At 47.5% G+C, this 275,704-nt stretch overlaps 2 protein-coding genes, 1 long non-coding RNA gene and 1 other non-coding gene across 24 annotated transcripts; all 4 read right to left on the minus strand.

Moving 5' to 3' along the window:
* Positions 1–39,315: 39,315 nt before the first annotated feature.
* LOC138442744 (fibroblast growth factor-binding protein 1) lies at positions 39,316–42,327 on the minus strand. The gene is made up of 2 exons (XM_069594743.1): positions 42,255–42,327; positions 39,316–40,398 (listed from the first exon to the last, which is right to left on the minus strand). Exon 2 carries the CDS (start codon positions 40,376–40,378, stop codon positions 39,674–39,676), a length of 705 nt encoding a protein of 234 aa, XP_069450844.1. The 5' UTR covers positions 40,379–40,398; positions 42,255–42,327; the 3' UTR covers positions 39,316–39,673.
* A 38,298-nt stretch (positions 42,328–80,625) lies between these two features.
* PROM1 (prominin 1) lies at positions 80,626–225,305 on the minus strand. 21 transcript variants are annotated; one of them, XM_069594750.1, is made up of 28 exons: positions 203,081–203,648; positions 202,872–202,972; positions 202,443–202,538; positions 197,744–198,187; positions 153,774–153,829; positions 144,370–144,575; positions 133,172–133,292; positions 132,257–132,320; positions 131,301–131,390; positions 124,290–124,507; positions 121,806–121,880; positions 119,143–119,206; positions 115,315–115,474; positions 110,817–110,969; positions 105,878–106,001; positions 103,769–103,872; positions 99,422–99,506; positions 97,452–97,598; positions 96,652–96,723; positions 95,862–95,954; positions 93,268–93,321; positions 92,805–93,107; positions 92,612–92,692; positions 92,438–92,506; positions 88,290–88,382; positions 82,962–83,092; positions 82,401–82,478; positions 80,626–81,475 (listed from the first exon to the last, which is right to left on the minus strand). In XM_069594750.1, the coding sequence occupies exons 4-28, from the start codon at positions 197,961–197,963 to the stop codon at positions 81,466–81,468; spliced, it is 2,871 nt and encodes a 956-aa protein (XP_069450851.1). In that variant the 5' UTR covers positions 197,964–198,187; positions 202,443–202,538; positions 202,872–202,972; positions 203,081–203,648; the 3' UTR covers positions 80,626–81,465. The 21 variants fall into 21 exon arrangements, with proteins under 21 accessions (XP_069450851.1, XP_069450847.1, XP_069450850.1 ...); XM_069594746.1 differs by having other exon boundaries at positions 80,626–81,982; positions 202,800–202,972; positions 203,081–203,476; XM_069594749.1 differs by lacking the exons at positions 202,443–202,538; positions 202,872–202,972; positions 203,081–203,648 and adding exons at positions 220,602–220,721; positions 221,627–221,857 and having other exon boundaries at positions 80,626–81,982.
* Positions 115,049–115,155, minus strand: LOC138443079 (U6 spliceosomal RNA). The gene has a single exon (XR_011258004.1). It is a non-coding gene; the product is annotated as a U6 spliceosomal RNA (small nuclear RNA).
* Positions 225,306–256,248: 30,943 nt separating the features above from the next.
* Positions 256,249–272,496, minus strand: LOC138442750 (uncharacterized). The gene is made up of 6 exons (XR_011257870.1): positions 272,031–272,496; positions 270,734–270,861; positions 269,619–269,738; positions 267,343–267,539; positions 258,922–259,123; positions 256,249–257,100 (listed from the first exon to the last, which is right to left on the minus strand). It is a non-coding gene; the product is annotated as an uncharacterized lncRNA (long non-coding RNA).
* Between the last annotated feature and the right edge of the window lie 3,208 nt (positions 272,497–275,704).

Raw genomic sequence — 275,704 nt, forward strand, 5'->3', positions numbered from 1 at the left:
ACAGATTTGCTGGGTTAAAGGGTTTGTTCATTTCCAAGTCTGATTCGGTACTGGCAAACTTTTATGAAGAGCCTGTGGAGATTTACGACCAGCAACAGATTGTGAGAGTGTCTGTTTCAAAACGCTCTCTTTTGTACCTGCTCTGAGGCAATCCGAGTTTCATTTTGGAGACTCTTTTAAAAGATGCCAGTTGTCCCAGTTCCAGCTGTATGGGTGTGGGGGAAAGGGTACCAGTCTAAAAACTGGAGCAACTAGATCCTAGACCTGCCTTTGTAATTTCCTAAAAGATCTCTGACCAGTTACTTATTTCTCCTGAGATCCAGGCTTCTTATCTGATGACAGGTCTCTGAAATAGACAAGTGCTGACACCATGATCTCAAATCTGTGATTGCCAACTGACACAGCCACACACCATGTCAGTGGTCATTCACCACAATGTCCAAGAGCAGCTCAATCAATAAGCTCTGATCAAGTCCCATTAAGAGCCAAGCTCGTGTGTCACATACCCTGTCAAATACAAGGTATAAGGCATGTAGCAGCTGCTGCTAAGTCACTTTAGTCGTGTCCGACTCAGTGCGACCCCATAGATGGCAGCCCACCAGGCTCCCCCATTCCTGGGATTCTCCAGGCAAGAACACTGGACAAGGTTGCCATTGCCTTCTCCAATGCATGAAAGTGAAAAGTGAAAGTGAAGTCGCTCAGTAGTGTTCAACTCTTAGCGACCCCATGGACTGCAGCCTACCAGGCTCCTCCATCCATGGGATTTTCCAGGCAAGAGTACCAGAGTGGGTTGCCATTGTCTTCTCCAGATAAGGCATGAGCACTCACCTTTTGAGAAAGATGGCTACCAAACCTCAAGGAAGTGGTGAGCCACAAATGATGACATGTGATCAAGTGTCACATTGGGTGGCATGGATAACAAGGGTCGAGAGACTGACATCAGGCACTTAGTGTCAACACGAGGTTCTTTGAAATGTGCCATTTATGTAAGATATAAAGATAAGTAAAAACTTACCTGGCAGCTGTGGTGGGAAGGAAGCTGGGGCATAAGGTGCTGTGAAAGCACCCCCCCACCCCCCGACATAATGAAACATCACGCTGGAGCACAGGAAACACTCCCACACCAAATATGTTTGTGCCTTATCTGTTGTTTGCACAGTGGCTGAAAAACAAGAGTGAACTCCCTGTCCCCACCAGCAAAGTGTCTTCATAGTAGCTCCTGTCTCAGGTGGAGCAACTCTACTCTTTCAGTTTGGTAAAACCTTCCGTTGCCTTTGACTCCTCTAGTTCATGACTCACGTCCAGTCGGTCACCATTTCCTACTGAGTCTATCTTCAAAGTGGATCCAGAATCAAAGTCCTTCTGTCCGGCTTCACTGCTGCCACCTTGGTCCTGGGCCACCATCGTCTCTCAACTACACAGCTATGAACGCCTCTTACCTGGCATTTTGCTTCCACCTGACTCCTCACATGTTACTCTGGGGTAGAATGATCCTGTTCAAATGAAAGTCAAACCATGTGATACCTTGGATGGCTTCCGATGGCACCCAGGGTGAAAATCAGGCTTTACAATGACCTGCAAGATCCTACGTGATGTGACGAGCGGCCCCTCTTCCAGACCTCCAACCATCCCCTCCTCACTCCTCACTCCTTCCCCTGTTTCCAGCCCTACTAGCTTCCCCCGTTGCCCCAGTTACATGCCAGTCTCAGCACCATTGTGCAGTGTACACCCCCTGGCTAGAAAACGCTTTCCTAACACAGCAATAAGCTCACACCTCTGCTATCTTCTCAATGAATCCTACCCCGTGAGAAACGGCGTATTTCCTGCCATATCAGAAAACAGGAATGTCATCAGCAACTCCAGCCCTCCGATGTGAGCTGGTGAGCCCTAAGGGAACTCAGGTAGGAGAAGAATACCTCCGATCCAGCAACAATCAGACTGCAGCCACTCCCTAGGGTGAGCCCAAGGGAGCCCAGGAATTGAAACGCACGGGATACTGGCCCCGACAGCTAAGATGCACATGAAACGAATGAGTTCAGTGAGCCCAGACTCTTGCATCTTCCCATACATAGAAAAGTGCTAAAGTCCTTAACTTGGGATATCTCAGTTCAGTTCAGTCGCTCAGTTGTGTCTTACTCTTTGTGACCCCATGAATCGCAGCACGCCAGGCCTCTTGCATCTTCCCATACAAAGAAAAGTGCTGAAGTCCTTAACTTGGGATATCTGGTTTTCTTTAATTCACAAAAATATTTTTGACATTCATACTACCTGCCCTTTGTCATGAACGTCTATATAACCTCTCCCTGGCCCACTTCCTCTGGACCAGTTCTCTCAAGGTTACTTGAGATGCTGCCTCCCAAGCTTAAGTCCTAAAAATTCCCACCAGATAAAACGTAACACTTAACTGTTCAGTTCAGTCACTCAGTCGTGTCCGACTCTTTGCAACCCCATGGACCGCAGCACGCCAGGCCTCCCTGTCCATCACCAACTCCCAGAGTTTACCCAAACTCACGTCCATTGAGTTGGTGATACCATTCAACCATCTCATCCTCTGTCATCCCCTTCTCCTCCCGCCTGCAATCTTTCCCAGAATCAGGGTCTTTTCCAGTAAGTCAGTTCTTCACATCAGGTGGCCAAAGTATTGGAGTTTCAGCTTCAACATCAGTCCTTCCGAAGAACTGTTAGGCTGTGAATATTTTTAAGTCAACATCCAAAAGCCCTATTTATAATTGCAATCTGCTCCCACTACTTTGGCACTTTCAATCCCCTTATCATGCTCCACTTTTTCTCATAGCACTGATTTTACTGTACAATTAAATTATTATTTTCTTACATTTATTGCTTATTGCTTATCTCTTCCCACCCTTCACTAGAATGTCAGCTCTACGAGGGCAAGGCTATATGTCTGATTCTTAGGAGAGTGTCTGGCTCATAGAAGGGCTCAATGGATGTTTGTTAACTGAATGCCTAAATAAATCAGACGGTTTTTGGATGTGCTGCTATGAAGGCCAAATGTTCTGGGCAGTTATCATCAAAACGGTATTTTCCTTTGTCCTATCTTATGTCCCCTGAAGGAAAAAATGTTGCCTGGCATATCAGTAAACAAAGAATGGCGCAACCATCAAGCCCGCACTTCACAACCTCTCAGACACTGGGCACTGAGGGAACTCAGGACAGAAACAGGATGTCTGCCATCCAGCTGTCAGCCGCTGCAGTCACCACCACCCCCTCAACAACGCACCTTGAGGAGACTCAAGATGAGAAAACACAGGATACAGGCCCCAGATGGCCGAGATGTGCATCGAAGGAATGATCTCAGTAAGCCCATACTCTTGCACTTTTCCATACATAGAAAAGCAGATATCTGGCTTTCTTTCATTAATAATCTTGGTTTATTAATAACTAAGGGCTTCTCGACAGAGGATGAGATGGCTGGATGGCATCACTGACTCGATGGACATGAGTCTGAGTGAACTCCGGGAGTTGGTGATGGACAGGGAGGCCTGGCGTGCTGCGATTCATGAGGTCACAAAGAGTCGGACACGACTGAGTGACTGAACTGAACTGAACTGAACTGAACTGAAGGGCTTCCTTGGGAAGATCCCTTGGAGAAGGAAATGGCACCCCACTCCAGTATTCTTGCCTGGAGAATCCCATGGAGGGAGGAGCCTGGCGGGCTACAGTCCACGGGGTTGCAAAGGGCTTCCTTGGTGGCTCAGATGGTTAAGAACTGCCTGCAGTACAGGCAACCTAAATGTCCATCAGGTTCAAGACCTGAGTTCTATCCCTGGGGCAGAAGATCTCCTGGAGAAGGGAATAGCTACCCACTCCACTATTCTTGTCTGGAGAACTCCATGGACAGAGGAGTCTGGTGGGCTACAGTCCATGGGGCCACATGTTGTTGGACATGACTGAGGGACAAACACATTAATAATTAATACTCATTTAATAATCTTTCGATGTTCTGACTATCTGGTCTTTGTAGCAAAAACTCCTCTATACCTTATCTTCTCCTTTACCTCTTCAGAGGGGTCACTCAGAGAGATCTGAGAGTCCTGTCTCCCAGGCTTGAAGTTCTCAGAAAGTCTGCTAAATAAAACATAATTCTCAACTTTTAAATTCTGCAGTTCTTTTCAGTCCACATTCCTCTGCCCACCAAGCTGGTGTGTTCAGTGACAGCTCCCTGCTGGATGCTAGCTGATCCATCACGGAGTAAGAGAGGCGGAAAGGTGCAGCGTTTGCACCAAGAGCTTTGCCTTCTGGCTCTGTTGCTTACTGGTTGCTTAAACCATCATCCCGGGAGCTCAATTTCCTCATCTGCAAACTGGAGGCAATGATACAAATCTCTTCGAACTGTAGTGCTGGAAAAGACTCTTGAGAGGCTCTTGGGCTGCCACGAAATCAAATCAGTCAATCTTCAAGGAAATCAGCCCTGAATATTCACTGGAAGGACTAATACTGAAGCTGAAGCTCCAATACTTTGGCCATCTAATGCAAAGAGCCATTGGAAAAGACCCTGATGCTGAGAAAGATTGAAGGCAAAAGGAGAAGGGGACGACAGAGGATGAGATGGTTGGATGGCATCACTGACTCGATGGACTGAGTTTGAGCAAACTCCGGGAGAGTGAAGGACAGGAAAGCTTGGCATGCTGCAGTTCATGGGGTCACAGACATGACTTAGGGACTGAAAAATAACAGGCAAGAAGATTAAATGAGATAATAATGTAAAAAGCATTTCAAAAAAAAAAGCATTTCCACAGGATACCTGATGTTTAGTAAGTACTCAAGAGAACACCCAACAGGGACTTCAGATCTTCCCTAGCTCTAAGGGGAAATTAGGTGGGGGTAGCCTGGCAGTCACACCTTCCTTCCATTGTCTCCACATCTAGGTGATATCCCCCAGGTTTCCAGTTCTTTCTCTGTGCAGTCACCTCCCCTTGACAATCTTTGCCAGCCAAGGGGGAAAAAGCCAGTTTTGATCTCAAGGGGAGAAAAAAAAAAGCTGCCTCAAGGCCAAAATGCCCTGGTGAGGGAGGCTCTCTCATTTTGCCAGCCCCAAGCCACCCGCTGACCCCTGGCTGCTAAGGAATTAAGGTTCCTGAGTTTTAAAGGAAAGGGGCCTTTAAAATGAACGGGTTGGGCGAGAGCACGCCAAAGGTGAGAGTCTAGGCCTCCCGGGAAGGCTGGCAGCCCTGTAGGTTTGGGAGGGGCCGGAAGAGCGCTCCAGAGCATCCCAGGGGTTTGCTGCCAGGTGCCCCCGTGTACCTGGCCAGCGCTGTGGCCGTGCTGATTGGCCCGCGCGAGTGGGGCGACATCGGGTGATGGGGTGGGGCGGGGCAGGCCGCTCAGCTGGGTGTGTCCAGCCCCTGCTCGGGTTCCTTTCCCAGGGTGTGTGTTTAGGCAAGTGTGTGAGCCACCAAGGTCCCCACTGTTGCCAAGAGGGTGACTAAGTCAGCCCTGGGTGAGAAAAAGAATGTGCATTTAGAATGATGCAAGTTTCCTAACAGAGGGAAGTTTGCCTCCAAAGATCCAACACTCCCCACAGCCTTGTCCCTTAACAAGAGGCGGTTTACTGACCACTGTGTTGAGTACTTTCCCTGCCCTGGGGCTCACTGGATTCTTACAACAGCCCTGAGTAGGAGATGCTTTAATTCCCATTTTATAGATGGGGAAACTGAGGACCAGAGAGGCTCAGAACTGCACACCCACTGCAATCAGTCAGTAGCAAAGTCAGGTTTATAGTCCATAGCCCTTTGCCTTCAAGGGGACAAACGATCATCCTGCCCTTTTTATTTATTCTTAAAATAGCACCGTTTTTTGTGTTTTGTTTGTTTGTTTTCACCATACCGGATCTTATTTGTGCAACATGGGATCTAGCTCCTGCACCAGAGATTGAACTCCAACCCCGGCACTCGGAGAGCGGAGTCTTAGCCACTAGACCAGCAGAGAACTCCTTGTCCTTTATTTTTAAGAGAATGGTAAGTTTCTACTAATAAAACATCTTCTCTCCTTCAGTGAAATGTAGTTGACATAGACCATCATATTAGTTTCAGGTGTATAACATGATGAGCAGATATGTGTCTATTGCAAAATCATCACCACAATAAGTCTGTTTAACATCCATCACCACCCATAGTTCGGATTTTTTTCCTTGTGCTGAGAACTTTTAAGAGCTACTTTCTTCAGCATCGTCTTGTTAATCCAATTGGCCTGGAGACTTGAAGCCATTTTTCCACATCGTAGGTGGTGACAAGAAGACCACACACCTCACCCTCCACCTTCTGAAAACTAGATTTATCCTTCTATCCAAACTTGTTTTTTGAGAATTCCTTAGGTCACTGGAATCAGCAAGTCAGAAATTCAGAAAGGGTCTTCACTGCCCATCCCTCCTGACTGCTCTGAGGGCGGAGAAAGCAGGCTCTCTAAGTGCCCTGTCAGCTGGCTCACCCTTCATTATGTCTTGGGTGGGGAATGGGGGCTTTCCTTGGTAGCCTGGGAGACCCTCCTAAGCCCTCCGCCCACCCCTCCACTGCTGCCCCCAGCCCAGGCTCCAGCCCCTCCAGGCCTATCTAGTCCTTGTCACGTCCCTCTGGGTGGGCTTTGACCCTACTCTGTTGACTCTCAGTCTCAGTGGTCAGAATATCTGATCTCAGGACCTCTTCACAATCTTCAAGATTATGGAGACATCCCAACAAGTTGTTTCTGTGAATCATAGTTGTTAATATTTACTGTATTAGAAATTAAAAATAAGATTTTATACCATTTTTTTAAAGTATTTATTTATTTGGCTACACTGGGCCCTAGCTTGCAGTACATAAGGTCTTTCACTGGGGTGCATGGCTTCTCTTGTGGGCTCAGTAGATTTGGCGAGTGGGCTTAGTTGCCCTGTAGCATATGGGATCTTAGTGCCCTGACCAGGGATTGAACCCTCATCCCCTGCACTGGAAGACAGATTCTTAATTGTTGGATCACCAGGGAAGTCCCCTAAAGCATTGTTTTGAACAATAATAAACCCACAACATGTTAATAGAAACATTTCTATGAAAAATCACTATATTTTCCAAAACAAAAGATAATTAGAAAAATGGCATTGTTTTATGCTTTTGAAAATCTCTTTCCTGCCTGGCCAGAAGCCAGCGGGCTCCCCTCGTCTGCATCCAGTCTGTCACGATATTACTGCAGCCTCTGGAAACCCCAGCTGTCCACTCCCGAGGGGTGTGTGAAAAGACATGGCATCTTAGTGTGGTAGGGCAGTAGCTTTGACTTTGTGAGCCCCTGAAAGCATCCCAGGGAATTCTCAGAAGTCTCCAGACCATGGTAAAGGCAGCTGGCCACTTTAAAAATTCTTTGCCTTGTTTTGCTTTGTCCTGTACTAGTTGTTTTTCATTTCAAATTCATTTTCTGCCAGTTATTTCTGCTTGGTGCCAAAGTCTAATAGATAAAGGCTGCCAGTGACCTAGATATCCAATAATAGAACCAGGCAACTTCCTACACTGAACCAAACGGAGCCATTAAAAATTATTTTTTTCTTATTGTAATTCAGTATCTTTTCAATCACAATGAAATCAGGTGATAGTGATTACCCACAACCTTATATGTCCAAAGACAATCATTGTTAATACTTGTGTAGATACATTGACCTTAGACCTTAGACCCAGGAGGGCTCCCTGCCTGTGGCAGGCAGAATAACACCCCCCACATCTCAATATATTCTCATCCTCATGCCTAGAACCTTAAAATATATCACCTTACTGGGCAAAAGGGACTTTGCAGATGTGGTTAAGGTCAAGAATCTTGAAATCGGGAGAATATCCTAGATTATCCAGTTGTTGTTGTTCAGTCACTGCTGCTGCTGCTGCTAAGTCGCTTCAGTCGTGTCCAACTCTGTGCGACCCCATAGACAGCAGCCCACCAGGCTCCCCTATCCCTGGGATTCTCCAGGCAAGAACACTGGAGTGGGTTGCCATTTCCTTCTCCAGTGCATGAAAGTGAAAAGTAAAAGGGAAGTAGCTCAGTCGTGTTCGACTCTTAGCGACCCCATGGACTGCAGCCTACTGGGCTCCTCCCCCCATGGGATTTTGCAGGCGAGTACTGGAGTGGGTTGCCATTGCCTTCTCCGTGTTCAGTCTCTAAGTCTGTCCAACTCTTTGTGTCCCCATGGACTGCAACACGTCAGGCTTCTCTGTCCTTCACTATCTCCTAGAGTTTGCTCACACTCATGTCCATTGAGTCAGTGACGCCATCCAACCATCTCATCTTCTGTCGTCCCCTTCTCCTCCTGCCGTCACTCTTCCCCAGCATCAGGGTCTTTTCCAATGACTTGCTCTTCTCATCAGGTGGCCAAAGTATTGGAGCTTCAGCTTTAGTATCAGTCCTTCCAATGAAGTACTGATAATTTCCTTTAGGGTTGACCTCCGTACAGTCTAAGGGACTCTCAAGAATCTTCTCCAGGACCACAATTTGAAAGCACCAGTTCTTCAGTACTCAGCCTTCTTTATAGTCCAGCTCTCATGTAGAAGGGATGTTACAACGTAGAACCTCTCTAAAGGCAGAGCTGAGACTCTTGCATCTTGTCCTCAAGCAAAGCTATATCCATGTCTGTGCAACCCCAGAAGATGCAGCTTTAGCTCTCTTCCCTGCCTCTCCCCTCTCCCTCCTCTTTACCTCTCTGTCTCCCTCTCCAACACCCCCCAACCTTCCCTACCTCCCTCTTTCCCTCCTTCCTGCTCCTCCCTCTTCCCTTCCCCCTCCTTCCTTCACTTGTCCTCTCTCCATCTGCCTCAAGGGGCAGAGGGGATAGATTTGAAAACTAGCAGCTAGCCCATCACGGTTGACCTGGCTTCTTGGGAATGTGCTGCTCTCTAGAACTCTTTCTTGAACACCTGCCCATGTTAGGTACTAAGCTCAGGCCTAGAGAAACATAGGTGAATAAAACACTGTTCCAACTTAGACTTACAGGATTTGTGAGATCAGAAGGGACTCTAAGGAGCCAATAAAGGAGCACCCGCTGTGATCAAGACACTGGGTGCGCAAAGGTGAAGCCAGCTTTCCTCTGCCTTTGGGAAATTATAGCTAAATAAATCATTGCAGGAAGCTGTCATAACAGAGACAGAAGGGCACTTGGGGATCTTCGATTTGCCTGGGGAGTCAGGAGTCAGGAGAGGAATTGCAAAGAGCTTGAAGCTCTGTTTCTAAAATGAGCTAACACCCATGAGAGGAGGCTCTGTCATCCACTCCTCTTAGGAGCATATGCTGGGGTGCTTTTCAAAAGTGGAGGCTTGGCACAGCCCGCCAGTGTGCTTCCCGGATGGCCTAGTGGTAGAAGGATCCACCCTCACCCTTCAGGTGAGGACAATGCTAGAGGTGCAGGTTCAGTCCCTGGGTGGGAAGATCCCCTGGAGTAGGAAATGGAACCTGTTCCAGTATTCCTGCTGGGAAATTCCATGGACAGAGGAGCCTGGTGGGCTACATACTAGTCCATGGGGTAGCAAAGAATCGGACACGACTGAGCAACTGAGCACACACACACACACACATGTGCACTCGTGTGCAAACTACAAGTATCCCCTGACTCAGGAATCCACCAGATAGGCATTGAGTCTAGGAATTTACTGGTAAAAGTTTGCTCAGGTTCAAGTGTGATGGTGTTCCCTGCAGCCTTTGTCTGTAACAGTGAAATATACCAAGCAAGGGAAAGCTGGTGTCTCATCACTGTTGTTCAGTGGCTAAGTCATGTTCAGCTCTTTGCCACCCCATGAAAAGTAGCATGCCAGGCTTCCCTGTCCTTCGCTATCTCCCAGAGTTTGCTCAAACTCATGTCTATTGAGTCGGTGATGCCATCTAACCGTCTAATCCTCTGTCACCCCCTTCTCCTCCTGTCCTTAGTCTTTTCCAGCATCAGGGTCTGGTTTCATTCCTTTCCATGTCTGTTAATTACCAAGAAGATGCTTCTCTGCTTTCTGGATGGGGAGTCGTCCTCACCTCCTTCCCCACTAGGGGTAATAAGGTTCAAGGATGAGTTCTTTCCTGAGGTGACATGAAACATACCTGCTTTGTTATTCAGTTGCTAAGTCATGTCCGACTCTGTGACCCCGTGGACTGCGGCACATCAGGATTCCCTGTTCTTAAATATCTCGAAGGGTTTTCTTGAACTCATGTCCACTGAGTCAATGATGACATCCAAACATCTCATCCTCTGTTGTTTGCTTCTCCTCCTGTCCTTAGTCTTCTCCAGCATCAGGGTCTTTTCCAACAACTCAGCTTTTCGCATCAGGTGGTCAGAGTATTGGAGCTTCAGCTTCAGCATCAGTCCTTCCAATGAATATTCAGGGTTGATTTCCTTTACATAGACTTTGGTGGTGTTGTTTAGTTGCTAAGTCACGTCCAACTCTTCTGATTCCACTCCTCTGTCCATGAGATTTCCCAGGCAAGGATACTGGAGTGGGTTGCGTTTCCTTCTCCAGAGTATCTTCCTGACCCAGGGATCAAACCCACGTCTCCTGCACTGGCAGGTGGATTCTTTACCCTGAGCCACCTGAGAAGGCTTTGGGTTCTGACAAACTTCACTGCAAAATGAGGACACACGGAAACCCGTACTAATTCTCTGTTTCAGGACCTATCAGATTGTCAGTGACTCACCTCTCTGCCCTAAGAATTATTTGGATTTTGTTAATCCAGTGAGACAGAAGTTTCAGGACGCCCAGAGACGGACACTAGTCACTGACCCTTTTTCCCCATCCAAGATAAAGCTATGCAACCGCTAGATATTGCCAACATCACTTCCAGCCCTCTGCCCATGGTGAAAGTCTGAAAGGGTAAGTTTCATTGTTATTCAGAAATAGTAAGGTACACAGGCCAGGAGATGACTGCCATTGAAAATTACCGGCCAGCCACAGTTCCCAGGGGAAGGGGACGCATCACACCATGTAGGGCCACAGCGGGAAGCACCAAGGCTGGTCAGGAGGCAGACAGTGGGAGGAGAACATGGCAAGAGCCTGTACTGGGGTTTCTGTGAGAAGCTATGGGCAAGGCAGGCTTAGCATTAGCTGCTCTGACTGATTTCATCAGGTTCTGCAGAGTAGAGACTGTCCTGGGTTGTCTGGTACCCAGCTCTTCCTGGGGAGGGGGGGTGGTGCGGAGATCAGAGCAGGGGAATGTTGGCCTGGCGTGTGAGAGTCCTGTGTGAGCCCAATAAGGGAGATGTTGGTGGTGTGGGCTTTGGGTTACTAGGTTTGCATTTGAAAGGAAGACTTGCAGCTGGATTTTTTTCCTCCTTTTTCTTTTTTCAAATTAATTTTATTGGAGTAGAGCTGCTTTACAATGTGTTCATTTCTGCTATACAGCAAAATGAATCCACTGTCTTATACAGGCAGGCTTCCCTTTGGGACTTGCTTCCCATCCAGGTCACCACACAGGGCGTTAAGTAGAGTTACTGGTGCTATACAGTATGTCTGCTTTAGTCATCCATTCTACGCATAATATCCACAGTGTACTAAGCATGTCAATCCCAATCTCTCAATTCCTCCCACCCCCACTTCCCACCTTGGTGTCCATACCTTTGTTATCTATGTCTGTGTCTCTATGCGTTGGAAATAGGATCACGTATGGCTCATACGGTAAAGCGTCTGCCTACAATGCAGGAGACCTGGGTTCGATCCCTGGGTTGGGAAGATTCCCTGGAGAAGGAAATGGCAGCCCACTCCAGTACTCTTGCCTGGAGAATCCCATGGATGGAGGAGCCTGATGGGCTACAGTCCACGGGGTTGCAAAGAGTCGACACGACTGAGCGACTTCACTTTCATACCATTTTTCTAGATTCCACATATATGTGTTAATATATGATACTTGGTTTTTTCTTTCTGACTTACTTCACTGTTGTGACACTCTCTAAGTCCATCAGCTTAGATCCATCTGTAAGTCTCTGTGAAGGACCCAGTTTCGTTCCTTTTTATGGCCAAGTAATATTCCATTGCATATATGTACCACATTTTCTTTATCCATTCCTCTGTCTATGGATATTTAGGTTACTTCCATGTCCTGCCTATTGTAAATAGCGCTGCAGTGAATACTGGGGGTATGAGTTTCTTTTTGATTATGGTTTCCTCAGGGTATATACCCATGGGTGAGACTGCTGGGTCATATATTAGTTCTATTTTCAGTTTTTAAGGAACCTCCATACTGTTTTCCACAGTGGCTATACCAATTCACATTCCCACCGTCCGTGCAGGAAGATTCCCCTTTCTTCACACCCTCTCCAGCATTTACTGTTTGTAGATTTCCATCTCTAGAAATTGGCTGGTCCTGGGAATAGAAGTGTCTTCTGGGCAGCAAGGCCCCAAGATATCAAAACGTTAGGAAATACAGAAAATAATAAAACATGATTAAACAGTGGGTGGTATCCAATCATCCACTGTTGGCTCAAGAATGGGCTCAGGGCAGTTGGTCTGCAATGGCCAGCAAAGCTCGTGACCTCGGGCAGGTGGTCACCTTTAAGGTGCAAGGTGTCCTGAGCCCTGTTACGCCCTCTGTGGACCAGAGTCCCAACTTTCCCCAGTCATCTGCACCAGAGCAGCTGGGTTGGGTGTTTGTTTTTGTCTCTAAGAGAAACACAGCACTCAGCCGGCACTGTCTCCCCAACAAGAGGGCTTTGTGTAGGAGCTTCTGCACACGGCACATTTTCTCCTTCCTCTTAACCATCCTGGGTTTGTTCATTTATTTTCCAGGAAAAGGACACGCAGAGGTTGGTGGACTTGCTTCAAGCTTCTTTAGTTCTACTTGCTTCCCAAGAAGAGGAAGGGCTTTGTCACAGGCCCTTCTCTAGGATCTGGGGGAAACTTTAGAGACCCAACTGAGGTGAAGACAGGAGTTCTCTTCAAGGCTTTAGAGATGTGGGCCTTCTCCATGCCCAGGATATGCTGGGGATGAGGAAGAGTCCAGCCAGCAGCTGTGAGTTAGGACAAGGAGGAGGAAGTGATCTCAACATCATTTGGTGAATGGACACTAGTCATTGATACATTAGGTCACTCATTCAACATTGCTTTGTTTATTTATATATTTGCAAACATGGGGGCATCCCTGGTGGTCTAGTGGCTAAGACTCCATGTTCTCATTGCATGGGGCCCAGGTTCAACCTCTGGACAGGGAACCAGATCCCACCTGATGTAACTAAGAGTTCACATGCTGCAGTGAAAGATCCCGCATGCTGCCAGGAGGATCAAAGATCCCACGTGCCACAACTAAGACCTGGCACAGCTAAATAAACAAATATTAAAACCAAAAATCCCCTAGAAAAACAAAAACCACGATATTTGTTAGTTGCTTTATCATTCTAGGAAGAATATTACTTTGCCAAAAAAGGTCCTTCTAGTCAAGGCTATGGTTTTTCCAGTAGTCATGTATGGATGTGAGAGTTGGACTATAAAGAAAGCTGAGCATTGAAGGATTGATGCTTTTGAACTGTGGTGTTGAAGAAGACTCTTGAGAGTCCCTTGGACTGCAAGGAGATCCAACCAGTCCATTTTGAAGGAGATCAGTCCTGGGTGTTCATTGGAAGGACTGATGTTGAAGCTGAAACTCCAATACTTTGGCCACCTGATATGAAGAGCTAACTCATTTGAAAAGACCCTGATGCTGGGAAAGATAGAAGGCAGGAGGAGAAGTGGATGACAGAGGATGAGGTGGTTGGATGGCGTCAACGACTCAATGGACATGAGTTTGGGTAGGCTCTGGGAGTTGGCAATGGACAGGCAGGCCGGGTGTGCTACAGTCCATGCGGTCACAAAGAGTCAGACACAATGGAGCGACTAAACTGAACCGAGCATATTTAGTTTTATTTGGAATGCTAATTCTACTTATATGGCTGTGACACTGGGAGCTGAATTTCCCTTTCTATGAGGGAGAAAGATCCATAGGAGACCAAGCAGGGACATCCATCCTCTTCCCCAAGTGCCTGGAATCCTAGCACTGGGGTGGAGAACCGGAGAGAGTTGCAAATGCCCCGGCCATCAAGTTCAGTGGATTCTCCCATGGATCCAGGCCAACATGTTTCTGTCCTAAATGACAAGGCAGAGCCAAAAGGAAGAGGGAAGATGTCTGCCAAGAAGCAAGAGGAGTCCCAGCAGAGGTGGGAGGCCTGCTTTGTCTTCTCAGAGTTCTCCAAGAAAAGATTAAGTCATAGATTAGCTGAAGCCACAGTTCTCTGCTCTGTAAAGGGTGTCAGGGAGAGCGATGGACTGAGATGGAGAAAGCTGATGGCTGTCTTCACCACCTGTTTTCCCTTCTAAAGAGGAGGAGTTCCAAGAGGGCTGATCCTCTGCTAGGATGGTGATGGAGACTCTGAAAGGCTGATGGGGAACACTAACTTGCTTTGCAAAAAGAAAAGAAAGAACATTACGGATATTGGAGGGGGTGTTAGTACCCAGGACAAGAAAGGGAAGCAAGCTGTAGTAAGGGCACAGATGAGGGAAGAAGAGCTTTGGAGAATGGGGCTTGGTAACCTTGGTAGCCATATTTTTTTTGTGTGCGATGCAGGACTTTTCCCAGATGCCCTGTGATATCTTCAGTAGAATGTGGACCTTTCACTAAAGGGATGTTTCAGGTTGACCTTTTTGGGATACAAATAAGTGTTGCATCTTTCTCTGAGTTGGGCACAGGGGTGATAACAGAAGCAGACAAGTGGCACGCTCATTTCCACTCCTTTGGCCAAAGCAAGTCCAGTGGCCGCATCCAAGGTCAAGTTTCATTGACTCCATTTGTTTCCTAAAAGGAAGAGTTGTTCATGTCTGTCTCACCCACCAGGACTGGAACTGTCTCTGCAGTCACTCTTGTCCATTTCTGTGCCTCCAGAGCCTCGCACAGTGCTAACACAGAGTAGATAGTCCGTGAGTGTTTATTGCATAAAATGTCTCTGTAAAATTGCCTCCTCTTTCCATCAGCACGATCTGAAGTCCAGGCTGCCCCTGGATTGTTTCAGAATCTTTTCCATGGCTGCCACCTTTTCAGGTTCTCCCACTGTAAATACACCCTGCACTCCATCCCCTTTGTCTTTGCTCCAACACTACTTCGATTGTAGTCTCCATTGACTTATGGAACTTTAGCATTTCCAACCTTCCTTCTTAGGAAGTTTTTTCTTTTTTAAATTAATTTATTTTTAATTGGAGGGTAATTGCTTTACAGTATTGTGTTGGTTTCTACCAAACATCAAAATGAATCAGCCATAGGTTTACCCATGTCCCCTCCCATTTGTCAGGAAATCTTAAAGGATCCCAATTATTAGACTCATGCCTACGTTCTTCATCCTGAGGTTTAAAATCACATAGGGAGTTCTAAGGATGGAGAGGATTCAGGAATAGAAAGAGTTCTTATAGAACATTCAGAGTGATACAGTTATTATTTTTTGCGGGAGTCATTATTTGCAATTTTCTCCCATGCAGATATATTGTAAGATGACATTTTCCACCCCCTTAAACTTGGGTGTGATCACTGGACTTGCCTTGACCAAAAAAGTGGAGGTGAGCATGTCACTGAGTAGCAGCTCTAACAGCCACGCCTGGTTTGTCACGCTCCCACTCTCCCTCGAGGAAAGTGGCCACGGCACCCCATCAACCCGCGTCCTGGGAGAGAACCCCACAGGAGACACGCCCTGAGCCGATCTGTGACAAACAAAGAGGAGGAACTGTTACTCCCATTTGTAAAACGAGAGCCGTTCCTGTCTTGTTTGATAGAGGAGGAGAGGAAGGTAAAAGGCTGAATCACTTGCTTGTTTCACTCAGCTACGCAGGAGTAGAACAAAGAGCTCCCCAGTTCTACTGGGAGAGCTCACCTCTTGCCACCCGCCCCCCCAGGAAGATGCATAACTGGGGGTAAAACACAAAGGCTTTGTCATTAGGCAGACCTGGTTCAAATATCAGTTTTGTCATATACCAAGGTGTCCTGCAGATAGTGACTGCAGCCATCAAATTAAAAGATGCTTGCTCCTTGGAAAAAAAGCTATGGCAACAGCTTTCCTATACAGCTAGATAGTGTATTAAAAACCAGAGACATCACTTTGCCAACTAAGGCCCAAATAGTCAAAACTATGTTTTTCCAGGAGCCACATATGGATTTGCGAGTTGGACCATAAAGAAGGCTGAGTGCCAAAAAACTGATGTTTTTGAATTGCAGTGCTGGAGAAGATTATTGAGACTCCATAGGACTGCAAGGAGATGAAATCAGTCAATCTTAGAGGAAATCAACTCTGAATATTCATTGGAAGGACTGATGCTGATGCTGAAGCTCTAATAATTTGGCCACCTGATGTGAAGAGACAACTTATTGGAAAAGACCCTGATGGTGGGAAAGATTGAAGGCAAAAAGAGAAGGGGGTGGCAGAGGATGAGATGGTTAGATAGCATCACCAACTCAATGAACATGAATTTGAGCACACTCTGGGAGATAGTGGAGGACAGAGGAGGCTGATGTGCTGCAGTCCATGGGGCTGCAAGAATTCACACATGACTTAGCAACTGAACAATAATGACATCAAAGAAGTCTTTGTTCTCCAGCTATAAAAGGACAACAACAATCTATCTCATAATTCTGTGGGAGGATGATGAGAAATGGGATTTCCTGCCGTATCAGGAAACAAAGGATATCACAGTCATCAGCAGTTAGTCACCACAGATGGTGAGTTGCTGAGCCCTAAGGGAACTCTGAAGGAAAGAATATCTGCTATCTGGCAACCCTAACATGCAGCCACTCCCTATGGTGAGCCCCAAGGAACTCAGGATATGAAAATACAGGATAGCGGCTCCAGAGAGCTGAGATACAATATCAAAGGAATGATTTCGATGAGCCCAGACTCTTGCTTCTTCCCATACCTAAAAGAGCTCTAAATTCCTTAACTTGAAATGTCTAGCTTTTCTTTTATTAACAATAATCTTTTGATGTTCAGATTGCCTGCCCTTTGTTGCAAAACGACTATATAACCTGGCTCCTCCCACTTCTCCTCCTTGGAGCAGTTCCTCAGGATTATGTAAGATGCTGCCTCCCAGGCTTGAAGTCCTGAAAATTCCCATCAAATAAAATATAATTCTCAGCTTTTAGGTTGCGAATATGTTTTTAAGTCGACAGTGAAATAAACTAGGGTGGAGACCCGTGACAGGCATGCATGAGGTCATGGAAGACATGGAAGAGGTCAGTTAGCCTTGTCTCCTTCCTGTGACCTGGCTCTCCTCTTTGTCATCTGGATTGACCACAGCCATCCTCACCTCTGAGGTCTGGCTCATTCTGTTCCCTCCCCATCGCCTCCTTTCTCCCCTCCAGAAGCCCAGTTGAAGTCCCACTTTCTCCATGCTGCCCCCTTCCATATTCCTGCTCACACTCTCCTCCCCAACCATGGGACTTCTGATGTTTAATCAGCCTTACGTATTTAACTGTTTCACAGATGAGTGGGTTTTCTCCCTAGTGAAAGCTGACACACCCTGAGGCATTGACCAGCTTCACACCTCTTGCATCTTAGCCCTGCCCCAGCTCAGTCTGTTATTGGGTGAGTGGTTTGGGGCACTTCCCTCCACATCCCTGAGCCTAATTCCTCCCCTGTGCACATGGGGAGTCACTGGAGGAGCGCTGAAGGCACTCCTGCTCAGGGACAACATAGTTCAACTGGGCTGAGCACTCAAACAGGAAGTGATCCACAGGAATCACTGGGCCCTGCGCATCTCCATGGAGCAGGCATTGTAGCAGTGCCTTGCACTTTCTTAATTGGCAGCAGGACCTTATGACTTGGGATGTTGACAGATGGAGAGCACAAAATTTGAAGACATTCTATTACTTAACTGGCAACAGTCAGTTGAGAATGATTTCTTATTAATAACTAAATATTTATGTGTGAGAGTCTGTGTTAGGGATTCAGAGAGGTGAATAAGGCAGAAGTGGTATCTGGATTCAGGCTTTCCAGGTGGTGCTAGTGGTAAAGAGCCTGCCTGAGACCTTATGCAGGAGACATAAGAGACATGGGTTTGAAGCCGGGGTAGGGAAGATCCCCTGGAGGAGGGCATGGCAACCCACTCCAGTACTCTTACCCAGAGAATCCCATGGACAGAGGAGCCTTGGGGACTACAATCCATAGCATTGCACAGGGTTGGACAGGACTGAAGCAACTTAGCAGGCATACACGCACGGTATCTGGACTCATGGAGCATACAACCCAGCAGACAAATAAGATGTTCAACTCAATGATCATTCCATCAACCCTTCTCCATCCCGTACATCCCTGTATTATTATATTCCATGTACGAGAAGCACCATCATCATTGTACTGACCTTTATGTCAGCACCTTCCATGAATGGTCACCAGGAAATTCTATATATACTGTCTCATTTACTCCCAAAAGCATTCTGAAGAAGGTGTATTATTATTGTCTTCTGATGTTCTTTAAGTGTGTAGAATAGTGCAGAGGCCAATTAAATTTTACATGAATAAATTGCCATGTCAGAGGAGCTTTATGCAGGTTTGCCTGTCCAAATGGGAAATGTGAAGAAGCCAGAATCCAAGCAGTGAGTGAGTTTTGAGCCACCCTATCACTCCTCAAAATAAATACGAATTCTTTATTTTCCCTATTTACCTTCACTTTCCGCCCCCCTCTCCAAATGACCACAATTCTTGTTTTGGTTTTTTGCATCTTTTCAGCCAGCCACCTTGTAGGTGACTTCTCTGGTTGATCCAGCCAACTGCAAGCCCAAGAAGTTACTATTTCCAGAAAGAAGGCATGAATAATGGAGACCACAGTTCACAGAGACGTTGATCAGAGACAAGAACTCTTTCTTCAACTCTCTGTGAGTGATCAGACCCTTAGTCACTCTGGGAGAGAAATCCAACTGAAATCCTAAAGAAATGCCTTGAGAAGAAATCTGACTCTATCTCCCAACCAAGAGACAAAGCAAGACACACAACCACAGTAACCTCTTATAAGTCAAACTAAATGAGCTAATAAAAATCAGTGCTATTAAGATGTCCAGTTAATCTAAACACAAATATTATTGGTTTCTAACCTCTCTGATTCTAAGCCAGCAACTCTCACCAGAGGGGCCTTTATCCAGCATAATGTGGTTGGGGTTTGGTTTTTAAGTGTGCAGCTGGGAAGTCAGTCTTGGGGATTTCCTTACTGCTGATCATTGCCTTGTTCAGGAGGGCTGGAGCTCTGTTGGATGAGCTCATGTTTCAAACCTTGGCCATCTCATGCAGATTGCTCTGATCTTATATACTTATGGCACCCAGCCATCCACGCACTACTCAGCAATGAGAACACCCATGTATCAGACACTATCAGATATGAGCTCCCAGCTAACCAGTGGGGTTTGAGGGGATGGATACACATTTGGGCAATTAGAGTTCAAAGGATGTTTGGCTTTGTTCCCTCCTGATCTCTCTGCTCTGGACTCCATCAGTCCAGATTCTTCTGAAGAATCATCAGTTTCTCTCTCTTCTCTGCTTCTTCTCTACCAGTTCTTTCTCAAACCTCCTTTATATCATAAAATTCCAGTGAGCTGGAGGTCCTCCAAGGTGTCATCTTATCCGTCTCCCCTGATCCAAAGCTCTAAGTAATCTGCATTCTCTGCGTGTCCTTCACCTTCACCTCATTCCTCAACCCCTGACAACACATCCACCAATTTCAGTTATAACTGCTCTTTCAAAAGTCACCTGTTGCCGTTGTTCAGTCACCCAGTCATGTCTGACTCTTTGTGACCCCATGGACTGCAGCACGCCAGGCCCCCTGTCCCTCACCATCTCCCAAAGTTTGCCCAAGTTCATGTCCACTGCATTGGTGATGCCTTCCAGCCATCTCACCCTCTGACTCCCTCTTCTCCCTCTGCTCTCAATCTCTCCCAGCATCAGGGACTTTGCCAATGAGTTGGCTGTTTGCATCAGGTGACCAAAGTACTTGAGCCTCAGCCTCAGCATCAGTCCTTCTAATGAGTATTCAGGGTTGATTTCCCTTAAGATTGACTGGTTTGATATCCTTGCTGTCCAAGGAACTCTCAGGAGTCTTCTCCAGCACCACAGTTTGAAGGCATCAGTTCTTTGATGCTCTGCCTTCTTTACCGTCCAGCCCTCACCACCATGTATGACTGCTGGGAAGACCAGAGCCTTGACTGTATGGACTTTTGTCGGCAGAGTAATGTCTCTGCTTTTCAACACCTTGTCTAGTTTGTCATAACTTTTCTGCCAAGAAGCAATCATCTGATTTCATGGCTGCAGTCACCATCTGTTGTCATTTGAAAGCCCAAGAAGAGGAAATCTGTCACTGTTTCCACCATTTCCCCTTCTATTTGCCATGAAGTAATGGGACCGGATGCCAAGATCTCAGTTTTTTAATATTTAGTTTTAAGCTGGCTCTTTCATTCTCCTTCTTCACCCTCATCAAACGGCTCCAACAACCTCTTAATCCAACCGGCAGACATGCTTGTCTTTTTCTTTCTACTGTGTCTAATGCTGCTGATCACTCCAAGAAGCTGCATTCTCCTGGCTCTTGTCTTCTCAAACCTTCCTCCTTGCCTGTCTCCCTGGTAGGTGGCTCTTCCTCTTCTCACCTCTTAGATCTCACGCTCCCCTGACAACTTGGCTCCCTTCTACAGACACCATATCTCCCTGGAACTTCTTGTTTACCCTCATCGATTTAACTGGAATTTGCCTACTGATGGCCTTAGTATCTAAACCTCTGGGCAGAGACTACTCAATGTGCTGTGCTGTGCTGTGCTTAGTTGCTCAGCCATGTCCAGCTCTTTGCAACCCATGGACTGTAGCCTACCAGCTGGCTCCACGGGATCTTCCCAACCCAGGGATCGAACCCAGGTCTCCTGCATTGCAGGCGGATTCTTTAACAGCTGAGCTACCAGGGAAGTTTGACTAATCAATATTTGGACTCAAATTAGAGTGTAAGCTAGGTATCTGCACTCTGCTGTTCCATAAACAGTTTATATTCAACTTGTTTCAAACAAAGCTCACTCATTACCATTCTCTAAACGTGCTTGTTGTTCCTTCTATATATATTTTAAAATCTCAGTTGCTGGTCCAAGTATTCAGTCTGTCATTCAAATGTGTGTCCTGGTTTTTGTCTTCACTGAGACCCATCAGTTTCTTTCACCATTGAAACAACCTAAACGTCTAATGCCAGATGAATGGATAAAGATGCGGTAAGTATAAATAGTGGAAAATTCAGTTCAGTTCAGTCGCTCAGTCATGTCCGACTCTTTGCAACCCCATGAATCACAGCATGCCAGGCCTCCCTGTCCATCACCAACTTCCGGAGTTCACTCAAACTCATGTCCATCGAGTCGGTGATGCCATCCAGCCATCTCATCCTCTGTCATCCCCTTCTTCTCCTGCCCCCAATCCCTCCTAGCATCCGGGTCTTTTCCAATGAGTCAACTCTTCGCATGAGGTGGCCAAAGTATTGGAGTTTCAGCTTCAGCATCAGTCCTTCCAAAGAACACCCAGGACTGATCTTCTTTAGAATGGACTGGTTGGATCTCCTTGCAGTCCAAGGGACTCTCAAGAGTCTTCTCCAACACCACAGTTCAAAAGCATCAATTCTTCGGCGCTCAGCTTTCTTCACAGTCCAACTCTCACATCCATACATGACCACTGGAAAAACCATAGCCTTGACTAGACGGACCTTTGTTGGCAAGGTAATATCTCTGCTCTTCAATATGCTATCTAGGTTGGTCATAACTTTCCTTGTAAGGAGTAAGCATCTTTTAATTTCATGGCTGCAATCACCATCTGCAGTGATTTTGGAGCCCCCCAAAATAAAGTCTGGCTTGGCCATAAAAATGAATGAAAGTGGGTCATTTGTAGAGATGTGGATGGACCTGGAGACTGTTTTACCATACAGGGTGAAGTAAGTCAGAAAAAGAAAAACAAAGGTTTGCATATTAATGCATGTATGTGGAATCTTGAAAAATGGTACAGATGAGCTCATTTCCAGGGCAGGAATAGAGACACAGACATAGAGAATGGGCATGCAGACACAGCGGGGGTAGAGGACGACGGGATGAACTGGGAGATTAGGACGGACATGTATACGCTACCACATGTAAAACGGATGGCTAGTGGGAACCTGCTGTGTAACACAGGGAGCTCGGCTCCGTGCTCTGTGGTGACCGAGAGGGTGGGATGGGGGTGGGAGGGAGGTTCAGGGGGAGAAGTGTCTATGAACATACAGCTGACTCACTTCGTGTACAACAGAAACTAATGCAATCTTGTAAAGCAATTATCCTCCTAATGAAAATGGATAACCAATAAGGACCTACTCAATATTATATAACAACCTAAATGGAGGAAAGAGTTTGATGAAGAATGAATGCGTGTACATGGAGAACTGAATCACTCTGCTGAACTCCTGAAACTAACACAACATTGTTAATCGCCTATACTCCAGTGTCACAGCCAGCAGCAATCTCTGGCGTCCAGATGTGAATGAGGGCTCCCCAAACTATGATCCACCAGATGCCACCACCTCCCCCACCCCAGCCCCACACAATGGCAGTGATTGCTGAGGAGCTGAGGAAATGCAAGAAGTAGCCATTTGCCACTCCTTAAGGTGAACAAGGAAGCAGGATTTGCCCCGGAGAGCTGAGGCGCACGCGAAAGGAAAGAATTTAGTGAGCCCAGAGGCATGCTTCTTCCAATACACAGAATGCTAAATTCCTTAACTTGATACCCAATCTTTGATGTTCAGACTCCCTGCCCCTTTGTTGCAAACTTGCAACCAAGTCTGTATAGTCTGACTCCCGGTCCTGCCTCCTTGGAGCAGTTTTCTCAGAGCTGCTGAGATGCTGTCTCCTGGGCTCAGAGTCCTAAACATTCCCGCCAAATTAAATAAACATGTTGTGACTATGTTTTTTTCAGTTGACAATTTAAAGCAAGTTGATACTGTCTTGATCGTCATGAAGGCATCCTTGTGTGACTATTTCCCCTGAAAGCACCGAGTCATGAGACGCCAGTCTGGTTTTTCTAACTGAATTCTGAGAGCTGTGAGATCCATCCTGACGCTGGGTGGGGTGACGTTATCAATGCCCCCCACCCCCCTCTTCGTACCGAAAGTGTCATCTCCAAATTCACATACCAAGGTCATAGCTCTTACTGCTGATATTTTAAAAATTAGTTACTTCTTTCACATTAGCCTGGATCACGTGGAAGTGCTGTTTTGTGGGTCAAAAATGACACCACGTTGGCAATTTCACAAGATTCCGTCTCATACAAAACACCACAAACCAATTTTGAAAGTATAAAGGGTCCAAAGGTCTCTCTTCCATTCTAATCCCTGCATCCTCTCCCCAAGGGCAACAGCTGCTGCTTCGACCTGCAGAATAATTGTAGACACTTTGAGAACTATTTTACTTGCATATTAATTGATGAGCATATGGAAGCATGGCCTGCACCCTTTTTTAAAAATTTATTTTTAATTGAAGGATACTTGCTTTAAAATATTGTGTTGGTTTCTGATGTACCTCAACATGAAAACATTATTTCTTTAGCTGAATCTCTTAGAAATCTTAGATTTCTTAGATTCTTTAAATCTAAATCTAAATCTCTTAGATTCTTTAGTTGAATCTCTCATTCGACTAACTTGTTCATGTTTTTAATCAGATACCTATGGCTATGTCAGTTCTTTCCAGTGTTGTGCTATTATGAACAATACCAAAATGAACACACACACACACTCACACACACACACACACACACACACTGCTTTATTATATGCAAGTATATGAGGCCTATATCTCTATGTGTTAATCACTCAGTCATGTCTGACTCATTGTCACCCCATGGACCGTCACCTGCCAGGTTCTTTTGTCCATGAGATTTTCCAGGGAAAAATACTGGTGTGGGTTGCCACTCTCTTCTCCAGAGGATCTTCCTGACCTAAGGATCAAATCTGGGTTTCCTACATTGCAGGCAGATTCTTTACCATCTGAACCACCAGGGAAGCCTGCATCTCTGGAAGGGAAATTTCTATGCTAAAGAGCTGGTGTTTTTAAATATTGAGAGATATTGACAAATTCCTCTTCAAATGGGTCGCGCTAATATGCCTTCTTCCCAACAGCATGTGTCTGTGGTCTACACTTTACACTAGTCAGTCTCGTACCTTCCCTCATGATGTGCAGATAATTTTAAAATCGATCGGATATTATTATTCCTCTTATTTATTTATTTATTTATTTATTGGCCTCTCTATGAGGCATGCGGGATCCTAGTTCCCCAATCAGGGATCCAACCCGAGCCTTCTGCACCGGAAGCACAGAGTCCTAACCACTGGACCCCCAGGAAGTCCCTTGCAGGTATTTTTGAAGCACACAGAGCTTGTGTTCGTTAAGAAACTTCAACTAAAATGGCGATGCTCAGAGTGCTGGTCATCGGCATATTGGCCCTCAGACGAGCTCCCTGTATCAGTGATTGGTGTGGGGGAAGGATGCAGTGTGAGAGCTGAAGCAAATTCATAGCCCAGACTCTCCTGTCCACTGACCTCAGGTTAGGACTGGCTGCTGGAGCAGAGGGGCTGAGTGGGGAACCTGGGGCCTTGCTCACTCTTGTGGACAGAAAGGGAAGAAGACGAATGAGTTTTCCTTTTTCCCTTTCCTGAAAACAAAGAAGATAAAGAGAACAATAGCAGGCCTGAACATTCCTAGTTTTCTGTTTGTTTGTTTTTTACATTTACTGCTCCTATCTCTGAATGTCTGGAACTAAGTTTGCCTTTCTGCCCCCTTACTCTGCAGGAGCTGTGATTCATACGTTTTCCTTTGACCCTATGCTAACTACATCCCCTATCTGGTGTTTACCCTTACAACACCCTTCCCCTTGTAGTTATATATCAGAAAGGAGGCCACCGAACTGTCAGACTCAATTACTGGCTAACTGACACCAGTTTCTAACTGTCTTTGAAGCAATGCAAGAGGAGAAGAAACCAAGTTCCTAACACCTTTGCTCCTTACCAGCGACTCCTGACTGCAAAAGTGAAGTCGCTCAGTCGTGTCCGAGTCTTTGGGACCCTGTGGACTGTAGCCCACCAGGCTCCTCTGTCCATGGGATTCCCCAGGCAGGAATACTAGAGTGGGTTGTCATTTCCTTCTCCAGGGGATCTTCCTGACCCAGGGATCGAACCTGGGTCTCCCATATTGCAGGCAGATGCTTTACCCTCTGAGCCTAAACCAGTGCCAAAACCTGACTGCAAGCCCTCATCTTATGTAAGCCCCTAGACTCCTCATGGGGTTTGGGGGGGCACAGTTTTTGAGGCACGAGCCTACTGTGTTGCCCTCTCCTCTGGCTGAAGATTAAAGCCACCTTTCTATTTCCATACACTCTGTCTCGTATTTTTTAATTCGGCTTCAGTGGGCAGAGAAGGCCAAGATGTTGGCCGGCAACACGCTGTCTGCTTTTGGTGGCGTCTCCTGCAGGCACTGACCCTTTCTTGGGTGGGGAGGGGGTGTTCTGGCTCCAGGTGGGTGCCCTGGCCCTTGGGCTCTGCTTGCTTCACCTGTTGCCTTCATCCCTCCATCCCAGGGCTGCTCGTGGGAAGCTTCTGGCTCTCGGACTCTGTCACTCTGCTTTCTTTGTTCTTGCAGCTTTTCCACTCTCCTTGTCTCTGGCTCTCTGTTCAAAATCACCTTTATTGAACTCTCTGCTTCGGCTTTGTGTGTTTCATATTTTTCCCCTGCAAGGGACACTGAATGGATGCAGCCCCGGTTGACAAAACTGAGAAGTTGCCACCTTCTTAAGCTGATGGTGGGAATGAAAATTATTGCAGAATTTGTTTTTGGCAGGCAGCTTGATAATATCGCCCAGGAGCTTTAAAAACGAGCCTGCTCTTGCCTCATGTTTTGGAGATATGTGTTGAAATATCTATGAATGGAATGATATATGTCTGGGATTTGCTTCAAAACAAGCCAAGGGAGAGGATAAAAGGAGATTGGCCCTGAGCTGACAGTTGTTTAATCTGGGTGAAGGGTGCTTACATGTTCGTGACACTCCTTGCTTTACTTATGAGTGTTTGCATATTTCAGTAAGAAAAAGGGTCTTTCCAAAGCAAAACCTTGGACCTTGCAATCTACTTTCTAAGAATTTATCCTAAAGAAAAAACCTTCTAAACGTTAAAAAGGAAAGATAAGGAAAAAATTCTAAATGTTAAAAAGAAAAGATTTATCATTAGAGATGGTTTCTACGAGCATTGTTTATAATAACAAACAGTTGGCAACAATCTGATCTTCTGCCGGTGGGTTGGTCCTATCCTAAGTTACATGACCCACTGGAAGTGGTTTAAGCTTAGAAAGAGTTTTGTTTCAGAAACAAGCGTAGTGTCAAAGATCTTCATGACTATTTTTTTTGTTCATGATAATTTAAGTGAAAAAACAAGTTATAAGCATGTGATAATAGAATTGAATTAAAATTATTTTTACATGTGTCTAAAGGAGGAGGTGAGGGGTATGCACACAAGTATGAACAGTGTCACGTGGATAGGATTGTGTTCTTTCTTTCTTTTACTTATTCACACTTTCTGGTTGGTTTGTTGTATAATAGTTCTTATTATCATGTACAAGTATCAAAAAGTAAGACTTGTGACCTACTAAGCACACAAGTATTACTTTTGAATTGTCAGAAATGAATGGCACATCCTTTTTTCCCCTCTCTCCCCCTTCCCTCTTTTAATGTCCGCTTTTGAATGGACCCTGCCCACACACTGCTATATTTAAAATGGATAGCCATCAAGAACTTACTGTATAGCATAGGGAACTCTGCTCAATGTTACATGGAAGCCTGGATGGAAGGGGAGTTTGAGGGAGAATGGATACATGTATACCTTTGCTGTCCACCTGAAACTATCCCAACATTGCTAATTGACTATACCCCAATATAAAATGGAAAGTTTAGAAACGCAAGCAACCAAAAAAATCAACACTACCCGTGGCTGAATGGTTGCATGCTGAAGCTGAAACTCCAATACTTTGGCCACCTGATGCAAAGAGCTGACTCATTGGAAAAAACCCTGATGCTGGGAAAGATTGAGGGCAGGAGGAGAAGGGGACGACAGAGGATGAGATGGTTGGATGGCATCACCGACTCCATGTACATGAGTTTGAGCAAACTCTGGGAGAGAGTGAGGACAGGGAAGCCTGGCATAGGTTGAGGGGGAAAAAAGGAAAAAGAAAAGGGGATGCCACGGGAAACGGGAATGGTCATAAACCTTCCCCGCTGGGCTGACACTGTGTTTACCCGTGATCAGGAGCATGGGGGACGGGATGTGGATGACATAGCGGCGCTATCTGCCGTGGTCCCTTCACACGCCCCTGGCCGCCCTGCCCTCGTCCCCTCTTGCTGGTCCCCATCCACTGGACTGCTGGACCCCTCCTGGCCTCAGCCCCAGCCTTGCCCTCCCTTCCCATTCCTGCCGCCCATCCTGCAGCCCCTCAGGGTTCTGACTGATAACTCGTTTCAAGAGATGCTCCCTTCTCACGTACTGTCTCAGCTGCTGACCCATTTTTGGCCACATCATCTAATAATAAGGATAAGCAATCAAGCACTGAACTGTGCACAAAACTGCTCTAAGGACCTTCATAAGCAGCAACTCATGGAATCCTCCAATATTCTGTAAGAATAACAACACCTGCCCCTTCCACAGCCTGCCCCACTGGCCCCAATCCTGCTGATAAGAGGCTGAGAGAATCAAAGAAATGAAATGACTTGCCCAGAATCCCACCCTACAGGCACTGGGGGGCGGGGGCAGAAGCAGGGTTCAAACCCAGGTCCCTGCTGTTTCTGCTACACAGTGGGTGCCTTCGTGTCTGTAGTGATGCCGGGAAGGCTGGACTCTGGAAGTGGCCTCAGCCTGGTGCCAACTCTCACAGGCCAGTGCTGAGCCTCCCTGTAGCCTGGTTCCTTATCTGTAGGACAGGCGTGACAATAGGGCCGTGCCATGCTCCGTTGCTCCAGTCATGTCCAACTCTGTGGACTGCAGCCCGCCAGGCTCCTCTGTCCATGGAATTTTCCACGTAAGCTTACTGGAGTGGGTTGCCACGCCCTCCTCCAGGGAATCTTCCTGACCCAGGGATCGAACCCACATCTTCTACATTTCCTGAATTGCAGGTGGATTATTCACTGGTGGCTCAGACGGTAAACCATCTGCTTGTAATGTGGGAGACCTGGATTCCATCCCTGGGTGGGGAAGATCCCCTGGAGGAGGAAATGGCAAACCACTCCAGTGTTCTTGCCTGAGAAATCCCATGGACAGAGGAGCCTGGTGGGCTACAGTCCATGGGGTCGCAAAGAGTCAGACATGACTGAGCAACTTCACTATTTACCACTGAGCCATCAGGGATGCCCAACAAAAGGACAGCGGTGAGGATGAAATCAGAGGATGAAATGGTGCAGAGAAAGCACTTTGAGCAACGCCCTTCAGAGTGCAACCTTGTTACTCATCACAGCTCTTCTCAGAGCTTGAAAATCCCTGAGCTGCCCACCCCCGAGATTCTGATGTCATTGATAGGGGAGCAGCCTGGATTTCTAAAACCCCTCTCCTCCAGATGATTCTAACCTGCAGCCAAGCTTGGGTCCCACTGCCAAGCACACAGGAAGCGCCGAATAAATAATAGATGCTTTGTCCTGTCTGGTCACGCCCACTTCAGCTCCTGGTCCTGCTTGGCTCCCAGATTCTGAGGTCTCCAGCCTCAAGCTTCCCTGACAACAAGGCTGTCCATTCTGGGGTGGCCCCACTGGGTTTCTGGGTTCCTAGGGCTCCTAGGCAGCCCTAGGGTGCCCTCGGGCTTCAGGTACTTGACTTAGAGCTAACCCTGTGTCCAGTTTCAAGAAAAACAATTCCAGAACACTCATGCTAGAGGGAGGGGTGCAGAAGGAGAGGCTTGAGGGGCCCTAGGTGCTCTGGGGGCCCTCCTGTGAGAGGAGGGGCCCCCACCTAGGCTGATTTCAATGGGGCTGCCACGTGTCTTTGGAAGCCAGTTCTGACAGCATTCAGTACAAGAGTGCCACTCCCAAGTCACATGGTGACGTGGTAGCCAGGGTCTGGGATCAGGCCTGGGTTTGCAAAACCTGATTTTAGTCAAAATTGCCTAAATGGGAAGGAAACCCAAAAGAGAGGGAATATATGCACACATACGACTGATTCACTTTGCGGTGCAGCAGAAACTAACACAGCATTGTGAAGCAACTACGTTGTTGCTGTTGTTCAGTTGCCCAGTCGTGTCTGACTCTTTGTGACCTCATGGACCGCAGCACACCAGGCTACCCTGTCCTTCACCATCTCCTGGAGTTTGCTCAAATGATGCCGTCCAACCATCTCATCGTCTGTTGCCCCCTTCTCCTCCTGCCCGCAATCTATCCCCGCATCAGGATCTTTATCAGTGAGTTGGCTCTTTGCATCAGGTGGCCAAAGTATTGGAGCTTCAGCATCAGTCCTTCCAATGAATATTCAGGACTGATTTCCTTTAGGATGGACTGGTTTGATCTCCTTGCTGTCCAAGGGACTCTCAAGAGTCTTCTCCAGCCCCACAATTTGAAAGCATCAATTCTTTGGAACTCACTCCAATAAAATGTTTTTTAAAAAATTGCCTTTATGACCTCTCTGTGGTTGAGTACCAGAAAAAGTCACTGGTTTGAATTTAGAGCCAAGTAATATGTGTAACTTGAAACACTAGGAGACCAGGGACGGCTGAACAGCAGCAAGCTCATTCTCCACGCCGTGCTCAGCCTCGAGCACCCCAGCAGGTGGGACTGTCTGTAGAATTCACACCTTTGCACTTGTCTCTCCCCACCCCCTCTGCCCCCAGCAGTATGCATGTTGTTTCAAACACCTGAGTGAATTGACAATGTGCTATGACTTCTTCCTAGTTCAGTTGTTCTGTCTCAGTGATTTTGTCTCCAGGAGACATGTGACAACCTCTGGAGATAGTTTTGGTTGTCACGACTCGGGGAGGGTTGCTGCAAGCATCTAGGGAGTAGAAGCCAAGGATGCTGTAACCACCCAAAATGCACAAGACAGGAAATCTCACTTGTGGAGTGGATGCAACTCCTGGGCCCCTCTCCCAGCTGGGATCCCAGACTGCTGTTAACAAGGAACTTCCCAGCACGGCTCTAGTCTGGATATGACTGAACAAACCTGAATCCAAGCAGAGGAAGTCTATCCAGACTCCGGTGACTTAAGAGGTTTGACTTTGTGGGCACACCAGAAATTAGGATGTCTGGGAGAAAAAGCAACATACTGACTATTCTTGAAAGTCTGACTGTAATGTGGATTCACGCCTCAACCTTCAAGGGTCTTCAGCTGGAGAAATATGAGCCAGACCCCAAATCAGCATACCGTCTCCTGCCTGGAAAACATGGCCTGTTCGTTCTTAACTGTGAGGAGCTATGGGCACAATTTACTTATCTGTTAGATTCCATGGGCTTCCCAGGTGGCACTAGTGCTAGAGAGCCCACCTGCCAACGCAAGAGGCATAAGAGACATGGGTTCAATCCCTGGGTCAGGCAGATCCCCTTTAAGAGGGCATGGCAACCCACTCCAGTATTCTTACCTGGAAAATCCTATGGACAGAGGAGCCTGGCAGGCTACATGGGGTCACAAGAGCCAGACATGACTTAGTGACTCAACCCCCACCACAATATCAAAACCACATGAAGTTAGGTTAACATATGACAAAGACTTTTTATAGTTGTTTACAGACTCAGTAACGTTTCAGTTGTTGTTCAGTCGCCCCTCATGTTGTGACCCCACAGACTGTAACAGCCAGATCTGCCTGTCCATCACCATCTTCCGAAGTTTGCCCATGTTCACGTCCATGGCATCAGTGATGCCGTCCAGCCATCTCATCCTCTGATGCCTTTGTCTCCTTCAGTTACACCAAAATAAATCCTTAACTGACATGTTTGATTGGACGGACTGCTTGTTCTAGGCAACTGTTACATTACCTTGTTCAAAAGGATAAGGCCTAAGGAATTCTAATGTCTGCTAACGCACGCGTGCTCAGTTGCATGCTCAGTTGCTCAATCGTGTCCTATTCTTTGTGACCCCCATGGACTGTAGCCCACCAGGCTCTTCTGTCCATGGAATCTTCCAGACCAGAACACTGGAGTAGGTTTCCTCCTACAGGGATTGAACCTGCGTCTCTTGCATCTCCCGCGTTGGCAGATGGATTCTTTTACCACTAGCACCACCTGGGAAGCCCCTACTATACACATGCATGGAAAAAAATTATTTAGAGACTGGGCTCCTGATGATCCTCAGGTATTCACCCATGAAGGCGTTGCTGAATGCACTGACACCTGTGCCGAGGAGCTCATACCATTAGAGTTACTATGAGGTTCACGTGCCAGTTTCAGGCATTGCCTATTGTTTTTGGAGAGGAATGTTAGCTGCCTCTTTTCACTGGAAATTATTTGAACTTTCATAACTATACCCACTTTTTGACAGATTGAGATAAAGCTGCCTCTTGAGAAATCTGTATGCAGGTCAGGAAGCAAAAGTTAGAACTGGACATGGAACAACAGACTGGTTCCAAATAGGAAAAGGAGTCCATCAAGGCTGTGTATTGTCACCCTGCTTATTTAACTTCTATGCAGAGGACATCATGAGAAACGCTGGGCTGGAAGAAACACAAGCTGGAATCAAGATTGCCGGGAGAAATATCAATAACCTCAGATATGCAGATGACACCACCCTTATGGCAGAAAGTGAAGAGGAACTCAAAAGCCTCTTGATGAAAGTGAAAGAGGAGAGTGAAAAAGTTGGCTTAAAGCTCAACATTCAGAAAACGAAAATCATGGCATCCAGTCCCATCACTTCATGGGAAATAGACGGGGAAACAGTGGAAACAGTGTTGGACTTAATTTTTGGGGGCTCCAAAATCACTGTAGATGGTGACTGCAGCCATGAAATTAAAAGACGCTTACTCCTTGGAAGAAAAGTTATGAACAACCTAGATAGCATATTCAAAAGCAGAGACGTTACTTTGCCAACTAAGGTCCGTCTAGTCAAGGCTATGGTTTTTCCTGTGGTCATGTATGGATGTGAGAGTTGGACTGTGAAGAAGGCTGAGCACCGAAGAATTAATGCTTTTGAACTATAGTGTTGGAGAAGACTCTTGAGGGTCCCTTGGACTGCAAGGAGATCCAACCAGTCCATTCTGAAGGAGATCAGCCCTGGGATTTCTTTGGAAGGACTGATGCTAAAGCTGAAACTCCAGTACATTGGCCACCTCATGCGAAGAGTTGACTCATTGGAAAAGACTTTGATGTTGGGAGGGATTGGAGGCAGGAGGAGAAGGGGGCGACCGAGGATGAGATGGCTGGATGGCATCACTGACTCGATGGACGTGAGTCTGAGTGAACTCCGGGAGTTGGTGATGGACAGGGAGGCCTGGCGTGCTGCGATTCATGGGGTCGCAAAGAGTCGGACACGACTGAGTGACTGAACTGAATTGAACTGAACTATACCCACTTTTTGACAGATTGAGATAAAGCTACCAAAGGACTGCTGTATGGATCTACTTCTTTTACTTGGGAGCCCTACTTATTACAGAATTCCATCCACTATTGTGAATTGACAAGCAATTTTTTTTTTCCTAAATCCTGTGATGTCTTTTTAAAGATAGCCCTTCAATTTGTATGTATTGTAACCTGTGATGTAGAAATGACCTCTATGTACCAGTTAGGAAACCCTTTTTCTGGATGCCTAACACTTGTTGAATAATGAACTGGTTCCATATTGGGAAAGATACGCCAAGGCTGTATATTGTCACCCTGCTTATTTAACTTATATGCAGAGTACAGCATGGGAAATGCCAGGCTGAATGAATCATTAGCTGGAATCAAGATTGCCGAGAGAAATATCAACCCCCCTCAGATATGCAGGTAATACCACCCTTATGGCACAAAATGAAGAGGAACTATAGAGCCTCCTGATGAAGGTGAAAGAGGAAACTGACAAAGCTGGCTTAAAACTCAGCACTCAAAATATGAAGATCATGGCATCTGGTCCCATCACTTCATGACAAATAGATGGGGAAACAATGGTAACAGTGTCAGACTTTATTTTCTTGGGTTCCAAAATCATTGCAGATGGTGACTGCAGCCATGAAATTAAAAGATGCTTGCTCCTTTGAAAAAAAAAAAAGATATGACAAACCAAGATAGCATATTAAAAAGCACAGACATTACCAACAAGGGTCCGCCTAGTCAAAGCTATGACTTTTCCAGTGGCCATGTATGGATGTGAGAGTTAGACTATAAAGAAATTTCAGCGCCGAAGAACTGATGCTTTTGAACTGCAGTGTTGGAGAAGACTCTTGAGAGTCCCTTGGACTGCAAGGAGGTCAAACCAGTCCATCCTAAAGGAAATCAGCCCTGAATATTCATCGGAAGGACTGATGCTGAAGCTGAAACTCCAGTACTTTAGCCACGTGATGGGGAGAACTGACTCATTGGAAAAGACCCTGATTGGGGGGAAGATTGAAGGAAGAAAGAGAAGGAGATGACAGAGGATGAGATGGTTGGATGGCATCACCAACTTGATGGACATGAGTTTGAGCAAGCTCTGGGAGTTGGTGATGGACAGGGAAGCCTGGTGTGCTACAGTCCATCAGGTTGCAAAAAGTCAGACACGACTTAGTGACTGAACTGACCTGAACATTTGTTGATCTTTTATATTGGAAAAGTGTTAATTGCTCAGTTATGTCCGACTCTTTGCGACCCCATGGACTGTAGCCCACCAAGCTCCTCTGTCCACGGGATTCTCCAGGCAAGAACACTGGAGTGGGTTGCCATGGCCTCCTCCAGGGGATCTTCCTGACCCAGGGATTGAACCTGAGTCTCCTGCACTGCAAGTGAACTCTTTGCCTTCTGAGCCACCAGGGAAGCCCACCTTTTAATTGGGAGAGGACCACTTATTACATTCCCCCATGAGACCTTGGGTACTGTGGACCCAAATGTTATTCCCTACTCTTTCTATTCTTGACAGTAGCTTCCCCTTAGAATCCTTATGTAAGATTTTGCAAGGAACCAAAGAATTACAAAATTTCATCCATAAATGTAATCATACCTCGACAGAACATTCTGTTGTTCCTACTATTGCTGCCAATAAGTTAATGGATTTAGGAGTTGATGGAGGGACATTGTCTTTACTAAATCCCCTACTGCTCAAAAATGGTTTTCTGCTTTGTTTAACCCATTACTCCTTTCTTCGATCAACTTATTTCTATTGATAATCTGGAATTGTTATTTGACTCATACAATTAAGAATGCTTGTGATAGAGACTCACAGACTTAAGAGAACAAATTTATGGTTGTTGTGGGGAAAGTTGGGGGGAAGGGATAGGTAGGGAGTTTGGATGGACATGTATACACTGCTATATTTAAAATGGCTAACCAACAAGGACCTACGGTATAGCACCGGGAACTCTGCTCACTGCTGTGTGGCAGCCTGGATGGGAAGGGAGTTTGGGGGAGGATGGATACCTGGGTATGTATGGCTGAGTCCCTTTGCTGTTCACTTGGAACTGTTACAACATGATTAATTGGTGATACCCCAATACAAAATTTAAAAATTTACAAAAAGAAGACTGCTTGTGTTATTTTGCCTTGTTCCTATGCTTTTCAACCTAAACAGGTTTCACCGAAGAAGTATATATGGGAATTGTGAGTGGGCAGATGGTATATAAAACAGTGACATGGGGGGAGATAACCCAGGAACCAGGTGCTGGGCTGAGCCCCAGAGCCCTCAAGCGGTAGAACCCAAGGAGGGGAGGGGAGGACCCTAGCAAGTGAGCTGGAAGGCTGGTAAAAAAGCTCCAAAGCAGTCCTAAAGAGCCAGCTGTGTCTTCACTTCCTCCTACTCCTCGGAAAGTCCTTCCATTCAGGCCACAAGTATGAAATGCTCAAGCGCCATTGGGGAGAGCGTGGTCCTTGGGAGTAGATTATGATCAGTCAGGGTGCCTTTGACAGTCAGACCTTTGGCACACCAGATTCCAAGTCTTGTGCAACCTACTTTTTCTTTCTTTTTTTTTTTTGTTGGAAAACTTTTAAGTATGTTTTATTATTTATTATATGTGCAACCTTCTTAGAGCATTGTCTCCCGGTCTCTTCCCTCGGTCAATTGCCTTATTCATTCATTCACTGATGTAAAATCTTAAGGATCTGTTCGTGTAAAGCCCATGCTCTAGACTTTAATTAAGTGACGTCTTCTCGGATGGATATTCTCAGACCCATTTTATAGATGGAGAAACTGAGGCTGAGACAGAAAAAATTACTTGTTTCAGGTCACACACCTAGAAACTCACGTTTTCTTTTACTCTGACGTCTATAGTCTTTGTTCTTGCCTTCCTTTCTCTCCTCTTTTATTTACTCAGCCAAGATTTTTGGAGGGGTTCTTATGTGCTGGGCTGGGCTCTAAGGGCTGGGGCTGTAGTGATAGACAAGATGGAAATAGCCTTTACCATGTTATTACCCACGTACCCAACTACCCGATGAGAAGTTCTTCCAGGATAACCACCTCAATCTCACCAGCCCCCGACATCTGGAAGGAATCTTCTCTGCCCTCCGCATCCTGACACCTCACTTAGCAGGCCTCCAAATGAATATTTTCTTGTGTATTGCTCACGGAAGACGTTTGAGTGAGAGATCGCCAGTAGGCATTCAGCATGGCGTGTTATGAGAATCAACCCCGTAGCTGATGCCTGCCTTTACGTTTGTCAGCCCTGAACACTTTGCCTGCTCTGCGTGTCCTCCCAAAAACGAGTTAGGAGGGAGGCCGGTCCAGAGGTGTCTGGGTAGGAGGCCAGGAGAGATGTGCTGGATTCCGGAGGTTCAAGTTGGCACTGGTTTTGTCGTGGTTCACTGCAGCACATAGCCAAGCCGCTGCAGGGAAGAGCTCCGCTTTCTTTTCTTCTTCTTTTTTTTTTTTTCTTTTTCTGCTGAGAAGTAGTTTTATAAGGAATGGGAGACGTTCCCATGACTGAGCCGCTTTAGGGGATGTGCGCATGTGCGCGCACGCGCACACACACAGACACACACACACACACACACATGCAGGCTCCTCCACTTCGAGAAAATGGGCTGTGCTGTGCTAAATCGCTTCAGTCGTGTCCAACTCTTTGCGACTTCCCTGGACTGTAGCCCGCCAGGCTCCTCTGTCCATGGGGTTCTCCAGACAAGAAACGGGAATGGGTTGCAGTGCCCTCCTCAGAAAGAGAAAATACGGAGTGCCAAGTTGGATAGAAGCTAATGTAAAGTCTGTGTTGGCTTTTAAAATATTTTAAATTTGTTTTAAAAACATCCCCCCTCAGGATGTGACTATGAGCAAAGACAAATGGAAGCTGGAGCTTCCAGCACTTTCTCTGTAAGAACACAGAAGGGGCTGCACATGTCACGGCCTGGTCCACGTCTAGAGACCACAAATGCCTGTCTTCTCTCAACCAGGGAAGAAATCCTGAGCTGTGGAGGCAGAAAGGGCTTGGGGGCCTCTAGACTCAGCTTCCTCCCAGGCTCAGCCTCTCCCAGGCTTTATGACCTTGGCAACTGGTTCAACTTCTCTGAGCCTGTTTCCCCATCTAGAAAATCAGGATGAAACACCTGCCAGTTAGTTGGTTGGGAATAAAAAAGAGAATGGGGCAAAGCCACTGTTACCTACCACCCTTAAGTAAGGGCTGCTGGCCTTTGCTGATCGTGTTAGAAAAAAGACAAACTTTCTAAAAAGAAGATTTTAGGAGTTTACATAAGGAAGTTCTGAGCTCCATCGACAAGCCAGTCTTGTGCTGCGGACTTTAGACAGTCAGTAGTGCTAAACACCCACAATGTAAGCCATGGGGCACTGGGCACTTAAGATTTATTGACTAGTGCAAGTCTTACAACATCTCTGAAGGTGATTTCATTACGCTGGTTAACAAAATTTTAATGATAAGTTGAATTCATTAACTCTGGTATTTGCAAATTCTGAAGGCAGAGCGGCTTCTGGGTTGGTTTGGTTTAAGCAATCCAATGGCACTACCAACAGACTTTGTTATTCTTATTTGTCTCCTCCCCATTGCCTTCTTTTCTCCTTTCCTTCCTTCCTTCCTTTTCCTTTCTTATTCCTTTTTCCAGCAATATTAGTTTCACCCAAATGACCTTCATTGTTGAGATGCTGTTATTGGAACTCAGTTGTTGTTTGATCACTAAGTCGTGTCTGACTCTTTTGCGACCCCATGAACTCTAGCCCACCAGGCTCCTCTGTCCTTGCGATTTCCCAGGCAAGAATACAGGAGTGGGTTGCCATTTTCTTTGCCAGGGGATTTTCCTAACCCAGGGATCGAACCCACGTTCCCCTGCACTGGCAGGAGGATTCTTTACTACTGAGCCACAAGGAAAACCCTACTGGAGCTCAGATAGTTCAGTAATTGGCTCAGAGACCTTGGTTGGGAGGTGTCAGAGGCACACCTCCAGCTCAGGTGCCATATTGGAAACAGCCTCCTCCCAGCTCTGCCAGCTTTGAGTTGGGTCTAGTTGGTTCTCCAATGTTTATGCCACCCAGACCAGATCAGAGCTGTTATTTAATGACTCCCTGGAAGTGTCTAATTGTCTTTTCCTATCTTAGGACTACGTAGAATTGAGTGAGAGATGGGAGCCACACTCTGTTTATACCTTCAGGGGAAAAGCTCTTCCCATGATGTGGCGAGGAGGAGTGCCTGGATATTGGTTAAGTTCTCTTGGGAGTGGGGGTCAGGATCACTGGGCAGGTCCTGGGCTCTGCTCTGCAATGACATTGCAGTTTTTGATGTTTCTAAACACACCAAGTGGGGCCCAGTCATTGAAATATAAGCACCACTAAGACAGAAATGTTTTTTCTTTCTCGTTTGCAGGTATTTTTGTCCTCTAGATCCATAGTAGGAGCTCACAGCTCATTCATTAATTACAGAGTATTTTCACTGAATGTTTAAACATTCTTACCCGGCAGAGTCACTTGGCTTGATTCCTCACTGCATTTAGATCTAATCTCAAAAATCACCTCCGCCAAGAGGCCTCCCTTGACCGTAACACCTAAGGCTGGTTACTGTCCCCTGATTTCACCCCTTTCTCCTCCTTGACTCTTCCTCTCTGTCACTTGCACGTTTGTGCGTTTTGGCTGCTTTCCCCACTGGGAGCTCCATGGAGGCAGAGTGTTCATCGCTGGTGCACCACTGTCTCTCTAGTCACTAGGACAGAGGCTGCAAGAGTCTGTGCTCAATGAATGATGTTCTGGGTGAACTAGTGAATGGATGAGTGAATGAACACATGCGTATTCCATGGAAAGAACTCAGCATAGAGTCTGGGCCGTAGAGAGTGAGAGAGAACTGTTTGTGTTGATGCTGTTAAAGATGATACCCAAACGCACTCTGAGGCTGTCACACTCTGGGTGGACTGTTGACAACCCTCTGTGTAGGTCCTGGTAGGCTGGTGAGTGTGGGAGGCCCTCTTCCACCCAATTTGCCATTCCTCCCTGCCACCAACTCTAAAAAGACCCCAGAGAACAGTATTTCTACCAACTTCCGCTCCTTACTTTTTGTTCATGGTGGAATTGTGACATGACTTTGGGGCTACATCCTTCTCTCTCCCCAACTCTTGAATTCAAACCCTTTCAGATCTTTCAGACTAGCATGTAAATGGCTAACAACATCATCCCTGCATTTCACCACTATCTACCCACATGGCCTCTCCCTTCTTTTGGGATCTTTCTCATCTCTTTGTTTTCATATATCTGTCAACTGCCAATCGTGCCTCCATTCTGCCCGTTTCCTACCTAAAGATACTCTCCAAGTTCTAACTTCAATATCACCTCTCCTGTTAAGCTCAGCCTGAGATCTCCCAGAAGTTTCTGCCTCTTCTCTCTGGGGTTCCACCCTGAGTTTCCCTCTTGCACTGGAATCTTCTTCTCAGGGCACTGTACTTATCCAGGCCCATCTCTCCAAGCTCGGGAGTCCTGTGTATGGCGAGTGGTGATGGGAGCCCTAACTTGAAGCCAGGGAGGATTTTGCTCCAGCTCATGGATGTGGTTTGTTGATGTCCTGGCTTTGAATCCTGTCTGCCCTCCTCCCATCTGTGAGCCCCTGACAGGTATCTTCATCACATGATGCTTCAGGTGAAATCAGTTCAGTAAGCATCAAATACCACAGATCAAAGCCTGAAACTGGGAAGATAGGGATTCAGGAATGGATCACCTTATGGGATGATCTGGGATGGCTGGTGAACAGGATGCTTTTTCCACTGATATATGAGGACCTGTTTGCAAGTGCATTGGAATTAGGCAGAGAGAAATCAAACAGTGATTGAACATATTTCTGAAAAAGGCACAGGGCTTTATTATCTTAACTGGGCAGAAAGTGCACTGCCCTGAAATCACCACTCTGACTCTTCAGTTCAAAGACTGGTCCTTACTGCTCATAGAAACAAAGCTTTGTGGGCCGTGGAAAAATACAGGACAATAGCCTCTTAAAATCACATCTAAGGAAATGAATACAAAACAAATTCCAAAAACAGAGACAAAAATTGCAAAATCTGTTTAAATAGTCCATTGCATAGCCATAGCACAAATGTTCATCTGACGGGGAGTTAGGAGATCTTTAAAGCATATGAAAAGGCTTTGATGTGACACCTCCTAAAGGACTCTGTTCTCTTTCGACCTCGTTAGCATGAACTGCCCTGTACCATGGAGAGGAAGAATCTGCACAAAGAGCCCCAGACCTCCCCGCAGTACTCCTGGGCTGCCTTCCTTTGGTTTTCCAAGTCTTCATCCTCACACTGAGGACCTTTGGTGGTCATGGTCTGGGTCTTTTCTGGGTTGGAGGAGGTAGTCACTTCAACCGTGTCCATGGGAGAGGGCTCCATTAACTCCTGGCTGGGTTTCTTGATCCTAATCAGAGTAGAGTTCACCAGCTTGAGATTCGATTCTGGAAACTTCTTTCTGCACACCCTGGTCTTCAGGACACTCTTGGCATCACCACAGATGACCTTCTGAGAACGCAGATTCCGGCCAATTTGTTTCCAATAGACGCTGCTTTTGTGCAACTCTAGGCATGAGGTTGGATTGCCAGTGAAGAAACAGGAAAACGTGTTGTCCTGTTGGGTACACTCGACCTTCAGCACAATGCCCTCCTCCTGCTTGGTCACCGCCCATCTGCAGTCAGCGTGGTCCGGGGTGATGAACTTGCCTTTGATCGGGTGCTTGGTTGGCTGGCTCCTCGGCTCCTTCCCGGGCTTGCCCAGAGCATGCGATTCCTCTGTGCTGGCTTTGCTGCCGTGTCTCTTCCTTCCTTCCCTTTTGGCCTCCGCCAAGAGCATCAGAACAGCCAGAAGGAGGAGGGAGAGCAGGGTGAGGCCGTGGGTCCTCATGCCTTCAGCTTGGTGGGAACCTGTTTGACAAAAGGCAGGTGAGTCAGTGCTGGGCTGGAGGACCCTCCCCTCCACTTGGCACAGGTCTGCCTGCTTCAGGGTGAGATCCAAGAACCTTCTATTTCCTGGAATCAGTAGACAAGCAGCTGCTCTATTCGCATTTCTTCTTGAGCCTTGAATGCCAGAAACTTCCTGCCCTTCCCTCACTCTTCCGCACCCTCTGAACCCCGTCAGTCCTCACGCCCTCATCCCCTCACTCAGTTACTCCAGCTCCATTCAACATTCAATGCACTTTCATGGGGCACCGACTAGCCATGCCCTAGACTAGATGTTGAATTGATCAAGGTGAGTAAGAAAGTCTCACATCCTAAAAACTTGGAGGCAACTCTTTGGGGGAATCTAAATAGCATTGACCTGGAGTTTGTCCCAACCATATCCCCCAACCTGATCTTGGGCAAGTCACTCTCCCCCTCTGGGTCTCAGCTCCTTTGTCTGAAAATCAAGATGTTGGGTGAGATGATTGTCGACTCTCTTTCAGCTGCAGTGGGCTGAGTTTCTATCTCACCGTTCCACAGGGACTCAGGTGATCACACGAGAAAGGACATGGGAAGTGACACACAAGGTGATGTCTGACCCAAGGTTGAACATGCATGAGGCCTGGACACTCTGAGATGAGTGGTTGGCGAGCAGGGGCATTTGGGCTTCAGTAAGAGCCCAGGGAATGGCATGAAGAATGGGCAATCACACAGTTTGACTGGGCAAAGTCAACCAGGAGAACAGAGGTGAGTTTCCACCAATGCATTTAGAATACTTTGACACTGTCCTTACCATAGAGAAAGTCCCCAGTCAATGCTTTTAAAAATAAATCATTAAAGACATAGGATGACTTTAACTGTTACACTAAACTGAATAGATTTTTATCAAGTGGGTGACAAAAACCACCCCTCAAAGAGGAGAATTAGCCTTTCTATTTGACACCAACTCCGTGCTAAGCACATGACCTGTGTTTCTCTTCCACCTTGTTAATTCACACAAGAGCCCTGCCTGGCAGGTCATAATACATCACCATCAGGTAACAGGCGTGACAGTTAAGTTTCAGAGCAGCAAATAAATTGCTCAATATCCCATAATGGGCAAGTGACACAGTTGAGACAGGCAGCCGGAGCCTCTCCTGGTCCTTTATACCACCACGCCCGTCCCTGAATCCCTCTTGCTTTCACCTTACTCTGCCTTTCAGAAATTTAAAAAAAAAAGCGATTAGGAACAACTCACTTCGTCTGGCTTAGTTCTTGATGATAAGATCATTCATATTGCAGGTGCTCCATTTGAAAAGAATACAGACTTTTGTTTAAGAAGAGGCTGGTTAGGAGAATGGTCTTGATTCCATTATCTGCCCCGGGCATATGGCCTCTCGTTAGGACTGATAAAGGAACAGAGGGAAAGTGTCAGTCGCTCAGTCATGTCTGACTCTTTGCAACCCCATGGTTTGAAGCCCGCCAGGCTCCCCTCTTCATGGAATTCTCCAGGCATGAATACTGGAGTGGGTTGCTCTTCCCTTCTCCAGGGGATCTTCCCGACCTGGAGATCAGACCCCGGTTTCTCTTACATTGCAGGCAGATTCTTTGCCATCTGAGCCTCCAGGGAAGCCCTCCCTGATACAGGGAGCCCACAGTCACAATATGTGGGTTCCCAAAATGAAGTTGGGCTGGGAGCTAGGTATGTCCGATAAAGACCTGCTCATTCTTCATGGCAGTGGGACTCAGCCCCTACTTGTCCCTGAGGAGATCCAGGTTCCAGGAACCTGAGGTCCTCAAGGGAGCTGGGGTAGGGACAGGGGGTGGCAAGGAATGACACTCTTCAGAGAGCCAGCTCTTACCTTGTTCTGAGCTTGCAGGTCCAGCGCAACCCCAGATGGGAGAGGAAGCTTGCACGCTTCCCGTGGTCTTATCCACCGTGAGAGGCCGGGAAGGCCCTTTATATAAGAGCCCACACAGACAGGGTTTTTACACCTCACATACCTGTGTCACTTTATTCACACTCCTCCCAGCCACGCCCCTTCAGAGAGAGCCAGTTCCTGCAGGGAAAGTGGTTGGCGTAATCCTGTCTGTGTGTAAGTGTGGGAGGCAGGGAGTGTTACATGCGTGGCATTAGACCTGGTTCTTCCAAGCCATTTTCTTACCCCCAGTGGCCAACTGAGCACAGCCTTGCAAAGACCCTCTGTGATGGGAAGAGGACCCCAGCAGCAGAATCTTGGTGGGGTCGGGGGGAAGTTATGAACACTAACTCATTCTACCCAAAGCTCTCCTCAAATCTCATCGGAGCCCCTCCATGATATACTAACCTACATTGTTGTTGCTCAGTCACTAAGCCACGTCCGACTCTGCGACCCCACGGACTGCAGCCTGCCAGACTCCCTTGTTCTTCACTATGCCCCAGAGTTTGCTCAAATTCATGTCATTGAGTTGGTGATGCCATCTAACAGATGCCTCTGTTGCCCCCTTCTTTTGCCTTCAATCTTTCTCAGCATCAGGCTATTTTCCAATGAGTCAGCTCTTTGCCTCAGGTGGCCAAGGTACTGGAGCTTCAGCTTCAGCATCAGTCCTTCCAATATAATTCATCCCGTTTTCCAGATGGAATTTTGGAGCTTGAAGATATTTGAGGCTGGGCCAAGATCACAGGGCTAGGAGGATGAGGAGCCCAGGGTTTAAAGCCTGGACTCCCGGGGTCCCCTCTGTCCTCTTTTTACCTGACACACTCAGTAAACACTTGGTGAATGAAGGATTGAACTGGGGAAACCACCCCGGCATTTGAATCACCATTTTCATCTGAGGCACTTGAAGTTACTAGGTGGGCAGAGGAACCCTTGGGCCCTGAGACGCCGGTAAGGAGGAAATTACTGACCTGGGTCTTGTTAAAAGTTTACACCTTGTGGTCACAGCTGGGGTCCTTACTCTGCTGAGCCTCCTCTAGGCAGTGCCTGGATCTAGTGGAGCCCCAGACCCAGCATTCGTCTAGCTGTGATTTGAACCTCTCTGACCCTCCCTCTGCTCAGCGACTGACAACTGACAATAGCAGCACCTCATTTAGGGTCTCATGCTGAATTATTTGGGCTTCCCAGGTGGTGCTAGTGGTGAAGAACCTTCCTGTCAATGCAGGAGATGTAAGAGATGTGGGTTCAATCCCTGGGTCAGGAAGTATTCTTGTCTGGAAAACCACATGGACGAAGGAGCCCGGTGGACTAAATTTTTCAGGAAGCTGACCCATTAGCATCCAGTGAAGCAGAACAGATTTGGTTCATAAGGTGGCCTTTAGTTGTATTCTTTAAAAAACAGGTACATTTTGTTTCCTTGCTGAGAATGTAAAAAGAACTCACATCTGCAATGACATGGACTTCACTACATTTTATTGTTTTACTTTTCATGATGTTTGAGCATAAGAAGTTGATCCTCTTCTTCTTGACTCGGCTGTAAGGAAAGCAATAGCGTGAGAACTATAGGAGTAATAATGAGTAATAGACGGCAGCTGACCCTTGCCTTTGGGACAGGAACAATGAGGAGTCCTGGGAGTGATGGCAAACTGGGTAGTTCCTGACGTCTAAGTGTCAACACTCAGCTCCAAGTGACAGAAAACACGTCGGCCTGAGGTCAAGATTCTCAGACCTCATGAATTTGTCCACATACACTTTTTGCTGCTGCTGCTGCTGCTGCTAAGTCGTGTCAGTCGTGTCCGACTCTGTGCGACCCCATAGACGGCAGCCCGCCAGGCTCCCCCGTCCCTGGGATTCTCCAGGCAAGAACACTGGAGTAGGTTGCCATTTCCTTCTCCAAAGCATGAAAGTGAAAAGTGAAAGTGAAGTCGCTCAGTCGTGTCCTACTCTTAGCAACCCCATGGACTGTAGCCTACCAGGCTCCTCCATCCATGGGACTTTCCAGGCCAGAGTACTGGAATGGGGTGCCATTGCCTTCTCCGCATATACTTTTTACTGGAGTATAATTGCTTTACAATGTTGTGTTGGTTTCGGCTGTACAGCAGCGTGAATCCTATGTGTATATATATATGCATACATATATATATATATATATAAATACAAACACATATGCATCCCCTCCTTTAGCCTCCTTCCCACCCACTCCCATCCCACCCACCTGGGTCCCCACAGAGCACCGAGCTGAGCTCCCTGGGCTATACAGCAGGTTCCCACTAGCCGTCTATTTTCCACATGCTAATGTATATGTATTTCCCTGCTACTCTCTCAATTTGTCCCACCGTCGTCCTCCCTTCCTGTGTCTGCATTTCTATTTCCTGCCCTGCAAACACATTCATTGGTGCCATTCCTCTAGAGTCCACCTATGTGCATTAATACCCATCTATTTTTCTCTGTCTGACTTACTTCACTCTGTACGACAGTCTCTAGGTCCATCCACGTCTCTGCAGATGACTCAGCTTCCTTCCTTTTCACGGCTGAGTAACGTTCCGTTGCATGCGTGTACCACGTCTTCTTTATCCACTCCTCTGCCTGTGGACCTTTAGGTTGCTTCCATGTCCTGGCCACTGTAAACCATGCTGCAGGGAACACTGGGGCGCATATGTCTTCTTGCACTATGGTTTTCTCAGGGTATCTGCCCAGTGTTGGGATTGCTGGGTCAGATGGTGATGCTGTGTAGAAATAGACATCTCATGAACTTTTAAAAGATTCCTCCACATGCAAATGGGTGTATATGAAATTGGGTTGGCATCTAACTGAAATTTTCTAGAACATTATCCTAGCCCACAGTAAAAATACAGAAAGTTGTAACTGTGGTTGGATTCCATCCATGTTCCACCTGTTCAAGAATTGCAAAGGTCACAGAGTTATGGATGTTCCTCATGAATTCCACTGAAGGAGGCTATTTCCCCAAACTCCAAGCCTCGTGTAAAATTGGCTCATCCTGAGATCCATCTCCATTGCTATGATCATCACCTCATTGAATCATGACTTGCTCAAATAGGTACTTACATAGTGATATTTTGGAGGATTATTGGACCCAAGCAAGACAAAGCTTCATTGTTCCACAAGGAGATGTAGACCAAGGTGGTCTCCTGCAAAACAAGAATATCATCTTATCCCCAGGTGGCAGCCAGATTCTTTCTGGAGAAAGACTATAGGTCAGAACACAAAGCAAATTTAGAAGACAACATGTGGACTCCAGGATCTTTTCTGAGAAATGTCTCTAAGATTTGGCAGAGAACATGTAACTTACCCCCAACAACTTCCCACGGATCTTCACCCTTTCTGTTGAAGGTGCAATCCCAACTTCTGCCATGACCCTTCTTTTTTAAAAAGGGGTCATGGTATTAGACAAAGCTTTGTAGCCTTTTCCTATTAGCTCAGCCTATTATTTAAAATTCATCTCTAGACACACACACTTTAATCTGGCCACACTAAACCACTCATCCACCATTTCCTGAATATTTGTGAGCTTGTCCCCTTCCTGCTTTTGCTCCTGCTCTTCCCTTTACTTGAGATGCCCTTCCAGTCCAGCTTTGCCAGACACACATAGGTCCTTAAGGTCCAGCTCCAATATTATCTCCTCTCTGTTGGTGTCATTGGTCCTCTGAACTTTTCCCATGCCCTCCTTTTCATGGACGTTCATGGAGAGAAATAGACCATCCCTCCCAAAGAATGTTTACAACGTGCCAGCATTGTGCTAAGGCTGTGTCCACACATTAAGTCATAGTTCAATACACTGAGAAAATAATACCCTTGAACTACAGTGCAAGATCCAAATACCAAACGCATCAATCCTAAAGGAAATCAGTCCTAAATATTCATTGGAAGGACTGATGCTGAAGCTGAAGCTCCAATACTTTGGTCACCTGATGCAAAGAGCCAACTCATTGGAAAAGACCCTGATGCTGGGAAAGATTGAAGGCAGGAGGAGAAGGGGACGACAGAGGATGGGATGGTGGATGGAATCATTGACTCAATGGAGATGAGTTTGAGCAAACTCTAGTAGATAGTGAAGGACAGGGAAACCTCGTGAGCTGCAGTCCATCAGGTTGCAAGGAGTCAGACACGAATGAGCAACTGAACAACAACAATAACACAGTAATTTCTGTCCAGGAAGCCACCTGAGATCCCATGTGACCTTTAATAGACGTGACTCCTCTGTGGATGCTGCTGCTGCTGCTGCTGCTAAGTTGCTTCAGTCATGTCTGATTCCATGCAACCCCACAGATGGTAGCCCACCAGGCTCCCCTGTCCCTGGGATTCTCCAGGCAAGAGGACTGGAGTGGGGTGCCATTGCCTTCTCCACTGTTTGTGGATAGAGCTTCTTTTGGTTGTGGTGTTTCCTCCGATGTTCCTTGTTTGTGATGACCTTGACAGTTTTCAGGATTGCTCAGGTGTTTGGAGAACGTGTCCCATTGGGAATTTGGTATTTCTCTCGTGATTAAATTGGGATTATGTCACTTTTTTCTTCCACCAAGACTGAAATGATGGACAGCAGGTTCCTTTGGAGGTTCCATAGAAAATCTGAACACAGCAGTTGAGCATATGTCTTAGGCAGTCTGGTTGCAGATAGTTTTGAGGCTCAAAGCTGATTTTACTCTCATGCATTTATTACCATATGGTTCCTTAACCTAGAGACTGGCCTCTGGTAGAGAGGTGGAGAGTGCAGTGACTAGAGATGTATTCAGCTCAGTTCAGTTCAGTTCAGTCCCTCAGTCGTACCTGACTCTGTGACCCCATGAATCGCAGCATGATTAGCAGGTGTTATTTTGTTCTGAGGTGAATCTTAACTGTGCATTGCCAGGCTAAACTTGCTCCTTCAAAAATGACCTCATGTACAGTCAAAATGCTTAGTTACTTTATCAAAGCAACATTAATTTTTTGGTCAAATTCTGTGCCTCAAGGTACTCATTGTCAGAAAAATGAGGAAACTGGTCAAATAAACACCAGCTAATAGTAACTTGGCTGGCAGGTAGCATTCATCTTAGACCTGTAGAACAGCATTTGCATTCCAAACTTAAAATGCTCATTACTCATGTGATTTCAGAATTCTTGTTCAGTGTTTCACATGATATAAAGTGCTAAAGTTTTACTTTAGAAAAATAAGAAAGAGGTGGTAGAGAGTTGAGGGCACAGCCTTCTGTATGGTTGCAAATGGGAAAGATATTCATGTTCATTTATCTTAAAGGAGTACGCTATGTCACACCTCATAACACTGAAGCTATTTGTTAGAAGCCATGTGCAATGCTTGGTTTTGATTCTGACCCTATCTAAAAAATGACTCATGGTTGTTGTATCAACTTAATGAAAAAACCATGAGTCATTTTAAAACTTAAACCAAATGAAATTGCTGTTTGTGGTAGGTTAAAATGATAGAGTATCAGAAATTTTAATTCAGTTCAGTTCAGTCGCTCAGTCGTGTCCCACTCTTTGCAACCCCATGAATCGCAGCATGCCAGGCCTCCCTGTCCATCACCAACTCCCGGAGTTCACTCAGACTCACGTCCATCGAGTCCGTGATGCCATCCAGCCATCTCATCCTCTGTCGTCCCCTTCTCCTCCTGCCCCCAATCCCTCCCAGCATCAGAGTTGTTTCCAATGAGTCAACTCTTCACATGAGGTGGCCAAAGTACTGGAGTTTCAGCTTTAGCATCATTCCTTCCAAAGAAATCCCAGGGTTGATCTCCTCCAGAATGGACTGGTTGGATCTCCTTGCAATCCAAGGGACTCTCAAGAGTCTTCTCCAACACCACAGTTCAAAACCATCAATTCTTCGGTGCTCAGCCTTCTTCACAGTCCAACTCTCACATCCATACATGACCACTGGAAAAACCATAGCCTTGACTAGACGGATCTTAGTCGGCAAAGTAATGTCTCTGCTTTTGAATATGCTATCTAGGTTGGTCATAACTTTTCTCCCAAGGAGTAAGCATCTTTTAATTTCATGGCTGCAATCACCATCTGCAGTGATTTGGGAGCCCCAAAAAATAAAGTCTGACAGTGTTTCCACTGTTTCCCCATCTATTTCTCATGAAGTGATGGGACTGGATGCCATGATCTTCGTTTTCTGAATGTTGAGCTTTAAAGCAACTTTTTCACTCTCCTCTTTCACTTTCATCAAGAGGCTTTTGAGTTCCTCTTCACTTTCTGCCATAAGGGTGGTGTCATCTGCATATTGGAGGTGATTGATATTTCTCCTGGCAACCTTGATTCCAGCTTGTGCTTCTTCCAGTCCAGAGATTCTCATGATGTACTCTGCATAGAAGTTAAATAAGCAGGGTGACAATATACAGTCTTGACGTACTCCTTTTCCTATTTGGAACCAGTCTGCTGTTCCATGTCCAGTTCTAACTGTTGCTTCCTGACCTGTATACAGATTTCTCAAGAGGCAGCTCAGGTGGTCTGGTATTCCCATCTCTCTCAGAATTTTCCACAGTTTATTGTGATCCACACAGTCAAAGGCTTTGGCATAGTCAATAAAACAGAAATAGATTTTCTTCTGGAACTCTCTTGCTTTTTCCATGATCCAGCGGATGTTGGCAATTTTATCTCTGGTTCCTCTGCCTTTTTAGATCAAACTACTAATAATAATAATTAGAGATTTTAGAAGACTTTTTCTCTAGTGATACAAGTGTTTCAAAGCCTTATATATTCAACATCTTTTAGTGTTTTATAATGAAATTTCTCCATACAAGTTCATTGATCATCTCTAGGCTTTTTACGTCTTTTTTAAAAAAGGGAATCACTCTAAAACATCTTAATCATTCTTTAAAGATGTCTGCTTCTTTTGAATAAAATTTCCAAAGTGCACACATGGCCATGTGCCTCTGCACATAAGCACACACACACACGCACTTGCACACTCTCACGCAGGTGCACCACAGATGGGTACGTGCAATGTATGCACACTTGTCCCCTCCACAACTTGGGGCAGAAGGCCTTAGAGAGGCTCCCCGTGGAATTATCAGTCTCTAACCCAAGTCTTTAGCCCTCAGTCCCTTTTGTCACAAAGAGTGTCAGTCACCACCCTGGGAAACTGGAGAAGAGAGAAGACAAGCTGCCCTTTGCATGAACACTGTCAGTCAGCATGCAAGGGAACATAAGTTTTGCTGTTTTTGTCATATGTAATTCATTGGAAGGACTGATGTTGAAGCTGCCGCTCCAATACTTTGGCCACCTGATGTGAAGAACTGACTCATTGGAAAAGCCCCTGATGCTGAGAAAGATTGAAGGCAAGAAGAGAAGGGGACAACAGAGGATGAGGTGGTTGGATGGCATCACCAACTCAATGGACATGAGTTTGAGTAAACTCCGGGAGATGGTGATGGACAGGGAGGCCTGGCGTGCTGCAGTCTATGGGGTCACAAAGAGTTGGACATGATTCCTCTCACCCCCACCCCGCCCCTCACCCCTGGAGTGGGTTACCATTCCCTTCTCCAGGGGATCTTCCTGACCCAGGGATTGAACTTGGCTCTGCCACATTGCAGGTAGATTCTTTACCATCTGAACCACCAGGGAAGTGCCTGCATACAGCAATGAAGACCCAGCACAACCGAAAATATGATAAATGATAAATAAAAAGAAGTTCAGATGAAAGCCATCAGGAAACAGCTTTAAAAAAGCCTGTGATGGCACCTGGGGCAAACAGTACCCGCGGCTGAAGAGCACAGCCTTCATGCCTGCTGTGAGTTGTAGAGAACACAAGGAAGGCAGGGGATGAGACACTACTGGCTCCAGGAAGAGCAGGGCTAGCCTGTACCCAGACCTCATTCATTCTGCCACTCCATCTGTCCTCCACGCACTCTTCCAGTTCATCCAGAGAGTACTCGTGAAGCGCTGCATGTCCCAGGCTCTCTCTGTCACTGAGTGAGATGCAGTCAAAAGCAACCTGACTCATCCTCAAAGAGATGGCACTAGACAGGCAGGATGAGGATGCCAGTCTCGACAATGCAGTGGTGATTGAGCTGTTGGAGGGAAAGCTGGAATGCCTAGGGTGGGGACCTCTGACCTAGCCAGAGGCAATTTCTCAACAGCCTTTCTTGAGAGACAGCTCAACAGCTGGAGGGAAAAGAACAATATTTATTCAGTCATTACTCAGTAACCACTCTAGGCAAAGGGCAGTGTTAACCACTGTGTGGAATGCAAGGTGAGTGTGATCTGTGCCACCTTCAAGACTCAGTTGATGGCTCACTCTCTGGTGACGCCTGTAGCAGTGACATCACATCACATCTCAGCCTTTAAGCTTCTGGTGCTCCTCAACTGCTTATAGAAAAGGTCCACATTTCTGGGTCTGACTTGAGGTCTTTCCTGTCTTGATCCTGGCTGACCTCAAGATCATACCCACCACATTTATGCATATCCCTGGATTCCAACTTTACATCACTGACCACTCCTATCCTCCCATGTCGCACTGTTTCAGAACAAGTTGCCTCTGCCAGACTGTTTCCTTGGCCTGAAACTCCATCCACCCTTATTTATCCAGCCCATGCTCTCTCTACCTGATGCCCTGCGCTCCCGACAGAACCCCTTGTTCCTTCATCTGGGTGCTCACAGCTTCTGACAGACTTCCCTACTATCTCACCTGATCTGTTGCTTGATTTCGGTTCATTCATGTCCTGGTCACCTTCATCAGCCTGAATAATGGCATCCTTAGATCAGAGCTTGAGCAGGAAGCTTAGAAAGCACTTGGCAAATGTTTATTGGATTGAATTGGATTTTGTATTTGTCAAGATTATTCTGATAGTAATAATAAAAAACTGAAAACAACAACTGAAATGAAACTGAAAATTAATTGGAAATTTATTTTTTTTAATTATATTTTTGGTTGTGCTGGGTCTTCATTGCTGTACACAGGTAAGGGCTTTCCTGGTGGTTCAGATGGTAAAGAATCTACCTGAAATGTGGGAGACCCAAGTTCAATCCCTGGGTCGGGAAGATCCCCTGGAGAAAGGAATGGCAACCCACTCCAATATTCTTGCCTGGAGAAGTCCATGGACAGAGGAACCTGGTGGGCTACAGTCCGTGGGGTTGCAAAGAGTTGGACATGACTGAAAGACACTTTCACTTTTCCCTCAGAAGTGTAGCCCCTGGATCAGCATCGGCATCATCTGAGATTTGCTGGAAACTCAAACTCGGGAGCCTCACTCAGCCCCAACTCACACCCCTGTGCTTTAACAAGACCCCGAGTGATCCTCACACATACACTCAAGTGTGGACAGCAACAGCTTCAGCAACTACAGATTTATTCTCTCGTGTACAAGGAGCACAGCATCAGCTGGGGGCTGCGGTTTGGTTTGACCCAGGGCCTGGGTGCTTTCTGCACTGCTTGGTTCCCTGGCTTTTGTTCTCAGGTTTGTCTCATGGCTGCAAGAGGGCGGCTCAGCCTCTGATCATGAACCTTCTTGGAATCACGTCCGGGAACAGGAGGGGCGATTTCTCCTCACACATCCTTTCCATCAGGGAGGAACTCCTGCCCCAATCCCCAGAGGACCCTCTCCTTTTCCGTCCGGAAGGAGGATCGCCTCCCATGGCTTCGCCTAAGCCATCAGGGATGCGGGTGAGGAGGGACCGCGGATGGCTCAGACTGAGCCGCATCCATTGCCCGTGGGCTCAGAGGTGCCAACTCCCTTGAGCGGGTGGGAGAGGGGATGCCCAGACCTGGCGGGGGCTTTGGCAGCAGGTGAAGAGGGTCGAGCCAGCTGAGGGGCACCCTCAGGAGGGTCTGCTGCACGGACAACAGGAGGGTGGCCTGGAGCCGCAGTCCCCAGGCTTCTGGGCACCAGGGGCTGGTTTTGCGGAAGACAATTTTTCCACAAGGGTGGGGAGGGGACGGTTTCAGGATTCAAATGCATTACGTTTATCGTGCAAAGTGACAAGTGTGACAAAGTGTAAGTCGCTCAGTCGTGTACAACTCTTTGCGACCCCATGGACTAGACAGTCCATGGAATTCTTCAGGTCAGAATACTGGAGTGGGTTGCCTTTCCCTTCTCCTGGGAATCTTCCCAACCTAGGGATCAAACCCAGGTCTCCCACATAGCAGGCAGATTCTTTACCAGCTGAGCCACAAGGGAAGCCCATTGTACTTTACCACTATTATTATTTCATTGTGATACATAATTAAATAGTTATACACCTCACCAAAATGCAGAATCAGATCATCAGATTCTCTAAGGAGCATGCCCCCTAGATTCCTAGCAGGCGCAGCTCACAGTAGGGTTCTCGCTAGTATGGGAATCTAGTTCTGTCCTGGGTGGGACAGGAGGCGGAGCTCTGAAGGTGATGGGAGCGATGGGGAGTGGCTGTAAACACAGAGGAGGCTTCACTTGCTCTGCCGCCACTCACCTCTTGCTGTGCAACCCGCTTCCCAACAGGCCATGGACTGGGACCCGCCCGTGGTCCAGGGGCTGGGGGACCTCTGCTCTAGATGTTGGAGCGATCCTGCTGCTTTGTCCTCTGATGTGTCAATTAAACTCTAGGCCTGGGGATCTCCTCTGTGTCTGGGAGCCTTCTCCATGGGTCATGGATGAGCAGGATTTTCCAGGTGTATCAAGTGAGTTTTCATGTGTTCAGAAGGACCAAGGAGAGAGGTTGGGCAGGCAGAGTCCCCCAGGCATCACCTGCCCCACAGGTCTATCCTGTGTGGACGTTGTGAGTCTTCCCCGGTGTCAAGGCCACACCCAAACCCGCCAGCATCACCATCCACGCAGCAGGGCTCCGCCTGCTCAGTCCTCTCATCACCTAGCGGTGCCTGACAGCCTTCAGGGACACAGTCCAAGGCATTTGCAATTTCTAAGTTCACCAAGGCTTCACCTGGGAACGCCCTGGGAACTGAGGAACCGGGAGGTTTACCCGAGGCCGCCAAGCCCCCAGCTGGAGGACGCACGAGCCTCACTGGAGGGAGGGCTGTCCCGCTCCCAGAGTCAGCTTCCGTCCAAGAAGCCAGGCCGCCTCCTCGACAGACCGGCCAGGCCGCAGCCCGGACGGGGCTGCCCGGGGTCGGCGGGGACCCAGGCAGCGCGTGGGCCCCTAATGATGAGGGCGCAGCTCCTGCGGAGAAGTGCCCTCTTCTCCAGAGGCCTCCAGACAGACGGAGGACGTGGGCACGAGCGCCCTGCAGGGATTCGAGCCGCGCGTGAGCCCTGGGGCCCCGCGGTCCTCCACAGGGAATTATCTGTGATGCCGTCTTGGTCGGGTGATGTTTTTAATTCGCATCCTGGGAAAAGGCTGCCGCCTCGAAGCTCTCCTGTGGAATCTCAGGGAAGGCTCCACGCCCCGTGGGGTTGTTCTGGTTACAAAGCAACGCTGAGCACGCTGAGCGGGCGGTGCTGAGAGCTCCGGCCTGAGCTGGCTTCCGAGCTTCAGGGCTTGAGGCGTTTCTCGGGGCTGCTCAGGGCTCAGTCTGCTCCGGGGCGGAGGGGGAGGCCCCATGGACGGCGGGCCCTGGACCGTCTCCGAGGGCACCCGGCGTCCCCGGAGGCGGGGACCCGGGCGCTGAGGAGCCGGCGTCTTCGGGACTCCGCTCTGCTCTCCGAGAGCAGCCGGGGGGACGCCAACCACAGCCCTGCGGACCCAGGAGGGAGAATGGGGAGCTTGGAGCCGCACAGAGGTGAGGGCCCCAGTCAGGGGTCTCCATCCCTGAGGGGCCTCCGGTACCCGGGAGGGAGCCATGGGGGCGGGATGGAGGCAGACAACAGGTCTGCTGGGAACCAGCTCTGCCCCAGCTTGCTGTGTGACCGCAGACACCAACCTCCCAGCACCTCGGCCTTCAGTTCAGTTCAGTTCAGTCTCTCAGTAGAGTCCAACTCTTTGCGACCCCATGAACCGCAGCTTGCCAGGCCTCCCTGTCCATCACCAACTCCCGGAGTCCACCCAAACCCATGTCCATCGAGTTGATGATGCCATCCAGCCATCTCATCCTCTGTCACCCCCTTCTCCTCCTGCCCTCAATCTTTCCCAGCATCAGGGTCTTTTCCAATGAGTCAGGTGGCCAAAGTATTGGAGTTTCTCTGCAAAAGGAGGTGGTGATGACAACCGAGCGCACCCCGGACTGGAAAAGCAGTATTTGCTTCCTTTTGCCTTTTGGCAAATTGCTTGACCTCTCTGACCCCCGGTTTCTTCTTCTGCAGATACAATGATCCCCAGGACATTGAGTTGTGGGGAAAGTATAATAGCTGATGTGTATGCATTGGGTCAGAATTCATTCTGTGGCTTGGTCTGTTTTCGGTGCTTCACGTTATTCACTCATTCATCTTCTCAATGGACCCCTGAATTAGGTACTATTATCATGTCCTTGGGCTTCCCTGGCGGCTCAGAGGTTAAAGCGTCTGCCTCCAATGCGGGAGACCCCGGTTCGATCCCTGGGTTGGGAAGATCCCCTGGAGAAGCAAATGGCAACCCACTCCAGTATTCTTGCCTGGAGAATCCCATGGACTGAGGAGCCTGGTGGGCTGCAGTCCACGGGGTCACAAAGAGTCGGACACGACTGAGTGACTTTACTTACTTATTTATCATGTCCTTGTATAGGTAGGAAAGGAGATACAGAGAAGTCATGAAACCAACCCCATGCACGTAGCCCAGTAAAACAACCTGGATGCTCACTGATATTAGCTTGAGGGGAAAAGTGGAAGATTGATCTCTGAAATATTGGCATAGTTATTCTGAGTAATGGGGTCAGGAGCCATTTTAAGTGTCTATTTTGGGATTTTTGTCAGTTTTCGGGTTTCCTGCCGTGAAATGTGTGACTTTCATTATAAAACACATGCACGAGAGTCTCAGCATAGGATAACATATATCAGAATGGAAACCACAGTTCAGCTCTTCTCGACCCAGTACTCTGCAGGTCGCTGAGAAGAAGGGAGGGTCATACAGTGCCATTTGTGGGAAGCATCCCGAAGAGGTGACCCCAGCAAGAGAGATGCAGATGGGGTGGAGGCTCCTGGGGGCTGGGGGAGGGGCGGAGCACCTGTTTCATGAGGTCAGGCCTGTTTCGGGGCTGAGGAAGGTGTGCTGGGACTAGACAGAGAGAGTAGTTGCCCAACACTATGAGTGGACTAAATGCCAGGGAATTGTACACTTGACAAAGATTAATCCTATGTGATGTGAATTTGTCTCAATATTTTAAGGAGGAGAACAGACTGGAGCCTGTAGCTTATTCCTGTCCAGGGTTGGATCTGCTGGAATGACCCCCCCCCCCATATATATTTCCTCCCCAGGGAAGGAGCTCCAGCGGGGAAAGCCTCCTCTGCAGGTTTTGCCTGAGGCTCTGGGGAAGGCAGCCCCCTGTTGGGGCCCCAGAACCCTCGAGGGGAGCACGTATCAGGCCCCTTGGACCCCTAGGGCCTTTGCTGGATGAAGAGCTCCCCCTCCCCCGCCTCCTGCCCCCTCCTGGCTGCCTGGAAGATCCATCCTGTTACAGCCCCACCCCCGGGGCAGAGGGTGGGGGCAGGTGGCAGGTCTGTGCTTGCTGCCCCTTCATCAGACTTACTGTTCTTTCCCTTTGATGTGGTCGTTCGAAGTAAGTCACTTACCCCCTATGCCCCCTCCATCCTTTGAGTCTGACCCGTTGGGGTCTCCCTGGGCCCCAGCTGGAAAGCTGCTGTCACAGGAAGAATGGGATGGAAGTCAGGTGGAACCCCAGCCCCCAGCAATCTCACGGCCTGGAATCTTCTCCCGGCTCCTCTGCTCTGGGGAGAAGCCTGCTCCACAAACCCAGCCCTGGAATGATCAGATCGCACCTGCCGTGTGGCCTTGGGGCCTCAGTGCAGGGACCAACCTGGTTCCCAGTTTCAACACCTTTAGGAGACGGGGTGGGTAAGAGGGCCCACGGCAGGAGAGCTCCGAGGCCCTGCACTCGCAAAAGAGAGGTGGGCAGGCCTCTGTTTCCACCCTTCCCCTCCTTCCCTCTTACAAACAGCTGGCGCTCAGCAGTGGGCTCTGATTGGCTTCTATGGAGAGACAATAAAATGTTGTGTTGGAATCTTAGCTCTGCCACTAACTGGCTGGGGATTTCTCTGCGTCCTTGAGCTTGAGTCTCCTTCCCTGTTCAAGGGGGAGGTAGAAGCAGCCCCTGCCCCCAGCCCCCAGGCCCTCCCAGGGGTGGAGAAGCTGGCGTAGCGGAAGGGGCGAAGGCCAGCAGGCCCTGAGCTCGGCGATGGGATGACGGCAGCTGGCAGAGGGGCTGCCACCAAGGCCTGCACACTGCCACTTTCACACATTTCCCCAAGCCACCTTATTTATTTTCTCAGGGTTCAGCCCCCTGGGGTTAAAGAGCTGGAACTCCCGTGAGGCTTTCGTTAGCTTTCCGATGTAAATAAGGAAACTTTCTTCCTCCTGGCCGCCCAGAAGCTGATCCCTTCCCTCCCCCGGGAGGGAGGTGTCCTGCTGCATGTGGGCATCAGGGAGATCACTGGACTGGTTTCCACCGCAACCCGGAAGGAACAAGTGACCATGGTTACCGTCGGGGCCTCCTCCGCTGCAGCGCAAGGGTGCAGCCTGCTCCAGGCCTGGGAAACCCCAGCGTCCCCCAGCCTCCCACGCCCCCATCTAGAGGAGCAGCTCCAGGCGGTGGGAGAAGGCTCGGCAGCTGCCGGGAGCCAGTGTGAGGAATTCCACCCGTGACAAGTTCATGCAGCAGAGCTCTGATGGCAAGGCTAATCAGACCTCAGGTTTTCCCCCTGGAATTTCCTGAGCATCCACCCCCCAAAAAATAAGAATCTGCCTGCTTTTCCACTCTTCTGACATTCTCTGGAAAAAGTCAATTCAGGGCTTTAGTCTTCTGCATTTGAAAGAGTGTTTCAATCCAAAAACCCCTCTGATGGCTTTCTAGCCTGCCTGCAGGACTCGTACAGCTGCGCATGTGATTGTTTGAGGCCTCCTGACCGCAGGAGGCACAGGAAGCTTAAAACATCCTAGGAATGTAGGGGCTTCCGAGGAGTCAAAATCATTAGAATAGGACTGATTAAAAGTTTCATTTGTTGAGCCAATACTTGCTGCCAAATTTTCATATCCTTTATTTTTAGATATAGTTGGTATATAGAAAAACAAGTAGTAGACCTGGTATTAGCAACATTAGATCTTTGAGTTAAGTACCTTCTTTGTTATAACCCACTGCACCTTTGTTCTATAGAGATGTAACTTTAATGCTTTAAGGAGATGCAGATTAAAGAAAAACACTTCAGGGGAAACGAAATTAACATTCATTAAGGAAAAGAGCCAAAAAGTGTTAAGCCTCTTGGCCAGAAGATAATGTAAATCACCTGAGACCTTTTGTATACAAAAAGATATACAGAAAGAGTCTGGGCTGCGAACGCTCTGTAATTTTGTATTACCCATTGAGCTCTATGTATAATCAAAAGTATAAAAGGCCTTGAAGGACACTAGAAGGAGAGCCAGTCGCTGGACTGGTTTCCCCCATGTCTCGTCTTTACTCTAATTTCAGGCTGAATTCCCATCTGGGGCGGGGAGGCTCACTATGTCTACTTACTTGTTCCGGCTTTTAAGATCCGTAAGAGAGAGAGCCCAAGGCAGGGCACTCTCCGATATTCAAACGGGCGCTGGCAGCCTAACGTAGATGGTGCAAACTCCTTGTCTGGAACTTTATTGGTTTTCCACGTAACCCAAGTTAATCAGCCTCTTCTCTCCACTTAATTTTCCTACTACACTATTTCTTCCTTATCTAATCTTATATTAATAAATAAATAAGTTTTTCTCACACCAACGCTGTCCCCACTTCGAATTCCCTGGATCCACCGGGGCTGGACCCTGGCAGGCAGCCCAAATCTCAGCCTCGGATGGATGTCAGACCCTTGTTGTCATTGTTGCTCAGTCGTGTCTGACTGCAACCCCGTGGACTGTGGCCCACCAGCAGTTTCCCAGGCAGGAATATGGGAGAAAGTTGCATTGCCTACTCCAGGGGGTCTTCCTGACCCAGGGATCAAACCCATGTTTCCTACATCGGCAAGCAGATTTTTTTTTTACCGCTGAGCCACCGGGGAAGCCTCGAGGGGGCATGGAACATTTCTGATCCTCAGCTTCCTTATCTGTAAGGTAGAGATGACACCTCTCTCTTCGTGGGGTGTGGGTTCATTTGCTCAGGCCGCTAGAGCCAAGTACCACACACAGACAGGACTGTCTGACATGAGGGACTCTATCCTTGGCTTGTAGGTGGCCATCTTTGTATCTTTGCACATTGTCCTTCTATGTCTGTCTTTCTTTCCAAATGTCCCCTTTTTCTAAGAACACCAGTCAACATGAATTAGGACCCATCCTAATGACCTTACCTTAACGATTACATCTACTTAAGGACTCTGTCTCTCGGGAAGGTCACGTTGCAAGGCATTAGGGCTATGAACTTGAACATGAATTTGGGGGGATGAATCCCACCCATATCATGACAGTTGCCATGGTGATAGGAGATAGTGGTGAGGAAAGGTTCATAAATGTGTTCTCTTTTCTCTCCTAGAGGAGGGACACCTTTGTCCTGGGGACATTTGTCTCATCCTCTCCATGCCTGGGCAGTAGAAGCAACTCCTGTAGGATTCTTGCTGGGTAGTTCCTTACTGTATTCTAGATGATTCCACTGTACTCTATGACGGACAAGGGCCATGAGCTCAGCATGGTGTCCCGTGACCCAGAGACCTGCTTCAGCACATCCTTCCACTTTGTTTTCTCACCACAAGCTTCAGGCTTCCTTGTGTAGGAAGCTGTCTGGTGTGGTAGTCACAATCCCAGTCCCCAAGTCAGGCCCACCCGCACACCATCCCTGACCTCCACTCCCCAGCAGTGGAGCTTTGCCAAGTCTCTTCATCTTGGGAATTAAGAAAATGGACCCCATGTGTTGTGTCTGGGACATAGAATGATCTGGAATCAAAGTTCACAGTCTTGCATGAGTTCACCGTCAGTATCCATGCCCATGTTACATGGCGTGTCCCTCTCGGTCTCCATCCTCCAAGGTCGTCCAGACTCTGCTCGCTCTGTGTCCTGTTTGAATCTGGGCAACTACTCTGTTCCATTTCCCTCAGGGTCCCACTTGGAAGCAGGGTGACAGGTCTTCAGCTCAAGGCCTGATGGGTAAAAGGAGCCACATGCCTGCCCTGAGACTTGCCGGTCTCTGCCCCCTCGTACCCCTCAACCCCTCTTTCCACTGTAAGCCGACCGGCCACTCCAGCCAGACACTCAGCAGCACAGACAGAGGTTCCAGGCAAGAGGCCAGCCCCCCTCACGGTTCCTGGCTGCCCCCAACCCCGGGCTACAGAGAGGAGAATCAAGGTGTCAAGCCAGCTCCTGCCCCAAGCAGCTCGGAGCAGGGCAACCCACATCCAGGGGCACCAGGCGGGGCTGTGAGGAATCCGCCCACAGGATAAGCTGTGGTCTCTGAATGACTCTCCGAGGACGAGCTCTTGTTACCGAGCGAGGGCTCATGTGCTTGATGTACCGAAAGCCAAACTCTGACAGCGGTGTTGGCAACAAAGTCAGGGTTGACTTGCAGGACATCAACAGAGGAGAAAGGGAGACTCAGGCTCAAAAGCCCTGAACCCCGGATGGCTTCCAGGACAGGGTTTTGGAGACAGGGTTAGGGGAGGGTCCTAGGATGCCTGACTGTGGGCCTCTTTCTGATTGGTCCGTGGTAAGGTAGCAGGGCGATGGTTTAGGAATCTTAGTCATCACCCTTCTGGCCTCATCAGCCTGGGGTCTCCGTGTTTGTGCTCGCAGTCCCCATCCTTCACCTGGTAGGGTCTTAGGTTTTACAGAACAACTCGAGGCGTGCACCAGATTCTTCTCTGTGTCTCCAGAAGGAGTCGGGAGTCCATGACTACTGTTCTAATCATTAACTGCGTGAGTCGGCTCTTTGGAACTTGAGGAAGACCTAGGGGACTCAGGCCTTTTTTCTATACACAAGGGTTTTTGTATCCAAGAGGGCCCCCAGGGTCCTGCTTGGCCTCAATCCCTCCTTTTCTTTGACTCTCCTCAGTCCTGAGGGGGTCAGGGAAGGACAAGAAAGGGAATGAAGTCTTGGAGAGAGAGGTTAATCATAACTCCGTAAGTGAACTCAGTGTTAGGGGGACTCGGTTTCATTCAGGAGAGATTAAGCTGGGCTCCAAGCCCCTGGGTGCTGGGCAGGGTCTCCCACAGCGACGCCAGTGTCAATCAGGCAGGAAGAAGAGGATTCTGGGACAGGAAGTGGAGTGGAAGGCGGGCCTTGACCTGGAGAGGAGTTGGCTGCCTGCTTCTCTGAGGGCCCCTCTGTGGGGACCAGGACCCTGGGGGCCGGGGGCTGCCCAGGAAGAGGCAGAGCCAAGTGGGGGGCAGTTGCAGCGGGCCTGGAGGGTTCTGAGAGCCGCCATGGCAGGGGCAGTTGTCAGTTACTCTAGTTAAGTCCCTCCAGGGTTCTGTGCTACTGCTGCTGCTGCTGCTAAGTCGCTTCAGTCACGTCCGACTCTGTGCGACCCCATAGATGGCAGCCTGCTATAAAATCCTGCGAAACCGTCCAGCCCCGTCCATTTCAGCTGGGTTGGGGCAAACTGACGGAAGGGCCTGTGTTCAGGGTTAGGTCAGAGAGTGAGAGGAGCAGTAGGGGCGTGATGACACCAGGGAGACGCTCGCGGGAGAGGGGAGTGTCAGAGCCAAGCCTGCCACGGCCCGCCCCATCCTTCCGGGCAGCCTGGAGGAGCGGGGTGAAAATCGGGTGAGGACGCTGCGGGGAGGCACAGCCACCCACGTGACCGCATCCCTGCAGACATTGCCTTTCCCAACTCGAGTGTCTAGGCTTGTGCACCACAGGGGGCACTGAGGCCAGGGGTTTGAGTGAGGGCAGAGTGAGCCTACGGAGAGTCAAGAGACCCTGCCCTGCAAGAGCCAAGTTCAAATCCCGGGAGGACCAAGCTCAGAAGGTCAGAGCATGATTGGGGGCGGGGAGGGGGCATGTTATAGAGCTTAGGGTTCAGGAAGCTTCATCTGCACCCACAAATCTCCGACCTTGTTTTCTGGCACTGCCCTGGGAACACCCAGGCTCCTGGCTCTTCTCCGAGCCCGTGGACTGGCCCCGAATCAGGGCCCTGCCACTGCCACGCCTCTCCTCGGAAGTCTGCCCCACGTTATTTACATGACTTGGATCTCTGCTTAAGCATCACCTCCAGAAGACATCTCTGACCGCCTCTGGAAAACAGCTCTCGTCCATCCGCTACACTGTCTTTTACTTCTCAGCTCTATTCCTTAAAACTTTATTTTACAGCACGCTTATCTGTGTATCTAATTACTGTGAGTTTGCCCTGGGAGAATGGAACCCCATGAAGGCAGGAGTCCTGTTTTGCTCCTTGTTGCCTCCCAAGCATCCCAGACAGATCCTGGCACATAGTAGATACTCAATGAGTGTCTGCTGAGTAAATAATTAAGGTGATAGGTGTGTACCGACCTTCCACTGAAGCGCCAGCACTTGCCTTCTGGACGTCAGGCTGCCTTGAAGGGTCCTGCACTGGCAGGGGCAACGTGGAGGAGCCGCAGGTATTCCTGGGCCTTTGGCGACTCCGTCTCCCATCTGTCTCTCTGGTGCTTGGTCCTCTCCCCTGAGGGGCCCAGTTCCCCATAGTGCACCTCGGCCACACTGCGCACATGTGCCGTCTCATCTTCCTTGATGGGTTTGTCTGCTACCGTGTTCTTTTCCGTTCTTGGCTTTCCAAAGCTTGCTTCTGTCAGGTCAGAACTATTCATCCTTCAAGAACTAGCCTGAGGTGCTTCAAGCTTTTCATGAAACCCTTTTTTTTTACCATATAAAACTAATATTCTTTCCCCTCGGATTCCTTGAGAACTTCCTTCAGACTTTTAGGACAGAAGAGGGCTCTGTCATCCTTGGAAGACGATGAGCTTCTTAATAACCTTGAATGGAGGGTTGGTATCTCCAGTACTTTACTTATAATGAGTGCTCAATTAATATCTGCTTAATTGAATAAAAATGACATTCTTCTCTAAGAATTAGCTGGGGAAAAGGAAACAAATTTAAATATGCTCTAGGTGTTCCACACTGTGCTAATAATAGCATCACATACGTTAATTTCCAAAAAACAGCAGTCTAAGAGGATATACATCTTATGGCATATATATTATCATCCCTGTATTATAAACAAGGATCACAGAAGTTGTATGAGCTGCCCAGGATCACAAAGCTAGTTAGAAGCAGAACAAGTGTTTAAAGTTAGATGCATATATATATAGAGAGAGACAAAATGGCTTATATTTAGTTTGATGGCTTATATTCGAATTATTTTCATCCCTGTAAATTCAGAATGAAATTTTAGAAGATGACATAGTTAGATATAAACAGGCATGGAGTTGTAAACCTGATTCTAACACACCAAAAAAGGTGTCCTTTTCCCACAAGAATGAGAATAACTTTTTATTGCCTTTTGTGTGTGTGAGGAGTTTCTCTGAGCTACACAGATATCTGTCCCGGTTGAATCAAAACAGTTGGCCGCAATGAGGCCCCATAAATGTGTGATGCCTGACTAACATTGTTCTGGAAGCTAGAACAATTAGTGCAGCTTTACCCAGGGCTTGAAAAGGCAAGAGATATTTATAGCAACACTAACAGCTGATTACAAGCATCTGCATGCCAATGAAACTTATTCTAGGAAATCTTACAATTACCAAGTTCAGTAGCTAACAGTTCAGTAGCCACAGTTAAAAATTTTATTTTTAAAGCCTCCACTGAAACTAAGAATAGAAAAATAAGAGGGCTGCCCTAAAGTGGTGTCTCATGGCAAACTCAGCTCCCTGAATGCAGTTCAGTCCCTGAAGACACAAAACTTTACAACAGTGTAACTGAAATAAAAACTATCCATAAAAAAAAATTCCAAACAATGCACTCTGATGCTTATGGAACTTATCAGGCAAGTCCTTTAAAGAGGGCTTCCCTTGTAGCTCAGATGATAAAGAATCTGCTTGCAATGCCGTAGACCTGGGTTTGACCCCTAGGTCAGGGGATCCCCTGGAGAAGGGAATGGATACCCACTCTGGTATTCTTTCCTAGAGAATCCCATGGACAGAGAAGCCTGGTGTGCTACAGTCCATGGAGTCCCAAAGAGTTGGACACCGCTGAGCAACTAACACTACACTACATGAAATCCTTAAACTAAATAGTTCCAGACTGAAAACTAAATGCATTCTTAAACTCATGTTTTTTTTCCCTAGAAAAGTTGGTTACCAAAATGTATCATTGATCAAACAATAGAAAAACTTTCAGACCTAAAAAAATAGAAAAGGAGGGTAGAAAAAAATAGAAAGGAGGTACATTCATGCAATGCTACTGGTTATTTTTTTCCTTCAAGGAAAGTTTTCTTCTCTTAATAGTAATGCTTTCAAGCAAAGGTTTGTAAAGTAGAAAATCTGGCAGATGCAGAAAGAATTTTAAAAGAAAAGGAAGACTTCTGTCCCATTGCTGCCAGAATCAATCGTGGCTGACACGTCAATCTCCTCTCGCTTTGCTCTGTATTTTCTCAGCCTGCTTCTCACCATCTCCGGCTTTGCTGTTATTCATCTGCCCTGTTTTGCTCTGAGCAGTGCTGGTGACCTGGCGGATGGGATCTTTGGAGGCCCTGGGGGCTGAGCTGCCGTCCACGCAGTGACCACAGGTGCATTATTTCTCTTCTCCAGGATGGAAGCTTGCACAGGTCTGTTCCGAGAGTCTGAAAGAATCAAGCACCCTCTGCACAGACCCGCACCGCATTGCCCACAGGCTCAGCGTCCAGGTACAAACCCCTCCACCAGCCAGAAGCCTTGGGTTCAATGCCCCGATCTAGGTGATTCAAAGACTGCTTGGCATAAAAAGGGGATTCCCTGGTGGCTCAGAAGGGAAAGAGTCCACCTGCAATGTGGGAGACCTGAGTTCAGTCCCTGGATCAGGAGGATCACTTGGAGGAGGAAATGGCAACCCATTCCAGGATTCTTGCCTGAAAAATCCCATGGATGGAGGAGCCTGGCGGGCTACAGTCCATTTACAGTTGCAAAGAGCTGGACACAACTGAGTGACCTCCTTTTCACTTTGGCATAAAAAGGAGCGCATTTGAGTCACTTCTAGTGAACTGGATGAGCCTAGAGCCTTACACAGAGTGAAGTAAGTAAAAAAGAGAACAAATATCATATATGAACACACATATATGGAATCCAGAAAAGTGGTACTGATTAACCTATTTGCAGGGAAGGACTAGAGGCACAGACATAGAGAACAGGCTTTGGACACAACAGGGGAAGGACAGGGCAGATCAAATTGAGAGAGTAGCACTGAAACATATACAATGCTGTATATAAAATAGAAAGCCAGTGGGAATTTGCTGTATGACTCGGATCTTAACCTGGTGCTCTGTGACTAGCTAGAGGGTGGGGTGGGCTGCCTGTACTTTTAAGGAGGTACAAGGGGGAGAGGACAGATGTATACTTATGGCTGATTCATGTTGATGTATGGCAGAAACCAACACAACGTTGCTAAGCAATTGTCTTCCAATTAAAAAAAAACTTAAATAAAATCAGAAAAAAATAAAAAGAAATAATAAAGACCCCTTGGCAGTTGTGACTCAGCTTCTCAGAGCGACTTTCACGAGACCCTGCTTATTGTTTAATTCCCTGTGAGCTGTGAGCAAGAGGCAGGAGGAGAGAGCCTTTCTGGAGCATTCCTGGGTTTCACCCCTGCAGACTGCTCGCCGTCTCTGTTCATCTTGCAGGTGGATGGTAGGGCGAGGGCAGGGGCATCAGCAGGCTTTGTGCTCCTGATCCCGGGTCACTGTGGGAGACTCTCAGATGAAAACTGTCTATTTCTGTGTGGGTCAAGAGAACAGAAGCCATCAGTCAAGGCTCAAGGAAGGGTTTTGTTTTCTCTGTCTCTACGAAATGGTCCAGCTTCACTACATGCCCTGGCATACACTGGATGTCGCCCGGGGTGATGGCCACACCCAGGCCCCGGCCACACGGGGTCCAGGGGCAGCAGGACAAAGGCTAGAGCTGCCAACCTCTGAACAGCCTGGGCCACAGTGTGTGCAAGCGTGGCACACGCCGTGTCCTCCAGGGGCACAGCCAAGCCAGCAGCGGGCGGCCGGGAACCCGCAGGTCAGTTAGGGACAGCCAGGGGCTGGCAGGCAGGGCAGAGGGGCCAGTGGGGGCCCTGGGGTGAATGAGAAGTCCCGGGAAGGACTTCTCCTGGGAGCCTGGAAGACGGGAGATTGAGGTAGAAACCAACAGAGGCGTCCTTCCTAACTTCCTAAGTACTTACTGAACCCTATGTTCCTTATACAATAATTCCATTATTCAAGCTTCTCAAATATGCAAGACAGGGATTGTTGGAATATGGGCTGTAATGGCTATCTTCAAACATAGAGTTCCTTGGTGAGCATGGAGACCACACTTGGGATCTGCTTCTGCTCGTGGAAGCGAGGGTCATCAGACTGAGATTCAAAGCACCTGGGCACCCTGTCATTCAACCTGGTGAGGATCTGCAGGATTTCCAGGCTCTTTCTAAGGTCAATCAGGAAGGAACAGAAGGCCTGCACAAACCAGGAGCCCCTCCCTGGGTTCCTGCATGAGGAAGAGCCTCCAACTGTGGAGTAGGCAAAGAGAAGTCAGCTTCAACTGGGATCTCATATCCCAGGACCTGAGGACTAGCATCTCTGTCCCTGATGGGTGGATCCTGTCATCGAGCTCTGTCTCCTGGCAAGCCTGAATGAGGAAGAGTTTAGGTTTCTCTAACAGGATCAGCCATAAAGGAAATCAATCCTAAATATTCATTGGAAGGACTGATGCTGAAGCTGAAGCTCCAATACTTTGGCCACCTGATGCAGAGAGCTGACTCACTGGAAAAGACCCTGATGCTGGGAAAGATTGAAGGCAGGAGGAGAAGGAGACGACGGAGGAGGAGATGGTTGGATAGCATCATCAATTCTTTGGTCAAGAGTTGAGTAAACTCAGGGAGATGGTGCAAGACAGGGAAGCCTGGCTTGCTGCAGTCCACGGGGTTGCAAAGTATTGGACACAACTGAGCACCTGAACAACAAGAGGAAAGTAGTAATAGTAATTATTCCCAGAGGGCTAAAACACTCTGTGCATAGATGTAAGGTTTTGTTTTGTTTCTTTTAGTTTTGCTTTTTTTTTTTTTTGCTGTTTGATCAACTTTGAAATAGGTCTACATGACCATTCTGTATCAGTCTTCTCTCTAACCACCACTGTTCGATGTCAACCATCACGAAATCATAAGAAGCTTTCTCCTTGGAAGAAAAGCTCTGACAAACCTAGGCAGCATTTTAAAAATCAGAGACATCATTTTGCCCAACAGAGATATGTATACTCAAAGCTATGGTTTCTCCAGTAGTCATGTACAGATGTGAGAGTTGGACCATAACGAAGGCTGAGCACCGAAAAATTGATGCTTTTGAATTGTGGTGCTGGAGAAGACTCTCAAGAGCCCCTTTGACAGCAAGGAGATCAAACCAGTCAATCCCAAAGGAAATCAACCCTGAATATTCATTAAAAGGAATGATACTGAAGCTGAGCCTCCAACATTTTGGCTACCTGATGTGAAGAGCCAACATATTGGAAAAAGACACTGATGCTGGGAAAGATTGATAGCGGGAGGAATAAGGAGCAACAGAGGATGAGATGGTTGGATGGCATCATTGCCTTAATGGACATGAGTTTGAGCAAACTCCAGGAGATAAGAAGGAAAGAAGAGCCTGGCTTGCTGCAGTCCCTGGGGTCACAAAGAGTTGGACATGACTTAGTAAGTAAACAACAGTAACAACAGCATCCTTATTGAGTGCCTACTGTGTGCCAGGCTCTGAGGGCACCAAGAAGACGGGGAAGTCAGGGGTCCCACAAAGCCGTTGGGCTTGGTCAGCTCAGCGTGGTAGAAGAAGGGTTTTGGGGGGAGATTTTTGCCTCATGTCTGTTTTTCTGCACTTGTATTTGGGAGGGTGGAGGTGTCTTTGGAAAGCAGCATGGATTAGTCAGGTGGGAGTTGAGAAACAGTGCTGGTTCTCAAACGTTAGTTGTCTAAGCATGACTCACCAGGGCAGCCTGTTAAAAATGGGGATTAATGGGCTGCATCCCCAGAAGTGAGATTTGACAATCTCACTTTGAACAAGGACACAGTTTTACACTGATGTGGCTCTTGGGTCTGGAGCCATCCTGGGGTTTCTGCTGGCAGTTCCCTGATGGCTCTCAGTGGTTCTTGCTACCGAGTGTACCAAAGTACCCACACCTTCTTTTCTGGCACAGCAACTCAAACTGAGACGAAACTTCTTCCGTTTCACCTTGACTACCTTATTTATCCGTAGTCTTTGGTTTTGTGGGGGCTTTGCTGGTGGCTCAGACAGTAAAGAATCTGCCTTCAATGCAGGAGACCCAGGTTCAGTCCCTGGATGGGGAAGATCCCCTGGAGAAGGGAATGTCAACCCACTCCAGTATTCTTGCCTGGAGAATCCCATGGAGGTCCGTGGGGTCTCAGAGAGTCAGACACGACTGAGCAACTAACACACACACACACACACACTGTTTTGTGAGTGGTGAGGTTTCAATATGTTCTTAGAAGTGGCTCCAGAAGTTAAGAGGGACCTCCACTCGGGAGCAGGACGCATGCGCAGCTCGGGTGCTGCCCTGACCCAGTGGACGCCCCATCTTCGCCTTTCCTGACGGATCTCTCCAGCCCACTCTTCTCTGAGGATGGCTGGAGTCTGTTTATTCACAGCTCTCCCATGGGCCTCCTGCCATCTCCCCTTGCTGTGTTTCTCTCTGTCCCCAGCGGAGCCTTGGTGGCGTTATCGGGAAGTCAGCCTTTCTTAGCGGCTGAGCCTTTAATCCTTTCAGCTGCTGTGCTCCTGCGTGTCCTCTAGCAGAAAACAGGACACATGTGCGGTGTGTGCACGTCCGCCTGTGGAGTGTATGCACCTGGGGTGTTGCGTGTGTGTTGTGTGTATGTGAGTTGTGTGTCAGTGTGCGTGCCTGAGTTGTGTGTGTGATTTGTGTTTGTGTGCATGTCTGCCTGTGGAGTGTGTTCCGTGTGCGTTGTGTATAAGTGAGTTGTGTGTCAGTGTGAGTACCTGAGTTGTGTGTGTGATGGGCATGCATGTCTACCTGCCTGCCCGCAGGAGCGTGGTCCTACCTGAATAACCACCCGCCCCTCCGCTGTATCTTCCTCCTGCCCCGTTCAGCCCCGCAGAGGTGCAGACGGGCTTGGCAGAGGCTGACTTGCTGTGTCTCCTTCTTATCTGTTCTCTCTGGGAGAGATTTGGAGATGGAGCAAGGGCGCTGATTCGTGGTAGAAACCGTGAAAGGCTCGAGCGCTTCCGAGCCTGAGCACAGGTTGTTGGCAGGGATCGTCCTTTAGAAACACTGACCAGGGTCCCGGTGTGTCTGTGTCCGTGGGTGAGGTGGACCCGGAAGCTTGGGGTCCATGAGGGTGGCACTGGGCACCGCTGGGGAGCCGGACAGCCCGCGGTTTGATAAGGGGAGAGTCGAGGGTCCTTCCATTGGCAGGTCTGTGCGGATGGGACTGGAGTGGGATGTATGAGGTGGTACTAAGGGGGCCCGATGCGGATGAACGTCTTCACTCCGAGGGCTCATTACCTCCTGCCTCTGGTCTGGGGCTTTCTTTGACTTGGTGGGATATAGATAGGGGGTCCTCTGGCCTCTTGTACAAATATGTCCTTTTCCTGGTGGTCCCTCTCCCTCATCTTGCAGAGTGTGTTTCAGGAGAACTCTATCCTTATTTTGAAAAGTAGTGTTGCTGTTCAGTTGCTCAGTTGTGTCTGACTCTGCGACCCCATGGACTGCAGCACGCCAGGCTTCCCTGTCCTTCACCATCTCCTGGAGCTTGCTGAAACTTCATGTCCTTTGAGTCGTGATGCCATCCAACCATCTCATCCTCTGTCGTGCCCTTATCCTCCTGTCTTCAATCTTTCCTAGCATCAGGGTCTTTTCCAATGAATTGGCTCTTCGCATCAAGTGGCAAGAGTATTGGAGTCTCAGCATCAGTTCTCCCAGTGAAAGTTAGTGAGTGTAATACACAAAATAAAGTCAGGGTGTTCCTGCCCTGAGGGGAAAGGACAGGCAACGCATTGGCTACCCTGGGGAGTTCTCTTTCGAGTCCTCTCACCCCGTGCCTTGGCACAAGCCAAGCCCTTGGTCTGGATTGTGTGGTTGCCTGTTCCGCAGCTCACACTGAGCCCTGCCTGTGCGCCCGCCTTGTGCTCAGCTCTGGGGAGAGAGACTCCAGGAGCGCGGGGTCCACGCCGCCCCCACTGGACGCTGGGTTGGGAGCTGATTTCGGTTCTTGATCTCTCTCCCTGACCCCAGCGGGGGTCTCCCGCTGCTCAGCCTTTCATCGCCTGGACTCTGAGTCGCCCAGGGAGCAACTTCCATCAGGGCAACCTGGTGAGGGTGTTAGAAAGACAGAAACCAGCCCCACCCAGCCTTAAGGAGTTTGGTCCCTGCCCCTGAGGCCACGCTTTTCCAGCTTGGGTTGAGGGGAGTGAGGAGATAAAGTTAGATCAGTGAGCGTATCAGTGAGATGACACATGGGGTGAAACGTGCCTCCAGGAAGGGGGCTGTTGCTGTTTGCTGTTTAGTTGCCCGGCTGTTTGTGACCCCACGGACTGTAGCCCGCTGGCTCCTGTCCCTGGGATTTCCCGGCAAGCATACTGGAGTGGGTTGCCATTGCCTCCTCCAGGGGACCTTCCCCACCCCTGTCTCCTACACTGCAGGTGGATTCTTTACCTTGGAGCAGACCACTGAGCCCATTAGTAAAATAAAGGACAAAGTAGGACGCATCTGCAGAGACGTATGGGGCCCCGGCATAGTAACCTGTGGGGATCCCAGCACACCCGGGGTCCCGAGGTCCCCGCATAAACCTCGCTGATTTTCTGGCCACTGAGCACACAGAGCTCGACAGTGTTAAACACCCGGTGAGGACATCGTGACTCCTGTTCCCCTACAGCCCCCTCCCCTGAGTCAGGGCTTCCTACTTGGCTTGTAAGGTCTTCAGGGCGACTTTTTTCTCGCTGTCTCAGGGACCCGTCTTGGGTCCTCAGAGCCCAGGGCTCCCAGGAATAGACTTGCTGCTGATGCCTGATCCCAGGACTCTGGCCTCCACACTCCCAGCCTTGGCATGCGTGTGCCTGCTTAGTCACGAAGTTGTCCGAATCTTTGTGACCCTGTGGACTGTAGCCCACCAGGCTCCTCTGTCCATGGCATTTTCCAGGCAAGAGTACTGGAGTGCCTTACCATTTTCTCCTCCAAGGGATATTCCTGACCCAGGGTTGAATCTGTGGCTCTTGTGTCTACTTCACTGGCGGGCAGATTATTTCCCACTAGCTACTTTAATAGAAAACAAAGAAATTTTTTAAAGAAATTTTACTAATAAAATACATCTTCAAAAAAACCAATCATTTGAATGAATTCAACAATTTAATTCACCTTAGATTTCAACTGATAACAACCAACTTTTACAACAGAGGTTCACGGTTTGGGTTCTGTTCAGGCTACTATACTTTGAAAAACTTTTTGTTTTATCTTGGGGTATGGCCGATTAGCAATGTTGTGATTTTCAGGTGGACAGCAAAGGGACTCAAGCCACACATACACATGTATTGATTCTCCCCAAACCCCCCTCCCACCCAGGCTGCCGCATGACATTGGGCAGAGTTCCCTGTGCTACACAGCAGGGCCTGTTGGTAACCCAGTTTACATATAGCAGAGTTTGCAAGTCTCCTCCACACTCCCTAACTATCTTCTCCCCATTCTTACCCTCTGGCCCCCTCCACCTCACCCTAGCCCCACTCCCTGGCCACAGCAATCACAAGCTCATTCTCAAAGTCTGTGAGTTGGTACAGGCTAGTTTATTCCTTGTCCTTTTTGTTTGTTTGTTTTGACATATGCGTTATTTCTTCTGGATTATACTACTGCCTAGGAGTAGAATTTCCTTTGTCCTTAGTTGATAAAGAGCCTCCTGGTACCGATTTCAGAAGCATCAGTGACTCCATATCGCCACCCTGTGGTGATCTTATCCTGAAGACTAGACTGGGATAGGAGGATTTTTTCTCTTTTCTTCCTTTTGAGCTTTTCCATCTCTTTTCTACTTGAGTATAATCAATCTACACATGCACATCCCACCCAAGCCTTGCTATGCTTTCACTGTATATGTTTACATCAGATTTTTACAACAAAGCTGTAAGGCGTGGCTGTTATTTATGCTTAAAATAAAGATGAGGAAAATGACTTAAGTGACTTCCCTGTCGTGTCGGAACACCATCCTTTTAGCTGCACCCAGATCTCTTTCTTCAGGTATGCACTCTTTGTTCTCTGATGGAAAAAAAATTTTTTTCATCTTTTTTTTTTTTTAAGACATGGCCTTGGCTGCTTTTTTTTTTTTTTTTTTTGGCTGAATGGTATGTGGAATTTTAGTTTCCCATCCAGGGGTTGAACCCACGTGCCCCCTGTGGTGGAAGTGCAGAGTCTTAATCACTAGACTACCAGGGAAATTCTCAAGATTTTTTTTCATCTTTTTGTGACACCACACCCCTAAATCAAGCCTGACAGCAAAGGAGCGCAGGATGCTGGGGGTGAGGGGAGATCATGAGATAAAATTCCACTTGGAAAATCCTGATAAGACTTCAGCTGGCAGCCTAGGGGCTAAGAAAAGAGGGAGAAGCAGAAAGAGGACAGATGCTTCCTGGGTGCAGGTGAGTGACTCACAAGGTCCATCCAGAGGGATAGGGATGCACGTCTTTGCATAAAGCGGCCACTATCTTCAGCAGGTCTGAAGTCTTTCCCAGCCCTGATTTCTAAAGCTGTGACAGATATGTGACTTTTGGGTGTTGGCTAGAAGTTAGGCATGAGCAGTGAGTGGCTCCTACGGCTGCTGCTAAGTCGCTTCAGTCATGTCCGACTCTGTGCGACCCCATAGACGGCAGCCCACCAGGCTCCCCCGTCCCTGGGATTCTCCAGGCAAGAACACTGGAGTGGATTGCCATTTCCTTCTCCAATGCATGAAAGTGAAAAGTGAAGGTGAAGTCGCTCAGCTGTGACCGACTCTTAGCGACCCCGTGGACTGGTAACCTAGCCAAAAAGGATGATTTCGAAAGGCCACCCCAGACATCCAGGAGAGCTCACGGGTATGCTACAGAATTAACTCCAGAGACTTCCAACTCCAGAACCCCACCCTAGGCACACAGTGGATACAAACCAACCAGGGGGGCTTCCTCAAGTAACCTTAGGGAGCTAGGAGCCCATTAAGGGTTCCTAAATATTCTACACATAAATACACCTGATTATCACAGACCCAATTATGGGAAGACATACATAACAGAGCCTGCTGTTACATAACTTGCAATTGTCAACTGGCCTTGAGCATATGCCGGTTTGCACCCCCTTCTATTGACTGGTGGTGGGTACAAACCCTATTTTGCACAAGGCGCGACAGAGGAGGAGACGGGAAGTGTAAAAAGAGAGCAGCCAAGAGAGATGCGGAGACTGCCTCCCTCGGGGCTGGCCTGCACTCATGTCTGGGGAGCGTCTTTCTAACAAAAGATCTGTCCACTTGAGCTGAACTGAACTGAAGCTTGTCTGTTGTTTTAAACCCTTTAGCCCTTTCTTCCAAATCTTTGTTGAAGTGAGACAAGAACCGAGGAAGAGAAGTAAACCTACCTGATACAGAAAACATTAAAAATATATATACATATTATTAAAGAACAGTCACAGCACCACGTGTTGCCTCCAGGATGGTCTCAGACTTGAGCTCTTCAGGCACAAAAAAAGCCCTTCAAAGGGTTTCTTTATGCTGATTATAAATTGCTGTCATTGTGGAGTTCAAAGACCTCCATATATTTGCAACATGAGTTTGAGCAAACTTGGGAGATACTGAAGGACAGGGAAGCCTGGTGTGTTGCAGTCCATGGGGTCTCAAAGAGTCAGACACAACTGAGCGACTGAACAGCAACATGACATTCACAAGGGATTTTTTGTGCTCACATTTCTTAGCCATTAAACTCAAAGCAGTTAGACCCCTTACTCCAAAGCGTTTCTCAGGCATTTCTGAAATAAATCCTTCCTGCAGATGGTGGGGTGGCTGTTAAAAGGGTCTATAATTGGCTCAGTGTCCAAACCGGCCCAAAGTTCAAGTAAACTTTGAAACTGAATGTAAGAACGTAAGAGGAGGAGAATATGTCTGTGTACACGCTCAGTCATGTCCGACTCTTTGTGACCCCATGGACTGTAGCCCGCCAGACTGCTGTCTCCATGGGATTTTCCAGGGGAGAATACCGGAGGGGGTTACCATTTCCTACCCCAGGGGATCTTCCCCACCCAGTGATCCAGCCTGCGTGCGTCTCCTGTATTTGCAGGCAGATTCTTTACCACTGAGCCAGGAGTTTATGGGAGAGATGACCGAGCTCAGTGCCATAGTTTCAATCCATTCATTCAGTTATTTTGACAAATATTTGCTGATGTTTCTAAATAAAGCTCAAACAGATCACGAGTCTCTTCTAAGTCCTAGAGCCTGTGAAGTAGCAGTGTGTGTAAGTGGGTAATGCAGCTGCTATTACAAATAGATACCCAGGTCTCAGGGACTTAACACACTGGAAGGTCATTTCTTCCTCACATGAAGTCTGATGAGCATTCCCATAGCTAACTATGGGCTTCCCTGGTGGCTCAGACAGTAAAGAATCCACCTGCAATGCAGGAGACCTGGATTCAATCCCTACATTGGGAAGATCCCCTGGAGGAGAGCACGGCAACCCAGCCCAGTATTCTTGCCTGGAGAATCTCCATGGACAGAGGAGCCTGGTGGGCTACAGTCCATGGGATCACAGAGTCGGACGTGACTGAGCAACTAAGCACAACCCAGAGCTAATTGCAGCCAACAAAATTAAGGTTCTGCTTCAGCCAACTCTGTCTGTGTTGTTGTTCCGTCGCTAATTCGTGTCCGACTCTGCAATCGCAGGGACTGCAGCCCACCAGGGACCTGGGGGGCAAGTGTGTCAGGGTCCCCATGGGCCTAACCCTGGCCTAATGCCAGGGCCCCGTACGTAAACATGGAGGATGCGGTGATTCCAGCTCTCTGAGGCTCAGGGCGATGCTGAGGGGGGCGGCTCTGACCGGAGTCTGCCCTGGGGGCTCTGGCTCCCGGTGGTACCCCAACTTGAAACACAGCTCCTGGCCTGCTCGTGGGCTCTTATGGAGATTCAGTGCCTTAGAGAGGATGGCCAGATATCATGGCATCCAGGAGTCCTCACCCTGCCCTGGTCCCATCCTAGGTTAAAGACGAACTTGGGAGAATTCCCTGGCTTCCAGTGGGGAGGACTCTGCCTTTTCACTGGCTGGGCCTGGGTTCAAGCCCTGGTTGGGAAACTAAGATCCCACAAGACGGGTGCTATGGCCAAGAAAAAGAGAGAGACAGAGTTGGAAAGACAAATAGATTTCTAGCTTTAAAAAAGAGGAAATGGAATATTATAGAGCATCAAGACTGGTCCCGCAGATGAGTGCTCTTCACACAGGAAGGCTGAGGTCCCATGCTTGGGGATGCACTGTGTCTGCTTAGCCCAGGGCCAGCCTTAGACTACCTGGAGACAGCTGTCTGGAAGCCCTGAGGGCACCTAGGTCTGGTTTAGGGTGGGCTCATTGCAACTTAAAACTGATGGCGTCCTGTGGATGACAGCAGCCACCAAGTGCCACGGCAGCTCTAGGAAGCCCAAGTCTGTGTGCCAGGGGAAGGGAATGCCGTTGGGATGTGGGACCTGCCTGGAGATCATCCATCTTTCTCAGTGTGAACCACGAGCTCAAAGAGGGGCCTTGCCAGATTCCGGCAGATACATGGCATGTGTCCTCTGCTGCCATCTGGTGTGGCTTCAAACGGCCTTTAACACTTGACCCAGTAACTGGAAATGCCTTCTGTGAGAGCGGTAGTTCAGTTCAGTCGCTCAGTCGTGTCCGACTCTTTGCAACCCCATGGACCGCAGCACGCCTGGCCTCCCTGTCCATTACCAACACCAGGAGTTCACCCAAACTCATGTCCATCGAGTTGGTGATGCCATCCAGCCATCTCATCCTCTGTCATCCCCTTCTCCTCCTGCCCCCAATCCCCCCCAGCATCAGAGTCTTTCCAATGAGTCAACTCTTCGCATGAGGTGGTCAAAGTATTGGAGTTTCAGCTTCAGCATCAATCCTTCCAATGAACAGCCAGGACTGATCTCCTTCAGAATGGACTGGTTGGATCTCCTTGCAGTCCAAGGGACTCTCAAGAGTCTTCTCCAACACCACAGTTCAAATGCATCAATTCTTTGGCACTCAGCTTTCTTCACAGTCCAACTCTCACATCCATACATGACCACTGGAAATACCATAGCCTTGACTAGATGGACCTTTGTTGGCAAAGTGATGTCTCTGCTTTTGAATATGCTGTCTAGGTTGGTCATAACTTTCCTTCCAAGGAGTAAGCATCTTTTAACTTCATGGCTGCAATCACCATCTGCAGTGATTTTGGAGCCCCCCAAAATAAAGTCTGACACTGTTTCCACTGTTTCCCCATCTATTTCCCCTGAAGTGATGGGACAAGATGCCATGATCTTCGTTTTCTGAATGTTGAGCTTTAAGCCAACTTTTTCACTCTCCTCTTTCACTTTCATCAAGAGGCTTTGATCAAGAGGCTGTGAAAGTGCTGCACTCAATATGCCAGCAAATTTGGAGAACTCAGCAGTGGCCACAGGACTGGAAAAGGTCAGTTTTCATCCCAATCCCAAAGACAGGCAATGCCAAAGAATGCTCAAACTACCGCACAATTACACTCATCTCACACGCTAGTAAAGTAATGCTCAAAATTCTCCAAGCCAGGCTTCAGCAATACGTGAACCGTGAACTTCCAGATGTTCAAGCTGGTTTTAGAAAAGGCAGAGGAACCAGAGATCAAAATGGCAACATCTGCTGGATCATGGAAAAAGCAAGAGCGTTCCAGAAAAACATCTATTTCTGTTTTATTAACTATGCCAAAGCCTTTGACTGTGTGGATCACAATAAACTGGAAAATTCTGAAAGAGATGGGAATACCAGACCACCTGAGCTGCCTCTTGAGAAATCTGTATACAGGTCAGGAAGCAACAGTTAGAACTGGACATGGAACAGCAGACTGGTTCCAAATAGGAAAAGGAGTACGTCAAGGCTGTATATTGTCATCCTGCTTATTTAACTTATATGCAGAGTATATAATGAGAAACGCTGGGCTGGAAGAAGCACAAGCTGGAATCAAGATTACTGGGAGAAATATCAATAACCTCAGATATGCAGATGACACCACCCTTATGGCAGAAACTGAGAGTGGTAGGTTTGGGCCAAAGCACCGTAGCACGTGAGTCCAAACTCGGCCACCTTTCTGCACATCTGGATCACCATGGCCATAGATGCTGTGGCACTCTCAGCAGGGGGCCCCGACGGTGGGCTGATGCGGTTTCTGCTCCTTCCCCTGCTCAGCCGATGGTGTCATCAGAGGCAGAAGGGACTTGCTGGGGCTGGAAAAGGTGGCTGGAGACAGTGCCATCAGCACCGTGGCCTCCCTTGGAGCCAGACCAGGTGGGCATCAGTGCAGCCGGCCCTCAGAGCGAGTGCAACTGGGGCCGCTCCCTCCAGCGCCTGCACCTCTGGGATTAGGAGCAGCGGGCAGGGATCAGAAGGCAGACCTCCCAAATCTGCAGGACAGGGGCCTTAATGCCCGTCTTGGCTCCCAGTGTCTGTGTGCGAGCTACTCAAGGAGCACTGCTGACTGGCTGCCTTCAGACCGGGGTGGGGAAAGGACCATGGTGCTTAAGAGTTGAAATTGGCCAAGATCAGCCTTCCCTGGAGGCTCGCTGGTAAAGAGTCTGCCTGCAACGCAGGAGACCCAGGTTCAGTCCCTGGATTGAGAAGATCCCCTGGAGAAGGGAGTGACAATTCACTCCACTATACTTGCCTGGAGAATTCCACAGACAGAGGAGCCTGGTGGGCTACAGTCCATGGGGTCACAAAGAGTCAGACACAACTGAGTGACTAACACTGCTTCTACTACTAACCACAATGTACCGTCCAAGACTTCCCTTGGAATTTGCCAGCCTTCAGTAGACTCCATGCATGCCTGTGTGCTAAGTCACTTCGGTCATGTCCAACTCTTTGTGACCCTGTGGACCTCAGACTTCCAGGCTTCTCTGTCCATGGGGTTCTCCAGGCAAGAACACTGGAATGGGATGCCATTTCCTCCTCCAGGGGATCTTCCTCACCCTTGCATCAGCAGGCAGGCTCTTTACCACGAATACCACCTGGGAAGCCCTCAGTAGACTCCAGGGTTCTAAATTATTGGATACCCAAAAAACCCCAATGGGTCAGCCATGAGTACTCTCAGGACTGGCTCCACCTTCTCCCTTCTCTCTTGCTGTTGTTCGGTCGCTCAGTCGTGTTCACTCTTTGCGGCCCCATGGACTGCATCATGCCAGGCTCCTCTGTCCTCCACTATCTCCTGGGGTTTGCTCAAATTCATGTCCATTGAGTCAGTGATGCCATCCAACCGTCTCATTCTACTCCCTGGGCGCCACCAACAGTCTGTAGTTTGCACTGAGACTTCACCACATTTCTTGGACCAAAAACTTTTTAAATCTGTGTTCCCAACCTTGGGCCAGGAACTGGTACCAGTCCAAGCCCTGTTAGGAACCAAACCACACAGCAGAAGGTGAGGGGGCGGGTGAAACCCAAACTATCCCCCCACCCCAGTCCATGGAAAAATTTTTTTCCACAGAACTGGTCCCTGATGCCAAAAAGTTTGGGGACCACTGTTCTAAATGAAGCAAGATATTCTCCATCAGGGTGATCTGAAGCATTGCTTGGGCCAACTTTATGTAGTTTGGACTAATCTAGAAAACCTGTTAAAATATACATTCCTGGACCTCATCTTTGGAGACTCTGATTGAGTGTATCTGAAGTGCAGGAAGAATTAGCCTTTGTGGGATTCCCATGTAGCTCAGTAGTAAGGAATTCCCCTCCGGATGCAGGAGACACTGGTTCCATCCTTAATTCAGGAAGATCAAACATGCCTCGGAGCAACTAAGCCTCTGTACAACTATTGAGCCTATACTCTAGAGCCTGAGGGCCAGAAATACCGAACCCACCTGCTTCAACCACTGAAGCCCAAGTGCCTAGAGCCCACGCTCTGCAACAAGAAAAACCACCGCAGTGGGAAGCCCATGGCTGCAGCAAAGTGTAGCCCTCCCTCTCTGCAGGTAGAGAAAGGCCCATGCAGCAACGAAGACCCAGCAGAGCCAAAAGCAAATTAAATTCGAGAACTAGCCTTTTGTGAGCTCCCCGGGTGATCCTTCTGTTTCTCAGGCCACGCTTTGGGTAGTACTGATTTATACTGCGTTTCATCACTGAGAACACGGGACAGCTAGCTGGTGGCTTTAATTTAAAATGTGAGTATGTGGTCCGTGCCAAAACCCAGCCTAGCTTGAGACTTTACTGCTGAGTCCAATTTGTACTGCTCTCTGTAGGACAGAAAAATAAATCAAGAGATGAGTTGTGGGGGTAAGGAAAAACAACTTTATTTGCAAATCCCTTAGACAGAGAAGATAGTGGACTCTTGTCCCAAACAATTAACTAAAATTCAGGCTCCTTTTATACTAAAAGGGGAGTGGGTGTGGCTGGTTTCTGCAGCCATTTGCTTTTCCACTTCTTTAAAAAATTATTTTTATTTAAATATTAAAAAATTTTTTTACAACGTTGTGTTGGTTTCTGCCATATCACAATGCCAAAGGTGCTGGGATCCTTTGTTCTTGCAGCAGTCCATGTAGGTTTGGTCACAGTGCTCCTATAAACCTCCCAGCAAGAAAAATAGTTATCCTGTTTTTCACTATATGAATGGCAGAGTGTACACCTCTAAAGGTCAGAGCCTTGAGAATGGGCTGTCTTGGGTGTTTCAGGCTATAGGCAACATTCTTTTACAAAACGAGCAGAGTCAGCATGACTAAGCGGAGGCAACGGAGCAGGAAGATCAGAGCTGAAGGAATGGATTCCACGAGCAGTCAGGTTTGTTCTCTGTAACAGTTCGCCTGTGCTGAGAGCCAGGAGCTGCAGAATCTGGGAGACCTGGATCCTGTGGGCTGGGCCATACTGGACAATTGCTCTGTAAGCTTCAGGCCACTGAGTTTATAATTGGAACTAAAACTGCTGACCTCATAGGGATGCAGTGAGGATTATGGAGGGGACAAGTGAAAGGCCCAGAGCCTTCATAGGAAACAGACTTGCTAAGTGTGGCATAGATTTTTAATGTACATATATTTTTAGAAATTCAACTGCAAGAAACCTCCCCTGATTCCCACCACCCTCAACTCCCACCCCCCATCCTTCTGTGTCTCATATACTCATCAAGTGGGTTATCTTGGTTTACACCAGAGACAGAGCTCCCAGGAGGCTGGACCTAGTCCGTTAGCTCACCTGTACCCCACCCAGGGTCTTGTACAGTGCTTGGGATGGTAAAATGGTCAATGCATACATATATAGTCTGCTAGCTCCAGCCTCCAAGAAGCTCAGTGTCAGAGGTGGAAATCAAGATGACCCATTTGATGAGTGTGTGTGTATGTATGTATATATATATATATATATATATATATATATATATATATATGGCTTCCCAGGTGGCACTGGTGCTAAAGAATCCACCTGCCAAGGCAGCAGATGCAAGTCATGTGGGTTCAACCCTTGGGTCAGGAAGATCCCCTGGAAAAGGCAATCCACGCCAGTACTCTTGCCTCAAAAGTCTCATGGACAGAAGAGCCTTCAGGGCAACAGTTCATGGGGTCACAGAGTCAGACATGACTGAGCACGCACACGCACACATACAGAAATCAGATGAAGTGCATGTAGAAACTGTATGAGTAACTCTCAACCCAGGTTACACTTGAGAATTCCCTGGGATACATCTCAGAAATTCTGATTCAATTAATCAGAGGCCGTATATCTCAACCTTGGCTTTACATCAGAATCACCAGGCAAAAATTTTAAATCCACATGCTCAAGCCTCATCCGTCAGCATCTCTTGGGGGAGGACCCAAGGATCAGTAGTTTTAAAAAGCTCTCTCCTCGGAGGAACCCAGCCGGTCAGAGGGGGCTGGGCGTCACGGGGTCAGATGCAGAGTCGACTGACTGACACGTGCAGTGGGCCAGTCACGTGCTCTTAGGTACAAACTTTAAAATGAAACTAAGACAGGAAGGAGCTCCTGTTCGGTACATGTCTAAGGACGTTTTTTATTTTCTGCCGTCTCGATTTTGGTGATTGACCTTAATTTCTGTGTGTCCGGTGCAGCTCTCTTCTGTGTTCACTTCTCTCTTTGGCTGTTTGCTACTGATGTTGGGCGACTATGCAAATTGAATAATATCCTCTCCCCACCCCCTTTTAAAAATTTAACTTTATTGACTCATTTTTTCGGCCGTGCTGGGTCTTGACCGCTGCCTGGGCTTCTCTCTAGCCGGGGCGAGCGGGGGCTGCTCTCTAGGTGTGGTACCCCGGTCGCCCATTGCAGCGGCGTCTCTCGCCACAGAGCACGGGCTCCAGAGGTAGCGGACTTCAGTAGTTTCGGCACACGGACTCAGGAGTTGCAGCTCCCAGGCTCGAGAGTGCAGGCTCAGCAGTAGTTACTCATGGCCTTAGCTGCTCGATGGCATGGCGGGGAATCTACCCAGACCAGGGATCCCACCTGGGTCTCTGGCATTGGCAGATGGATCCCTTACAAATGAGTCACCAGGGAAGTCCCCCCCACCACCCCACAACTTATGTCCACTGGTCTCAGTGAATGCTTGAAAATAGGTTGTTTGCAGATGTGGGCAAACAAAGATGAAGTCGTTCTTGCCTAGGAAGGGCCCTGATCCGATGACCACTGTCTTCAGGGGGTGAGAGACACTGGACCCCAGACACACCAAGGAAAGCTCCAGGAGAAGACAGAGGCCGGACACACTCTTCCTCGGGCTTCCTGGGAGGGCCAGCTCTGCTGACGTGTGGGTTTCAGACTTCCGGCCTCCGCTAAAGTGGAGAAGACGTTGCTCTAAGTCAACCGGTTTGTGTGATGTGTTACAGCGCCCTAAGAGAATAATACAGAGACTTCATTGACATCTCTCGTTTGGGTCAATTTTTCAATGAAATGATTATAGAGTCATAATTGTGAAATCATTCTTTTATTGTTCACACACATATCTGCTATTGATACTCATTGAACGTTCTCTAACAAGGGGTCCAAGCTCCCATTTGATGAAATGCACCAAAATTCCTGTATTGTTCCAAAGGCTAAGTGGGAATTAACGAATGTGCTACATATTTAAACTTTCATGGAAGGCTCAGATGATAAAAGCACAAGTTGTAAAAAAAAATAAAAATAAAAGCAGACACCCATGCTTTCCTCTCTTTGGCCATTGGGCACACATTCCCTGTGATCTCACTGGGCTCTGTGAACGCCTGAAGGGAGGTTACTTTCCCAACATTTGGAATCACTGCAGATCAAGAACTGGTCAAGTTGGATCTGTTTACAAACTCTGCTCAAATCGTCTGTGTGCCTTGTTCTGCACGAGCACGGGAATTAGCGTGTCTCATACTGTAACAAAAGAAATACACCAAAAGCAGCACGTCATCATTAAGAGGAACTGACATCATGGACCACAAAGACAGCTTAATGGTTCCAAAAGGTACAGAGCAATTCGTTACAGCTACAGAAAAAGTTAGAAGGTATATTTACATTTCCTTCCCATTAAAAAAACCAGAGATATAAACCACTGTTTTATCTATTAATAAATTTAACATAGACAATTTTCATTCATTCCACAAGGATTTCTTCAGTATTCACCCTGTGCCAGCTCCTATTATAGGAGGCCACACCGTTTATGTTCATCTGGGCATATCTGTTGCAGTTATGAAATTTTAATATTATTAATTCAGTTTTTAAAGTTCATTCTCTAATAATAAAGCCCTCCCCAGTCTCATCTTGGAAAATATGGCTTTAAAACAAGGCTTACTTTTTCATGGGTACAGTTTGAACCATGGGTACAGTTTGAACCCCGGGTACAGTTTGAACCCTGGGTTTACTTTGAACCCTATCAAATACAAAAAAGGGAGATAATTACAATTACAGCTTAACAGTTGCACCCCCCCGCACACACACACACATTTTTACTTTAATACAGATGCTGACAAAGCAACTTCAGGAGAAACAGGTGTTGAGAAGGAGGTGACCGGAGTCAAAATGAACACAGTTTGAGTATAAGTTCACTAGGCACAGAGTGAAGGGTGGACCACAAGTCAGAATGAAAAGTAGTAAAAACAGTTACAAAGTAAAGTGCCAAGTCCCCGAGACAGAGGAACTGCAAAGAAGAAATAAGAAGGCTGATTAAGACAGCTGAGACGAGTAAGCAGGAGGAAAGATAGTTAAAATAAGTGTAAGAAAATCTTTACAAAGGAAACATCTGATTAGGGGTGACCCCGCCACTTTAAAAAGCAATCGAGTTCAACCTCATCAGAGCCCTTTTTAACAAGTGCTTGGAAGGTGGCGCCACTCAGAAACCACCGCAGCCTCTTACTTGTTCACGGGGTCATCCTCATACACATCTTCAGAATACATTCGACGGAAGTACTTAGCCAGCTTCACGGCGAAAATGACAGCAGGAAGTAAAAGCATGGTCGCCTTTCCCATGCCAAACCAAAACAGATTCTGGGGGCGGGGGGAGAGAAAGAGGAAATCACGAGGATTAGTTGCTTGAAGATGAAAAATGGAAAACAACACGGGTTTGGGGGGGGGGATTTAATTTCGCATTCTTTTTAAATGAATTCTAATTTCATTGACTTCAGATGAGCCAACTACCGGCTGAAGGGCTAACCTATTATTCTAGTTCATTCTGTCTATCTGAAAACCTGGATTTGATCCTCTTGTTGTATTTATTTTTACAAATGAGGCACAGAGGCAGAAAGCTGGCGAAGAGAGATTAAGCACCGAGGGCCCCGAACAACTGGGAAGGGCCCTCCTCGGTGGCTCCCCTCTGCGGCCGGCACAGGCGCTAGGCCAGCGTGCAGACCGGGGCCCCAGTCCTTGTCCAAGCTGTTTCCATGTGATGGTGGCTCCTGAAACTTTCTGACTTTGCTCTGCATCTGAACAGTGCAATGATAGCATCTCCTCCCGGGACATTATTGTGTGAGGCACATGAGGCTCCCAACAACATTCCGTGATGAACTTAACCAATCTTGAACAACAGTCACGGGCTGGATTCAATCCTGTTCTGTCTAAGAATCAACAATAAAGTATTTTTTAAAAGATAGCTGCTGAGACTTCCCTGGTGGGACTAAGACTCTGGGCTCCCAGACGGTGCCTGGTCAGGGGATTGAAAGTGAAAGTGAAGTCACTCACTCATGTCCAACTCTTCTCAACCCGGTGGACTGCAGCCCACCTGGCTCCTCCGGCCATGGGACTTGCCAGGCAAGACCACTGGAGTGGGGCGCCATTGCCTTCTCCATATACACACTACTATATATCAAACTTCTTGTGGCTCAGAGGGTAAAGCGTCTGCCTGCAATGCAGGAGACCTGGGTTCGATCCTTGGGTCAGGAAGATCCCCTGGAGAAGGAAATGGCAACCCACTCCAGTACTCTTGCCTGGAAAATCCCATGGACAGAGAAGCCTGGTAGACTACAGTCCATGGGATCGCAGAGTCGGACACGACTGAGTGACTTCACTATAGACTTCACTGTATATAAAACAGGTGACTCGATTCACTTTGCTGTACTGCAGAACCTAACACAATACTGTAAATCAACTATACTCCAATAAAAAATTAATTTGAAAAAATGTTTTAAAATTTATTCTACCACACACACACACAAAATCAGCTAATACCTACTGAGCTGTTGCTCAGGGCAGGCACTGGCCAGCACGCTTCCCATGGGTTTTAAAATTTAGATTCAATCTTTCAGACGAAATTGAAAGCAGTCATATGTTCTATTTTAATCCTAGTGTTTTAAACATTGCTAACGGGTGGCTTTACGATATAAACTAGTGGAAGGACAGTATTATGGAGTCAAAAGAACAGGAACGGATAAGAGCTTTGTTTAATTCCATCGGTCGCATGTGATGATTCAAAAAATTCACCACTATTACGTTTCAACACAAAAGAGCTAGCTAGGCATCTCAAAACTGATTTCAATATAAATGCAACTTCATTCAAAGGCACTAGATGGTCAACTTCATTCAACTAACCTCAATACAGAGATCTGGTGTTCCAACCCCTTGTCCCTCTTTACTATCATTTATCATTTCTAAGATTCTGTGATTCTGCCTAGAATTGTTTACCACCATCAACAAAAGTATTTAGTCAATCAAAACCATCAAAGGAAGATACACCACCAGAATCATTTAAACCCCATTCAAAATGGTTGGGTCAAAATTCCTGAAAACTAATATCCTTTATAGGAAAGAGACTATCTGGCTATCCCCTCAAAACTACGTGTCATTCTGCTACACAACCATGAAAAATGATTTTGCTCGATAGATACAGACCTGGAGATCTCTCATACAGTTGAATTAAAAAGCAGACTGCAGAATAGCAAGTATAATGAATTCCTTTTTATAAAAATATACATATTCAAGGCAGGCAAAAAAGATGAAAAAAATAAATACCACAATTAAGACAATAGCCCACTTAGGTCGGTGGCAAAATTTTCGAGTGTTCCTTTACATATTCCGTATCACCTTAAAATATACACATACAGCCTATATTATCTGGCCTTCTTTTCAATAAACAAACTTTTAGATCCCGAGTTCACATGTCGCAACTAAAGATCTCTCGTGCTGTGAAGAAGACCCAGCACAGCTAAATAAATAAATAAATATTTTTTAAAAAACTTATGGCGCTGCAAATTTAAAAAAAAAAAAAAAGATAGCTGCCGATATTCCTAAGTCACATGTCACATAGAGACCTCGGTTTACGTCTTTTCAGAAAGAGTCTCAAGTCAGACCTCACAATGCCGAGCCCTGGTTACCCCAGGACAACATCACCTGGAGCTGAGTGCTGGTTCTTCCTTTACGTGGGCCCTCTGTCCCCAGCTCGCTGCAGGCCACACCACTAGCCCTGGCAGGCGTGGCACCCAACATTATTAAGCTGACCCTCCAACCAGAACTGACAAGGCCCATGCATGACCTGCATGGCTCTGTGGGCACCACACACCAGCCAGTGTCTGACGTCGGCCTGCTTTGTAAACCTACCGCCTGCCACCTCCCTGTCTTAGGATAATGCTGGAACCCTAGAGTAGCCCACCTCACTGGTGGAGAGGAGTGGATAGGAGTCCGTCTGCCAGTGCAGGGGACACAGGTTCGCTCCCTGGTCCGGGAAGATGCTGCATGCCTTGGAGCAACTAAGCCCGTGAGCCAGAACTCCTGAGCCTGTGTGCTGCAGCTCCTGGGGCTGGTGAGCCTAGAGCCTGTGCCTCCGCAACAGGAGGGGCTACCGCGCCCACGCAAGCAATAAAGATTAGCTCCTGCTCACTGCAACCAGGGAACGCTGTGCAAAGTAAGGAAAACCCAGCGTGGCCAAAAATAAATCAGTACGTAAAAATTTGAAAAAAACAACCACCAGACCTTCGGATCTCAGCCACTGCATTTCTGCTTTATTCCTGGCTAGGCTTAGCGTCGGACACGGTTCCATCATTTGGCCCAGAATTTCCAGTAAATCGGTTCTCCTTTCCCACGTGTTCTTTTATTGGTAAATTTCTACACTCTCAAGACTGTTTGGAGAGTCTTTAGAGCTTTATGACAACCATACCTTTTACTGGAAGCTGCCTCAATCCTTCTGGGTACAATTAAGATATTAAAACAAACATGTTTGTCAGCCTGGAGTCTATTTTCCCAGCAGAGACAATAGTCAGAACTCTTCCTTCCCCTTTAAAACACCTTCTATAAAGCTCTCGCCAACAGTCTTCCTGAGCATCTTCCAGTCTCCCTTCCAGTGGTTCCCGATTATCTGGGAGAGGCGCCTGCTAGTTGGGTGATTTGACTGGCTGCAGGCAGGCGGTGGAGACTGGATGCCAGGAGACCAACTTAGAATGAAGCAGCCTAACTGAGGGCTGCCCTAATGAGGGCTTCAGCCAAAGCCGTCAGCAAGGACTCGAAGCAGCAAACACAAGGGTACAAAGTCAGAAGAGGACAGAAGTAGCCAGGAGGCCAAGGCGGGGGCAGGGGGGTGATGTCTGCATGGCTGGGAAACGGGCAGGATCGTCTCCATCCAGGGAGGAACGTTCATCCCTGCAGAAACACATGGGCCAGGGAGATGGAGGGATGGAGTGATGTGAACGCATGGTGACAGGCAGCTCTCGATCCATCCTTACGGCCTGTGCCAGGTACCACTCCTGATGACGGGCACGCAGCAATGGCAAAAACACGTGCTTTAGGCGTCCAAGTCTAGTGTGTGTAGTAGGGGACAGGTCTTAGTCAGACAGACACCCCAGTGCCAGTATAGACAGCACATCTCTAAAAGCAGAGAGTCCCACGGGTGTGCAGACAAGCGAGGAGCTGGGAAGATCAGAAAAGGCTTCCAGGGGGGAAAAAAAAAAAAGATATATTTCAGCTGAGATCTGAAAACTGAACCACAGCTCAGCTACTAACAGTGAACATTTATGGGGTGTGTTAATGCACCAGGGAAAGTGTCAAGGGCTTTCCATATCCTCTCCCTCTGAACCATCGAAACAAGCTCAGAAAAGCTCAATCATTTTTTCCCCGGTCACAGAGTTCAGAAAATGTAGAGGTGGAATTTGAATTCAGAGCCCGTGTTCTCAGCCATTATATTCTAAGACCTCGAGGCGTAAGCTAGGTGGCGTAGAGGTCTGGAGGGGAAGAATGAGAGGAAGAGAACCTGTATCTAGTTTCCAGGCAGAGGAAGTGACACCGGCAAAGGCCCTGAGGTGGGAGGTAGAGACTCTTTTAAAGAAATGAAAGAAAACAAGAGTGTCTGGAGAACAGTCAATACTGTGATGCAATGGTGCAAGTGTGGCCAGTCACGCAGGGCTCATGGGTAACGTCAAGGACCAGTGGTGTTAAGTGGTCCTGGGCCAGCCGCCGAGGTGCTTCCAGTGCAAGGAGGCAGAGGATGGACTCGTGGAGACATCGGTGTACAGTGAGGAGTGATCCGGAGCCAGGAACAAAACTGATGAACCACAACTCAGCGGCCCAATGGGAGCATCTCAAAGGGCTGCTGCTCACTCAACAATTAAACTAACTTTGCTGCAGTTCTAGGGTTACATAGAGGGCTTCACTAAGAGTCCTTTGAAATGCTGGCAATCTGCACACCACTGATGGCCCTTTCTAATTATTTCAGACAGATAAAGAGTTTTCTTGGGGCTTCCCTGGTGGTCCAGTGATTAAGAATCTGCCTTCCACTACAGGGCTCATGGGTTCCATCCCTGGTCGGGGAACTAAGAGTCCACATGATACACGGTGTGGCCAAACAAAGAGAGTTTTCTTCATGGGGGTCTCCTGACTTCTGTAAATAAAATTCTACCAAGGAATGAAGATAGGCAGGGAGGACGTTGAATTTTCCAGCCTATTAGTATCACAGCAAATTCATCTACAGTTTAGATCTTAGGTCTTGAATTCTACGACTGTAACAGACCCAAGCAGAAGCCTATTATTCTCTTTTAAAACATTTTTTTATTTTTTAATTTTTCTTTATTATTATCATTATTTGGCTGCCTAGCAGGCAGGATCTTAGTTCCACAGCCAGGTACTGAAACCATGGCCACAGCATGAGGAACATGGTCTTTTTTCCACTGGACCTCCCGGAGCTCCAGGAACCTGTTTTCTGTTATAGCATGAACTATCATTTGGAGAAAGCAAAAGATGGTGATCCTTTGAAAGATGAAACTCTTACCAGGGGGTCGACGATGTAGCTGCACAGAAAGACGTTAACAGCCGAATCCACCGCCGTGGCCGCCGGTTTGCAGGCTGCAAACTGCTGGGTGATCTATGGACGTAAGAGACACAGGCAAACCTTGATGGAGCCACACCCACACAATCCCACACAACGTTCAGCTCTGGATCTCCAGGCCCCCTGGGTAAGGAGCTGAGAGCTGGTTCTATGGATGAGTTCTACAACACATGAAAGCATGTACTTGAAAACAAGACCCCAATTCTCTCTGAGCCTCGCTTTTCAGTTCCCTCATTTGTAATCTGTTTATTCCCTAAGTTGTGTCTGACTCTTTGAGACTCCATGGACTACAGACCACCAGGCTCCTCTGTCCATGAGAATTCCCAGGGAAGAATACTGGCGTGGGTTGCCATTTCCTCCTCCAGGGGATATTCCGGACCCAGGGATCGAACCCGTGTCTCCTGCATCTTTACCACTGAGCCACCAAGGAAGCCTCTAGGAAAAAAAGGAGAAGTGGGTGGCAGGGGATGAGATGGTTAGATAGCATCGCCAACTCAAGGGAAAATGAATTTGAGCAAACTCCAGGAGATAGTGAAGGACAGAGGAATCTGGTGTGCTGCAGTCCTTGGGGGCCCAAAGAGTCAGACACAACTGAGCAGCTAAAAAACAGCACTTGTTATTTGGAATAGTCAGACGCAAGTGGGTAGACTCTGGAGAGAATTAGAGTACACGTGGCCAGTACAATGTCTCAGTCGGAATTTCTTACCTGACCCCTTTGCAATCTGATAAAGTATGTGGGAAGAAAATGGAAAGTTACGTAATGAATATACGTACATTTTACAACAGGGGTCAGCCAACTTTTTCTACAAAGGGCCAGAATGTAAATATTTTAGGCTTTGCAGGCTAGGCTGAGACATATCTGTTGCTCCACTCTGCCATGGTGGGGTGAAAACAACCACAGATGAACACATGGGTGTGGCGGTGTGCCAATAAAACTTTATTTACAATAAAACCTTATTTACAAAACGGGCAGGACCTGCAGACCCAGTCTAAGAAGACATTACTGAGGTTAGAGTAAACAAGTTTATTGAATCACAGACAGATGCCCCAATCCCATCAGATTAAGAAAACTATATTCATTCGCTCAGAAACCTCTGGAGTGAGTACACTAAGCTATTAGATAGCTCTTCAGGGCAGAGGTGTGTCCTATTTCCTTTGCTTTACTGGTTGACTCACCTCCCCCTTATCATCCACCTTTACACGACAAGGCAACTCATGTCATTAATAACCTTATGTTTCTCCTAGCTCAAACAAATCTGTACACTCTCTTTATAGGTTTTTTCAAAGTTAGTTATAAAAACAGGGGGAAGGGTGCACATGGGCCAGTGGAACAGCACAGAAAGTCCAGAAGTGACCCCACCTACTTAGGGCGAATGAGTCCACGACAAAGGAGGCAAGAAGACACAATGGAGAAAAAACAATCCTCTCAACTAGTGGTGCTGGGAAAACTGGACAGCTAGGCCTAAAAGAATGAAAAGCAAACATTCTCTAACAACATATACAGAAGTAAACTCAGAATGGATTATTGACCCAATTGTGAGACTGGATATTATCAAACACCTAGAGGAAAACTTAGGCAGGACATTCTGATATAAATCACAGCGATATTTTTTGGATCCATTTCCTTACACTCTGAGGCTTAGAGTAATGTAAACAAAAGCAAAAATAAACAAATGAGATCTAACTAAACTTAAAAGCTTTTGCACCACAAAGGAAACCATAAACAAAATGAAAAAACAACCCATGGAATAGGAGAAAATACTTGCAAGTGATGTGACCAACAATGGCTTAATTTCCAAAAGAAGTTTGCACTGCTCAATACAAAAAAACCCCCAAACAACCCAATCAAAAAATGGGCTGCTGCTGCTGCTGCTAAGTCACTTCAGTTATGTCTGACTCTGTGCGACCCCATAGATGGCAGCCCACCAGGCTCCCCCGTCCCTGGGATTCTCCAGGCAAGAACACTGGAGTGGGTTGCCATTTCCTTCTCCAATGCATGAAAGTGAAAAGTGAAAGTGAAGTCGCTCAGTCGTGTCTGACTCCTAGTGACCTCATGGACTGCAGCCCACCAGGCTCCTCCGTCCATGGGATTTTCCAGGCAAGAGTACTGGAGTGGGGTGCCATTGCTTTCTCCCCCAAAAATGGGCAGAACACCTAAATAGACACTTTCGCAAAAGATATACAGATGAACAACAGGCACATGAAAAGATGCTGAACATTTCTCATTAGTAGAAAAATGCAAATCAAGACTACAATGTGCTATTAACTCCCCCCAGTCAGAATGGCCGTTATCAACAAGTCTACACATAAGTGCTAGAGAGGGCGTGGGGCAAAGGGGGTCCTCCCTGGACTGTCGCTCAGGATGGAAATAGCGCAGCCACTATGAAGAACAGTACAGAAAACAGCACTAAAAACAGAGCTACCATCTGATCTCTCGACCCCACTCCTGGACATATATCTGGAAAAGGATGAACCTGGAATTTCTAAAAAACTACATCCCCACGTTTACACGAGCACCAAGGACACTGGTCGTGACGTGGAAGCAACGTCGTCTTCCAGGTATTACGTGTGACCGCCGTGTGGCCCCTCGTCCAGTGAGGAGATGCAGGAGGCGATGGTGCGGAAGGCAGCGCAGTCCTGACCGCCCGCCCACCCTGGGTGTGCCCGGCGGGCCAGCGCCAAGCAGACCCTGAGGCCTTCAGCTCTGGGGGTGGGGGGTGTGGGGGGCAGCGGAGACCTCAGGAAGCTGGGCTTTGGAGGAGAGGCAGGCGCCAGGTCTAGAGGGTGGGGCCCTGGGGAAGAGGAGGTGCGACATGCCCAGAGCATCATGTAGAGAGAGTGGTGAATGTTTCCCGGAATCAGCTGGGATGCGGGGTGAGTCAGGAGAGCGGGAGGAGGGCGCTCCGCCAGTGAAGGGCTGGAGCAGAGCTGAAGAGCTCCTGGTTGCTCAGGGTGGCCTAAGTCTCCCCGCCTCACTAGACTTCCCGGGGTTCCTCTTGGCCGGCTGCCCCTCCCTCAGTGGCTCAGCTGTAGGCCCACCCTCTGTGGAACAGTCCTCAGCGGGGACCGGCCCAGAGCCCAAGATGACGAAAGGCACTTGTGAGATGCTGAGCTCTCCACTGGCCGTGTGCTGGGAGCAACGTGCGCCACTGGAAACTTCACTCTGCTCCTCGACATCTCTCTTTCGACCGACTCATGGAGACCCAGCTTTGTGGACTGACTTTTGTCCCCGACACATTCCCAGGGTGAAGTCCTAGCTCCCTCTGAATGTGACCGTCTATGGAGATGGGGTCTTGGAAGAGGCGATTCAGTTACAGTGAGGTCACTGAGGGGGCCCTGATCCAGCAGGACCGCTCTTCATATTAAATAAAAGAAGAAGAGATTGGGACACACACTCATGTAGAGGGGAGACTCTGTGGAAACACAGGAGAAGCCACGGAGAGGCCTCAGAAGAAACTACCATGCCCACACTTTGAACTTGGACTTCCAGCCTCCAGAATCTTGAGAAAATAGAACTCCTGTTGTCTAAGCACTGAGTCCACAAAGACACCAGTGACGTGTTAATCACAGGCTCAGTGCTGCCCGAGGCACGGACAAACCACAGCTGCAAACGACCCCGACAGTAAGCTCACGGGTCAGCAGGGCAGACACAGCGGAGGCGGCCAGCATTCCCAGAGCGAGGAGCAGAGGGAGCCGGGGTGCCAGTAAGCTCATGGGTCAGCAGGGCAGACACAGCGGAGGCGGCCAGCATTCCCAGAGCGAGGAGCAGAGGGAGCCGGGGTGCCAGTAAGCTCATGGGTCAGCAGGGCAGACACAGCGGAGGCGGCCAGCATTCCCAGAGCGAGGAGCAGAGGGAGCCGGGGTGCGGTGGGGTGGGGCACAGGGCGTGGGGGTCAGCGTCCGTGGGGTGGCCCGGGGAAGACACCCAGGGTGGGCCGTGCTCATGTGACTCCTTATGGTTTCCTCCACTCGTAGCCCATTGGCTCAAGGTCTACTTATCTCCCGTCTAATTTCTGAATCCTGGTTTTATCCTAGAAAATTACTGTCCCCAGACATAGCCCCTGTAGGTCCATCAAAGACAAGCCACTTACAGTCATCTCGACCCACTGCAGATACCATTCAAAGTAGCTTATTATCTTACTCCCGAACTGCTTACTTTCCTGGAAAGACATCAAAGAGCAACAAGGCCATTAAAATGATTCCACCGCTCTCTAGCGAAGCACGAGACTGTGGTTGCACACCCCCCTCCTGGTATAACAACTTACTTCAACAACAATTTTGGACAGCTGGCTGGTGAGAAAGTCCTGGGTAGAATTCAAAAAGAAAATGGTGGTGGACACTCTGACCTGCAAAACACGGCAACGGGCGACACAGTGTCAAGAGACACAGGGCTTTCATCAGACAGTTTGCGTATCGGTGCAAATACGGCTCACGCAGCCCCAGGGCACCCTGACTTGCCAGTGGAGACTGTTCCAGCAGTTCGTGGGTAGTGACGCCCTCCCGGCTTTGGCTCCCAGGGCGTGGGTGCGCGTCCCCACTCCGCGATGAGCCTGGCGGATGGGGTGCGGCTGGGCTCGCCCTGTGCCGGTTTCCCAGTGAGAATGGAAACTTGTGGGCAGAAGGCAGTGAGGCTTGGAGGCTGCAGTGTCTCTGTGAGGGTGGCCTGCGGCCGTCCACACGCGCACTGTCCACGCCCACACATGGCTTCCCGTTGAGCAGACAACCATATGCCAGGATGCAGTCTGCGCTTACACAAGTCTTCTAGAAAGGGGAGGATGGGGAGACCCAGTCCGGTGTTTCAAATGGGTGGATAACTGAGGCTTGATTTTACTTAAAATAACTGCAAGACCCAACACCTCTGAAAGTCCACATGTACTTTTGCAACAAGACCCCAAGACAGAGAAAGAAAACACATCCTTACCTTCAGCCCACTGGTCCTGTAATGAAGCGTCTTCATTTGTTTGTTCATGGTGCTCTAGCGAACAAACATATTTACCGGTAAGTGGAACTAGAAGATCACACGACCTTTGTGTCCACCCCCTGCCCCCGCATCCCTACGCCAAGTCAGCCATCAAATCTGACCTTACTCTGTGACAGTTTCATTCAAGAGAAAAACACCAGACACGGGGAAGGATATGCACCTCACATATCTGGGTGTAAGAAAACCTGAAGAAGAAACTCGGAATATATCTTCTGGAGCTCTGATGGGCAGTTACTCACGGGTGACAGAGCCGCACGACCCTTCTGAGTGGGTTGTTCAGAGTAAAACCTGCCCCACAGCAGAGGCTTCATTTGCCTGGTTTAGAAAAGCGGTTGGCAAACTTTATCAGTTCAGGGCCAGATAAGAAGTCTTTCCGACTTTGGGGACCACACTCTGTCCGAATCTCCCCACTCTGCCCTTGTAGCCAGGAGCAACCACAGAGGATCTGTACACAGGACGGGCCAGGCCCTGCTCCAGGAGAGCCTTGCTTCTAATAAACAGGCAGCAGTAGGGGCATTCCCTAAAAGCCGTGTCTCTGACTCCGCGCTTGCACTGCTGATGACCTGGCTTCGATCCCTTGCTGGGGAAATAAGATCCCAAAAGCCACAGGCCGTGGCCAAAATTAATTAATTAATCAAATAAAAAACAGGCAGCAGGCTGGGGTGCATTCAGGGGCTACAGTTTGCAAAGCCCTGGTTTAGGTCATAGGTCATATCTATGGAACAACTTGCCTAATTGTAAGTCAGCATAACTCTGCATAGGCCAAGGAGGCCTGTGTCTACTTGAAGGAAAGCATTTAAGGGACATGTCCAAACAAACTTAAAATGGTAACAAACTCGTGCAGGGCATAAAGTATAGCACAAGAAGAACTGTGATGAGCCCAAACACAGATGAAGAAAATTCTAGAGGACTTGGTGAATTAGAAAGGCAAGAGGGAACATGAAGAGAGAGATGATAAGAACTAGCTCTAGAAGATTCCAAAGTCGGAGTCAAGCCAACGCATAAGCTTCTTCCAAGCTGAGCAGGCTGATCTGGAAGCTGGTTCCCCTGACAACTGCATACATGACCCCCCACCCCAAGCACACAGCAAGCATAATAACAACAGCTCCTGTTTGCAGAGTCCCTCTGGGATGTCAGATCCTTCATCTCAAAGAGCCAGGTAACAGTGAGGCAAGGACCCCTCCTCTTGCTTTTAAACAAGAAAAACTAAGGCTACCAGTCTTGGGAGAAGCAGAAGCAAGACTTGAAATCAGGTTGACATGACTCAAGAGCTTATGTTCCTTCTCTGCTTCCTTTCTGGCATTTACGAAAGAAGCCAGAGGGTAGTGAGAATAACAAGGAAGGAAGGAACCGAGCGAGGAAGACTGACAAATATACACAACCGTGGGCAAAATAGACGGCTGGTGTGTGAAATAGATAGCTCCCTGCTGTACAGACGGGGAGCTCAGCGCAGTGCTCTGCGACGACCTAGACGGGTGGGAGGGGACCGGGTGGGCGGATCGCTCAAGAAGGAGGGGTATACGGATGCTGACGGCTGACTCGCCTTGCTGTAGGGCAGAAACTAACACAGCGCTCTGAGGCAGCTATTGTTGGTGTTCGGTGGCTAAGTCATGTCTGACACTTTTGCAACCCCATGGACTGTAGCCCTCCACGAGTCTCTGTCCATGGGATTTCAGAGACAAGAATACTGGAATAGGCTGCCATTTCCTGCTCCTGGAGATCTTCCCAACCCAGGGGTGGAACACATGTCTCCTGTTTTGGCAGGCAGATTCTTTACCTCTGAGCCACCAGGGAAGCCCAAAGCAATGATACCCCAATTTTTTTAAATTAGTTATTCAAAGCTAAAAAAAAAAAAAAAGAAGAAGAAGAGAAAAGTGAGAAAGTCGGATGGAAGAGAGGAGGGAAGACAAGGGGAACACGGAGTAGACCTAAATGCAGACAGAAAGGACACCGCGTTGCCATCGTGTGTGGCAAGGTGTGAACACAGAGAGCGTGGTAAGAAAACACTAGGTAAGGCCGAGTCCAGCACTTTACCACCTGCGTGGCTTAGGAGAGCTTTTTAAGGCCATGAAAAATGAGAGCAAAACAGATGGAGGCAACCGCGCATTTAAGCTGTTCACACACAGATAAGAAAAGGAGGTGCGAACATCGAAAACGTGTCCTCTTCAAAGCCCAGCTACTAGCATTTCTTTTAAAAATAGCTCTGTTTCTTAGCCTGAAAGAAAGTGAAAGTGAAGTCGCTCAGTCGTGTCCGACTCTTTTCGATCCCATGGACTGTAGCCTATCAGGCTCCTCTGTCCATGGGATTGTCCAGGCAAGAGTGCTGGAGTGGGTTGCCATTTCCTTCTCCAGGGGATCTTCCTGACCCAGGAATCGAACCCGGGTCTCCCGCATTGCAGGCAGATGCTTTACCATCTGAGCCACCTGAGGTTAACTGAATTTGACCTGCGTATGAGACGCAAACATATCACTGGGCTAGGTGAAACGGACTTTGTACAGGTCACAGTGACATAGCAAAAGGTGTAGACTGTTACCATTGAATTCTGCAAAGGAATGACTTGGTTCTGATGGATATTTATTAAGGTATCTGCGTGACTCTTCAAGCTGGTTTTCAAGCGTCCTGAGGGCTACAAAGAAAAGACAGTAAATAAACATTAGTATCTCCTTCCAGACTCTGGAGCACTGTCTCTAGTCACCGCCAGACACACACGTAAAGCCCTTCTTATATGATGATGGGCTTGGAGGGATGGTCCTGAGATGCCTGTAGTCCCTGGTGTGGACAAGAGCCAGACTTGGCCAGGGCACGGAGCACTGCCCCCCAAGCCCAGGGTCCTGGCCACCACGCTCTGCTTCAGGAAAAGAGACCAGGTGCAGCCATTCGCCACCAACCAGCAGAGGAGCTGGCGACGGGGAAGCTTGAAGGGTCTGAGGCACTCTTTGCCCTTCCGTATCTGTTCATCCTTGCAGCCATAAAGCAAGTGTGATCTTGCTCCTACGTCCAAGTTACCATTCCTTACACTGCAAAAATATGCATGCACTGGTGTGGGGCAGTGGAGGGGGGGATGGTATGAAAGCAGACCAGTGCTAAAGCGATGGGGCTGGGGACAGCATCGGAACGTTGCCCTGGGAAGCTTCACGAGCTCATGGACCGTCAGGCCACTCGGCAGTGGCCACTGATGGGAGCTTTTCAACAGGCACAGAGGGGCATTTTTATACCAGGGCCGCCTGTGGCGCCAGGAACCTCTTCCATGGCTCCTCTAAGAATGGTATTGACCTTCGCCCTCTACAGCAAGGACAGCCTTGAACAGGATCGTCTGTACTCACCAGCTGGTTGGCTTTTCTTTGGATATCATTTGCAAATGAGATAAGATTTACTCTCGTGGGACTTCTTTCGGTCTACAAAGAGGTGTAGAAAACTGTGTTATGGAGATGGGATTTTTAAACCTTAACCTGTAACATGCAGAAGGGAACGGTGGCCCACTCCAGTACTCTTGCCTCGAAAAAGCCCATGGACAGAGAAGCCTGGCGGGCTACAGTCCATGGGGTCACAAGGAGCTGGACACGACTTAATGACTAAACAACAACCTGTAACGAGCAACAGAGTGAACATGGGCCCATAAACCCAAGGTAAGGCTAGGCAGCCTGTATTCTTATTTACACGCACAAAACAGCGTGATTTGTTTTCAACCATAAAATGAATCAAAGTACTGGTACCTGCTGTAATGGACATGAATCTCAAAAAACTTAAGGCTATATGAGATGGGACCAGTGAAGGGCATCAGACAGAAAAAGGGTACCCCACTCATAGGAAATATCCAGATAGGTAAATTCATAGAAGCCAAAATGTAGCATGAAGGTTGCCAGGGGCTGGCGTGGGAGACGGAGAGCAATTACTTACTGGGAGTGGAGCTTTCTGTTGAAGGTGATAAACACGCATTAGAACTAGTTAGAGACGGTAGTCATGTAACATTGCAATTATACTAAATGTTAGTGAATTATTCAGTTGGTAGTAAGTTAATTCAATGCTATGCAAATCTCTTCTCAGTTACAGAGAAACAAAAAAAAAAAAGACAAACAAATTAAAAAAACATGCAAAAGATCACCCAGGAACACACGGGTCATACCGCGTTCAAGTAGGCAGCATAGTCTATATCATCTATTCCAGAAGATCTGAGATCCATAAGGGTTTTCATTCCTGTTTTATCCAGCAGTTCTATATCCTCAATTCTTATATTCATATTTTCCAAATTACTATTTATGTCTCCAGTGTGCTGCATGGTTTAAAAAAAAACCCCAAAGATTAGTAAGTCCACTCGTCTCTAAAAATGTCACCGACTTGAAGCTTTAAAGGAGCAATAAAATTTCTCAAGCCAAAAATAAATACACATGCACCTGACTGGCATGTCCTCCTTGTCCCCGAGTCTTCCCTCCCAGCCCTTCTCCAACCCCCAGCCTTCCTCGCTGGGCCCCAGGCCAAGCACCATGTGAGGACCTGGGATGCAAAGCAAAAGCCTGCAGCATCTCCAACCCCCAAAGATCTCAAAAGCGAAGAGGGTACTGTGATAAAGGCCCAGGAACTGCATCGGGACACGAGCCTGGCAAGGCAGTGGGCTGCGGAGGGCTTCTGAGAGGAGGTGGCTTCTGACCAAGTCTTGGCAAACAGAGATGCTGAAAGGGGCTCAGCGGGCTGCTTTCCAGGGGAAGGAGGTGGCCTGCCCTGGACTGGGTAGTAGCAACACTCCAGATCATGGGCATGCAGTTGGTGACTGTGGGATCTTGTGTGTCCAGGGGGCACTGCTCATCATTGAGAAAATGGCATCATGAGTGAGTGAGCAGAGGGCATCCCTTTGGGGCCTGGCTGCAAAATGATATTGTATCTATGAGTGCATGCAAGGTATGTCTAGAGAAGAGAATACAAAATTTGTACACAGCTTTCAAAAAAGCCTCTTGACCTTTGAAAACCCTCAGGCCACCTTGACCTCATGGTGCCCCTTCGGTGATGCCTCCATACTGAAGCCGTGGGGCTTGGGGAACCACTTCTTCCTTTGACTTTCTTTGATATCTGCTTCTGTGTTGGAAGTCCAGAAGACACCAGCTTCCTTAGCTTCTTTTCTACACAGCAGAGAAAGCCAGGAGGCCTCTAGGCATGAGGGAGCGGGCACCACCTAGGCTAAGGGCACCAGAGGCCTGGGCTGCTGGAGCCTCCTCGCCCCTCCTCCCAGCCAGTGTGCTCTGCAGGGGCCTCTCCTTGGAGTCTGAAGACTCCAGTCTTGGCTGTGGGCTTGGGTAAAGGAGGAAAAGTGGGCATCCATTCAGTCCCTTTCCATCCTTGCTGCCATGCTGTGTCTTGCCAAGGGCTCACCTAGGAGGAGCCCTGGGGTCCCGCCACCATTCACACAGAGTAAGGACTCTCTGGGCCACAGTTCTTGTCCCTCATCAGCTATGTGACAGAAAACGATGGCTGGCCTGGGAGAATCAACACCCCGGGAAGCAAGCAGGGTTTGTGCCTCCAGGGACTTTGACATTCAGCAAGCTAAACCCTTTCCCGTGAAGGGTCTGCAAGGAGAACCCTGGAGAGGCTTTTGTTCCATTCACAGGAGAAACTCATGTCTCAGAAAGTCAGCTGGTCAGGGTGATGCCAAGGTCTTGGAATTAGATAGACGTGAGGTTTGTACAGCCTTGCAAATGTACTAAATCACTTCAACTGGCTCATTTTATCTAATGTGAAATCCACCTCAAAAGAGAAAACGGGGACCACTGAATTTGGTAAAGAAACATGTCTATTTCCTGATTGGTCCTAATTACTCACCTTTGTTGGGGAAGGAAATGGCAACCCACTCCAGTACTCTTGCCTGCAAAATTCCATGGATGGAAGAGCCTGGTAGGCTACAGTCCATGGGGTCGCAAAGAGTCGGACACGACTGAGCGACTTCGCTTTCTTTCTTTCTATAGTTCCTTTTGGAGAAGGAAATGGCAACCCACTCCAGTGTTCTTGCCGGGAGAATCCCATGGACAGAGGGGCCTGGTGGGCTACAGTCCATGGGGTCGCAAAGAGTCGGACATGACTAAGCAACTAACACATACACATACTCACCTTTGTAATGTTGAGCTGTTCACTGACATTGTAGATGTGGTCGAGCTTAAGCGTGGCATAAAGGCCTTTATTTTCTTTGCAGTCACTGAGGGAATAAACAGAGAAGTCAGGATGCAAAAGGGCAGTTGTGGCTACCTCTGTCCACTGCGAAGGCTGGAGAGAAAGTTTAACTGTTCATCTTTGTTTACTCTGTGAATATGAACGCGACGTGGCAGCTGAGTGTCAATGCAGTAAGCTGCCACCAGTGTCCCCAGGAATCCCCCAGGGGCCCACCACTCCTGACACCTTTCCCTCTTTTCCTTAATGTCCCATGTTTGGAACAGATACAAGGTGAAAGGTGAAAGTGAAGTCGCTCAGTCGTGTCTGACTCTTTGCAACTTCATGGACTGTAGCCCACCAGGCTTCTCCACCCATGGGATCTTCCAGGCAAGAATAATGGACTGGGCTGCCATTGCCTTCTCCAGGGGATCTTCCCAACTCAGGTCAAACCCAGGTCTCCCGCACTGAAGGCAGACGCTTTACCCTCTGAGCCACCAGGGAAGCCCACAAGAGGACAGGTAGCCTTAGTGCGCTGAGTGGTAACAAAGTTTACAAACTGGGAAGACATAAGCTCTAACCCGAAAAAAACAACCCATGTCAGAGAGATGTGTGTTACCAGGCATTATCTTCATTAAAAGATTTAATAAAAAGTTATTAGAAGACTGTATCAGGCTTCCCTGGTGGCTCTGTGGTAAAGAATCCACCTGCCAAGGCAGGAGACATGGGTCCGATCCCTGATCTGGGAGGATTCAACATGCCATGGGCCAACTAAGCCCGTGAGCCACAACTACTGACCGTGTGCTCTAGAGCCCGGGAGCCACAGCTACTGAGGCCGCGTGCCCTACAGCCTGTGCTCGGCAGCAAGAGAAGCCACTGCCCTGAGAGGCCCCTGCAAGGCAACTGGAGTGCACCCCTGCTCACTGCAGCTACAGAAAGGCCTGCTCAGCAACGGAGGTCCAGCACAGCTGAAAATAAATAAATAAATAAAGTTGTATAGGAAACTTTATCCACTGACTTCCTGGCAGTCCAGTGGCTAAGACTCTGCCCTCCGAATGCAAGGATCCTGGGTTTGATCCACGGTCAGGGAACTAGATATCACATGAAGCAACTAACAGTTTATGTGCTCCAATTACAAATCCCGTGGGCTGCAGTTAAGTGCCCAGTGAAGCCAAATAAAGAGATTAATTTGTTGTTAGTCAGTTGCTAAGTCATGTCCCATTCATTGCCCACCCATAAACTGCAGCCCACCCGGCTCGCCTGTACTTCACTGTCTTCTGGCGTTTGTCGCATTCCTGTTCATTGAACTGGTGATGCTGAATTGGTGACACTATCTAAACATCTCATCTGTCGTCCCCTTCTCCTCCTGCTTTCAGTCTGTCCCAGCATCAGGGTCTTTTCCAATGAGTCAGCTCTTTGTATCAAGTGGCCAAAGTATTGAAGCTTCAGCTTCAGTGTCGGTTCTTCTAATAAATATTCAGGGTTGATTTCCTTTAGGATTAACTGGTTTGATCTCCCTGCTGTCCAAGGGACTCTCAAGAGTCTTCTCCAGCACCTCAATCTGAAAGCATCATTTCTTCCATGCTCAACCTTATGATCCAGTTCTCACATCCACACATGATTATTGGAAAAACCATAGCTTTGGCTAGACAGACTTTTGTCAGCAAAGTCATGTCTCTGCTTTTTAATATGGTATCCAGGTGTGTTATAGCATTCCTTTCACAGAGCAAGCATCTTTTAATATCACAGCTGCAGTCACCGTCTGCAGTGATTTTGGAGCCCAAGACAATCAGACCTGTCACTGCTTCCACTTTTTCCCCATGTATGTGCCATGAAGTGATGGGACTGGATGCTATGATCTTAGTTTTTTGAATATTGAGTCTCAAGCCAGCTTTTTCACTCTCCGCTTTCACCCTTATCAAGAGGCTCCTCACCCCCTGCTATTAGTGTGGTATCATCTGCATATATGAGGTTGTTAAATATTAAAAAAAAACAAAAGCCCCCTATCAAGCCCCTTCCTGACCATTTCCCTCCACATTTCCAGGGCTGAGCTCTACCTAATGAACCTAAGGTTGAACTAAGGGTAGGGGACAGGGAGGGGCTGCCAAACATCCCCTTTGGCTGCAAACCTAACTTGGCCTCACCTCTCCTAACTTCTCTGAAACGTGGCAAATGCCTTCTCGAGTGAGCTCAGCAGGGTGGCCACACCTTTGCACACATTCTTGCCATCCAGATGACCTTGTCCTGAGTGCCGCTTCCTTGTACAGCTGCCAAGGCCCTCCGGCCCCGAGGGACGCCTGGGAGAACTTTCCAGAATCCTGGCCGGGGTGATGCTCCTCTCCAGGGAGCCCCAAGTAGGCTGGCATTGGTGATACACTGACCACCAGAGGAAAGACTGGAGAGTTCCGCCAGAGCCAGAATCCCAAAGAGCTTGCAGATGAGGCCGAGAAGCTTGGCTTCCTTCTCTTAAGCCTGGTGAGGGTTTCATTCATTGCATTCATTGGAGTGCACAGACTCCAATGGATTGAAAGTGTCTTCCTAGAACATGCTGTTGAGAAGGCTCCTGTGACCCTCTGGGCAAAGCAGAAGACCCCAGGTGACGAGCGAGTCCGCCATGAGGGCCGGGTGCCAGGCAGATGGACCCCTCTGCTGCTTACTCACTGTTTCCCTGGATGTGAGGGGAGCTGGTGATACTCAGCTGACTACGATCATACTACTGAAGCGACAGGAAGGGGACTGTGTGGTCACAGAGGCCCTGGGGGTAGAGCCGAGCTGGCGCCCAGGTGGCCTGACTCACGGCCTGGTCCTCAGGCTACACCACTGTCGGCCGTGAGAGACTCAGACTGATGAGAGATGTTCGCATATGGAGGGCTGGGGACATCTTTCTGGCTTCTGCAAGATCTAACTCAAATTTTATGCTAACTAAAACAGATTGCTTGTGGCCTGTCAAAGAGACATTTGTATGTCAGCTTACATACAATGAAATTATGAAAGAAAAGGGTGTACTGACCAGGACAATGTACCCATCAAAACAAAGATTAAATGTTTCCTTCCCTGGGACATCAATGCTGGTCCTTCCTCAGTGATAAGACTGGTGCCAAGGCCATGCTGACTCGCTGTATATACGCTGATCTGTTTTTGCTTTTTGAAATCTTTAATGCATGTATCCCTGACGTATTTAATGTTACTTGTCCTGACAAGATATAAAACTTGCTCAGAGCCATGGTTTCTGGAACAACTCCTCAGAGCTGTCTGAGAGGCTGCCTCCCTGGCTAGAGTCTGCAGTTTGGCTCACGCTGAAGGAGGAAACAGAACAGGTTCTATCTTGAAAGCAGGACTCCATCTTGGGCCGGACTGTGGACTTTGAGCTCTATGCCCAGAATCTATGGAAACGACACACCAACTGGAAAACCAGGCCCCTGGAAGGAAGAGCCCCAGGGCTCTCCATCGCTAAAAGAATACCCTAATTATCTGTGTAACTGAATAGAATCATATATTCTATTATGCTTATTGGGGTATGACTACAGGCCTATTGATAATAGTCCACTGTTAACTACCTAGGCTTAAGGTGTATGACTCACTGGTTAACTTTGATTGTCAGGGAATTCGGGGAGGTGGGTTTGTGCACGTACACTTAGGGTATATAAGATTTTCACAAAAACTTAGTCTTTGGCTAAGAGGAGACTCTGCCTTGGACCCGCCGATATAATAAACTGCACTCCACTATCTGCATCATCCTTCTGAGTGAGTTTGTTTCCCAGAACATGTGGCTACAACAACATAAAACTCTTTCCTATTCCTATTAAAGACTTTGGTATATTTCTGTTCTGTTCTTTTTTTCTGCTGTCCCACAGGCCTTGCAGGATCTTAGTTCCTGAGCAAAGGATGAACCTGGGCTTTGGCAGTGTAAGGATTAAGTCCTAACCACTGGACCTCCAGGGAAATCCCATCTTTATCATTTCTACTGAGAGACTCATCCAGTGAATTCTAAATTGTTATACGGCATTTACCTGGGGCAGGGTGACTCTCAAACAAGAGTTTTCCCAGGGTCCCAAGAATGTATTTTAGGGTCACCTCTACCAATGAATTCTAGTGATAAAGACAGAGTGACTTGGGATGCACCATGCTAAGTCCTAGAGGGTTTTCTGGGGAAGACTGGCTTTTTGGTCTTACTGCTGAGACCAGAGACAGGCTTACTTCTGAAACTGGAAAGTTGACCATTCAAATGAAAAACACGTTGAGAGCAAAATTTTCATTGTAAAAACACAACATTCTAAGTAGCAAAAAAATGCATAATGCAATTATTCATACCTGTAAACTTGTTCAAAAGTGAGATTAACATCCGGTTTGTTAAGTACTAGGCCAGACAGGTAGTATTTCCAATCCTCATTTAGTAAATATGGAGTGTCCAAAACCTAGAAGAAATTTAAAGACAGTTTTACACTAACATATATGCATATAATTAAATAATATTCTGTTAAACATATAATATTTGGGATATTTTTATTTATATCATGACTTACTTCATTGATTTTCAATTAAACTAGAAAACAGAAGTGTGATTGCAATAGACAGACAGATCACTGGGTGGAAATCATAGGAATTATTAAGAGTACATTTTTGGAGGAAAATCTAAGTAAAATAAAGATTAGAAATGGCTAAAGAATAATTTATTCAGAATATCTAATAGGAAGCCATGAAGCAGTAGGCCCAGCTCTTCACTCTTTCTCCCTGGACAAATGGAGTTAAATCAGGCACATTCTTCAACTTCACATTATGTAAGAAGATGGACTAATGAGTACATGACTGTATACATACATACTTGAGAAGTGCAAATGGGAAACACCCTCATTTTTCCAAATATTCTCCTCTACTTTTTAAGAATTCCTTTTTTAACAATTTAATGTAGAAAAAAAGATGATGAAGGCGGGCCACACGGAGCTAGTGTGACAAACTGATGCTCCCAACTGAGTTTTGCTGAGCCAACTGGGGAATTAAAATACCTCCACAGCCACTGGTTTATCTTAGGAGTCCCTCATCTGATTTTATAACGGAGATGAGGTGGACGAATGTGTACAATAAAACAGGGAAGTGGAAACACATTTTTAAAATCAGAATAGGGAGAAAAACACTGGAAAGTCAAAATGAGAAGACAGACCTGTAGATCAAAACGACTTCATTAGTTAATGAAGCTAAACTTGGATACAGCACCCTAAAACCTGAAGTAGTTGGCTGTAGAGGGAGAAAGTGAAGTCCACATTTAATTCTCAACTACCTCGTCAGATTTCCACCAGGGACGACCCATGAGGTATGCCATTTAGCAGTCTCCTTCGCGTCAATATTTTTTGCAGATTTATTTATCGGCTGCTGCAGCCCATGGACTCTCGAGGTGTGGCTCGCGGGCTCATCACAAAGGCTTAGTTGCCCACGGGCGGTGGGATGCTAGTTCCTCCACCAGGGATCGAACCTGAGTCCCCTGCATCGCCAGGTGGATTCTTAGCCACTGGACCACCAGGGAAGTCCCCTCTTTCACTGCAAATTTAGGGCCCTTCCACCATCTGTGTGGGAAACTGTCATCTGGGAAGTTCTCTGAAATATCAGAAACCTCTTGAAGTTTAGAAGGAACCTGGAAAATTTATCCTTTGATGTTCCACATTTGGGAACTACTTCTGAGAAGAACTGTATTCTCCCCGAATATGACAACCAGCTTTGATGAGTAAGCCTTAACTCCTGGTATCGATTTCACTGACGTTAAAAAAGAATACAGTTGACCTTTCAACAACATGGGTTTGACCTGTAAGGATTCACTTCTATGTGAATTTTTTTCAGCACTAAATAATACAGTGCTATGTGGTCTGAGGTTGGTGGAATCTGAGGAAGGGTATATGGAGTAATCATGTGAACAGAAGGCTGAATATAAGTTGAATGCCCAGAGGATCATCACCATCAATGCCCTGGTGTTCAAGGGGCACCTGTACAGCCATTTTTTTTTTTTTTGCTCTGTCAAATAGATGGAGTCTCAACCTACTGAGTACAAACCAGGTGATCATCTTTTTACTCTTGAAAGAAACCCACTAGACATGCAGCTGCTGCTGCTGCTAAGTCGCTTCAGCGTGTCCAACTCTGTGCGACCCCATAGACGACAGCCCCCCATCCCCGGGATTCTCCAGGCAAGAACACTGGAGTGGGTTGCCATTTCCTTCTCCAATGCATGAAAGTGAAAAGTGAAAGTGAAGTCGCTCAGTCGCTTCCGACTCCTAGCGACCCCACGGACTGCGGCCTTCCGGGCTGCTCCATCCATGGGATTTTCTAGGCAAGAGGACTGGAGTGGGGTGCCATTGCCTTCTCCGATCCCTAGGCACAGGGGGAGAATAAAAGCTTTGGCTCAAGCCCTTCGTAATGGACACAATCCATACTTACCTGGAATAACTTTTTGTTTCTGTAGGGCTCACAGACCAGTTTCTCCATATTCCCGCCGGCGACGAAAGTCAGCACCACGGTGGTCATGGCCATCCAAGAAAAGAAGAAACTGAACCCAGCCCCACTGGAAAAACAAACAGGAAAAAAGTCACAACTCTGCAGGCAGTCATTCCCCGTTACCAGAACTTACTCATTCCACCTAGTCCACATATGAAGGGACCTGGGGCGCCAGCTTTCGGCAGGTTAACCTCGGTTCAGCCTACCCAGGGATGCAGACAGGAAGTGCAAGGGGATACTTGGCCCTGGGTCCCTGGCCTGCCTGCAGCCCGGCACTGTGGTGCAGATGTGGACCTGGGGTCACCTGAGGCTGTCCGGTGAGGAGGAGGCTGTAAGTTGGTGTCCGTGGAAAATGCTGCCTGTCCTATCAGCAAACAAAAGACACTACACCCGCGCCAACGGTGAGCCCTGGGGGGCTCAGTATAGAAACAGGATGCCCCCCGCCCCCCCCATCTAGCCACCACCCGCTGTAGCCATCCTGAAAGGACACCCCCTGCAGGGACTCAGGATAGCTGAGGCGCTCGTCGCAGGGATGATGTCAGTGAGCCCAGACTATCTGGCTTTCTTTTCTTTTTTTTTTGAGATGACTCTGTAGACACGCTGCCTGCCTTGTAAGATTTTATTTTTAAGTTGTAGAATGTTGGGCTAGTTTCAGGTATACCACAGCAAAGTAAATCAGTTGCGCCTACACACATGTCCACTGTTTGCTTTTTTAGATTCTTTTCCCATATAGCCCATTACAGAACACGGAGTCAAGCTCCCTGCGCTATACAGCAGGTTCTTATCAGGTATCTATTTTATATACCATAGTGTATGCGTGCGTCTACCCCAGTCTCCCAGTTTATCCCACCTCCCTTTACTCCCTGGTAACCATATGTTCGTTTAGTCCGTTCATGACTCTATTGCTGTTTCATAAGTAAAAGTTCATTTGTACCCTGTTTTGTTAAGAGTCCACACAGAAGCAACATCATATAACATACTGAGTGAAGTAACTCAGACCCAGAGAGACCAGTCCCATGTGGTTTTCTTTAATTAGCACTCATCTTCTGAGGCTCAGAGGACCAGAAAAACTCCTCTGTGGCCTGGCTCCTCCCTCACCTCTTCAGAGAGGTTCCCTCAGAGTGACTTGAGAGGCTGTGTCCTGGCCTTAAGTCCTCAGTTTTGTCCGCCAAATACAGCGTAATTCTCAGCTTTTAGGGGGTGCATTTTTTTTTTCAGTTGGCAGCAGGAGATGTACTCTGGGGAGTCTGAAAGGGGCAGATGTATTCAGATATTCAGAGGGATGTAGACAGAGAAGCACTGTGAGGGACAGCCCACGGTGGCAGGCAGGGGCATCCAGCAGGGAAGCCTGCAGGATTCCCAGAGGGAAGGCCACTGAAGGTTTTTAAACACTGGAGGAACATGTCCCGACTTCTCTCTGTAAAAACAAGCCCTCTTGGCTGCGTGTGAAGGGTGGATGGACAGGTGCCCGCAGTGGAGGGTGTCAGGGAGCTGGCTCTTTCTGGCCCCAGATGGGGGCCTGTTGCAGCTGGGAGTGGTGAGTGGAGTCAAGGGTGAAAGAGGGCTGAACCGGGAGGAAGATACAGGAGGATATGGTGAATACTCGTGCGCTCGAAGGGAAGGGAAGGGTAGGGAAGAGAAGGGAAGGGTGCACCAGGGCTCGTCAGCAGCAGGGACAGGGAAAGGGGGAGAGGATGGACTTTTACAAGGTCCTGTTTTCCGGGAGACATGGCGGAGGAGATGCTGTGCAGATGCAGTTTGGTGTTTGGAGCACAGAGGCCTGGGTTACAGACCTACTTTAGGGAGTGAGTGGCTTAGAAATGATGACTGATCCTTGGGGCTGCGGGGGAAGGCAGGGGCAAGCCTAGGACTGACTGGGCCTGGGAGGACCTCACCATTTGAGCAAGAAGTGGTAGAAAGACAGTCAGCAAAGGAGACCAAGGTGGAGGCTCAGGAGGGTGGGAAGGAAACCAGGAGGGTGTGAGGTCACTGGGAGTTAAGGCGTGTTTACAGGAGGGGCAGCTGTTCCGTCACTGCTGTGACGTTCAAGAAGGACTCAGAGAAGTCCACTGGACTGGAGACGCAGAGGTCACTGCTGACGTGACAGTGACCGGCGAGGAACCACGGTGGCTTGGGCTGGGCAGGAGGTGGGAGACCAGGAAACGGGCATGAGACGCAGGTCTTCATTTCAAGACGTCTGTGCAGAGAGGTGAGTTAGAGGGGAGGATGGAGTGTCCATGGGGTTTCCTGTTTTCACTAAAGAGGGGAGAGTCCTGTGGTGTGGCAGATGGACGTTCACCACTGCAGCCCACTCAGCCCCTACAATGCTCGCTGGAGCCTCAGAAGACACAGGACCACAGAGAAGCCAGGACTCCTCCTTTCAGATCTTTTCACTTGGATCCTCCCGGGAGACAAGGACTCTTGCTTGGTTGGTAGAGAGACCGTGTTCTTGATTGGACAGTATCAACCACTTTCAAAGAGCAGGTGGTGTTTTGGCTTGAAGCTGAACTAAACATACTCTTTCTCATTTCTACAAGCAAGTCAGTGATTAGAAGGAAGAAACAGCACTCTCCTAGTTTGAGGAGTCCATACAGTTGTTGACCAAATGTCTCAAAAGATGCAGCATTCTGCCAAGCATAGCAAAGCAGGCCATGCTGAGGGGTGGGCTTCGATGGGACAAAAAAGAAATTGCAGACACCCTCAGGGTGCAGACCACCCAGGATGCATCTGACAGCAAGTGATAGCTACCAGCCTTTCCCCTACTGCTGAGATGGGTCCTATGGCTCCTAAGTCATAGGTTTGCATGTGACCCTAACCCTCTAGAGATCCCTTAACCTGAGACGTGAGCATTACATCCACACTACAGTGGCTCTCAGCTGCCCATCAGTTTGCTCATGACTCTATTTTATTTTTTTGGAGCTAGATATCACTTTTTTTTTTTTTTTGCTTTCATTCCCCCCCAAAAGTAGAATAGACTTTTATGAAAGTTGAACCTTTTCATAGCAATTTACTTCCTCCCTTCAATAATTAAAAACATGCATCAACAGCACATAAATCCACCATGAAAATACTGACCAAATAGCCAAGCGATTATTAAATTAAATTATTAAATTCTGAACATTAAATTAATCTTCTGTCTGTAGCTGTGGACATTTAAACAAAAGGCTGGGCAAATACACTCTTCCTTGTTGGCTTAATTCCTGAATTTTAGGCATGTGAGCAAGAAGGCTTTTCCATGGGTGGAACTCTGTCCAGCTTTATCCAATTCTGGCAGACTTCCATGTCATTAGCTTTAAGGTTCTTTTTAAAACTTCACTTAAAAAAAAAAAAAACCCCACAAATGAACCTAACAGAAAGACTCACAGGCATGGAGAAAGAGTGGTGCTTGCTCGGGGAGGGGTAGGGCAGGGAGAGGGATGGGCTGGGAGTTTGGGGTCAGCGGATACAAATTATGCCATTTAGGATGGATAAATAACAAGGTCCTAGTGTATACACAGGGAACTATATTTAATATCTTGGAATAAACCATCACCGAATAGAATATAAAAAGGAATGCATACATGTGAGTCACTTCGCTGTGCAATAGAAATTAACACACACTGTAAATCAACTACGCTTCCATAAAACAAAAACTGATGTGCCTGCATTCACGTGAATAAAGGCTTGTACTACAGTGAAGCCTGAAGCTTTACGCAAGTGGCCTTAACTTTACAGTCACAGCTCATAAGCAGCCAGATTATTATAGTGACCCAAAGTTTAAAAAAGCAAATTAATGCATGTCACTATAGACACAAGTAAAGAAATGGCTATGGTTTTGGTTCCCTATGGCCCAAAACACCTCTTCTAAATCTTAACCCTCCCCTGGAGCCTCATCTCCACCATCCCCAACTCATTCCCAGGAGTTTATAGGAAAAGGGAATATCACACAGCTTCCCCTCTGGGGAGCATTCCGAGCTTTTACCCCTGGTCACTGGTTTACATTTCTGGCTCCACCTCCACGTCCATCCAGCACATGCCCCTCTGCTTTGTTATAAGCTAGTAAACGGTTTTCTTTACAAAAACAGGAACTTGGACGCGAATCTGACTGAAACAGGGATAACAGCTCCAGTCTGCGTCACATTTAGCACCTGCTGGTACCTCACATCTGATCCCATCACTAATACAGGCGACCTGTCTAACTCCCAAGGGTGCTGGCTCCTCAATCTCTGTTCTAAAACGAGTCTCTAGAGCTTCAGAGTGAACAGTGTCTGCTGTCAGATCAACCTTCAGAAAGTATCTGGTGAATGCACGGATTGGTAGATTGACAGACAGACAGACAGATAGATGCTGTTGTTCTTTAGTTGCTAAGTCATGTGCGAGTCTTTTTCGACCCTGTGTACCGTAGTCCGACAGGCTCCTCTGCTCATGGAACATTCCAGGTAAGAATACTGGAGTGGATTACCATTTTCTTCTCCAGCGGATCTTCCCAACCCAGGGATCAAACCTGCATCTCCTGCTTTGGCAGGTGGAATCTTTACCACTGGGCCACCAGGGAAGCCCAGAAAGAGAGACAGATATGGGGGAAAATAGTGAGAATTAAGAAAGCAAACTTGGAAATAATTTCCTGATAGCTGCTTTGTGGAGGAGCCTACCATACACACATGAATATCCATATAAAGATGCACTTTAAGCTTGTCTCTCAAAGCGCCACCTACCTAGAGTTTCCTTGATTTTAATGCTCAATGGAATTTCCCAAACCAATGAAAGCATAATCACATCAGGTCTCCGCTGTCTGTCGCTGGAACCCAGAGTGCTTGGCCCGGAGACCACCGGGTCCCTGTCACACCACGGTCCCCACCCTGTGTTTCCACCCTTCACAGACCAAGGAAGGACCGAGACTCACACCATGAGAAGGAGGCCCCCGGTGTTCGAGACGCAGCCTCGTCTGGTTGGGGTGGCATTCTGGTCATAGCCCAACGTGCCACACAGCAAGCCCAGGAGGTAAAAAGTCAAGATGAGGGTCAGCAAGCAGCAGACGACCAAGCAAACCAGCCACCTGGGGGAACAAGCACAGAGCAGGCACACGTGAGCAGTGACGTCATCGCAACACAAGCGTGCTGGACCCGGGCGGAGGGGTCCACGCTACCCTTGGCAGTCAATCAGAGTCCTGCTCATTCCTCAGAGGGAGAGCGCGCTGTGAGAAGACCCCTTTCCGGCCAGAGTCCTCCAGCTCAACCAAGTCAACATTTATCCTGGTTTCAAAGAGCTCTCAAAGGTCATGGGATTATCGCTTCTTTCCCTTCGCTTTAATCCACCGGGCCGGAAGCAGGGTTGACTCAGCCTCTCCGAGGCAACTGACAACCCCTTAAGGCTTTTCAGTTCTCTCAAGGTTCCTGAGGCTACAAGTGTGGATAATCAGGGTGTTAGACAAAAGGGTAAATGATGGTTGGAATGCTGCGTATTCAGAGAGTTATTGAGGGTGGCCCCAGGACAAGCCAAGCTTAACACTGACTTACTTCCTCCACCAAACACAACCACAACCATGCTCCTTAAGGCTTTTCAGTTCTCTCAAGGTTCCTGAGGCTGCAAGTATTTATTATAAAGAGGATGAGATGCAGACAGATCATGATAGACAACAGATAAGAATTTGGGACTGGTTCCCCTGGTCTTTTATCTAAAATGTTTTGTGATTTTCGGAATACTAGGGACAGGGGGGCGGGGAGTAACCTGTGTTCCTTACTGAGGCAGATACCTTCTACTTGATGAGTGCACTGAACATTTTAGAAATTTTCACATCAAGTGAGAACAGTGCATGCTCAATCGTGTCTGACTCTGTGATCCCATGGCTGTAGCCCGCCAGACTCCTCTGCCCATGGGATTCTCCAGGCAAAGATACTGGAGAGGGGTGCCATTTCCTACTCCAGGGGAACTTCCTGACCCAGGGATCCAACCTGTGTCTCCTGCATCTCCTGCAGTGGCAAGGCGATTCTTTACCACTAGCACCACCTGGGAAGCCCTTAGAATTTTAGGCCCATCCCAAATCAAATGCCTGCAGAATGGGGGTCTCAGCGTTATGGGAGGTCTTGTGAGACACTCGAGGATAAGGGATCCTCAGTTAGGTCTTGCTGGCATTCCTCGAATGTACAGCAACCCAGGAGTGTTCAAGGGTAGAAATACTTCCCAATCTTTAAAATGCTAAAAAACAAAGCATGTACTCTGCAACAAAAGCTGTCACTGCAGTTTTTCATTCAGTTAAGAATAAACTCAATCATTATTAATAATGGGCTTCCCAGGTGGCACTAGCAGAAAAGAACCCGCCTGTCAATGCAGGAGACCTAAGCGAAGAGGGTTTGATCCCTCGGTTGGGAAGACCCCCTGGAGGAGGGCAAGGCCCCCACTCCAGTATTCCTGCCTGAAGAATCCCAAGGACAGCCACCTGCACCTACTCTGTGATGTTTTGTGCCAGATCCTGAGGATACAAATTTAAATAAGCCATGGACTCTGGCCTCAGGGATCTTTTACTGTTAATGCATGTCTCATCTACTTTGTTAAATTTCTTTTTAAAATAAGCTTATAGTCTCAGGGTGCGGGAGGAGGAAGGGAAGGGAGCTGGTATGTAGACAGATCATGGCACCGTTCCTCCCATCTGTACCACTCTGACTTCTAATGAGATTTCAAGTCCATTGGGAAAGGGTCTGTCTTACGTTTGTTTGTAACAATCCTTGGGTCGGGAAGATCCCCTGGAGGAGGAAATGGCAACCCACTCCAGTATTCTTGCCTGGAAAATCCCATGGATGGAGGAGCCTGGTGGGCTGTAGTCCATGGGGTCGCAAAGAGCCAGACACGACTGAGCGACTTGACTTTTTATTCTTTGTTCACTGGGGTGGCCAAGCCACATGGTAGGAAAAGGCGGGCTGATACACAGCGATAAGTAAGGGCATAGTCAGGTGGGAGTTGAAAACCCACCTTTGCCACATTGTCCTCAGTCTTCCCTCAGGGAGGGAAGTCACTTCATCTCCCTGAGTCTCAACAAAACAGGGTTATAAACACAACACAACCCAGGGGGTTTCTATGAGATGCTATATGGAGAGGTCTGGTGGGCACACTGCGACTCTTCCCTAAAGGCTAGCAAGCACTGTTATTGTCTCACTATTTATCTTGCGCTCCTGCATAATAAATATTCCACGTAGGGATGGCGGTCTCTGGAGTCTCCTGGGTTTGGGCAGCTGTAAGAGTTCCAGTAGTGGTCGTGGGGCTGAGCCTTTCAGAGCAGAGATCCCGTCTTACTTCTCATGTGATCCTGGAGATCCCGCGAGTCGCTCCTGTCCTGTCCTCCCCTCAAGCCCTTGTCTGAGATATGCCCACCAGCATCTCCCAGGACCACATCCTACCATTAGCATTTTTCTAAAGGACAAAGAGCTGGGATCCACAGCAGCTTCAGACAATCCGCTGGTTTCAAGGATGCTCTTTCCGTAAGAACCAACCTCTACGTATTTACTTTATATATGCATATAGAAAAAAATATTATCTGAATGCTCTAATTTCTTTTAAATTTTAAAATCCTGTTACATACCTTAGATAATTATAACCAAGACTCTGCAAGCTATCAAAATTGCAAATAATTGACTATTTGGCTCAAGAACTTCCAGTCTTTAATAGTGATGGAATTCCAGTTGAGCTGTTTCAAATACTGAAAGGCGATGCTGTGAAAGTGCTGCACTCAATATGCCAGCAAGTTTGGAAAACTCAGAAGTGGCCACAGGACTGGAAAAGGTCAGTTTTCATTCCAATTCCAAAGAAAGGCAATGCCAAAGAATGCTCAAACGACCACACAATTGCACTCATCTCACATGCTAGTAAAGTAATGCTCAAAATTCTCCAAGCCAGGCTTCAGCAATATGTGAAATGTGAACTCCCTGATATTCAAGCTGGATTTAGAAAAGGCAGAGGAACCAGAGATCAAATTGCCAACATCTGCTGGATCATGGAAAAAGCAAGAGTTCCAGAAAAACATCTATTTCTGCTTTATTGACTACACCAAAGCCTTTGACTGTGTGGATCACAATAAACTGGAAAATTCTGAAAGAGATGGGCATACCAGACCACCTAACCTGCCTCTTGAGAAATCTGTATGCAGCTCAGGAAGCAACAGTTAGAACTGGACATGGAACAACAGACTGGTTCCAAATAGGAAAAGGAGTATGTCAAGGCTGTATATTGTCACCCTGCTTATTTAACTTCTATGCAGAGTACATCATGAGAAACACTGGACTGGAAGAAACACAAGCTGGAATCAAGATTGCTGGGAGAAATATCAATAACCTCAGATATGCAGATGACACCACCCTTATGGCAGAAAGTGAAGAGGAACTCAAAAGCCTCTTGATGAAAGTGAAAGAGGAGAGTAAAAAGGTTGGCTTAAAGCTCAACATTCAGAAAACGAAGATTATGGCATCTGGTCCCATCACTTCATGGGGAACAGCAGAAACAGTGTCAGACTTTATTTTGGGGGGCTTCAAAATCACTGCAGATGGTGACTGCAGCCATGAAATTAAAAGACGCTTACTCCTTGGAAGAAAAGTTATGACCAACCTAGATAGTATATTCAAAAGCAGAGACATTACTTTGCCAACAAAGGTCCATCTAGTCAAGGCTATGGTTTCTCCAGTGGTCATGTATGGATGTGAGAGTTGGACTGTGAAGAAGGCTGAGAGCCGAAGAATTGATGCGTTTGAACTGTGGTGTTGGAGAAGACTCTTGAGAGTCCCTTGGACTGCAAGGAGGTCCAACCAGTCCATTCTGAAGGAGATCAACCCTAGGATTTCTTTGGAAGGAACGATGCTAGAGCTGAAGCTCCAGTACTTTGGACACCTCATGCGAAGAGTTGACTCATTGGAAAAGACTCTGATGCTGGGAGAGATTGGGGGCAGGAGGAAAAGGGGACGACCCAGGATGAGATGGCTGGACGGCATCACAGACTACATGGACGTGAGTCTGAGTGAACTCCGGGAGATGGTGATGGACAGGGAGGCCTGGCGTGCTGCGATTCATGGGGTCGCAAAGAGTCGGACACGACTGAGCGACTGAACTGAACTGAACTGAACTGAACTGATTCACACACATACGTATATACACACATGTATGTAATGCTTCATGAATTTTCATGTCATCCTTTCACAGTGACCATGCTAGTCTTCTTAGCATGGTTTCAATTTTAGTATACATGCTGCTGAAGTGAACAACTTTTTAAATGAACTTAAACTAGGGTGAACACATATCACCTTATGGCCTCTTTGTACAATTTGCTGTCTTAAGATTATCCTGGTTATATAGCCAAATTTTCACCCAACTCCCCAGCAAGTTCCACGCTCGTAGTAGAAAAGCTCAAAGAAGGCACTGACCTGTATGAATCACATTCTTCCATAGTGGGTAAATAGTGGAGGATATAATCTTCAGAGTTATTAATGTAACGGACGAAACTCGACAGTGTCTTCTGAATAGGAATCTTTGTGCTTATATTCTTGACATCAGATTGAATGGAATTCAAGGTCTTTTTAAACTCTGAAAACAAAGACGCCTCAGTTATGCGTTTTCATAGAGGAGACAAGACATTTAGTTTTGGAACTTAACTGAAAAGCTTGAACCACTTTTAGCTCCTCCCATGTTATGCAGATGTTTAAAATATGAGAAGATTCTACAAGCAGCATGAATGCAGCCAAGTCTATTGAAAAGCAACTGTTTAACAGAAGAGCAAGCTATGAGAACTGACTTAAATGACATGGTGTGAAATCAAGCCAGAGTTTTCTTCTACTTATTTCACTAAAAAAAAAGAAAAGCAAAATGGACCAAGTGACTAAACTGTACTGTGTGCCTACAGCAGATAAGGCATTTGTACATATGTTAACTCATTTCTCATTCCCAATTCACTAACAGGGATGCTGGGCTCATAGGGGTTAAATCACTTGACCATATATCTGTTTTTCAGAAAGTACTAGAAATGTGATTAAAAACTCAGGTTCACCTACCTGTAAAGCTTCTGTTAAATGATTTTGAAAAAAAAAAAAAGCTATTTAATAATATAAGAATCCCTCCATCTACATAATAGCACTGAGGAACACAGTAATTTTCCAGGAACAATTTCTTGAACACATGACCTCAAGTGACATTTCTGTTAAAATTGTATTTGATTCATACAAATTGAATCTTGCTAAAGTCTACCTGTGTCTCCTACATGCAAAAAGCAGTACTATTCCCAGTGGTAAGTTTCTATTAACATGCATCCTAATCTCTCAGGGAGGTTATGTTACATCTTTCTGGAATGTGTGTAATCATCAGGGCAGGTCCTGGGATCAAAGTCAGCAGGGGTGGGGACCGTGACCACTCACTAAGACCTGAAGGGGGCCTCATCCACAATGATTCTTGATGGGGGACATCCCAGAAAGGGACATCCCTTGACTCATTGGTCAAGGTCTGCTGATTCTGAAAGGCAGACACACGTCTCTGCAGCAGCGGAACCAAGACTGGCAGGTCTCAGGATGCGATCCAGGGCTCCTGGTGAACTTCTGGGAGCTGGGAGCACCATCCGAAAGGAAATGACGTCACACGGGTGGAAATTTTTTGTTTGAAATTGTGTGGTTCACCTCCGTGTGACTCTTCAGGAGCTCCTAGGAGTCAGAGTGGGTGGACGTCTCATCCACATGACTCATGCCTAGAGACCCCAGGACCCTCCACCCGGAGACTCTGTAGGTCTTTTTTAATTAATTAATGTGTTTATTTTTGATTGCCCTGGGTCTACGTTGCTTTGTGAGGGCTTCCTCCAGTTGAATGGGGCTACTCTTCACTGAGGTCTGCAGGCTTCTTGTCATGGTGGCGTCTCTTGCTGCAGAGCACAAGGCGCACAGGCTTCAGCCGCTGCGGCATTCAGGCTCAGTAACTGTGGCTCTCGAGCCCCGGAGCACTCCAGTTTTCAGGCTCTTGCAGGACCAGGGCTTGAACCCATGACCCCGACACTGGCAGGCAGATTGTTATGCAGTACGCCACCAGGGAAGTCCTCCAGGTCTCTTTGTTCACCCTGAGATTTCTGGGGGTTGTTACACATGGCATCCAACCAGTCCATCCTAAAGGAGATCAGTCCTGGGTATTCACTGGAAGGACTGATGTTGAAGCTGAAGCTCCATTACTTTGGCCACTGATGTGAAGAGCTGACTCACTGGAAAAGACCCTGATGCTGGGAAAGATTGAAGGCAGGAGGAGAAGGGGATGACAGAGGATGAGATGGTTGGATGGCATCACTGACTCAACGGACATGGGTTTGGGTGGACTCCGGGAGTTGGTGATGGGCAGGGAGGCCTGGTGTGCTGCAATTCATGGGGTCACAAAGAGTCGGCCATGACTGAGCAACTGAACTGAACTGAACACGTGGCATATAGATACCCCCTATCCTAAGCACCGTTTCCTTGTCTCCGAATCGGGCCCTTTCCGCTTCTCCGCTGTGTTCCTCCCCACACTCCGCAACCTTGGTGACTCTGTACAGAGCTGCCGCCCTCTCAACAAATATCTTCTTCCAGCTTCAGTTCGGACATTGCTTCCTCCGGGAAGCCTTCCACTATTCTCTCCGGCCACTGGATCCCTTGCACACACCTCACTAGGTTCCCAGAGGGTGGTAAAAGCCAGCTGTAGGGTTCATGCCCAGCTGCAGGGTACACAGGGGTCATGCCTCCCTTACCTCCCATCCCCAGAACCCAGCAGCAGTGGGCACACAGCAGGCAATCATGGGTACTACAGGTTGTTTGGGAAGGACATGAACACCCTCACTTGTCTTCAACCTGGGGGGCGGCAGGGGGCGCTCGCTCAGACTCAAGAAAACTCTGGCTCGTGTTCAGGTGATGGCAGTGTGTACACCCGGCCTCGCGCATGCAAACTGCGCGCCTTGCTTGGCCAGACTTACAAGGGAGGGTGGCACGTATTGGCAGAGGAGGTCCAGGAAGAAGAAACAAAGAGAGTAAACACAGAGATTAGTAAGCAAGTGGCTCTCAGATGAACAGTGTGGGTTATCTCTCAGATGCCGGCATAGGAAAGCCAGAACTCTGTCTTGAATAGGTCAGTATTTTAAACAGAAGGGAATCTTAAACAGAAGGGAAACCACAGAACATCCAAAGCACTATGTAGTAGGAGAAAATCCTTTTTACTCAAAGTCTTAATGGGTTGAAAAAGCAGTATTAGGGAAAAATAAATAAATACCTCCAACACAGCATTTTAAAACCACTCCATCAACAGGCCTTCCCTGGTGGCTCAGCTGGGAGAGCCCGCATGCAATGCGGGAGACCTGGGTTTGATCCCTGGGTTGGGAAGATCCCCTGGAGTAAAGGAAAGGCTACCCACTCCAATATTCTGGCCTGGAGAATTCCCTAGATAGTATAGTCCATGGGGTTGCAAAGAGTCGGACACGATGGAGTGACTTTCACTTCACCATCAACAGATAAAAAGAAGCACTAAGAAGATGATTTAAAGAAAGAGAGCGGATAGCCTTACACAGCTTCAGAGATGTGTCCCCTTAGCAGACAGCCCAGGGGACTCCACACTCTTGCACAAAGAATTGTTTATACTGTGTCCTTTCTCTGTACTTCACCCTAGATATGACCACCTGAATTCCACCTGTGACTTGGCTGCTTGAGATCAGCGGGAGTCTCTTGTCATCACTTCTGCCTCTCCAAAAGGGTAAGCACCTTAAGACCCTAGGGCAGCATGACGTCAGCCTCCCTAGGGCAGCATGACGTCAGCCTCAGAAGCAGACCAATGTTTTCCTAAAGAGACAAAATAAGTCCCTAGACAGAGCGTTCCTTTAAAAAAATCAATTTTAAGCTCTTTTAGGAAATACATTTACAGTGAAAACAACCCAGATCTGACCTTCCAGACAGTAAGCTATGCCTGTTGTTGGCCTTTACAGCGTCTGCCAGGTTATCATCACAGTCTAACCCTCAGCCCTGCAGCTTCCAGCCATAGGAGGATGTTAATCTGTGGCTAAGTATTATTTTTTTTAATTGATATCATTTGGTGAAGGTAGCATTACTGAAATACTTATTATTTAGTTTTGTAGTTTGGGGTTTTAGTGAGAAAATATATATATATTTTAAAGAGGGAAAAAGAACAATTCTTAATAATGCATTTCTTTGTGCTAACCAGCCAACTCTTAACAAGGAGACACAATTACTTCTAACTGGCAATCTCACCTGTTATGAAGTCCCTGGTTTGATTTTGCACTTCCTCAGGTATGTTAGAAAGAGATTCATTGGCCTAAAGAAGGTTCAAATAAAATCATTATACAGAGTAAGTAGAAGAGCATTTCATAGCATTCATGTTCAGCTTAGAATGGAACAGAGAAGCAAAATCCAACCTTTATCTTAAGGATGAAATGATCACGACATGGTCATTAAAAGTCTAAAAAAAATATTCCCCTTTAGAGAGGACTTGCTTTAATTCGTATCCATGAAAAGTTTTTAATTTTCAGTTCATGTTAAATGTTTCCATGTATTTATCCCAGTATTTCTCAGCTGGGGGCAACTTTGTCCCCCAGGAGATACCTGGCAATGTCTGGAGATGTTCTGGTTATCACAACTGATAATGTCCTTGCCATTGTCGGGCATCAGCCAGGGATGCTAATACATACTCCACAGTGTACTGGACCAGTCAAAGTGCCCTGCGGTTAAGAAACCCTGATCTGTACAGTGTACCACATGTAGCTATGAAGTGAAACTCTAAAAACAGAATCTTATTTTCCAAAGCAATTGCATGATAAAATTGGAGATCTAGTCTCAGGGAGAACTATAATGTCCTAAAACACGACTTAGAAAGAATACAGACTGTAGTGAGGCTCAAATGAAAATCAAAGCAGCCGTGCCATGCTCTCTCACTCTTGGGCTAAATCCATGAAAGGACAATGTCATTATTTCCAAGCAACTTACCTAGAGAGCCAGACTTCTGTCTAGAAGGGGTTTAATTTGTGTTCCTTAACTGTCTGCTGGTGTATTTAGACATTTGTTAGGGAACACTGTAGTGATTACCACCTCTTACGAACTGAATGTCTGTCCCCCTGGAATGTATATGTTGAAATTTTGACCCCCAAAGTGATGGAATTAGGAGGTGGGGTCTTTGGGATGTGATTATCTCATGAGGGTGGAGCCTCCATGAACGGGATTAGTGCCCTGTTAAAGGGGACCCCCAGAGAAGGCAATGGCACCCCACTCCAGCACTCTTGCCTGGAAAACCCCATGGACGGAGGAGCCTGGTGGGGCACAGTCCATGGGGTCACTAAGAGTCGGACACGACTAAGCGACTTTACTTTCACTTTTCACTTTCACGCATTGGAGAAGGAAACGGCAACCCACTCCAGTGTTCTTGCCTGGAGAATACCAGAGACGGGGGAGCCTCATGGGCTGCCATCTGTGGGGTCGCACAGAGTCGGACATGACTGAAGCAACTTAGCAGCAGCAGCAAAGGGGACCCCAGAGAGCTCTCTCTACTTATTGAGGATACAATGTGAAAACCTAGAAAAGGTCCCCCTTATCTGAACCCAACCAGGCTGGTAACCTTATCTTTGACCTTTAGCCACAAGAACTGGTCAGAAATATACTTCCATTGTTTATAAACCACCTGGTCTATGATATTCTCTTATAGAAGTCCAGGCTTCTCAAGTGGCTCACTGGTAAAGAACCCGCCTGCCAATGCAGGACATATAAGAGACGTGGGTTCCATTCCTGGGTCAGGAAGATCACCAGGAGAAGGAAATGGCAACTCCAGTATTCCTGCCTGGGATATCCCTAGGACAGAGGAGCCTGGCATGCTGCAGTCCATGGGGTGGGAAAAAGTCAGACATGACTTAGTGACTCAACAACAACAATCTAAGTTACAAACTTTATAAGATTTGTGGTGACAATAAGTTCCCACTTTAGCTTAGCAACACTGATGCCACGAAAAGGAAGTTCATGACTTGCGTTTCCTCAAACACAGCTAAGCCGCCCAGCACACTGGCACTTGCAGTGGCTTTGGTACACCTGACCTCTACATTTATCTGTGTTTGGACTTGGGGAGGTCAACCATCACAAGAGGTTTAATGTCTAGAAAAGGATTTACAGATCTTCTGATTCCATTCCTTCATTTAACAGATAAGATGATGTCAGCATGCAGAGACCGAGAGTTTCTAACGACTTGTCTGAGGGGACACTTACTTCGTTAGCACATGTAGGTGAGTGTTTGATAGACAGCTGATGACTTCTTTAATGTTCATGCTTTAAAGGATGGAGTTGAGAATAAAGCTATTCTCTCCCTCTTCAGCTCTTGGGGAAATTCCAGTATTCTGGACCAAGGTGGTCCCTGTCATTTTTTAGGGTTTAAAGTCTTGTGGGACAACCAAGACAGGAAAGCAATAGTCACTGTGATGAGGAGCTTAACAAAGAATACTTGCGATGCTCTAAGAGTGTATTAAAAAAGGGTTCTGATCTGGTCAAGATGCCCAGGAAAGGCCTCATTAAGAAGGTGAAATAGAAAACTCCAGGTAGCTACTAGTAGTCCAAGAAGCTGGGCAAAGGGCAGGGAGAAGAAAAGAAATGCCAGGCAGAGCACAGAGTCTGCACGTGAGCAGAAGTGAGGAGGGGCACCACACGGCTGCCTCCCTGGCAGAGTGTGAGAGGGCCTTGAGTGAGAACCAGCACAATGTCCGCCATGACACCCATCTGGTCCTGGAGAACAATATCCATCACCCTTCTTGGCAACTCGGCTCCAGAATGTCTCTGCTTTTTCGCCGTTACCTAGTTCCTTATGCACTACTCTACTCTTGAAAATCATCTAAAATAAGCTGCTGTGTGTGTTTTTTTTTTTTTTTCTCTAAAGACCATACCTTTTGGACCAGGCTGGACAAATCTGTTTGAAGAAGTCCATCAAGCTGAGTGATGTGTCCATCCAAAGACGGGAGCTGAAATTTTATAAAACAAAGTATAAGGCCAGGTGGTTACCCCACACCCCCAATTCTTTGTGATAAGCAAGGGATCTTCTTAAATTCAACTCCTGAGACATCTATATTATAAAGGGTGTGACCTACATTTCTTCTGAACAACAGCATAGTGATGGAGGAAAACCACTGGCTCAGAATAGACCCTACAAGTACTGATTTTACATGTTTGGAGGTCTCCCATAGCAGTCAGCTCAAAGTGATGGCAAGAAATTTAACACAGATTGAATACACGTGACCTCACATGTGACTGAGTACCAGGACTAAACATTGTTGAATACAGTTGTGAACAGCTTCTTGAAAAATAGCCTTATAAAGAGAATCCCTGGTGGGTCTGTGGTGGAGAATCCACCTGCCAGTGCAGGAGACGTGAGCTTGATCCTGGGCTGGGAAGACACCCTGGAGAAGAAAATGGCAACCCACTCCAGTGTTCTTGCCTGGGAAATCCCATGGAGAGGAGCCTGGCAGGCTACAGTCAATGGGGTCGCAAGAGGTGGATATGGCTTAGCAGTGAAACCACAACAGCCTTCAAAAATGTCAGTGTCACCAAAGAAAGACTGAGAAACTGTTCCAGGTTAAAGGAACCAAAGACACATGACAATTAAAGACGATGTGTACCCCAGACCACACCTTGCACTGGGAAAGAGAAATCCATTTTCAAGCACATTTTTTTTAGAAAAATCAGCAAATTTTGATATAAATTTTGGTGGTATTGGATCAGTATTATGTTACCTTAATTTTGGTAGTCATAATCATTATGTAAAGTTAGGAAACTCATCAAAATATTTAAGGGTAAAAAAGCATGATGTCTACATCTTTCCTCTAAATGAGAAAAGGGCAGAATGCGTAGTATTGTACCCATATAGATGATAGTATAAACAGATGATAGGTACATAGATAAATGGATAAAATAGTATAATTAAACAAATGGAGCAAAGTGTTGACAACTGGTGAATCTAGGTAAAAAAAATGTAGGCAGGGAAACTGGTACCATTGTTACAAATTCTCCGCATGTTTTTTAAAGCACATCACAATTAAAAGTTACTCCCCAAAGGACTCAATTTCAAAGAATTTGGATGCAAGTATACATCCTACATATTGCTGTTCTATGACAACAAAAGTTACTGTAGTAGATTCAACACAGATATTGAATGTTAAGTGTTTGAATAAAACTGATCCACGAAATGTGAGAGTGAGAAAAATCTATATTAAGACATCGTTTTACGTAAGTGTGACATGTACATATCACTGGGCTTCCCAATGGCTCAGTGCTACAGAGGCCACCTGCTAACACAGGAGATGCGTGTTCGATCCCTGGGACAAGAAGATCACCTGGAGGAGGAAATGGCAACCCACTCCAGTATTCTTGTCTGGAGAATCCCATGGACAGAGGAGGCTGGTGGGCTACAGTCCATGGGATCACAAAGAGTCAGACAAGACTTAATGACTGAGCAGGCATACAGGTACATATCACTATACTGAAACATTAAAAATATAAGTACTCATGATTATTTTATCTACATCCCAGAATTCTGTATTTTCAAGTTGCTTCAAAGCCTTTGTTTTCCTAATCTTTTTGGGATTGTGAGATATTACCTTATATTTTGGTATCTGTGGTTAACATACCAGGCCTATCATTTAAAAGCACATTTTAATTTTTAAAGGTCTGCAAAAAGGCATCCTGCTTCCTTTTTCATTTTTAAAGCTGAATTCATCACAGACACATTGGTCCCAATGCAGAGAGGGAAGGGGGAGCGGCAGTACCAGGACTGGGAATGAAGAGGTACAGGGCACTGTGGATAAAATGAGTTACAGGATCCACTGCACAACACAGGGAATCTAGCCGATATTTTTAAACACATACACACTGAAATTGTCAAAGTAAAATAAACAGAGAAAGAAGAATGGTGGGGAGCTGAATTCATTCTGAGGGTGGTGGTGCGTGCTCAGTCGTTTCTGGCTCTTGGTGACCCCACAGACTGTAGCCCACCAGGCTCCTCTGTCCAAGGGATTCTCCAGGCAGGAATACTGGAGTGGGTTGCCGTGCCCTCCTCCAGGGGATCTTTCCCACCCCAGGATGCGTCTCTTGGGTGCCGCACACCGACAGGTGGATTCTTGACCACTGGCGCCACCTTGGCAGCTCGTTCATCCTGATACGTTTCAAGCAACGAATGGCAGAGAACTCTCAGGGAGCATTTCCCATCCTCCCTTCTCTCCAGCTGCAGCCATTCCGATGTGGTGGCCACATCACCAGGAAGGCTGACAGAGATCCCCCCTCCCCCCGGCCACCAGTCTCTGGGTGGGTGAACCACAATGAACCCTCCCCAGCCGTCCCAGTGACACCTCCCTGGAGCAGGACTGCCCTCTCCTCACGTGATCAAAATTGGCACTGTCATCCAGGACGCTCAGAGACTTCCTGATGCTGTTGCACGTGGGCGCCACTGCAGGAAAGGAGCACTGGGGATCCGTGAGCGTTTGCTCCATGCTGGTTTTCACATCTCTCAGGCTGGTGCGAAGATACGCAGATGAATGCTTCACGTCCGTTAAGACAGTGTTCACTTGGACCAGGGTATCTCTGTTAGCTTTCATGTCTGTTAGGAACACAGCCCGCTTCAGAACAGAGGCACCTGCTGGGCTGACCAGCGGGGGATAAAAATCCCTTCCCATCTGCAAAAGGACCTTAAAGGAATTTGAGATCAACTTGCAAAAATGGCACTGGAAGGCACCCAGGAGAGCCCGCTATGATGGGCAGACTGACAGGGGAATACGGGGCTACTGCGGCCCCGTCTGCCTCTGCCAGCGATTCCAGCCGGCTAAGTTCCCCGACCTGGGTGCTCTTTCAGACTCACAGGGGAGAATATCAACCTAGGAATGGGACTGGGACTCATGGGTGCAGCATTAAGTGGCTGGCGTTGGAGCAGTAGCCACAAGAAAAGGTGTCTCCACCCTAGCCTTGCCCAGCCTTGAGGAGGTCAGCCCAGACACCACCAGTCCCAGTCCCACCAGGTAGCTTTAATTCACAGGAAACCTGATGACACCCAGACAGATCTTAGCGATGGATATTTTAAAAGCTGGCAGTAGACACAGCAAGAGATCACAGATTTGGTCCCTTATCTGCCGAATCTAAAAAAGACATGATACAAATAAACTGACTGACAGAAACAGGCTCACAGACACAGAGAAAGACTTTATGGTTAACAGACTCACAGGCATAGAGAATGAACTTATGGTTGCTGACAGAGGAAGGAGGAGAAGGAAATGGCAACCCACTCCAGTATTCTTGCCTAGAGAATCCTGCAGACAGAGGAGCCTGGGGGCTGCTGTCCACAGGGTCGCACAGAGTTGGACATGGCTGAAGCGGCTTAGCAGCAGCAGCAGCAGGGGGGAAAGGTGAGGGGAAGAGATACTCATAGATATGGACATGGGATGGATATGTACACACTGCGATATTGTAAATGGATAACCAACAAGGACCTACTGTGTAGCACAGGGAACTCTGCTCACTGTTATGTGGCAGCCTGGATGGGAGTGGGGTTTGGAGGAGAATGTGTATGTATGGCTGAGTCCCTCTGCCGTGCACCTGAAACCATCATAACATTGTTAATAGGCTATACCCCAATATTTAATTTTAAAATAAATAAATAAATAAAAGGAGAATGTTATAAAAAAAGAGAGAGAGAGAGAAAAGATCCCAGATTTAGATTCAGGCAGTCTAGGTACAGATTTCAACATAGATACTCTCTGTGTAACCCAAAGCAGATACCTGAATATTCTTCAGCAACTTCCTCATCTGAAAAATGGTAAGGCCACTGCAAGGTTTATCACAAAATGTGGGGATCAGAATGATCAGAGTGAAATCCCTCAAGGACAGAGTCCGCCTCTTTTATTTTAGAAGCCTCCAGAACCTAGGACACATTCTTATCCTTGGCAATCCCTACAGATTGTTTGCTCTCTGATTTCTCTGGTGCTCAGGAATCAATATGCATGACTAGGCAGGTAGCAAAACTTAAAATCACAGCATAAGAGACATGAAGTTTAGAGGACACTGCTTTTTGTCTTCCGGGCTCACAAAACAGATGGTGGAGTATCAGGTCACAACAGAGTGATAGTAGGAAAAGAGTGATATGAAGGTCACTCAGTCATGTCTGACTGTTTGCGAGCCCATGGACTATATAGTCCATGGTCCATGGAATTCTCCAGGCCAGAATACTGGAGTGGGTAGCCTTTCCCTTCTCCAGGGGATCTTCCCAACCCAGGGGATCGAACCCAGGTCTCCCGCATTGTGGGCGGATTCTTTACCAGGTGAGCCATAAGGGAAGTCCAGGAAAAGTGTGAACGCCCTTAAAAGCTGGTTTCCCCAATTATCTCTGGCAACCACGTAAAACTTGGCTCTAAAACCACACACACATGCACACGCACTTTAACGCTTTTATGTTGCAGTCTCACTGCAGTTCTTCAAGCTACCTTCCAGGACTGGATCAAAATTCAAGACAAAGGACTGTCTGAAGCAAACCCCAAGATTTTCTGTTCCGATAAGGTGAGATCCCCATTTGGGATGAAGAGGCACACAATCCAATCCTGGAAGCCTCCCCAGGTCTTAGAGTAAGTCACCAGACCTAGGCTGGGGCGCCACCTTGGATGACACGGGCAATGCCATCTCCTAAGGGTAAACCTGCTGAAGCCTCACCTAGACTCAGAGACTATCCTCGTTAGCCAAGAGATGACCCAACCAACCTCCTAATTTGCAGATGAGCAAACAAGGTCCTGAGAGGTGAAAGAGTTTGCCGAAGATGCTATAACAAGGTAGTAAAAGAACTACTATCTTAACAGTAATTTGAGATAATAATAGAGACTTCATCAAAGAGTCACTCTGAGCTCAGACTCTTGTCTTTTCCACCTACATCCCAGGTTCAGCAGCAAAGCATGGAGCTGGTACCCGGCTCACATTAGAGGCTCAATAAGTATCTGCCATAGGGCAGCAAGAGCGCGGCTGCAACTGGAAACGCTCACGAGAGCTCGAAAGAGCATCCCCAAATATGACTCACCACACAACGCGCACCTCACACTTTAACGTGAGCCCTTTCCACTTTGACTTCAGGATGAGTCATTTCAAGGCAAGAAACGAACAAAAATGACAAGAATGACGGATGATAAAGTGAGTTGAAGGCCCAGAAAATGTGAGTCCATTTAGGGACCATGTGTAGGGACCATGTGGCTTATGGGTGGCTATACTGCCATGTCCCAAGAATGACGTAGAAATAACTCAAAGGCTTCAAAGCATTTCCTAAAAGGTCTACTGGGTGATAACTCTGGGAGTCATTCCAAGCCTACCAAGATCCCATGTATTATGTATCTGAAGTCAGGGGAAAGATATTTTAGATTCTCAGTTTTAACTAATTAACATTTACCAGCTCATAGCATACTTCCTTTATAGGTCCTGCCTGCCCTGCAGCTCAAACATGATTTGCAGAAATCCATTTGCAGGTTTCTGCTTTCTCCAAAGGCCACTAGATACATAAGGCTGCAAAGAATTTTTAGCAAAAAATAAAAAAACTTGGTGAAGCAGTTTCCTAAGTACTGGCAACACCAGAGGCTAACATTTAACCACACAGGCTGGTTTTAAGAAATATATAAAACTCCAATAATACGGAAAGCACTGAAAAGAAAAATAAGGTCTGTTCTAATTGATTTCGATCCAGCTAGAATTGTAAGGCAAATGTTAAACATTGGGCAAACCAGGAGGCTGACCCATTGGAAAAGACCCTGAGGCTGGGAAAGGTTGAGGGTGGGAGGAGAAAGGCGCAATAGAGGATGAGATAGACAGTACCACCAACTCAATGGACATGAGACTGAGCAAGTTTTGGGAGTTGGTGATGGACAGGGAAGCCTGGTGTGCTGCAGTCCATGGAGTCTCAGAGCCAGACATGATTGAGCGAATGAAAAACGACGACGAGGCAAAAAAGTGAAGTACGTGTCAACCACGCTGCATCACTCGCACACTTTTGCACAGTGCTTATGTTCACGTAACTTTGGAGCTGGAGGAGACCTTGGCAGACCAACACTCCAGTGAACGGGCTCAAGAGGGGTCTGGGGTGCAGAGGTGCCTGGCATCACCTTGAGGTCACACCAGCTCTTTCTTTTCGATATGTATTGATTTATGTGGCTGTGCCTGGTCTTGGTTGCAGCACACAGCATTCCTAGTTGCAGTCTGTAGGATCTAGATCCTGACCAAGGATTGGTGACTCCACTGGTGAAGTGCCAACATTTGACGCTATAATGAGTGGACCCAGAGGATCCGTTGGATGCTGGAAGCAGTAGACAGGGAAGGTTTTTATGTGTCTACTGGACACAAGGGAAGAAGTCGCAAGGTGAAGCAGCAAGGAGCCACTGGGCCCCATTCTTTCCTCCTAGTTCTGTTCCTGCCAGTTAAGTAATATTTTCTGCTAAAATGCAGGACTGGGCCGGGGAGGGGGTATTGGTGGCAGCTACAGAGGGAAACTTCTCTGGGAAAAAGTCTGGGCTTCATTTTCCTTCGTGTGGCCGAAATGCTCATACAGCAAGTGACCAAGACATTGCAGAAAACTTGTTATTCAACTCTATGACAACCCTGAGCTCGTCTCAGGTATAACCTGGTTACCTGGAAAAACTGAGCTAAAATTGGTGGTTTGTAAACTGCGGTCTGTGCATAGAATTCAAAGGGATTTGTGAGCTTGGAAGAAAAAAAAAAAACATACCAGACCAAACTTCCATCCTATTTCCACTAGCCCCTAGTTACACTTTCAGCCTCTGATTTCTCTTATGAATGTGGATGGTGAATCTCTGTCAAGGCCTTGACTGTCCCTGAAGAAGGCAGAAATCATTTCATTTCATATTCAGTGTTGTCTGGTGATATCAAGTCTGCTCATCAATACTTTAAAGGATGGTATTTATGAGACCCCTGCTACATACTATTAGTTAATGAGCCTAGTCAACAAACACAGGTTACTCCATTGCAAAGCCACTTTTCTAATACTCTGGTACTCCAGCCTGACACTCTGCTATGGAGGCTGTCATCTGATTGTTGTTGTTCGGTCTCTCAGCCTGTGTCTCTTCGTGACCCCATGGACTGCAGCACGCCAGTCTTCCCTGTCCCTCACTGTCTCTCAGAGTTTGCTCAAACTCATATCCATTGAGTCAGTGATGCAATCTAAGCATCTCATCCTCTGCCATCCCCTTCTCCTCCTGCCCTCACTCTTTCCCAGCATCAAGGTCTTTTCCATTTTATAACTAATGCCGTTTAACTTTCAATAAAAGATGATAGCACGCGGTTTTGGGGCCACATCTTGGCCATGATCACAAAGAGCTCGTTTGTAAGTGTGGTTGCTGGAGGAAAGAGAGGTAACACTCAGTTGTAAGAACATGTACTAATTAACAGGAAAGAGAGGTTACACTCCTTGGACGGTGAGCTCTTTATCTAAAACACTCTGTTCTCTTTGTGCATTTTTTTCTTTCAATCATGTTTTTACTCCACAGCAGGCCCTCTTTCAGTTTTTAAAGATTACCATATTTCCTTGATTCACAGGCTCCTTTCACTTTCTTTTTTACATTTTAACTTTCATGAAATGAGGATGCATATTTAATCAATATTGCATTTAATGTGATTCTTTTCCCCAAAAGAGATTATTTATTAATCCAATGGTCTATACGATATCTGCTGCCTTAAAATCAGAGTATTACAGTCTGATAAGGAATCATAAATAGCACAGTATATATTGACTAGGAAATCAGAAGCTTTTCATTCTCCTTCCTCGTGTGTTGAAGCCTGGAGAGGAAACTGATGATTGTTCCCTGTATTAGTTATCTATTGCTGCAGGAGATATTATTTGGAAAGTCAACAGTTTAAAGCTACAGAGATTTATTATTTCACAGTATGTGAGGGTCAAAACCTGGGATTGGCTTAGCTGACTGGCTGGGCTCAGGATCTCCCAGGTCTTAAGGTCAAGCTGGCAGCTGGGGCTGCACTAATCTGAGGACTGACCAGGGCTGGTCCATCAGCTTTCTCAGTCAATGACCTGGTTGGCAGGAGGCCTCAGTTCCTTACCACCTGGGGAAGGAAGGGCTCATCCTCAACCCATAGAACCAAGATTAACCATTAAATGAAAATTTCCATTAGTTTAAGCAGATTCATTGTGAAATGCTGGACAACTGGTATCCCTATCAATATCCCAGGAAGGACAAAGGCAGGAATCCTTTTTTGTTGTTTTCTTTTTTCCTCCTCCATCCACCTTCCTTTATTTAGGTACCACTGAGCCTCTGCTGTGATTGGTGATGATTTAATCATGGGGTAAGACTCATTCTAACTGATCTAAAGATCAGTTCAGTTCAGTCACTTAGTCATGTCTGACTCATTGCGACCTCATGGACTGCAACATGCCAGGCTTCCCTGTCCATCACCAACTCCCAGAGTTTACTCAAACACATGTCCATAGAATCGGTGATGCCATCCAACCATCTCATCCTCTGCATCCCCCTTCTCCTCCTGCCCTCAATCTTTTCCAGCATCAGGGTCTTCCAATGAGTTAGTTCTTCACATAAGGTGGCTAAAAGTATTAGAGTTTCAGCTTCAGCATCAGACCTTCCAGTGAATATTTAGGACTGATTTCCTTTAGGATGGACTGCTTGGTTCTCCTTGCAGTCCAAGGGACTCTCAAGAGTCTTCTCCAAAACCACAGTTCAAAAACATCAATTCTTCAGTGCTTAGCTTTCTTTAGATAGTCTAAAGGTAGGCCTTGCTGTTTTAAACTTCAATCCTTAACAGGGTTAAATACATAGTCTAGGAACCCAGTTGTCTCTGGACAGAGATAATACAGGGCTTCCCTGGTGGCTCAGATGGTAAAGAATCTGCCTGCAATGCAGGAGGCCTGGGTTCAATCCCTGGGTTGGAAAGATCCCCTCGAGAAGGGAATGGCAACCCACTCCAGTTTTTAATCTGGAGAATTCCATGAACAGAGCAGCCTGGTGGGCTACAGTCCATAGGGTCGCAAAGAGCCAGACACAACAAAGTGACCAACACACACACAGAGTTAATATATACATATATACGCATGTATACATATGTATTAGTTGAAGAAGGTTCTGTAGCATTTCGGCAGATGAAGCACATGCTGCACAGGGTCTGGAGGAGAACACCTTCAGGGACTCACATCAGAATGAACGCTGGGATTTACGGCTGCATGGAAAGTAGGGTGCTGGCAGAAGAGACTGTGAAGAGTGTGGGGCCAGGTGTGGAAGGAAAGGAAGGAAGGAGCAAGGAAGACAGTGAGGGAGGGAGGGTGGGAAGCTGCGCTGTCCCAGTGGAGGCGGGACAGGTGGACGCCGTCTGGGTCCCGGGGCCGCGGCGCTTACCTTTTGCCAAGTCCTTGATGTCCTTCAGCACAGGGAGCACTTTGGGTTTGAGATGCTCGTAAATGCCGTCTCCCACCAACGAGTTAATATCTAAATCCCAAGAAGTATAAGGGACGTTGAGGATGGGCTCTTTCTCTCTTTGCCTCTGACCTCTAGGTCCCAGGGCAGGGTCCTGTGGCCTGGTTTAGTCTCTCCCACTTTGCACCTCATAGCCCACTTGGGCAGACACTGTTATGTGGCAATTTCTTGGCACACATCAAAGTGCCCACACCGGCTGCGCCCCTCAGAAGACTTAGCGCAGACTTGGTGTTTCTTCGACCCAGGAACCTGTGTGCCTTCTCATCTTGATCCTTGGCTGCCCACGTCCCGCCCCCATCTCCAGCTGGACCAGGGTCACTGAACCCTGGCTCTAGCGACACCTGGAGGCGGATCCCTCTTTGTTGCTGGGCTGCCTTGTAGGACTTTTAGCCACATCCTTGGCCTCTACCAATGAATGGGACCCGACCTGATCAGGACATTGAAATTGCCTCCAGGCATTACCGGATGTCTTGAGGGCAAAAGAGGCCCTGGTTGCTAACAGCTGAGCACTCGGGAAACAGCACCGCCCACCCCTCTGTTCGGGAAGCCACAGCTCCTCTGGGTCCCGCTGTGTCTTTAACGGCAGACGGGACAGAGACCCGCTTTTCTTCACCCTCAGGGGAGTGAAGCAGAAGTGCCGTGGCTGCAGGACAGCAAGAGCGTTTCCACAATAAATGTGAGGTTTCAGTGTCTTGAGTCACCAACAACGCACTGTCAGTAACACCAGGGAATTACGGTTCTGTTTCTCCCCTGTGTTCACGCAGAAACTGGAGAAACAGCATACTTCATTTCTTAGTCTATGTTTTACGGGAAATGACCACAGCATTTTCTAGCCAAGACAAACAACCAAATTTGAGGCAACGTTCAGTGTTACTCACTATCCAAATCGTCAAATGCTTTCTCCTTAGGGTGGGTAAACTGGTCCAGTATATAGTCGATTTGCTTAAAAAAAAAAAAGGGGGGGGGGGGTTACATGAAAACTCCTGTTGAGGTCCAAGCCACAATAAAAAGAGATTTAACATCTGAAAATTAGGCAGGACTCCCAGGTGGCTCAGTGGTAAAGAATCCACCTGCCAAGGCAAGAGACGAGGGTTCAATCCCTGGGATGGGAAGATCCCCTGGAGAAGGAAACAACAACCCACTCCAGTATCCTTGCCTGGGAAACCCCATGGACAGAGAAGTCCGGCAGGCTGCAGTCCATGAGATCACAAAGAGTCGAACACGACTGACCAATGAGAACACACGTGCACACAAACATTAGCAAATCAGTGTTTATGAAACAGGTGTCATTACCAGAGCACTTTCAAGCAAACGACGTGGGGTCAATTCTATTGCCAAGAAGAAAGGACAGTGACACCAGAGATATCGCTTTTTAAAGAAATCAGGAGATCTTTAAAATGCTTAAGCACTTCTATAATAAGTATTATGTTATTATAATAACATAATAAAGACAAAAAATAAAGTGGAGTGAAATAAGAGCATGCATGTAGTCTGACTCTGTGCGGACCCCATGGACAGCAGCCCACGAGGCTCCTCTGTCCACAGGATTCTCCAGGCAAGAATGCTGGAGTGGGCTGCCATTTCCTTCTCCAGAAATAAGAGCACTAATTCTGAAATGAGACTTTGTACTCTTGAAAAAAAAAAATCACTCATTAGGCCTTTATTCTTTTATCTACAAAATTAAAAGACAACACCTGGATTTCAGCAGGTTCAAATGTGATTCCAAATATACAAGCAATTCCAAAAGGCCTCAAACACAAAGCGTCAAGGGAAATACAGGTTGTGGTCCTTACCCCTGGCACCACATTCAGGAGAGTTCTCAGGTCGTTGAAGTTACTGTCTGACAATTTCCGAGTCTCTTCCACGCGAGTCCTCATGTACTGATTTGCTGCAAAACCGTAGATGATCCCGATGCTGCAGGAAAGGGGATGGAGAAGGGGACACATTTACTGCGCCCACCGTGGCCGGGTGACCAGACACAGAACAGCCCCGCAGCCAGGAGCAGGGAGATGGTCTTCCTAAGAGCCCCGCCCCTTCACAAGCCCCGCCCATCCACTGCCGCAGCCTTCCGGCCTCCAGCCCATAACCCACCCACTACCGCCCGTGGACCGCCGAACCAGACTCGGTCCTCTCAGATAAGGCACATCCAGCTCAAGACACATTGTTTTGAATTGGAGTCAGTCCCAGTGAGGTGGATGAACCTACAGCCTGTTATACAGGGTGGAGTAAATCAAAAAGAGAAAAACATATATATGGAATCTAGAAGAACGGTACTGATGAACCTATTTGCAAGGCAGGAATAGAGACTCAGACATAGAGAACAGACTTCCGGACACAGCTGGGGAAGGCGAGGGTGGGATGGATGGAGAGAGCGGCATGGAAACATATACATTACGTTATGTAAAACACGTAGCGAATGGGAAGTTGCTGTATGATGCAGGGAGCCCAGCCTGGCTCTCTGAGACCATCTAGAGGCAGGATGGGGTGGGAGGTAGGAGGAAAGCTCAAGAGGGAGGGGACTTGTGTTCTTATGGCTGATTCATGTTGATTACGGCAGAAACCAACACAATATTGTAAAGCAATTGTCCTCTGATTAAAAGTAAATAAATTTTAAAAGATCGTTCTGTTAAGTATGAATCTCATAAATAGAACAATGTTGAGAGAACAGAATTTACACAGGTTACAAGGCAGGGTGTGGAATACAGTCCCTCTTCTGTACAGATGCGAATGTATGTATACAGGTTCTGTGCAACACATGTGCACACACATGCACACGCGCACACACACACGCACGCACACACAGGTACCTCATACATACCACTGCTTCCCTCAAGAAGACTATCAGGAAAAATACGAAAATCATAAGATTGGCTTGGGCTTTCCCATGTTTTTGGCTAATCTAGTTTGTCTTTGTTAACAACTGCATTGTCCAGGTTGAAAAGAAACATGAATTACTTTAGCATTAAAATGTTATATGAGAAGCTACACGTAACAGGATACATCTTATGTCATTCCATTTTATGCGAAGTACAAAATCAAGCAAAATGATGAAGCTAAAAGTCAGTGGTTATATTTGGGGGAGAGGTTGGTAATGACGTAATCAAGTGTGTTGACTTCATGGAAACTCATACACGTGTGCTTATGATAATGAACACTTTTCTCCATGTAAGATGTACTTCAATAAAGAGTTTCAAAAACACTGCATGAGGGACTTCTCTGGTGGTCCAGTGGTTAAGAGTCCATCTTGCAGTGTAGGGGATGCAAGTTCGATTCCTGGTCAGGGAACTAAGATCCCACATGCCATACAGCAGCTAAACCCGTCTGCCTCAACTACTGAGCCCTAACACCATAACTGGTGGTAAATATAATGAATAAGTAAATAAACATTTTTATACACATACTACATGAAAGACATCTGGCATGAAAGCTGCTTTACATGAAAATAAAAACCATATTTTTCGAGCCACCCAAAATGTCTACATTTTATACATTTTTATATATGTCTTAAAATTTATATATATGCCTAATTTTATACATTTATCATTTTAAGGTCTCTTAATGTTGACTAATTACTAACAATCTCTTGACAAATTAATTTGACCAACTGGTTTGTTTTTGTGTCAAAGCTTTTAAACATTAAAATGTTACATTTAAAACTGCTAATCCCCAAGGCCCTGTTGGATTTAGCCACTAGGTGGCAGCAAGAAGTTACATAAACATAATACACACTGCAGAAGTTAGCAAAATTGTTAGTTTGTAATGAACTGTTCGTTTGTAACCATAGAATAGAAGGTGTAACTATGTTTCTAAAAGTTTTGCAAATAATATGCAAACTTTGAGGGAAAATATGATTCAGAATATGAAGACTTCTGCTTCTTCACCAAAAGCAGCATCTTAAGAATTATATGTTAATATTTTAACAAGTAGGGTGGCCAGCTGTCTTTTTTGCACCAAGCCTCAACTGTCCCCAGGACACCTCTCAGTCCTGCATAAATGGGTAATCACTTGTCCCATTTCGGTCATGAATCATTCCAAGAAGTAAGGCTGGTCCCATTACCAAAGAAGAGGGGTGGTAAATTAGGAGGTTGGGATTAACATATACACACTGCTGCTGCCGCTGCTGCTGCTAAGTCGCTTCAGTCGTATCCGACTCTGTGTGAACCCATAGACGGCAGCCCACTAGGCTACTCTGTCCCTGGGATTCTCCAGGCAAGAATACTGGAGTGGGTTGCCGTTTCCTTCTCCAATGCATGAAAGTGAAGTCGCTCAGTCGTGCCCGACTCTTAGCAACCCCATGGACTATATATTAAATAAATCACCAACAAGGACCTAAGGACCTGCTATATAACACAGGGAATTATGCTTTAGTTCAGTTCAGTTCAGTCGCTCAGTCGTGTCCGACTCTTTGCAACCCCATGAATTGCAGCACGCCAGGCTTCCCAGTCCGTCACCAACTCCTGGAGCTTAGTATCTTGTAATAACCTATAAGGGAAAAGAATCTAAAATACACACACACACACACACACACACACACACACACACATATAGAAGAAGGGAATGGCTACCCACTCCAGTATTCCTGCCTGGAGAATTCTATGGACAGAGGAGTCTGGCAGGCTACAGTCTATGGGGTTGCAAAGAGTCAGACATGACTGAGCAACTTTCATATATATATACACACACATATTCACACACACATACACATCATATGTGTATATATACTTATATCTACATATATATGTATAAGTATATATATAGTATATATACACATACATATATGTGTGTATATGTATAATTGAGTCACTCAGCTGTATAAGTATACATATATGTATATATATACATACATATATGTGTGTGTATGTATAATTGAGTCACTCAGCTGTATGTACACCTGAAGTGAACATGATACTATAAATCAACTATGGGCTTCCCTGGTGGCTCAGAGGTTAAAGCATCTGCCTGGAATGCGGGAGACCCGGGTTTGATCCCTGGGTTGGGAAGATCCCCTGGAGAAGGAAATGGTGACCCATTCCAGTACTCTTGCCTGGAGAATCCCATGGAGGGAGGAGCCTGGTAGGCTACAGTCCATGGGGTCGCAAAGGGTTGGACACAACTGAGAGACTATACTTCAATTAAAAAATTAAAATTTTCAAAACAACAAATACTTTCCCATAGCAATCTTACATAGATGCATCGGTCTTTCCAAACTAACCCCCCCAACAGTCTATAAGAGCATGCTGACACTACTCCTCATGGCTGACAAGGTGCAGCAGACTGCGTTGCAGCAGGAACACAAGACGTGGGGTCTGGTCCCACAGCTGCCAACAACACATACTGTGTGAGCTTGTGAAAGTTCTTTCCTTGTGTGAGCTCAGGTGGTATCACAAACTATAAAAGCCATCAGACCAGTGCTTCTGAGACAAAGGAGAGAGGTACTGGGTGTCCATGAAGGCTCCAGGATTTTACGTTTGCATTCATGCTGATGATAATCTTTCAAAATGAAATTAACAATAGTCTCTGGCACTTGGAGGACCATGTTCAAATCCATTTTCATCTGTCTTAAGTTGGCATTCGTATTCATGATGCTGAAATTACACCAGAGCAATAATGCTCAGTCGCTCAGGCGTGTCCAACTCTTTGCAACCTCATGGACTGGGGCCCACCAGGCTCCTCTGTCCATGGAATTTTCCAGGCAAGAATACTGGAGTGGGCTGCCATTTCCTTCTCCAACAGCAACAATTGCTATTATTAATAAATGATGTATTCATGCAAAATAAGGCCAAACAGCCCAAAACAGCAACTTTGAAGTAATGTCAACAGAAGAGAAAAACAGTTGAGTTACAGTAATATTCCTGAAGCCTTTCTTACCACGCCAGACTTCCACCCCTCTATATGGCAAGTCAGGATCACCACCTGATAGCCCCGCCCACCAGAGGACTTCACAAAGGGAGGTCCTTACTCTTCCCCATTACGTCCACGTCAGCTGCCATTCATCATTCTCCAGACCCATGTTTCACGTAAGTCAAAGCGCACTCAGGAAACAAGCAGCAAGTGAAAGTCCAGGCTGGATGATCTGTTACACCCAATCTCCCAGTCAGTCAGTTCAGTCGCTCAGTCGTGTCCGACTCTTTGCGACCACATGGACTGCAGCATGCCAGGCCTCCCTGTCCATCACCAACTCCCGGAGCTTGCTCAAGCTCATGTCCATCGAGTCAGTGATGCCATCCAACCATCTCATCCTCTGTCATCCCCTTCTCCTCCTGCCTTCAATCTTTCCCAGCATCAGGGTCTTTTCCAGTGAGTCAGTTCTTCCCATCAGTATTGGCCAAAGTATTGGAATTTCAGCTTCAGCATCAGTCCTTGCGATGAATATTCAGGACTGATTTCCTTTAGGATGGACCGCTTTGAACCTTCTGTTGGATGGTTACAAACTAACAGTTTTGTTGTTAACTTTTCCCTGAATCCCCTGGATATGAGAATGCCTTGCCTTGAACTCCCAGAAGGCTCACCCTGAAGTTCTGACAGGTTTTTCTCACTTCAAAACTCTCTTTTGCCTTATTTCCACCTGTGTTGAACTGCCCTAAAAAGAGGTGGGAACTGCTTCTTGGCTAACCTTGGGTAACGCAGGGTCTTGTGTCCAAGGTGGGTACTCGGTGCAGATGGATTTAAGGACTGGGTTTTGTTTCCTCTGGTCCATTTAGAAGATTAGCCATAGGTTCAGAGTGTCCCAGGCAGAAACTATCCCTTTACTGGATAAATGCCTTCACTCCAAACATAAATCAGGAAACACGGCATTGCAATAAAACAGCTGACTTTCAATGCAATATATTTAAGGACACATTTCTGATACTCAGTTATGCATCTAATTTAGATGAAAGCCATGGATCATTTTTCAAAAACTGTACTAAACAGAATTCTGGGATAGAATCCAGCCAACTTTCAAAGCTGATTTTCATACTCACAACTCACTGCAAATTTTATATTTAAATTAAAGATGGCAAATTCAAATGCCTATGCAGGCAGGCACAAAGCATGAAGGGCAAAGTGTGTGGGCTGGACTGGGGGAGCTGGACAATCAGAGGTGGTGATAGCAGAGATTCTCTGTGCCTCTGGTAAGTGTTGCCTTGATGGAAGAAGACCAGAATCGCCAGATCTTCCAATTATTCACAAAAATCTGGGAATCTAAATAAAATTTTCTATTTTAAAAAATTTTCCCATTTTTAAATACTACCAGCAAATCAAAGAAAAAAATTCTGAATACTACACAAACCAATATATAACTCTTATTCAAATAGAAATAGAGAATTAAGAGGGCTTCCCTAGTAGCTCAGCTGGTAAAGAATCACGTGCAAAGTGGGAGACCCCAGCTCGATTCCTAGGTCAGGAAGATCCCCTGGAGAAGGGATAGGCTACCCACTCCTGTATTCTTGGGCTTCCCTGGTGGCTCAGATGGTAAAGAATCTGCCTGCAATGCAGGAGATCTGGGTTTGATCCCTGGGCAAACCACTCCAGCATTCTTGCCTGGAGAGTCCCCTTGGACAGAGGGACCTGGCAAGCTACAGTCCATGGGGGTACAAAGAGCTGGACACGACTGAGTGACTGAGCACAGCACAGCAAATTAAGGGGGCTCCCCTGGTGGCTCAGTGGTAAAGAAACCACCTGCCAAGCAAGAGAGGAGAGTTAGATCCTTGGGTCAGGAAGACCTCCTGGAGAAAGAAATGGCAACTGACCCCAGTATGCCTGCCTGGAAAATCCCATGGACAGAGGGGCCTGGAGGGCTACAGTATATGGGGTCTCAAAAGAGTTGGACACAACTTAGAAATAAACAACAAGAGAATTTAAAAGTTACATTTGTGGGGGGGACTGTTGGTTTAGACATTCCTTATTATTCAATGTTCTTTTGGGCAAAAAAAACCCACAAGAATTAATTTTTTTTTTTAATGACTAGCAGTCAACTATTGGCCTTCCTTAGTGGCTCAGGTGGTAAAGAATCTGCCTGCAATGCAGGAGATCCAGGTTTGATCCCAGGATTGGGAATATCCCCTGGAGAACAGAATGGCAATCCACTCCAGTACCCTTGCCTGGGAAACTAAATTCCATGGACAGATGAGCCTGGCATCTACAATCCACGGGGTCATAAAGAGTCAGACATGACTGAATGACTAACACTGTCACCTTCAGTCAGCTCTTAGGATATAATGACAATGAGGGACATTCAATAAAATGATAGCCAATAGAATAAAGGGAATAAAATTTCAATCAAATGATGGCCAAATGACCAATAGTTCTCTGGCAGTGACACAAAAAGAGACTTTAAGCTATCAAAAACACATACTTTTAGTCTGCATAACAAAATCTCTTGAAGTTTTAGCAGAAGATGGACATTTATTTTATATTAACATGACACTTCCTATATTTTACATGGACAGACTACTTTTCTCTCATATACACTTAAAAGTAGATGTTTAAAAGTTTTTAGAGTTTCTAAACCTTTAGTATGGGTAGCAATTTTTTCTACCAATTTCTACTGACAATGAAGTTCACCAATAAGAGCCAAATAAATGCTTTAAGTCTGTGACTGACCTCTTACTTTTTAAAGATAACTTTTCAATTTCAGTTTCCATTTTAAATAAATAGCCTCTCATTAAAAAGTCTCATGATTTTCCAGGCATGCTAGCTCTATTTCTTTTCTAGAAGTTTGTGGCCTCCAAACCCAGAATTGACATCACATCCTAAGACCAACAACAAAAATGAACTTTGAAAAGAGCCATCTTCCTGAAAATGTCTGGGATTCAGTTTTCACCACAGTAACTGGCAAAAGCTGACATTGTACTGGTACACTTAGCAACGGCCGCATGCTGGAGACGTAAAGGCACAGCTGTCCTTTTTGCTGTTGCTTACAACCTTTTTGAAATTCTGAAAAATCCAGTGATGATAAATGCAGAGGAAAGAAAGGCGTGAAAACCTGTTTTTTTTTTTTTTCTGGAGCAAGACACATCTGCTTAAAGAGTCCACCGTAAGACGCAGTGACACAATCTACTGCCGATGGTCAAACAGACTTACATAAACATCAACGTCTATGGAATTTTGAACATTCCACAGCTGCCTTGGGAAAAGCTCAGAAGGAGAAAGAGCATGACCACATACATTCCACATATACCAGGGGATCTTTCTCCTTGATACCTATGCCTTTCTCAATTAGAAAGAAAAGATTTTAAAATTTTTTGCAAAATAGGATGTATTAAAAAAAACCAAGACATTGAAAAACCAGCTTCTTTTTGAATGTAACACTTAGTATAGAACCACAAAATGGGACTGAACCTGATAAAAGGCAAGTGGACTGCTCTGGGTTTCTGAAAGGACTTTTAAAAAAAATCATACACAAAGATTAAATACGAGTGGTATTCAATCTCCTCTGAGGTCCTTGGAAGCATATGCTAACACCTCTTTTTCTTTCTCCTTCTCCCTTCTGATTTTGTGGACACTGCTTCTTCTCATTTTATCTAATCTTCTGATTTTGTGGACCTAGTTTCTCCTCCTTTTTATCTAGTCATAGTATGGATATTTCTGTTTTCCTCTGGTTTTTAATCTTCTTGGCTAGTTTTGAGTACTTGCAAACATTTAAAACAACTCATGATGTTGAAGAAACTTACAAACAAGTAGGTGTTCTCAATGAACGACTTAAAAATCACTATTTAAATTTTTAAAATTCAAAGTAAAGAAGTTTAAGCTTCTAGTCTGAATTTAGAGTAAACAAAACAATCTCAATACTCCCCTTATTTTGACCTATTTATAATTTGTATATAAATTCAATGTATTATGTGAAATAAATTAGTTTAAAATTTGTCACAGCCTCAAAGAGTGGATCCACTCTGGTTTAACTATATTGAATTTAAAATTATGGTATTCAATTATAAGTTTTACTTGAGTGGGGAAAATATCTTCACTAAATGTATAGCAGATTATAGAATCACAGATGTATTTTTAAAAATTATTTTCTAAACTAAAATATACTCAAGAAAAAAAAAAACTCACCTAAATGTGTTTGATGAGTCTGAGTTCTCAAGAATAAAAAAATTTATATAGCATTCATTTTATATAAAGAGAAAGCCAAGCTTATTGCTGACATTGAAGCTTTAACATTTATACATCTTTACAATACATGTGAAGTAAAAATTATTAAGTAATCATTCTAACAAGAAACCTCAAGGACAAGTATTTTCAAAAGACACTTTGTCACCTGAACCTCATCTTTGATGTCCAGGGGTGTGCAGAGAGGAGGAGGTAGCACAGTTCAAGACTCCCAATGAATGAAGGGTATAAGTTTCAGGCTCCAAGGAAATGCACATGGTCTGACTTGTCTTGGGCTGTAACTGATGCTCCTCTGGTAGCTACGCCCCCAGCTCTTGGGTCTGTACATTCCTGAAAATACTTCAAACACAAAGCAGAGAGACCGGGGACATCTGGGATTACCATCACCCCAACCTCAAGCTGCCTTTCAGAATTCAGCGCAAAAGCAGTCAGATTCAAATTACAAACCAAGAGACGGAGACACAGACACACAGGGAAACAGGAAAGAGGGAGAGAGGAACCCACAACCCTGCCTTGCAGACAAAACGCACACACAAACTCCCTGGCTGTCAAACCAAGGTGCACGAAATTAGCTGGGGAACTTTAGTTCCGCAAATAGTACCTCTCTCCGTGACTCTACTGATGGCCACACTTAAAGAACTTTTCTTCTTTGGTTTGCAGCCAGAACTTTGGAACTTTACATTGTTCTATTTAATGTCTGTTTTCTGCTTAAACTGCCCAATATCAGTTCTTTAGCGAAACTTGAAAAATCTTTCTCACGGCTATCAAGCAACTGTGATGCCTGCAGACACATCCGGGAGGATGTGACTCGCCTCTCCTCACTATCTCTGGGACTCCTTGAAACTCAGCATCACTCATGTCATAGGCACTATTTCTGGATATGACACACTCGTTGAATGGATGACGGAATGTGGCTGCTGCTGCTGTTGCTAAGTCACTTCAGTTGTGTCCGACTGTGTGACCCCACCAGGCCCCCCCACCCCTGGGATCCTCCAGGCAAGAGTACTGGAGTGGGTTGCCATTGCCAAATATCACCACCAGGGTGCCAAGATCATGAAGCACACCCCTCTTGGAGGGATCTGATTTGGGCTCAAGAAACCCCACGGACAGAGGAGCCTGGAGGTCTACAATCCATGGGGTCACAAAAGAGTCGGACACAAATTAGCTACTACACAACAACAACACTTGTCCTCATCTTAAAAGCAGTGTCCTTAGGATCCGTCAGTCCACTGAAAACTTCTGGCAGCAGCAGGGGCTGCCGGAGAAACATCCTAAACCATGAAGTGTGCTCCAGGCTTCAAGAGAGGGTTCCATATTATTTCCAAAAGGAAGAACACAGACAGAACCAGAAATATGCACATTCTGTAACTGGGTAATGCATCACTAGGGCACGGGCACCTGCCTCCAGATTACCATGCGAAACATTGAACGGAATGTTTAGAAAGCATGGTACACTATAGGAGCTAGATTTTTTTTTTTAGTTTATTGAATTTTATTTATCTATTTTTTGGCCACACTGCATGCACAGCATGTGGGATCTTAAGTTCCCCAACCAGGCATCGAACCCACAACCCCTTCACTGGAAGCACGGAGTCTTAGCCACTGGATCACCAGAGAAGTCCCTGAAGGAGCTAGATTTCTAGATTTATGTATGTGTCATTTATTTTTAACTCAGTAATGGTCTTGATGCTGCTGCTGCTGCTAAGTCACTTCAGTCATGTCCGACTCTGTGCGACCCCATAGACGGCAGCCTACCAGGCTCCACTATGTTTTATTAAACTGGGGTATAGTTGTTTCACAATGTCATGTTAGTTTCTGCCATACGATGAAGTGGATCGGCCATGTGTATACACATCTCCCCTCCCTCCCGGCCCTCCCTCCCACCCCCCACACGCACCCTAACGCTCTCGGCCGTCACAGAGCACCGAGCTGGGCTCTCCGTGCTGTCCAGCAGGTTTCCACTGTTTCACACGTGGCAGTGCATGTACGCCAATCTCAACCTCCCAGTTCATCGCAAGCCCAGCCCCATGTCCACACATTCATTCCCTACTCTGAGTCACAGGTTTGAAGATCATTCTCTCAAGAAGCTGTGACTGCAAGCATAATTATCATTTTCAATGGAGAAAGAGGTATAGTGAACAGATTTCTTTCTCACAATAAGAATCTACATTGAACAAACTTAAAAAAAAAAAAGGAAGACAAGGTACCAGCATAATTGTAAAAATCAAGAAAACTGGTTATACGATTAGGCCGCTAATTCCATCCAACAATATTCTAAGTCTCCCAATTAAAGGACGCTACCCATCTGTAGGGCGCAAGGTATTATACTCAATATTTTGTAATGATGTTTAAAGAAAAGAAGCTGAAAAGGAATAATATATATGGACACACACACATATATACATATAACTGAATCACTGTGCTATACATCTGAAAGTAACATACATACTATAAATCAACTGATCTTCAATTAAAAAAAAAAAACTAACTTTTTTAAAAAAGATCCCCTGGGACATAAAGATCAGCTAGTAAATGCTTGCTCTGCCATCCCCCGTGGTCCCTGTCTCGAGAGAGCTGTTTAAGAGGAAGGAGGTGCTGTCCTGGAAGGCGAATGCTTTCTGCAGGCCCAGAATTTACTCAGATGTCTTCAAGATGAAACAAACACCACGAGGCTGGCTTATCACCTAAACTACAGCAGCCCAATGACAGCGCCAACTTCTGTTTAGAGTGGTGCACGGGACACACATCTTTGCTCTCTCTTTTCTGTTTTGTTTTGGTGGGTTTTTTTTTTCTGTTTCTGTATTCTCTTGTTGTTTCAAGCTCATGTGCTTAACAGTTAAACACAAGTATTGCTCATCAGCCTCAGACCCACTCAGCTGTTGTCCAAGGTTCTACTTGCCTTATGAACACACAGATCACCAGGAGGGAGATTGTATAGCATTTCTTGAGGAAGGGACCACTTCTCTTCTGTCGCTGGTGCATTTCTCCACCACATTTGTTACAGCAACGACACAGACAAAAGAAAAAGCCCACCAGAGGCATCAGAACGACAAACAGCAATCCCAGGGCAGCGCAGATAATGATCCCGATCTCATAGTAGATGATCTGCAGTCAGACAAAGGAAACAGCACAAACTGTGACACCAATTACACAGAGAACACTCCACAGTGAACACATTTCACACTTTCTAACCTATTTGCCATCATGGGTTAAACTTTCAGGGGTGTGTGTGTGTGTGTCCACTTTGAAGATCCTTCCTGAAACAAAGGATGCAGAGATTTGAGTTGTCAGAATATGGGATCAAGCAGTTGCTACCTTCTTTCAGTCAGTCAGTCCAGTTGCTCAGTCGAGTCCGACTCTTTGCGACCCCATGGACTGCAGCACGCCAGGCTTCCCTGTTCATCACCAACTCTGGGAGTTTACTCAAACTCATGTCCATTGAGTTGGTGATGCCATCCAGCCATCTCATCCTCTGTTGGTTCCCTTCTCCTCCTGCCTTCAATGTTTCCTAGCATCAGGGTCTTTTCTAGTGAGTCAGTTCTGGAAAAGACCTTCTTTCAACTTCCAGGAAAATATCCAAATGCAAAGGCAAGTTGCAAATGGTTTAATTTCAACCCCAAAGAGCCGGATATGACTGAGGGATTAATATTTCCACTTTCACTTTCAAAGGTACTTTGTTTGTTTTTAAATGGCATGATACATTTTGCCAGAACTCCTTGCATAATGAATAAGCCCCGGTGGCTCAGCAGGCAAGAATCTGCCTGCAATACAGGAGGTGCAGGAGACACTGCTCCGTCCCTGGGTGGGAAGGTCAGTCCCCTGGAGGAGGAGATGGCAACTCACTCCAGTATTCTTGTTGGGAAAAGTCCCTTGGACAGACAAGCCTGGCAAGGCTACCGTCCATGGGATCACAAAGAGCCAGACACGACTGAGCGACTAAACACACACACACCAAGGGTGTTTTTCACCAGAAAGACAGAACCAGCAGTAGTTATTCAGAAGTCACGGTAGTTTGGATAGGATCAATTAACGACAAATTCATCACTATAGAAGAATCCGGAACATTCCTAAATTTAGGGGAAAAGGGCTCAGCCTTTCCAAGTCAAACATGTTAGTTTTCTCACCCAGGTACTGGGAATAAAAACACATACCTTGTAAGGTCGTCGTGAACATTGTAGAGCATATACAGTTAGCGATAAGGTGCCAAGGAGAGTACCTGGCAAGAGCAGACGCTCCGTAAGTGCCCCTTTCAGGCCAGTGCAATGGGGCACGGCAGCCTTCATCTCACATGTCCCTAGGTTCCTAACGAGCCCAATTTCTAGGCACAATCACGTGACCAAAACCTGATTTCATAAGCACGGCCGGCTTTATTCCAGCTAAGTAAAAATTAACGCACCAGGAGGATAACACTTGTTCTCGTTCCAGTCCTCCAATCCTCAAGCTACTCATACCTACATAAAGGAAGACATTGTGAAAGAATGCAGAAAAGCTCCAGGTTGGTGGTTTGCAACTACCAGAGCAGCTAGAGAGCAAGACATGCTAAAGCCAAGCAGAGCAAAGGAAACTGAAACCCAAGTCTCGTTCCTACGAGCAAATGTGACGTCCCTGTGAGACAGCACTGACGCTGGGAGTCTCAGAATCTGCTCTGAATCCCAGCAGAGGAGGCTTTTAATTCTCTGGAGCAGGAAATGTTACATTAGGATTAACGTCATCAGCAGATTGAGAGGGACAGATAATTAAACGAGCTAGTGTGCAAACAACTAGCAAAGTGCCCAGCACACAGCAAATGTTCAATCAATATTAGCAAACTCTGTGGGCAAATACTTATTATGAGCATTAAACCAGGTGTACACGGCACTTGAATATCATCTAATTCCATATAATTAGATATCCTCTATCCTATAAGGTTAAAAGGATAAAAAGGAAAAACAGTGCATTTTTGATGCATTCATAAAACACACTCCTTAAAATAAGCCAGGTATTAGGGCCATGAAGAGCCATTATTTGCTGGTATATAACCCTCCCTTGAGGACTCACATCACTGGCCAATTGAAAAACCAGCTCTAGACACACCAAACTCTTACTTCTTCTGCTATCATTTCTCAGCAAGTATTCTAAATTGTAACTATTTTTACAAATTGTTACTACTTCAAAAGGAATTTAAAATCCTTTCTGAATCCTAGGAGACAGAGAACCCCAAATCCAGGAAAGAAGGTGTACTGAAATGTCTTAGATGTGCTATCTTAAGTTCCAGATAAGACCTTTATATTTTGTATATAAGCTTTCCAATGAAGTGAAGTGAAGCAGAAGTTGCTCAGTAGTATCCAACTCTTTGCGACCCCACGGACTGTAGCCCACCAGGCTCCTCTGTCTTTGGGATTCTCCAGGGAAGAATACTGGAGTGGGTAGTCATTCTCGTCTCCAGGGGATCTTCCCAGCCCAGGGATTGAACCCAGCATTGTAGGTGGATTCTTTACCATCTGAGTCACCAGGGAGGACTAAATACTGGGTTGAACAATATCTGGAACAAGATATGTCATTTCCAGAGTTCACATCTAGACTGAAGTCTGGCCAAGATCCGGCAAGGACCTGAATATTGTCCTGATACACCAAGATTTTGGGAGGGCTTTGTGGGTTGCATTGAAAAGATCAAGATTTTAGGCTTGCTAAGATGGTTTGTTATTTCCTGGACTACTGGAGCTGATAAGAGAAGATGCAGACAATGGCAAAAACAAAAAGGAAACAAAAACCATCACAGTGGAGAGGCCAGGGAACTGGGAGTTTCGGCAAAAGCGCCACAGCGGGCTTTACACAGAGCAACGGGAAACAGCAGGCGAGGGTGTTACCTTCAGAGTCAAGACTACGTTTTCTGGCTGAGGAAGGCAGAGCCGTCGCAGAGTTTGTGCAAGCACAGGCAGCATGCATCAAGAAAACAGAAAACGTTACTGAAGCGATTAACCACCACTGAGAATGTTAACATCCCGCACAGAGAGAACCAAGAGAGACAAGGACATAGCAAGGAGCATTTATGAGAGAAACAGTGTTTCAGGGAGAGTCGAGTTCTAGGGCTCCCACTTAAATTTACAGCTGGGTTTCTTGAAAGGCTCTTCATCAGTGTGCTAATCAGTTATGGACCCGGGAATTAGAGGGAAAGTTACAAATGCTTAACACACTGACCACAGGGTCCCCATAAAACCGAGTCCGGGGCTGCCTAAACCCCAGAACCCAAGGCTCCACCTTCCAGGTATCCTTTCTGAAACAACAATCTGATGATGTCATCCTCTTGCTTAGCAGCATTCCATGGGGTCCCACCATGTTTACTTCAAACTCCCCCATGTGGTCCTATCTTACTTACTCCTAGCTTCCTGGCCCCCCTCTTCTGGGCTGCTCAAATCCCTAGAAAGCACTGTGCTCTCTCTCCCTTCCTCACTTAGAGCTCCCCTCTGCTTGAACATTATTCCCATCACTCTTCTCCTGAGGAAACTCAAGTCTGAGTGTGGATGTTGCTTCCTCCAGGAAGTCTGTCCTGATAACCACATCTGGGTTGGCTGTACATTCTTCCTTCATGCTGCCGTGGGTCTTACACCTGCTCTTTCATAGCCCTTCCATCGTGTGGAGCGATGGCTCCCATGGAACCTGCTGCTCCAGGAAGGCGAGGACAGTGACCATCACACTCACTGTCTCTCCCGGGTGCTTGGTCCGGGACCTGTCTTACGAGAGGTGCCAGATCACAATCAGAGAAGCTAATGTTGAGAAGAGAGAAGGAGCCACATTGCCTAAGACCAACAATCCCTAAACAGCGGTCCAGAGACGGGGGATTGTCAGCGACGGTCAAGGACCGATCCATGGCAAAGTAATGAGCTTCCTACAATGAGAAATTTGCTCAAGTTATCAGACTGTCCCTTGTTTTTTTTTTTAAAAAAAGAGAGAGGTGATTTGTGTATGAAGGGGGGACATAGTCACTATTACACTTTTGCAAACACGGAGGATGGATTTCAGATGTCACAAACCCACCTGGATTGATGAGCTGACATTTACAAAGTGACAAATCAATATCCCAGGACTGTTAGCTCTGGCGAGGTCAGGACTGAAGCCTCGGCAATCAGTCCCCAGCCCTGCACCTGACCCCAGAGAAAGCTCCAAGACAAGTTCAGTTCAGTCGCTCAGCCATGTCCAACTCTTTGTGACGCCATGGGCTGCAGCACGCCAGGCTTCCCTGTCCCTCACCAACTCCCAGAGCTTGCTGAAACGCATCATTGAGCTGGTGACAGCATCCAACCATCTCATCCAAGACAGGGAAGCATAGTAACTGAGGGATGAAAAGAATAAGGAGGATCCAGCCCAGCTGAGTCTAGAGGATCATCAACCAAGAGGCTGGAGTGGAGCTGAACCATCATGGCCACACGAAAACCACTTCAGGAAGTCACTGCAAGGAAATTCGAAGTCCTGCCGACAGTGATGCTCAGAATATAAAAGATGGCAGATGGGAGGGGGCGGGGGGCTAGGAGAACTTCTCCTGAAAAGTTTTAGAGGTGTGGGTGATACTTATGGGTCATTGGTGGGAGGTGATCCCAAGTCACTACCTAAATTATCCGATACTGTGCATTCCTTGAAGATAGGAACCTTGTCCTTTAATTGAGCAGGCACCACTCTGACGAGCTAGGCTGAGAGGTTCTCCCTGCAGAAACCCCACGTGAGCAGTGAGACAAGTGATGTTCCTCTGTTTCCCTTGTTTACAGTCAGCCAGCAGGTGGAGACTCTGGAGGGGCTGGCCCACACCCGTTGGTCCCCAGGGGAAATGTATCTTTCCATAACAAGGTTCCTTTGCATGGCTCATTTTGCATCGCAAGCCCAGGGCTTGGCTCACGCCCTTGCGTGCTGAAAGCTCAGGATGGAATAGATGAATGTATTTAATGGCGACCTAAACACGTCTCCTGTGGGTAGTCTACTTCTGTGAGCACCAAGATTTACTATTCGCAAAGCACGTTCTCAGGTGCCTGCCATGGAGCCTGTGCTACACAAGTGCTAGCAAATGAGGGTTATTCAATGGGAGCGAGTTTCAAAAGGGAGGGGATTTATGTATACCTATGGCTGATTCATGTTGAGGTTTGACAGAAAACAGCAAAATTCTGTAAAGCAATTATTCTTCAATAAAAATAAATTAATTTTAAAAAAGAATAAAAACCCAAACACAAGTTAAAAAAAAAAAAAAGAGGGTTATTCAAGTTGTTTCTCGGATTTCTATAGCTTCATCTGTCTGGTCCTCAGATTTCCTCATGGCTCCATAACTCCAAATTCTCTCCCAATCCAGGTCTTCCACTTCTGCCTGACCATTTCTTGCCGGGGGAATTACACACAGTAATCTTTCATGGTTTCATAGGTAAAAGGCGCAGCTCAGGGGCTCTCACCCTCCGTGCTCACAGCTCATGATACTTGAATGGAAGCCGCTCCTCCCAGTGAGTCACCTTAGGATGACAGCAGGCTGACCTGGAGTGAGCCTCACTTTTGTGGATGTGCTCAGAGTTAGCCTGGCCTGGGTACAGACCCCAGGGTCGCCATGCAGTCTTCGGGTGACCTCAGCTCCCTAGACTCTCTGAGTGCAGGACTGTCTTGGACAGGTGTTGTGAGGTTAGAAACAATTTAAAAAAAACCTGCTAATCCAGTGCTCGGAACATGGCAGACAAGGAATGATGACTCTTATTATCACAAAATGGAAGGTGACAGTTCATGCTTCAAGAAGCAGTGAAGGGACTTCTTGGTGGTCCAGTGGCTAAGACTTGGTCTCTCAATGCAGGAGATGAGGGTTCCATTCCTAGTCAGGAATCTAGGGCCCAACATCCCTCACAGCCAAAAAACCAGTACAGAAACAGCAGAAGTAATGGTGTTCAACAATCATGTAACAAATTCAGTAAAGACATAAAAACTGTCCACATAAAAAAAAAAAAAATCTTAAAAATAAAAGAAGCAGAGGAGAAGCTTTGTGCTTCGAGCCAGGTGTGCAAATGGAAGCAGAGCTTTACTTCTCATTGCCCCTTTGCCTTTAAGTCTCAGTGTACACGCCAGCGCCACTCTGCAGGCTTTCTTGATTTCCCCAAGTGCCAGTACACTCTCCATCCTGAGCACGTTCACAGCCCTGGATCTGAACTTCTCATGGCGTGTGTATCCCTCTCCACCTTGCCTTCCAGGCATCTACTGCACCAGTCAGCTAGGGCTGCTATAACCAAATACCAGGGCTGGGTGGCTTGAAGAAAGAAATTTATTTTCTCATAGTTCTGGAGGCTGGAAAGTCTACGGTCAAGGTGTGGACTGGGTTAGTTTCTTTTAATGCCTCTCTCCTTGGCTTGCAGGTGGCCATCTTCTCCTGTCTCCACAGTCTTTTCTCTGTTTGTGTCCTAATCTCTTCTTAGAAGGAGACCAGTCAGATTAGATTAACACCCACCTGAATGACCCCATTTTGACGTAATCACCCCTTTAAAGACCTTACTTCTAAATACAATCCCATTCTGAGCCACAGGGGATTAGCACTTCAGCATATGAGTTTTGGACACAATTCAGCTCACAATGTCCAAGCATACACAAGTCTAACCCCATGACCTCCTTCTCACCAACTGCAAATTCTTGGAGTAAAGACATTAATTCTACATGCTTGTCGTCCTATTATGCATTGCTCCTAGCATAAATACTGTAAATACCCATTAAGTGAATACATTAAACAAAGGGAGAAGAAGTGTTTTTAAAAATCTCCAGAGGAGAATGAGACCACAGATTTTAAAGTACTACTTTGCACGTTCAGCTGACGTGGAAGAAGAAGGCAGTTCCATGGGAAGGAGTCATATTTCCATCCAAAGTCAAGGCTGCCCCTTGGAACAAAAGGTGTACACCTATTGACAGCTTCCAACTTCCCAAGGGATGAAGTTCACTGAAAGAGCCCCTGTCCAGAGACTTAGCAGCCTCCACTACTGTGGGCTCATCAGGAGATGAAACGAGCTGAGGACTTGGACAGCTGAATACCTCCCAAGGGCCATTCAGCTGAACAGAGGGTACCTGTGTGACGGTGCAGATTACACCCAGTGGGCATGGCCAGTATAGAGCACGTTGTGGAGGCCACCCAAGTCCTGGGACCTTAGCCATCTCCGTGTGCCTCCCCAGACTTCTTACTCCTGTGCTCGAAGGCATCTTCCAGAACCATGGAAGGTCAGAGTGCTGAGGGATTAACACTGTCCCCTGCCCCAAATAGCCCTGAAGATGCCTCTTCAGTCTCTAGGTGTATAGAGCGCTCAGCCCCTGCACCTTCCGATGGGCTCGTTCCAGGGTGTCTACAGGGTCCAGGGCAGCTGCTCTACGGGACAGAGCTCTGTCACCCCCTGTGGTGGGTGGTGGAATGACACACCCTCTGTAGGCTGCCCTCCCTCCTGTTTCACCTCCCACTCCCCAGCCAGGGTTCCTGGAACTTCCCAAATAAGTGACTTGCCCTGAAGTCGTTGACTCAGGCTCTGCTTCAAGAGAGCATTTACCTGACTAAGGCCAATCGGAAAACTCCCCTCCCAAGGCGCCCTGGCTTCCGGGGTGTCTCTTTAATCAAATCCTTCTCCCTGGATAACTGGGAAACGTGACCCAGTTCCACACCTAGGCAGGAGTCCATTCATTCATGTGGGCCCAGATCTGTCTCCTTTCTCCACCCCAGTGGTGTTTATCCATTTGGAAAGACACCTGAGGTGGAGAGGAAATCAGGAACAAGGGGGCCCCCAAGTTTATAGGAACTCCAGGTCTAATATCAAGCCAACCAGAAGACTCGTCCAGGGATGGTGGCAGCAAATGCTACCTCATACTCAACAGGCTGCTCAGAGTCACCTCGGGGTCCAAGGCCCTAGGCCCTCCAGGCCTGGCCCAGATGAAGCTCGGCCTCTCACCCCCTCCCATGCCTCTGCAGGGCTAACTGGCATTCCGGCTGGGCTGCTAATGGAATGCAAAATTTTAACATAAATATGAAAGCAACAGTCATTTTATTCTGCCCAGGGAGGCAGGCAGACACGGGGCATCATGTCTGGAAGATATAAATGAAGCCAGTGAAACGGAAGAATAAAGATGCTTTCCGAAGTATTAGGGCAGGCTGCGGGCACCAGGGAGTAAATGGCTCATTTTCTTTTATACACACAAACGGCCATGAAATGAAGCTTTCCTCTTGGCTTTTACATTCCGTTTTGTCTTGACTGTCATTTTACGGCAAATCGAGAATATGCAGCCACTGTTCCCACCGCCAGGCAAGAGGGGTTCACTGCCCTCCTGGTGCAGGGCCCTCACACCCACCGGGGACACGTTCATTCACATCTGTTGTCCTGGCCATTAAATAAATAAAAGTCCTGCTGGTCCCTTTGATTGTTGTCTTGACAACCACCTTCATACCAGGAAAGGTTGGAACGGGCAATCTGACCCTGCAGGACTAATAGCTTGACAAACAGATTCAACTAATCTTTATTATCCTAACATTCATGGCAACAAACATTTGTCTGTTTGTTTTACTGGCAACTGGCATTCATCATAAGCCAAAATCGAAAGAACACATTTGTCTCTTGAAGGAAGTTAATCTCGTGGACGCAGATGGGGTGAATTCGCAGTGCCCTAACCGTAACCCTAACCTTGGAGTTAACTAGAGACATGAAGGTGCCTGGGTACTTTCTGACAATACTGGCTGCTCACCTGAGCAGGGCCTTCACGGCCCTGCCCTGCCCTGGCCCCAGCTCACCTGGCCTTCCTCTCCCCTCACCCACTGGCTCCATCTACGGGCTTCCTCCTCTCATACCCCATCCTCCCCTCACTGGTCCCCTGCAGCCTGGACCACCCGCAAAGCCACCCCCGACCCGCTCCAGCCCTGCTCATCTTCTTTACCAGAGTCACCTCCTCGTGGAGGCACTCTGGTCAGAATTCACTCCTTTTCCTCTACATGTGTGCAAGCAGTTGTTACAAGTATGTGTCCCTGCTTCTAGGGGTGTTCAAACCACTCCATTTGTTAGAGGTTTCCTCCCTTGGCTTAAAAAAAAAAACAGCGTAAGACTTCATTTAAGGAACTTTTAGATTTTCAATAAAATACAGCTTAAAAGCTGAATATTTCTCTAAATGCCACCTTTGAAATTTCTGCTGTAGTTCAAATGGGATTTATAAGGTGTTTCAATATTCCATAAAATTTCTAAGTCAAAATATTAGCTAAATTCACAGATAACTGGTTATTTAAAGATTAACTTTCAAGTCAGTCAATATTTGGCTCATACTCACTTCTTGACAACAGATACATCAATCCAAAATTACCTTATCATACTCCTTTGAGGGGTCAAACTTCTTCTGTATAGTCTTTCTTAAAATATCTGGGGGGGAAAAAAGCCACAAAACAATAGCAAGATTACTTTTTCAGTAAAAATACAAAAAGCCTATTTAGAAAATACGTGCTCACAAATTATTGAACTGCAACATAGTATACTTTTATTTCTCTTTCTTAATGTAGGTAAATAATTGAGCTAATGACGCTCTAATCACTCAAAGAATGGAGGGCAGATATTTTTGACCTACAGTTTTGCCAGTTGGCAGAACTGGAGGGTTGCCATTTTTAAGAGTTTTTGGCTTTTCACAAGACACCTTCATATTTACCAGCAAACTACACACACCTACTTAATACTCACTAATAAAATGTTGCATTGAAATCGCTAATTCTTTTTTGTCAATAAATCAAGCTTAATTATTCCTTTCTAAATTTCCAGTGCAGCCGCATCGGTATGCTGACTCTGGTTGCTCAGTGATACTAACTGCAAGAGCCGAGCGACAGAAACCACATGGTCCTCAAAGCCTCAGATCTTTACTACCTTGCCCTTCACAAAGCAATCTGCCAACCCCTGTCTATATGAACACATTGACAGGACACTGAATTGCAATGTTTAAAGTTTTAATGTGACCGGCGTGCTTGATTTTTTGCCAGTTAATTTATGTAATCCAAATTGGATTGACAGCAACCAGTCTCAGGAAAGAATGAAGATCTAAACTGTAACTGCGACTTTTTGTTTTTAGTTGGAAAATGCATTAACAGTTGCACACAGGTTAGTGACATCAGATTTCCTTAGTGAACTGTGACTCCATTTATCCCTAATGCTTTTTGTCCCACAGCCAATGAAACTGTGAGTTCTCATTTGGAAACACAGATGTAATTTAGTCTTTAATAATTCCACATTTACATGGTATTTCACAAATGAAAGGAATTTACAATTAACCTAAGCCAAGAGCTCTTTTATTAAGTTTTTGGTTTTTTTTTTAACGTGGACCATTTTTAGTAGTCATTGAACTTGTTACAATATTGCTTCTGTTTTTATGTTGTGGTTTTTTGGCCCTGAGGCATGTTGGATCTTAGCTCCCTGACCAGGGATGGAACCCACACCCCCTGCATTGGAAGGTGAAGTCAACCACTGGACCTCCAGGGAAGTACCCTACCAAGAACTCTCAGCATGAGCTGTCCCTCCCCATCTCTCAGCAGTGCGTGAAAATCTGGAAACACTGAGCAAAATTGGGCTTTTGGGGGCATGATCATTTGGGGCATTTTAAAAACTCTCATCTCCAGACCTACATTGTATCCTGATCCACCCATCTAGTACTGACATAGTACAGAAGATGGCAGTGACTCAGTGGTAAAGAATCCACCTGCCAATGCAGGAGAAGCAGGTTCGATCCCTCGGTTGGGAAGATTCCCTGGAGGAGGAAATGGCAACCCACTCCAGCACTCCAAGATTCTTGCCTGGAAAATTCCATGGACACAGGAGCCTGGCGGGCTACAGTGCGTGGGGTCACAAAAAGTGGGACACGACTGAGTGACTGAGCGCACACAATGTGCTGACAGGGAGGGTGACTTGTCTAAAGTCTGTGACCCCAGCCCAGGTCTTCCCTTCTCTGGTGGGGGTCCATCACACACTGCCCACTGTCTCCTGCCCCAGGAGTGAGCATTCGGGATGTTCTGGGTCCTGCACAATCACTTCCAAAGTTCACTACTTGGGGGGCAAAGGAAACCCCAGGGTGAACCCTGTTTTAAATCAAAGATGTTCAGATGTACAGGCTAGGAAACAAAGCAAGTCACATCACCATAGGACGTGTGAGGGTTTTCCTTCTGGAAAACAGCTTCCCAACTGCGTGGAGCAGAGAGGCACATGGAGCAGACACGTGAGATGCAGGAACAGGGGCTCTCAAGCTGGCAGGCGCCCTGGGAACCCTAGAGCTTCTCCAAGGCCCCGCAGGGGCAGCCCGGGGCCAGGTCACAGGCATCCTCCGGCCTTGAGCCAGTCTCTCTGCTTCATCCGCACAGGTAACAATGTGCTCAGGTAGAGCCCTCACCTCGTTGGGCTGGCCAAAAACCCATCTCAAGACTTTGAAGCAGAGACATCTCTGTTCCCATGGTTTAAAGTAGCACCGTGTTACAGAAACACACTGAGAGCCACCTAAGTAATTTCAGATTTCTGAGTAGCTCCATTTAAAATGTAATTAATTAAAGATTAATTTTAGGAACTTGCCAGGCAATCCAGTGGTTAAGACGCCACACTTCCAATGCAGGGACTCAGGTTCAATCCCTGGTCAGGGAACTAAGATCTCACATGCCTTGCAGTCCAGCCCGCCAAAAAATTTCTACCATGTCAAGGTTATACAAATATATTTTTTTTAATTTTAAGATTAACTTTAATATTTTACTTACTCCAAGTATATGCAAAACAGTATCACTTCAATGTTGTTGCTGTTCAGTTTGCTAAGCTGTGTCCGACTCTTTTCGACCCCAGGGACTGCAGCCTGCCAGGCTTCCCTGTCCTTCACCATCTCCCTGAGTTTGCTCAAACTCATTTCTGCTGAGTTGGTGATGCCATCCAACCGTCTCATTCTCTGTCACTCCCTTCTCCTCTTGCCCTCAATCTTTCCCAACATCAGGGTCTTTTCAATATGGTATCAATATAAATATGAATCTGGAGGGGCTTTCCAGTTGTTTCAGAGGTAAAGAACCCGCCTGCCAATGCAGGAGACCCAGGTTTGATCCCTGGGTCAGGAAGACCTCCCTGGAGGAGGAAATAGCAACCCACTCCAAAATTCTTGCTCAGAAAATTCCATGGACAGAGGAAACTGGTGGGTTACAGTCCACGGGGTTGCAAAAGAGTTGGACATGACTGAGTACACACACAAACATGAATGTGCTCTTTTACAGCCTTATTTTCATACTAAGAGTTCAGAAGCTAGTGTGGATCCCTTCAGTTCAGTTCAGTCGCTCAGTCGTGTCCGACTCTGTGACCCCATGGACTGCAGCACCTGTCCATCACCAATTCCCGGAGTTTACTCAAACTCATGTCCATTGAGTCGGTGATGCCAACCAACCATCTCATCCTCTGTCATCTCCTTCTCCTCCTGCCCTCAATCTTTCCCAGCACCAGGGTCTGATGAGTCTGATCAGGTCAAATGAGTCAATTCTTTGCATCAGGTGGCCAACATATTGGAGCTTCAGCTTCAGCATCAGTCCTTCCAATGAACACTCAGCACTGATCTCCTTTGATGGACTGGTTGGATCTCCTTGCAGTCCAAGGGACTCTCAAGAGTCCTTGGATCCTTTCAGGGTATCACAATTCAGACAAGCTACAGTTCAAGTTCTTTGTGGTCAATGTGGTAAGGAACTTCTGCCCTAGACAGCACAGGCCCAGAGGTGGCAGGTACCCCTGCTTACATTCACCCTAGGGTTCACCCTCTCCGCCCAAAGTCCCAAGGCCTCTATCCACTTCCTTATCCTCCCCTCCTTCCCAGCGTCCCTTGCCACAAGCACACAGAATGAGCATCCTTCACACTCAGGACCACAATATCCATGTTTCCCTCGGCTTCCCTGTGTGTCTCTGATTAAGTGGCTCTTCATCAGGGTAAGCGAACACGAGAAATGCCTGCCCAACGCGATGCAAGCCTCTTTCCTTGACAAGCCAGGGACCGACCTTCTGCAGCTCACACCTCCAGGAAACTCTGTCTCAGAACTAATAGCTTCATTGCTGGTAAGAACTCTGAATCCGCTATTGTTCATCTCAGGAAGCACGTGCAAGAACTGGGGCCCCACCTCTTCCCCTCCACCCCTGGTGGTCCCCAAGCATCACACTTGCTCTACTGCACCCTGGTCCTTCGGATCACCTGAGTCCTCACACGGGAGGAGGTCATGAGGAGCACATGACCATGGGCTGGCCTGCCAGCTGGACCCAGGCACTCAGAGGCTCCCCCGTCTCCACTTGCTACGTCCTTTCTGCCCACCTAGTCCACATGAGGAGCCGGGTTCAAGGACGTGGCCCGCACAGAGTAATGTGAGCTGAGACCATCTGGATGGTGTACACCACAGAACCCAGTCAACCCCCACATTAACTTGGAAGATTCAGGTTGGGACGGTGGGGGTTGTGAAGAGATCTACTCATCTTGCAGCCCCTCAAGACAGGCCTTGAAAGTAAGCTTTCCTCCTTCTTAAACCTGCTACTGACGCATCTTGGGCAGGGAGGAGGGAGGGGGTCCACCTTTTAAGCCTCTCCTTGCTCTCAAGTTTCAGATTTCACCTGGGTCCCCCGCCCCCATGCTACAAGGCTGTGAACCAACCCAGCAACAAGTTCCAGGGCTCCAAACCATCGTGGTGTGGGTGCCGCACAAACACAATACTCCTTCACCAGAAAGAGGGTTGCTTCCATCCCACAGGTCCGACGGGACCCCGAATCTGTGACTAGTTCCCCGTATCGCCTGCTGAGTATTGGCCACTAGCATGCAGGCAGTACAGAGCGCCAGAGAACATGCAAATGGAAACCTCGGCCGAGGCGGGGTGCTCACCGCAGACCGCCCACCGTGACCGACGCCAGCTCTGACGCTTTCCAAATGGACAGAGTCGTGTCTGACTCTTCGCGACTCCATGGACTGCAGCTGCCCAGGTTGGCTTTCATCCCTGGGTTGGGAAGATCACCTGGAGAAGGGAAAGGCTACCCACTCCAGTATGCTGGCCTGGAGAATTCCATGGACTACAGTCCTTGGGGTCGCAATGAGTTGGACACGACTGAGCAACTTTCCCTTCACTTCACTTCACGGTCCATTTGTCTTTTTTTTTTTTTTCACGGTCCATTTGGAAAGCATCAGAGCTGATGTCGGCCATGGTGGACCGTCTAAATGGATAGTCTCGCCTAAAACTCCCCATCGTGTCTACATGCTTCTCAGTTCTTGGGAAGGCAGGCACAGCTCAAAGCAGGTTATAAAATGACCCAAAACACGAGGGCAGAGGGTTCCGTTTGCTGCAAGAATCCTGCTGACTTAAACCTGACCCGGTCTTTGGGCCACTCAGCACTCACCCACTGTATTAAGTGTCTACAGGGTGCCAGGTGCTCTGATCATGATAGAAGGGAATCAGACCCCTTGCTTGAGAAACCACGGTGTTCGCCCACCCTCCATGAGGCTTCAGTGTGGACAGTAGTGACCTTCTTGTCCCTCCAGAGCTGAGGGAGGACCTACTGAGATGCGACTCTAAAGGCACTGAGCAGAGGCCTGGACTACTCCAGGAGGCACAGGAGATCTCCCCACTCTCGGCTCAGAGGGCAGTCTGGTCATCTTCTTTCCTGCCCTGGATTCATTTCTGACGGTATCTTTCCATGCTCTTTTCCATAACATAGTAGTTGCTCCCGAAGACTGGCAGTGTGAAGGAAATATGTAAACATGTGGATGAGGAAGTTAGTCCCGCGGTAGAAGACTGTTTCTGAGAATCCGACTCTGTGGGTCTTCCTGGGTAGACTGTCAGCTTCTGTGTGCTTGGCTCCCAGACCTTACAATGTCTTCTCAACTGGGGATTTACTTAAAACTTCATGTGATGATGGAAATTAAGAAATGCGGCAGCAGGACGTCCTGGCGGTTCAGTGGTTAAGACTCGGTGCTAATAATGCAGGGGGCAGGGTTTGATTCTTGGTCAGGGAACTAAGATCCCACATGCCGTGTGGTGTAGCCAAAAAAAACTTAACAACTAAAAGATTAAAACATACAAGGTCTTGAAAATAACAAGAGTAAAATTCGTATTATATACGGAAAGAAGACTATTACAAATAATGTACATTCCTAGTAAGAAACCATGGAGGCTAGAGGACAGTGAAATGCATGACAGATTCATAGGTCTGAAAAAAACACAAACAAAAGTTGTCACCAAATTCTAGATGCAGCCAGATATCCATTAAAATAATAATAATAATAAAAGAATTGCGGTAGCAAGAGCAAGAATCCCTTGGTTATACCACCAAGTTACAAAGTGGGGGGGGGGGGTTGTTTTCGGCTCCTTATGTGTGTGCCTGTATATGTGTGATTTCTCCATGAGTTTTTTGATGTCTGAAGCTACACAAGCCATGTAAAATTTAAAAAATACCTAGTGCAGGCTCTATGACAGATCCATCTTCCTTAGCTTAGACAACACTCATCTTGACAAGTAGTTCAGCAGTTCAGTCACTCAGTCGTGTACAACTCTTTGCAGACTTTGCATGCATGCAACTTTTTGCAATCATGAACCGCAGCACGCCAGGCCTCCCTGTCCATCACCCAACCCCCGGAGTCTACCCAAACCCGTGTCCATTGAGTTGGTGATGCCATCCAATGATCTCATCCTCTATTGTCCCCTTCTCCTCCTGCCCTAAATATTTCCCAGCATCAAGGTCTTTTCCATTGAGGCAGTTCTTCGCATCAGGTGGCCAAAGTATTGGAGTTTCAGCTTCAACATCAGTCCTTCTAATGAACACCCAGGACTGATTTCCTTTAGCATGGACTGGTTGGATCTCCTCGCAGTCCAACGGACTCTCAAGAGTCTTCCCCAACACCATAGTTCAAAAGCATCAATTCTTCTGTACTCAGCTTTCTTTATGGTCCAACTCTCATATCCATACATGAGTACTGGAAAAACCATAGCTGTGACTAGATGGACCTTTGTCGGCAAAGTGATGTCTCTGCTTTTGAATATGCTGTCTCGGTTGGTCATAGCTTTCCTTCCAAGGAGCAAGCATCTTCTAATTTCGTGGCTGCAGTCACCATCTGCAGTGATTTTGGAGCCCCCAAAAATAAAGTCTGTCACTGTTTCCACTGTTTCTCCATCTATTTGCCCTGAAGTGATAGGATCGGATGCCATTCGTGGGGTTCTCAAGGCAAGAATACTGAAGTGGTTTCCCATTCTCTTCTCCAGCGGACCACATTTGTCAGAACTCTCCACCATGACTCATTGTCCATCTTGGGTGGCCCTACACGACACGGCTTATAGTTTCACTGAGTTAGACAAGACTGTGGTCCATGTGTGGGGTCCATGGGTGTAGAAGAGCTTGAGGCATTTTGTCCTGAGCACAGTTTAGCGCAGTGCTCAGGATGTGGTATTGATATACTGACGTGGGAATGTTGGCGTCTGTCCTTCACCTTCACCCTCATTCTGCTCTGCCCTGAAAATGGGAGGACCTTGCTTATCCAGTTCTTCAGTGACTGGAACTGGGAGACGACTGGACTTTTCTCCAGCTACATATCACCTCCTCACCCCCAGCCTCAAATACTGGAGATAGCTACCCGTGTCAGTCAGGTTCTCTAAGAATCAGAACCAGGAAGAGGTGAGATGACAGAGACAGAGATAAAGAGACAGGAAAAGAGAGAGATGGAGATAGAGATAAAGAGACAGAGATAGAGAGATGAGACAGAGAAATATACAGAGCTAGAGATAGAAATAGGAGGAGAGATAGAGGGGAGGGAGAGAGAGAAGGTTAGAGGCTGATCTTAAGGACTCGTGGGCACGAGCCAGTCTGAAATCTCAGGGCAGGTCGAGGACTCAGCCAGCGGCTAACTGCAGCTGAGTCTCTCCTTCCTGTGGAAATCTGGCTTTGCTCTGAAGACCTTTCTGCTGATTGGATAAGGGCTACCCACATTATGGAGGGGAATCCCCTAGACTGACTCATCTTCCTGTAGGTGTCAACCACAGCTACAAAACACCTTCCCAGCAACGCTTAGATTAGCATTTCACCAAATCACTGGGTACCACTTTCTGGCCCCGTGGACACAGAAGACCAACCACAACCTGGCTGTGCCAGCTGCGCTCCCCAAGGAATGGTTACGCCCCGCGGGTGTGCTGAAGCAGAGTGTATCTGAGCAGCCCTGTCACCCTCAGTAGCAGCCACTCCTGACAACCTGAGCCCCCAGCCAGGTCATCAGGTCCCTTTAGGCAAGGACGGGGGGCCAAAGGCCGCCTCTGAGGACAACTGATCCTGAATGATGGAACAAAGAACCCTGAGTCGACTTAGGTTTGGTGTGAGCTGAACTAAAAGGCAGACAATTGTATCTTGAAAATACTTTCATCAAAAACGTCTGAACTGAATTAGTTGGTCAGTTGCCAAGGTTAAGGGTCACTTCTCTGATGAAGACACTTCAGCGAGCCCGTCTTCCAGCAGCCCGACTGGCTGAAACGTGCTCGCTATTCTTTGACATCGGGATGAACGTGACCTGCCCACTCCTTGGTTTACACCTTCGTCTGGCTACTCTGGATGTCAATTTGGGGACCCAAACCATGCCCCTGCCTCTTGTCCTGGAGTTCACCATATTCCTTCTGGAGTGCCCACAATGAGTTTGTCTGAACTTAACCCTTAAAGAAGAATGCGTTTCAACAATCCCGTCAGGCAGCCACCGTCCTGTACCTTCCAGTTTCACAGAGAGCTTCCTTCTGCAGCTCACCTCCTCCATCAACACGACTAAGTCCTTCGGTTTGTGGTTCAGTGAAGGGACTGATGCTTCCGATCTTTGCAAGCCAAGCCGCTTTTTTGGGAGCTTATCAAAGGTAGTCTCCGTGTCTCCAGGTGTGTCACCAAGTATAGTGAAGTCGCTCAGTCGTGTCCGACTCTTTGTGACCCCATGGACTGTAGCCTACAAGTCTCCTCAGTCCATGGAATTTTCCAGGCAAGAATGGTGGAGTGGGTTGCCATTTCCTTCTCCAGGGGATCTTCCCAACCCAAGGATTGAACCCGAGTCTCCCATGCTGCAGGCAGATGCTTTACCATCTGAGCCACCAGGGAAGTCACCAAGTATCCCAGAGGGCAAAACTCCTTTTCCTATTTCCATTGTATTTAATACAATGCGAATCAACCCTTGGTGTGGTTTCCCTTCATTTGAACAGTTCTCCTTGAATTGACTGGAGTGGCTTCCCTGCAGGAGGACACACGGGCTTGCACCAAGGTTCGCATTGGCACTAGCTCACTCTTCCAGAAAAGAGCCCAAGCAAATGCTACACAGGATGCGATTCTCGAGAAAACCTCCAGGACCAGTCTGGCCTTTGACTTTCCCCAGCACCAGCTCACACCCATCCACACCGGGGATTCTATTTCACTGTTAGACCACGTACAGCCAAGTCTGCGACTGGGGCAGGCTGGCCCTTCAATCATTTCAAGTGCCTTAGAGAAGGCAGGCCGTTGCACTGCACAGGAGCAGGGGGACTTGTGGGGTCTCTGGAACTTGGAATCCCTGACAAAGATGCCACTGGAACAAGGGCTCAAAGCCCAGTGGCCTCGCTGATCACGGGACGGGGCTGGGAGGGGGCCACTGGGCCCCAGACAAAGACGGACCAGCAGCTATGTTGCCACCGCTGATAAATCCAGGACGGGGGAGGCAGGGAACACAGCCAAGATACCTGCAGAGTCCAGATATTTGGTCATTCCCTCACTAAGACACTCCTGGAAAGCACACTTTCTGTCTGCTCTCCGTTTGAGGAATGTTGGCCTTGAGGATGTTTGAATCACATCTTTTGTCTGCGCCGAGGTCCATGTGACCACACAGACACTCCCGTGAGTGTGCAAATCAAAGTCCCATTTTGTTCCCTCCTGTGACAATATAAGGCTCAGCTATGGACCATGGCCCCCCGTGGATACAGGGTGAGACCAGGAGCAGAGTGAAGCAGGAAGAATTTTTCCTGTGTATACTCTGAACTTCCTTGAATTTTAAGGGAGTATCTTAAAATTTTTAAACAAATCTATTTATTGTCTAATAATGAAACAATATGAAAGACATCTTCTTTCACCCCTTTGCCAGTCCTCCTCTCCCCCCAAAACATAAAAGCATAGAGTTTATAACACTGTCAAGCTAAAAAATTATAGTTCCTATAAATATAACCAGATTTGACAGTTTCTTGTGTGGGAGATGTGATCCAGAGTCACTTTTACAGTATGTCAGCATGTAACATTTGTCATTTAAAAAACAAACAAACAGAAAACCTTGCTAATCCCCTGGTGGTCCGGTGGTTGACTCTGCACTTCCAATGCAGGGTTCATGGGTTTGAGTCCTGATCGAGGAACTAAGATCCCACAAGCCCTGTGGCACGGCCAAAAGAAACAAGGAAAAACCTGAAAAGAAAGGAAGCTAAAATCTGCAAATTTTCAGATGTTTCCCAATACATAATCATTGAAAAGGTCATAATCAAATGTTCAAGATCTAGAAAAGCCCAGTTTTGTCCGAACAAGTATGTGGTCCAGGCAAAATACACTCTTCCAGGGCTTGTTACTAACACACCAGAAGCACCCTTTTCTGTGGTTTTGTCTCCATTCTTTCAGCTTGCGCCCGCTGAGCTGTACAGTCCCCAAGAGTCTCTTATGTTGGTCCCCAAACTACTTTCTATCAGTTGTCCTTGTTGATGTAATTTCATAACTTAATTAAACATTATGGAAACAAACAAAATACGACTACAAGAAACAAAAGTTGTTTATCAGATTCTAAACTGAATGTTTTGACCTCTTTAAGGGGTTATTTTACACATGAAAAGATCTGTTGACTGCTTTGTAATAACACTTTAAAAGCCCTGATGAAAGGGAAAGTATTAGTCGCTCAGTCGTGTCCAACTCTACACGACCTCATGGACTCTAGCCCACCAGGCTCCTCTGTTCCCGGGATTTCCCAGGCCAAAATACTGGAGTGGGTTGCCATTCCCTTCTCCAGGGGACATTCCTGACCCAGGGATCAAACTCGGGTCTCCATTCAGGAGAATTCTTTACCATCTGAGTCACCAGGGAAACCCAAAAGTCCTGATAGAAAAATAATAAGAATCTAGGGGGAAAAAAAGATCAGTGCTCAGTGGACACCACAGATTCTTGTTAGTGGAATAAAACCTGAACTAGAAGCCACAGGAGCTGTGTTGCTGGGGAAATTCCTACCCAGAGACTTACACTCCTTTGACATTAGGATGACATTCCCCTGACATTCACAACAAACTGTGGAAAATTCTTAAAGAGATGACAATACCAGACCACCTTATCTGCCTCCTGAGAAATCTATATGCAGGTCAAGTAGCAACAGTTAGAACCAGACATGGAACAATGAACTGGTTCCAAATTGGAAAAGGAGTACATCAAGGCTGTATATTGTCACCCTGCTTACCTAACTAATACACAGAGTACACCATGAGAAACGCAGGGCTGGATGAAGCACAGGCTGGAATCAAGATTGCCGGGAGAAATATCAATAACCTCAGCTACGCAGATGACACCAACTTTATGGCAGAAAGCAAAGAGGAACTAAAGAGCCTCTTGATGAAGTGAAAGAGGAGAGTGAAAAAGCTGGTTTAAAACTCAACATTCAGAAAACTAAGATCATGGAATCTGGTCCCATCACTTCACAACAAATAGATGGGGAAACAGTGGAAACAGTGACAGACTTTATTTTCTTGGCTCCAAAATCACTGCAAATGGTGACCGCAGCCATGAAATTAGAAGATGCTTGCTCCTTGGAAGGAAAACTATGACCAACCGAGACAGCATATTCAAAAGCAGAGACATCACTTTGCCAACAAAGGTCCATCTAGTCAAAGCTATGGTTTTTCCAATACTCATGCATGGATATGAGAGTTGGACCATAAGGAAAGCTGAGCACAGAATCGATGCTTTTGAACTATGGTGTTGGGGAAGACTCTTGAGAGTCCCTTGGATTGCAAGGAGATCCAACCAGTCCATCCTGAAGGAAATCAATCCTGAATATTCATTGGAACAACTGATGCTGAAGCTGAAACTCCAGTACTTTGGCCACCTGATGCAAAGAACTGACTCATTGGAAAAGACCTTGATGCTGGGAAAGATTGAGGGCAGGAGGAGAACAGGATGACAGAAGACAGTTGGATGGCATCACTGACTCGACGGACATAAGTTTGAGCAAGCTGCAGTAGTCGGTGATGGACAAGGAAGCCTGGCATGCAGCAGGCCATGGGATCACAGAGAGTCTGACATGACGGAACGACTGAACTGAACTGAACTGACTTTCAGATTGTTCAGTGGAAAATGAGGACTCAGGAACCTCCAAACTAGTGCCACCCGCTAGAATGGAGAACTGGTCAGATAACAGGTGACATCATTGCTTTCCTGGATGCATCAGAGAACTGAGACCACGAAGCAATCTATTTCAGTGAGCATCACGCCGCTGAGGTGAGACAAGGGACACGCTAGCTATTTCCCCTTTGGCGATCAGGCAGGAAAAAACCACTGCAAGTGTTCACAACACCTTAAAGCCTGAGTCTGGACTAGCATATCCCCATGGACTACATGAGAGCCCAGAATCATGAAGGGGCCCACGGGGTGATTATGAAAGAGACTGGGGCAGGGCAGGTACCTAGAGAAAGTCCCCTTGGGGGCAGATGGGCAGGAGGTGGTGAGCTGACACACGCAAAGTCCATATATTTCCCTGGACGTTCCTCTGAGACAAGGCAAAGCCTCAGTGCCCCGTGGCCAAAGCAACACCCCACTGCTTCTTCCAGGCTGCGAGGAGAAGCAAAGCCCAACTGATCATGGAAAAGAGGCTGGAAACCCTCCCGCCTGTAGGACACAGGGAAAGACCAATTGCTGCTACGGGAGGGCAGGGTGGAAGCAAGACTCCTTTGGACCCAGGAAGGAAGGCACTCTTAGGGCAGAAGCCTTGCTTCTTCCCAACACCAGGGCAGATTCCAGGTCAGAGCGTGGCTGCCACAAGGAGAAGGCCTAGGAATGCTGAGAAAACCCCACTGCCACCGCCCAGGCTCACTGGCACAGGCCTGGCTAAGCCTGAAGCTGTACCAGGGTGATACTGCCTCCCACCATGAGGCAGCACTGAGTGACAAGCACCTCCACCAGGGCGGAAGGAGCCAGAGCGCCAGCAGCTACAGGTGAGCAGGGGCTGATCAGTGATGAGGGCGGAGTGGGGACACTGCAGACAGCCCTCCTGCACGGACACCACCCCTCACTATGCACAGGGCACCGCGCACTCCACCAGGGATCCGGAAGCCTGAGTGTGGTGTGCTGAAGTCGCTACAGCAACAAACTCACTCAACCCAGCTCACCAACTGACCAGAAGGACTCAGCTTCCCACACCAACAGCCTGACGGACACGAGATGGGGCTGGGTCACCCCAGTTTCTATAATTCTACACAGTGTCCAGCATTCAGGAAAAAAATCACAAGACACATGTAAAAGAAAGAAAGAAAACAATATGACCCATCGTCAGGAGAGTATCAGATCCAGAGACAATCCAGACGTTAGAGAACCTTCAGACAGGAATTAAAAAAAAAAAAAAAAAGGATTCTTGAGAGGATTTACACTTATAATTCAAGGTAAAATAAAATGCCTAAGCAAAGTATGTACAATTTTTCGGATTCTCCAAATTTAACAACTTTAACCAATCAACTACCAATCATAATTATGTTGAATAAGAGGACTCTACTCTCCTTAAATTAATCCTAAATTTTTTTTACTATAAATCAATCTAGCAGCAATTCTCTAAGAATTATAATTTGTTCTGCTCTGTCCAAGTTTCCAACTTGTGGGCCCCTGCATCTATATTCTTTCTCAGAATCCTTTAGAGGAAATGGAGGGGAAGATAGTGTTATGTGAGTCACTCAGTCCTGGCTGACTCTTTGCGACCCCATGGACTGTATGTAGCCCACCAGGCTCCTCCGTCCATGGGATTCTCCAGGCAAGAATACTGGAGTGGGTTGCCATTCCTTTCTCCAGGGGATCTTCCTGACCCAGGGCTCCTGCATTGCAGGCAGATTCTTTGCCGTCTGAGCCACCAGGGAATTCGTGGGGCCCTGTGACTCACCACTGAGCCATGTGCTTTAGGCAGCACGGCAGAGCAAGAAGAGCATGCAGTTTAGAACCAGTCATAACCGGCTTCAGTTCTGCCGTCACCACTCAGAAGCCATGTGACCAGTTAGAATATGGATCAAATTACAGAAACTCTCTGGGCCTCAATTTTTCATCTGTAAAATGAAGAGAAAGCAATTGCTACTTAGGAGCTTATCAGAATGATATAAGACGGCCACCACACACAATCCTCCCAGGAATCCGGTAGGGGAAGTAGGGCCCTTCTGATTCCCAAGTGAGGACCCTGAGGCTCAGAAGGCTGAACACGCTGCACAAGATCACTTGGTTCATAAGTGGTGGGGCAGGAATTCAGACTCGGGAACATTTTAACGCAGAAGCCCACACACTTTCCAGCACACAGCCCTGTGTGGTTCAGATTCCAGATCCAGCCTTGCCACCTGTGGGCAAGTAAAGTGACTTGGGCCATTGAATTCTCTATGCTTCCATTTCTTCATATGGACAATGAGTTACTAAGACCTACCTGACAGGATGATCGTTAAATATTATAAGTTATATGTGGTGTATAAAGCACACCTCAAAGGGTACCTGACATAATAATGAATGCCTCCAAATCGTGGTGTTGATCGTGGTGATGACGGTGGTGGTGGTGGCTTGGCTGAAGTGGTAGTTTATAAAAAGATAGGTCTTTGGGCTTTTGGATCCAAGATAAATATTGGCAAAATATCTATTATAGGCAGATTAAGAGGAGAAGACTGTGGTCTTGTCCCGGTTCTCCAATTACTTGCTCTATCATATTCAATTAAGTCCCTTACCCTCTTAGGTCTGAGTTTTCCCATAGGTATAATGACATAATTAGACTACACTCACAAAAATATTTGATAGGTAGATGGAAAGATATACTATGCTCACAGACTGGAAGAATCAGTATTATTAAAACGTCCATACTGCCTAAAGGCAATCTATAGATTCAGTGCAATCCCTATCAAAATGCCAACAGCATTTTTCACAGTACTGGAAGGCTGCAGTCCATGGGGTCGCTGAGGGTCGGACACGACTGAGCGACTTCACTTTCACTTTTTACTTTCCTGCACTGGAGAAGGAAATGGCAACCCACGCCAGTGTTCTTGCCTGGAGAATCCCAGGGAGGGGGGAGCCTGGTGGGCTGCCGTCTGTGGGGTCACACAGAGTCGGACACGACTGACGCAACTCAGCAGCAGCAGGACAGATAATTCTAAAATTTTGTATGGGAACACAAAGACCCTGAATAGTCAAAGCAGTCTTGAGAAAAAAAGAACAGAGCTGGAGGCATCATATGCCTTGATTTCAGACTATGTTACAAAGCTACATTAGTCATAATAGTATGATACTGGCCTAAAAACAGACACATAGATCATATAGAGAGCCCAGAAATAAACTCATGCACTTGTGGTCAACTAATCTGCAACAAAGGAGGCAAGAACACATAATGAAGAAAAGAGAGTAGCTTCAATAAGTGATGCAGGGAAAATTGGACAGCTACGTGTAAAAGAATGAAACTAGAACATTTTCTCACACCTTACACACATCATCAACTCGACGGACGTGAGTCTGAGTGAACTCCAGGAGATGGTGATGGACAGGGAGGCCTGGCGTGCTGCGATTCATGGGGTCGCAAAGAGTTGGACACGACTGAGCGACTGAACTGAATTGAACTGAACTATACAAAAATAAAACTCAAAGCGGATTAAAGACCTAAATTTAAGACTGGAAACCATACAACTCCAAAAAGAAAACATAGGCAGAACACTCTTTGACATAATCATGGCAATATTTGTTTTTGCTCTGTCTCCTAAAACAGAAGGAATAAAAGCAAAAATAAATATTTGGGACCTAATTAAACTTAAAAGCTTTTAAAGGAAACCACAGACAAAAACGAAAAGAAAACCTACGATTAGGAGAAAGTATTTGCAAATGTTATGACTGATAAGGGGTTAATAACTAAATTACAGCTCACACAACTTAATACCAAAAACAAGCAAACAACCCAACTAAGTAATATGCCAACAGTCACAAGAAAAGATGCTCACCATAAACGAACATCAGAGAAATGCAAATCAAAACCACAACGAGGAACTTCCCTGGTGGTCCAGGACATAAGAATCTATCTGCCAGTGCAGGGGACACGGGTTTGATTCCTGGTCTGGAAAGATTCCACATGCGGTGAAGCAAATGAGCCCACATGCCGCAACTGCTAGAGTCAGCGCTGCCAGAGCCTGGGCTCCACAGCAAGAGAGGCCACAGGATTAAGGAGCCTGAACACCGCAGTGAAGCGCAGCCTCTGCTCACCGAAACTAGAGAAAACCCACGTGCAGCAACAAAGACCCAGCACAACCACAAACCAAACAAAAACAAATTTCAAAAAACACACAATGAGATATTACCTCACAAGTGTCAGAATGGCTATCACCGAAGAGCACAAAATAACACGTGTCGGCAAGGACGTGGAGAAAAGAGAACTCTTGCACAGTGGTGGTGGGAATACAAACTTGCACAGCCATTAAAGCAAACACTACGGAGGTTCCTCAGAAAACTAAAAACAGAACTACCGTATGATCTAGCAATCACGTTTCTGGGTGGATATCTGAAGAAAACGAAGACGCTAATCTGAAAAGATGCACGCACCCCAGCGCTCACAGCAGTAATGTTTACAGTGGCCGAGACGTGGAGGCGACCTAGGTGTCTTCCCACAGACGAACGGACAGAGAACACGTGGCGTATACACAGTGGAGTGCTGCAGCCACAGAAGAAGAGGAAATGCTGCCATTAGCAACAACATGGATGAATCTGGAGGGTCTCATGCTTAGTGAAATAAGTCAGAGAAAATCCAGCGCCATATATCACCGCTTACATAGTCCAGCTAAGAAAAATAAAACAAACTCATGAATGCAACAAAACGTAAACTCACAGATACAGAGAACAGATTGCCAACGGAGTGAAGGCACAGGGGAGAAAGCAGAGGATTAAGATTGGAGTAGGGGATTAAGAGGCACAAACTACTACGTATAAAATAAAAAACTGCAAGGATATACTGTGCGTCACAGGGAATACAGCCAATACTTTATATTAAATTAAAATGGAGTAAAATCTGTAAAAAATTCGAACCACTGTGTTGTACACTTGAAACTAATGTTAACACAGTAAACGGATGATACCTCAATAAAGAGTTGCATCTTAAAAAAAAAAAATTAGTACCCACAAATACGTCCCAGATCTCATACTAGTGCTAAGGTTTCAGCGATGAAAAGATATAATCCTGCAGTTAATGGGCTCACAGTCTACCAGGAAGACAGATAAGGAGATAGGAGATAGGTGTGCTGTGTGGGGCAATGTGGTCACACGAGACTCAACGTCTGCAGGCTGAGCAGAGGAGCTCTGGAGGGGAAGGAAAGACAGGGCAACAGATAGCTGACCTGCGTCTTAACGGAGCAGGAGCAACGCAGTAAGTTAAGGAAGCAGCTTCAGGCAGAAGCAACAAACCTGGGGCCCAGCTCCTGAGCCTGGTTTGGTGGCCTGGCCTTTTACACGGTCCTCCAGTTACTCCTCATGGCAGGGGTGAGAGTTAGAAACTCAGAATGAAGCTGGGATTAACAAGAGTCTGGTGGTCCCCAAAGTCAATGCCCCAAACCCCATTACCAACACAACACTGCTTATTTGCTACCTAATGAAAAGAAGGAGATGAAATGCCCAAAGCCCACCTTCTTTTGATTTAAACACAATACAAACCAACTTCTGTTGGGTCTGTAGCTATGCCTGTCTATTGGATATGGTATGGGAACTCTGCAAGTAGCATGGAGATGAGAAAGAATGCTTCATGAGAGCTGAGTCTAAGCACTCTTGGGCCCCCGCAGAGAATTCACAGGCTAGAGGAGGCCTCCCCAGCAACTGATGGAGCCTGTGGACCTTCCATCCCTATCGTTTCGACATCTGTACGTGGAAACACACATTCACTGCACTCATACAGAATCCAAGCTCTGAGCTCTGTTCCAGCCACTCAAAGTCACCAGAGTCCTTGGGAAGCACCAGATTGTGTGGCTCCCTCGTGCCTGAGACGTGGCACCAGAATGCTTCTGATGCAGCAGAAAGCCCACTAATGACCTGAAAAGAACTGGTAGAACGTTCCTGTTTACAGCCACCATGGTAAGGATTCATAGAGGCAGGTGTAATCCATGGATGCTAAAAGCACTAAGCAAATGAGTGCTGGGGAACAGGATAGGCTATGGAAAAACCTAGGAAAGAAACCAAATAAAACTTCACCAGTAACGGGACCAACTGACATCAATAACCTCCTGACAGGATGCCACCCCTGACAAAATATTTCATTTGAATCCAATCATGAGACACTGATTAAATTCAAATATAAAAAGACATTTGGGGAGAAGGATGGCTTAGGTTTAAAAAAAAAAATGTGTATTATATAAAGGAAAAAAGTCCCAGAGAACTGTTTTAGATTAAAGGAGACTAAATCTACACAGGTGAAGCAGGATTTTAGACTGAATATTGGATCTAGGGAATTTAAAAATAGAACATTATGGGAAATTCTGAGAAATGTAAATATGAACTGTACACTAGATAAAAGCATTATAATAATGTTAAATGCCCTGAGTGTTGTACTTGCATGTGGTTGGAGAGAGACTTATTCTTTTTTTTTTAACTTTTTATTTTGTATTGGGGTATAGCCGATTAACAATATTGTGATAGTTTCAGGTGGACAGCAAAGGGACTCAGCTATACATACACATATATCCATTCTCCCCAAAACTCCCTCCCATCCAGGCCACAACATTGAGCAGAGTTCCATGTGCTGTACAGTAGGTCCTTGTCAGCTATCCATTTTAAACATAGCAGTGTGTACACGTCCATCCCAAACTCCCCAACTACCTCTTCCCCACAATCCTCCCCACAGCAACCAGAAGTTCATGAGAGAGACTTATTCTTATGAGATACATGATGAAGCATATAATGCTGTAACAAACTGCTAACAACTGATGAAGCTAGGTAAAGAATATACAGATATCCATCTGAATCGCTTTTCTAAAATTTCTAAAGAATAGAAATTATCTGAAACAAAACTTTGGAAGGAAAAAATTTCTTGGCTCTCTTCCCATTGTCCCCTGAAACCATTTTCCAAATTATTTTGTTTATAAAGGGATCTGGAAAATTCCTTTTCAAAATGATTTCCTGTACCAGTTAGCCAATTAACTTAGTTTTCTTTTTATCAAACTCAAAACTTTTGGACTCAGCTTTGGAAAGTCACAATGCTTAATGGTTTCTTCCTTCCTTGTTGGGATACTGACTCAAGGGAATAAAGGAATCAGTAAAAAGGTAACTGGGAAAATGTGGATATCAAAGAGAAATGAGAACTAATAGTAAAAAAAATGAGCATTCTCATTAAGTTTGGTAAGTTGGTAATGCACTACAGATAGTAAGAAATGTCCATATTCTTTCTAAATGCACATGGAAGTGGAAAAAAGAATTAAAAAGGAAGATGGATGAAACAAAAAGGACAAAAATCAGGTAATTTTTTCATCTGGGCCACTGGCATGTAGGAATTCATTGTATTTTTCTTTCCAGTTTGGGGTAGGTTTGAAATTTTTCATTAGCAACAATTTGTAAGAAATCTTACTTCTCTCTCACTCCATCACTCAATTCAGATCTTCCTCATATGTGACCTACTTTTAATGAACTCACCTACCGATTATTCCCTGAGACTCTCATCTCTTCTAACTCCACTCCATCCTATACAATGTTGTCAAATCAATTAGCCTACAACCTTATTGGAAGAAAAGTTATAACCAACCTAGACAGCATATTAAAAAGCAGAGACACTACTTTGCCAACCAAGGTCCGTCTAGTCAAAGCCATGCTTTTTCCGGTAGTCATGTACAGATGTGAGAGTTGGACCATAAAGAAAGCTGAGCATTGAAGAATTGATGCTTTTGAACTGTGGTATTGGAGAAGGCTCTTGAGAGTCCCTTGGACTGCAAGGAGATCCAACCAGTCCATCCTAAAGGAAATCAGTCCTGAATATTCATTGGAGGGACTGATGCTGAAACTGAAACTCAAATACTTTGGCCACCTAATGTGAAGAGCTGACTCATTTGAAAAGACCCTGATACTGGGAAAAACTGAAGGCAGGAGGAGAAGGGGACAACAGAGGATGAGACGGTTGGATGGCAACACTGATTCAATGGACACGAGTTTCAGTAAACTCTGGGAGTTGGTAATGGACAGGGAGGCCTGGCGTGCTACAGTCCATGGGGTCGCAAAGAGTTGGACACGACTGAGTGACTGCACTGAACTGAACAACCCATTTTGCACGGCCTCCACCACTTATCTTCCAAGCTATCTAGGTCTCAACATGCTGTCCTGACCTAGTCAGCACCAGTGCTCCCTTCCACTCTTAAAACGTTCTAGCTTGGATGATAAATTGAATGGTCACTGTAAATCAGGTGATCCTGAGTTAAAATCCCAGGTCTGATATGTAATGCTGTGTGAACTTGCCCATCAATTTAATGTCCCTGGACCTCAATTTTCTCATCTGTAATATGGAGGCAGTAACATCCATGATTAAAAAGTAATACGAGAAACACTCTGAACAAGATGCCCAGCATATATTACCCAGTCAATAGACAGTTGCTGTAATTATGTCACCCTATAAATAAAAACGCCTCCAATCTAGCCAGAATCCCTTTCTTTTCCCCCAAACAGAACACACCTTCTTCAAGACCCCTCTGAGGTTGGTGGTTCTATTCCTCCATCTATCGAAACCCTCCTTCTATACTCTTCAAAGTTGAAACCTGAGGTTCTCAGCTGACTTCTCCTGTCATTAAACACCTACAGCTCATCACTCACATGCATCCACTGGCTCACATGTCCCCCGGACTATTCATTCTCTGTAAATGCATCCTGCCTCCTCAACCGGGGACTGCGGAAGTAGGAAATGTTCTCTCTCCTATGCAAATCTCAGAATCACTAAACCAGTGTTACGATCTGTGGCAAGGGCTCAGTAAAACTTGCGTGCCCAAACAAGACACCAAAATCAGATCTAAGAAACTACCTTCTTCAAAGCAAAAACGTCTTCCTTGAAAAAAAAAATCTAGAAACAATCATGGCACTATTCTTAAGCAGTTTTGCTACATTTTATTTTAAAACAATCCTCCTCCTATGCTACTGGTGGGAAAGTAAATATGTATAAGCACTAGGGAGAACGGAATGGGGGTTCCTTAAAAAACTAAAATCAGAACTTCCATATCATCCAGTAATTCCATTTCTTATGATCACTCACCTAGAGCCAGACATCCTGGAATGTGAAGTCAAGTGGGCCTTAGAAAGCATCACTACGAACAAAGCTAGTGGAGGTGATGGAATTCCAGTGGAGCTATTTCAAATCCTGAAAGGTGATGCTGTGAATGTGCTGCACTCAATATGCCAGCAAATTTGGAAAACTCAGCAGTGGCCACAGGACTGGAAAAGGTCAGTTTTCATTCCAATTCCAAAGAAAGGCAATGCCAAAGAATGCTCAAACGACCACACAATTGCACTCATCTCACATGCTAGTAAAGTAATGCTCAAAATTCTCCAAGCCAGGCTTCAGCAATACGTGAACCGTGAACTTCCTGATGTTCAAGCTGGTTTTAGAAAAGGCAGAGGAACCAGAGATCAAACTGCCAACATCCACTGGATCATGGAAAAAGCAAGAGAGTTCCAGAAAAACATCGATTTCTGCTTTCTTGACTATGCCAAAGCCTTTGACTGTGTGGATCACAATAAACTGTGGAGAATTCTGAAAGAGATGCGCATACCAGACCACCTGACCTGCCTCTTAAGAAACCTGTATGCAGGTCAGGAAGCAACAGTTAGAACTGGACATGGAACAACAGACTGGTTCCAAATAGGAAAAGGAGTATGTCAAGGCTGTATATTGTCACCCTGCTTATTTAACTTCTATGCAGAGGACATCATGAGAAATGCTGGACTGGAAGAAGCACAAGCTGGAATCAAGATTGCGGGAGAAATATCAATAACTTCAGATATGCAGATGATACCACCCTTATGGCAGAAAGTGAAGAGGAACTCAAAAGCCTCTTGATGAAAGTGAAAGAGGAGAGTGAAAAAGTTGGCTTAAAGCTCAACATTCAGAAAACGAAGATCATGGCATCTGGTCCCATCACTTCATGGAAAATACATGGGGAAATAGTGGAAACAGTGTCAGACTTTATTTTGGGGGGGCTCAAAATCACTGCAGATGGTGACTGCAGTCATGAAATTAAAAGACGCTTACTCCTTGGAAGAAAAGTTATGACCAACCCAGATAGCATATTAAAAAGCAGAGATATTACTTTGGCGACTAATGTCCGTCTAGTCAAGGCTATGGTTTTTCCCGTGGTCATGTATGGATGTGAGAGTTGGACTGTGAAGAAAGCTGAGCGCCGAAGAATTGATCCTTTTGAACTGTGGTGTTGGAGAAGACTCTTGAGAGTCCCTTGGACTGCAAGGAGATCCAACCAGTCCATCCTAAAGGAGACCAGTCCTGGGTGTTCATTGGAAGGACTGATGTTGAAGCCGAAACCAGTACTTTGGCCACCTGATGCAAAAAGCTGACTCATTGGAAAAGACTCTGATGATGGGAGGGATTGGGCACAGGAGGAGAAGGGGAGGACAGAGGATGAGATGGCTGGATGGCATCACCGACTCAATGGACGTGAGTTTGAGTGAACTCCAGGAGTTGGTGATGGACAGAGAGGCCTGGCGTGCTGCGATTCATGGGGTCGCAAAGAGTCGGACACAACTGAGTGACTGAACTGAACTGAACTGAACTGAATCCCACTTCTGAGTGTTTATCCAGAGAAAACCATAATTTGAAAAAATCCATGCAATGTTCATTGCAGCACTATTTACAATAGCCCAGACATGGAAGCAACCTGAATGTCCATCAACAGAGGAACAGGTAAAGATGTGGTAGGTATATAGAACGGAACATTACTCAGCCATGAGAAAGAATGAAATAATACCATTTACTGCAACGTGGGTAGATCTAGAGATTATCATACTAACTGAAGTCAGACAAATATCATATGATATCACTGATACGTGAATTCTAAAAAAAATATACAATTAACTTATTTATAGAACAGAAGCAGACTCACATACTTTAGAAACAGACATAGTTATCCAAGGGAAACCAAAGGAGGAAGAGATAAACGAAGAATTTGGGATTAACACACACACCCTACTATACACAAAACAGATAATCAACAAGGACCTACTGTATAGTACAGGGGACTCTATTTGATATTCTATAATAAACTATATGGAAAAAGAATCTGAAAAAGAATGGCTATATGTATAACTGAATCACTCTGCGGTACACCTGAAACTAACACAACCTTATAACTTAACTATATTCCAATTTAAATAAAAATTAAATTAAAAAAAAAAAGAAATAATTTGAAAAAGGAAGAAGAAAATCCTACATGTCTTTCCAAATGGGGTAGGGTTGAGAAATCAAAGACTTCTTACAACTAAAGTGAAAGTCACTCAGTCGTGTCAGACTCTTTGCCATCCCATACAGTCCATGGAATTCTCCAGGCCAGAATACTGGAGTGGGTAGCCTTTCCCTTCTCCAAGGTATCTTCCCAACCCAGGGATTGAACACAGGGCTCCTGCATTGCAGGCAGACTTTTTTTTACTAATTGAGCCACTAGGGAAGTCCTCTTACAACTAAAACAGAATCCCAAATCACCATTACTGTTGAATCTTAAAACCCAGCTCATTTCAGTGATATCTTAAATATCAGACAAAATCTGATTTCTCTCCAGCTCTAAGTCCTTAACTCAGTCTGGTTTTTAAATGTACAACCTATTTTTTTTTTTTGGTCTCGTTTATCATAAGAAAAAAATGATTAGACCTTCAAGCACAGTCAGTTCTAGATAATCTATATACACAGGACACCACTGGGGAAATGGTTTGAGACCAGATGATCTAAGTATCTTTTTGTTTTTCCTCTAGTTCACAACTTTATGCTCACATTCTATACGGGAACGTAGGGTGATTTTAGATAAGAAAAAAACAATAACCAAAAAAATCTCTGCCTAGGGAAAAAATCTGGAAAACTATCTTTGTTCTTTGGGTGGAGAACAGACTCTTTTAAAAAGAGTTTCTGTTTCTGTGCATTTTGTATATGAACATATTCTATCTGTAAAATGGGTACAAATAAAGGTATGTCTGTTGGGCTTGCCAAGAACGACATGGTCAAAAATGATAAATGACTCACACTGTCAACAAAAGCATCTTCGGTCAACAAAAGCTCCTGCTTTACCTCGAGTACCAGGAACCCAACTTACAACAACGAGCAGATGCTGCCTCCCTCCCAGCGAACCACTCCCCTCATCTCTCCTGACTCCCTGTCCTGCCAGCTCTCATTTGGCTGGATGACTTAAAATGAGCAATCTCCCTGTCTCTCTGGGCCTTAGTGTTTTCATCTATAAAATGGAACAATGAAACTGGGTGACTATTTCTGACCCGATAGTTGCCCCTAAATAAGTTCCCCCAAACTGATGACCTAATGCCAACTGAAATCAAGAAATGAGGCAAAGGATGTCTGTATAAGGACCTGCTGACACGGAATCAGTATTAAAAAGACTGACTCTGTGACACAATCCGGTAGAAGGCATTTCACAGTCAAACTCCTCGAAAAGGAAACAAACAGGTGGGAAAACAATCTACCTTCCCAGTGATCAGAAACATAAAGTAATGAGATACAATTAATTTCATCTTAAAAATGTTCAACACATTACTGGTGGTGGCCTCAACCATTTCAGGACCTTCTGGTAAGTTGACAGTTCTTTCCAAAACTAGCTTTTGATTGTTAACTCTAGGGAAAACTATTCTAAATGCCTGAATAAGTCTAGTGAAAAACTGGAAATAAAAGTACGGAGGGATAAGTTATTTCCCATGTGATTCCACCCATTTTCTCCATGAAGTTTGAGGTCCCTGTCTGGTGGAGGAGGGTTCAGGGTAGAAATCTGAGAAACAGAAGTGAAAGTATGCAAATAGGAAGGGAATTTACCCATGTCTGGACCGCCAGGGGTGTGCTGTGTTTGGAGGTCTGTGGATACACATTTAAAGCGAGTCCTGTAGGCACAGTTGCAATGTTTCTTAGAAGCAGTGAGCTGCTCTGACACGGACATAAGATGGAATAACCAGAAAGTGGGGCGACCAGATTTGAGGTTTTGCCAGAAGAGAATCAAGATGAAAGAAAAAAAGAAGGGGCTGGTGATGATCGGGATGGTGCTCACAGAGGGGGCACCTAGAGGAAGAGGGGCTGGGAGGAGGCAGCACTGAGTCAGAGAAGGAAAAGCAAGGAGGCAGTTTGCTGCTGTGCATCTGAGAAGGTCACCATCAGAGGAGGAAACACGGGCAGGCAAGACTTGGCAGAGATGAAGGCACCAGCCACCCACCATGAAGATGCGGAACACTGAGACGGAAGGCATGACACGGGCAGAGGCAGCACCGACAGCAAGGCACGTGGAGAGCTTCTGGTTACTAACAGGCCAGCGGGGGCAGGGCGGGGTGCGGAGGTGCACAAGAGCTTATCCACGGGCGCAAACACAACAAACATTTAAGGGGCACTTGCTGTGATCTTCCGGGGACGCTCTTCTGGGCTCTGGGGACACAGCACAGAAGAGGTGAGCTCAAGAGTCCCACCCTTCAAGATGCCGATCAGCAAGATAAGAGATGTTTACTCAGTTCAGTTCAGTCACTCAGTTGTGTCTGACTCTTTGTGACCCCATGGACTGCAACACGCCAGGCCTCCCTGTCCAGCACCAACTCCCGGAGCTTACTCAAACTCATGTCTATTGAGTCGGTGATGCCATCCAACCATCTCATCCTCTGTCGTCCCCTTCTCCTCCTGCCTTCAATCTTTCCCAGCATCAGAGTCTTTTCCAATGAGTCAGTTCTTCACATCAGGTGGCCAAGGTGTTGGAGCTTCAGTTTCAGCATCAGTCTTTCCAATGAATATTCAGGACTGATCTCCTTTAGGATGGACTGGTTGGATCTCCTAGTTGTCCAAGGGACTCTCAAGAGTCTTCTCCAACATCACAATTCAAAAGTATCAATTCTTCAGCACTCAGCTTTCTTTACAGTCCGACTCTCACATCCATACAGGACCACTGGAAAAACCATTGCTTTGACTAGATGGAACTTTGTTGGCAAAGTAATGTCTCTGCTTTTTAATATGCTGTCTAGGTTGGTCATACTAGAACACCACTATATGTGCCAGACAGAAAGATGAAGCAAGGTAAGGACTGGGGAGAGGGGTATTCAATTAGGGAGGGTGGCCAGAGATGGAGATGACATCTGAGCAAAGACCAAGTGACGTGAGAAGCAAGCCATGCAGAAGAAAGGTCCATGCAAAGAGAACAGTCAGAGGCCAAGAGTCCACGGCTGGACATCGTGGGGCGTATTCCAGGAAGATGGGGTAGGCAGCTGGTGCGAACTGTTATGGTCCTTTGGAGGCTACCGTGTACGCCCTCCCCTCTCTCTCTGAGCTGAAGCATCCGCAGAGTCCAAGTGGTCGGCGGCCTCAGAGAGGGAGAACGCCCGGACAAAGAAGCACACGGATCCGATACACATGCTCACAGCGGATCCCGTGGGTCTACCTGCGAGCAAGCTGGTTCTTTAGGAGACTGGTTTGTGTCTGGGATCACAACGCAATACTCGGGAAGCGCGCCTTTCTGAAGTCAGCTGCTAATTTCAGAGTAGATGTTCATCTCGACTCTGCTTTATTGCTATTGCACTAAATTCCAGTTAGATTTGGAATGACCTTAAAGAAAGGCAGTTCCTTGCAAAGCAGGCTTTCCAAGTATTCTGTCGTTTTATAGCACGGGAGGCTTGCTGCGTTAAGCGCACATGTCACAATCAATCACCCTTCCAGAAGCCTGCTATCCAAAGCTCATTAGGCTGAGCTTCTGGGTCAGCCAACCTCCACAAGGATATTAGAACGTACACACCCTCCTCCTCTCCAGGATACAAGGCTACTTACTGCCAATCAGGTTGGGAGACAGCCTTCATCTCCATCAATAAACACGTCATACCGAGTCAGTGACACCATCAATTACATTATTAAAATAGTAAATATTTTCAAATAATTGGACAAGGACTTACAGATTCCTGCAATACAAGCTAAACAAATGTCAAACACAAAAGAAATTAGGTCACCCCCACCTTTTGGTCCACAGCGCTGACTCCAAAGTTTCCTCCTGGAGAATTACCAAACAGAAGCCTGTCTCTATTTCAAACTGCTTCCTGTGAATGGGTCACCCCTCTCCTGGAAGGACTGCAGAGACTTCTCTTACCTAAGCCACTGCCCTGGGGGGTCTTCTCCAACCTTTTTCTTCTAGTTTTAAAATTACTTAGGTATTTTTTTAAAATCCCACTCAAGAAGAACTTGGCTTTTAGGATTCTATTGTTTAATTTTTAAATTTATTTTTATACAATTTTTAAAGGTTCTGTTCCATTTACAGTTATGACAGAATATTGGCTATGTTCCCTGCATTGCGCAATGCACGGCTAAGCCCATCTTACACCTAGTAGTTTGTACCTCCCATTCCCCCACCACTTTATAGCCCCTCCCCTCTCTCCCCACCAGTAACTAGTTTACTCTCTGACTCTGGAAGTCTGCTTCTGTTTCGTGATATTCACTAGTTTGTTCAGCTTTTTTTTTTAGATTCCACATGTAAGTGATATCATACATTATTTGTCTTTCTCTGGCTGAGTTACTGCACTTACATGATGCCCTCCGGGTCCATCCATGTGGCTGAAAATGACAAAATTTCATTTCTTTTAATAAGTGATACTCCATTGTGTGTGTGCATGTGTGTGTATACCACATCTTCTTTATCCACTCACTGTTGATGAAGGATCTCCAATATGCCAGGCACTGTTAGCATCAGTAACTCTATAACCTAAGACAGCAAACTATTAAAAGGCAGTGTTAAACATGCAATAGTAAAAGTGCATAAGATACAAAGACACCGAAAGGATACAAACCAAATGATGAGAGGAGCATGACCAGATTTCCAGAACAGGTTATCACATGAAGACAGTTTTAAAGAAACAGAAGGAGTTTGCCAGAAGGCCAGTGGAGGGAAGGAGGCAACAGAGTGAGCTGTCTGACCTCCAGGGGGTGAGGTCCTCAAGGTCAAGCAGGAAGTGTAGGAAACAAAGAAACAGGCAGAAAAGGAATTATTCATGAAAGTCCCCCAAATCTTGTCTCAAGCAAGCAGTGCATTTTTCTTTAAAGCACTGAGGCAGGAGGCAGCTCCATACTACAGAATGCAACTGTGCCACTGCAGGAAGAAACATTTGTGCTGTTTAAATTACTTCTCTGTCTTTTTCTTACTCTTCAACACGTAAAGCTGAATCTTCATGCATTCAAGCAAGGATGATATGAGTGTACAAATGGATGGTGGAGATTCTGGAGCTAAACCCCACTTTGCAGCTGAGCAGAGGACCCAAACATCAATCCCCGCCCTCAGAAAACACGGCTGTGGATCAGCCATCACCATGAAGTCACAGCCCTGCCCTTGGTGCTCTGCAAACACCAGTCCACGCATCCAGGTGGGTTTGCTAGAGCTGTTGTAACAAAGCTCTGCAGTGGAGGCTTCCCCAGTGGTCTAGTGGTTGCAAATCTGCCTGCTGGTGCAGGGGACACAGATTTAATCCCTGGCCTGGGAAGATCCCATGGGCCAGGAGGCCACTGAGCCTGTGCTCCACAACAAAAGAAGCCACCTCAATGAGATACCCACGCACAGAACTAGAGAGTAGCCCCCGCTCGTCACAGCTAGAGACAGCTCCATGCAGAAACAAACATAAATTTGTCTTATCTTTGTATCTTTATCCAGTGCAGCCAAAAATAAATTTTAAAATAGTGTTTTAGAAAAAGGACCACAATAGAGTGGCTTCACCAGCAGAAGTTTATTGTCCCATGCTTCTGGGGGCTGGAAGTCCGAAATCGGTGCGTCAAGGCGCTCCCTCTGAAGATGCTCAGGGCAGACCTCTTCTAGATCTCACCTAGCTCTGGTACTTCCTTTGCCTGTGGCAGCGTGACTCCAGTCTTCACGCGGCATCCTCCGTGGGTCCGGATACGGGCCCCAGCTTTTCCCTTTCACAAGGATATTGGTCCCAGGGGATGAGGAGCCCACGCTACTCCAGTACAACCCTACCCCCAAACAAGGTCACACTCTGGGGTACTGGGGGTCAGGACCTCAATGTACGAACTATGGGAGGGACAATGCAACCCATAACCCTGGGTTTGCTTTCAAGTTTCTTTCCGCCTTTCCGTATATAATAAGTAATTAAATATTAAATAAATGTGTGATTAAAACATTACACAAACTGAGGAAATATGAACATGAAAAGAATGAGCTTTGAAAACGAAGTCTAATGTTCTATAAAGACTTAGTGAAGGCCAGTTCATTGGATGAAATACATGTGAGTAAACTGTAAAAGTCTGGGGAGGAAAAACCAGACTGAAAATCAAGAGCTCTGAACTCTGTTTTGCTCCACTTCAAAGAAGTCAAAACAAAGAACCAAAAATTATGGAGGCTGCATCATGGATGCTGTTTATGTCGGAGACACTAATTGATGTTGAACTGTAAACAATGAATTCATAATTTAAAAATGTAAGCCTTGACCCTACATCAGAAGATTGGTGAATGAACGTTTTAGGTTCCTTGCTTTAGAAGAGTTTTTATTTTAGGCAACACAACTTAGAGGAACGGACAAGAAGAGATGTCTGCCATAAAATGTTGAGTGAACAATTCAAGCTACAGAATATGCAAAGAAATCTGTGTTTTTCTGAAGTGTTCCAATGTACTTGAGAGCCTGTTTACAGGCCATTTTGAAAGGACTGGATGTGTTATGAATGAATGAATATAGATGCTGACCAGCCGTGCTGCTAACATCAGCAAAAGGAGAGATAAGCAGATGTCAACACCATCTATAAACTGTTCTCCCAAAACAAATCTGCATCTGAGCTCTACAGGTCTTAGTATATGTGAGACGTAGATGCCAGAGAAACATGTAAAGAACGCCTTGAAAATGGAATCAGCAAAATTCAGCCCGTGGGAAATACTACTGGAACAGTAACTAAGTTCTTCAACAAATAAATTGCAAGGGGGGGAAAAAGACATGGCGGGGCATCATACATGGTAAAAACAGACAGAGAGAGGCCCGTTAACAACTGCAGTGTGCTGGCATCGCTGGGATCCCAGTTCAAACAAATGGCTCTAAAAACTGCATTTATGAGACAATCAAGAAATCTGAACATTTCCTGGATATTTTATTATACCGAAGATCTACTGCTAACTTCCTACACTATAACAGCATGATGTCTTTATTTTTAAAGAACTACACTGAAATATTTACAGAGGAAATTATAGATAAACTGGAATTTGTTGCCAAATGAAGGGAATGAGGATTGGGTAGATGCAGAAATAAGACTGGTCATGGGTTGAGTTGCAGAATCTAGGGTGATGGGTGATGAGGGCCTTTCTACTTGCACACGTATTTGAAATTCTCCATATTTAAAAAAAAAATTAAGGATTGAGTTGGTTTACTCACTTTGGAAAACTGTTTGGTAGTATTAGTAAAAGTAAAAAAAAAAGTTTACCCCATAGCCCAGCAATGCATTCATATATGAATTCATCCCAATTCATATATATTATGTGAATATATAATCACAAAAGACACATACAGGAATCTTCATTGCAGCCCTGCTATGGACTGAGTCACTCCAAATTCATAGACTGAATCCTCACCCCTCAGTATGCAGGCGTCTGGAAGTGAGGTCTGTGGGAGGTGATCCGTTTAGATGAAGTCATGAGGATGGGCTCACGGGGGGATTAATGTCCTCAAAGGAAGGGAAGAGACCAGGGGCTTCCCTGGTGGACGGGCGGCTAAGACTCCGAGCTCTCAGTGCAGGGGGCTCAGGTTCGCTCCCTGGCTGGGGAACCAGATGCTCCAACAAAGAGTCCACCTGCTGGACTAAAAACGATCCTGCCTGCCACGATGAACACAGACGATCCCGCATGCCGTGACCAAGACCTGCTGCAGCCAAATAAATTAATTTTACAAAAAAGAAAAAGGACAGACCAGAACCTTCTCTCTCTCCACTGAATGCGGACATAGCAAGGAGGCTGCTGCACCACCAGGTCACTCCAGCCATGTCCAAATCTTTGCGACCCCTGATTTAGCAGGTGGAGCCCAAGGATGGCTTACAAACTCCCAGGTCAGGCTGATGTTTTTGGTCCGAAGGCCACACCTCAAGTAGCACTGAGCTAGGCCACCAGTGTCCGTATGAACATGAGAATTCCCAGGAACAGCCTCAATGGGCTGTGCACACCCCACCCCACCCCCACAGCCTCCTTCCTGCAGCTTGGGCTGGGGTGACAGGTTTACTGAGCAACGGCCACCTTCCACCATCTATCAAACCCCGTGCAGGCACGTTGGCCAACATTCCAGAGCCAGTCTGCCACCTGCCCACAAGCTCCTCCCCAAGCTAGGAGCCTGACAACCTCCCAGATATGCAGGGCTCTGAGCTCCCTGCTCTCCGGGCTCCGTCCTTCCAGCCTCTGTCGCATCTTACATCATTCCGGCCTCTCTGCTTGTTGTGCACCAAGAGTGCTCCACTCTGCTCTCTGAGTTCTCCACACCCACACAGCTCAGCTCAAATGCTATTCCTCCAGGAAGTCTTCTACAATGGCCCACCAGCACGAGTCCCTCCTCCGGAAGTCGTGGGCACTGTTCATGCTTGGCAGTCAGCAGGGACCAGCCTTCCAGCCTTGCAGCTGGCTGCTGAGGCAGAGGCTGCTGGCTCAACGTCAGCCTTTTCCGAGCAGGGAGATCCAGGCGGCATCGTATCTCCAAAGAGCACCAGGTGCCTAGCTCACTGCTGATTTGTTGTTGTTCAGTCGCTCAGTCATGTCCGACTCTTTGCAAATCCATGGACTGCAGCACGCCAGGCCTCCCTGTCCTTCACCATCTTCTGGAGCTTGCTCAAACTCATGTCCATTGAGTCGGTGATGCCATCCAACCATCTCCTCCTCTGTCGTCCCCTTCTCCTCCTGCCCTCAATCTTTCCCAGCATCAGGATCTTTTTCAATGAGTCATGCATGCCCAAGGTCACACAGCTCGTCAACACAGGAGCCAGAATTCAAACCCAGGCAATGGCTCCAGAGTGCAGACTCGTCACCACCACTCAAATGTCAGGCAGGACTTTCCTGACATTACAAACTCCCAGGTCAGGCTGATGTTTTTGGTCCAAAGGCCACATCTCAAGTAGCACTGAGCTAGGCCACCAGTGTCCATGTGAACATGAGAATTCCCAGGAACAGCCTCAATAGGCTGTGCACACCCCACCCCACCCCCACAGCCTCCTGACATTTGAGTGGTCCAAGGGTTAAGACCCCACACTTTCAAGGTAGGGGCTGCAGGTTCAATCCCTGATCTGGGAGCTAAAACCCCCACAAGCTGTGCGATGTGGCCAAAAAAAGCAACGGCAACAAAACCTGTCGGGCTCATTTCTGAATCTAGACTCCAGCCCAGCAGAGGGTACACGACAGGCCTGCCTGGGGCCACCCCTCCTGTAACATCCCTGTGCTTCTGCCCCAGCACTTCCAGATCACGGTGGACAGCTGCTTCTCTAGGTGTCTATCTTAGAACTTCTCTCCCACCCCGTGGACAAGCGCTGTCTCCCACCACGTGGGTCTCATCCCACAGCTGCTGGGGTGGGAGGGCTCTCTTAATCTATGACTCAGACGGTAAAGAATCCACCTGCAATGCAGGAGACCCGAGTTCGCTCCTGGGTCAGGAAGATCCCCGGGAGGAGGGCATGGCAACCCACTCCAGTATTCTTGCCTGGAGAATCCCATGGACGGAGGAGCCTGGGGGGCTACAGTCCATGGGGTTGTAAAGAGTTGGACACAATTGAGTGGCTAACACTACATACTTAATCTATCATTTCCTGCGTGTACCTGACGGCTTTGAAGAGGACATCACTGGAGACCAGGAAGCTCGCCTTCTCACGTCTTCCACAGGACTGGCACACACTTCGTGGACAAGCTTATGGGAAGACAGTCAACAGAGGACTTGCTTTTCAAGTCCACAGTGTTAAAGCTGTACTAAGAGACCCATCAGACGGATCAGTGGAGTGCCCATTACACACACTCTGCAGACCCGCCTCCTTCCAGGAAGCCCATGGAGGAGACGTGCGCTCACAGTGCCCTGGGTCAGACCCTGGGATGGTCTCTGAGCCATTGGCGTGTGTGACCTTGGAGCAGTCCTTTACCTCCCTCCCTGGGTCTCCCTTTCTTTATTAACAAAACACAAGCAGCAACTATGAGCCCAGCCGCCCTGGCTCTGCCACCGGCTCGTTGTGAGACCCTGGTCAGCTAGCTGGCTCTGGGGTCCTCAGCTTCCTCTTCTGAATAAATGAGGTTAACAGTCCCCAGCTTACAGAGTTGCTGAGCTGTTCAAATCCCCAGAAGCAGGCCCATCGTGGCTGTTAGCTGTTGTCACGGTTAGGACGCAAAGATATGGTAGACGGCCCAGCACAGTGAGTGACACCGGGGAGAGGGGATCGACTCATGTCATCGTTTTCCTCCACGACCTTAGTTATGGCTGGGCACATTGCCAACACACATCCACGTGATTTGAAGGAGACAATGCTGGCTCTGTCTGATAAAGGGGGACCATGCAGGTGCTGGATATAATACAGCACCCTGATTCTAGGTGGATGTTGGCAGACACACCTATTGGGCCATCTGCCTGACCAGTCCTTTCCTGAAAACCAGCTTCCCTGCCTGTGATGCCTCGGGGCCGTAATGGCTCTCAGAGCCAGGCCCACGTGCAGTGTGACTGCGGGCACGGGTACCCTCATGGGCCTGTGGTTGGTGACTGACCCCAGGCAGCACTGGGATCGAGACTTAAAAGGAGACAGAAAGAGAAAGACTGTCCAGCGATTCTCTAGGAAGCTGGCCTGAAACCGATGAGGCTGGCAGCCTAGAGCGCCACCATGAGGACTGCAGGGATGGGGGAACCCAGAGATGAGGATGAGAAGGAGGAGAAGGAAGGAAGAGGCCACGGGCAGGGAGGAGCCGAGGAAGGGGGCGGGCAGAGTCCCTGCTGACCGAAACCCTCCCCAGCCCCTCAAGTGCCACGAAGTAACCCAGGGTTCCGATGACTAAACTCCCTCTGAAGAAAACAATTTTAACTGAAGTATTTGCTACAGCTCTACAATGCTGTGTGTGTTTCTGGTGTACAGCCGAGTGATTCGGAATACACAGATATAAAGACATATGTATATATTCTTTTTCATATTCTTTTCCATCTTGGTTTACTACGAGATACTGAACACGGTCCCCTGAGTTATGCGGTAAGATGCTATTGTTGATAAATCCCTTTTCGGACCGCCTTTGCAAATAGGTTTTTGTCACCTCCAACAGACAGACTCACGGCGCTCAGTCTGAGGGCACCAGAGTCCTCGGCTGCCAAGCTCAGCTCCTCCCTCTACTCCACTCCCACCACGTACGCAGCTCCACCCCGCACCACTCCCGGCGGGAGCAAATCGGAAGAGCCTAAAATGCTGCGGAAGTTGGTCGTGCATGTGTGTGTGCCCAGTCGCTCAGTCGTGTCCAACTCTGCCCGACTGTAGCCTGCCAGGCTCCTCTGTCCACGGGGATTCTCCAGGCAAGAACACTGGAGGGGGTTGCCATGCCCCCCTCCAGGGGATCTTCCCGACCCAGGGATCGAACTCAAGTCTCTTATGTCTCCTGCACTGGCAGGTGGGTTCTTTACCACGAGCACCACCTGGGAAAGGCCTAGAAATAAGTCAACCATCCTCAAATCTAATTTTAAAATGTACCAAAAACGGAGTAGAGAATAATTTTAGGAAATTCCTATGAAAATAAAAGCAGAGGAGGGTTTTTGGTTTGCTCCATTAAAAAGGCTCTGACGTGGCTCATGGTTTCTGCCAAGTTCATCACGGGCACATGAAACTGGAAAAGGCACTGCTCACCATCCACACCAGATAATCTCCTGCGGCGCCCGCTGCCAGTGGGCACAAGTCATTACTTTTCACAGCGACTCACAATCAATTTAAAAGCACTATTATTAAAATAAAAGGGAGAGATTTCTCTGGTGTTACGGTGGTTATAACTCTGCGCTTCCAGTGCAGAGGGCATGGGTTCAATCCCTGGTTGGTGAACTAAGATCCTGTGCGCAGCATAGCTTGGCCAAAACAAAACGGAAATAAATTACCCACCACGTAAGCTGTAGAATACAGCAGAAATAACTAGTCCTGGAGATGGGGTTCTCAACCTGCCACTGGCTAGTTGTGTGCTTTGAACCTGTAATCTCACCCTGACTTAGTTTTCCCATCTGTAAAAGGGGCTGTAAGAAATAAAAATAAGATCACCGTCCACCTCTCAAAGTTGGTGGGAGATTCAAACAAGCTGACATGGTACACAATATGCCTTACAGCAGACCCTGGGGATAGCGGGGGGCAGGGGAGTGGGGAAGAAGCATCCGTGAGATGCAGACACTCTGTGGGAGTAGAGACTACTTAGTAAGCCAGCGCTGCATCCAAGTCCTGGCTTCTAGCCCAGCTCTGCTGCTGTGGGTCTTGCTGGGGAGACACAGCTCGCCCAACTTCAAAAGTAACGGAACTGCTTCTCACAAGGCATCTCCATGGAGAACGTTCCTAAGGGAACAGCAGCATGGACATTTTAAAGATCCCTCCTGGAGACACCTTCTCTTTCCTGTATTCTTCCCAACAATAATTCTGGCAACAAGTCTGGTCAATGCTTCCTCGCAAATAACAATACGAAAGTAAACGTGTTAGTTGCTGAGTCATGTCCGACTCTTTGCCACCCCGTGGACTGTAGCCTGCCAGGCTCCTCTGTCCATGGACTTCTCCAGGCAAGAATGCTAGAGTGAGTTGCCACTCCCTTCTCCAAGAGATCTTCCCCACTCAGGGACTGAACCTGGTCTCCCGCATCGTGGGCAGACACTTGACCGTCTGAGCCACTAGAGAAGCCCTGAATAACAGTATGATGGAGTGATGGAGGCTTTTTCTCTGGGCCTCTTGGGCATGGTTTTAAACATAGGCTTTACATGCATCTTCTCATTTAAGCCTCACAGACAAAAGCTATAAAGTCACACTACATTTATGAGAACAGAGGCTCTGAAAATTGTTAGCCCGACAGGCAACAGGCAAGACCTAGGACTTAAACCAAATCCTCTGGACGTAAATGAAACCTGCCTCAGTTTGCCCCATCACCTTCTCAGGTCAGTTCATCATTACCACCCTCTAGACCAAGGCAGGACCCTCACTCTCCCTGTGAGCTACCCTACCAGCTGCAGTCAGATTCTCTTCCCAAAACCCAAGTCCACTTCGAGGCTGGGTCACAGCACCCAGCAAGTGCACCACAGAAGGCTCAGCTTTCAACACTTGCCAAGTGAACGCAACCTTTGCTGATGCTGCCTTAGCTTCCTGCCCCCTACAGAGCTACCCGGGCTGCCAGTCAGGGTCCTCCAGCTCTAGCTCCCCTACCTTGGCCGACTTACCCCATGAATGCACACGTCATGGTCCACCATGAACCGCTGTCTCCTCCACTCTCTGGACACGATATTTTCTCTGCCTGGCACGTTCTTTCCCCATCTCCCCAGCCCCCCACCCGCCATCTACACATTCTGCCATCAACAACCTTTCTAGGTTAATAAACAGACTAACAGTTCCTCCCTAATGTAAGTCATCACTCACTTCTTAGTGAGCCAAGCCCAGGACACTACCTCTCTCCTGCAGCTTCAGATCAGGGCAGAGTTTATGAAATCCCCAGACCAAGTTCTAGAGCACATTCTGCTGAGCTGTATGTTTACCAGCCTGTCTTCCTGGCCTTATCTAAGCTAACCCCTTCTACGCAGGAACAGGCCTGTCTCTCAAGCCCCACCTGAATAGGAACTCTCCATCTTGTATTTACCAGGATACAGCCTGCACTTCTCTTTGCTGTTGTTTAGTCGCTCAGTCGTATCCAACTCTTTGCAACCCCATGGACTGCAGCATGCCAAGTTTTCCAGTCCTCCACCATCTTCTGGAGTTTGCTCAAACTCATATCCATTGAGTCGGTGATGCCATCCAACCATCTCCTCCTCTATCGTCCCCTTCTCCTCCTGCCTTCAGTCTTTCCCAGCATCAGGTTCTTTTCCAATGAGTTGGTTCTTCCCATCAGGTGGCCAGAGTATTGGAGTTTCAGCTTCAGCATCAGTCCTTCCAATGAAGACAAAGAGTTGATTTTCTTTAGGATTGACTGGTTTGGCCTCCTTGAAGTCTAAGTGACTCAAAAGTCTTCTCCAACACCATATGTTGAAAGCATCAATTGCTTGGTGCTCAGCCTTCTTTATGGTACAACTCTCACATCCATACATGACTACTGGAAAAACCATAGCCTTGAGTATATGGACCTTTGTTGGCATAATAAAGTGCTTCTCTTTCAGTTCAGTTCAGTCGCTCAGTCGTGTCCAACTCTTTGCGACCCCATGAATTGCAGCACGCCAGGCCTCTCTGTCTATCACAAACTCCCGGAGTTCACCCAAACTCATTCACATCGAGTCAGTGTTGCCATTCAGCGATCTCATCCTCTGTCATCCACTTCTCCTCCTGCCACCAGTCCCTCCCAGCATCAGGATCTTTTCCAATGAGTCAGCGCTTTGCATGAGGTAGCCAAAGTATTGGAGTTTCAGCCTCAGCATCAGTCCTTCCAATGAACACCCAGGACTGGTCTCCTTTAGCATGGACTGGTTGGATCTCCTTGCAGTCCAAGAGACTCTTAAGAGTCTTCTCCAACACCACAGTTCAAAAGCATCAATTCTTCGGCGATCAGCTTTCTTCATGGCACCCCACTCCAGTACTCTTGCCTGGAAAATCCCCTGGGCAGAGGAGCCTGGTAGGCTGCAGTCCATGGGGTCGCTAAGAGTCAGATACGACTGAGCGACTTCACTTTCACTTTTCACTTTCATGCACTGGAGAAGGAAATGGCAACCCACTCCAGTGTTATTGCCTGGAGAATCCCAGGGACGGGGGAGCCTGGTGGGCTGCCATCTATGGGGTCGCACAGAGTCGGACACGACTGAAGCAACTTAGCAGCAGCAGCAACAGCAGCTTTCTTCACAGTCCAACTCTCACATCCATACATGACCACTGGAAAAACCATAGCCTTGACGAGATGGACCTTTGTTGGCAAAGTAATATCTCTGCTTTTAAATATGCTATCTAGGTTGGTCATAACTTTCCTTCCAAGGAGTAAGCGTCTTTTAATTTCATGGCTGTAGTCCCCATCTGCAGTGATCTTGGAGCCCAAAAAATTAAAGTCTGACACTCTTTCCACTGTTTCCCCATCTATTTCCCATGAAGTGATGGGACCAGATGCCATGATCTTCGTTTTCTGAATGTTGAGCTTTAAGCCAACTTTTTCACTCTCCTCTTTCACTTTCATCAAGAGGCTTTTGAGTTCCTCTTCACTTTCTGCCATAAGGGTGGTGTCATCTGCATATCTGAAGTTATTGATATTTCTCCCGGCAATCTTGATTCCAGCTTGTGCTTCTTCCAGCCCAGCGTTTCTCATGATGTACTCTGCATAGAAGTTAAATAAGCAGGGTGACAATATACAGCCTTGATGTACTCCTTTTCTATTTGGAACCAGTCTGTTGTTCCATGTCCAGTTCTAACTGTTGCTTCCTGACCTGCATATAGGTTTCTCAAGAAGCAGGTCAGGTGGTCTGGTATGCCCATCTCTCTCAGAATTTTCCAGTTTATTGTGATCCACACAGTCAAAGGCTTTGGCATAGTCAATAAAGCAGAAATAGATGTTTTTCTGGAACTCTCTTGCTTTTTCCATGATCCAGCGGATGTTGGCAATTTGATCTCTGGTTCCTCTGCCTTTTCTAAAACCAGCTTGATCATCTGGAAGTTCACGGTTCACATATTGCTGAAGCCTGGATTGGAGAATTTTGAGCATGACTTTACTAGCATGTGGTATGAGTGCAATTGTGCGGTAGTTTGAGCATTCTTTGGCATTGCCTTTCTTAGGGACTGGAATGCAAGCTGACCTTTTCCAGTCCTGTGGCCACTTCTGAATTTTCCAATTTTGCTGGCATATTGACTGCAGCACTTTCACAGCATCATCTTTCAGGATTTGAAATAGCTCCACTGGAATTCCATCAACCCCACTAGCTTTGTTCGTAGTGATGCTTTCTAAGGCCCACTTGACTTCATATTCCAGGATGTCTGGCTCTAGGTGAGTGATCACACCATTGCGATTATCTGGGTCGTGAAGATCTTTTTTGTACAGTTCTTCTGTGTATTTTTGCCATCTATTCTTAATATCTTCTGCTTCTGTTAGGTCCAGACCATTTCTGTCCTTTATCGAGCCCATCTTTGCATGAAATGTTCCCTTGGTATCTCTAATTTTCTTGAAGAGCTCTCTAGTCTTTCCCATTCTGTTGTTTGCCTCTATTTGTTTGCACCGATCGCTGAAGAAGGCTTTCTTATCTCTTCTTGCTATTCTTTGGAACTCTGCATTCAGATGCTTATATCTTTCCTTTTCTCCTTTGCTTTTCGCCTCTCTTCTTTACACAGCTATTTGTAAGGCCTCCCCAGACAGCCATTTTGCTTTTTTGCATTTCTTTTCCATGGGGATGGTCTTGATCCCTGTCTCCTGTACAATGTCACGAACCTCATTCCATAGTTCATCAGGCACTCTGTCTATCTGATCTAGTCCCTTAAATCTATTTCTCACTTCCACTGTATAATCATAAGGGATTTGATTTAGGTCATACCTGAATGGTCTAGTAGTTTTCCCTACTTTCTCCAATAAGTCTGAATTTGGCAATAAGGAGTTTATGATCTGAGCCACAGTCAGCTCCTACTCTTGTTTTTGCTGACTGTATAGAGCTTCTCCATCTTTGGCTGCAAAGAATATACTCAATCTGATTTTGGTGTTGACCATCTGGTGACATCCATGTGTAGAGTCTTCTCTTGTGTTGTTGGAAGAGGGTGTTTTCTATGACCAGTGCATTCTCTTGGCAAAACTCTATTAGCCTTTACCCTGCTTCATTCCATATTCCAAGGCTAAATTTGCCTGTTACTCCAGGTGTTTCTTGACTTCCTACTTTTGCATTCCAGTCCCCTATAATGAAAAGGATATCTTTTTTGGGTGTTAGTCCTAAAAGGTCTTGTAGGTCTTCATAGAACCGTTCAAATTCAGGTTCTTCAGTGTTACTGGTTGGGGCATAGACTTGGATTACCGTGATATTGAATGGTTTGCCTTGGAAACGAACAGAGATCATTCTGTCGTTTTTGAGATTGTATCCAAGTACTGCATTTCGGACTCTTTTGTTGACCATGATGGCTACTCCATTTCTTCTGAGGGATTCCTGCCCGCAGTAGTGGATATAATGGTCATCTGAGTTAAATTCACCCGTTCCAGTCCATTTTAGTTCGCTGATTCCTAGAATGTTGACGTTCACTCTTGCCATCTCCTGTTTGACCACTTTCAATTTGCTTTGATTCATGGACCTAACATTCCAGGTTCCTATGCAATATTACTCTTTACAGCATCAGACCTTGCTTCTATCACCAGTCATATCCACAACTGGGTATTGTTTTTGCTTTGGCTCCATCCCTTCATTCTTTCTGGAGTTATTTCTCCACTGATCTCCAGAAGCATATCGGGCACCTACTGATCTGGGGAGTTCCTCTTTCAGCATCCTATCATTTTGCCTTTTCATACTGTCCATGGGGTTCTCAAGGCAAGAGTACTGAAGTGGTTTGCCATTCCCTTCTCCAGTGGACCACATTCTGTGCTTCTCTTTAGAGAGCTCCAAATCTAAACCTGGGTATTCCATTTTGGTTGAACACAGGATGTAAACTTGGAGAACTCCCCAGGCCCTATGGCACAAGAGGGAGCCGGGCTCCAGGGCCCTCCCTTCGTCTTCTGCCCCTGCACTGGGATTGTGCCCCCAAAACACTTCTACTCCCTCACATGAAAGAACAGACCTGTGGGATATGATCCTCTGTGAAGATGTTACTCCACAGATGACTTATCCTCAAGTTACCTGTTTTGATTAATGTATTAAGTTAATTAATACATAAAAATCCACCTCTCTCTCTCTCTGCATCTTAAATTATGAAGACAGCGGCCTTCATTCTGAGGCTCATGAAATACACTGGCCCCAAAGATCACCACAACACTATTCACAACAGACAAGACAGGGAAGCAAGCTAAATGTTCATCAAAAGATGAATGGATACCGAAGATGTGGTGTACACATACAATGGAATAATCAGCAGATGAATGGATACGGAAGATGTGGTGCGTATATACAGTGGAATATTACTCGGCCATAAAAAAGGGTGAAATAATGCCACTTGCAGCAACATGGACAGACCTGGAGATTATCACACTAAGTGAAGTAGGACAGAGATAGACAAATATCATATGATACCATTTACACATAGAGTCTAAAACAAAACAACACAAATGAACTTATTTACAAAACAGAAATAGACCCACAGACACAGAAAACAAACCCATGGTTACTTAGGGGAATGGCTGGGAGGGATAAATTGGGAGGATGTGACTGACATATTCACATTACTGTATATAAAACAGATAACCAACAAAGACCTACTTATAGCACAGGGAACTAGGGAAAAGAATCTGAAAAGAATAGGTATATAAATACACTACACACACACACACACACACACACACACACACAACTGAATCACTGTGATGAACGCCTGAAACTAACACACACTGTAAATCAACTATACTTCATTTTTTTTTTTTAAGTCGTGTGAAAAAGGGGAAAAAAACCCAGAAAGCCATGATTGTGCCCTAGTGACCTTTAAATTGCAAAGCACCTAATGAGCACTTTGAAGCTACGATATAAGTTAGTAACTGAGTGGAAGGGTATAAGTAAGGAAGTGCTGGAAGAAAGCCAACACTTGCAAGCCTCAGCTGCTAAGTTCAGTATTATATTCTCCAAGCAGCCTGCCAAGCTTTTTGAAAGGGGCAGTGTTGGTCTGCTCTGATCTACTTCTGGGAACTTCTTTCTCCAAAGTAATAAGTATTGATGAAGGTCAAGGGACAAGGACAGCTAACACCCTAAGATTACAGTAGGATTTAAATTCCACACTAATCATGTTGTCGGAGGTGAAAAAACCCTTGAAGACACTGGAAGTAAGACACCGTTTAACCTGATCATTCCAATGAAGACCTTCAAAAATACTGTTTTCCCTAGTGAAATTAGTGTGAGGAAGTCTTCCTATGAAATTCAGAGGGAGAAAAATAAACATATGGAAAGAGATTACAGGATTAACTGATTACGTGATCTGCCTTAGAATGACACAAGAAGGCTTCACAATCTTTTTAAAGAAGTCATTGCAAATTCATATCAAACAACTGAATTCTCAGTTTTCTACATGAAAAAGAAGCCAAGACTAAAATCACCACTAGGCATCTGTGCTTGCTTACACGCATGCTCGGTCATGTCCAGCTCTCTGTGACCCTCCTGGACTGCAGCCCACCAGGCTTCTCTGTCCGTGGGATTCTCCAGGCAAGAATACTGGAGTGGTTGCCACTTCCCTCTCCAGGGAATCTTCTCAACCCAGGAATCGAACCTGGGCCTCCTGCACTTTCAGGTCCATTCTTTACCACTGAACCACCAAACATTTACTGGTCAAAAAGTTTGTTCGGGTTTTTGCATAAGATGTTGCAGAAAAACTCCAACAAACTTTTTGGTCAACCACGTATTTATTCAGTTACATTTACATCAAGTCTAAAGATAAAAGAAGAGATATCTATTGAGAAGCATGAACCTGTGCTCAATATGAATAAATAAACTCAGTGTGTCTTCCACTTCTGCCCTTCAGACTTCCAGGTTGAGTCTTTTAGGCAGTGACGTAAACAGTAACCAGTGCTTCCCCAGGACCCTCTTCTACGACAGAAGGGCTCAGAGTGATTTACTCCACTGATTCGAAATTTAAAATAACAAAAAATTTGAGAACTACACTTCAGACTGTTTCAACTGCTTAATCTGAGACACATACATCTAAAAAACTCTATGTAAATGTATATTAAGAAAATATATAAACTACCCATAATATAAACAGGTGCTAAAGTTCCCTAAATACATTCTCTCTCCTCTCTCTCTCTCTCTCACAGATAAGCTTCTTATGAACAATGGCTGACCATCTCACGATGAAGATCAAGACTACCACCAATTTTATAACACTTAATAATCAATGACAAGAACAAGCCTAAGCTAGATCTAACATTAAATCAATAAAAATTTAGGCTGCCAAATCCTGATAGCCAACACTTCCCACAGACCACTTACATTTGCATAATCCTGTTCCTGAAAACACATACCCCAAAGATTTCCCGGACAGATTGGCCCCAGCGCTAAGGCCAGACAGTAGCACATACACAGAGCAATTGCACGAGGCCAGCAAAGCTCCCTCCCGTCCTCAGACTCAGACCCTTAGAACTGAAGCAAACACGTTACCCAGGTAACAGGTTTGGTTCACCTGACCTAGCCCGAAGCAGTGTCAAAACCGAATATCATGGTAGGTGGAGGAGAGTTAAATTTGTAACTTTCAGTGTGCATGGGCGTTCATGATTAACTTCTCATTCGATGGCGGGGAATTCGCATTTCTACCCTACCTTTTACCTTTGGTAGGAACTTGAGGATAATTCAGTTCTCTAACCAGCACAAACAAAAAAGGCGGGGACAGAGGATAAAGAATTGGAAGAACACCGTGGCAACACAGTTCAGCTTCATTTTCTTATCATCACGTTCCTGACAACCTATTTCACTTGATTTTCTTAACTTTCATCTAAATGCTTTCTGCTCCTGTGCAGTTCACTCACTCACAGAATCTCATACTTGACCACACAGAACATCTCCTCCTCCGATCATCCTGTCATTAACACCACTAATGCGAGTGTGCCCGAGAGTGGTGTTTGGAGACAAATTCTACCTTTTCCCACCCTCAGGACTTACCTTCAGGGAAAGCATTGGGCTGCACAATTTGGACAAAGAGGCGCACGATATGAAAGAAGAGGCCAGCGGGACCAGGATCATAAGAGTCGCTGGTCTGATAGGAGGTTGGAGGCAACTGGAATTCCAAACCACCAGGACGGTACTGGGATGAAGACGGCTCCTCTGACATGGTGTCCTCACAGAGTCCCAGCAGCAGGAGGAAGCCAAGGAGGAGGGCCATGGCTAGCAAGATGCCCTGAACATGAGGTGGTGCTGGAGGCCGCCTGGGTCGGGGTGTTCTGGAAGCCTGGGGGATGGCGGGAGCGCGTTCCTGTGCAGAAGTGTCGTGAGGGTTGAGCCTGCGGTGTCCTCAGTTTCCAGGCCGGGCTAGCAGGCAGCAAGGGGCAGCAGAGAACGTTCTCTGGCAGGCAGGGGAGGGGGACTCAGTCCATCAAAGCAGCATCCCTGGCAGAGAGAGAAGGGACCAGGGGTCACTAATGCCTGCAGCCTGCCCACACCCGCAGCTCGCCTGGTGGAGAGGCTGCCAGGCTTTAGAGCAAGCGCTCAGCCTAATCCTCTGCTGGGGAAGAAACACAGAGCCTGCTCCAAGCACAGGGGCAGGAGAGCCAGAAGGTCCCCCGCCAGGAGCCAGACCAAGGAACACCAGGCAGACATGCCCACAGGTAGGAACTCACTTAAGGCATTATCCCATTTTACAGATGAGGAAACTGACTCAGAAAATCTCAGTGACTTGCCCAAGGCCACAGCTGACTAATAGTGGGCCAGAACTCACACCCAGTAGATGGCTTTCATGGCCCAAGCCGGGACTCTCCCAACTCCGAGACACCCTCCCTGCAGAGCCGTCCATCTCAGAGAGGCAGAGCCCCCCCCAGCAATAGATAAGGTGCTCATTTTTCCTCCAATTTTGGGCTGTTCTCCCCAGCTCCCCAGATATGTCTTACTTTGTCTTTCATTTTACTAATGGGCTCAGTGATCTGGCTCCGTGGTAAAGAATCCGCCTTCAAGTGAGAGAGACAGGGGTGGGGAAGGTCCCCTGGAGGAGGCAATGGCAACCCACTCCAGTATGCTTGCCGGGAAATCCCAGGGACAGAGGAGCCTGGCGGGCTACAGTCCGTGGGGTCACAAACAGTCGGGCGACTAAACAGCAAACAGCAACAGCCCCCTTCCTGGAGGCGCGTTTCACCCCATGTTTCATCTCACTGATACGCTCACTGATCTAACTTTATCTCCTCACTCCCCTCAACCCAAGCTGGAAGAGCGTGGCCTCAAGGGCAGGGACCAAACTCCTTAAGGCTGGGTGGGGCTGGTTTCTGTCTTTCTAACACTCTCACCAGGTCGCCCTGATGGGAGCCCCCATCTCAAGTCACCCCTTGGGCAACTCAGGATCCAGGCAATGAGAGGCTGAGCAGGGGGAGACCCCCGCCCTCCCCTGAGGACGGGGAGAAAGATCAAGAACTGAAATCAGCTCCCAACCCAGCGTCCAGTGGCGGCGGCGTGGACCCCATGCTCCTGGAGTTTCTCTCCCCAGAGCTGAGCACAAGGCGGGCGTACAGGCAGGGCTCAGTGTGAGCTGCGGAACAGGCAACCACACAATCCAGACCAAGGGCTTGGCTTGTGCCAAGGCACTGGGCGAGGGGACTTGAAAGAGAACTCCCCAAGGCAGCCGATGCGCTGCCTGTCCTTTCCCCTCTGGGGGCAGGAACACCCTGACTTTATTTTGTGTATTACACTCACTAACTTTCAAAATAAGGATGAGGTTCTCCAGAAACACATAGGGATTCCCTGGTGGCTCAGACAGTAAAGCATCTGCCCGCAATGCAGGAGACCCAGGTTTGATCCCTGGGTCAGGAAGATCCCCTGGCGAAGGAAATGGCAACCCATTCCAGTACTCTTGCCTAGAAAATTCCATGGATGGAGAAGCCTGGTGGGCTACAGTCCATGGGGTCGCAAAGAGTCGGACACGACTGAGCAACTTCACTTTCTTTCACTTTCTCCAGAAACACACACAGGATGAGGGAGAGGGACCACCAGGAAATGGGCACATTTGTGCAAGAGGCCAGAGGACCCCCTATCTATATCCCACCAAGTCAAAGAAAGCCCCAGACCAGAGGCAGGAGGTAATGAGTCCGCGGAGTGAAGACGTTCATCCGCATCGGGCCCCCTTAGTACTGCCTCATACATCCCACTCCAGTCCCATCAGCACAGACCTGCCAATGAAAGGACCCTCGACTCTCCTCTTATCAAACCATGGGCTGTCCGGCTCCCCAGCGGTGCCCAGTGCCACCCTCATGGACCCCAAGCTTCCGGGTCCACCTCACCCACGGACACAGACACACCGGGACCCTGGTCAGTGTTTCTAAAGGACGATCCCTGCCAACAACCTGTGCTCAGGCTCGGAAGCGCTCGAGCCTTTCACGGTTTCTACCACGAATCAGCGCCCTTGCTCCATCTCCAAATCTCTCCCAGAGAGAACAGATAAGAAGGAGACACAGCAAGTCAGCCTCTGCCAAGCCCGTCTGCACCTCTGCGGGGCTGAACGGGGCAGGAGGAAGATACAGGGGAGGGGCGGGTGGTTATTCAGGTAGGACCACGCTCCTGCGGGCAGGCAGGCGGACATGCACGCACATCACTCACACAACTCAGGTACTCACACTGACACACAACTCACTTATACACAATGCACACGGAACACACTCCACAGGCAGACATGCACACAAACACAAATCACACACACAACTCAGGCACGCACACTGACACACAACTCACATACACACAACACACACGCAACACCCCAGGTGCATACACTCCACAGACGGATGTGCACACACACGGCTTGGGCTCTGACACTGACACAAAACTCACATAGACACAACACACACAGAACACCCCAGGTGCATACACTCCACAGGCGGACGTGCACACACCGCACACGTGTCCTGTTTTCTGCTAGAGGACACGCAGGAGCACAGCAGCTGAAAGGATTAAAGGCTCAGCCGCTAAGAAAGGCTGACTTCCCGATAACGCCACCAAGGCTCCGCTGGGGACAGAGAGAAACACAGCAAGGGGACATGGCAGGAGGCCCACGGGAGAGCTGTGAAAAAACAGACTCCAGCCATACTCAGCGAAGAGCGGGCTGGAGAGATCCCTCAGGAAAGGCGAAGATGGGGCGTCCACTGGGTCAGGGCAGCACCCGAGCAGCGCATGCGTCCTGCTCCCGAGTGGAGGTCCCTCTTAACTTCTGGAGCCACTTCTAAGAACATTTCGAAACCTCATTACTTATAAAACACTAGACTACAGATAAAAGTTAAGGTGACAAGGAAGAAGTTTTTGTCTCAGTGCGAATTGCTGTGCTTTCAAGGTCTGGGTACTTTGGCACACTCGGTAGCAAGAGCCACTGAGAGCCGTCAGGGAACTGCCCGCACAAACCCCAGGATGGCTCCAGATCCAAGAGCCGCATCTGGGTAAAACTGGGTCTTTGTTTCAAATGAGATTATCAGACTGCATTTCTGGACATGTGGCCCAATAATCTGCATTTTTAGCACCCTCCCTTGGTGAATGATGCTTAGACAATGAAGCCTTGAGAACCAGCACTGTTCCTGACTAATCCATGCTGCTTTCCAAAGACACCTCCATCCTCCCAAACACAACTGCAGAACAACAGACGTGAAGCGAAACCTCCCCAAATAACTTTCTTTGATTGCACTGAGCTGACCAAGCCCAGTAGCTTTGTGGGGCCCCTGACTTCCCCATCTTGGTGCCCTTAGAGCCTGGCACATAGTAGGCACTCAGTAAGGATGTGTGCATGCTAAGTCACTAAGACCTGTCTGACTCTTTGGGACCCCGTAGACTGTAGTCTGCCAGGCTCCTCTGTCCATGGGGTTTTCCAGGCAAGAATACTAGAGTGTGTTGCCATGCCCTCCTCCAGGGGATCTTTCCAACCTAGGGATCTAGCCTACATCTCTTGTGTCTCCTGCATTGACCACTGGTGCCACCTGGGAAAGAGCCCTGGTGGCTCAGATGGTAGAGTCTGCCTGCAGTGCAGGAGTCCTGGGTTCAACCCTTGGGTCAGGAAGATCCCCTAGAGAAGGAAATGGCAACCCACCCCAGCTACCTGGGAAGCTACTGAGGTACCCAAACTGAGCCCAGGCTCAGCCAATCAGAGGCTCACTTCTGGGCTTGTGCATGAGACACAGGGCGGCAGAGGCAGTTTCTGCTTCAATGATGGCAACGTGTGAGCAGCCACAGTCAGAGCCTCATGGCAGCCACGGACGTACGCCCATCAGGAATCCTGCTGCAAGCCCCGCGTCCACTTCTCTGGGCTCCCAAGCTTGGCTAGCCATCCTTTCGGTCCCATCACTAAGCCACCCAGTATCCAGTCTCTTTTCTGCTATAATTATACAGAATTGCTTTCAGTCATTTGTAACGATGCATCCTGACCTTGAACTAATCTGTGTGAACTCTTGATCCCTACAAACTGACTTCCTTCATACTGTAAATGGTCCCAAGAAAACAATATTTGCTGTTATTTTGTACCTGTCCTTTGATGCACTTTGCTTCACCACACTAGAAACACAGGAATAGTCCAGCATGGAACTCATAAAGTGAAAGTGAAAGTCACTCAGTTGTGTCCCACTCTTTTTGACCCCATGGTCTATGCAGTCTATGGAATTCTCCAGCCCAGAATACTAGAGTGGGTCACCTGTTCCTTCTCCAGGGGATCTTCCAGATCCAGGAATCAATCCGGGGTCTCCTGCACTGCAGGCAGATTCTCTACCAGCTGAGCTATCAGGGAAGCCTGGAACTCATAAGGAAGTTCATTTTTTAAATGGTATAAATTAAGAAAACTAAATTAAAAGGCACTGCAGCAGAGAACAGAGGGCCCTGGCTTTTAAGAGGAGGAAGTCTCTAGTCTCACTGATGACCCGAGTGACAAGCAGTTGTTTACAGTCCCCGAGTGGTTCTGGTTCTCATCGCTGATGTAAAATGGGGTTTTGAATGGCAGGGGGTGGGGGTGCTGGCGATGGCATACAGGTACAGGACCTGGCCGCACACACACCTGGCAGTCAACAGAGGGTCTGGGCTGCCCCTGCCAAGAGCAGCAGCCTCAGCTCCGCCAGAGGAAACTCACAAAAGAGGGAGAAGATCCAAAGTCCTAAGTTCACACACGTTGAATAATAGGAAGTTGCCTACATTCAAGTCTTTCGAAAACGGTCATCCGGCTCAGGCAACCTAGGAACAGCCAGCAGTTTAGTCTCCGGGGGCGGGGCGCGGGGGGGGGGGAGTGTCTCTGTTGGGGTGGGGGAGGGGTGGGGACGTTCCAGGACCCCAATCACACACCTGCTGTAATTAACCAAGCTCAGACGCCAGTCTCCGGAACCTGGGAAAACCTTCTTCCACGCCCTGGGGCAGGAGCGAGTTTCAGCAGCTGCCGCGGGCTACAGGGCACAACCTGTTGCTACTCCGAACTGGCGGCGCCGCTCGCTCCCCCCCTTTCCCGGCCACCCTCCGCCGTCCCGGGGCCCCCTCCTGCCCGCGCGCCCCCGGCGCCAGGAGCCTCTCCAGGCCTGCTGGACAAAGGATGCGCAGCCGGCCCAGCGGGCGCGCGAAACCCGGAGACTCCAGGAATCCTTCGTCACACGGGGGAACCGGGGGGTGCCGAGTAACTTGGCCGCCGCTGGCGCAGGTTGGCGTGGACTGGGGTCGCCGGTGAGAGCCGTACGCCCCGGGCTCCCGCGATCCGATCTGCCGCCGCTCTCGGCGAGAACTTGGAGAAACTGACCTCGGGCCCCCGACTCCCCGGCACCGCGAAGCTCTTCCTCCGTCCACGCTTCCCTTTGTTGTCCTCCCCGGCGCTTTGCGGGCCGGGGTGCGCCCCAAACACCCCGTTCTCCGTCCGGCAATCGCTGAAGGTCCCTGCGAGGAGCGCCCAGAGTGGACCGAGGGATGCTTCAAGCCAGGGGTGACCGCTCGCACGTGGGCACGGCGACAAGGCTGCCCACAGCACCCCCAGAGCCCCCACGTGTGCTAGTCGGTAGCACTCCGTACTCCTTTCAGCAAATCAGAGGAAGGGGACCCCTCTCCCTGTCCAGCCCGGTAAAGTCAGTGCCCCACACCCCTCGTTCCACTAACCTCCCCCTCCCCCGGGGACTCCCCTCACCGACCACCAGTTCCCAAGCCCCAGACCCGCCTCCCTGGTTCGCCCTCCTCTCAGAGAGCGAGCCGGTGGCCTCGGAGTCCCAGTCGCGCTCGAGCCTCCATCTCCGGCTCGCACCCAACAGCTGCCGGCCCCTCTCCGCTGCGTGGAAAGACCCAGCACGCAGCCCGCAAAGTTGGCGCGCGTCTGCGCCCTGCCCCGAACTCCCGCGGGGTCCACCTCGCCCTGTAGCCCCTCGGGTTCCCCTGCCGCTCTCTGGGCTGGCATCACCTGCCGCGGGCCGGGGAGAGAGCCGGGGGTTGGGAAAGGGGTCTCAGACCGTACCCTTCCCCCCAATTTGCCGTCCCCCGGCTTTGTGGGAGGGGGCGCTTAGCCCCCCAGGTCGGGGCAGCAGACACCTTATGGGCTCCGAAGGGTCTACTCACCGCGCGCTGGGTCCAGCTCTCCTTCAGGTCTAGCGGCCGCCGCCGCCGCCGCCGCCCACCCGCCCCCAGCTCTCTCCTCGCCCCCCCTTCGCCCCCACCCGGCTCACCCCGCCCTGGCTCATAAATGATTTATGAGTCGGCTTCGGGGACCACCGGGCTGGCTTCCGGAGAGGCGGCCCCGCAGCCCCGCGCGCCTGCCAGACAGACCCCGGGACAGGGCGGGCCTGGAAGGCGCCGGCCTTGGAGGCGCGCTAGCGACGCCCGGGGCGGGGGCTGCCGCGGGGACCTGTTGCAGACCGCCCCCCGCCCCCGCACCGGCGCTCACGGGCGGGGGCTTGAGGATGCGGCCCCCGGAACGCGCCGCTTCCTGAAACGTACGCAGCCGCGGCGGGAGGGCCGAGCACGCAACCCGGGGCCCCGGTGGGGACCGGCTAAGGGTCCTGCACGCGCGCTCCGGGTTGGACCGGCTGAGCAGCTTTGCCCACGTGCCCCGGGGCACCCCTGGAGACCCAAGTGCTGCCATTTCCCGCGGCGAGAGCCGGGCTCCGGCGCGCACGCCCTCCTCCCAGCACCCACTCCTCCTCGAGGCAGGGTGAGCGTGTTTGAACACCGCTGCACTTCTGAAAACTTCTTATCTCTCTGGTTTCAACTTAGACCTGCCTCAGATGACTCCCTCTGCTGCCTTAGACGCTTTTATTGCCAGATTCTAAGACTTTTTTTTTTTTTTTTTTTTAGTTTACCCAAGTAAAACCAAATTCAAATCCTTTGGTTCCTTAGCGTGTACCAACCGCAATGCTAGTGGCTGGAGCTAGAACACCCACAAAGAGCCACCCTTGCTCCCATATACACACACAGGCAGCCGCTATAAGTCCAAACACACGGAGCTTTCATTTGCTGGGAGTTACCTGCCATCCTCTGGAGAAGGGAATTGGCAATCTACTCCAGTATTCTTGCCTGGAGAATTCCATGGACAGAGAAGCCTGGCGGGCTACAGTGTGAGGTCGCAAAGAGTCGAACACAGCTGAGCGACTAACACACAGACACAGACACACACACACACACACACGCAACACACCCTGCCATCTCCACTGGCTGAGGGGTGCGAAGCTCCCACCAAGAGCAACCACCCCCACCCCCTTCCAGCTGCTCTGACTGTGGGAGGTTCACCTCACTCCTCACTCACTACTTCCTACTCCCTGGTAGGAAAAATAAGACTTATGGAAGAAAAAAAGCACCTTCCGGACGGTGTCAGGCACACAGTAGGTGTTCCATATTTGTGATATGGATGGATTGATGAATGCATGGAAAGATGGACAGACTGACAATTGAATGATGGACAGGAAGGTTGACTTAATAGTTCTTTCACTTACCCCAGAATCTAGCAGAGAACAGGTGCTCAAAAGAGCATTATTTGTTTGACAACTTTAAGTAAAAAAAAAAAAAAAAAAAGCTTCCCTGGTGGCTCATCAGGTAAAGAATCTGCCTGAAATGCAGGAGACCTGGGCTGGATCTCTGGGTTGGGAAGATTCCCATGGAGAAGGGAATTCTGGCCTAGAGAATTTCATGGGCTATGTAGTCCATGGGGTTGCAAAAAGTCAGACAGACTGAGCCACTTTCACTTTTAAACTGATCTTCCAGCTTCCCTGGTGGTTCAGTAGCTAAGACTCCACCCTCCAAATGCAAGGGCCAGGTTCAATCCCTGGTCAGAGGACTACATCCCACAACCCACAACTGAGAGTTCCCAGGCTGCAAATAAGATCGTGCAAAGGTCTTATAGCAAATAAGATCATAGCAAAGGTTAAAGATCCAAGACCCAGGGCACCAAGTAAATAATTTTTTTTGAAAGCAAGAAAATTGAAAGTTTAAACTGAGCTTGACTCTGCATATTTCTAGGATATTTCCTAGCTCAGGAAAATTCTGAAACCTGTACTATAGGCATGGAGAGGTTAGGTGTACCCTGACACATCTAATCAGCTGCTCCAGGTCTCTGCTGGAACACCTCCAGAGACCCCCACACTTCTGCTCAAAGACAGCCCTCTCTGAGTGGGGCCCAGAGATGAGCTCTCCCCTCCCAGGAGCAGCCAGCTCTCCTGCCTCGAATTTGGACCCTGTTCCTTTTTATCCCTGTGACCTTGGCTGCTTCATCTCATTGAGCCTGTTTCCTCGTCTACAAAGTAAAAATAATTATGCCTCAGGAGGCTCTTTTTTACTCCTAATAACAATGATAGTAATAAGTAATGTCTGACCTGCAATGCCATGGACTGTAGTCCATCAGGCTCCTTTGTCCATGAGATTTCCCAGGCAAAAATACTCAAGTGGGTCGCCATTCCCTTCTCCAGGGGTCTTCCCAATGCAGGGATCGAGTCTGAGTCACCCGCATTGCAGGCAGATTCTTTACCACTGAGACACCAGGAAAGTCAATAATGGTAATAGCTAAAACTTAAAAAATGTTTGTTACGAATGAAGCAGTAGGCTGAGAGCTTTACATGCATTATTTCATGTAGTCTTACCAATAACAACAGCAATCTATTATCTCCGTCTTAGAGATAAGCCTAAAAAAGTTTCAGTAATTTGCCCAAGGTCACAGAGCTAGTAAGCGAAGCACTGAATTTGAACCCAGAGTGGCCTCCAGAGCCCATGATTATCCTAAAACACCAAAAACACCCCAAAAGATAACAGGAAACCCTCTGTGCTTGTACTCTCCCAACAGATAGTGGTGGTGGTGTTCAGTTGCTCAGTCATGTCCACCAACTCTTTGTGACCCCATGGACTGCAGCACGCCAGGCTGTCCTTCACCATCTCCCTAAATTTGCTCAAATCCATGGCCATTGAGTCAGTGATGCCATCCAACCATCTCACCCTCTGTCATCCCCTTCTCCTCCTGCCCTCAATCCCTCCCAGCATCAAAGTCTTTTCCAATGAGTCAGCTCTTCACATCAGGTGGCCAAAGTATTGGAGTTCAGCTTCAGCATCAGTCCTTCCAATGAATATTCAGGACTGATCTCCTTTAGGATAGACTGGTTTGATTTCCTTGCAGTCCAAGGGACTCTCAAGAGTCTTCTCCAACACCACAGTTCAAAAGCATCAATTCTTCAGCACTCAGCTTTCTTTATGGTCTAACTCTCATATCCATACATGACCACTGGAAACACCACAGCTGTGACTATATGGACCTTTGTCAGCAAAGTGATATCTCTTCTTTTCAATACACTGTCTAGATTTGTCATAGCTTTTCTTCCAAGGAGCAAGCATCTTTTGATTTCATGGCTCTAGTCACCATTTGCAGTGATTTTGGAGCCCAAGAAAATAAAGTTGGTCACTGTTTCTATTGTTTCCCCATCTGTTTGCCATGAAGTGATGGGGCTGTATGCCACAATCTTTGTTTTTTGAACGTTGAGCTCTAAGCCGGCTTAAATATAGATTAATAATAGATTCTTAAGTAGAATAGATCTATTCTATTAAATAGATTTAGTGTAGATTATTAAAGAAGAGTAAAATACTCTGTTTTCACCTTCATCAAGACAACATGAAACTCTCTTGGCCTGTACTCTCCCAACAGATAGTGTAGTGTGGATTGAAAGGGTCGGCCACTGGTATTCCTGGAGACACTGAATGCTTCAACTGTTTTTATCCATTTCATACCCCTCAACACCTACTCTATCTGGACCATCGCAGGTGTTTAATAAATGAATGAATAAATAGTAAAAATAGAACAATATTAAGATGTGTTCTGAGCAACCTTAGGCAGATAGCAACAGGACCTAATGATTTGTTCTGTTCAATTTGGCTTAGAGTTCTAATCCAAAAGTCTCACTATTCAGCACAACTGAATTTATTTTCTTTTTTTTAATAGAAGTCTAGCTGTATTACAATATTGCATCAGTTACAGGTGTACAGCACAGAGGTTTTTTTTTTTAATTTTCTGCAGATTATATTCTATTATAGGTTGTTACAAGATATTGGATATAATTCCCCGTGCTATGTAGTAAATCCTTGTTGCTTATCTGTTTTATGTATAGTAGTTTGTACCTGTTAATCTCACATTCCCAATATGTCCCTCCTCACCCGGTCCTCTTTGGTAACCATAAGTTTGCTTTCTATGTGAGTCTCTTTCTGTTTTGTATATAGATTCATTTGTATCAATTTTTAGATTCCACATATTAGTGATATCATATAGTATTTGTCTTTCTCTGCCTGACTTATTTCTCTATGTATAATATCTCTGAGTCCATCCATGTTGCTGCAAATGGCAATACTTCATTCTTTTTTATCACTGAATAATATATGGGATTATATATATATATACACACATATGGAAGATATATATATCTGGGAGTTATATATACACACACATATGGGAGACATATATATATATATATAAATATATATATAACGTTTTCTTAAAGCAGTCATCTGTTGACGGGCACTTGGCTTGTTTCCATGTCTTCCATGGGAAATAACTGCTGCTATGAACACTGGGGTGCACCTACCCTTTCAAATGAGCGTTTTCAGGTTTTCCAGATATGTTCTCAGGAGTGGATCATATCTTTACCTTTACCTTTTTAAGGAATCTCCATACTCTTTAGTGGCTTTATATTCCCAGCAACAGTGTAGGAGGGTTCCCTTTTTTCCACACCCTCTCCAACATTTATTATTTGTAGACTTTTTGATGATGGCCACTCTGATGGGTGTGCGGAGAAGGCAGTGGCACCCCACTCCAGTACTCTTGCCAGGCAAATCCCATGGACAGAGGAGCCTGGTGGGCTGCAATCCATGGGGTCGCTGGGAGTCGGACACGACTGAGTGACTTCATTTTCACTTTTCACTTTCATGCATTGGAGAAGGAAATGGCAACCCACTCGTGTTCTTGCCTAGAGAATCCCAGGGACGGGGGAACCTGTTGGGCTGCCGTCTACTGGGTCACACAGAGTCGGGCACGACTGAAGCGACTTAGCAGCAGCAACAGCACTCTGATGGGTGTGAGGTGAATACCTTTGGATTTAGTGCAACTGAATTTCTACATCATCTGTTATAGGCGAGGCCAGAGAGGGTGATGCTGTTCCCATAGACACACTGAGTTATTAGATGCAAAAATTAGGTCTCCCTTTCTGAAATTGCTCCTCACGTTTCCTGCCCAGACAAAATGTAAACGTGAGACAACAGGTCACCCTCGAAAGAGCTAGAAGAATCATTCAGATTCAGTCGTGAATAACTAGTGTGGTCCCTAGTAGGTCATGTAAACCCCTGCACTTCACGTTCCTCATTGGTCGACGGCAGTACTCAATGACCACAGAAGGCCAGAGGCCACCCTCAGACAGTGTGTGCAGACGGGACATTTCCAGTATCACAGACAGGTCTGCAGGACAGTGCTGCCTTAGAGTGAACCATAAAAGGAAAAAGTAAAGCAGGACTGCAATAACGAACTCAGGTTTCAAGAAAAGTTGTCAGGGTTATGTAACATTAGAAATGAAGTGTTGACTGACACATCATTTATTGTCACTACACAACCCCTGGTCATTCAACAATCCTTGATCTTTGGCAAGAGGTTCCTTATGAAGAACTAAATATTCTCCTCTGTGTCTAAGACTAAAACAAAATAGGTTAATGAGTATATTATTCTAATTAACCTGACAATTTCTATGAGTAATTGTGTTCCAAAAAAATTTTGTTTGTATGACTAACAAATATGGCAGCATATGACTCTATAGAAAAATAAATCCGTATCATCTCAACATCTACTGACTTATCTTCTTAAGACTGAAATTTGTGTGAAGACCATCTGGGAGAGAGAGGGACAGACAGAGACAGAAAGAGGAAGAAAGTAATTGTTCTTAATAGAAATTCCACTAGTTTTGAAAGGAATGGGTTCACACAAGGCAGGGTTCTCTTATAAATGTTTTACCTCATGATTTCCTGTTAATCTTGCTTTTTTCCACTTGCCTCTGGGCTTAGATTCCAAAAAAAAATAGTATTGTTGGTGTTTAATAACCAAAAGTTAGAAATACATTCTTGAACTTTGAAAACCTTCAGCTAAGACTTGGAACTCATCCATTAAGCCCACTGCATGCTGGCTCAAAGATGGAGAGGAAAATCTTCAATCCAGTTTGGAGCAAGAGGAGGAAAGAGAGAGAAGGGGCCAGGCCAAAGACAGTGTCTCCGAGCCTGGATTCCAAACACGAAACCTGGGGGGAGCTTGGAAAACTCAGTCGCAATTTAATGGGGCAGGTGTGGAGTAGCTTTATACTTTATGTGCTGACTCTGTCTTTGGTGACTTTGGAATAAATGCCTCATCTCTAGGGCTGGCTTTCCCTCTGACATCATTTTTAACATGTACTAACTCAGATGGGGAGTCATAATTTGCCTTTAGTAACCATGTGAGAAACAGGAGAACAGCAAAAGGTGAGAGAATTATAAAGTGTTAGGATACTCACTCTCATTTTCTTGAGGAAGGCAAGGTTCTTTCCAGCCAAATGCTATTGAGAGGTTGCAGAAGGAAGTAGGCAGGAAAATTCCACAATTTCTGATTCTCTAGTTTTCAGTTTTTATCATAACCCCAAAAAGATCCACCCAGGAACTTTTAATTTATGCAACACAAAACTTATATCCAGGACTTCCCTGCTGGTCCAGAGGTTCAGAATCCACTTGACAATACAGGGAACATGGGTTTGATCCCTGGTCCAGAAAGATCACACATGCTTCAGGGCAACTAAGCCCGTGTGCCACAACTACGGAGTGAGTGAGCTACATCTACTGAAGCCCGCGTGCCCTAGAGCGCGTGCTCTGCACCAGGAGAAGCCACAGCAGTGAGCCGCCTGCACACTGCACGTGGAGAGTGGCCCCCACTCACCACAACTGGAAGACCCTCGCGCATCCACAAAGACACCATAATGCAGCAAAACAGCCACAAACCAGAAAAACAAAAAAGCTTACATCTATGCACACGCTGTTTTGCCCATCTGGGAATAATTACTGTTATTACTTTCCTCTAAAGAATTACTAATTTGCATTGTCTCCATCAGCATCTGAAAGCACTTATTAAGCATCTATTAAGATTGTTCCTTCATATATTCATCCATTCCGTAGTATCTACTCAGCCCCTGACACCTAGCTGGATCCTGCAGAGCCCTCCTAGATAACCAGAGATTTGGCTCAGAGAGTAAAGAATCTGCCTGCAACGTGGAAGTCCTAGGTTCGATCCCTGGGTCAGGAAGGTCTCCCAGAAAAGGAAACGGCAATCCACTCCAGTGTTCTTGCCTGGAGAATTCCGTGGACAGAGGAGCCTAGTGGGCTACAGTCCATGGGGTCACAAAGAGTTGGACACGACTGAGTGACTAACACTTTCACACTTTATGGCTCAGGTAATGTTTCAACAGCAAGGAAGACCTGATGGCTACTTGAAATTATGTGATCAGGACAATCATTTCTGAAAATAGAAGGTTCCTCCCAGCTCAGCACACAGCCCCTTCTTCTTTTCTCTATTCAAACTCTGAGCAAAACCTGGGGAATTGGGAGGTAGGTCTTTGGGGTGTGAGTCCACCTTCTCCCCAGGACTTCAGGCTTCCTCAGCAAATCTGTCTTTCCTTTCACCCAACATTCGTCGCTCAGTGTTGTATTCTTCTTTCCTAAGAGATTCTTTTCTTAAAATTTTATTTATGTGTTTATTTTTCTTTGTTGGCTCTGCTGGGTCTTTGTTGCTGCAAGGGCTTTGCTGTAGTTTCAGAGAACAGGGGCTACTCTCTAGTTGCGGTGTGCACGCTTCTCACTGCCGCAGATTCTTTGTACAGCACAGGCTCCAGGGCATATGAGCTTCAGCAGTTGCAGCACGCGGGCTCAGGGGCTGCGGAACACAGGCTTAGTTGCATGTGGAATCCCCCCAGACCAGGGATTGAACCCATGTCACCTATATTGGTAAGCAGATTCTCATCCACTCTACTGCTGGGAAAACCCTAGATTCTTGAGCAAAAAGCAGCTGAATCTGAGTTCAGTAACACAGTTCCTCATTAGCAGCTGGATATTCTAGTTACTCTGACCCAAACTATACTTACAAAAAGTCAGTCTCCCTGTGTCAGGGACAGTTGTGGGGAAGTTTTATATTTTACACACTGAATCACACATAATCATTTCAAAACTTATGAAGAAAGTCGTTTATCAAAACTTGTCTTTTCCTCTTATTTCCTAGCATACTTCCCTCATTGTGAGACTTTCTAAAAAAGCATTCTCTTCAAAATTCTATTCTGCTTCACACTTGGCTACCTAAGCTATCATCAGATATTTACTTTAAACCCACTACACTTTTTTGCTACTTGAAACCCTATTTATTTTTGCCTGAGCAATTAAAGTGTTAAATTATAGTCCCAACCAGCTACTCATGCCAGAGTGAAAAACTGAGGTGTGTTTTGCAGGGAAAGCTTGGGAGGTGGAGGCTGAACAGCCCTGGGAATGTGGCCCAGCTCTGCTGCTCTATCCACTCACTCACTCACTCATTCATTCTCTTGCTCGTAACCAACGTTGACTCAGCCCCTGCTGTGGACAAGACTCAGCAAAGACACAGAGCAGAGAGTGAGACAAAGGACACCCCTGGCCCCCCAGAGCCAAACCTCTCACAAAGGAGAACATGACACATACAAGCCAATAGAGCAACAAGCGTGTTCATGTATTCTCTTGGGTAAGTACTTGACCTCTCTGAATTTCAGCCTCCTCACCTACGAAATAAAGGTTTTACAAAGATTAAATGAGATGATGTGTGCAACATACCTGGCACACAGTAGGCAACGAATGGAGGCAATTATTCTGCTCCTGTTCGCTCTCTGTCAACCTTTCTTTCACCCCTACCCCTCAATGTTATTTTCAATTTCTAGTGGGGTAGGGCTCTTGGAACCACAAGCTAAATATTTATCCCACAAATATAACATAATATTTATCCCACAACTATTAACATCCTAAGGATTTGTAAGGCTAAAAGCCAAGGAGGCTGAAGGAGCTGGATACAGTCTCATCTCTGCTATGCAAAAGAAATTGTCCAAGACTCAGAAATGGGTCATGGAGATGAGTGGGCATCTTTTCAGTGGAGTGACGTATGTAATCTAAAGGACCTTCTGGGAATTACTGGATATTACTGCAGCCATGAAATTAAAAGATGCTTACTCCTTGGAAGAAAAGTTATGACCAACCTAGATAGCATATTGAAAAGCAGAGACCTTACTTTGCCAACAAAGGTCTGTCTAGTCAAGGCTATGGTTTTTCCTGTGGTCATGTATGGATGTGAGAGTTGGGCTGTGAAGAAAGCTGAGTGCCAAAGAATTGATGCTTTTGAACTGTGGTGTTGGAGAAGACTCTTGAGAGTCCCTTGGACTGCAAGGAGATCCAACCAATCCATTCTGAAGGGGATCAGCCCTGGGATTTCTTTAGAAGGAATGATGCTAAAGCTGAAACTCCAGTACTTTGGCCACCTCATGCGAAGAGTTGACTCATTGGAAAAGACTCTGATGCTGGGAGGGATTGAGGGCAGGAGGAGAAGGGGAGGACAGAGGATGAGATGGCTGGATGGCATCACTGACTCGATAGACGTGAGTCTGAGTGAACCCCAGAAATTGGTGATGGACAATTTGTAAGGCGTGCTGCGATTCATGGGGTTGCAGAGAGTCGGACACGACTGAGCGACTGAACTGAACTGACTGACAGAGGTGTGTATTTCATTGTAGTTCTATTGACTAGGTTATATCACAACTCTGTAAGGGTTCTGTTCTGTCTGTTGAATCAGTCAGTCATGTCTGACTCTTTGCATCCCCATGGACTGCAGCAAGCTAGGCTTCCTTGTCCTTGACCATTTCCTGGAGTTTGCTCAAACTCATGTCTGTTGAGTTGGTGATGCCATCAAAGGTCAATATAGTCAAAGTTATGGTTTTTCTAGTGTTCATGTATAGATGTGAGATTCGGACCATAAAGAAGGCTGTGTGCCGACTGATGCTTTCAAATGGTGCTGGAGAAGACTCTTGAGAGTCCCTTGGACTGCAAGCAGATCAAACCAGTCAGTTCTAAAGGAGATCAACCCTGAATGTTCATTAGAAGAACTGATACTGAAGCTGAAGTTCCAGCACTTCAGCCACCTGATGTAAAGAGCTGATTCCTTGGAAGAACCTGATGCTGGGAAAGGTTGACGGCAAGAGAAGTGGCCAAGCAGAGGATGAGACAGACAGCATCCTGAGTAAACTCTGGGAGACAGTGAAGGACATGTGGGAGCCTGGCTTGCTGCAGTCTGTTGGGTTAAAAGAGTCAGACATGACTTGGTGACTGAACAACAACATAAGTTCATCAAGAAGACAAAGGGAGTGAAGAGACAGAAATTCACATTTTAAGGCAAGGCAAGAAAAATTTAAAGCTTTTTTTCCTGCCATCTGGGCTTCTCCCTCCCCTCTGGTGTGCATCAGAACCTGCATTATGTTTTAACCAGATCTGCTCAACCATGAAGATCTATTTTTCTCCTACTGGCTCCAGCCAAGTAATTCCTTAGAAGATAACAATCCTGCCTCAACCCTATAAGGGGTCAGGAAGACCCACTCTCACCTTGTACATGCAGAGATCATCAGTGAGCTTTATTCACAAGGCCAACATATTTCCCGTTGAGATAGTGACTGCTGCCAACAGACTGGCCAGATGACCTGGGGAGATACTGTGCTACACCAGATGGGAGTTTACACTTAAATATTTACTTATGCCCTAAAAGTGGGCTTCACAGATGGCTCAGTAGTAAAGAATATCCAATGCAGGAGAAATAAGACAATGGGGTTTGGTCCCATTACCCAGTCCAAGCTCATTCTGCTCATCACACAACAGGCCAATAAATCTGAGACAAGGTGTTGAGAAAAGAAAGGGGCTTTATTTGGGAGCCAGCTGACCAAGAAGATGGCAAGCTAGCACCTCAAAATAACCATCCTGTGGGGCCTGGATGCCAGGTTTTGTTTTTTTTTTAAGGGACTAGATTTAGTGGGAGGTGAGGCAACAAGATAAAAAGACTATACAGTCCTTACAAATGTCCCCTACAATGGCAAGTCTCAGGCAGGGGGAGGTGCTAGTTTCACTTCCTTAAAGTCCTTCACAGGTAGGCCATTATATACACAGTTATCTCCCTGAGGCAGGCCATTACATACACGGACAATAACAAAAGTAGCAAGATGAGGGTTAAAGTCACAGAAGCAGATCCAGTATAAATTCAAAAATAACCTTTCCTGATTACAATCTCTGGGTCAGGAAGATCCCCTGGAGGAGGGCATGGCAACCCACTCCAGTATTATTGCCTGGGAAATCCCATGGACAGAAGAGCCTGGTTGGCTACAGTCCCTGGAGTTGCAAAGAGTCAGACACAACTGAGTTCTCATGCAACACACTGTTATTTTTTTTCTATTTATTTATTTATTTTTGGAGGCTAATTACTTTACAATATTGTATTGGTTTTGCCATACATTGACATGATTCCACCACAGGGGTACATGTGTTCCCCATCTTGAACCCCCTTCCCACCTCCCTCTCCATCCCATCCCTCTGGGTCATCCCAGTGCACTAGCCCCGAGCACCCTGTATATCATGCATCGAACCTGGACTTGCAATCTGTTTCACATATGATAATATACACGTTTTAATCCATTCTCCCAAACCATCCCACCCTCGCCCTCTCCCACAGAGTCCAAAAGACTGTTCTATACATCTGTGTCTCTTTTGCTGTCTCACATACAAGGTTATCATTACCATCTTTCTAAATTCTATATATATGCATTAGTATACTGTATTGGTGTTTTTCTTTCTGACTTACTTCACTCTGTATAATAGGCTCCAGTTTCATCTACCTCATTAGAACTGATTCAAATGTATTATTTTTAATGGCTGAGTAATACTCCATTGTGTATAGGTACCACAGCTTTCTTATCCATTCATCTTCTGGTGGACATCTAGGTTGCTTCCATGTCCTGGCTATTATAAACAGTGCTGCGATGAACACTGGGGTACACGTGTCTCTTTCAGTTCTGGTTTCCTCAGTGTGTATTCCCAGCAGTGGGACTGCTGGGTCATAAGGCAGTTCTATTTCCAGTTTTTTAAGGAATCTCCACACTGTTCTCCATAGTGGCTGTACTAGTTTGCATTCCCACCAACAGTGTAAGAGGGTTCCCTTTTCTCCACACCCTCTCCAGCGTTTATTGCTTGTAGACTTTTGAATAGCAGCCATTCTGACTGGTGGCAACACGCCGTTAATGTCACCAGCTATATTCCTTGTCTTCTGCCCATTTTACGAGACTATTGCTTCTTGCGTTATACGTGACTGAGCCTCAGATTAAATTAATGATGATTAGGTGACTTGAAACGACTGACCAAATGTAGAGTTCTATAAGATGAGTGACTGTAATGCTGTCTGTCTAGGTATGGGAAGAAGCAGCAAGAGGGAACCATCTCCTGGACCCTAACAGAGCAGTGAGGCAGGCTGTCCAGAGGCTTTTGCTTATTGTTCTAGCTTGAGTCTGGCACCTTAGACCACTCGGCCGTCCTGAGGGCCCTTGCTTATTGTTAACAGGATTCAGTCCAGTGATAGCACACTGAGTGGCCTGTCAACAAAAGCCTTGCCTGACCTGGGTATGAGGATTCCCAGCACCGTGGGACAAACTGGTCACAAACTGCCTCCCAAACCTTGGTTGAAATTAGGACCAAAAGGGAAGTGATTATAAAATAAAGAAAGCTGCCTGTCACCCTGTCCATAACAGTTGAGCCATTAGCTGCTGCAGCGGCTGACCTGACCTGCAGTGCACCCGCTAGGCATCCAGGACAACGATCAGAATGAGATGCTGTGTGTTCTGGGAAAACTGGGCCTTCCTGCACTCAGATACTCTCAAGAGGAGTGTTTCATGAGCCTGGATTCTTGCATCTCTCCATTCGTAGAGAAGCCCTCACACCATCCATTAAGACGATTATCCCTCGGGGCCAGCAGCAACCTTCTATGAGGTGGGTGATTCACTGCACAAACTCCTTTCACCAAAGTCACGTATACAGTGGGTGGCCACCCCCTTCATCTCTTTGGAGTAGTTCTCAGAGCTCTCTGAGAGACTGACTTCCCCTGGGTTATGATCCTCAGTTCGCTATGAGTAAAATTTTCCATTTCTTTCTTAGATTGACTACTGGTTAATTTTTCCCTTGACATCAAGTAACAGTGAGCATGCAGGGAGACAGGTGATTACATCCATGGGACAGTTTGCTAGCTGCTGCCATTTGATGGCCATCTACTGTCTGTCTGTTCAAGAATCGAGCAAAGTGCTTTCCATACATTCCTTTATTTAATTAAACCCTCCAGCGAGGGCAACGTTATCCCCATTTTCCAGAGAAGGAAATTGAGGCTCCAACCTCAGGCTGTACTATCTTTTCCAACAGTAAGAACAGCATGCGTGCTAAGTTGCTTCAGTCGTGTCTGACTCTTTGTGACCCTGTGGACTGTAGCCCGCCAGACTCCTCTGTCCATGGGGTTTCCCAGGCAAGAATACTGGAATGGGGAGCCATGCCCTCCTCCAGGGGATCTTCCCAACCCAGGGATTGAACCCGTGTCTATTATGTCTCCCGCATTGGCAGGCGGTTCTTTACCACAAGCACCACCTCGGCAGCCCAACCGTTTATTAAGGTAATCATGACTCTCAATATTTCATTTCCTGTTTAAGATGATCATAGGAAGCAGGTGTTATACAAGCAAATTAAACAAAAAATTTTGGGGCAGCCTCTATGTGCCAGGAGGTGCTGGGTGGCAGGAACACAGCAGGTGACAGTCCTTGCCTTTCTAGAGGGTTCCGTCCAGGAGGGAAAGTGGACCTGAACAGATATGTACGTAGGATGATTTGTTTCAATACCCCACCTTCTGCCTCCCAGCTGAAAGTGCTTACCAGGGGAACACTCAAAAACCTTCAGACTGGAAGCAAAGACCCAAAACTTTTCTGTTTCTTATTTGCAGCAAAAAGGCTCCAGCCTCCTATAGCTTCCCTGAGTTCCAAAGGGCAAATCCAAACAGTTTCTAATCAGGGGAGTGAGGGAATGCAGACACAGAGGAAAGGCGGTCAAGAAACAATGGCACAGCAGCAGAACAGGGACCTGGCTCTTCCTGAAGGGGTGTGCAGAACAATCTGACATGTATCTCTGAGTTCTTCGGCAGGAGCCCAGGTGGGGAATGGTAACTTCAGGCTGAGCACAAGCACGTGGACCCTTCTGACTGGAATCAGGAAGCTGATGACTGAGATTCCTGGAACACCACCCTGCAGCCTCAGCACCAACCAATCAGAGGAAGGTCACACACCCTGCAGCCCTCCCTGCAAATTCTGCTTATAAAAACTCTTCCCCCAAAACCATCAGGGAGTTCGGGCTACTCGAGCATGAGCCGCACACTCTCCTTGCTTGGCCCTTGCAATAAACCTTTTTCTGCTCCAAACTCTGATGTTTCAGTATGTCTGGCTTCACCGTGCTTCAGGGACTGAACTTGGGTTTGATAACACTCAGATTCAGTCAGTGATATTGTAGGGCTCAACTGCAAAGTGTCTAGAACATACAATTTGGAGAAAATGAGGAGTGAGGGATGAGACTAGAGCAGGGGACTGGGAGGGCCAGGCTATGAAGGGGCTCACACGCCAACCATGCTAAGGCATTTGGACCACTCTGCAGGCAACGGAGGAGTCGTCAGTGTTATAAAGTAGAGGAGTGACAGGATGACACTAGTTTTCGGTGCCTCGCTCCAGAAGGAGAGCTGGGGACCAGGAGGGTGTGTAGAGTGGGAGAGAGGAGCCCGACCAGAGGCCGCCCAGGGTGGGTGCTGAGAAGCTGGCTCATGAGGGCCTTGGTGTCCTAATCAGGATTCTGGCTCTTTCCTCTCTGTTGAAGGGGTCTGGCCTTTGGAACATCCATGAGATTTAATCTCTCCTTGTGTTGTTTCCTTCCAATTGCTGGCAAGAAGGGCAATTATTATATGTAGCTAACATCTGTTGGCCTCAGCATCCTAGGTCTACAAAGTAGAGTCTCATTTACACTTATGTCCCAGTGAGGAGTCTCCGAGCCCTGCCCCCTCTACCTACGTAGGCAGAAAATCAGATGCCTTTTAGAGTACCAGTGAGGTATTTTGGGGAGTCCTCAAAGGCGTCTGGCTTCTCAGGTGGTGCAGTGGTAAAGAACCTGCCTGCCAATGCAAGAGGCTCAAGAGATGCGGGTTCCATCCCCACGCTGGGAAGATCCCCTGAAGGCAACCCACTCCAGTATTCTGGCCTAGAGAATTCCGTGGACAGAGAAGCCTGGCGGGATCTTTGGTCCATGAAGTCACAAAGAGTCAGACATGGCTGAGCACACACATGCACAAACCAAACGTGTCTGTCCCCTGCTGCCCCCCACCACTCAGAACCTGACATGTCCTCAGCTGCTGCTGTAACACCCATGACCACAAAACCACCTGGGGAGGCCCCTCTCCTGCCTCTGCGGACAGAGCTTATCACAGGACACCAACACCCTTGCACCATCACCTCCAAATTGCTACAAGGTCTGCAAAACGTGGAGCTCCAGGGGTACCACTCTGATCAGGGGGGTGTGGCCTCATCCCCAAATCTGGGCCATAATGTGGAAGGCTAAAAGACTCCCCAGAGAGCGTCCAGGGAAATGATTCTCAACACTAGCTCAGGGGTCCCCAACCCCTGGGATCCGATGCCTGACGATCTGAGGCGGAGCTGATGTAATAATAATAAAGTGCACAATAAATGCAATGCACTTGAATTATCCCCAAACCACCCCCCCTCCCCTCCCGCGCCAGCCGCTCAGTCCATGGGAAAAAACTGTCTCCCATGAAGCGGCTCCCTGGTGCCACAAAGGTTGGGGACCATGGTCCTAGCTCCCCATCACTGAGGGTCGGCCCAAAGGGTTCCCCCACTAAGCTCCAAGGAGACCCAAATAAACCTGGATCTTTTTGCCCCTTCAGGACCCTCTTCACAAGGTTTGGCTTCTCAGGCACCCTGCCCCCCACTATGAAGTGTTAGTCGCTCAGTCGTGTCCGACTCTTTGCAACCCCATGGACTGGGGCTTGCAAGGCTCTTCTGTCCATGGGATTCTCCAGGTAAGAATACTGGAGCAGGTTGCCATTCCCCTGCCCCTCACTTTACCCACCTCCCAAATGCCCCAGTGGTGCCTACAGCCAGTGTTCCCAGGGCCAGCAAAGCACCCCCCGTACCACCCTCTTTCACACACCAAGGCTCAGATCTCCCCCTCTCCCTTCTTTGCAGAAACTCACGTGGTCCTTGATATGGGCACCGGGAGCCACACGGAATTCAGGAGACTGTAGCTAGGGAGTCACTGGAAGACGGGACAGAGGGTTCCAGATCCTGAGCTCAGGGATCTTTGCTTCCAGCCCCTGGTGGGAGAAGAGAGAACACTGGAGAAGCCCAGACCAGAAGCTTATGATTAGGAACAGTTGTAGTAAGATTAGCCCTGCTTCCGGAAGGAGTGTTGAGGCTGGAGAGGTGTGGGCATCAAGCTTTGCAAAACAAAGGGCACCACCAGGATGTGTATCTGAAACAGCTGCTACCTGATAAAAGCCCATTTACTCCTCCATCACCAGAAGCCTTTTCTCAAAGGACTTCTGCTCTGAGTGTGGTTCTCTAACTCTGGGGCAGGGAGCCCTAGAACAGGACAGGGTCCAGGTCCTACCCCTATTTCAAGGGGAGCACATGCCCAGGTGTCAGGTACATATGTCGGGTTACTAAATAAGAGCTTCATTTAAGAAAAAAAGCATCTATCCCACCCCACCTCAACATTTAGAATCGGCCTAGGGAAAGCCCTGAAGCGGGCATTCCCCGGAGGTCCAGTGGTGAGGATTCTGGACTTCTACTACAGGGAGCATCAGTTCGACACCTGGCTGGGGAACTAATCCTACAAGCTACACGGCGAGGCCAAAAAATAAATTTCAAAAAGAAAGAGCAGTCCAGAACTAGACAAGCAGTCAAGCAGCACACAAATAAGAATGTGACTGGCAGTAACTGCCACTTGTCCACCAGTGTCCATCTCCCCATCTTGTTTCACTCACAGCGACCTCAGAAAAGCAGTGACCCACGCCTCCTCCAGGGAAGAGCACATTTCCCAGCCTTTCTCAGAGCTAGGTGTGCCCCGCTTCACTAAGTTATGGTCAAGCCGAATGAAGCTAGAGTGGAGTAGGCAGTTCTCGGAAATGTCCTTAGAAGGCGTATTAGGAGGGTTCTCCAGAGAAACAGAACTGAACAGGAGATCTATACGGAGATTTATTACTACAGATTGGCTCACGTGACTTTGGAGGCTGAGGAGTTCCTCGATCTCCCCACAGCAAGCTGGAGCCCCAGGGAAGTCGGTGGTATAATCCAGTCTGAGTCTGAATGCCTGAGAACCGGGGAAGCTGATAAAGTAAATCCCAGAGGAGATGAAATGAAGCATCGCAGCTCAAGCAGGAAGAAAGAAGAGGGGGAAATCTCTTCTTACTCAACCTTTTGTTCCATTCAAACCCTCAGTAGGTTGGACAACGCCCTACCTCTTTGGGAAGGGTGATCTAATTCACTAAAGCCACTCATTCAAATGCTAATCCTATCAGGAAACACTCTCACAAAGACACCCAGAAACAGTGTTTAAACTGGGCACCTGTGGCCAGTCAGGTGACACACTGAATGAACCGTCACAAAAGGAGACCGTAGTTCTTCACCACTTCCTCCTACCTGCTGGCCAGAATTTGATTGATGGCTGGAGCTCCAACAGCCATGTTGGGCCATGAGTTCACCTTGAGACTGGAAGCCACATACAGCAGGCATGAAAGGAGCAGTGGAGAATTACTCCAGCCCACACTGCCTTCCTTCCACCAGTGACTATGAGCAGCAAACATCTCTATAAGATTTATGCTACTTATTTTCATTTTTTTCTATTACTTGTAACCAAACATCTTCATAGCGAAATGCCAATATATCACATTTGATGAAAAGTGGTGGGCTCTGTGGGGGCTTTTTTTATTTGTCGTTTAGGCTGCCTTTATTAGTAGAGTGTATTTGGACGGACATTCTCATTCCAACCACTGACTTTTCACTCAGGAAACGTCTGACTATAGCTGCTGCACACTTAATAGAGCAAGAGGTTGGGAGGAGGGAGGATAAATTCCAGATCTGAGGCAGAACAAACCACTTCCTCCATCACTCATTTGTTCATTTTCATCAACCAAACTGCCGACTGCCTCTTTTCCAGGGGTTGTGCAGTATCTCACTGAATTGTCACCAACAACACCATGAGGGATGATGCCTCATCCCCTCGTTCCAGATGAGGAAACCGAGGTTCTGAGAAGAAAGGAGATGGCAGAGTGATGACCAGTCTGCCTCCCTTGATTCCACAGTAATTGTTTTTCAAAATCATCAGCCATGTTTTCATTTGACTAGTGGGAACTTGATTTGCACAGACTTAATCCAACAAGGCAGAGAATGAAACAGTACAGAGAGATCAATTTCCAGGTGATGAGAGGCTGGGGTCAGGCAATCAGCTAACCACTATCCACTGATTGCCTAGTGTGCGCCATGCACTATTTTTAGAGTGGGTTGTCACTGATGTGGTGTTTACAGGGCACCTTCCCTCTGAAGTGTGAGCATCTCTGTTTCTGTGCAGAACCCACACTGCCCTGGCACACTCTCATCATTCAGATGGAAAAATACCAGCCAGGGGTACTGGGAGCTGGGTCTGGTTCCCCTTGTACCACCTGCCAGCTGTGTGCCTTCAGAGAGCTTGGTTAACCTCTCTGGTCTTCTATCTCTTCTTTCAGGGCCTTCAGGGATTTTCCCGCAGCCCCTTTGATGATGTTCTTTTCAAGTGTCCCTTAATTCAAACTTGGTCAAAGCTCATTGGGCAGTGCCATTTAGAGTTTTCCAGGAAATTACACTCTTAGTGGAAACTCAGGAACCTTCCGTTAGGCCCCCCAAACAATTCACATAAATAAATATTAAGCTTCAGTTCCAGTTTCCTTTTGTAAAAGACAGACGGCATTTGAGGAGGAGCTGCAGTTACAATTGAACTAGTTCCTGGAATCTTGTTTTCACTTTCTCCTCGATTTTTTTCTTTTAGGAACCTCCTCTGGGAAGGAGCCCCATCGTAATGTGTTTCAAAAGTACACTTGGTAATAAGAAGCTGGGGTTCTTGATTACACTAACAGACAGAACCAGAGTCCCAAGTCGGTCTTGGAGCTGTGATTCTACAGGTCAGAATAAGGCCGGGAAGCACCTTATGCTTAAGAAGCACCCACGGACTTCCCGGGTGGTCCAGTGGTTAAGAATCCACCTGCCAATGCAGGAGACGTGGGTTTGATCCCTGGTCTGGGAGGATTCCACATGCAACTAAGCCCGTGTGCCCCAACCACTGAGCCCCTGTGTGCTACAGCCTGTGTTCCACAACGAAAATAGCCCTTGCTCCCTGCAACTCGAGAAAGCCTGCACACAGCAACAGAGAGGGATCACACCCAGGAATAAAGAAATAAGTGAGAAGCACTCAGGTCCTGGGCTAAACCAAGACGAGAGTCCAAGCCCTGAGGTTACAGGGAAGTTGGAGTCAGAAGCTTCAATCCTGATCTTCCTGTATTAGCTGTGTGATCCCGGGCAAGTGTTTTACTGAACTCACAAAGTACTGATGAGCAGGGGTCCATGTCATCTGCCAGATCATCACGGGCCCAGCTGAAGGGCTGATGAGTGGAAAGTGAGAAGGCCATGGGTGTTCCACGGCCTGGAGGGGAGATTACCGAAAGGCAGGGACCCCTGAAGGTGAGCAATGCCACCAAAGTGGACAGGGCATGAAATGACTTCGCTAAGAAAAGATAGTCCAGGATGTGAAAGATGACCAGGATTTGACCAGGTGAGCTGAGCGCACGGCAGGTATCAGGACTAAATGCGGCAGAGCCGGGTGCCCACCTGAACTCCTGACTCACGCCTTTTGAGGAGTCAAGAAAGAAAACTAGAAAGTGATGGAGGAGTGGGGGAATTGTGATGGGAGGGGAGGGAGATCGCGTGGGCTCGCCTCCGCGCATGCGCTCTACCTCTAAACGCGAAGGGAAGTCACTCAGGGATGCCGGACCCTCATGGAGCCATCAGATGCTGAAGGCCCTTCCCGGGTCCCTGAATCTTCATCGGTAAGTGAGGCGCTCCTGCCTTCTCTCTTTCCCACCACGATGGTCTCTTTCTCCTCCCAGGGGAGCCAGGCTTTCACCCTGGAAGCCAGATCCTGCCCCAGCTTTGCTCAGAAGTCCCTGAGGGTCGCCACCTCAACCTAGACTCAGAACAGCTTGGAAAGTGCCCAGGGTGGCCTCTGATGATCTGCCCCCTGCCACCCCCAGCTCCAGCCTTCCTGTGGCCCCCAGGCCCCAGCACACTGCCCTCAGGCTGCGAGCTGGCTGCATCCTCCCCCTGGGGTCTCAGCCCTTCTCAAGGCTCCACATCAATGTGGCTGCGGTTTCTTTGGGGCACCTGTCATCTCAGATACCTAACCTGTCTAGTTCTTTCCTGTCTGCCCTTTCCAGTAGAAGGGGAGCTCCTGGGAACAGAGACCTGGGGTCTGCTTGCTGCCATCTGCCCCGGAGTCTGGGGCAGAGCGCCAGCCAATAATATCTGAACAGTCCCTATCTCACATGAGCTCGAATAATACAGTTATTGCAGAGATAGCACTGAGTTTAGTAAATGTTGGGTTGGTCAACATGTTTGTCCCAAGCGACTCAGTACTTAGGAAGGACTCACCTGTTTGTTTCTACCCCAATCTCCCGTCTTCCAGGCTCCCAGAAGTCCTTCCCGGGACTTCTCATTCACCCTGGGGCCCCCGCTGGCCCCTCTGCCCTGCCTGCCAGCTCCTGGCTGTCCCTAACTGACCTGCGGGTTCCCGGCCGCCCGCTGCTGGCTTGGCTGTGCCCCTGGAGGACACGGCGTGTGCCACACTTGCACACATTGTGGCCCAGGCTGTTTGGAGGTTGGCAGCTCTAGCCTTTGTCCTGCTGCCCCTGGACCCCATGTGGCCGGGGCCTGGGTGTGGCCATCACCCCAGGCGACATCCAGTGCATGCCAGGGCATGTAGTGAAGCTGGACCATTTCGTAGAGACAGAGAAAACAAAACCCTTCCTTGAGCCTTGACTGATGGCTTCTTTTCTTGGGACCCACACAGAAATAGACGGTTTTCATCTGAGAGTCTCCCGCAGTGACCTGGGATCAGGAGCACAAAGCCTGCTGACGCCCCTGCCCTCGCCCTACCATCCACCTGCAAGATTCACGGAGATGGCGAGCGGTCTGCAGGGGGGAGGCCCAGGAATGCTCCAGAAAGGCTCTCTCCTCCTGCCTCTTGCTCACAACTCACAGGGAATTAAACAATAAGCAGGGTCTCATGAAAGCTGCTCTGAGAAGCAGTCACAACTGCCAAAGGATTTTATTATTTTTTAAAATTTGTTTCCAATTTTATTTTTTTATTTTTTAAAATTTATTTTTAATTGGAGGACAACTGGTTTACAATGTTGTGTTGGTTTCTGCCATACATCAACACGAATCAGCCATAAGTATACATATGTCCCCTCCTTCTTGTACCTCCCTCCCACCCTCCACTCCATCCCACCCCTTTAGATTGTCACAGAGCCCCGGGCTGAGCTCCCTGCATCATGAAGCAAATTCCCGGCTACCTATTTTACATAATGTAGTGTATATGTTTCAGTGTTACTCTCTCAATTCAATCTGCCCCACCCTACCTGTGTCCAAAGCCTGTTCTCTAGTCTGTGTCTCTAAACAGGGTCGTCAGCACCACTTTTCTAGATTCCATGTATGTGTTCAAATATGATATCCGTTCTTCTCTTTTTGACTTACTTGACTGTGTAAGGCTCTAGGTTTATCCAGCTTACTAGAACTGACTCAAATATGTTCCTTTTTATGTCAAGCAGTCTTTGAATCACCTAGATAGGGGCGTTGAACCTGAGGCTTCTGGCTGGCGGAGGGGTTTAGACCTGGGCACTGAGCCTGCGTGCAAGGTGGTGCGGGTCTGTGCAGAGGGTGCTTGATGCTTTCAGACTCTCAGAACAGACCTATGCAAACATCTGTACTGGAGAAGAGAAATAACACACCTGTGGTCACTGCGTGGATGGCAGCTCAGCCCCAGGGGCCTCCGAAGACCCCATCTGCCAGGTCACCAGCACCACTCAGAGCAAAACAGGGCAGATGAATAACAGCAAAGCCGGAGATGGTGAGAAGCAGGCTGAGAAAGAGAGCAAAGCGAGAGGAAATTGACGTGTCAGCCACGATTGATTCTGGCAGCAATGGGACAAAAGTCTTTTTCTTTTCTTTTAAATTCTTTATGCATCTTTCAGATTTTCTGTTTTACAAACCTTTGCTTGAAAGCATTACCATTAAAAGAAGAAAACTCTTTGAAGGAAAAAAATAATCAGTAGCAATGTATGAATGTACCTCCATCCAATCCCTCCTTTTCTGTTTTTTCAGGTTTGAAAGTTTTTCTATTGTTTGAGTTTATACGTGATAAATTTTGGTAACCAACTTTTCTAGAAAAAAACAAACGAGGGTTTAAGGATGCATTTAGTTTTCACTCTGGAACTATTTAGTTTAAGGATTTCACGTAGTATAGTGTTAGTTGCTCAGTGGTATCCAACTCTGCACCTCCGTGTACTGTAGCCCATCAGGTTCCTCTGTCCATAGAATTCTCTAGGAAAGAATATCAGAGTGAGTAGACATCCCCTTCTCCAGGGGATGGTCCTGACCCAGGTATCAAACCCTGGTCTCCAGCATTGCAGGCAGATTCTTTACCATCTGAGCCACGAGAGAAGCCCACTTCAGACGACAATTGCCTGATCACTTCTATAAACACCAGAGCGTATTGTTTGGAAATATTTTTTTATGGATAGTTTTTATTTCATTTACGCAGTTGCAAAGTTTTATCTCTTCAGGGACTAAACTGCATTCAGGGAGCGGAGTTTGCCCTGAGACACCATTTCAGGGCAACCCTCTTATTTGTCTATTCTTAGCTTCACTGAAGGTTTTAAAAATAAAATTTTAAACTGCAGCTTCAGCTGATGAGTCCAATGGGATAGCTACTGAACTTGGTAATTATAAGATTTCCTAGAATAAGTTTAATTGGCAAACAGATGCTTGCAATCAGCTGTTACTGTTGCTATAAATACCTCTCTTGCCTTTCAAGCCCTGGGTAAAGCTGTACTAATTGTTCTAGCCTCCAGAACAATGTTACTTAGGCATCACACATTTACAGGACCTTATTACAGCCACTTGTTTTGATTCAACTGGGACAGATATCTGTGTAGCCCAGAGAAACTCCTCACACACACAAAAGGCAATAAAAAGCTATTCTCTTTCTTGTGGGAAAAGGTCACTTTTTCTTTACCCTTTGGTTGTTAGGATAAGGTTTACAAATCCATCCTTATTTATATCTAGCTACCTCATCTTCTAGAATTTCACTCTAAATTGACAGGGATAAAAATAATCTGAATATAAGCCATAAACTAAATATAAGCCATTTTGTCTCTAAATATGTATGTCTGACTTTAAACCCTTGTTCTGCTTCTTCCTAGCTGTGTGACCCTGGGCAGCTGACACAGCTTCTCTGATCCTTGTTTATAAAACAGGGATGGTAATGTACATGCCATAAGATGTATATCCTAGAAGACTGCTGTTTTTTTTGGAAATAAGAATTTGGAAATTAAAGTATGTAATGGTGTGAAACATCCAGAGCACATTTAAATTCATTTCCTTTTCCCCCTCTGATTCTCAGAGAAGAATGTCAGTTTTATTCGATTAAGCAAACATTAATTGAGCACTCATTATATGCAAAATCCTGGAGATACCAATACTTCATTTGAGATTTTTAAGAAGTTCATCATCTTCTAAGGAGGACAGACCCCTGTTATGTCCTCAAAGTCTAATGGAAGTGCTCAGGAATCTGAGGGAAAGGAATATTAGTTTTGCCTGGTACAAAAAGGTTTTCACAAAAACATTTAAGAGCTTCAAGCTAGCCCTTGTAGGATGAGTAGTTCTGACCTAAAGAGAAGCAAGATTTGGAAACGGAAAAAGGAAAAGAACACAGTAAGAGACGAAAGCAAGGAGGAAGATAAGACAGTAAACGTGTGCGGTGCGGCTGAGGCGCACTGCGGGGAACGGGGCCTCCTCAGAGGAGGGGACCAAGCACCAGAGAGCCGCCAAAGGCCTAGGAATACCTGCGGCTCCTCCACATTGCCTCTGCCAGCATCTGGCCCTTTAAGGCAGCCTGACGTCCAGAAAGGCAAGGGCTGGCACTCCAGTGGAGGGTCAGTACACATCTATCACCTGCAATTATTTACTCAGCAGACACTCATTGAGTATCTACTGTGTTCCAGGCCCTGTCTGAGACCCTTGGGAGGCAACAGGGAGCAAAACACGGCTCCTGCCTTCATGGGGTTCCATTCTCCCAGGGCAAACTCACAGTAATCAGATACACAGATAAGCGTGCTGTAGAATAAACTGTGCTTCCCTGGTGTCTCAGACAGTAAAGAATCTGCCTGCTAATGCGGGAGATACAAGAGAGGTGGGTTCAATCCCTGGGTTGGGAGGATCCCCTGGAGGAGGGCATGGCTACCCACTCCAGTATTCTTGCCTGCGACATCACCATGGACAGAGAAGCCTGGCGGGCTACAGTCTACAGGATACAACTGAGCGACTAAGCAGCAAACAGACAGAATGAAATTTGGGGAATAGAGTTGTGAAGTAAAAGACAGTGTAGCAGGATGGACGAGAGCTGTTGTGCAGGGGCGGTCAGAGATGGCTTCTGGAGGTGACGCTTAAGCAGAAATCCAAGTTACATGAATAACCGTGGGAGAGAGGGTTCCAGAGAGAGGCGTTGACAGTGGCAGGGCCCTGATTCGGGGCCACTCCACAGGCTCGGGGAAGAGCCAGGAGCTTGGGTGTTCCCAGAGCACTGCCAGGAAACAAGGTCGGAGATTTGAGGGTGCAGATGAAGCTTCCTAAACCTTAAGCTCTATAACATGCGCCCCCCCCAACCATGCTCTGACCTGTGAGCTTGGTCCTCCCGGGATTTGAACTTGGCTCTTGCAGGGCAGAGTCTCTTGACTCTCTGGAGGCTCCCTCTGCCCTCACTTGAACCTCTGACCCCAGTGACCCCCGTGGCGCACAAGCCTAGACATACTGGGCTGGGAAAGGCAATGTCTGCAGGGATGCGGTCACGTGGGTGGCTGTGCCTCCCCGCAGCGTCCTCACCCGATTTTCACCCCGCTCCTCCAGGCTGCCCGGAAGGATGGGGCGGGCCGTGGCAGGCTTGGCTCTGACACTCCCCTCTCCCGCGAGCGTCTCCCTGGTGTCATCACGCCCCTACTGCTCCTCTCACTCTCTGACCTAACCCTGAACACAGGCCCTTCCGTCAGTTTGCCCCAACCCAGCTGAGACGGGGCTGGACGGTTTCGCAGAATTTTATAGGAGGCTTAGGGAACCCTGGGGGTACGTAACTAGAGTAACTGACAACTGCCCCCGCCATGGCGGCTCTCAGAACCCTCCAGGCCTCCCGCAACCGCCCCCTACTTGGTTCCGCCTCTTCCTGGGCAGCCCCCTGCCCCCGGGGTCCCGGTCCCCACAGAGGGGCCCTCAGAGAAGCAGGCAGCCAACTCCTCACCAGGTCAAGGCCCGCCTTCCACTCCACTTCCTGTCCCAGAATCCTCTTCTTCCTGCTTGATTGACACTGGCGTCGCTGTGGGAGACCCTGCCCAGCACCCAGGGGCTTGTTTGCTGCTGGCTTGGAGCCCAGCTTAATCACTCCTGAGTGAAACTGAGTCCCCCTAACACTGAGTTCACTTCCGGAGTTATGATTAACCTCTCTCTCCAAGACTTCATTCCCTTTCTTGACCCCTCAGGATTGAGGAGTCAAAGAAAAGGAGGGATTGAGGCCAAGCAGGACCCTGGGGGCCCTCTTGATACAAAAGCCCCTCCATGCGCCCCGTCTCTTGTTTGTAGAAAAAAGGCCTGAGTCCCCTCGGTCTTCCTCAAGTTCCAAAGAGCCGACTCACGCAGTTAACGGTTAGAACAGTAGTCACTGGACTCCCGACTCCTCCTGGAGACACAGAGAAGAATCTGGTGCACGCCTCGAGTTGTTCTGTAAAGCCTAAGACCCTACCAGGTGAAGGATGGGGACTGCTGAGCACAAGCACGTAGACCCCAGGATGATGGGGCCAGAAGGGTGATGACTAAGATTCCTGAACCGGCGCCCTGCTACCTCCCCACGGACCAATCAGAAGGAGGCCCACAGTCAGGCATCCTAGGACCCTCCCCTAACCCTGTCTCCAAAACCCTCTCCTGGAAGTCATCAGGGGGTTCAGGTCTTTTGAGCCTGAGTCTCCCTTTCTCCTCTGTTGATGTCCTGCAAGTTAGCCCTGACGTTGCTGCGAACACAGCTGTCAGAGTTTGGCTCTTGGTGCATGAAGCACATGAACCCTCCCTCGGTAACAAGAGCTTGGCCTCAGAGTGTCATTCATCTGCCGTGATATGGGTGGAATCCGTTCATTTCAGTTCAGTTCAGTCGCTCAGTCATGTCCAACTCTTTGCGACCCCATGGACTGCAGCACACCAGGCCTCCCTGTCCATCACCAACTCCCTGAGTTTACTCAGACTCATGTCCATTGAGTCGGTGATGCCATCCAACCATCTCATCCTGTCATCCCCTTCTCCTCCTGCCTTCAATCTTTCCCAGCATTAGGGTCTGCATGGGTAGAATGCATCCTCCCAAATTCATGTTCAAGTTTGTACCCCAAATACCTTGAAATGTGACCTTCTCCAGAGACAGGGTCCTTACAGATATAATTGTTAAGGTAAGGTCATTAGGATGGGTCCTAATTCACACTGACTGGAGTCCTTAGAAAAAAGGGACACTTGGACAGAAAGACAGACATAGAGGGACAATGTTGTGCAGATACAGAGAGAAGATAGCCGTCTGCAAGCCAAGGACAGAGCCTCAGGACAGACCCTTCCCTTGTGTGAGACAGCCCTGTCTGTGTGTGGTACTTGGCTCCAGCGGCATGAGCAAATGAACTCACACCTCACGAAGGGAGAAGTGTTGTCTCTATTTTACAAATAAGGAAGCTGAAGCTTATAAAGTTTTTGTGTTCCCCACAAGGCTTCCCTGGTGGCTCAGTGGTAAAGAAAGGAAACACGAGTTGGATCCCTGGGTCAAGAAGATCCCCTGGAGAAGGAAATGGCAATCTGCTCCAGTATTTTTGCCTGGGATACTCCATGGATACAGGAACCTGGGAAGTTTAGGACCCTGGGGACACAGAGTCAGACACAACTGAGCAACAACAATGACAACAAGAAGGGTCTGACATCCATCGGAGGCTGAGATTTGGGCTGCCGAGCCTTCTCCCACCGCCTGGAGCTGCTCCTCTAGATGGGGGCGTGGGAGGCTGGGGGACGCTGGGGTTTCCCAGGCCTGGAGCAGGCTGCACCCTTGCGCTGCAGCGGAGGAGGCTCTGACGGTAACCATGGTCACTTGTTCCTTCCGAGTTGCGGTGGAAACTGGTCCAGTGATCTCCCTGGTGCCCACATGCAGCAGGACACCTCCCACCCGGGGGAGGGAAGGGATCAGATTCCCGGCAGCCAGGAAGAAGAAAGTTTCCTTATTTACATCGGAAAGCTAATGAAAGCCTCACAGGAGTTCCAGCTCTTTAACCCCAGGGGGCTGAACCCTGGGAAAATAAATAAGGTGGCTTGGGGAAATGTGTGAAAGTGGCAGTGTGCGGGCCTTGGTGGCAGCCCCTCTGCCAGCTGCCGTCATCCCATCGCCGAGCTCAGGGCCTGCTGGCCTTCGCCCCTTCCGCTACGCCAGCTTCTCCACCCCTGGGAGGGCCTGGGGGCTGGGGGCAGGGGCTGCTTCTACCTCCCCCTTGAACAGGGAAGGAAACCCAAGCTCAAGAAAGCATAGAAAGCAGAACTGAGACTGAAACATAAGATTTTATTGTCTCCCCATAGAAATCTTCCAGAGACCGTTGCCAAACGCCAGCTGTTTGTAGGAGGGAAAAGTGAAAGTGTGAGTCACTTGGTCCTGTCCAGCTCTTTGTGAGCCCCCCGGAGTGTAGACTGCCAGGCTCCTCCATCCATGATATTCTCCAGGCAAGAACACTGGAGTGGGTTGTCATGCCCTCCTCCAGGGGATCTTCCCAACCCAGGGATTGAACCTGGGTCTTCCACATTATAGGCAGATTCTTTACCATCTGAGTCATAGGGAAGACTTTGTAGGAGGGAAGGAGGGGAAGGGTGAAAACAGAGGCTTGCCCACCTCTCTGTTGGGCCTGCAGGGCCTCGGAGCTCTCTCATAACCTCACACTTACTCCATCTCCTAAAAGTGTTGAAACTGGGAACCAGGTTGGTCCCTGCACCAAGGCCCCAAGGCCACATGTGGTCCGACCGCTCCAGGGCTGGCTTTGTGGAGCAGGCTTCTCCCCAGAGCAGAGGAGCCAGGAGAAGATTCCAGGCCATGAGATTGCTGGGGGCTGGGGTTGGGATGATGCTTCCGAGTTCTGCCACCTGGCTTCCATCCCACTCATCCTGTGACAGCAGCTTTCCAGCTGGGGCCCAGGGAGACCTCAGGGTGTCAGACTTGAAGGATGGAGGGGGCATAGGGGATAAGTGACTCACCTTGAATGACCACATCACAGGGAAAGAACAGTAAGTCTGACGAAGGGGCAGTGAGCACGGACCTGCCACCTGCCCCCCACCCGCTGCCCCAGGGGTGGGGGCTGTAACAGCATGGATCTTCCAGGTAGCCAGGAGGGGGCAGGAGGCGGGATAGGGGGAGCTCCTCATCCAGAAAAGGCCCTAAGGTCCCAAGGCACCTGATAAGTGTCCCCCGCGAGGTTGCTGGGGTCCCAAAAGGGGCTGCCTCCCCCAGAGCCTCAGGCAAAATCTGCAGAGGAGGCTTTCCCCACTGGAGCTCCTTCCTTGAGGAGAAAGCGGGGCGTGGAGGCGTGGGGGGGATCATTCCAGCAGATTCAACCCCTGGACAGGAATAAGCTACAGGCATGAGTCTATTCGCCTTTGTAAAAGATTGAGATAAATTGACAACACATAGAATTAACCCTTGTCAAGTTACGATTCCCTGGGATTTAGTCCATTCACAATGTTGGGCAACTACTCTCTCTGTCTAGTCCCAGCACACCTTCATCACCTCCGAAGAAAGGCCACCTCTGACCTCATGAAACAGGTGCTCCGCCCCTCCCCCAGCACCCAGGAGGCCACCCCCCACATCTGCATCTGTCTTGCTGGGGTCACCTCTTGGGGATGCTTCCCACAAATGGAACTGCACGACCCTCCCTTCTTCTCAGCGACCTGCAGAGCACTGGGTTGAGAAGAGCTGAACCGTGGTTTCCATTCTGATATGTTATCCTATGTTGAGACTCTCATATGTGTGTTTCATAATGAAAGTCACACATTGCATGGTAGGAAACCCAAAAACTGACAAAATTCCAAAATAGACACTTAAAATGTCTCCTGGTCTCATTGCTCAGAATATACTAATATTTCAGAGATATACCTTCCACTTTTCCCCTTAAGGTAACATCAGTGAGCAGCCAGGCTATTCTACCCGGCTACGTAGATGGGGTTGGTTTCATGACTTCTCTGTATCTCTTTTCCTCACCTGTACAAGGACATGCGAATAGTACCTAATTCAGGGGTCCTTTGAGAGAGTGAATGAGTGAATAATACATGTGAAGAACTGAAGATGGAGCAAGTCACAGAATAAATGCCGAGCCAACACATGAAAGTGAAAGTCATTCAGTCTGTGACCCCATGGACTACACAGTCCACGGAATTCTCCAGGCCAGAATACTGGCATGGGTAGCCTTTTCCTTCTCCAGGGGATCTTCCCAACCTAGGGATTGAACCCAGGTAGCCTGCACTGCAGGCAGATTCTTCACCAGCTGAGCCACAGGGAAGCCCAAGAATACTGGAGTGGGTACCTATTCCTTCTCCAGCGGATCTTCCCGACCCAGGAATGGAACCTGGGTCTCCTGCATTGCAGGCTGATTCTTTACCAACTGAGCTATCAGGAAGCCCAGCTATTATCATATTTTCCCCACAACTCATTGTCATGGGGATCATTATATCTGCAGAGGAAGAAACCGGGGGTCAGAGAGGTCAAGCAATTTGCCAAAAGGCAAAAGAAAGCAAATACTGCTTTTCCAGTCTGGAGTGTGGCTCGGTCGTCATCACCGCCTCCTTTTGCAGAGGAGGCCGAGGTGCTGGGAGGTTGGTGTCCGCAGTCACACAGCGAGCTGGGGCAGAGCTGGTTCCCAGCAGACCTGTTGTCTGCCTCCATCCCACCCCCACGGCCCCCTCTCGGGTACCGGAGGCCCCTCACCTGGGATGGAGACCCCTGACCGGCACGCTCACCTCTGTGCGGCTCCAAGCTCCCCATTCTCCCTCCTGGGTCTGCAGGGCTGCGGTCGGCGTCCCCGCCCGGCCACCCGCTCTGGTCGTCTCCGGGGCATAGGACGCGCCCCTGTGGGGCCCCCGGAGAGCAGAGCAGAGTCCTGAAGACGCCAGGCTCGTCAGTGCCCGGGTCCCCGCCTCCGGGGCCACCGGGTGCCCTCGGAGATGATCCAGGGCCCTCGGACAAGGCTGCGCCAGGACGCGCCGTCTGCTGCCGCCGGCCCGGAGCCAGGCCCCCGCCGCCCCTCTCAGATGCCGTCCATGGGGCCTCCCCCTCCGCCCCGGAGCAGAGTGAGCCCTGAGCAGCCCCGAGAAACGCCTCAAGCCCTGAAGCTCGGAATCCGCCTCAGGCGGGAGCTCTCAGCACCGCCTGCTCAGCGTGCTCAGCTTTGCTTTGTAACCAGAACAACCCCACGGGGCGTGGAGCCTTCCCTGAGATTCCACAGGAGAGCTTCGAGGCTGCAGCCTTTTCCCAGGATGCGAATTAAAAACATCACCCGACCAAGACGGCATCACAGATGATTCACCCTGGAGGACCGCGGGGCCCCAGGGCTCACGCGCGGCTCGAATCCCTGCAGGGCGCTCGTGCCCACGTCCTCCGTCTGTCTGGAGGCCTCTGGAGACGAGGGCACTTCTCGGCAGGAGTTGCGCCCTCGTCACTAGGGGCCCACATGCTGCCTTGGTCCCGGCCGACCCCGGGGAGCCCCATCCAGGTGGCAGCCTGGCTTGTTGGACGGAAGCTGACTCTGGGAGCGGGACACCTCTCCCTCCAGTGAGGCTCGTGCGTCCTCCAGCTGGGGTTTTGGCGGGACTCGGTAAACCTCCCGGTTCCTCAGTTCCCAGGGCGACCCCAGGTGAAGCCTTGTTGGTGAACTTAGAAATGCCTTGGACTGTGTCCCTGGAGGCTGTCAGGCACTGCTAGGTGATGAGACGACTGAGCAGGCGGAGCCCTGCTGTGTGGATGGTGATGCTGGCGGGTTTGGGTGTGGCCTTGACACCGGGGAAGACTCACAACGTCCACTCTGGATAGACCTGTGGGGCAGGTGATGCCTGGGGGACTCTGCCTGCCCAACCTCTCTCCTTGGTCCTTTTGAACACATGAAAACTCACTTGATACACCTGGAAAATCCTGCTCATCCATGACCCATGGAGAAGGCTCCCAGACACAGAGGAGATCTCCAGGCCTAGAGTTTAATTGACACATCAGAGGACAAAGCAACAGGATCGCTCCAACATCTAGAGCAGAGGTCCCCCAGCCCCTGGACCACGGGCGGGTCCCAGTCCATGGCCTGTTGGGAAGCGGGTTGCACAGCAAGAGGTGAGTGGCCGGCGGAGCAAGTGAAGCCTCCTCTGTGTTTACAGCCACTCCCCATTGCTCCCATCACCTTCGGAGCTCCACCTCCTGTCCAACCCAGGACAGAACTAGATTCTTATAGGAGGGAGAATCCTACTGCAAGCTGCGCCTGCTAGGGATCTAAGAGGCATGCTCCTTAGGAGAATCTGATGATCTGATTCTGTATTTTGGTGAGGTGTATAACTATTTCATTGTATATCACAATGTAATAATAATAGTGGTAAAGTGCAATGGGCTTCTCTTGTGGCTTAGTTGGTAAAGAATCTGCCTGCAATGTAGGAGACCTGGTTTCGATCCTTGGGTTAGGAACATCCCCTGGAGAAGGGAAAGGCAACCCACTCCAGTATTCTGGCCTGGAGAATTCCATGGACTGTCTAGTCCATGGAGTAACCAAGAGTCAACATGACTGAGCAACTTTCACTTTGTCACACTTGTCACTTTGCACAATAAATGTAATGCACTTGAATCCTGAAACCATCCCCTCCCCACCCTTGTGGAAAAATTGTCTTCCACGAAACCGGCCCCTGGTGCCCAGAAGCCTGAGGACCGCGGCTCCAGACCACCCTCCTGTCGTCCGTGCTGCAGACTCTCCTGGGGGTGACCCTCAGCTGGCTCGACCCTCTTCACCTGCTGCCAAAGCCCCCACCAGGTCTGGGAATCCCCTCCCACTTGCTCAAGGGGGCTGGCGCCTCTGAGCCCACAGGCAATGGATGCGGCTCGGTCTGAGCCATCCGTGGTCCCTCCTCACCCGCATCCCTGATGGCTTAGGCGAAGCCATGGGAGGCGACCTTGGTTCCTGACGGAAAAGGAGAGGGTCCTCTGGGGATTGGGGGAGGATTTCCTCCCTGATGAAATGGATGTGTGTGGAGAAATCACCCCTCCTGCTCCCGTATGTGATTCCAAGAAGATTCATGATCAGAGGCTGAGCCACCCTCTTGCAGCCATGAGACAAACCTGAGAACAAAAGCCGTGAACCAAGCAGTGCAGAAAGCACCCAGGCCCTGGGTCAAACCAAACAGCAGCCCCCAGCTGATGCTGTGCTATTTGTTTGCTGTGCTGTGCTTAGTCACTCAGTTGTATCTGAGTCTTTGTGACCCCAGAGACTGTAGCCTGCCAGGTTCTTCTCCCTGGGGATTCTCCAGGCAAGAATACTGGAGCAGGTTGCCATACCCTCCTCCAGGGGATCTTCCCGACCCAGGGATCAAACCCAGGTCTCTTGCACTGCAGGCAGATTCTTTACCATCTGAGCCACCAGGGAAGCCCGCTACTTGTATATGAAATAGTAAATCTGTAGTTGCTGAAGCTGTTGCTGTCCACACTTGAGTGTGTGTGAGGATCACTCAAGGAACCTGTTAAAGCACAGGGCTGTGATTTGGGGTGAGCGAGGCTCCCAAGTTTGAGTTTACAGCAAATCTCAGATGATGCCGGTGCTGATCCTGGGCCACACTCTGAGTCAAAAGTGAAAGTGTTGGTCCATCGGTCATGTCTGATTCCTTGCGACCCCATGGACTATAGCCCATCTGGCTCCTCTGTCCATGGAATTCCCCAAGCAAGAATACCGTAGTGGGTTGCCATTTCCTTCTTCAGGGTATCTTCCTGACCCAGGGATCAAGCCCAGATCTCCTGCATTGCAGGCAGATTCTTTACTGTCTTAGAGTAGCCATGGCTGAAAGTCATTTTAGTTACACATTCTATTTCTTGCAACCCAGAGCATCCTAGTTGATAAGTGCTTTTGACCCATACGTGACAACAAAGAACGCTGCTTCACATTCACAAAGGTCTGATGCAGCCCTACTTCATCTGATCCTAAAATTCAGGAGGTGACTTGCTTTGCAGACGAGGAAGTTGAGACCTAGACAATTGCATTTGCTGGAAGCCTTTTGTTGGCAAGGGACAGAACCCTGGCTCTAAAGGAGCTTAAACATAAAGGTTGTTGACTTAGGTGTCCAGAAAAAATACGGGCAAATCCAGGCAAAGCCGGATCCAATCGTTCCAGTGATGTTGCCAGGGCTTTGTTTTGTTTTATTCTGTCTGACCGTTGACCGACTTTCTTCAAGTAGCAGAGAACTTGACCATTAGTAACCTAAGGCTCTCACTGCCCCTCATGGGACTGAGATCCCAAAATGAAGTGTTTCTTTTGTACCGTGTCCGCATATGAAACCCCTGGACCCCTTGCCAGGAGGAAGGAATGGAATCGGTGAGAATGGTTGGGAAACAACCCCAGTCGCCAGGCATGAGATGATATGGCTCGTGGCAGGCTGGGAGGCATAAAGGTTGTGAAAAGCAGCAGAGTGTGTTTGAATTCAAGTATCTCCATGAGACTTTCATTTACATGTACTTAAACATCAGGCAAAAATACCAGAATTCTTGTTGCAGGGCTTGACCCTGAAAATGTGATTCCTTGTGATTGGAGTTTTTCTTTGACCCTGCAGCTTGAAAGTGTTAGTTATCACCTGCTCTGACTCAATGGACACGTTTGCGAAAACTTCAAGAGATGGTGAGAGGCAGGGAAGTCTGGCGTGGGCAGTCCATGGGGTCGCAGAGTTGGACAAGACTGAGCAACTGAACAACCATTAGTTATAGGGACCCTGAAAGCCGAAAGCGTGTCATTCATTCGTTTCCTCAACAAATATTGGCTGGCCCTGCTGTGTGCCTGACTGGAGGAATAGCATCAATAATGCTGTGTCCATCCCTTTGAGGATGTGGTATCTGGACACTCAGGCTCCCTGTGGACCAAGCATCCCAGGAGGGGCAGCCTTGGGGCAGAAAGAATCACTTCATCACACTCTCCTTCAATTTCCTTTTAGGATTTCTATAGGCAGGCTTTGTCTTGGGTTTGACCGCAGACTGATCTACCATCTGCCAATTTAGAATTAGGTCAAATGTGCATGTAGTGACCTCCAAAATGCACACACACACACACACACACAGTCACACATACACTCACAGATACACACATGTGCACACATATGCTGTGCACATGCATACACACACTCACACACACATACACACTCTCACACACACACACACACACATTACACACACATGCCTCATGCTCCCAATGTCTTCAAGCCTCCCCCGGCTGGAGTTATGATCACCTCGACCGTAATCCTTATGGTTCGCAGGCAGGTCTTCTGTTTATATTCCAGGCCTTTTCCATCCCAAAGAGCCTACTAGCTGAGTCAGAATGGATCTCAAACACCAGCTTCCAGACTATCTTCAGATCCCCTGCACACCGTCCGGATCCTAAGACTTGAATATGACTTATTTTGCTAAAATTCCACTCCTCTCTTGAGGTCTCTCACAGAGCTCCCAGCACCTTCGGTGGTGGTGTGAATTCATCCGTCTTTGGTTCACAGAAGCAGTGGGGATCACAGCTGGGGTCTGCCTGCCAGCCAGGGACTGACTTCACGCCTGTGTCATTTAGGCCTTAGGGTCGGCTCTCCTGTGTGTGACTAAATAAGAAACTGACAGGGGTTTAAACACGACAGTTGTTATCTCTTCCTTATGTAATGGGGTCTGGAGATGGACTGCCCAGGGTAGAATGATGACCTCACAGCCGTCGAGGCTTGTTCTTTCTACTTTTCTGCTTCTCCATCTGCCGGGGGCCAGCGTGAGGAATCCCACCTATGACAAGGTCATGCAGAAGGAAGCCTGACAAAACGCAAGGACGTGATCAGACTTCAGGGGTTCCCCCTGGAATTTCCTGAGCATCCACCCCTCAAGACCAGAGTCTGCCTGCTTTACTGTGTTATGCTTTCTACCTACTCTTCTGTAATTAACAGGGGCTGTCCCTCCACCACCTTTTTCTGGAAAAAAAAAATTAAATTAGAGCTTTTAGATAATAAATCTCCTGGGCATAATACGAGTGTTTCAATCCAAAAACCCCTCTGGTGGCTTTCTAGCCTGCCTGCAGGACTCATACAGCTGCACATGTGATTGTTTACAGTCTCCCAACCTTGAGAGGCACAGGAAGCTTAAAACATCCTAGGAATGCAGAGACTTCCGAGGTGTCAAGATCATTAGAATAAAACTGATTCAGCGTTTCATTGTTGAGCCAATACTTGCTGCCAAATTTTCATATCCTTTATTTTTAGATATAGTTGGTATATAGAAAAACAAGTAGTAGACCTGGTAGTAGCAACATTAGGTCTTTGTTATAACCCACTGCGCCTTTGTTCTATAGAGATGTAACTTTAGTGCTTTAAGGAGATATAGATTAAAGAAAAACACTTCAGGGGAAACGAAATTAACATTCATTAAGGAAGAGAGCCAAAAAGTGTTAGCAAGCCTCTTGGCCAGAAGATAATGTAAATCACCTGAGACCTTTTGTATACAAAAAGATATACAGAAAGAGTCTGGGCTGCTAACGCTACATAATTTTGTATTACCCATTGATCTCTATGTATAATCAAAAGTATAAAAAGCCTTGAAGGACAATCGCTGGACTGGATTCCCCCGTGTCTCCTCTTTACTCTAATTTCAGGCTGAATTCCCATCTGGAGTGGGGTGGCTCACCAAGTCTACTTACTTGTCCTGGCTTCTAAGACCCGCATGAAAAGGAACCTAAGGCGGGGCACCCTTTGATATTCAAGTGGGCGTTGGTGGCCCAATGTAGATGGTGCAAATCTCTTGTCCTGAGATTTCATTGGTCTTCCCTGTAAGCCAAGTTGTTCAGCCTTCTTTCTTCACTTAATTTTCCTACTACACTATTTCTTCCTAATCTAATCTTATATTAATAAATAAATAAGTCTTTCCTCGCCAACGCCGTCCCCACTTTGAATTCCCTGGATCCACTGGGGCTGGACCCCGGCATCCATCGTCATACAGCCTCAAGGGCACCTCTGATCCATGTCCAGTGCATGACAGCCGGATTGGAAGCGAGAAGGAGAGATGATGGAAAAAGCAGCATGTATATCTCCTTCATTTAAGTGAGTTTTACTGCAGCTTCTGCTTAAGACTTTTGCTTGTATACAGGGACAAAGATGTTGCTGTCCACTAACAGGAACTTCCTTAGATGAAGAGCGGCCCACCACCTTACCTGGGGTCATAACAGTGTGGAACAGAGACTGTCTTTTTCAGTTCAGACATCTAGCCAATGGAAAGGAGGTGGATGGTCAAGTCCAGTGTCTAGAAAGTGTTTTTCAGTCTGGCTCCTGCTGGCTGGAATGCAGAAATGAAGGCTGGAGCTCAGAAGACATTTTGGACCATGGGGTAAAAGCCATATACTGAGGATATGAAATTAGATAGAAGGTGCCTAGGTCTTTGACAATCGTGGGATGTCTGTAACAGACTTGGTTGGCACACAGGCAGACAGTATTGTGAGACCTAAACGTCTATCTTGATTTAGGGACTGTTATGTTAACCGTTGGTGCAGCAGCTGGGTAAATATCATAAATAATACACAGACGTGGCTACCAACTCCTCCCAGGCAGGGACTCTAAACAGGGAGTTTAGGGATTGGAACTGGAAGTTATGCTCTCTTTGGGGTATTTATCAGAAGCTCCAGGGAGCTTTGGCTAACTGACACCCCTTTCCACCCCAGCCCCCTGCCCAGAGATTCTGACACACCCAAAACCCTGTTGGAAATAATTATAGGAACAATGTTAGTGATGGACACGTGTTAAGTAAGGTAACAGTATGGAGGCAGGAAAGAAGTTGAGGCTAGTTAAGCTAGAAGGCTTATGATCGCATGGGCACAATCTGGAGGATGAGTGGTGGAGGTGGCTTAGGTGGTTGGTATTAGATTTGGAGGTGATTGAGGCATTCACACGGTGATACCCATCCATGTAGAGACATCCATCCACGCCACCCAGCCACAGGGTCATGCCCACCAGCCAGTCAGAACAGCCGCCTTGGAAGCTGCTGCAGAAAAGTTCTTTTTGAAGACTTGAGATCTGTAGAGGAGAACAGACACAAGAGGGAACCCACTCCAGGGGTACATCCAGGGTTGAAGGGCAGGGAGAAAGTAGAGCAAAGGGAAATGGGAGAGACAAAGAAGCAGCATCCGGAGAAAGGGACAAAGCAGGACTGCGATGATGGCTGAGCCCAGGCGGCAGCGTTTCTGGAGGGAAGAGGGAAATGGAGGGGAAGCACCAAGAGCTCAAAGTCAAGAGGGACAGACAACAGCAGAGCAGGGGAGCGAGCCTAGGGTTAGAAACCTCTGGTGCCCCCAGGGGGTGAGGCTCAGGGGCTTACGGCAGGTGGGACAGGTGGTAGTTTCATGAAGTCCAAGACAAAATAAATAACGATAATGCAGGAGGCAGCTGTGAAAAGCACCTTGATGGATCAGATCATTTCCTGGTAAGCAAAGGTTATAACCAGATCCTGCACTTGTGTGATACTTGATGCCTTGCCAGGCAAAACAGGCTGCATAATTTGCAAGACCTAGTGTAAAACCAAATGTGAGTTCCTTGTCCAAAAATTATGAAAAAAGATTTAAAGACGGTGAGAGCAGAGCATTAACCCAAGTGTGGATCCCTGTCCGACTGGGCGGGTTGTGGTTTATTCTAGCAAAAGCTCACAGAGAATAAGCAGCAAGAAAAAGAGGCAGGGGCTTGGGGAAGGGTCCAGGAGAATCCCAGGGGAGAGTAGCCTGTGGTCCTCTCCCAGGAGACTCGGGATGGTCCTCACTCCTCCCAGCTGCCACGTGAGACGTGTGCACTGGGTTTAGCCAGCCAAGGGCATGCAGCCACCCTGGGTGTCTGGGGTCTTTACAGAGATGAGCCGCTCAGACACAGCTGACTGCCCCTGTGGCTGACTTTTGTATCTGTCTCCTTCCAGCAGGCCAAGCTGATCCTGCTTGGCCCAGGGGCCCCACCCTTGACCACACAGTCAGGGCAAACTGTCTGGCATAGCCCCAAACCCAGGTAACCAAAGGCACTGCTAACAGGAAGAACATTCCAAGGGCTTAGAGGTTACCTCCCAGGAGCTGGAGGCAAAGCCTCCTTTGGGCACAATCAGTCCTTTATTGCAGGGCTCCTTAACCCCTGTGACTCGGACTGATACTGGTCCTTGGCCTGTTAGGAGTGGGCTGCCTGGCAGGAGATGAGCACCAGGTGAGTGAAGCTTTATCTATGCTCTTCATTGCTTGCATCACTGCCTGAACCACTCCCCACGTGTCCCCCCACCCACTCTCCTTGGAAAAATTGTCTTCCACGAAACCTGAGCCTGATGCCAAAATATTTGGGGACTGCAGCCTTACTTCGCAGCAAGCTGCCTCTACCTCCAGCTTCTCTATCTGTTTCTCTGGAATGGAGGGCCCAGGCCCTAGAAAGTCCCTCCAATGTGTCCGCCCACCTAGACCTTCTCCTAGTCTCCGGAGGTGGGCACAGCAGACACTGTGATCTTAGTTCCCAAATGAGTCTGCAGAGGCCCGGAGCGTAGCAGCAACTTCTTCAAAGTCAACCAGGTTGTTCTCATGCTCATGTGTCCTGGGACCTAGGCTAGTGTCCTTCGGACTGCACCCAGCTGCCCGGGGCAGGGGTCACCTCACTGGGCAGCAGCTGCGCAGGAAGAATCGGTCATTGGAAAGGTCACAAGAGTGAAGTCAGCTGTGCTTCACCTTAAATGCACTTAGATCTGAATTTTTTAAAAAACCCATACAAGCCTGCTGAAATTAACCATCCACCTCGGCCATCCAAGTGTCCTCTCCGGAGAATACGGAGGCAGGGTTTGTGGATACATTTCTGCCGATGGTTACAAGCTGTCAAAAATAGTCTTCCTTCTCTGTGTCGGGGAATCTGGCCAGACTTTCCAGGAGATAGGACGATCCCAGGGTGCCTCCCTGCACCCCTTGAATGGAAGCCAAGCCTGTCTCTAGCACTGCCGTGAATTCTCTTAACTGCTGATCCTCTGCCCTGGCCAAGAGGCTGAGCTCTTCGTGATGCACCGAGCTGTCTCCCAGCCAGGGGACGGTTCTCTCCCAGCCCTACCACAGGCTGGTCCCATCTGCCACAGGGAGCCTGGGGGAGAGACGGTCACTAAGGTAACCCGAGGCCCCAGGGGCAGACACACAGACTCAGAGCAGCTGCTGCTGCTGGGCACACAGCCTGTGAGCTGCTCTGGGTGGGGAGGTGGCTCCCGGGTGTCCTCTGCCAGCTGAGGCCTCTGAGCTGGAGAGACTGGAGCTATGCTGGTGTGTGCAGCTGCCTGGAGAGAGCCTTCTAGGTCTCTGCACACTCCTGTCGGATCATGGCGACCCCAGGGACCTTGGAGACCCCCTCGTCAACTAGGGAGACTGCGGCCAGGACGGAACTGACACTTAGCAGCAGAGTGGGGACTTACCCTCAGTGGTCCTGACCCCTGCTCTTCCTTTGGGGTGACGTCTTGATGCAATGGGCTCCCCAGGATCCCACAGAGAGGGGCTAAACACTGTTGCAATGTTGTGGGTGGCATTCATTCACTCATTCACTCACTTAGCAGAATTTTACTTGAGTGTTTACTGTAGCCATTTCCCAGGGCTACCACAATTTGGTGATCTGAAACAGCAGGAAGTTATGTTTGAACAGTTCCGGAGGCAAGAAATCCAAAGTCAAGGTGTTGGCAGGGTGGTGCTCCCTCTGAAGGATCTGAGGGCATGTCCTTTCCCATCTCTTCCAGCTCCTGGAGACTCTGGGCATCCCTTGGCTGGGAGCTGCATCCCTCCAACCTCAAGTTCCTGAACGTGTCCTGAGCTGCAGGCCTGGGCTCCTGAGCAGTTGATAGGGACACCGGGGCCTGAGGGCTTGGCCTCTGGATTTCAGGGGCCCCCAGGCAAGTGGCATCTCCTTCCTGGAGCTGCTCTGGAAGCCCACAGAGGAGCAGCAGCAAGGGGTGGAACCTGCTCCCCTGGGGCTGGGTGGGCCGTGGGAAGTCAAGGAAGGAACCAGACTAGAGCCTTCCTGGAAAAACTCTGCTCAGGAGGCTGCAGGCCGGGCAAGGGGACCTCCACAGTGAATCCCTCAGGTCAGAGATGTGATGGGACTTCCCTGGGGATCCAGGGGTTAAGATCTCATACTTCCACTTTGGGGGCCCTGGGTTCGATCCCTTGTGGGAGAATTGAGCCCCCACATGCCAAGTGGTACAACCAAAAAAAAAAAAAAGATGTAAGAGGTCAGAGAGAGTACACCTCCCATGCCAGGAGCCCCAGGAGGTGACAAGGGCGGGATGCGAGGGATGGGGGTATCTCTGAAGAACCCACAAAACACCCCATGAAAGAAAGAGGAGAAAAGGGGCTGTTAAGGATGAATTGTAAACCCGCCCCCCCCCCCCCCACACAAGTATGTTGAAGTCCTAAGCCCCAGGACCTGGGGAATGTGACCTTATTTGGGAATGGGCTTGTGGCTAATGTCATTAGTGAAGATGAGGTCACCCTGGAGTAGGAGGGGGTCTTAATCCCCTGTGACTGGCGTGCTTATAAGGGGAGGGAACTCCACAGGTGCTGAGAGGAAGAGGCTGTGTGAAGACAGAGGCAGAGACTGGAGCGATGCTGCCCACAGCCCAGGACACCAGGAGCCAACAGAGGCTGAAAGAGGCAGGGAGGAGCCTCCCCTGAGACTTCAGAGGAAGTGTGGCCCTGTCCGAACCTTGACTTTGAACTTCTGGCCTCCAGTTTGTAAGAGGATCGATTTCTGTTGGGTTAAGTGCCCCAGATCGTGGTGGCTCATTAGTACGGCAGCCCTAAGAAATTAACAAAAGGGCCAGCCTTTGAGCATCGGTTGCATGGCAGGTTGTGGTTGTTATTTAGTTGCTAAGTCGTGTCTGACTCTTTGCGACCCCATGGACTGTAGCCCACGAGGTTCCTCTGTCCAGAGGATTTTCCAGGCGAGAATACTGGAGTGTGGGGCCATTTCCTCCCCCAGGGGCTCTTCCCAACCCAGGGATCGCACCCAGGTCTCCCGCATCTCCCACATTGCAGGCAGGTTCTTTATCACTGAGCTTCCTGGGAAGCCCATACAGCAGGAACCAACAGCCAGAGATCCCAACAGGAATTCAACAGAGCTGCCTTGCCTGTACATCTCCTTCCCCTTCGCTCACCCTTCTCCTCCAGCTCCAGAGGATCCAGACACACCAGGTGTACGGAGGAAAGGAGAGGAAACACGTGAGTACAGACCAGCCACTGGCTGTTTCTAGGAACTAACTAGCCTGGGAGGGGCTCCAAGGTCAGCAAACCCCCAAGATGTCAAAGCATCGAAGAATGCAGAATTAAAAGGCCTGATTAATACAAGAATGGTTCCTTTGCTACTGCAGACCAATTGTGAGAGGAATGGCTTCTGCAACCTTCTGGAAGGTGAAGGAACAGGATGAGCTGAAGGACACACGGTATCCTCGCGCCTGCTGCGGTTCTGCCTACACTGGGGGAAGGGCATTGCTTTGAACCAGACAGGAGATGAAAAAGGGAAAAAAAAAAAATCGTCAGCCTCAGATTAGACTGAAATCTTTAACTCTCTGAAAATGGCCAGAATGAGCTACCAGATCCTCCTATATATCACGCGGGAAGTTGCCTCTAAGATCTCAGACCGGGAAAGGACTCCAAGGACACATGGAGGTAGAAATATCTGATGGGCTCTGATAGGAACTCCCCGCTTAGCTGCAGCAGCCGGAGCCAGAGTGACTCTGAAGATGCAGGTGGTGGCAGGAAGTGATCTCAAAATCCCGGCTATCCTTGGTGACTTTCCAAAACGGGAAGAACGCTCAGTTCAGCTTCACAGAAAATCTTCTCTGGGGACAGAAATCTAACCCTGAGCTCAGGTCACTGCAGGGAAGTGATCCGGACTTCAAGGAATTGCAAAACGCGTGCTCAAGCTACAGATTCCCCTGGAGGCTGACCAGCCGTCTGCGGTGAAAAAGTGCTTTCAGAGAGGGGAACACCTTTGAGACTGGAGGTGGTGATGCATATGCCAGTGAAAGAGATCAGGGCTTCCTGGTTGAGGGCCTGGGTGCTTGGTGCAGATGGTGTGGGTCTTTGTTCTTGGCCAATTGTGCAACTGGCTATGTGGCTTTATCACTGGGATTTACTGCAGAAAACAAGACCCTCTAGCAGTTTCTAGGCAGAAAGAGAATTAGGACAGGGAATTAGGTGGTTACAAAGTCATCTGAAGGCTACTGAGGAAATGGGGGTTGGTGGGGGGGTCCAGACTGGGTCTCCAGGATTCCCTGGTGCTTAAGTGATTAATGGGCTTCTCTGATAGCTCAGTTGGCAAAGAATCCGCCTGCAATGCAGGAGACCCTGGTTCGATTTCTGGGTCAGAAATATCCCCTGGAAAAGGGATAGGCTACCCATTCCAGTATTCTTGGGCTTCCTTTGTGGCTCAGCTGGTAAAGAATCCACCTGCAAAGCAGGAGACCTGAGTTCAATCCCTGGGTTGAGAAGATCCCCTGGAAGAGGGAAAGGCCACCCACATCAGCATTCTGGCAGGGAGGGTGGCAAAGAGTCAGACATGACTGAGTGACTTTCACTTTTCAGTGGTTAAGACTGTGCTTACCCTGAAGGGGACGCAGGTTCAATCCCTGGTCAGGGAAGTAAGATTCTGCTTACAGCACAGCACAAGCACATCCAGGCGCGCGCACGCGCGTGCGCGCACACACACACACACACACACACACACACACAAGTCGACTAAGTCTCCAGGAGTGTATAAAGTGTAGTCAGGACTTGTTTTCGTCAACATTCTAGGATACCAACCCGGAAGTGACTGCTGTCAAGGAAGAAGTGTGTCATGCTCACAGATCCCCCGAAACAAGAGGTCTAGCGAGCTATGCACGGCCACGTCGGAAAGCACCACAGTCCTTTGGAGGCAATGAGAGCAAGATGAAAACATAGAAAAGGAGTTCCCAGGGGAAGGGACTAGCTGAGGGCAGGCTGGCTTGGGGTTGGCTGATGGAAATAACTTCAGCAGACTCTGGGGCACGGATGCTGCCCCTAGTAGTCTGGTCCCTGCCTTTGGGGTGAGTAGGGCAGGTGAGTGGTGGCTCAGATGGCGACAGTCTTAGACTAGGCGGCTGGGGGTCTGGGCTCTCTATTACTGGTCAGTTTGTGTAGGAAACACGTGAGTACAGACCAGCCACTGGCTGTCTCTAGGAAAACCTTGGGAGGGGTTCCAGGTTCAGCAGGAGCCCAAGATGTCAAAGCAGCAAAAAGTGCAGAGTAAAATGCCCTGATTAATACAGGAATGGTCTCTTTGCTACTGCAGAACTGACCGACTGCGTGAGGAATGGCGTCTGCAACCTTCTGGAAGGTGAGGAAACAGGCCGCGAGGAAGCTACTGAGGGCCAGTCAGAGGATCGAGAGGTGTGTACAGGCTGCCCGCAGGCCAAGGCATCCAGTCCTCCAGCCACAGTGCCCACTGCTATTCTCATTATTGTTCTGAACTGTGTATTTGGGCTCCACGATGGCTGTATCACCAGCTTTGCAGTTAAAAAGCAAAATCGTCCCTGTCACCTGATTACCCACTAGCAATACAGTATCCCAGGAGCACAGTTCTGATCACATGTGCTTACTTGGCAGCAGTTGTTCACTCAGTCATGTCTGACTCTTTGCGACCCCATGGACTGCAGCACGCCAGGCTCCTCCATCCTTTGCCATGTCCCAGAGTTTGCTCAAATTCATGGGCATTGAGTCAGTGATGCTATCTAACCATTTCACCTTCTACTGCCCCCTCCTCTGCCTGCCTTCAATCTTTCACAGCATCAGGGTCTTTTCTAATGAGTTGGCCCTTCGCATCAGGTGGCCAAAGTATTGGAGTTTCAGCTTCAGCATCAGTCCTTCCAATAAATATTTGGGGTTGATTTCCTTTAGGATTGACTGGTTTCATCTCCTTGCAGTCCAAAGGACTCTCAAGGGTCTTCTCTGGTACCATAGTTCTAAAACATCAGTTCTTCATTGCTCAGCCTTCTTTGTAGTCCAACTTGCACATCTGTACATGACTACTGGAAAAACCATAGCTTTGGCTATATGCACCTTTGCCAGCAAACTGTTATCTCTGCTTTTTAATATGCTGTCTAGGTTTGTCAAGGGCTTCCCTGGTGGCTCAGATGGGAAAGAATCTGCCTGCAATGTGGATCCCCTGGAAGATTCCTTGGAGATGGGAATGTTCCCACTCCAGTATCCTTACCTGGAAAATCCTTTGGGCAGAGGAGCCTGGCAGGCCGCAGTCCATAGGGTCACCAAGAGTCAGACGGGATTGAAGCAATTGAGTGTGCCCTACACGTGTCATAGCTTTCTTGCAAAGAGCAGGAGTCTTTTAATTTCACGACTGCAGTCATCGTCCACAGTGATTTTGGAGCCCAAGAATATAAAATCTGTCACTGCTCCCACTTTTCCCCATCGATTTGTCATGAAAGGATGGGATCGGATGCCATGAACTTTTCTAACGGTGAGTTTCAAGCCATCTTTTCCACTCTCTTCTTTCCCCTTCACCAAGAGGCTCTTTAGCAGCACTTAGATGCCTCAGGTTCAAGTGAACAGCAGTGTCCTGGGGATAAGCGAGTAGTTTTGAACCTCATTTTTCCATGAGGACTCAGGCCTTGCTGGGGATTATATTGCCTATGAGAGGACCTGCTGACAAGGATGGTTTCCAGCAGCTTCCTGAAATATCCCAACGGTTCTTTCACACGTGGCGTGTTTTCTGCTGCCCACAAGCAGTAAACTGAGGCGAGCCTCAAAGCAGGGTGAGGAGGAGGCAAAACCCAAATTCAACCAGGGAGGGCCAGTCCCTGAATGTGCGTTTCCCGGAATTGGGGAAGAAAGTGAGGGAACCGTTTGGTGAGCAGGGCCTCAGAGGACGTCAGGGCTGGGGGACAACAGAGCACTCCCCTTGGTCAACAAAGGCCGATGGTGGCTGTTTCAGCTTGGCTGGTTGCGCCCAGTTTTCCAGAAGAGATCTGCATTTCTTTGCACTCTTTCACTCACAACTTTCATGGGTTGTATTAGCAGCTCATCCTTCATAATTGCAAAAGTGATACACACTCACTGTAAGACTGAGAAATGCATAAAATGTATAAAAATAAATCACCACAATGACAACAGGGGTCACACAGTAAGTCCCCTATATACAAGTAGTTCCATTCTGTTCCGTTCCAAGCGTGCTGCTTGAAAGTCAAGCAAAGTTAGCCTAGGTACCCTAACACAACGGCCTATATAGTACTCTACTGTAATAGATTTATAATACTTTTCACATAAATAATAATAAAAAGTCAAAGAAACACAAAAAATAAAACATTTTTAGCCTTACGTTATCTTGAAAAGTACAGTAGGACAGTACAAGAGCTGGCACCAGGGGTGGCATGGAGTGGATGGGCAAGAAGTAGAGACTCTGCACTGCTGTACTCTGTACAGTAAAGTACACAGAAGCGCAGCCACTTGTAGAGGATGCACGCGTGACAATGTGCACCAGACGCGTGAACTACCAACTTACACGCTGGGACATGCCAACGCACGGCTACATCTCTGAAAGTTCGCAGCTTGAAGGTTCCTGTGCGGGGGATCTGCTCTACAGCTACAGATGACGGCAGGTGTTCAATGATGTGCAGTGATTAGAGCCTCAGACTCAGCTGGCGTTTGCACAGCTGCTCTGCCAACAGTCTGGCGGCTCCTCAAAATGTTCAACAGAATTTATCCTGTGACCCAGCAATTCCTCTCCTCGGGACATACCCAAGAGACATGGAAACATATGTCCATAGCAGAGTGACAAGGTAACGGGCAGGAAGGCCGGGGGTCTCCAAAAAGAGGAAATAGGCTGCAAGTGTTTTTTAATCTCTCTCTTAAGCGGCAGGAGGAAACAAACAAGTGTTGGGTTTTTTTCCTTCTCTGTACATATTTAAAAAGAGGTTTCTTTTAAAATTCTGTGTTTCTATGACGACACCTGGTTCCACCTGAACCTAAATTTCTCAAATCCTGAGCTAACCAATGCATTTTTCTTATGGAAGTATTGGTCTTAAGCTATGTTAATGAACTATGTATTTACCCTAGACTCTGTCCTTCAAGTCTGTTCCGCCTAATAAGAGTCAGAACCAACCTGATAAACCAGTACGTTTTACTCATGCAAATGTTCTTTTAAGCTATGTTCATGAGACTGTATTTGCTTGGAAACCTGCCTTTCTTCCAGATTTCTGTCAATGATTTTATGGCCCAGGACAACTCACCTTGTGCCGATGTTATCTCAAAATGCGTGTTGTGGCTGAGAGGCCTGGTGCCATTCTCTGAGTTTTGAGACATTTCCTTCCTCTAATTAGCAGACTGCTAGTAGCTATATAACGTCCAGCTAAAGACTAATGGGGGGCACTCGTTCTGCCCCCTTCTGATGTCTATGTCAGAAGCTTTCTCTATCTCTTTTATACTTTAATAAAACTTTATTACACAAAAGCTCTGAGCAGCCAAGCCTTGTCACTGGCCCCAGATTGAATTCCTCTCCTCTGGAGGTCAAGAATCCCGGTGCCTTCCACGGCTCAGCAACAATCTTTCAAGAGCCTGCCCACGAATGTTCACAGCAGAATTATTCACAGGAAACAAAAAATGGAATCTATCCACATGTCCATCAGCTGACGAAGAGGTATAGAAAAAGGTGCTCTCTCCAGACAATGGGGGCAAAGGGAACAAAGTCCTGACACAGGCAACACCATGGAGGAACCTTGAAAATGCTAGGTTAAGTGAAAGGACTCACAAAAGATCAGATGTTGCAAAAATGTTCAGAACAGGCAAATCTAGAGACAGACAGTATATTAGTGCTTGTTTAAGACTGGGGTGTGAGATGAGGGTTTCTCTCTTGGTTATAAAAATGTTCAAAACTAATTGTGCTAATGATTGCACAACTCTATGACTATTCTAGAAATCACTGAATCATATTCCTTCAGTTCAGTTCAGTTCAGTCGCTCAGTCGTGTCCGACTCTCTGCAACCCCATGAATCACAGCACGCCAGGCCTCCCTGTCCATCACCAACTCCCGGAGTTCACTCAGACTCAAGTCCATCGAGTCAGTGATGCCATCCAGCCATCTCATCCTCTGTCGTCCCCTTCTTCTCCTGCCCCCAATCCCTCCCAGCATCAGAGTCTTTTCCAATGAGTCAACTCTTCGCATGAGGTGGCCAAAGTACTGGAGTTTCAGCTTTAGCATCATTCCTTCCAAAGAAATCCCAGGGTTGATCTCCTTCAGAATGGACTGGTTGGATCTCCTTGCAGTCCAAGGGACTCTCAAGAGTCTTCTCCAACACCACAGTTCAAAAGCATCAATTCTTCGGTGCTCAGCCTTCTTCACAGTCCAACTCTCACATCCATACATGACCACTGGAAAAACCATAGCCTTGACTAGATATTCCTTAAATGGGTGGATTTTATGATGTATGAATTATAGCTCAATGACTCTGTCATGAAAATTAGTTAAGAAAATTTATGTGTACACAAAGATCTGTGTATGGATGTTTATAGCAACTTTTATAGCATAATTGCTAAAACATGGAAGGAACCAAGATGCCTTTAGGAGGTGAAGGGGTACTGTGATCATCCAGACAATAGAAGTTAAAAAGCCATAAGCCATGGAAAGACATGGAGGAACCTTTAGTTCAGTTCAGTTCAGTCACTCAGCCATGTCTGACTCTTTGTGAGACCATGGACTGTAGCACACCAGGCCTCCCTGTCCATCACCAACTCCTGCAGCTTGTTCAAACTCATGTGTATAGAGTCGGTGATACCATCCAACCATCTCATCCTCTGTTGTCCCCTTTTCCTCCTGCCTTCAATCTTTCCCAGCATCAGGGTCTTTTCCAATGAGTCAGTTCTTTGCATCAGGTGGCCAAAGTATTGGAGCTTCAGCTTCACGATCAGTCCTTCCAATGAATATTCAGGACTGATCTCCTTTAGGATGGACTGGTTGGATCTCCTTGCAGTCCAGGGGACTCTCAAGAGTCTTCTCCAACACCACAGTTCAAAAGCATCAATTCTTCAGTGCTCTGTTTTCTTCACAGTCCAACTCTCACATCCATACATGACCACTGGAAAAACCATAGCCTTGACTAGATGGACCTTTGTTGGCAAAGTAATGTCTCTGCTTTTTAATATGCTGTCTAGGTTGGTCATAGCTTTTCTTCCAAGGAGCAAATGTCTTCTAATTTTATGGCTGTAGTCACCATCTGCAGTGATCTTGGAGACGAAAAAACTAAAGTCTGTCACTGTTTCCATTGTTTCACCATCTATTTGCCATGAAGTGATGGGACCAGATGCCATGATTTTAGTTTTCTGAATGTTGACTTTTAAGTCAACTTTTTCACTTTCCTCTTTCACTTTCATCAAGAGGCTCTTTAGTTCTTCACTTTCTGCCATAAGGGTGGTGTCATCTGTGTATCTGAGATTATAGATATTTCTCCCAGCAATCTTGATTCCAGCTTGTGCTTCATATAGCCTGGCATTTCATATGATGTAATTTGCATACAAGTTAAATAAGCAGTGTGACAATATACAGCCTTGACGTACTCCTTTCCCAATTTTGAACCAATCTGTTGTTCCATGTCCAGTTCTAACTGTTGCTTCTTGACCTGCATACAGATTTCTCAGGAGGCAGATAAGGTGGTCTGGTATTCTCATCTCTTTCAGAATTTTCCACAGTTGACTGTGATCCACATAATCAAAGGCTTTGGTGTAATCAATAAAGCAGAAATAGATGTTTTTCTGGAACTCTCTTGCTTTTTTGATGATCCAGCTGGTATTGGCAATCTGATCTCGGGTTCCTCTGCCTTTTCTAAATCCAGCTTGAACATCTGGAAGTTCATGGTTCATTGTACTGTTGAAGCCTGGCTTGGCGAATTTTGAGCATTACTTTGCTAGCGTGTGAGATGAGTGCAACTGAGAAGGCTGTGTATATACTGTATGAGTCCAACAATCTGACTTTCTGGAAAAGTCAAAATTACACAGAATGTAAAAAGATCAGTGGTTGCCAGGGTTTGGGGGAATGGAGGGAGGGATGAAAAAGCAGAGCCCAGGAGGTTTTCAGGGCAGTGCTTCTATTCTGGATGATTCTGTAGATACATGTCATTATATATTTGTCCAGACTCATAGAATGTGTGCTCACCAAGAGTGAACCCTCCTGTTAACTGTGGACTTTGGGTGATCATGAAGTGTCCGTGTGGATCATCTTTGTATCGCGGGTACCGCTCCCTTGGGGATCTTGATCGGGGGGTGGAGGCTGTGAATGTCTGAAGCCAGAGCACTTATGAGAACACTGTACTTTCCACTCAGTTCTGACGTGAAACTAAAACTGGCCTTAAAAAGTAAGGCTTACTTTTTTTAATAAATAAATCACTTGAAGGAAAAACAATCAGTTAGAGACTGATCACACACATCCATGTTCACTCAACCATCTGAACTGTGTGCTTGGAGTTTTGCAGACTTTTTATATAGTTTCATGTTATATTATTTTAACCCATTTTTCCTTACTTAGCAATATAATATAAACATTTTTCTAAGTCAATAAAGATTTTTATTATACTTTAAAATATCTTCGAGGAAATCTGTTATATAGATGTTATAATTTATTTAACATTTCACCTTTTTAGACATTCTTTTGTGTTAGTATAAGGAATACTGTCACGAACCTCACACATTCTTAGAATAAATTCTTACTGACAATAAATAGTGAATATTTGTTGAGTGTTTACAAGGGCCAGTGACTGCTCAAGTGCTGTACAAATGTCATCTCAGTTAACAAATGCTCAGAGAAATTGAGGAAGCTGGTACTAGAATTAACTCCATTTTACAGGTGAAGTGACTGAGGTTTGGAGACATTAAATGACTTGTCCAAGGCTAAACAGCTAGTAAATGGTGAAGACTGCGATCAAACTTAGGGTTGCCTGATTCTAGATTATGTCTTGAATATTGACTGATGCTGAAGTTGAACCTCCAATACTTTGGCCACGTGATGTGAAGAGCTGACTCATTTGAAAAGACCCTGATGCTGGGAAAGATTGAGGGCAGGAGGAGAAGGGGACAACAGAGGATGAGATGTTTGGATGGCGTCACCGACTCAATGGACATGAGTTTGGGTAAACTCTGGGAGCTGGTGATGGACAGTGAGGCCTGGCGTGCTGCAGTCCATGGGGTCGCAAAGATTTGGACACAACTGAGCGATTGAACTGAACTGAACTGAACTGAGAACTTACACTGTTAATTGTTTCTGATCCCTAAACACATGGAATAAGTTTCTGTAGCTTTTCATTCTTTCCAGACCTTCTGTCAAATAGCCCTCCAGAAAGTTCATGATAATGTATGTCTTCTGTTAGCCACTCAGTCATGTCCAGCTCTGTGACCTCATGGACTGTAGCCCACCAAGCTCCTCTGTCCATGGGATTCTCCAGCCAAGAACACTGGAGTGAGTTGCCATTCTCTTTTCCAGGGGATCTTCCTGACCCAGGGATAGAACCTGGGTCTCTGGCATTGCCCTGCCAAAAGTACAGGAATGTACTCTTGACTCTCAGCTACACTGGTTTTACAGTTCTTCATATCATTGTGTTAATTTGATATTTTATAGTTAAAAAATGATGTCTTGTTATTGTTTCAACTTGTGATCTTTAAGTTGCCTGAGACTGTATATTTCTGTTTATTGCCTGTATCCATTTATTTTCTCAAGAATAAGTTTTGAATATGCTTTTTTTTTCCTCTCATTGGGCTTTTATTATATAATTTTCAAATATTTTCATACTTCATGGTTTTTCATTGTAACTTGACAAATCACATTTTTTTTTCTTATTGAATTTTATTTTTAGACTTTAAAATGTTCCCTTACTGATTCCTCTATACATGAGTATAGCAGCAACGGAGTTCCACAAGGAACAAGCCGACAATAGCTAGTTAGAGAGCCAGCTCCTGAAATGGCTTAAAACCAAACTCTGCTCTTGTTTCCTCTCCAATCAAATCCAGATTAAATATTCATATTCTTTATTTTCTGCTTCAAAAAGTCAGAGTGAATGTCAGGTATAGCAAGTCGGTATCAAAGGTGCAATCTGGAGCTGATGCTTGGTCTGTAAGACCAAAGGAACAAAAAAGTCACAGCAAAGTCCTCCTTATACTTTTGCCGAGTGATGAAAAATTTTAAGATAGGATTCACATATCAAGAAATTTACCATTTATTTATTTTAAATATAAATTTATTTCGTTTAATTGGAGGTTAATTACTTGACAATATTGTGTTGGTTTTGCCATCCATCAACATGAATCCGCCACAGGTATACACGTGTTCATCCCGCCCTCCGTACCCGTTAGGCAGTCTCTGCCCGTTTCCCCTCCCCCAGCCCTGGAAACCACTGCGATGCTTTCCGTTTCTGCGGACTCACCCGTTTCGTGTAACTGGAACCCTGCAACATGCTGTCCTTGTGTCTGCTTTCTTTCAGTTCATCCATGCTCCAGTTAGAGTCAGTGCTTTTCTTTCTGTAGCCAAACAATAGTCCATTGTATGGAGCTGTGTTCCTCCACTTAACGTTGATGGACGATTGCTTGTTTCCACTTTTATTGCTTGTTTCCACTTTTTGGCTGCTATGAAGATTCATGTACAAATTCTCATGTGGACCTCTGTTTTCCCTTCCCTTGGGTATATATCCAAGAGAATGGCTGTCTCATGTAGTATAACATTATTTAACATTTTGGAAAACTGCTACATTTTTCCATAGAGTCTGCACTATTTTTTAGTTCCCACCAGCGATGTGTGAGGGTTCCAATTTCTCCACATCCCTGCCAACACTTGTTATTTCAAAATGTGTTTATTTTTATTATGGCCATCCTAGTGGGAGACTTCTTTATGGAGGGGACTTTGAGTCTGTTGAAATGAAGACACGTTTTCTGAGTGGGTCTTCCAGGGAACTACTAGACAAGTTAAATGATGCTCATTCTTTGGGAACGATGTTTTGAAAGAATTCCAGCTTTGTTCTGCTCCATCCAGCACCAGGAATGCAGACGGTTATTTTTCAAGGCTACTGGTGAGCTGGAAAGTGAGGGATAGGATCAGAGCAAATTAAAAAACTGAAATTTTATATATATATATTGCAAAATTTTCTAGTTTCTATAACACCTTTTGAAGGCCCCAACTAAAAACATTTGTGGGTCAAAATCAACTGTGGGCCCAGTTAGGAAACTTGAACACAGAAAAAAGCAGCTTGGAATAGCATGGTTTTCAATTGTTTTAAAGTAGTAGACAATTTTTGTCAGATTGCATTTTTCGTTCAGAACCAAAGGTGATATGGGGCTTCCCGGGTGGCTCAGTGGTAAAGAATCCACCTGCCAATGCAGGAGACGCGGGTTCCATCCCTGGGTTGGGAAGATCCCCTGGAGGAAGAAATGGTAACTCACTCTAGTATCCTTGCTTGGAGAATCCCATGGACAGAGAAGCTTGGCGGGCTACTGTCCACAGGATCACAAAAGAATCTTGACACGACTGAGCGCCCAGCACACACAAGGGTGATAGGGAAAGTATTTCACAATCCTAAGGCCTAGCACCGGCCCCTCAGAACAGACTCAGTCTTAGCTGTGCCGGGTGAGGCCCTTTGAATGGCTGGACTGTGGGGAGATGGCAGGGAGAGGACCCTCCCTCCATTAGTCCCCAGGGAATTGGTGTAAGGGAACCTTCCTTTTAAATGGGGATGGGAAAGGAGAACGTGTCTGCTGAACTCGACCATAGCCCAGACCCTGTGCAAACCGCACTCCCCACGACCCAGGTGCTGCTCCCTACTCTTGGGTTCCAGACCCCCTGCCCCTTGTCTGCTACAGGATGAAGGATGGAGCTGGTGTGCCTTGTTGCTGGGGTCACTCCTCACAGGGATGGGCGGGGCTCCCGGCTCCCTGGGTCTCTGCACCTCCATCCCTGCTGGTACTGAGGGGCAGTGGTTACCTCTTCCCAAGCACCTGCCGTGCTAGGGGGCTTCACCCTCTGAATGCAGGTAGATCTTGGGCATCAGGACGGGGCTGGCTGAGCGCAGTGGTGGGGGCTGGAATCTGCAGCCTGTGTTCTCTCAGCCCCACAGTGCTCCTGGAGGAAGCCTCTCCCACTGCGCTCCCCGCTTTACCCGGTCTCTCTTCTGATGCTTTGCCGCTGCTGCTGCTGCTAAGTCGCTTCAGTTGTGTCCAACTCTGTGCGACCCCATAGACGGCAGCCCACCAGGCTCCCCCATCCCTGGGATTCTCCAGGCAAGAACGCTGGAGTGGGTTGCCATTTCCTTCTCCAATGTGTGAAAGTGAAAAGTGAAAGTGAAGTCGCTCATTGGTGCCCGACTCCTAGCGACCCCATGGACTGCAGCCTACCAGGCTCCTCCGTCCATGGGATTTTCCAGGCAAGAGTACTGGAGTGGGCTGCCATTGCCTTCTCCATCTGATGCTCTGAGTCCTCTTCTAAGGCTCCACCCGGACTAGAAACTGCGCCCGCCTTCGTGTGTTTCCTAGTCTAGCTTTGCGGGGTGCTCAGGTCTCATCGGTGAGTCCTGAGTCCTCTCTGTCTCCCTGCCTGAGAGAATGGGCTCAGTTCCACCCTTCTCACCCGGAAGAGAGGTCAACATGAGCCTCGGTTTTTCTGGTCTCCCATAAGGCAAGCATAGTCCCCCTAGGCTGCCTCTTGATCCTAGAGAGAAAAAAGCCCTGATGTTATTAAGGTGTTTTGCTCAGGAGCTTCTGATCCGGCCCGAGTGGTTGATACTGTGAATCAGTGCTCAACAGGCTCCGCCCTTTCTCATGATTGACACCTGTGCCCCCCGACCCCAACCCCCGCCAACCCCCGGAATATTTCTCTGACGGTGGATGGGATTAATGACCTCACCTTTCTGTCGGCCCCTGGGTGTCAGCAAACTGGGTTCAGTTCTCATCTCCACTACCTGCTGCGTGACCTTAGAGGGTTCACCTGGTCTTCCTGGACCTCAGGCTCCTCAGTTAAAAATCCGAGATAAGACTGTCTTCCTTGTGGATGTTACTCAGCCATAAAAAAGAATGAAAGAATGCCAGCTTCAGAGATGTGGACGGACCTAGAAATGATCACATTAAGGGAAGTAAGTCAGAGAGCAAGACAGAGACCATATGATACCACTTTATGTGGAATCTAAGATAAGAAAGAATGAAGCTATCTAGGGAACAGAAATAGCCTCGCAGAGGCAATAACAGACTGTGGTGACCAAGGGGGAGGGGGCCGGGAGGGAGTGGGAGTTTGAGATTTGATGCAAACATGTCTAAAACGGATAAACAGCAAGGTTCTACTGGGAACTATGGTCGACGTCCCTTGATAAACCCGAATGGGAAAGACTATTAAATCAGACCGTATACAATGTGTAACCAAATCACTGCACTGTACAGCAGAGATCAACACAACATTGTAAATCAACTATGTGTCAATTTATAAATAAATAAATTAAAGCATTAAATAAAAATAAAGGAGTGTGCTTCTTGCAGTGAGGAATTAAAATAGTGTGTGGAAGGACCCAGCCCTCTCGTTGACATCAAGCCGGCCAGCAACAGAAGGGAGTTTCTTTCTCTGTACCCCTCAGCTTCCGGGGCTGAGCCAGCAGGTGGGTGTCCATGCCCTCTGGGGGTACCCATAGGAGAGGATGATTCTGTGACCCTCCACTGTCTGCCAGCTCCACCGGCTCTCAGCACATATCATGATCCAAGGGGTAAACACGGCCCCAGGGCTGCAGAAAGGCTACAGATGGAGTGAACAGCTTGGTGGTTCAGTTGGGTCTGAAGCGAGACTGCTTGGGTTTGATTGCTGCCTCCGCCCCTTCCTGTGTTCCTTTGAACTTGCAGCTTTTATCTGAAGTCAGAGTCTTATCTAGAAAGAGGAGTAGCTTGTGAGAGTACCCAGCTCAGAAAAGGTGCGTGCAGAAGGAATGGGCTAAGCACCCCCACTCTGTGAGCAGAGCCCAGACCTGGGAAGAAGGACCCCGTCAATACAAACTAGTCTTCTGTGTTTCAACCTCACCAGTTGCCCTGAACATCCAATGAAACTGCGGTATGCAGGCTCTGGGTGAGTTGTACGTCGCTTTTTGAAAATAAAGGCTTTTAATCATTTGATTGAAACAGCAGTTGGGCTTCCCAGTTGGTGCTAGTGGTTAAGAACATGCCTGCCAGTGCTAGGAGATGTAAGAGACATGGGTTTGATCCCCAGGTTGGGAAGATCCCCTGGAGAAGGGAAGGCAATCTACTCCAGCATTCTTGCCTGGAGAATCCCATGGACAGAGGAGCCTGGCGGGCTACAGTCCATGGGGTAGCATAGAGTCGGACATGACTGAAGTGACTTAGCACACAAAACAGCAAAGAGGTTGGGAGGCTGGTCTTGTGAGTTTGGACCAAGTTCAGGAACACAGAGACGGAAAGTTCTAGGTCTCAGGTAGCTCGTCTGCACTGAGGTATGGCTTCAGCTTCTCAAACTCGGGCTGCAGCTTGCTGGGGACGGGCGGGGTAGGGGTGGTCTTGTGGCACGACTGCATAGTCCTCTTTTGCAAAGTGAAGGAAAGGACTTTCGCAAAGTGAAGGAAAGACGAGATCCATATTAGTCATCTGTGTTAACATGGCAGAGCTAATTAATGCCATTTTAATTAGAAAATAAGAGGAGCTGAATTTGCAGTGGCCGCGGAGTGTCCTGCTAAGGGGGAGGGGGAGGCAAACCTGTGGCTGCGGGCACAGAGCTGCGTCTGGGAGAGCCCTGGCTCCAGCAGCAGCCAGGTGTGCCGCCTGGAGGGCAAGTGGTCTACCTCCCCAGGTCTGGTGTTGCTACTCTGAAGCACGAGTATGCGTGCTGCCACTTCAGTCGTGTCTGACTCTTTCCAACCTTATGGATTGTGTAGCCCACCAGCCTCCTCTGTCCATGGGATTCTCCAGGCAAGAATACTGGAGTGGATTACTGTGCCTTTCTCCAAGGTTCTATTCAGGGATAGAACCCATGTCTCTTATGTCTCCTGCATTGGCAGGTGCTGGGGTTAATAGTTAGCCGCCTGATAGTCTGGCTAAGCCATGAGAAAATCACCATGGGAAAAGAATAAAAGCAAAATATAGCAATACAGCATAACCCAAATAAAAGTACATTGGTGGATTAGTTGGGGTCGTCGTGCCCTGCTAAGCCAAGGAAAAACAGTGTGGATCTTGGAAGGCCGGGGCAGCCCAGGTTCAGAACGCCACTTGTGCGCACACCAAGATGTCTTCCCAAGGCATGTACGGGTCTATGATCTCCAGCGAGGTGATACCCCTTGTACAAGAAAATAAAGACAGTTTAAAGTAATCAATAAAATGGGAAACATGACCAGGGACACAAGAGGCTGACTTCATCATAACACAACAGATGCTTTCCACTTGCCAAGACACTAAATAAATGTGATGGGGCTCTGAGGATCAGGGCTCTTGATCCAAGAGGTCTTGAGTTCCCTGGTCCCATCTTTAAAACTTTATTTCTGTCTCTAGTTTCTTTCTCCCCTAAACTGTGCATCGATCACTTTCGATCCCTACTTGCGCTGGCCGCAGCAGGCAGGCAAGTTCTTTACCACTTAGTGCCACCTGGAAAGCCCTGAAACGTGGGTTTAGCCAAGGCTCTGTTACCTGTTAAAGATAATTGAGGAGAATAAATCCAGACAGTATTAGGTCCTACACAAATGCAAGGGTATGTCGTGATCACATCAGATTCTTCTCTCAGCTTATGTCCCGGGAGCCCAAGTTCACCAGAGGATGGACATTTTTGTTTCTTTGTTCATTAATTCTTTATTGATGATGACTTAACAAGGATTCAAAGTAGCATATATATCTTCCCTTGTCGCTCCGTTGGTAAAGAATCTGCGTGCAATGCAGGAGACCCAGGTTTGATTACTGGGTTGGGAAAAGTTTCCTGGAGAAGGAAATGGAAACCCACTCCAGTATTCTTGCCTGGAGAATCCCATGGACAGAGGAGCCTGGTGGGCTACAGTCCATGGGGTCGCAAGAGTCGAACACGACTTGGCAACTAAACCCATCAAAGTAGCATATAGAAACAGACATAGTCTAGCAGCATTCCAGCACACACTACAGTGAATCACAGAGGGCTATTTCTCACAAGCAATGCAGTGCAGTACAAGTGATTCTTTGGGATTCTACCTCCCACTTGGTTTGTTGAATGAATGAATGAGTGGAAGGTAATGAATTGAGAGTCCCTTTCAGGAAGATTCCTTTGTGCAGGGAGTGCGTACTTTTGCAGAGTCCGTGATAACTTGTTGGGTGATCTCTCCCTTATGAGCATAATCCAGTCCCAGAGGCATCATAAGAATGGGATCGATTTTTCTTTCCATCATCACTGACCATCTGCTTGATGACAAAGAGGCTGACACTCCACGTTGACAGGAGGCAGGACCAGGATGTGACATGGTCAAAGGTTTGATGAAGCACTCCTCTGAGGGCACAGACAGAAATCACCGGTAGAAACACAGATGCTTTATCTCTGAACACAACAGAACTGAGCAAAGCTCTCCTTTGGAGAACTGGGAATCTTGAGCCTGACAGGGATAGAATGGGAACCAGTTGCTGTGTCCTGTGGTAGGGAAATGAAAGGATGCTGTGAGCTGTGTCCCAGAGCCAGGGCTCCGTTCACCGGATCAGCTCTGTACACCATGACTCAGGATGACATGGGTCCCGTTGAGCACGACTCCTGTTCTGGGTGGCGCGGTTGTCCTCAGTCGCCAGAGAAACATCCAATGAAGACTTTAAACAGAACTTTGGGGGAGGATTGTGAGGACAGAGTGCTTAAGAAGACACTCAGAAAGCTTATCCCTCATGAAAAATAAAGAGTGCAGAGAAATAGTTGAAGCTTGAACACACCAGGAGAACTGGCACTGGGCTCGGTGACTCCACCTCAGGAGGATGAGCCTGCTACCCTGAAATGAACTTGAAGAGAGAACCCTGGGTATCTGAGGCGAACACTCCTGCCCAGGAATACGTCTCTTCACTCTGGACTGAATCTTTGTGTCTGCCCACCACCCCACTCCCTGTCCTTGCCCCAGATTCATATGTTGAAACCCTAGTCTCAATGTGGTGCTATTAGGGGGTGGGACCTTTGGGAGGTGATTAGGTCATGAGGGTGGTACCCTTACGGATGGGATTAGTGCCCTGTTAGGATGGCATCACTGACTCAATGGACATGAGTCTGAGTGAACTCCAGGAGTTGGTGATGGACAGGGAGGCCTGGCGTGCTGTGATTCATGGGGTTGCAAAGAGTCGGATATGACTGAACGACTGAACTGCACTGAACTGAGTCAGGGTTCTCCAGAGAAATAGAACCAATTGGAGACATTGGTTTAGTTGTTGTTTAGTCGTTCAGCTGTGTCCAACTCTTTGTGACGTCATGGACTATAGCCTGCCCGGCTCCTCCGTGGAATTTAATCAGGCAAGAATGCTGGAGTAGGTTGCCATTTCCTTTTCTTGGGGATCTTTCTAACTCCCAAGCCAGGGATCAAACCTGCATCTCCTGCATTGGAGGTGGATTCTTTACCACTGGGCCATCTGGGAAGCCCCATAGGAAACATATGGTTATATACAAGAGATTTATTCTGGGAATTGGCTCATGTGGTTAGGGAGGCCAAGAAGTCACAAAGTCTGCCCTCTGCAAGCTGGAGAATCAGGAACTGAGGGTCAAATTCAGTTCAAGGCTGCAGGCTTGAGAACTGGGTAGGGAGGGCAGTTGCTGGTTTTAAGCCCCTCTGTCTGCAGGCCTGGGGACCAGGAATGCTGATGTCCGAGGGCAGGGGAAGATGGTGTATCCCAGATCAAGGAGAGACAGAATTCACCTTCTTTTCCCCCTTTTGTTCTTTTCAGACCCTCAACAGATTAGATGATGTTGCCATACTTGTTGAGGGTGGATCACTAACCTCTTCTGGAAACACTACCCCTGCCCCAATCTCGCGTCACTCCACAGACACACCAAGAAACGACATTGTCTCAGCTGTCTGTGTGCCTTTAGCCCAAGTCAAGCTGACATGTTAAATTAGCCATCGTGGCACCCTTATCAGGAGAGACAGGATAGAAAGTGTTCTCTCCTCTTTCTGCTTCCTGAAGATAGTTGCCTGCTCACCCGGAAGAGGCTCCTCATGGGACCAGATCTGCCGGCACCCCGGCCTCGGCCTTGCAGCCTCCAGTACTGAGGAAGATTCGTCCTTTAAGCCACTCCATCTTTGATAATTTGTTACAGCTGCCTGACTGGCTAAGACAGCCCGGAGGAGGCTCTCCTGAAGCCTGCCCATCACGGCCTGCGGGGCAGGCGGCGGTTCAAACAGCTTCCCCAGCCAGCCTCCTTCCGGCTGTCCCAGAACCCAGCCCCCTGGCACTGGACACTCGCCTTGCTGCGTCCCTCTCTTCACTCAGCCTGTTGCTCTCCTGGGGCTCACGTGTTCACACCCGTTCACGTGTGCACACCTGTTTAGCCTTCAAGGACTGATGTTGGCTCCGATGTCTACCTGAGGTCTCCTCCCCTGTTTTAAAATAATTAACACAATTTAAAAAGCTTGGTTTTGGCTGCACTGGGTCTTGGCTGCTGCGTGGTCTTCCTCTAGTTGCAGCGATTGGGGGCGACTCTGACTGCAGTGTTCGGGCTTCTCGTTGCAGCGGCTTCTCTTGTTACGGGTCACAGGCTCTAACGCAGCTGGGCTCAGTACTTGTGGTACAGGCGCTTAGTTGCCCCACGGCACGTGGAACCATCCCAGACCAGGGATCACACCCGTGTCCCCTGCATTGGCAGTTGGATTCTTAACTACTGGATGACCAGGGAAGTCTCTCCCCACTCTTTTTCTTAAAAGATTTTGGGGGGGGGGGGTGCGGGATATGGGCCATTTTTTAAAAAGTCTTTATTGAATTGGCTACAATATTGCTTCCATTTGATATTTTAGTTTTTAGGCATGTGGGATCTTAAGTCCCTGACCAGGGATCAAACCCGCACCACCTACATTGGAAAGTTAAGCCTTAACCACTGGCCCCCCAGGGAAGTCCCTCCTTACCTTCTCTTCTGTGCTACTGAAACCTTGATTTTGTTCAGAGCCAATATGCTCCAGGCAGTTGATTATGCTGGGTGTAAGCTGGTGTTTTTCAAACTATGGACACAATCTATCACAAGATTATGAAATCAGCTTACTAGTGTGACTAGCATCTAGAAACTATAGACAGAAAACTTTTGAATGAATCAGAGTGAGTGACGGTAATCATTTGGGGAAATTTTACTTTTTAGTTTACATCTATGGATGGCATCACTGACTCGATGGACGTGAGTCTGAGTGACCTCCGGGAGTTGGTGATGGACAGGGAGGCCTGGCGTGCTGCGATTCATGGGGTCGCAAAGAGTCGGACACGACTGAGCGACTGAACTGAACTGACGTGCTCCATTGGTTTCAATGTGCCATGTATAGTTGACCCTTGAACAACATGGGCTTGAGCTGTTGGGTCCATCTATACATGGGGTCCATGTGGTCACAAAGTCAGACACGACTGAGCAACCAACACTCCAGGGCTTCCCTGGTGGCTCAGACAGTAAAGAATCTGTCTGCAACGCAGGAGACCCAGGTTCGATCCTTGGGTTGGAAAGATCCCCTGGAGAAGGGAATGGCTACCCACCCTAGTATTCTTGCCTGGAGAATTCTGTGCACAGAGGAGCCTGGCAGGCTACAGTCCATGGGGCTGCAAAGCATCAGACTTGACTGAGTGACTAACACTTCACTTTTCTTTTTTTTCCAATAAATATGACGACTGTGCTGCTTAGCCACTCAGACGTGTCTGATGCTTTGTAACCCACTGGACTGTAGCCCACCAGGCTCCTCTGTCCATGGAATTTTTTCATGTAAGAATCCTGGAGTGGTTGCCGTTTCCTTCTCCAGGGGATCCTTCTGACCCAGGGATCAAACCCACGTCTCCTTTGTCTCCGGCATTGCAGGCAGAGTCTTTACCTACTGAGCCACCGGGAAAGCTTCAAATATTACTATACTATTATAGTCCAACACAGTCCATGGATGGTTGAATCCAAGGGTGTGGAAGGGTGGATTCAGAGGGCCTGCTATAAAGTTATACACAGATTTTTGACTGCAAGGATGTGGGCGCCCCTAACCCCCACATTGTTCAAGGGTCAGCTGTACTTCCCATTATGGGCCTCCATCAAAAACTTCCCAAATCACTGGTGGAGGCCAAGCAGGAGGCTCTCAAGTTTCCATCTCCCAGACCCACTTGTAACTAAATATCAATCAATCAATAAAGATATGAAAACATGTCACTAATATGAAACATCTAATAAATATATTTCAAATATTTAATCACACTCTTAACAGTAGGTACCCTTTTTTATGGAGAAGGAAATGGAAGCCCACTCCAGTACTCTTGGAAATCCCATGAACTGAGGACAGAGGAGTCTGGTGGGCTACAATCCATGGGTAAGGCTGGTAAGGATTAGAACAGTCATCCAGCCCATGGCTGGAGGGAGGGTGGGCTTCTGATGTGCTCACATGTGCCTCTGGAATCCAGCTTCATAACTATAACAAAATTCATTTGGAACTTTTGTCTAAGGAATTCCAGTTCTTGGAATTTATGTTAAGGAGATAATCAAATGTCCAGCCCAAGGAAGGGATTAGACAAATCATGATATGGCTTATATGTGGAATTCTATGCAACCATTGAAAATATCTTAAATTGTTGACATGGAGAAATGTCCACCCCATGTGAAGGAAATGAAGCATGTTGTAAACCAGTGATGTAGAGCCTCATGGTAATATATTCACATGTAGAAACCTACACCTGTGTATATATGATCAGAAGCAATTTGAAAGAATATGCACCAAATCAGACGGTGAAATGATGGACATTCCTCTCCCCCTTTTTATTTTTTAATGTTTATTTTACTCATTCATTTATTTGGCTGCCCTGGGTCTTTGTTGCAGCATGTGGGATCTTTAGCTGTGGCATGAAAACTCTTAGCTGTGGCCTGTGGGATCTAGTTCCTTGACCAGGGATTGAACCCTGGACCCTTGCCTTGGCAGCTTGAAGCCTTAGCCCCTGGACCACCAGGGAAGTCGTTCCACCTTTTTCTAAATAATCTTCTATTTTTCTATAATGAATGTTGTCTATTACCTGAAGATTGAAACTAACATAAGGGTTTAAAACACTTACCACTCAAGACATGACAGGGACCCCCACCCTCTTCCCTGAGCAGAGAGAGTGGTGCAGGGCCTGCTGTTTCCATGTGTTTAGCAAGCATGTGACTAACCCGTGGTGGCGAGCCTCGCTCCTTGGTCCTGGCACGTTTATCCAAACTCTTGGAAAACTAAGCCCGTGGTTTCCCAGCTGGTACGTGAACATCACGACCCACCATGGAGGGCTGGACGAGAGACCAAGGAGAGACTCCTGGAAAAGTGCCCACCATCACATAGAGGCACACCATCACGCCTCACGCTGTCTTGGTTCCTTGGGGAGGAAAAATACGGTGATTCAACAACAAGAAGCAGAACTGGAACAATACACTTCTAATCCAAATTAAAAAAATAGCACTCAGCCAAGCCAGTCTTTGGAGAATTAGAATCATATGAGAGTGTGAACCGGAAAATGTGAACCGAAAAGATGTCTGGAGGAATGGAAAGTCTGTTTCACTGCTCATGCTTTTGTTAGCAGACTACTTTTTTTTTTTTTAAGATTAAAAACAAAATGTGGACCATTTTGAAAGTCTTTACTGAATTTGTTACAATGTTGCTTGTTTTATGTTGGCTGAGGCATGTGGGATCTTAGCTCTTCCACCAGGGATTCAACCGGCACCCCCTGGGTTAGAAGGCAAAGTATTCCCTTGGACTGCCAGGGAAGTCCCAGAAAAGTCCTTGATATAAGAAAAAAGCCTTGCGCCTGTTGGGAAGAGCTCTCATGGAGGGCTGTCCTGGGGTCTGAACACCAGTGCTCTGCCATCAGAGGCACCAGCCTTTAAAATCTTGGTCCTGTTTTTCCCAAGGCATGTGACTGTTGAGAAAAACCCTCTTAGCCTCAGTTTCCACATCTGCAAAATGGGGACTGTACAGGCATATTGAGCAGATTAGATGAGCTATAAATCACAAGAGCCTTGGATGGCGGTTTGTGTGCATGCTCAGTTGCTCAGTCGTGTCCAACTCTTTGCCACCCTGTGGACTGTGTAGCCCACCAGGCTCCTCTGCCCATGGGATTCTCCAGCAAGAGTACTGGAGTGTGTCGCCATGCCTTCCTCCAGGGGCTCTTCCCAACCCAGAGATTGAAAATTTGTGTCCTGTGTCTCCTGCATTGGCAGGCAGATTCTTAACAACCACTGAGTCATCTGGGAAGCCCTAAACACTGCTCTAAAAAAAAATCATTTTTATTACTACTACAGCTCTTGCTGTGTGACATCAGGGTACAGGAGGAAAGCAACTTGCCCTGGGACAGAGGTTGGGTGCCTGATAGAGCCTCTTTGAGACAAAATCCCATCTTCTAGGACCTATACCATCTTTTAAAAGCATTACCTTTGAAGGAGAAATGAACATCCATATTTGCAAGGGAAAGTCATATTCTTTGTTGCTGTGATTTCCAATTAAATATGGGTTGAATCTGAAACCGCATGGCTTGATATCACCCCCCCACCAGCTTCTTTTTTTCCCAGTTCTCAGTGCAGTCCCAACAGCAGGGGAGCTGAGCCCGGGTTCCTGTTACTCAGCTGGGGGCTCTAGGGCTGTTGCCTTCCATTTCCTGTAATGCAAATGTGCTTTCCACCCTGGGCTGGTGACCGGGTCCCAGCCTAGTTAACAGACCCAGAGGCCACTCATCACAACATCATCCATTGAGAAACAGAAAATCAGACACAGATCTATTTTACCTCCTCCGCAGTGCCGACTTTGACAAAGCAGGAGGAAGCCTAGACTGAATTCTCTGCTCCGTGTCAGTACGGCCAATGGAGCTTTAAAGGTTCCTGCAGGGGGTACGGGGGTGCCCCTTTGTCCTTCCGAGGTGGAAACAGAGCGAGGTCAGCCTGGGGGGCTCCTGGCCCTGCCTTGGCCTGACTCTAGGGCTTCCCCAGTGTGGTTTATTCCATAAAAACCACCCCCCTTGCTGGTGTCCCTGATTCCACACTAGCTGCCTGTGACCCATCCTTCACACAGCAGGAAAATGCAACATCCTAACCACTTGCCTGGTCCTGAAACCAGGAACATCCTAGCTCCTCCTGGTTCCTGGGCTTGGCTGAGTGGGATCCCTGCTCCCCCATCCCACCTCTTACTGCACTCCAAGCTGCAACCCGTCCCCACCGTCACCCCCACCCCGAAGCCCTGCCGTCTTCTTTCTGAGGGTAGACTATACCCTGCTCGCTCTCCCCTCTGCAACTCTGAACTTGCTGGTCTCTGCCCAAACGAGGTTCCTACCAGCTGAGGTCACATCACACGTGTCACCTTTTAGAGGATGTTCCTGACCATCCAGCTTCATGAAAGCATCCCATCCCTGTCACATTACCTGATTTTCTCTATGACACCATCACCCCGCAGCCACCGAACTACTCACCTGTTCTCAAGATCACTGTCTGGTTTCTCCACTGGAGAGTAAGCTGTTACCTGCCCTGCTGTGTTGAGGCTCCCAGAACAGCAGGGCTGCTCCCAGAGGGGACTGATCTCCTGCAAAGGACTAAAAAAAAATTTTTATTGGTGTATAATAGCTTTACTTTGCCAACAAAGGTCCATCTAGTCAAAGCTGTGGTTTTTCCATGTATGGATGTGAGAGTTGGACCATAAAGAAAGCTGAGCATTGAAGAATTGATGCTTTTGGACTGTGGTGTCGGAGAAGACTCTTGAGAGTCCCTTAGACTGCAAGGAGATCCAACCAGTCCATCCTAAAGGAAATCAATCCTGAATATTCATTGGAAGGACTGATGCTGAAGCTGAAACTCCAATACTTTGGCCACCTGATCTGAAGAACTGACTCATTACAAAAGACCCTGATGCTGGGAAAGGTTGAGGGCAGGAGGAGAAGGAAACAACAGAGGACGAGATGGTTGGATGGCATCACTGACTCAATGGAAATGAGTTCGAGCAAGCTCCAGGAGTTGGTGACGGACAGTGAAGTCTGGCGTGCTGCAGTCCATGGGGTCGCAGAGTTGGACGTGACCGAGAAACCGAACTGAACTGATAGCAGCTTTACAACATTGTGTTAGTTTGTGCTGCACAGCAAAGTGAATCAGCAATTGCTGTTGTTCAGGCGCTGAGTCGTGTCCGACTCTTTGTGACCCCGTGGACTGCAGCACGCCAGGCTTCCCTGTCCTTCACTGTCTCCCAGGGTTTCACAGACTCCCACTGAGTCAGTGATGCTAACCATCTCATCTTCTGCCGCTCCCGTCTGTTTTTGTCTTCCATCTTTCCCAGCAGCAGGGTCTTTATCAATGAGCTGTCTCTTCTCATCAGGTGGCCAAAGTATTGGAGCTTCAACTTCAGCATTCGTGAATCAGCTATGCCTATACCCATATCCCCTCTTTTCATGGATTTCCTTCCCATTTAGGTCACCACGGCTTCCCTGGTGGCTCAGAGGTTAAAGCGTCTGCCTGCAATGTGGGAGACCTGGGTTCGATCCCTGGGTCGGGAAGATCCCCTGGAGAAGGAAATCGCAACCCATTCCAGTACTCTTGCCTGGAGAATCCCATGGATGGAGAAGCCTGGTGGGCTGCAGTCCACCGGGTCGCAGAGAGTCGGACACGACTGAGCGACTTCACTTTCACTTTCACTTTCGGTCACCGCAGAGCACTGAGTAGAGTTACCTGTGCCATATAATAGGTTTTCATTAGTTATCTGTATTATACATAGTAGTATATACATGTCAAAAATGAACAAATGGGACCTAATTAAAAGCTTTTGTACAGCAAAGGAAGCAATAAATGAGAAAACAACCCTCAGAATGGAAGAAAATATTTGTAACTGAAGCAACTGACAAAGGATTAATTTCCAAAACATATAAACAACTCATGCAACTCAATAAAAAAAAAAAACAAAAAATGGGCAGAACTGACATAGACATTTCTCCACAAAGGGTTATTGTGCCCAGTTGCACAGGTTAGGGCTTCCCAGGTGATGCTAGTGTTAAAGAACCCACCTGCCAGTGCAGAAGGTATAAGAGACACGGGTTAGGAAGATCCCTTGGAGAAGGGCATGGCAATCCACTCCAGTATTCTTGACTGGAGAATCCCATGGACAGAGGAGCCTGGTGGGCTACAGTCCATGGGGTCGCAGAGTCAGACAGGACCGAAGCCACTTAGCACACATGCACACACTTGCACAGTGTAATGGATTGTATGCCCTTTCTCTCTTCCTCAGCTTTGGTGATTAAGACTTGGGAGTGACATCTCGACCCCGTGCTCTGTGATTTCTGGGTGACTCATCTGAAAAGTTCTACTGCCAAAGGTTGGCGGCAGAGCCTGGAGGGAGCAGTCGGTGGAGCGCTGGGGCCTGAAGACCTGGAAACCCCTGGTTCAGTCCTGCTTTGCCTAGTCCAGCTGCCCCTTGAGCAAGCATCAGTCAAGCGCAGATTTTAAATAAGATGTAAGCATATGCTAAAGAACCGTGGGCTTCCCTGGTGGCTCAGTGGTAAAGGACCCACCTGGCAGTGCAGAAGATATAATACTCATGGGTTCAATCCCTGGGTCGGGAAGATCCCCTGGAGAAGGAGATGGCAACCCACTCCAGTTTTCTTGCCTGGGAAATCCCATAGACAGAGGAGCCTGGTGGTCTACCGTCCATGGAGTCTCGAAAGAGTTGGACATGACTTCGAGACTAAACAACCACCACAAAAGAACCCTCTTTTCCCCCACCCCCAATTCTATTTTAGTCTCTTCAACCTTTAGCTTGGGGAGAGCAGCTGGAGCTGTTTTTGGCCCCATAATTTAAGGTCCACATCCTACACCGTGATGCTCTAGGCCAAGGGTTCTCGTACTTGATCATGAACGACAATCACATGGAGGGCTGTGAAAACAGATTCCAGAGTTTTGGATTCAACGGGGCTGGGCAGGGCCCAGGAATCTGCATTCCCATGTTGCCAGGTGGCGAGATGCTGTTGCTGAGGCCCACTCAGCTGGGCCGCGAGGCATCGGGTCAGCACAACTTGGCCTTGTGCAGTGTCCTGTCATTCGCAAACCGAGTTTTAGATGCAGTATCTTGTTCATTTCTCCCAACAGCCCTGAAAACATGATCAAGCTCAGTCAACAGAGGAGTAGACGGAGGTTTGCAGTGTCACACAGAGGAAGCCCCCGACAACACCGCACAGCCAGCCAGCCCTCCCTGGGCTTCCTGGCTGGGTAAACATCCTAGATTCCAACGTCCACCAGGTCACCAACCCTGCTCCCCTTAGGTCCTGCTGCTCTGGCGTGAATGAACCAGTCACCTCCTTAAGGGGTCTCGGCCTCTGCTTTGCCCTCTTCCCCAAGCAGCAGAGCACCGGGGTGGAGAGAACAGCTTTCTAGTTAGGAGAGGGTTTTAACCCTGCGGTCTGACGGTGCAACCCGTGGGATCTGGGACAAGTTTCGGGACACTCCTTAGTTTACAAAGCATGGGGACACCTTTGAGAAGACATTGCAGGCTGGGTGCTGGATCACCGCCACATGCTTTGATCACAATAAAGTTGCTGCTGTTTAGCCACTAAGTCACGTCCAGTTCTTGTGAATCCTATCTGTGGCCCGCCAGGCTCCTCGGTCCATGGATTTTCCAGGCGAGAATAGCAGAGTGGGTTGCCATTTCCTTCTCCAGGAGGGGATCTTCCTGATGGAACCCACGTCTCCTACATCGGCAGGCGATTTCCTTACCACTGAGCCACCCGAGAAGACCATCGTAATAAAGGGACTCGAATAGTTCAGGTTTCCCAGTGCATATAAAATTGTGCTTATCTCATAATCTATTAAGTGTGCAATAGCATGGTCTTAAGAAAAAAGGTAATGTCTGTGTGTGGGTGTGGCTGTGGGTGCTCAGTTGCTTCAGTCGTGTCCGACTGTGTGCGACCCTGTGGACTGTGGCCCGCCAGGCTCCTCTGTCCATGGGATTCTCCAGGCAAGAATACTGGAGTGGGTAGCCATGCCTTCCTCCAGGGGATCTTCCCAACCCAGGGATCGAACTAGCATCTCTTGCATCTCCTGCACTGGCTGGTGGGTTCTTTATCACTAGCGCCACCTGCAAAGCCCAAAGTATATGCCTCAATTTAATTAAAAAAATATTTTATTGCTAAAAAATGCTAACCTTCATTTGCGTCTTTTTCCTGATGGAGGATTTAGAATATTTTAAGAATGACCAAAATGTGATACAGAGACACAAATAGAGAAAATGCTGCTGGAAAAAATTGTGCTTATAGACTTGTTTGCTGTGGGGCACAACCTTTCAATTTGTAAAAATTGCAGTATCTGTGAAATGCAATACAATGAGGTATGCTTGCAGCTTTCTCTTTTTCATTTATCTTCTCTTTTGATAGACAGTGATCACTCTGGTATATATAGGTGTTGAACTATAATGCTGTACTCCTGAAATATATAATTAATTAATTATAATAAACCATAGTGTTTTAAGGGCTTTTTAGGTGGCGCTAGTGGTAAAGAACCCACCTGCCAATGTAAGAGATGTAAGAGATGCTGGCTTGATCCCTGGGTTGGGAGGATCCCCTGGAGTAGGGCGTGGCAACCCGTTCCAGTATTCTTGCCTGGAGAATCCCATGGACAGTGGAACTAGGAAGGTCCAAGGGGTTGCAAAGAGTTGGACACAACTTGAAGCTCCTTAGCACACAGTGGTTTAAAACAATGACAAAAACACAGACTCCCTTAACTGCCTCTCATTGCCTACAAGTTGGAATCTGAGATTCTCGGTAAGGCATTAAAAGCTCTGTTAGGACCTAGCCTGTCCCCTTCTCCAAATCCCTCCCAGCATAAAGCTGTTTTTCCTGGTGTTTCCAGCAGGACTGTTGGCTCCCTCTGGGCACTCGGGGATGCATGTCTCCGTGCACAAAGCTCTGTGTTGCAAACATGCTGCGCTTTTGCTTCCTTTGTTCATTTCTGAATCGCCCTTTTTTTTTTTTTTTATCCATTTAATTTCTTCTATTTTCAAAGCAGCCTAAATGGACCTCCTGAATGACTCCCAGGTTTATTCATCCAATGAACATGTATTGGCTGCATCCATGTGCCAGTAATTGTACAAGATGCCCAGGGTACAATGGGCACAGTGGAGCCCATCAGAATTAGATGTTCTGCCGGGAGCAGCAGCTATGTTTATGGTAGCCCTTAACCTTGGCAAGCGGTCCCCGCCAGACTGCTGATAAACTCTGAGCTGAGAGCACAGCTTCTTCAGTCCTGTGTGTGCGCAGGGGCTGAGCCATGCCTATTTTACATTCAAGTCTGACAAGCTATTTATGCGTGTTTGTTGGGTTTCACTTTATCTGGTTAACCCTGACAAGACAGCGATCTCTGACTTTCCCCAGTATTTACATCTTTATGCAGACATATGTACAAGGAAATGAAAATTTGCCTCTTGGAAATAACTGCAGTTTCCAAAACACCCACTTTGCAGGTGATTCGCCCCTCAAGTGCTTCAACAGTCAGTAATACCTGACCTAATTCCCTCAAAAAGGCACCAACTGTATTCTCAAGACCCTCAGCTTCCTCACCTGCCAACGTTGTAAGTGAAAAGCAAAATAAATTGAGCAGACACCTTTCCTTCTTGTTCACTTTAAATATCAAACGACTTCAAAGGCAACTTTACTGTGCTAAGTCAAAACGTGTCTTTTACTCAGTTGCTGGTGTATGAAGTCTTTCTTTTCTCATTGAAATGCACAACAGCAAGTCCAAACTTGCAGACCACCTGCTGAGCACCAGCTGTTCTTAAGGAAACTCCTCTGATAAAACAAACTGCCTTAGAAAGCCAATTTCTTTTTAACAACTTCCGGTCTCCACAGTACACGTTCCTCCTTAATCAGATTAAGCCTAATCTAAAGCATCAGAGGTGTCTGCTCCCTCCCTAACACTGGGGTATTTGCAGCCATCACCTGCCTGGCACCATTTGCCAGATGATCACAGCTCTGCGACTCTTTTGATGTATTAACTCCCTTTCTTTCCAATCCTCTGTACTGTTAGGCTGTTCTCATGATCTACTCTTCCTGTCGGGGGTGGCCTGAGAGATGGGGCAAGGCACATCTTCCCTGTAGCTGTTTAGTCTGACTCTTTGACACCCCATGGACTGTAGTCCATCAGGCTCCTCTGCCCACGGGACTTCTCAGGCAAAAACACTGGAGTGGGTTGCCATTTCCTTCTCCAGGGGCTCTTCCTGACCCCAGGATTGAACCTGTCTCCTGCATTGCAGGCGGATTCTTTACCGCTGAGCCACCAGGGAAGTCCCATCTTCCCTAGAGTATATGAACAAAGAGGACTTCGCCACTTAATGTTTAAAGTGTGTGAAATACACACTTAAGGTTTTCTTACCCAGACTGAGATGAGCTGGGAGTCTGACCGCTGAGTAAGTGGGGTGTAGTCATTTTTTATCTTTTCCCTTTTCCTGACAAACCAATAGCAAATACCCAGTGTATTTTCAGAAGCACGTTGTTTGGGAAGTGAGGTCTAACATCCACTGCTTTGATGTGAG

The sequence above is a fragment of the Ovis canadensis genome, chromosome 6 (genome assembly GCF_042477335.2).
Source record: "Ovis canadensis isolate MfBH-ARS-UI-01 breed Bighorn chromosome 6, ARS-UI_OviCan_v2, whole genome shotgun sequence".
NCBI lineage: Eukaryota > Metazoa > Chordata > Mammalia > Artiodactyla > Bovidae > Ovis > Ovis canadensis.

Excerpts from the sequence above, each read along its gene's own strand:
- LOC138442744 (XM_069594743.1), bottom strand. The coding sequence starts at position 40,378 with ATGAGGACCCACGGCCTCACCCTGCTCTCCCTCCTCCTTCTGGCTGTT.
- PROM1 (XM_069594749.1), bottom strand. The coding sequence starts at position 197,963 with ATGGCCCTCCTCCTTGGCTTCCTCCTGCTGCTGGGACTCTGTGAGGAC. Across the intron at positions 92,507-92,611 it reads TGTCCAAAATTGTTGTTGAA|GAAAGTAAGCAGTTCGGGAG; the intron begins GTAAGTTGTTAT and ends ATGTCTTTCCAG. Across the intron at positions 81,983-82,400 it reads CAAACTGTACCCATGAAAAA|TATGAGACACGCTAATTCCC; the intron begins GTAAGCCTTGTT and ends CTTTTGTTACAG.